Below are 288,358 nucleotides of genomic sequence, written 5' to 3' on the forward strand. Positions count from 1 at the left end.
ATATCATTTCATTGTAGTTAGTTTAATCCATATAAAATAGGAGGCAAGCTTATATATCAAATATTTCATTTTTGTATATTGAATATATTAAACTTAAAATGGGCCTAGACATTATGTAAATGTAAAAAACTAGAAAAGATTACATTAGAAAAATGTCTCAGGACTCACATAGAGATGAGGCAAAAAAGGTCCTATAATCAGATGATATCTTATTGGGAAGATAATATAATGGGACCTTTTGCAACATGCGGATAATGATAATTCAAGTGTGATAAAGATGAAGCAAGTGTCAGAGTCCCCTTGGTTAGACTAGCCTGTTGCTCAATATGGGACAAGTTTCAAAGATTCATATAGGTGGGGTTTGGAGAAATGAGGTTAATGTAGATCCAAGCAGATACATATTTTCCTGCAACCTAACACACACTCACACATGCACACACAACTTCTTAGAGTTTTAATGACAATTTTGAGAACTTAAGTAACTGAACATTTTTTTATTGTGATAAACACATTAAATTTACCCTCTTAACCATTTTCAAGTGTGTGTTTCAGTCGTGTTAAGTACATTCACATTGTTGTGAAACAGATCTCTAGGACCTTTTTCATCTTACACATCTGAGACTCTATACCCATTAAACAGCTCCCCTTGTTTCCCTCTCCTCGGCCCCTGGTATACACCATTCTATGTTCTGTTTCTATTAATTTAACCACATTAGCTACCTCACCTAAGCGGAATCACTCAGAGTGTGTGTGTGTGTGTGTGTGTGTGTGTGGCGTATTTCACTTAGCATACTGTCAAGATTCATCCATATTGTAGCATGTGATAGGATTTCCCTTCTTTTTAAGGCTGAATAATATTTAACTGTATGTATATACCATTCTTCTGTTGATAGAATGGGTTGCTCCCACCTTATAAATAGTGCTGCTGTGAACATGGGTATACAAGTAACTCTTCAAGACTCTGCTCTCAATTCTTTGGGATATATACTCAGAAGTGGAACTGCTGGATCATATGGTAGTTCCATTTTTAATACTTTTGAGGATATTCCATACTCTTTTCCATAGTGATTGCACTATTTTACAATACCACCAACAGAGCACAGAGTTCAAATTTCTCTACATCCTTGCCAACACCTGATATTTTCTGTGTGTGTTTTTAATATAGCAGCCATTCTAATCAGTGTGAGGTGGTATCACATTTTGGTTTTGATTTGTATTTCTCTGATGATTAGTGATGTTGAACATCTTTACATATGATTGTTGGCCATTTGTGTATCTTATTTGGAGAAATGTCTATTCAAGTTCCTTCCCTGAAGATTTTAAAATATATATATATTGATTTTAGAGAGAGGGAGCAGGAGAGAGAGAGAGAAACATCAATGATGAGAGTCATTGATCAACTGCCTCCTGCAGCCCCCCACTGGGGGTCAAGCCTGCAACCCAGGCACGTGCCCTGACCCAGAATCTAACCGAAATCTCCCAGATAATAGGTCAATATTCAACCCTGAGCCACACCGGCTGGGCCTGAAGATTTTTTCTTTTTTTTAATTAAAACTTGTTTCAAGGCCCACCATGATTTGGCCTCAATCTGTTTCCTCTGCTTCCAAAAGTTGTCTCTCTTTACCCGGCCTCCCCTCTCTGCTCCTCATTCTCTTGCCTCTATATGGCAGGTGTTCCATTCTGCTTTTTCTCAGTCATAAGTGTCCTTACTCTACCCTATTTGTCCATCAAAACCCTATCTAGCCCGGCCGGGCGTGGCTCAGCAGTTGAGTGTGGACCTAGCATCCAGACAATCGGGGTTCGATTCCCAGTCAGGGCACATGCCCGGGTTGCAGGCTCGATCAATGGCTCTCTCATCACTGATGTTTCTATCTCTCTCTCCCTCTCCTTTCCTAAAGATATTTTTTTAAAAACACCAAAAAAAAATCCTATCTAGCTTTAAGAATGTTTTAAATTCTTTCTGCTTTATATGTTTTCTTTATGTTTACCTACCACTGTATTTGAAACCCTATCATTACATCTATCACATGTAATATCCCTTATTTTTTATTTGTGTACCTAAATTCTCCATTCATTCATTTATTCATTTGTCACATAATCTTCTCAGACTATTCACATAAAAGAGCCCCCAACCCGTCCCCCTCCGTCACATCCATCAGTTCTATTTATGTAGCTTATTTTTCCACTTATCCACTTATTAGTTGCTTCTCTGCCTATGACCCCTGCACTCCTTAGACTGTAAACTCTGTGGGCCAGGATTCTTGCTTGTCTTATTTACTGCAGTATTCACAGCACCTAGAATAATGCATGACAGGTAGAGGATACTTAAAGAGTATTTGTTCAATGGGTGCATAAATGAATGAGTGGACAGATGAATAAAAATAGAAGAAAAGAACAAATATATGGATGAAAATGAACTTATGAGATTGTATAAAATCACCAAGGGAGGGAGATAAAAAGTGCATCCTGTCCCTCACATCCTTGTTGTTAAAGGCACACTGAGAGGTAAAACTGTAATGTACAGCTGCTTTTTTTTTTTTTCATTTCTGCTGAAAGAAAAATTGAGCATCTTGGGGAATTTCATACTATATTTCCGTCATTCATTTTATTCCCTCCTCTCCAAAACAAGTTAAGAAGTAGTACATCCGTTGTAATCCTCCCAACAGGATGCTGATTATAAAAGTTTTGCAAACATTTCTTCCAATTCACTGATTCAAAAGAAATTAGACATCACATCAACTGTCCACGTAGCCCCATGTTTTCTCTCTCTGAGATCCCACATATATACATCCTTCCTCTTTCTAGCTCCTCTGGGTTGTTCTCAACACACCTGAAGTCATGTAGAACAGGCTCAGTAATTCTCAGATCCTATACCTTCATTTACCCATCCCGATGACCAGAAAGTAGTCTTTCCTCAAATGAGAGTCATCAATAGGCTTTACTTTCTCTCATGTTTATATAAAATTCAATACTAACAGAATAACCCTACTCTAATGGCCACTGGCATCTTTCTTGACCAGAAGAACAAAAGGATCATTTCAAAGCAGAAAGCAAATTTCAGTTCCAACGCATAACAGAGCCTGTTAGAATGCAGCACTTCTCTCCTCACCACAAGCCCGAGGTGTAGGCCATGCGGAGCAATGACTGAAAACACAGGCTCTGGAGAAAGACTCCTGGGTTGAGTCCTGCCTCTGCTACCTCCCCGCTGAACATATTACTTAATCTCTCCATGCCTCGGGTTTCTCATTTTTAAAGTGGAGATAATAATAGTACTTACCTCGTAGTGTAGTGAGAGAATTCAGTGAATTCATACTTACAAAGTGCTGAGGAGGCAGCTTGGCATATGTTTATAGTTATTACCATTTATGCATATATTGGTATGAGCTATCTAATTAAAAATCTAATCAGCGCCCCTTAGGAAATGGCTGTTTTTAATTGGGTCATGAGAGAGGAAGAACTAATTTAGAGGACAGGAGTTGTCCTGTCTTTTGGGTCGAGTGAACCCAAGTGTGAGTGGCTAAAAGACAACTAGCTCAGTATCTGATGCATAGTAGTTACTCAAGTATATGCTTGTGGAATAAATGACTGAATGAATAAATAAATGAGGTATTAGCAGAAGGAAGGGAGATAAATACATGCCAAAGATTAAACTACTTTCTTTGCAGTTTTGCCAAGTGTCCAAATGCTAGTTGGCGTGTCACTGAAATCGTATGGGTTTGCAGTCTTTGCAGTGGTCCCTCTGTTTACCGACGCCTGAAGCTATATATAAACTGATAAATCAAAAAACCTGAAACACTCATCTTCCTCTTGACTAATTTTCTCCAGTCCCAAATCTGCTGGGGCCCAAACACAATTATAGTGTGCCTACTTCATGCTTATTTTCCCCATACAGTGCAAAAGGAAAAAAGGAAGGACCGGTGGGAAATAAAAGGATTTGGAGGGAAAGGACAGTGAAGAGAAAGACGGTAAGAGGGGAGAGAAATGGAGATAAGTGCCTGAGTTTGCAGTTATAACAGGAGGTACGCTGGAGGGGAGAGCAGTAATTCTGGGGACCGTGGCCTTGGGCCTGCTGCCTCCCTTCACCTTCTCTCTTCCTTCTCAGCTGAATTTCCGTATTCCCAGGAAACTCTAGCACAAGTGCCTGCTGAACATCCCTTCCTCATGATGAAGGCAGAAAATTGGCTTTATGACAATCTCTTATTGACCTACTTTGAATTATCACATTACCCCAAAACTACACTGACCGCACCCCTCTGGCAAATCTCCAGTGGTGCGTGATCCTCGTGGCCAGTTCTCCTCCTGCGCGCTGGTGGGGAGAGGAGCAAGGCGCTCGTCAGGGCAAAACGGTCACTGTAAGCCCACCATCAGCTCCCAGAGCTTCTCAGTACCACCCACTCTCCCACTCTCCACAGCTGCTTTCTCAAATTTTCACTGCTTTCTGAACAAGCCCAACCCCCTCTCCTTTTCTCATAGCGGGCCTTCGGCTGGCCCTTTATGTTTCTGCTACCAAATGAGACCTTGTCCTCACGCATTCCACCTTTTGTCCCTTCTCCATGGGGACTGCTTTATCGCTTCTTAAATCAGTTGCTCCGAGGGATCATCCTTGCCACCTCTGCGCTCCTCACACCCCCTGCCTGATTTACCACTAAATCCACTTTGCCTCCTAAATAACAGCTCTCCAACAGCCGCCTTTCCATCTTCACCACACTAGCAAGGTTCAAGGAGACATCGTTTTCCCCCAACTGGACGATTGCCATTGCTTCCTAACTGATCTTACTGTATCCATTCAGTGGGATTCCACTAATCTGTTCTTTTAAAAAGCGTTTTTAAATGTTTTTCCGTGTAGTATTACACATACACTGAAAACCGCACAAAACATAAATATACAGCACAATCCACAATCACTAAACACCTGTTTAAAAACCACACAACTTAATAAACAGGGCGTTGTGGGAACCGCAAAGGCCCAGCTAACGCCCCTTTCTAATCACTAGTCCCATTGCCCCCACCCCTGGTACGACGACTATCCGGACTCCTTACACCACGGAGCAGTTTTGCCTGCATTTAACTTTATGCACATAGGATGATACTGCATGTATCTTTCTGGGTCAGGCTTCTTTCATTTGCCGTTATGTGCATGAAGTCCATTCCACATCGCAGTGCGAAGTCACAGTTTGTCATTCCCAGTTTTACATCGTAACCCATTGTATACTTATATCACAATTTATTCATTCATTCTACTCTTGATGAACATTCGTTCTGTTCCTGGTTTAGGGCTATAAACATGTTTATACATGTCTCATACTACCCATGTGCACACATTTCTCCTCAAGCCCATCCATGTTAAGTGACAATAGCCAGAGAGACCTTTTCCGGATGCAAATCTAATCTTGTTATTCTTCTCTCAATGACTTTCCCTAACTCTTGGGAAAGACTAGAATCCTTAATTTGTCCCACAAAGCCCTGCATGATGGAGATTCTCTTTCTGGAGCCCTTTCTCAAACCATGCCCTCCTTGCGCCAGGTCCCAGTTTCCTTTCCTAAAATGGTAGCATTCCCTCCTACCACGGGGTCTTCCACAGTGTGTCCCCCTTGCCCACATGGCCACCCTCCCGCCTCCTCACCTAGCTTATTCTTTCTTCAGGCCCTGACTCTGTCTTCCAGCCCTCAGGGAGGTGTTTTCTTACCCTCCTCTTCAGTTTAATTTTCATAACATTATATATGTCCTTCATATCATTTACACAGTTGTAATTTTACCTTTCTTTGAGTAACTTTTATTTCTAATCCTCCCCACCCCTTCACACACCAGATTATCAGTGTCAATAAGACAAGGGCTATGGAGTTTACTTCTGTTTGTTTGTTTATTTGTCTGTTTTGGCTCTAGGTTTTATCCTAGCCTTCTGCCTGGCCCATAGTAAGAACTCAAGAAATAGTTGTTCAATGAATGAATCACTCAATGATTTTCAATTAATGAAACAATCAAATTACCACCCTCACAATGTGTAAGCCTATGAGATGTAAGGTGAAGTGTCAGAGAACTGGCGTGAGAGTCACTAGGCTATTTTCTGATAGGACTATTAAAACAACAACAACACTCCTCATTTTTGTAAGTCTGTTACCATACTCATTAACCTTTCTTAAAGTAAGGATGTAGCTTGATCCATGTGTATAAAAATATTTGTTTTTCCATTGTAAATAACATTTTATGGACAGATACATAAATATGTTTTCTTAAAATATAACTTAAACATGAGAATATATTTGGACCCATTCATATTAATGGAATGTTAATTACGAAGTTCCCAGCTGTTAACCCTCTCCCAGGCAGCTCTAAGGTACAGAGAACTCTTACTGCCATCGGCATCTCTGTGGCGGAACTGTATGGGGTCTGGCTTGTTCTTAAAAGTGCAGAGCAATGTTTTTTAAATGAGAGGAGTATACACAAATGGCAAACAGAGATACGAAGCACGTTCCCAGACATAAGGACTCTTGGTATATGAGGAGAAAGCAGATGAATAAATATATATTGCATATTTAAATAAATATAAAATGTGTACCTTTTGGATTGGATATATTACATGGATTTTTCTTTATTGAATTGTTTACATCTTAATTGATACCTTTAATAGTATAGGAAATTTACTTAAGGCTTTTTTCAATGATGGCATCATAGCTTTTATTAGTTTTAGGTAAGTATGACTATTTCTTTGTATATATTGTATATATTTTAGAATGAATGGGTGTTCCAAGTTAAGAGATTTTTTTTTTTAAGTGTATTTTTATTGATTTCAGAAAGAGGAAGGGAGAGGGAGAGAGAGAGAGAAACATCAATGATGAGAGTCATTGATCGGCTGCCTCTCGCACGCCCCCAACTGGGGATCGAGCCTGCAGCCGGGGCATGTGCCCTGACCAGGAATCAAACCTCGATCTCCTGGATCCTAGGTTGATGCTCAACCGCTGAGCCACACCCGGCCGGTCAATAGATTGCTTCAATGTTTGAAGTTATTTGGATATCTAAGTACAGACTAACTTCAGTTGCCAAATATTAAAGCAAAAATTAAAATCCGCAATATTTTAAATTTACAGATTGTGTATTTTTAGTTGAACATGTGGATTTATTTTAGGCTTTAAATATTTAAAGTAGATTTTCAAAAGTATCTACGAACCTGCTTTGTTGCTAAAGGAGGTTTATTTGCCCTCACATGTGTTTTCTTTTTTTAAGAAAATGGTTTGAAAGTGAGGAAACTTTCAGAAGAAACTGAAATTTATTTACAAGTATAGACTGGCAGATATACTGATTTTAAAAATATAACAATTACCTGTTCATATTTGTTTAAATATCTAGTTCCCTCATTTTTAAAGTTGTGTTGTATTAGATATTTTCTAATTTCTCTTCAACATTCTGTAATTATTTGATTCCCCTACATTATTTTATTTTTGTTCTCTGATTTCCAATGCGATCCATGTGAGTGGAATTGTACCTTATTATGTAGCCCTCTAGTGGCTAAAATTTAAAAGGGGCACAATATTAAGGAACAAGAATTATAATTGTTTATGAGAAAAGAGCATCCATTTAGAGAAGGGAAAAGGCCAGGAAGGACAGAAAGTCAGTGAACTAGACAAAGAGAGGACAATTAACTGAAACATTAGGGTTAGGCAGACGACATAGGTAGGTGAGACACAGATAAGGAGTTGATATTTTTTTAGCAGGCATTGTACTAGAAACTTTTCATGTATTTTCTCACTTAATCTTTATATAAATCCTATGAAGAGGATACAATCTCTATTTTATAGGCACAGAAACTGAGGCTCAGAGGATGAAGTAACATGGCCAGATCATATCATTTGAAATTTATATTACATGGTTTGGAATTTTATTCCAAAGTCTGCCCTCAAATACCAAGTGAAGTTAGAAACATTCAAGATTAGTTAGATGGCCCTGGTTGGTGTGGCTCAGGTGGTTGGGCACTGCCCTGTGCACCGAAGGGTTGCTGGTCCAGGGGACATAGGGGTGCAGGAGGCAGCCAATCAATGTTCTGCTCTCACAACAATGTTTCTTTCTCTCCTTCTCCCTTCCTTTCTCTCTAAAAATCAATAAAAATATATTTTTTAAAAGATTAATTAGGTGAAAGTTCTCCTTTTTTCCTTACAAGGTTGCAACTTCCTGTTGGCTCAACAACTGGACGAGCAGGGGTATGATGGATGGATGTCACAGGGCCACCACCCTACCACACACCTACTTACCTACTTATGATTCCTGTGGAACTGGAAGTAAGGGGTGGAGTTCACTGATGACACCCAGGTTCACAGTCGGACCATGATGCTTTAGCTCAAATGGGTGGAGGGGGGAGAAAAACAGCAATAGCATGACAATTTGGGCTAAAACAGTAGTTTCTATATCCCAGTTCTGCAAAACAATATTCATGTGCAGCCATTCCTCAGGTCCTTGGGTTAAGAGAGAAAACAGCCTTCTCTCGCATTTGTCTGGTGCTTCTTATTTTTTTAAACCTATTTTCATGACTTGTAATACTATAACTATAGCCAAAGGCTAGGGATGGGCCATGTTTGGTAAAACACTATACTGGTTGCAGGCAATATAGAGACACTGTGAATAGTATTAAGGATATGTCTCAGGAAGTGAACCAAGACATGTGCCTGGGAATGTCTGTTAAATTCTAAATACTGTTTGTCAATTGTTACAAAACTAAGATTACTAATTCTTAATTTTTTAATATATTTTTATTGATTTTAGACAGAGAGGAAGGGTGAAGGAGAGAGAAGTAGAAGCATCGATGAGAGAGAAATATCAATCAGCTGCCTCCTACATGCCTCCTACTGGGGATTGAGCTGGAAACCCAGGCATGTGCCCTCACTGGGAATTGAGCCTGTGACTTGGTGCATGGGTTGATGCTCAACCACTGAGCCACACTGCCTGGGCTAAATTATTTTTTTTAATGTTTGAAAGAACCTCTAATACTTATGAAACTGCTTATATGTATTCGCTCATTATAATAGTTTTATTTTTAATGGTGAAAGTAATCATACAGCAAGTCAAAAAGTCAAGGTATATAAGGAAGGCATTTGTAATTTCCATCTTCTCCTTTCAATCCTATTTCATAATATATCCCATGTGAACAAATTGCTGGGATTGTGTATATCTCCACTTTCTTTGTTTTCATACCAATATATGAAGGAATTATTTCCATATATAATTCTATAACTTTTGTAGACAAAAGAGGGGGCTCTGTAATATATCTGACTGAAAGTAACCTCACTGGATGATCTGATCACAAATTCCTAACTAGGCAGGTCATGGTGGGTACTCATACCCAGGCCTATATAGGTTTATCTTTGCCTTAAGCAAGCCTATCCACTGTTCCTGTTCATCTAGGTTAACACACCTTTGAAATGCCAGAGGTAATCAGGCCCCTCAAAAACTATAAACATCCTCAAGGGAGCACATTATCTGGTTAACTATCTAGTACCTTGCTTTGTCCCACCTTCCGGTAATCCTCTTTATGTTTCTTCCTTTATTCCAAATGTATATTTAAAAAAACAACCCTACAAAACTGCCCTCCAGAGCATTTGAAATCTTACTTCCCAGCATATCCTTAGCTTGGCTCAAATAAACTCATAAAAATTCTCTATAGGTTTGGACATTTCTTACATTGACACTCTTAAAAAATTAACTTATTATAGTATATTTGCTTTTAAAACTCTTGTTTCTAGGTTGTTCTTTTTAGTAGAAGCATATCATTCCATACTATGGATGCACCATCCCAACATTGATAGATATTTTGTTACCAGTTTGTTTTACACTACTGGCACACTGCAATAAACAGACGTGTGCATTTGGCTTTTATATGATGACTGTGTTCCTGCAGATTATCTTCTCAAAAATGGGGTGGAAGAATTAATAGATATTTCCTAATCGCTAATCAAAAAGACAATATCATTCCTTTCAGGAAAACATCAGGATATCTATTTGCTACCTGGTCTCCAGCACTGAATATTATCAACTTTTTAAGTTTACCAAACTGGTGAAAAATAGCACTTTATAATTTTCTAATTTGCTTTTTCCTGACTATTAGAGATGTCAAATATCTTTTCAAATGTTGAATATCATGTTCCCTTTTTAAAGCTCTATTACCTAATAGAGTTTCCTCTCATCCCAAGTCCTGCCATCAACCTGAGTCTTCTCAATGTACCTGTGAACAACTCATCCAACAGCATGGTCATTTTGTTCCCTGACCTCTTCTCTCATGATAGTCACCTCCACCCACATGAGCCATCTACTTCCCTGGCCACAGATGAACTTGGCATCATTTGGAGTGAACTGAACTTCTGCCCTTGAATTCGGATATCTCATCCTGACTACCGCCTTCTTTCTACTCTTCTGCTTCTCTTTCTCAGATACTCCCACAATACCTGTTAATCCACTGAATTGAGGTTTTCAGTCCCATCTATTCTCTGTAAGAACATCTCATAAGCAAGAAACACTCTTCCAAAAACAAAGCAATCAAAGCTTTGGAAAGCAGTGTTTCTTAATCTCCTTGGGGTTAGGAAATATCCGGTGATTTTCACCCTGAGGAGCTAGCTCTAGGGAGTGTTTGTGAATATGGGGATTGTTTTGCATTGTCACAAAGATTAAGAGTTCATTACTGGCAATTATGGTCAGGCTTGCAGGGATGCTATCTATCCTTCAAAGCCTGGAACAATCCCTCACAGACAAGTATTGTCCTATGCAAAATATCAACAGTAGCCCTAGTTAAGAGACACCAAGCTGCCTTAATAATATGATTAAAAAGAGGAATGTAGACATATGTACAATTTTGTTTATGATTTAAGGGGTTCCACTGATCCCTAAAGCTCATTTGTAAAGCCCATATTAAAACTTTATTGGAGAAGCAAGATGGCAGTGTAGGTGACAGCTGTACCCCCGCCTCCCACAACCACATCAAAATTACAACTAAAACACAGAACCACCATCACTCAGGGCCTCCTGAGATCCAGCGGAACAGACACCCCACAACCAGGGAACTGAAGGAGCATCGAGACCGGGAGGAGGGGAGGAGACGCGGGCGGGGCGGGCCTGAAACAGAGACACAGCCTCCGGCCCACACCTGGTGCCCCGGTTTAAACCCGGGAGGGAATCTTGGTGGTGGGGGTTTCCCGGAGGAGTGAGGGGTCTCAGCCCCACAGCAGGGCCCAGCCCAGGGCTCCAGGGCTCCAGGGCCGGGAAGAGACATCCCCACAGCTTCGGGCTGTGAAAACAGCAGGGACTGTCCCTGAGGGTCTCGGAGGCTGCGGGAGCCCCAGCAGCTCCTCTAAAGGGCCCGGCAGGGACTCACTCGGACGCTCCCTCTGAGCCCAGCGCCGGGCAGCAGCCTGAAAGGACCTGGGACACTCGGGGAGGAACTAACCTGCCTGGAATCCGGGCAAGAGGTGGAGGGGCGGCTTCCTCCCAGGCAGAAGGGCTGGCAGAGGCCATTGCTCCCTTGGCGAGTCCTCCCCCCACATAGCCCCCAGGCAGGCGCCATATTTGAATCCCCAGCACCTGACTCACCTTTGGCCCCGCCCCATGATTCCTGGAGGCCCCGCCCCTCCCCACCTGCAGCTCATCCAGGCCATATCCAGGGGCTTTTCTGTGCAAGTGGCCTCTCGAGCCTCATGCTTAGGACTTTCCTGAAATCTCTCAAACAAGCAGCAGCGGGCCCCATACGGCTTGATAAGCGGCCCCAGGCCTGGCACTAGCGGCAGCTGCATTGGCTCATAGCTTCGCCTCTCCTGGACACCTCCAAGCCCAGCACAAGTAGCAGCCAACTACGGTTTGCTGTGTAGCTCATGCTGGGTGGCCCTGGGCAAGGCATTGGCACAGGCTGACTTGGCACCTCCCAGGAGGCCCCAGAGACAGTGCCCCTGGTGGTCAGACTCAACCATGATGGATTACAACCCTACCACAGCCACGAGTGACACACTCAAGGGGCGCACTTGGTGAACACTAAAGCCCCACCTGAAGTAAATTTTGATCCATAGCGGTGTCTCCAGCACAGCAGCTCTTTGGCTGTAGTTGCAGCTGGTCCTCATAGCCAATTGGCCTGGGGTTCAGTTCCTCCCAGTGATGCCAACAGCAACCAAGGCTCAACTACAACAGGACAGTGCACACAGCACACACAGGGGAGCACCTAGAAGGCCCAGCTAATGTGACTGGGGAGGCTGAGCCACTGGACCCCACAGGACACCTACTACACAGAGCTACTCTACAAATTCCAGGAGACATAACAGCTCTACCTAATACATAGAAACAAACACCTGGAAGCAGCCAAAATGTGGCAAAGAAACATGTCACAAAGGATAGAACAGAAGAAATCTCTAGAAGAGGAACTAAATGAAATAGATCCAAGCAAACTAACAGATACAGAGTTCAGAATTTTGTTTATAAGGGTGTTTAAGCATACTATTGGGGAAATACTGAGAAAATCAATAACATAATAAGGTACCAATTTGAAATGAAGTCTACATGAACTGAAATGAAGAATAATTTACAGAGAGTCAGCAGTAGAGTAGAAGACACTGAGAATCAAATCAGCAATTTGGAAAATCAGGAAACAAAAAACACCCAACCAGAAGAGCAAAAAGAAAAAAGAATCCAGAAATATAAAGAGAGTATAAGGAGCCTCTGGGACAACTTCAAGAGGCCCAACATTGGTATTATTGGGGTGCCAGAAGGGGAAGAAAGAGACCAAGGAATTGAAAACCTATTTGAAAAAATAATGACAGAAAACTTTCCCTACCTGGGGAAAGAAATAGACTTAGAAGTCCAGGAAGCACAGAGGGTCCCAAACAAGAGGAACCCAGAGGCCCACACCAAGACACATCATAATCAAAATGCCAAAGGTTAAAGACAAAGAGAGAATCTTAAAAGCAGCAAGAGAAAAGCAATTAGTTACCTACAAGGGAGCACCCATATGACTGTCAGCTGATTTCTCAACAGAAACTTTGCAGGCCACAGGGGAGTGGCAAGAAATATTCAAAGTGATGAAAAACATGGAACTACAACTAAGGTTACTCTACCCAGCAAAGCTGTCATTTAGAATTGAAGGTCAGATAAAGAGCTTCACAGAAAAGGAAAAGCTAAAGGAGTTCATCACCACCAGACCAGCACTACAGGAAAAGTTGAAGGGTCTTCTTTAAGAAGAAGCTAATGAACAAAAGAATCTGATGAACTGAATAGATCCAGAGACATTGATGCATGCAGCAGATGATCATATTTCAGAGGAAAGAGGGAAGGGGGGTGAAGGGTGGGAAGAGATTAACCAAAGAAGTTATATGCACATATGCATAACCCATGGACACAGACAATGATGGGGTGAAGGCCTGGGGAGGGGGTGGGAGCAAGGTGGAGGGGATCAATTGGGGGGGGAAATGGGATACCTGTAATACTTTCAACAATAAAGATAAATTAAAAATAAAGAAATAAATACCATCTTTTATTTCATGCTCTGCCTAAAGAATTTATTATTAAGGAAATGTCTTTCCTTCTGTGCCTTAAAAAGAGACTAGGTAGCACTTACAGTTCCATAGACAATCTATACAAATACCGGGTAAGTGGGTATTAAAGAGTTTCTTTTTCTTTCTTTCTTTTCTTTTTTTTTGTTAATCCTCACCTGAGGATTTTTCCAGTGATTTTTTTAGAGAGAGTGGAAGGGGTGAAAGAGACAGAGAGAGAGAGAGACACGTCAATTGGTTGCCTCTTGCCCAAGCCCCAACCAGGGCAGGGATGGAGCCTGCAACTGAGGTACGTGCCCTTGACCTAAATCAAACACAAAACCCTTTAGTCCTAGGCTGAAGCTCTAACCACTGAGCCAAACCGGCCAGGGCTAAAGATGTTCTTAATCTTCAAAAGAAATGCATCAACATAGAAAAAAGCATCAATGGTTGCAGGGAACTTTTCTTCTCCTCAAAATTGGGTAGAATTATTTCTTCTAAATTACATAAATAAAAATTGCCTTCAGCTCTAACATGGTTCAGGTTCCATTTTCCGTGCCGTCTCCTTTTCATTTCTCCACAGCCCTTCAATCTTTGCTTCTATCCCATTAGACTAACCAGCATGTCCTGAATTTGGAGTGTAATTTCTTTCTCCACTGCTTTTTGTCATGTTGTTTTTCACTCTTACACTATGCATTATCAAAAGCATATTCACCCTTCAAAACCCAACCCGCACATTACTTTGTCCATAAGTGCTTCCTGAATAACTCCTTTCAGAAAGACTTTGTGGTCCCTCATTGCTACATTACATTAATCTCATTTGTGGTTTTTATCTGGCTCAGTCACATGTAGTTATTTATATATTTACCTTATGCCTTTCACTACACAGTAGACTCCTGGGGATCAGAGTCACGTCTTTTTCATCTTTGGGTTTATGTCCCAAAAGACACAGCACAGTGCCTGGACTACATCTTCTAAAACAGCTACCTTTTTATTTCATTCACAGTCCTTGTGTGTTCCCGTCTTAGCAGTTATCACAAGCTGTAATTCTTTCCCTTATTTATACACTCATTTGCTGCCTGAAACCTTCAATAGAAGGTAAAGTTGTGAGGGAAGGATCAATCTTCCTCACCATTGTTTCTCCAGATAAAACAGGAGCTAATCAGAAACTGCTTGTTTGTGCTTCTTCCTAAATTCAGCTGCTAGATGGTCAACTCCTTGAAATTATGGACAACTGCACAGTTCATCTTTGGATTATCTCCTAATGTGTAGTACATAAATACTAATTAAAATCACACATAAATTTTAAGTTATGTAAATATGTAATCCAAAGGAAAGAGAGACATAAACAAAAATAGTCCTTAGGAAAGATATTAATGAGGAGTGGTTTTTAAATTTTTTTTTAATGTAATTGTTTTTTGAGTTCTCCAATGCACTATTTGACAAGGAGACGTTCAGAAGAATGAAGGGTGGCAATTTAGATGCTCAGAAAGACTTACATACTCTCTGCTCCTAATTCCTGTGAACAAGACAGTACATTTCTAAGACTTTGAACATAAACCTCAGAACGCTTTAAGGGATAATAAACTTCATGCAAATACCTTTGTGTTATATGACCTGTAACTTCAGGCTATAAGCCTTCACAATATGAAAATAATAACATAATGCGATGTTATTTATACATATTGAGAAGTCTCTAATAGTGTCACTTATAAAATCGTGTTTTAGTTATTTTCAAGAATGGTTAGCTAGGCCTCCAGAGGCAAAGTTGTATGAAAGATGAGAAATAATTTTGCCACTCCTATTTATTCAAAGGAAGAGCCAGATAGCCACTGCCTCTCAGAGACAATGTTTTTGACTGCATTGTCCAGAAACTGATGTACTCTTTTTTTTTCTTTTAAAATATATCTTTATTGATTTCAGAGAGAGAAGAAGGGAGAGGAAGAGAAAGATAGAGTCATTGATCGGCTGCCTCCTGCACGCCCCCTACTGGGGATCGAGCCCGCAACCTGGGCATGTGCCCTGACCGGGAATCGAACCACAGCTTCTTGGATCATAGGTTGATGCTCAACTGCTGAGCCACGCCGGCCGGGCAACTGCTGTACTCTTCACTAAGAGTCACATTAACATTTACTAAAACTTTATATTCAAAATTACTTTTGACATAAATCAATATTTAAATTAATTTGTGAAGTGTTTTCCTCACCAGTTGAAACAAAAGATTTCTATTACTGCATCGGGTCACAGAGATCCTCATACAAGCTAACCAGTGACACAATAGTTGAAGAAAATTTATGTGTTTAATTTTACAGTAAATTCCGTCCATTTGGGATGCTATATCAGAAACACCATAGACTGAGTGGATTACGAACAATAGGAATTTATTTCTCACAGTTCTGGAGGCTGGAAAGTCCAAGATCAAGACACCTGCAGACTGGGTGTCTGGTGAGGACCTCCTTTGTGGTTCAAGGTGCCAACCATGTTACATATCATTACAAATATTGTGTGAAGATTTTTGGCTGAACACACTTTGTTGGGGGCCCTAATCTGCTTCATTTTGCATCTGAGGAAAATGAGTGGTTAAGGGTTTTTCCAAAGATTATGTGGTAGAGGTAGGCCTTAAACACCAGGACTTCGGACTCCAAAACCAAAACTGTGCTCTTAAAATATACAATGTTGCCTTCCCCAGTTGGATATTATTATCAGAAAGGTTTCCTGGGACTAAGGGAAAATGCCAATAAGGCAACTAAAACAAAAATTACTTTTCTGTTCTATTTGGTTTAGGTTAAGCTACCTGTGAGCTCTTATCTAGTTCATTTCTACCAATATTTTTGGGTACCTCCATTTCAATTCCCAATAATTTCAGTTTAAAATGGTCATTAGTACAGCCTGGCTGGCGTGGCTCAGTGGTTGAGCATCGACCTAAGATCCAGGAGCTTGGGGTTCAATTGCTGATCAGGGCACATGCTCAGGTTTCCGGCTCAATCCCCAGTAGAGGGCGTGTAGGAGGCAGCCAATCAATGACTCTCTCAGCATTGATGTTTCTCTCTCTCTTCTTCTCCCTTCCTCTCTTTGAAATCAATAAAGACATATTAAAAATAAATCAATCAATAAAATGCTGATTAGTATATTCTGAAAGGGTATGTGTGTTTACGCATATGTATTTTCACAGTCTAGGATAGGCGCACTCATACACACCCCTACACACATTCATATAAGGATACATACCCTCTGGTGTAAATCTCATTATTTTCTCTATGCCTCTGCTGTCACCTCCTTCACTCTCCTCCATACCTGTCAGAAAAGAGACACACAGCTATAGAACAGTGACAGACGACCTAATACATGGCTACCAAGTTCTTTACATTTGCCAGAAGAATCAAGCTACAAGGACAATGGAGCAGCATGGTTTTCACAAAAACATTTAATCAGAAATGATAATAACCCTAAGTTATAAAGAACAACATATTAGCATAGGGAAAGAAGAAGAGCAAGTTCTAGAAATAACAGAATCAGAGCTGTGGGTTCTAATCTCAGCTTTGCCACGATTCACCTGTATGACTTTGGACACATCATGGAACCACTCTGCATTTTTATTTCTTCATAACCAAAACAGGATGGTAATACTCACCCTACCTCATAGGGAAGATGTTTGGGCTATCTAAGGGGGCAATAGTACAGTGTTATTAAAGCACACTATGTAATTATTGGATCTGAGTCTCATCCTATGTAATTCAATGAGAATTTTATTGTTACCCCTTTGATTATAGCTGAAGATTTTATATAAGGCTTCTCATTTCCTCTACTTTGTTTCTCATAAAAGAAACTTCGCAATGTGATCTCTGTGCTAAATGTGGTAGTTTTCTTTTCATAACTACCTGTTCAGAAAGAATTGTTGAAACTAATAAATAGCACTTCTGAGCGGACACAGAAGATATTATGAAACACTCAGGACTGTGAGAGGAGGTCATCTCTTACCTAAGGATTCAGTAAATTAGCTCCTTGACTCAGCTGGTAACACCTTCTATAAAGGAACTATCATATTTGATTTTATATTCAACACCAAAGGTTGCAATGAGCTAGTATTTCTTTACTACTTACAAACTGTGGTGGATGAAGTCAGCTTTTTACAGTGAAAATGTTGGACTTGAAGTCATGATCATCACTTAGAAAACAGAGCACTGGCCTTGGCCGGTTTGGCTCAGTGGTTAAAGTGTTAGCCGGAAGACTGAAGGGTCCTGGGTTCTATTCTGGCCAAAGGCACATACCTTGGTTGCAGGCTCGATCCCCAGTCCCTGTCCTAGCGTGTGTGGCGGGCAACCAATTGATGTTTCTCTCTCTCCTTCCCACTCTCTCTGAAAAGCAATGGAAAAAATATCCTGGAATGAGCACTAAAAAGAAAATAGAGCACTGAAACTAAAGATCCAACTCCAGCAGTTAATGTCTGTGTATATTTGGGCAAGTAATCCTTAATGTTGCTCCCTTTCTTTTATTTTTGATTACAGAAAACAAACTAAAAAAAATAAAGGTTCTCAAAACTCAAAATGTAAGTCAGCACTTGCAGAGCTTTTTCCTAATTTGTAAAATGTTATGTAAATGTTACATTACTATTATTGTTATTGTCTAGTCATTGATGCACCCCAAAAAGTTCTTCAAAAGTGTTATTTTCTATTTCCTCTTCAGTCTCCCAGAGGTCAAATCGATCCTTTTAAAATTGTGTCATATAACAGAACTTTTGGCCTGAGTGATAAATTCGAGTGTATCACACTAGCTAATGCTCCTGGAGAGAATATATCTCAGAACATGAGACTGACTTGAGTCCAGAAAATAAAAATTGTTTCAAAAGTACCTAAAATAGCCTGGCCGGCATGGCTCAGCTATTGAGCATCAACCTAGGATCCAAGAGATCGAGGTTTGATTCCGTCAGGGCACATTCCCTGTTTTCAGGCTGGATCCCCAGCAGGAGGCGTGCAGCAGGCAGCCGATTTAATAACTCTCTCTCATCATTGATGTTTCTGTTGCTCTCTCCCTCTCCATTCCTCTCTCTGAAATATATATATATATATTTTAAAGTACCTAAAATAAATACATTCCATGAACTCCCAATGAGGAGCAAATGCATGGACTTCAGGAAATTTTCAGTCATTTTAAATAAGTGAAGCAATTTCATTTGTTTCCTCTATTTTATAATTCAGTTAATATTCATTGATATTTCTGAACCTAGTCTTTTTTTCCAGCTTCATTGAGATATAGTTGACATAAAACATTGTGTAAGTTTAAGGTATACAATGTGTTGATTATATTCATTCATGTATTGCAAAATGATTACCACTATTGCATTAGCTAACACCTCCATACCATCACATAATTACCATTTCTTTATTGTGGTGAGGGCATTTTATTTTATTTTTTATTTTTTAAAGGAGGGGGGTTACATCTTTTTTTAAAAATATGTCTTTATTGATTTGAGAGACAGGAAGGGAGAAGAAGAGAGAGAAAGAAACATCAATGATGAGTCATGGGTCGGCTTCCTCCTACACATCCCCTGCCAGGAATGGAGCCTGCAACCCAGGTATGTGCCCTGACCAGGAATCGAACCTCGGTCTCCTGGATCCTAGGTTGATGCTCAACCCCTGAGCCACTCCCGGCCAGGAGAGAGCATTTTAAATCTATTCTATTGACAACTTTCAAGTATATATAATACAGTATGCTTAGATATACACTAGATCCTCAGAACTTGTAAATCTTATAACTGGAAGTTTCTGTTCTCTGACCAATATCTCCCCATTTCTACTACTCCCCAGCCACTGGTAACCACCATTCCACCTTCTGTTTCTACAAGTTTGGCTATTCTATTTATTATTATTTTATTATTTATCCTCAGTTGTCTCCTATATGCTCCCGGACTGGGAATCAAACCCGCAACCTTTTGGTGAACAGGACGACACCCCCACCAACTGAGCCACCTGGCCAGGGCAAGTTCGGCTATTTTGGATTCCATATACAAGTGACATCACACAGTATTTGTCTTTGTCTGTCTGACTTATTTCACTTAGTGCAATGCCCTCAAGGTTCATCCGAGTTGTTGCAAATGGCAGGGTTTTCTTCTTTCTCATGATATATGTACACATATATATGTATATGTATGTATATACATATATATATATATATATATTTTTATCTCACATCTTCTCTATCCATTTATCTATTGATGGACACCTAAGTTGTCTTCACATCTTGGCTATTATGAATAACGTTGCAATGCATATGGGAGTGCAGATATCTCTTCAAGATCGTGATTTCAATTCCTTTGGGAATATACCTAGAGACAGCATTGCTGAAGCCCATGGCAGTTCTATTTTTAATATTTAAGGAGCCTCCATGCAGTTTTCCATAGTGGGAAACTATTTTACATTTTTGCCAACAGTGCCCAAGGATTCCCTTTTCTCCACATCCTTGCCAGCACTTGTATCTCAGAGCTTAGTCTTATCCACTTAAGGATGCAGAGAGGTGTTTACCCGTCTACCTTACCTGCCAGAGTAGCAAACTATGAGGTCAGAATTAGGGTTGCAGGGCCATGGTAACACTGAGCTTCCTGGAGTATGATTAGAGGACCACTAATAGGAACATGAAGGCAGATGGGGTTTGGAAGCTCCACCACAGGTCTCACTTGAGTCCCAAACTGCTGATATCTTCAGAGGTTAGAGATGTTATTTATGAATTAACATGGGTTTAGCTATTTGCTTTTTCATTGTGTTTATCAGTCTTAAGACTATTAACATCTGTTTGTTTATTTAATGGATGAGATTATTGAAACTAGCACACCAGCTTTGCCTGTAGCTCGAGGGTAATCTCCATCAGGTCTATAGATCCACATAACACTGTGAGCTTCCTTAATGATTCACTCAGTTATTTCCTTTGTTACTTTTAGACATTATGAGGTTGTGGTTTCCTTTACACCATAAAAGTCAGTACGATGCCCAGCAACCAAATTCCAGTGGTCCAGAAAATTAGCTTATGAATACAGTCACCAGGAGATGTTTTAAAATATACATTTCTGGTTCCCACCCCCTGAAGTTCTGCATTGGCTGGGCTATGGTGCAGTGTGAGAACTGCTGAGCCAGTTGTAGGAAACACTGCCCTACTTTTGCCTTGCTTTCTTCAAAATGGTATCATTGTCATCTTCATCATCGCCACCATCATCACTATTTTCTGACACCATTATATGCCATGCTCTATGCAAAGTACTTTTCATTTAATACCTACGATCCTGAAAACTGAGTATTTTATTCATTTAACAACATGGAAACTAAAGAATAGAGGTTTGTTGTTTTCTCAATCCTCACTCAAGGATATGTTTTCATTGAATATAGAGAGAGAGGAAAGGAGGGAAACATCAATAGGTTGCTTCCTGTACCCACCCTAACTGGGGATCAAACCCACAGCCTGGGTATGTGCCCTGACTGAGGATCAAACCTGCAACCTTTCGGTGCATGGGACAACACTCCAACCAGCTGAGCCATACCGGCCAGCGCAAGCATATAGGTCTTAAATAACACAGGGACCAAGTGGTGGAGCTAGGATTCCAACTCCATCTGTCCAACCCCAGAACTCTTGCCCTTTGCCATTGCTTCATACTTGACTCTGTGCAGAAGATTTTATTTCAGCAGCATTGCTACCACCCTTCTTTTCCTTCCAGCCTCTTGCTTAAGAAACACTAGCTTAGCTTTTGCAAGCAGTTTTGTAGACACTTCAAAGACATTTTGTTTGTTGAAAGCAATTTTTTAAATGCCCTCTACTCCAGAAAGCTGGTCAGTTCTTTGAACTGACAAGATGCGTTTTTCCTGATTTTGTTATTTTCACTGCCGGCCTTCTCCAGGTCAGAGTTTTCTGTGTCCTCCCCGACCAATTTCCACATGTAATTTGATATGTATCTTAAAAGGGTCATGATGCATATAATTGTTCTCCTTCTGTGCATTGCAATGTTGAAAGCCAAAAGTTTTTGTTCATGAGTGGAACCAAAATTCATTCTTTGCTGGTAAGAGTTATTATAGAAATAGTTAATGAAAACTTACCTTAAACAGTCATGATCATGATGATTAAAGTCCAAACTTTAGTCACTGATACTTACTAAGCTGCTCTATTGGGACTTGGAAGACTTAAGCCTGATTTCAAACACTCCCCTACTTAACAAATTATATTATGAGCAAAAGGTAATATGACTATTTCTAAACTTTTGCTTCATCTTTCAGAATTAAGAATGACAAAACTGGTTCCAGTTTTTGTGTTGTGTTTTTTTTTTAATGTTTTTATTGATTTCAGAGAGAGAAAAGGAGAGGGAGAGATGGAAACATCAATGATGAGAGAGTCATTGATCAGCTGCCTCCTTCACGCCCCCGACTGGGGATCGAGCCCACAACCCGGGCATGTGCCCTGACCGGGAATCGAACTGCAATCTCCTGGATTATAGGTCGATGCTCAACTGCTGAGCCACATGGGTGGGGATGGTTCCAGCTTTTAAAAAAGGAAACATACACTCTCACATACATGTATTCATGTAGAATAAGAATTTTAAAATCACCTTTACTGTGTACATTTTAATGACTGGGTGTTTGTTTCTCATTGCAGTGCTCCAATATGAGAGTTCGACTGAATTCTTGAAGCAGTGAGGACACAGCAAACAGCTGCTGTGATAGAAAGGCCTACTGAATCAAAAAACTTATTTTAGAAGAGAAGACATCTTTCTCATTCCAGCATACATGATCCTGTGAAAATTTTCAATCTACAATGGAACCAGAGGATATGAAATGGAGAATCTCACACTGTGCCTCCAGAAGAACAGAATTTAAGAACTCAGAGACTGAGTTCCCATAAATGTGTGATTTGCAGAAGACCAAGACATCTCCTTACCACTAAACATCCCCCAAGAGTCTCTCCCCACCCCCAAGCCAATGAACCTACTTCTTGGAATCTGGCTGGACTTTCCCCTCTTTGCATTCGTTGCCCATAAATAAATACAGTCTGTCCTGCACCCTTGATAGACTTGCCGGTAGCTGACTACAGCATGTGTTTCCTGAATTGCAATTCTTCTGCTATTCCCGAATAAAATCAATTTCTGGTAATTCCAGCTTACCTTATTTTACCTCTTTATTTAGAGACAACCCTGAGCTCTCCTTACTAAGCCATTTATTCTTTTAGTTAAAAAGTATTTTGTGATCTCTTATGTGCCAACCATTACATTAAATTCTACTTTTGTATTATTTTCATTTTATCCAAATATAGAAAGTAAGGACAAAGAACTGAGTCTCTAAATGTAAAATTTTAGACATTGATAAGCTTATTGCAAAGGAATTTCTGAGGGCAGCAGAGAAATTTCACTGCTACTAAATTCCCAGCAAATAGTCTCCTCCTTTGCTTGTTCTATTTTTTATTATTCTTTATTTAAAAATATACATATTTTTTCAAATAATAAACTTAAGAAAATACCAGAAAATTAAAAAAATTATACAACAAAGCTCATTCTAATCTTACCACACCAAAATAACCACTGTTAACATTTTACTATTATCCTTCTAGCTTTTTCTTATGTACATATTTACATACATGATACAAATAGCTAAATGGCATGCATTTAAAAGGAATATAGAATAAATATATTTTCATGGTTATAGTAATGATGCTAATAATATCTCATTAAAGTTTGATTTTTAGTTGAAGGTGGTCTATATCTATAGTATGAACGTGCCATCATTTACTAAAACAATCTTTAGTATATAACTTTAAGGTTATTTTTTATTATAAATAATGAGGAATCAATGTGACTACATTTCTGAATATTTCCTGAGGTTAAATGAATAGAAGCAGAGCTCAGGAGTGAAGGATTTGTACATTTAAAATTGATTGATCGGCCCGTCCGGGCGTGGCTCAGCCGTTGAGCATCGACCTGGGATCCAGGCGATCGGGGTTCAATTCCCAGTCAGGGCACATGCCCGGGTTGCGGGCTTGATCAATGACTCTCATCATTGATGTTTCTATCTCTCTCTCTCCCTCTCCTTTCCTCTCTCTGAAATCAATAAAGATATATTTAGAAGAAAAAAAATAAATAAATTTGATTGATTGATTGATTGATGTTAGGAAGAGAGAAGAGAGAAATGTCAATTTGTTGTTCCTCTTAGTTATGCATTGGTTGACTCCTGTATGTGCCCTGACTGGGGATTGAACCCACAACTCTGGCCCATTGGGAAGACGCTCCAAACAACTGAGCCACACCAGCCAGAGCCAAGGATTTGTACATTTAAAATACTCTGTCTTTTTTATTTTATTATTTTATTTTATTTTATTTTATTTTATTTTATTTTATTTTATTTTATTTTATTTTATTTTATTTTTTGAGAGAGTAGAAGGGAAGGGGGAGAGGGGCTCGAGAGAGAAACATGGATGTGAGAGAGACACACCAATTGGTTGCCTCCTGCACATGCCCATAGACTGGGCAGGGTATTGAACTTGCAACCCAGGTATGTGCCCTTGACTGGGAATTGAACCCAAGACCCTTTGGTGTGTGGGATGACACTCTAACTACTGAGCCATGCCATCCAGGGCTACTCGGTCTTAATTTTAAGCTGGTTTGCTATCCACTCATATACTCTAACAATTAATCTTTCATTGATATTCATTCTGTTTAATTATATTGATAACTGATACCTTTGAAGGAATAAAGAAGACCCACTATTTGTGATTGAAAAACAAGTCTGTCTCAGCTATTTTCTTTAGTCTTTGGGCTCAGTGACAAAGAAATCTCCATAGCAGATAAACAGTCTTCAGTAGGGTTCAGATTTCAGAACAAATAGTACATTTGCTGACATTTGAAATGTGATTACATGTAATTAATGTGCTGAATATCAAAGGCAGTCCTAAAGGGCAAAGGGAAAAAAAGCACAAATTCTCTACAATCAACTAAGATGGTTGTGTGGAAAGGAGTGTGGTTGCTAAGCAACCATCAACAATCCAGAGCTCTTCGCAGGGGGTAGGGTGGGGATGGCATGAAATGCCTCTGTGGTTGTATTTAGAAGCTCCTGTCTATTTTAGTGCCAGTTGGTATTACACCTCTTTCCTACTTTTCTTCCAATTCCTTTCCTCACTGAGTTTCAGGCTAGCCTCCCCAACTTTGAAATGATGTGCCCCTTTCAACGATCAGGCCCCAGATAATCTTCTAATGGGCAGTGTCAGCTTTGCTTGCAAACTAGAATTCTGATCATTGCCCCCCAATAAATATCAATGATTAGTTGGAGCATACCACTAATATCTTATGAGACCAGCATCTTCTACAGGCCTTACGATTCCCTATAATCTCGGACCATAGCAGAAAAGGGATGGTGTCTTTTGAGGTAGAGATGAAGAAAAGTAGTTGCAGTTAGGGAAAGGCAAGGAAACAATGATCACAGAAGAGAAAACTGGACTTAATTAATGTATAGTATCAATAGCATTGTCTTTGTATGGGAGGTATTTGAAACACATTCATTTATTTATTACTTGTTTTATTACTTTTTATTTATTTATTCATTCATTTATTGATTCAACATTTATTAAATAGCCATAAAGCATCAGTCACTGGGAAGTCAAAGTTAAATATAGGGTGTCCCTCAAAAAATGATATACATACTTTGAATAATTATGAAGGCAGTGTTTATTAAAATACATTTTATTATCAAAATTGAGCTATCAGCTGTTAAAATGTGTACACATTTTTGGGGGGACACCCTGTATATCACAGTCATTGCCCTTAAAGAGCTCACAGTCTGAAAGTCTGCAATATTTTTAATTATATCTAAGTTTAGAAGTGGGGAGAAATGGTAGATACAGTTTCCAATGTAAAGCTCAGGTTAGGATTGGAAAAAGTAGCATGATTGGCTAATTAGCATATTGTGATGCCTGATGGGTGCCCCAGATACTAGAGGCCCTGGAATTGTACCCTGGAATTGCATTTGGATGCACACATTACATGTGCTTACAGAGTTATCACTTGATGGCACATCATGGATGTGTCACTGAACTAAGTGCTGCCAAGTAAGAACATTTATGCCTTGATTTCATGAAGTTTACAGCTAAATCGGTTGGTCATTGGAACACCCAAAGGAGAGACAAAGGGATTTACTTGATGTTTGGCAAATGAGTGAGAAATAAAGCTGATACAAGATCTTGTAACTGCATAGAAACTTCATTTCTTTCCTTTGCTCTTTTCTCCTTTCTTTTAATTCAAACTGGCCTCATACAGCACCCGGACTCACCCGCCTCCTTCTCCCTTGCATGCCCACTCCCTTCATCACTAAGCCCTCTGGATAATAAGGCTCTGATCAGCATCAGATAATCTTAGGGAACAAAGCCTTGGGTCTGTTGACCACAGAGACAGTTTTGGTCAAATTAGACATAACATCTAGGCCTCAGTTGTGTTTCAGCTCCAGGCCCAGAAAAGAGGTGAAACCAGATGCAGTAATTCCATGGCTGCTATCAGGACCAGATGCACTGATCAACTAACTACCCCCACCCTAGCACTGACCAATCAGCAGGGACCATGACACAGACCATGACCCTAACTCCCTTGGAAGCCGTGGGGAGCCAGGTCTTTGAGCAGTAGCTCACCTGTTTCAGGGGAGGGTCATTTCCTGAAAATAAACTCTTACTCTCTTTGCTGCAAGCTCCTGTTCATGTCTTATTGGACTCTGATGTGGGCAGGCAAAGGGACCTCTTTAGTTCAGTAACAATCTCTTAAGAAAGGTCATCAGATTTGGCCCAGTGGGTTTCTTTCAGAAGCTACCTACCTGGGTCAAGACTGAGAGCAACTTAAAACAGAGTGTTAGGAGGCAACTAATTTAGGTAAGCGGGAAACCTTCCTCATTAAGTTTCTCAGTAGTTCCTCAGACAAGCTGTACTACCTAGTTTGAATACACAATGTGTAATGGTTAGTCAATTCTGGAAAGAATGACAGTGATAAATCACAGGAAAATGCAACCATGGAAATTGCATTGCAAAATTATGATAAGAAACAGATTCCCCAGGGAAGATTGTGACACCAAAACCCAGACTAAAAAAAAAAATCTAGTATTGAGGCAGGATGGTAAGAAGCTAGAAAAATTCCTTGGTAAGTGGAATAAGGAAACTGAAACAGATAGTTCTGCAGTTCTCAGCCATCTAGAAAATCGTGTCTTCCCTAAACCAAGAACATTATGCTAAGTGAAATAAGCCAGTCAGAGAAAGACAGGCACCATATGATTTTACTCATATGTGGAATTTAATAAACAAACTGAATTACGAAGCAAAATAGAGACAGACTCATAGATAGAGGGCAGGCACATAACTCTGGTGTGTATGTGTGTAGGGGCTGTAGGAGGGGGAGAGGGTGTGTGTGGAGGGATTGAGCAAAAAAGAAAAAAAAGAGAGAGAATTCATGGACAGGACAACAGTGTGGTGATTTCAGAGTGATGGGTGGAGGTGGAAGAGGGCACAGAGGGAATAAATGGTGATGGGAGTGGAGTAAATGGTTTACACTTCTCCCCAACCTGAGGGTAAATAGCTTAAATCACGCTACTCAGGGAGACCGCAGAAATCCAATTAGTACTATTTGACAGCCACACCCAAGTACAGATGAAATTAAGGGAATCTCATTTGGCACATCCGCATAAAACTGATGAATATTCTGTTGAGATCCTCCCCTAAGACCTCCCCTAAACTCCCAGCCTTTAAAACCCTCAAAACAAAGGTCCCAGTGAATGTTCACCCTCCCAGGAGCACACCCAGGCCTTCCTCTCCCCTCTCCCCTTCTTCCACCACAGGCCTGCATCTCCTAAACTCTAAGGGGCCCCATGAGGCTTGCAACCAGGGTAGAAATGGGCAGTGGCAATTCATCTGGGAAAACCCCCTGAACCTGTCTCCAAGGCCCCCCTTTATTCTGACTTCTTAGTGAGCCAAAGAAGCCCAGCCTAGGCTCATTTCCTCACCTAGTCGCTCTCCTGTTTTCCTAGGCCTTTCCTTGTTTCTCTGTTCCCAGCTTTAATAAATGTGCTCTGAAATTCCCCTGACTCGTTCTGTGAAATCTCTCCCGCATGAAGCCAAGGACCACACACCACCAGCCGCCCCAGGGGGACCCGCTCAGGGCCAGGTCCCCCTTCCATAACAGTATCAACAAAGCCTGTGAAGTAGCACAGTACAAAATGGAATTTTTAAAATTTCAATTACATCTGATGCTTCTCTTTGTTTGTGATCCCACCCCTTGTTTGCAGATAACCCAGGTGTCTCCAGCTAACTCAAAAGATATAAAATTTTATAAACAAAATTAATTTTACTAAGAGGATTATGTGTAGAACAATATACTTGACTGGAACTCATGAGCTTTGAATCCCCTTCTAGTCTGCCAGTGACTAATGTGAGTTTAAGCAGATTCCCTTTCTGACAAATAATTTCTTCATTTTAAGTTAGAGGGTCTGACAGATTTATCTAGTTTCACCTAATGGTATAATTTTGTCTTCTTACACGTCTTGGGCCCCAGATATGTGTGCATGTATGTGGGGTGGAGGTGGGTGTATTTTCCCCAAAACAGGGGACTCATTATTACATGCTAAAGAAATTCACACTGTCTTTGGGAAGATAAGGGAAAACATTGACTTGCAGCTGGGAAGACACACTAAGTGCTCATCAGAGCACAAGGAGAGGGAAGAATAACACTTATTGAAGACTTGAGTCTGGCCCTGTAGACAGAGGACAGACCAAAGAAACCCATAATAGGAAGCTCTCTTATTTACCTTTTTTTTTTTCCTTTTACACTAATATCTGGCTCAAGAAAGTACCCAAATGTTCCTCTCCTGGGATCTTGTAATCCCTAAAGTCATGTTGCTGATTGCTCTACTTTAGTCTTGCCAGAAGGTACCTACCCTTGCTTTGAAAATGGTTTACAGCTGAACAAAGCCTTTTGTTTCCCCCTGCTCAGTTCTTAATTGGAAAGAACAATTGTTTTTTTGTGTTTTGTTTTGAATTTGAAGGAATCACTCTGAGCTGCAGTCAACACCCACCCCAGGCATGTCCAGTCAAGTGTTTTGGCCAGTCAATGCTTCAATGGGCAGGGGAAGGTAACTTTGAGGCCAGGTATTAACCATGGAGGGGCAGTTAGATATTTGACCTATGGGATTTGAAAAGACTTACTTGTTGTGAAATACTTAAGTATGGGACATTGTGGAAAGGAGTGTGCAGATGTTTAGGTTGCTACCACTTCAGGTGGTTGCTCACAACACAACCAAGGCGTGGCCTTTGTACCACACAGGTCCTATCTTGCTGATTATTTATGGTAATTACACAGGAGGCGAACATACAGTGCAAGCTGGAAAAATAGAGAGATTGTCAGAGTTGAGGGGAGGGGAGGAGAGGAGTGGAAAGAGAGGAGCAGTGAATAAAAAGGGTGTGGTGGATGTTCTGGTTCTGAAGGTCTGTCAACCCTGCAGAAGATAAAAGGATCTTTGTAGCATTAAAACTGCTAGAAATCCCATTTAAACTTTTGTTCCTAAATATTGCTTTTAAAATGCAGCCCTCTTAAGCACACATTAGAATTGTAAAGAAACTATTTTACAATTTAAAGCAAAATAAACAAATTTGCTATTTCTCTTATCTGAATATTTACGTGCTTATCAGAATGTCAAAAAATCATTGTAGTAGCTGATATTTCTGATATTGTTATTACTCTACTATGCTGCTGAGTAGTTTTCTCCATAAGCATCTGACATTTTTAAAATATACATTTCAAAAAAGTTTGTTTAAAGGATTTCAAAGCTTTTCATTTACAATATTCTGAGTTGTTTTTTTTTTAAATGAACCTTGGTATGTTTTATAGTTTGTGGTTTTTTGTTTGTTTTTTTGTGGGTTTTTTTTAATGGTTCATACTGATATCTATACTTTAGCTTTAGTATTTTGGAAATTTGTTAAACTGTCTGAGCTTCAGTTTTCTCAGCAGTAAAATAAGATTTGAGTGCTTTCTGAAGAATGTTGAAAAGGTTAAATGAGATAATGTAGACAAATCATCTAGTATAAACTCTGAAAGGGGTAGTTGGATTTTTTTAAATTATTATTATTTAATGTTTTTTAATGTTAGAGAAAGGCAGAAGGGGAGAGAGAGAGAAACATCTATGTGAGAGAGAAACATCGGTCAGCTGCCTCCTGCCCACCCCCTACTGGGGATCTAGCCCACAACCGGGGCATGTGTATCGACCAGGAATCGAACCAGCAACATTTCCATGCATGGGACGATGCCTAACCAACTGAGCCACACGAGCCAGGGCTGACAGTGGTAGTTTACTTGATTAATAAATGTATATTATTAGCCTGACCAACACAGTTGAGTCTTAAGATGTTTAGGACATGGATAATAAATGACCCAAAGGAGAATCTATAGATATGAATTTAGAGCTCTTAAGAGTTTCATCATTCAAAACTCTGCATCTAGTCTGTGGTCAAGAAAGGTTTCCCAGGATATATGGGTTTTAAGATGAGTAGGATGAATTAGAGAAGCTAAAGCTTGAAGAAGGGGCACAAGAATAAACAAAGTGGGAATGGAGATTGGATCAGGGAGAGAAAGTGAACATACACAAAGATTTTCAGAGGCTCCCAAAGCTGGCTGCATATGGAATATCTGGGGAGCTTTGAAAACATTGATTTGCCCCACCTGGGGCCCGGCCAGCATGGCTCAGTGGTTGAGCGTCAACCCATGATCCTAGAGGTCATGGTTTGATTCCCAGTCAGGGCACATGTCTAGGTTTCAGACTCGGTCCCCAGTAGGGGGCATGCAAGGGGCAGCCGCTGATCAATGACTCTGTCATCATTGATGTTTCCCTCTCTCTCTCCCTCTCTCTCTTAAATCAATAAAAACATATTTAAAAAGAATAAAAATAAAAACACTGATCCCTGGGCCCCACCCCAGAAGTTCTGATTTAACTGGTCTGAGGTGACATGGGTGGTAGGATTTTTGAAAGCTCTCCAGGTGACTGCAATGTGCAGTCAAGGTTGAGAACTGTTTCTCTAGAAGCAAGACATTAGGGAGCTACAAAGAAATAGAGAGAAAAGGTAGTAAGGAAGGGGGATGCACAGGCTAAGCTGGAAGAAGCCAGCAGTTCGTGAAATGCTTTGCCGGTTATGCAATGCTCTATGCTGAGCTATGCTAAGGACTTTAGGCTTTACTCTGAAAAGAGAATAGTTGCAAGAAAAGGTTTTGCTCTCACAGGCTGCATGATTGAGAACTGACTGTAGGGAGCAAGACTAGAAGTAGGTGAGTTAGATGAGTTAGTTAGAGATGGCAGTAGTCCAAGCTAGAGAAGACAGTAGCCTAAACTAGGGCAGTGGCAATGGACTGGAGAAAAGTGGAGTGATTTGAGAAACCTTAGAGGAAGACCTGGCAGGAGTTGGTCACTGATTAGAAAGCAAGACTGAGGAAGATGCTATTGAGTTAACCCAGAACAAGTAGAGAAGTCTGTGAGAAGAGGGTAAATTTAGTGTTGGAAATGCTGATTTGAAGTGCCCCTTAGATATCTAGATGGAGGTGTCAGTAAGCAGTCAAACATGTATGTCTGGAGCTAGAAAAAACAAGGAGGGGTGAGTATATTGAGTACAGAAAGGAGGGAGCCGTGACTCAGGTCTGATACAAACTTCCTTCCCCTCCCTCACTGCAGCTCCACAGGGCTGGCCCACTCTGGACCTGAACTTCAGGGCCTGTCACACAGATAAGCTTTAAATTTAGCACACAGTATCGGTAAAACACTGAAGTAAAGGGGAAAACAGGAAGGGAACTTACTACAGGGAACTACTTCGTCAAAGCTCTCTATGGAGATGGTAAGACACTGCGTAAGCACTGGAAAGACAAAATCAAATAAGAGATGGGCTCTGCATGCCACCTCAGGTGTTGGTTCTTAACAGCTAGTTTTTACCCATGTGACCTTGGCCCCCTGGTCAAACCTAATTGGACCAAGTGTGGCATCTGACTGTAGTTGGAACACTCTGATACCCTCCAGGGAATTTGAACTGAGGTATATCAATCACAGAGCTCCGGAAGAAAAGTCAAAGGACTTCTGCTTTGGAATTTGCCTTTGTTCCTCCATTCTTGCTGATAGTTACCTGACTTTCCTTCGATTCTTCATGATAGACTACACTGATATCATGTCCATAAACTCTCATTTAAAATTGGAAATATCCTAAACGTCCATCCATCAACATAATGCAGCCGTTACAAAATGAGGAAGCTCTTTACTCGTGTCCACTGCCACGGAAAGTTTTCCATTAAGCGAAAAGAAACACTGAAAGAGCATTATAGATGGTATCAGCCTACGTGAAGAAAACATTGTCCATGTAGCTATGTGTAAAATCTGCAATGATGCACAGCCAAATTTTCATAGCAGTTACTTCTTCCAGATTTGGAATTGTACAATAAGTAGTTAATATTTTTAAAGGTTTTTTAAAAAAGTTTCCCGTTCTCTTTACCCTAGTTTGAACTGATTTTTCCAAGTTGTAACCAAGAGTCTTCGCACAGCAGTTGAAGGCATGGAGACACAAAACGTCATGCAGCTTAATAGTCATCAACTCCGCAGTGCGCGAGAGAGGGGAGCAGGGCGTTAGGTTGGAAGGGCGTGAATTAGGAAAGGCAGGCAGGCTCCAGGTCATGGCGGGTCCGGTACACACCCGGGTTCACCTCCGTGTGGAAAACCACCTCAGGTTCTAGGAACAGCTGAGCGGGACTCATTCTTCTTGCTACACAGGTATCTCATGATAAAACCTCTAAGGCACCCCCATTTATAATATCACAAGAGACTGTTTTGAATATTTGAAGCATTTTCAACTGAAATGCTTGAACCTAGTCTGAATTTAGTGGTAGTAGAATGTTTGCACTAACTTGTCCTTAGTAAAGGCTTCCAACTGATCAGTATCAGCTTCTAAATCTACAGACGCCTCCATTAATCTTTTAGCATGACACCTAGAAGAAAATGATAGCAACTCAGTAAAGATATTTAAAACATCTAGCCACTTATAGAATAAAAATATGCCGTTTAGTTTATGTAAACCCCCAGGGAATAAGAAAGCACTCTTATTTTTAAGTATGTCTACCAGAATCTACTGCCAACATTTTTTCAAACTGCCAACGTTTTTAAATTAAGGATTTCCTCTTACCACTAAAAGGTAACACTCACAGCCTGCACGCTCAAAATCTGTACACTTACATCTGGATTCCATGCACTTATGAATAATCCCTCAGTTGTATCAGTTTAAAAATGATTTGACATTTTCAAAGTAGGCTATTTTAATGAACAGTGACAATGATTTTTGGTCTATTTTTATTGCAAAATATAACATGTCCAGTAGCGTTTATTTTAAAAATGCAGATGTTACCACCGCATAGGTTAGGAAATAAAAGATTACTGGTAACTGAGGCTGCTCATGTATGCCTTCTAGCATGTATCCGCATCCTTCCCCTCTAGACAAAACCATTATTATGACTTATGATAATCACTTCCTTGACTTTGTTGTAGGTTCTTTTCCCAGCCTATGCATGGATCCTGTAATACAGGAGCTCCAAGCCGGGGAGTGCCATGCTGTCCTCTGCCAGTCCGAGAAAGCCACGTGGGGGACCAGGGGGAAGGACCTGGCTTATTATTTACACATGGGGAAGACCCGACGGCAGTGTGGGCAGGTGGGGCGAGTCCCCGCACTAGGCCAGGGTCTAAAAGGGACTTAACTAGCAGATGTGCTACTGAGAGCATTAATCAAACACTGGAGCAAGGAAACTTTACAAACTTAGCAGCAATAGAATAGACATGTTGGTACCTAAAAAGTTAAATCCCCTCTTAATATAAGGGGCAAATATAACAAGAGTTTACTCTCTATTTTTGTTATGTAAGGAGGAATTCTTAAATCAATTTATAAGACACTAAGTAATAAATGATCACAGACAATTCCCAAATTAGTTAATATACCTGATAAATAATCAAATACCTCCTTTCATATGGTCTCTTTCTTGCTTACATTGGAAAAATCTTGGAAATGTCTGCTATTAGCCTGTCTTGTCCAATCACTGAAACTGGAGACGATCAGGTAGTACCATTGGCAGCTCCTACTCAAAACAGGTTGTCAGGGAAAAAGTTCAACAACAACAAAAGAGTATGATTCACTCACCAGTGGAAGAGATTATAATGTCGAGTGTACAAAGCAATTAATATGGTAAAAGTTGAGAGTAATGTAAAATTTAAATCAATTAGTTTGCTTATTAATAGCAGGTTATATAGAAAATGTGATTGGAAAAATGGAGTTACTGGCTAAAATGTGATTTCTAATTTGTGCCTCTACTAATGTGAGTAGCCAAGAATTTCCTGTAACTGTAACATTACATCTCATCTTACTGGAGGGATTTCTTAAGATTGACAGCATAAATGGAAATTTAATTTCAAAGTCCAAGTTCTGTTGGTATAAAGAAACAAAGTATGAAAAAACCAAAAATCACAGCATGTAGAAATAAACACTTTTGTTTTATAGGAAAAGAGTGAAAATGCTTTATATTTAGGTATCTGGTGAGTCTTACAACCTGGGCTTTAATTCCACTGAAATATTTGGAAGTCATTCTCACTGAGCTGGCCAATTCCCCGTGTAGAGAATGAATAGAAGCATCTCAGTGCTAACTGAGCACAAAGATTTCCAAAACAGGAAGCAATCTGCTGGGCACATATCAACACCTGACACAGCGATTTCCTCTTCTGAATGCATGCGTTTGTGTGAAACTGGGAAACATTTCTGAACCTGGTTTACTAGCTAGAAAACCATGCTCTTGGATAATGTTTTCACAATTTGCTTGCATTAGATGAGAGCAAACATGAGCTGTGAGGAACTCAGTTTCAACTTGATCCATTTTTTACCCTCAACATTTATGACTAATCAAGAAAAATGTTTATGGTGCAATCTATCTTGAATTTCATCACAAAGAATAAACAGCGACAGGAATTCTGTAGGTTTTTATTAAATACTATATACCAATATTATGAATTGAACTTGATTGTATATTAGGATAGATAATTCAGAACCTCCAGATTGCTAAGCATGAACTATTATTTTTAGATTAAACTCTTTTTCATTGCAACACTGCAGATAAACACACTAGAGTGAAGGATTTTGTGAAGCTAAGGTGCTCACCAAGGTGAAGATTTGAGATAATAATTAATGGTATAATTATTATATATTACATAATAACCAAAGCAATCTGTGGTTTATTTTTTTGTTTATCCCCCCCATTTTTAAAATACATACTTAACAATTGAACTTATACTGGGATGGAAAATATTTTAAATTATTGAAGAGCCCAAATTCAAAATGCTAAGAAAATGGTATGTAAACCCCCATAAATGTGATGTCTTCATAAGCGGTCTATATCATAGGATTAAATAGGATTAAATTTTGCTTTAGTTCAAAATTTACCTCAGGGCATTTTACACACACACACACACACACACACACACACACACACACACTCTCACACACTCCAAGTGATAGTTACATATATAACATGTTTTGTGTATATATTACACTTGATAGTTTTGAGAATTTTTCTTTATTTGAATTTTCCCCTCACCCTGGTTAATAACATTCAACTATAATAACATTAAATTCATAATTTTAGAGATTAGCTTAAAAGGGATAATTTATTCTAAGCTTTGGCACAAAACTATTATTAAGGTACAAAAGCACTCATCAATAGAAGGCTATGTTCCCTCTTCCCTTCAGGCTGCATAAGGAAACAAAAGACTAAGTCACCCTGTCCTGAAGAATATGGAGGCATGTTCATTTCTGTGCCAAGGAGCAATATGTTGAAATTTGAGCCAGATTATATATTACCTTAATGATCTGGAAAAACAGACAGAATTCAGTTATTTGATAAAACTCAATTAAGTTGGATAAAAATTAGCTAGCTATTCCTAAGCAGGAAACCCACACTATAAATATTCAGTGATACAGACAAAGAGCTATTGCCGTAGGAAAGCTGGGAGTAGGTGCAGTTGTTAATGAGGTTGACTTGCCCTTCTTAAGTAGTGGGCCAGCCCTCGATTTTCTCCAGTTCAAGTCAATGGGGAATTGTCTGTGAGTGTGCGGATGCATTATATCCCAAGGCAGGAAGGTGCTTCTGTCCCTAGGCAGATTCTCACCCAGGTATTGTTGAAATCCCACAGAAGAGGGAATCAGTCAATGGATGTGTTCTTTCAGTGTCACAAAGAGCCGGTAATCTAGCTTGTTGGCTTCCACCTCCAGATTTTCCCCTGATTTGTTCTGTGATAAAACACTTAACCCTCCGTGCAGCAGTCTAAAACAAAGACAGCTTTGCAGCAGGGGTGGTAACAGGTTTAATGAATCCTCGTAAGGAGCTGAAATTCCTGGCTATGTGGCTAAGGGATAAGTGCATAATGTAGGGTCAGGTCTTCCAGAGGGAAAGCACTAGGCTGGAGAGTCTTACTGGAATGAAGAGCACACGCCAGGACTGTGATAACTAACTGTTCCATACCTTCATAAAAAAGGAAGTTAAAAGGGAAGATAAATTAGCCTCGTAAGTAATACTGAGAAAATATGACCCCCTAACAATCAGCATTCATTTTGGTCAGTGGAAATGTGAGGACCTGCAAGTACCCGAAGAATTGGAAAGCAGGAGTGACTTGTTTGAAGGGCAATACTATGATTAGTGACATTTATTCAGAACCTACTATGTTTTAGGCTCTAGAGGCAGTTTATAAATATAACTTTATATAATCATTACAATACCCTTGAAAGTTACCAATTACTTTCTTAACATAGTAGGAAACTGAGAAAACTGTGGCACTGCAAAATTCCTTAATTTACCTAAGGTGACAGGGTGAGCATGTCACTCAGCGTTACAGGCAGATGAGGTAGTCTGGGTCTTCATACTATTCCAGGAGGAGGATTTACTTTATAATGACTATGTACAAAGGAGACAATTCCCTGAATTCTTTATTCAATGAGATTTTGTCTCTTGGGGTAGGTAGTCAAATGCTGTTCATAAGTGAAGAGCTCTAGAGAATTCCAAGAGAAATAATCATTTCTGGTGCTGTGCCCCCTAAAGCAGCTAAGGTCATGTGACCTTCAAAATTCCATGCCATGACTGTCACATGCAAAATATTGGACTCTATATGAACAAGCCCAAGAAATAATATGGGAACTCATTTAATGGCTACGGCTGCAAAAACCGCTTAAAACAATGAAATTATAATATCAAATTATATTTGCTTATCGGTATAGTTATTGGAAAAGAATAGGGTTGTTAGTTTGCTGCACAATGAAACAGTTTCCTGTAATATTTTTTTTAATTTGATCTTTATTGTTGACAGTATTACAGATGTCCCCCATTACCTACCTTCCTTTACCCCCCTCCACACATGTTTTATGCCTAAATCTTACTTTAAGTATGGTTCTTTAGCTACATTCCCCAAATCAGTAACTGACATTTCACTGAATGGTACTAACCTCACTTAGTTTTAGTATTTTTAAAAGCTTAAATGTAATAATTTTTACCAATGACAATTTCTTTGGAAAAGAGAAATTCTAAATATTTTGTTTACATATATATATATATATATTTTAATATATCTTTATTGATTTCAGAGGGAGGAAAGGAGAGGGAGAGAGAGATAGAAACATCAATGATGAGAGAGTCATTGACTGAGCCCACAACCCGGGCATGTGCCCTGACCCGGAATCGAACCCCGATCGCCTGGATCCTAGGTCGATGCTCAACTGCTGAGCCACACCCTGCCGGGCTGTTTACATATTTTTAAAAAACCTAAATAAATACTATGACATCAAAACATAAATATAAAATTGAATAACTTTCTGGCATGAGAAAAAGTGCTTGGAAAATACATCCTTAATTGTACTACAGAAAGAACAGATAAGTGCTCTTAAAATCAAGTCACTTATTTTTACCTTAAATAATTAGGAATCAGTGTCAGGTAGTGAAAAGAACAGGAGATGTGGGTTTTAGTTCCCATTCTTCCACCTACCAGATCTTGGGTAAGTTAAAAAACAAGAAGGTTGGACTTAGTGATCTCAAATGTTTTGTGCAGCTCAAAAACTCAATATGTCTAAATTTCCTAAGAGCAAGATGAGTAGCTTATAAAATATTTTCTCAAGCAAGGGTAGAATCCTTACCATTTGAGTCACTGAAACATTCATGGGACAAGCTACTCATGGAGTTACTCCATGAGATCCTTCCATGGTTTGGTTTGTATGGAATGATGTAATGTTTTAATAGGCCCCACCTTACTCTGGCAGAATCGCTGATCAGTTGAGCTCTGGGCGATAACTCTGAGAGGAGTACTAAAAGTGGACTGTGTATAAAATTCAAAGTCTTTTATTATGCTTCATGAGGAACTTGGAAAAATCAACATTCCAATGTACTGAGAAGGAAAACTATCATTATCTATCCCCACTTACGGCACTTACTATGGCAGAGTCTGCTCAGCGTAAAACATGCAGTTGTGCAGATAAAGGTTATTTACCATCAAGGAAGGGGGAAGCCCCAGTGATCTTACAACTCTTATCATCGTGAACTTATGCAGTAAATTTCCTTAAGGAAACCTCCTTGAAACTTTTTCCAAATAACATGGAAAGTGGGCATTTAGCCATGGTTGAAGAATTACCAATGTTGCCTATGTGGGTGGGGGAAATTGCTTTGCTACAAAGTCAACTGGAATATTCCCTTAATACAATAATAGGGTGAAATAAAGTAAATAAACACATTTCTCTGGCATTAACCCCTCTGGATTCCTAGTCATATCTTTCTTTACATGGATTGCTTTTAAAAGCAAGAAGCATATGCAAGGAAAGCCACATCATAGACATACAAGTATCCTTGATTATATTTTGCTCGTTTCAATTTTCTCACTTTTAAGCTATAGGACAATTTTTCCCGCCTTTAAAGAACTGGGCACTTAATTTTTAGTTTAGAAATATAGATCATAGATCAGGCAATCAGCCTTTATGATTTATAGGCCAAGTATACTGTTTCTTCCCACCTCCAAGAAATCAGGAAAAATAAAGAACACTTATCCTTTGCATTTCTCTCTGTAGCTCATAAACATAGTTCAGTTAAACAAACATTTATCAAAAATTATGCTAGGTACTAGAGGTATGAAGCTTAAAAAAGGATGATTACTGCTCTCATGGAATTTATAGTAAAATAGGAATATAATTATAATAGCAGCAACAATGATAATACCTAGCATTTATCACATGATGCCTATGGTGCCAAACTGCACTAAATGTTTTAGATGAATTATCTCATTTAATCATCCCTATAGGCCTCTGGAATAGGGATCATCATGATCCCCATTTTACAGCTGAGGAAAATGAACTTTGGGAGAGGTTTAGTAACTTGTCCAAGGTCATACTTATAATGAATGACAATGCTGGGTTCAAACTTTGGTCTGTCACCTCTAGAACCTGATTTTCTTAATCAATACCCTAAAGCCCTCTAGGAGCACATCCAATAAGAAAGGAAAGAGAATAATCCTGCAGTAATCTATGGCTCTAGAAATGTCCTGTTAATTCTATAGAAAAAGCAGTGAAAGAAGGTAGATGCAGCCTATGAATTCTAGGCCTTCATACAGAATCACAACAAGCTTTGATCAAAAAAGAATATATTCTTTCCCTTCATTTCATTCTCTAACTCAGGTTTTTACAGATCTCTGGTTGGCAATTCTGGGAGTTCATGGGATGCAAAGAACATGGCCCCTGTCCTCAAAGAGCTTAAATCTAACAAGTCATACATTATCCAGAAACTTCAGATTTCAAGCAAGTGGTAAGAGCAAAGTAAAACGAAAACCAACCCTCAAAACCCTGAAATATCTAGGCAAAATTATCCAGGCATAACAATCCTTGTTGCTATCTTTATAATATATTTTTAATTGGAGTCTTTGAGATCTTTGGAGAAAAGATACAGAGAATATGACAGCATAGTAAAATAAAGAGGTGGATTTAAAGCAAAAAGAAATCCTACTTTTAAAAAAAAGAATGGATTGAAGGACATCTCAATGCATCCTAACACTTTTTACAGCATTAAAAAATATATAATTAAGGAAGACTCATTAGAACTTAGCCAAAAAGTATTTTTAAAACTTCTAGACATTAAAAATTTTAAAATATCCCTGTCTGCTACAAGATTTTCAAGGGGTATCACAACTACTTAAAATAATCTATTTAATTGGAAATGCTTGACAGTGAAAAATTTTATTTTTTGAGATGAGACACTAACAGGCTTGATAATTTATGGAAGGATATTGAGAATCAAGGACCAAAAACAAAGAGAGAAAAGAAGACTTGTGGAACCATTTTTTATTATTGTTCCCAGCAGGACAGATACAGGTTTTATTTTTATGATGACTCCAAGTTAATGACTGTTTTGTAAAGGCTAGAGAAGAAAATTCAACTTTAAGAATAAATGTGCAAGTTCACACAAGTAGTATTTAATATTTGTCCTGAACATGATTTGCTTTATTTATATTTTGTTATGTCCATAAGCAAGCCTAACACATAAACTATTGTGTGTTTGGTTTTTAAAAAAATATATCTTTGTTGATTTCAGAGAGCAGAAGGGAGAGAGAGAGAAAAACATCAATGATGAGAGTCATGAGAGTCATTGATTGGCTGCCTCCTGCAAGTCCCCTGTTGGGGATCCAGCCCCCAACCCGGGCATGTGCCCTACCCAGGAATGGAATCTCAATCTCTTGGATCCTAGGTCGATGCTCAACTGCTGAGCCACGCCCAGCTGGGCAAGGCTGATCTTTCTTAAGTGACCCTATCAGAATATAAACCATCCAAAACACATTATTCTTTTTCACACAAACACTATATCATCAAGTTCAATTACTTGATCTGTTGAGATCACTGCTACAAATAATTTTAGAAATACTCATTTGAGAACAGCCTTCCAAATATGAATTGCATTTTAAAAAATTTACTGTTTGTCAGACTTCACCCTTTGAAGATAGGTTTAATTTTTGGAGTAAAGCTAAAATCATTGAGCCAAGACTTACAAACAAGGATTGTCTGCAATCCAACATGAGCTATGTCTCTAAAGTAATAAGACTGATTCTGATATGAGGCTTATGAAAAGTGGAAGAGTGATGATAGGAGAGACATGTTGCAACAATGATTTGCTTGGTTAACAATGCTAAATGTTTGATCAGCCAAATTACCAACTGAAGGCAGAAGAGATTTGAGTAACCTGCTCATGGTGAACTCAGCAGAACAAATAGTAGAACCCATACTTGCTCTTTTATTTGAAAACATACTCACCTAGGTGGAGCAATCACTGCTTGTCTGGGCTGGACTAACCAAAAAGGCAAATGTTATATTAAGACAAAGAGCTAAGAGAATGGGGGATTCAGTGGTTAAGGGAAGGCTCCGCATATTTTTAGATTACATATGTAAAATTTCATTTTTACTGGAAGGTCTGAGACCAAAAGCTCTCTGTTAAAAATCAAAGTAAACAATTTACTCAATTATACTGAACAATGAGAAGAAATAAAGACAGGCACTGTTCTCCTCCACTTCACACCTTTGTTACTAAATTAAGATTTACAAGATAAGTAATTAAAATAATTATTTATAAGCATCATTCAACTCTTCCCCACTGTCTTCCCTTTTGAAAACTGGAATTTCTGTTCAAACTATTATTTACAGTGCCTATTGACAAGGATTTTACAGAAACATAATACATTCATATCTATCAATTCAAAATATATACATCAATTTGAGATACATTTGAGATGATAATACCTTAAATTGGGATAGCACTTTAAAGTTGTCAAATTACTTTCCTATTTCTGTGGCATAGAAACAGGGAAGATATATCTGTCAGGGTTCTCCAGAGAATCAGACTAGCAGGAGATAGATAATAGATAGATGATGATAGAAAGATTTTAAGAAGTTGGCTCACACAGTTATGGGAATTGGCAAATTTGAAACAGGTTGGAAACTCAGGATTTTTGTATCTTGGAGTAGAATTCTTTCTTTTCAGGGAAACTTTGGTTTTCAATCTTAAGGCCTTCAACTGATTGGATGAGGTCTACACATATCATTGGGGTAATCTTAAAGTCAACTGAATGTAAATGTTAATCACATCTACAAAATACCTTCTTAGGCTTTTTCTCACTTGTGATATGAGAAGACCAAGGCTGAGTAAAATGAAGCAACTCAAGTAAATCATCTAGAAACTGACAGAAGCCAGATTAGAGTTTTATTCTGCCTCCTAGGTTAGGGTTTCACCAACACCACTCTAACAGTTCTCTCTTGAATGTTTTTAGCAGGGCTCATAGCTCTCAGTATTTAATAGGGAAATTATTTCCTTAATCACAATGACTTTTATTTTAAACATTTTATGATTAATGCTTTGTTCTTGGTTGAAAAGATTATCTTCTTGGCCAATGTCATTTAATCTTTCATTTATTCACTTTACCTGAGCTATGTGATCCCAAAGACTCCAACAGAACTTAGTTATATTTGTTACATGGGAAATTACCTTGATGCAATGACAGCCTCTAAGTATACTACCAGGGAAGCTTCTCAGGGGTCAGAAAAGAGCCCCGTTTCCCATGGAACAGAAAGACTTGTAGACAAAATTAAGATGTTCGAGTTAAAGTTAACTAAATCATTTGAAAGTGTAAAACCAGAGAGAAGAGATGAGTTAGGTTAATATAGTTAGAAAGGTTACAAATGGGAATACCACACTACCATATTTTCTGTTCCTTCTATGTTTGGAATGTCTTAAATATTTATTTATTTATTCATTCATTCATTCTTGATATTTCATATATATTTTGAGTTCACCTATGTCTTACATGCTACTTGTTTACTCATTATCTATGCTTACATCCTATATCACACTACCTAAATTCCTTATTCAATCCCTTAAACTCACGTCCTGTGAGCTTCAACTATATATCATAAAATAATAATTTACTTGCTATCTATGCTTTACAGTTTCAATAAGTTTCACCATTTTTCTTGTATTTATAGTATAATTCAATATTCTAAAACAATTTTCACAATACAATATTAGAAAAAATCACAACTTTTTAAAGTAATTTATCTTTATTGTTGAGAGTATTACAGGTGTCTCATTTTTTCTCCCCAATTGAACCCCTCCACTTTGCTCCCACCCCCTCCCCAGGCCTTCACCCCGTTATTGACTGTGTCCATGGGTTATGCATATGTGCATATAACTTCTTTGGTTAATCTCTTCCCACCCTCCATCCCTTCCCTCTTTCCTCTGAAATATGATCGTCTGTTGCATGTGTCAATATCTTTGGATCTATTTAGTTCATCAGGTTCTTTTGTTTATTAGATTCTTCTTACAGGAGACCCTTCAACTTTTCCTTTAGTGCTGGTCTGGTGGTGGTGAACTCCTTTGACTTTTTCTTATCTGTGAAGCTCTTTATCTGACCTTCAATTCTAAATGATAGCTTTGCTAGGTAGGGTAGTCTTAGTTATAGTTCCATGTTTTTCATCATTTTGAATATTTCTTGTCACTCCCTTCTGGCCTGCAAAGTTTCTGTTGAGAAATCAGCTGACAGTCATATGGGTTCTCCCTTGTAGGTAACTAACTGCTTTTCTGTTGCTGCTTTGAAGATTCTCTCTTTGTCTCTAACCTTTGGCATTTTAATTATGATGTGTCTTGGTGTGAGGTTCTTTGGGTTCCTGTTGTTTGGGACCCTCTGTGCTTCCTGGACTTGTAAGTCTATTTCTTTCCCCAGGTAGCGAAAGTTTTCTGTAATTATTTTTTCAAATAGGTTTTCAATTTCTTGGTCTCTTCTCTTTCTTCGCCTTCTGGCACTCCAATAATATGAATGTTGTGCCCCTTGAAGTTGTCCCAGAGGCTCCTTATACGATCTTCATATTTCTGGATCCTTTTTTCTTCTCTTTTTGTTTTTTAAAATATATCTTTATTGATTTCAGAGAGAGAGAGAGCAAGGGAGAGGGGGAGAGAGAGATAGAAACATCAATTATGAGAGAGTCATTGATCAACTGTAGCCCACAACCAGGGCACGTGCCCTGACTGAGAATCAAACTTCTATCTCATGGATCCTAGGCCAATGCTCAACTGCTGAGCCATTCCCAGCTGGGCTGGATTCTTTTTGCTTTTTGCTTTTCTGGTTGGGCGTTTTTTGTTTCCTCATGTTCCAAATTGCTGATTCTCAGCGTCCTCTACTATACTGTTGACTCCCTGTAAATTATTCTTCATTTCAGTTCATGTAGCCTTCACCTCAAATTGGTACTTTATTATGTCATTGATTTTCTCAATTATTTTTGTCATACTCTTACTAATATCTTTGAGCATCCTTATAACCATTATTCTGAACTCTGTATCTGTTAGCTTGCTTGGATCTATTTCACTTAGTTCCTCTACTAGAGATTTCTTCTGTTCTTTCCTTTGTGACATGTTTCTTTGCCTCCACATTTTGCCTGCTTCCAGGTGTTTGTTTCTATGTATTAGGTAGAGCTGCAATGTCTCCTGGCATTTGTAGAGTGGCTTTGTGTAGTAGGTGTCCTGTAGGGCCCAGTGGCTCAGCCTCCCCAGTCACCTGAGGTGGGCCTTCTAGGTGCTCCCCTGTGTGGGCTGTGTGCACTGTCCTGTTGTAGCTGAGCCTTGGTTGCTGTTGCTGTCACTGGGAGGAACTGACCCCAGGCCAATCAGCTGTGAGGACCAGCTGCAACTACAGCCAAAGAGCTGCTGTGCTGGAGACACCCCTATGGAGCAGGATTTACTTCAGTGGGGCTTTAGTGTTCACCGAGTGCGCCCCTTGAGTGTGTCACTTGTGGATGTGGTAGGGTTGTAATCCATCATGGTTGAGTCTGACCACCAGGGGCACTGTCTCTGGGGCCTCCTGGGAGGTGCCAAGTCAGTCTGTGCCAATGCCTTGCCCAGGGCCACCCAGCATGAGCTTCACAGCAAACCATAGTTGGCTGCTACTTGTGCTGGGCTTGGAGGTGTCCAGGAGAGGCCAAGCTATGAGCCAGTGCAGCTGCTGCTAGTGCCAGGCCTGGGGCGACTTATCAAGCCATATGGGGCCCGCTGCTGCTTGTTTGAGAGATTTCAGGAAAGTCCTAAGCATGAGGCTCGAGAGGCCACTTGCACAGAAAAGCCCCTGGAAATGGCCTGGATGAGCTGCAGGTGGGGAGGGGCGGGGCCTCCGGGAATCACGGGGCGGGGCCAACGGTGTGAGTCAGGTGCTGGCGATTCAAACATGGCGCCTGCCTGCCGGCTGTGTGCGGGGAGGACTGGCCAAAGGAGCCATGGCCTCCGCCAGCCCTTCTGCCTGGGAGGAAGCTGCCCCTCCTGCTCTCACTCAGATTCCAGGCAGGTTAGTTCCTCCCCGAGTGTACCAGCTCCTTTCAAGCTCCTGCCCGGCGCTGGGCTCAGAGGGAGCGCATCTGAGTGAGTCCCTGCACAGGCCCTTAAGAGGAAAGCCTGGGGCTCCCGCAGCCTCCTCGATCCTCAGCCACAGCCCCCACTGGTTTCACAGCCTGGAGTTGTGGGGGCATCTCTTCCTGACCCTGATGCCCTGGGCTGGGGGCCTGCTGTGGGGCTGGGACCCCTCACTCCTCTGGGAAACCCCCACCACCGAGATTCCCTCCTTGGTTTAACCCGTGGCACCGTGTGTGGGCCTGTGGCTGCTTCTCTGCGATTCAGCCCAGATCCTCCCGCGTCTCCGCCCCTCCTACTGGTCTCGGTGCTTCTTCAGTTTTCTGGTTGTAGGGCTTCTGTTCAGCTGGATTTCAGGAGGTTCTGAGTGATGGCGGTTCTGTATTTTAGCTGTAATTTTGATGCACTTGCAGGAGGTGGCGGGTACAGCTGTTACCTATGCCACCATCTTGATATGTCTCAGAAAATCACAACTTTTGTAAACCCAAAGATCAATGCTAAGAAAAACAAAGTTGCTATAAGAGTAGACCTTTAGTGTCCTCACAGCAACAACAATATCAAAATAATAATTATGTGACACAAAGTCTGTGTTAATGAACCTTATTGTGGTAAATATTTCACCATATATATGTGTATCGAATCATCACATTGTACACCTAAAAAGGTTCTGATGATTCTAACATCCAATTTTAATGTGTGTGTAGGGGGTGATAGGGGTTGTTAGGATTGCACACCTCCAAGCAATTCTTGGACACAGGCTGGGTGTCTTAGAATTTGATGCAATTTTTTTTTTTTTTAAATATATCTTTGTTGATTCAGAGAGAGGAAGGGAGAGGAAGAGACAGAGATGAAACATCAACAATGAGAGAGTCATTGATTGGGTGCCTCCTGCAGGCTCCAACTGGGGAATCAAGCCTGCAACCTGGGCATGAGCCCTGATCCTGTATCGACCTGGGATCTCCTGGATCCTAGGTCAATGCTCAACCACTGAGCCACACCCAGCTGGGAAGAATTCAGTGCAGTTTTGACACTATCTATCCAGATTGTCACCTGTGCCTCTGACCAACCAGCTATAAGATCTGACGACTCCCATCTTTGTTTCAATTAATTTGCTAGGGCAGATCCCAGAAATCAGAGAAACATTTTACTTACTATTCCCAGAATAGAAATATCACAAAATAATGGAATTTTGTCTTATAAAATAGCAAAAACCTTCTAAGAGGAGCCCAAAAAGTGGTATTTGATGAATACAAGTTGCAAGAAGGTTAGTTGAGAAGAAGGAAACAGACAAACCAACCATGAGAAACATATGTGAAGACGAAAGAACATAGCATGGGACAAATTTGAACTGGCTGGAGCGCAGACTTTCTCCAGGTTGGACTATGAAGAGAATAGTAAGGTAACTCGTGTCCACAATATAAAAGGCCTCATAGAAATTTGTTAAGAGATTTGGACTTTATTTTTAGACAGCAGGGAATTATAAAAGACGTTTACACATGGGTGTGATAATCAGATTTGTTTTGCCAGACATCATCCAGTTTGGGTCAGACAGCTCAGATTCTGATCTTGGTTTCAACTTTGAGTAACCACTGTTTCCTGCCAGCCTCTACAGCTCTGTCCAACAAGCACCCTTGATGTACCGACATCCTTTTATAATCCCCGGTCAACCTCCTCTCCTCCAAACACACACAGAGAAGCACACTTTCTATTTGTTGATTATACTATGGTCTGAAGTTTTCCCTTGCATTTTTCTACATCTACAAATCTCAAGTATCCCTTTATATAATCCAAGTTCTATTCTTTCCATAAAGTCCTCTTGAATTAAAAAAAAAAAAAATTGTAAAGCATCAGCTTAGAAGTCATTCAGTTCAACTTCCTCATTCCATTCTATATCGATTTCCTGTAACAATTTTGAAAATGTTTTATACTATTTAGTTCTTAGTCGTATATCTTATGCACAGTGCCCTTATAGTCTCATCTGTAAGTCTTATTGCCATCAAGATTTTTTATAACTATACGCCTTTAGTATATTTATTTACTTTTAAAAGCAAAACTCTGAGAAGTAATATCACTAACTTCCTAGGCAGCTCAAAATGTCATTATTAATCATCAAAATTCAAACTACGTATATTTGTAAGAGTAATTCCAGGAGTTTAGGTACATGATCAAGAATCCAGAACAATGGCTGTCTTTAACTACTCTTGTCATAATTGCTGCAAATATGACTTGTCAAAGAGAACAAAAAAGAGTGTTAGTAGAGTTCTGGTAACAGGTGAAAATAATTGTACTCCAAATTGAAGGCACTTCTGTTCATTTCTGAAAAGGCTCTCTATTTATTCTCCTGCCTGAACACATTGAAAGCCTCCTTTTGTTGGGAATGGCATGTATTCAGGTGTCACTCAGAGTTGGGAAACACCCCTTTTAACTGGTGCCTGGGAACCTTTGGGGCTTCTGGACAGAACAAAAGGGTTCTCTCCAAATTCAAAGGCTCAAATATCTGCTGTTACCTCTCTGCCCCTCAGGAAGCAACTACTGTTCTAGGAATGATCTGAAAAACACACACAAAACACAAAAACCTTTGAACCTTGTTAATGAAATGGCAAGAGTTACATAGAATTTGTTATGCTTAAAACTTTATTTTATATTGGCTTTATTTACTAGTGGAATGTGCCGAATCAATTTTGATTTTAAATGTTGAATATAAAAAAGAATTATTTAGACAATCTCAAATGTAAGAGTGTAAAATTTGAATATAAATTTGAAAGTGTTACTCAATATTTATTCAATGGGCTTAAGGACATGGCATTATTATAGGCAATATATATAACTAAGTTTTCAAAGAATTATGTGCAGTAGTTTTTATAATTAAATCAAGAAAAAGAACAGTGGCCCAGTCAGGCGTGGCTCCCTTCCTCTTTCTGAAATCAATAAAGGTATATTTTTAAAAAAGAAAAGAAAAGGAACATTAATAATGTCAGACTCTTCAAAATTTGAAGTACAGGAAAAATGCTTAGAGAAGAATGAAGAAAAAAAGGATTTGTCAAAATTCATAAGAAAAAATATTAATAAATTCAACTATAAAATCATCTTATATTTCTATACAACAAAAAGTCCATAGGGAAATTAAAAAGAAAATAAGAAAAAAATATTTACAGCATACATAACTGAGAAAAAGTAAATTTTCTTAATGTACAAAAGGCTCTTAAAATTCAATAAAAAGACAAATAATCCACTAAAAAAATGGACAAAGGTTATGAAGAAACACTATACAAATGGAAATACAAATGCCCAATAATCATATAAAATATGGTCAGTCTCAAACACAATTAAAGAAAGGCAAAACAAAATAAGATATCTTTTTTTTTTTTTTACTTATCAATTGGTAAGGATAAAGTTTGATCATGGCCTGTGTTTGCAAGACATTCTCAAACACTGTTAGGGGATAACATATATAAGACATATATAAATCACTGGAGATAATTTGGCAGATACTATTTTTTTAATATGTTTTTATTGATTTCAGAGAGAGGAAGGGAGAGGGAGAGAGAGATAGTAACATCAATGATGAGACAGAGTCATTGACGGACTGCCTCCTGCACGCTCCCTTCTGGGGATCATGCCTGCAACTCGAGCATGTGCCCTGACCGGGAATCAAACTGTGACCTGCTGGTTCATAGGTCAACGCTCAACCACTAAGCCACACTGGCCAGGCAAGACATGGCATTTTTAAAGCACTCCACCTACCAGCAAAAACAAAACAACATAATTTGGTACTTAGATTAATTAAGAAATTAAAATAATTAGAAAATGCTATTATCAATGTATGATGCCAAATAAAAGCATCAGATATGCATTAATGAGGGGGTATAAAAAGGTGTGGGAAGCAACAAAAAATAATAACACATTATGGTTCACATGCTAGTGCTCTTTTCTATGCAAAGGCATACAATTTTATTTATATTTAGCATTTGCTTCTAAGTCTAAACTCTTAGTGCTGAATATGACAGATGTTTGGTGTGATGAAACTTCCCATCTCTTCTTTTCATGTTATCATGAGCCATTTCCCAAATTAAAAACACACACAGCAGTTTCAAAATAAAACCCAAGGACCCATCTACATACCCTGTATGTGCAATAAAAGGTGCTGCAGCTTAATTGATGAAGCTGTATTCTGTAAAGAGCAGCTAGTGTTTCTTTAACTGAAGTTCATGTCAGGTAACATTTGGACACACAGAAAGTACTCCTCATTCACCCTTTGGTTCGGTAAGTATTTACTGAGTCTCTATTTTGTGTCATTGTACCATGGTAGACATTGGGCACAAAGTAGTGAACAAGACACCTGGTCCATGCCTTGTTGGAGGTTACGGTCAGGTGAGTGAAGTCTTCAGCCAAATAGGAAAGAAAAAACCAGAATACATTAAAAAATAGATTTGATAAAGAGCAAGGATTATGACCATGATCTAAGTCAAGGTAAGTTTGAACAGGAAGCTTAAACTGTTATGACGATAGAGAAATTCTGAAAAGGACATGGAAATCTTCAGGTATGGAGATGGCAAATACAGTGTCTCAGAAACGTAGATATCAAACTATTCTTTGACTTGAATTTGGAAGCCAAGCCATTCTGTGGAATCCTTATCAGGTTAAAAGAAGTATAAAATAACCTGATTATTTTTAGAAGTTTTTGTTGTTTTTTTTTTAGAACATGTGTATAGCACATGACACTATTAATATTTTAATTTTATATATTCACTAAATAGTTCTTTAAAACAAATCTCAAGTAAATATTTCCAAAATCTTAATGATATAAAAAGACTTTGCAGACAATTTGACAGTTGGTCTGGTGCTCAGACACTGATGTGTGAGATGAAATGAAGAGAGGACAGGCTGGAGTCAGAGGTACTATTTGGGAAGAAAACACAATAGTTTTGACAAATCTTTTAAGTTTGAGTTAATAGTTTTCTTCGATTTATGTTTTACAAGTATATAATTTCTATCTTTATATTTTAATATTAAATAACCAAAATATGTAAGCATTTCAAGAATTTTACTAAAGTTCCATGTTCTTTCAAAAATTCTAACTAATCTTTTTAATAGAATGCTTCTGATAGGTAATTTTCTATAATTTACAATGTATGAGATACTAGTAACAGTGACTTTTGGTGCCTGTCAGTAATATTCTGAGGAAAACCCAGCATTGCCCTTCTTCCTTCTCTCACTCCCTCCTTCTTTCAAATATTTTTTCTAATGACTTATAACCCATAGAATAAAATAAATGTCCACAAGTCCATACTGATGTAAATAAATAATGGAAGAGATGCGTCGGAACAGGAGTCCTGTTGGGAAGGAGAAAAGGAGTGTAAACAGCTGTTGGGTGGGCAACCACCAGTTGCTGCTGCAGAGGGTAACCAGGAGGAGCCTAGAACTTCCAGCTTGGCTGACTGGGCAGTGGTGGCACCACTGAGATAGAGGACTCAAGGGGAAAAAAGAAAATGAAAAAGGGCAATATATATCTCCATTTCACGATATTTCAATTTATGCACATAAGGATGTGTTCAACATGGTAGTTGAAGTACCACGCTGGTCTAATGCAAAAATGGAGATTGCAACAAAAGACCCTTTAAACCCAATTAAACAAGATGTGAAAAAGGGAAAACTCCCTTACGTTGCAAATTTGTTCCCTTATAAAGGATATATCTGGAACTATGGTGCCATTCCTCAGACTTGGGAAGACCCAGGACACAATGACAAACACACTGGCTGTTGTGGCGACAATGACCCAATTGATGTCTGTGAAATTGGAAGCAAGGTATGTGCAAGAGGTGAAATAATCAAGGTGAAAGTTCTGGGCATATTGGCTCTGATTGATGAAGGGGAAACCGACTGGAAAGTGATTGCCATCGATGTGGACGATCCTGATGCAGCCAATTATAATGGTATTAATGATGTCAAGTGGCTGAAATCTGGCTACCTAGAAGCTACTGTGGACTGGTTTAGAAGGTACAAGGTTCCTGATGGAAAACCAGAGAACCAGTTTTCTTTCAATGCCAAATATAAAGATAAGGACTTTGCAGTCGATATTATTAAAAGCACTCATGACTATTGGAGAGCATTAGTGACAAAGAAAATCGACGGAAAAGAAATCAGTTGCATGAATACCACAGTGTCTGAGAGCTCCTTCAAGTGTGATCCTGATGCTGCCAGAGCCATTGTGGATGCTTTACCACTGCCATGTGACTCTGCCTGCACAATACCAGCAGATGTAGATAAATGGTTCCATCACCAGAAAAACTAAGGAAATTTCTCTGGAATACAAGCTGATATTGCTTCATCCTACTCATCTGGAAGTATTAGATGCAAAAGTAGTGGCTTTTCAAAGCTTTAAATTTATAGGACGAATCTAACAAAGCAAATTCTGCTGTGACCAATCCAATATATTTAGTGTGTGATCCATATAAAAGCATTTTTCATGTCTTAGCTAAGGTAACTTTTAGTACATGCTTAAATATCAAAGCAGTTATTAGAATTTGGAAATCATTTGTGGATAAACGTGCAAGATATTGGGTGTATATGTTTACTGTGTGTTAGGAAATAAAATTATTTTGCTGAAAATAAATAAATACAAAAATAAATAAATACATAAATACATAAATAAATAAATAATGGAAGAAATAAATAAATTGGAAAGGACAGCTATTCCTTAAGTAGAATTCCAATGAATAAAATAGAAGGATTGATGGAAATAGAAAATCAATATGAGCCACAGATCCCAGTAATAATTATTGTAGGCAAAAATGACAAGACAAAACAAAAACAAAAAACAAAAAAAAATCATTGACAGATGCTAAAATTAGTGGATGAAAGTATAAGAAGATGATCATACTGTCAACACACCTTCCCACAAGATATTTTTTAATTACAAAGACAAATAATAATTTTGAAGAAATCTAGCAGACACCATCTCAATGGCACACCATCAAAGTTGACATCACTGGTGCTATGAACTGAATTTTGTTCCACCCAGATTCACACATTGAGTCCTAACCCCAAAGTGACTGTATTTAAAGATAGGGTCTTTACTAAAGTAATTAAGATTAAATGAGCTCATAAGGGTAGGGTCTTGATCTGATAGAATTAGTCCTCATAAGAAGAGACTACAGGGTTTACTGTCTCCCATGTAAGGACACAGAAGGCAAACAGTCATCTCCAAGCTAGGAAGAGAGTTCTCACCAGAAACCAACCATGCCAAGCCTCTATCTGGGACTTCTAGCCTCCAGAACTATGAAAAAATAAATGTCTGCTGTCTAAGATACCTAGTCTATGGTATTTTGTTAGAGTAGCCTGAGCTGGCTAATACATCTGGTAATAAGAGAAATTGGCATCATGTATCTCCTGACATCATGTATTGAGAAGGGCCCATCACCACTGGCTGGTATTCTTGCTAAAAATGCATAACTTCAATCAAATACTGAGGAAAACATCAGACACACCCAACTGAGGGACATTCTATAAAATAAATGGCCAATAACCTTCAAAAGTGTCAAGGTCTTGAAAGGCAAAGGAATAGTCACAGATTGGAGAAGAGTAAGAGGCCATGACAGATCAATGCAGTGTGGAATCCTGGATTGCACCCCCTGGAACGGAACAGGGACATTATTTGAACTAATGTTAGTGTTCTGTTTTGATACTTTGTAGCATATTTATGTAAGTTGTTATATTAGGGGAGCTGAGCATATGGGAACTCTGTTTTATTTTTGCAACTCTTTGTAAATCTAAATTATTCCAAAATAAAAAATTATAGATATAAATGAATGTACACACATACACTTGTGTGTGTGTGTGCATCTCCAGACCTTGACTACTTCTTATACCTTTATTGCTAACAGTCAAATCATCTCCTGCCTAATTTATGTCAATAGCCACCTAAACATCTCCTTCATTCCACATCTAGCCTTCCTCAGTTTATTTTCAGGGTGACCCATTGAAACAGCTGCATCCTTACTTAGCTCAACATGATTCAATGTCATCCTCTCTCATTCACCAATATCAGTGGTATACAAGGTCTACCTTGTATGATACTCTGGTGACGATCTGGTATTTTCTTCCCTGTGCTACCCCCATCCTCTACCTCTCTGACCTCATCTCCCACTGGTTTCTTCCTGGCTCACTTTGCTCCAACCATACTGGCCACTTGGTTGTTCTTTATTTAAACAGGGTCAGGCATGTTTCCACCTGCAGGTCTTTGTATTTGCTGTCCCCTCCAGTTTCCCCGTGTCTAATTCCTTCACTTCTCTCAGGTCTTTCTTTACTTACTGTCTTTTCCTTGAGACTCTTTCTGATTTTCTTTAAAATAGAAAACTTTCCAACTACCCAAGCATTCTGAATACTCCTCCTATTATTCTATAGTGTTAATCATCATTGAACATGTATTGCATTTTACTTATATTGCAAATTGTCTTTCTCCTAAAAATGTAAGCTCCATGAGGGCAGAAGTTTTTGCCCATTTTGTTTTCTGCTGTCTCTTCAGTGCCTAAATGAAGATTTAGCATTTGGATATTGTAGACACTCAAAAACATAGTTATTGAATAGATGGTGGCATGAATGGGTAGTAATCACCATATAGGTTACATTTAAGCAGTGGGAGAAAATGAAAGAGGAAAAGGAGAAGGACCTTGGACCAGACTTGAGAGTTTCAAAATTTATAGACTGGGAGATGAAGGCCTGCAAAGAAGTTCCAAATACAGTCACCTAAATTAGGGGACTAAAAGTAGAGTATCTCAGGGGGGAAAAATGTATAGATAACTCTTAATTGATATTTGGAATTCAAGGACAATGAAGAAGGATTTTCAGTCATCCATGAACATTTACTGAATATCAAATGATATGCATTGTGTTTGGAAATGCAAATATAGTGAATAAGACAAGGTATCTACCTTTAAAGAGTTTATTATCTACTGGAGAAGACATCTTTATAAACAGATAAATTCAAAGTAAAGTAATAACCTAATCATGCCCAAGTACAATGTGAGTATATAAAAGGCATCCTTGGTTTAATGTAAGTGTGAAGAAAAGAGTCTAAGAACCTTTTCAAGGTTGGGTAGCGTTTGGGCAAAGAAACAAGTTGTATGTAGCATGGAGATAAGCTGATGAAAGTAGCTTTAGATATGGTGTCATTTAGGCATTGAAACACTTGTTGAGCTGATTTAATGACTTACAAGTGGAAATGGAATTTAGACGTTCCCCTTTTGTATCTTCATTATCAGCTCCTTAAAGAGTAAACTGTCCCCTTGCCTTCCTACCACCAATGGTTAGTTCCCTGGACACCAACTTTCCCCCCACCATCCTATCAAAGGTACTTTCTATGGTTACAATGAGCTATGTTGATCTGATAGATCCACTGATTATTCATCTTCATTCTCTTTGGTTCCTCCAGTGCCTTGATGGTCATGATCCACCTACACCGTGACAGTCTCCACCTATATTTTTGTCACATTGCTTTAACCAAAGTTCTTCTACTGTTCACTTTTTCTTCTAAAAATGAGCTCTCCCTTCCTTCCACCCAACTTGCCTGTCTCAGCTAGCAATTCTACTCTCTCAATGACCTGGATTTAGGGATATTTTTAAAAACTATAAATTTGTAATCTCTTACCAAAAAACCCTCTGAAACCCTTTAGTTCACATGTCCCCCTGGCTCTCCCAGTTGATGCTTGCATCTTTTTGTTGGTGTCTTTATCCAGTGGTTTTCTAGCCTCTGCCTGAACATTTCCAGTGACAGAAAGTTCAATGCCTCAATGCCCTATCATTTTTCTCCCATGTTTCCAAATCCTATTAATTCTTGCTTAAGAACATCTCTCATTTTTAAGTCCTACTTCTCCATTTTCACTATAGCCTATTAAGATGCCTAGTGTAGGCCCTTACCATGTTATAACTAAATTAGTATGATATTGTTGCCTGACTGAGTCTCCCCAATTTATATCACAGACTCATAATCCTTAGAATTTTTTTATTTTACTTTACATACTTTTAAATACTATCACTGGCTTATTACTCTTTAACTCACAAAATTTAAATGGTTTCCTATATCCACTTTATCAATCTAAACTCCTCGGCTTTCAGGACTATGGACCTTAGTATAAAAACACACCTTCTTTGTCGTGGTATAAGCATAAGAAAGTGTTTAGTTGTTGCTATTGTTGTCTTGTTGGTAATTTACTGAAATTTGATGACTTGTTTCCATATCTCTGTTTTTACAGAGCTAGAAGTGGAAAGAAGTCCTTTAATAGTCATGATAGGTATTGGGACTAAAAAGGGAGTTTAACAATAATTTTTCTATCAGAAATGGTTTTTCCCTTTGCACTTCTGTAAAAATTGGAGTGACTTGGGATCGTAAAATACAAGTGTCACCAATTTCTCCTGTTTGGGAAGACTTTCTTGGTAGAGTCTATTGTAAAATAACTGTTCTCAGACCAGATCAAGTGAATGAGAGATAAGTTATCATATAACTAAATTATACTAAATTATAACTAAATTATAATTAACCTCATATTTTTAATTGTTATAGGTTTTCTGAAATAAAGTAAGAATGAAAAAAATCCAGAGCTTCACTACTTTTTTGGTTTCAGGGTATCAAGAGCCATGAGAATTTGAAAAACATGCATATGGAGGAACAAGAAAAAAAGTTTAGAAAATTGAAAATGAAGGCAAGAACTTCAATAAACAGATATGGAAAAAGAATGGTGGTGTTGATGAATAAATGAAAGAGGAGGGGATAGTAAAGGGTGAGATGTTCTCAATTAAAATAACTAATAAAATTATTTTTCAGTGATTCAGTTCTGTAACATTCCAAACACACACACACACACACTCACTCACTCACTCACACTCACACTCTGACGTTCTAATGAATGACTGTCCCAAACCTCTTATCAAGTTCAGTCCTGCACAGTTAGAAAAAAACACACTCCTCTTACAAACTTGGCTCAAGCCTTTGGCTCAAGACCAACATGACTTAATAGCTGTAATTTGCATTTGAATGCAATTAACTGGGCCAGTACTTTGAGGTAATCAAGCTGTGAGCAATAGGCACATGGTAGAAACTCAACTGGAGAGGTCTTTATTCTTTGAATTTCTCTTAGACTTGGAACTCAGGTCTAAGACCCTAAATGCAATTTTTGATTTCAAATTCTGATTTTAAGTATGAACCATGAAATTTAACTTTTATCTAATTGTCTATTTTTAATAAAGAGAAGTATAACTACTTACCATTTTTTCCTTAGAAGATTTCATAGTTTTTGTAAAAGTGATTTATTTTATTTAAAAATTTTCAAGCAATATAAAAAGATACAAAGAGGTAAAAAAGAAAATTCCTTAAACCCTAAATTTCCACCCAGAAATAACTCCCACCTATGTTCAAAATAACCATACATGAGAAAATGTGAAGAAAATGTGTGTATCGTTAAAAGTTTGGTTTTTGCCCTGGCCAGTGTGCCCAGTGGTTAGAGTGTCGGCCTGTGCCACCAAAGAGTCTCGGATTTGGTTCCGGTCAAGGGCACATACCTGGGTTGTGGGTTTGCTCCCTGCTCCTGGTCAGGGCACATGTGGGAGGCAACCAATTGATGTGTCTCTCTCCCATCAATGTTTTTCTCTCTCTCTGTCTCCCTCTCTCCCTCCCTCCCACCGTACCTCCCTTATAATCTTTGAAAAAGCAATGGAAAAAATATCCTCTGGTGAGAATTAACAAAAAAGTTTGGTTTTCTAGTAATGTTCCCAGTCATTAAAAATCTGCAAGATGTTGCCTGGTCGGGTGTGGCTCAGAGGTTGAGCATCCACCTAGGATCCTGGAGATTTCCGTTCGATTCCCGGTCAGGGCACATGCCCAGGTTTCGGGCTGGATCCCCAGCAGGGGGCGTGCAGGAGGCAGCTGATCAATGACTCATCATTGATGTTTCTCTCTCTCTCTCTCTCCCCCTCTTCCTTCCTCTCTCTGGAATCAATAAATACATATTTTAAGGAAAAAAGTCTACAAGATGTTAACAAACTGCTTTTATCATAAGATAAACTGCTACCCTAAGGATTTAAGCTTGCCTTCTGTTACTTTTCATACACAAACACTTGTAGTGTAGGCTGAGATTTTCTAAAACCCAAAGTATAAAATGCTTCGTAAAATAAACAGTGAAGAACAAAGAGCCTGGAACAGGGAGTCAAGATACGTAGATTTTAATTTAGCTGTGCCACTAATGGACTGTGGATGTAAATATGCGTCTGCCTGTGTGTGTGCTGGGGGGTATCTGGTGCTGGTGCTCAGGTGTCCTCCTAGGAAGTCTGTTTCCTTATGTTAAAATGGAAAGAATGGACTAGAATTGTACTATGCCTTCCACCTCCGGAATTTTAGGAGCCTTGCTTACATTTGCTGGTTTATACAATCTCAGGTGCTTTAGTGTCCTTCCTGGTAGTTTGAACACCACTTGTGATAGACACTATGGTCTAGCAACAGTCTCACTGAGAGCTATGACCAGTGATCTACAATGAAAATTTGTTTTGTGTCGAAATCAAAGCCTAGCATGCCTTTCTTCTGTGAATTGTTCTCTCTCCCTTTCTCTCTCTGAAATCAATAAAAACATATATTTTTTAAAAAAGTGATAATTACAACAGTAGCAAAGACATAAATGAAATGCAACACAGATTGGCAGAAGAAAAAAATGCACATCTGAAATCAGGAAAAGGTAAAGAAAGAAGTGATTTTTAAGTTGGGCCTGAAGTATAGAAATGGTTTTAACAGATAGAGGTTGTTGGAAAGGCTTCTGTTTCCTCATCTGTAAAACAGATAATAGTAATTGTACTCACCTTCTAGAGTCATTGAGAGAAAACATTAAGTGAAATAATGCATGGGAAGAGCCCTAAAACTGCTTTTCATTGTTATCAATGAGGAAAATGCATAAAACAAAAGGAATCACTGAAGGAAAAGTGATATTGCTGATTGAAGTATTAAGGGTTAGTTTCCTAATGATTTTTTTTTCCCCAAAAGATTTCTGAAGAGATGTTTGTCTAGGCATGCTCTTCCCAAGTGAGTTGTTTGCACATGGAGTTGTAATCAGAAATTTTTCCTTTAATCTCTCTGCTGGCAGCAAAAAGAAAGAGGCAAATAACTTTTAATGACTGATTAAAAAGTTCAGAGCAGAAAAACACAGGGTAGATGGCCTCGAGGGAAGAGCTGGCGAGATAGTCGCCCTAATGCATGTCGTAGCTTCTTTTTGGCTGCCTGTTTAGGGTGTGCTGGAATGTACCGTTCTTCCAAATGTACCTTAGACAGGTGCAGCTATGGCATGAGTAACTGTTTTTTAAAACACTTTGTACTTACAGAGATATTTATAATAAAATTAGCTAATTTTTTATATGTTTTTATTGATTTGAGAGAGAGGAAGGGAGAGGAAGAGAGAGATAGAAACATCCATGATGAGAGAGTCATTGATCGGCTGCCTCCTGCACACCCCTTACCTGGGCATGTGCCCTGACCAGGAATCAAACCGTGATCTCCTGGTTCATAGGTCCATGCTCAACCACTGAGTCACGCCTGCCAGGCAAATTAGATAATTTTATTGTATACTGATTGTGAGCTAGTGCTGCGATTAACATTTGATAAGCAGAGCTCTTTCAATCTCCAAAACAGCTCTGTAAGGTAGAAAATACATTACCTACATATAAGAACTGAGATTTAGGTCTCATATCTTTCCCAAAGTCACATAATCATTCAGCTAATATTTAATGATCCAAACTCTACGTCAGAGACTGTTGTGGGAGCTACAAAAACATTAGTGAATAAAGAAAGTTCCCTGCTGTCTTGAAACTCATATTCAAATGAAGGGAGTCAAACAAGAAAAACAAGAGAATATCAGCTAGTGATAGGGCGCTGAAGAAATAAGACATTGATGGGCTAGTGAGTAAGGGGGGGCAGAGTGCGCGGGCTGTCAGCACAGTCACACAGTGCTCTGCGCTTAGAGGGACCTACTCTCGGTTTAATACTCTGCTATCACTGTCTCGAAATTCTCAATACGTTCATCCTTAGATTTGTGTTCTGAAAGGCAGGTCTGATAAAACAGTGGAGCATGTGGGTAGGCAGAGGACACATACGCAGTATGCATGCCCTCCACTCTCTGTCACACTGTTCTCATATAGCTTTCTTGATGGCCTATATGAGCATAGAATTCTGGTTGACCCATGATGTGTGGGAGTTCAGTGAGATTTAAAGCCAGTACAAGCACTGGGTAAATGTGTTATGTCTACGATGGACTAAGCACAGATGCTGACAATGTGAGAGGCCATGTTTCCCTCAAAGCAGAATATAACTTCAAATGCAAAAAGAAGGCAACAGCATTTTAAGAAACACAAAGACCAAAGAACCCTAGCTTATCCTTCCTTACTCATTACCTCCCTGTAGCTGCCAACTACTTAATCTGAGAATGGTGACGTTAAAAGAAGGCAAAGACAGGGGAAGGTAGTCCCTCTTCCTTTCAGTTCTTCCTGACTCATCTGTAAGCCAAAGGTAGAAAGTGTTGGTAGAATGTAGGTGTATCAAGAAGTGAAATAAAAACAGTTCAGTTAGTTTTGTGCAATGTTTCTAGGGTTCAGTTAAAAATGAAATTCACATGTGTATGAACTACCCAACAGAATTGTACAATTTTAAAAATTCCACATATGAATCAAATGCTCTTCTATACATACTTAAAACTGGCATTTCACAATATAAAGATGAATGGTAAAATCATGCTAATAATTAAAATTTTTATTAATTTTTCTTTATGGAAAATGACATTAAACAGCAAATAAAAAACACCGTGACAAGTTGAACAAGAGAGCTCAGAAGAAAGGAAAAAGCTTTATAGGTCAGGATCTTGAACAGCGTTTTTTATATTGCTTTTTTTTTTTTAAATCCTCACCTGAGGATATTTTCCTATTGCTTTTCAGAGAGAGAGAGAGAGAGAGAAACATCGATGTGAGAGAGACATATCAATTGGTTGCCTCCCTGCACACGCCCGGCCCAGGGCCAGGGACTGAGCCTGCAACCAAGGTAAGTGTCCTTGGCTGGAATCAAACCCCGACTCTTCAGTCCACAGGTTGATGCTCTAACCATTGAGTCAAACCGGCTAGGGCTATATTGCTGAATTTCCAAATTACGTAGGGGTGCTACTTTAGATTGACTAAGAGAGGTCTCTTCAAAGAGATAGCATTTAAGCTAATACCTAACAGACTAAGAGGAGCTAACCATGGGAAGATCTGGGGAAAGAACATTTCAGGTAGAGGAAATAGCTAGTTCAAAGGTCCTAAGGCAGAAAAGAACTTCATGTGTTCAAGGAACAGAAAGAAAGGCAGTTTCATCAAAAAGTAATGGTTAAGACTTGGAGTGGCAAAAAATAAAATTAGAGCTTAGCAAGGCCAGAGTGTGAAGGAACTTAAAGTCTAGAACTTATTCTAGTTCAGTCAGGTGGCTATTGGAAGGTTTCAGGCAGGAGAATGACATCAATGACTTATGTTTTACAAGGTCACCCTTCCTGCAGTATAGAGGCAAGAATGGTCTCAGGGAGACCATCCCGTGTGGTCTATACCTGAAGAATTCCTCATCCTTCCAAATGGAATTCATCATCCTCTTGTTATAAATTCTACGACTGCAAGTAGTAGAATTTATAGATTTTTTAAAAAATGTCTCCTTGAACTAGACCATATGCGCCTTGTAAACACTGACAGTCTTAATTTTCTTCATCTCACTAGTGTCCAGCACTGTCTGCATAGAGCAGTCACTTATTAACTATTTATCGAGAGAATAATTGGGAAAAGATTTAAACCACTCTTGTTAGGTAAGAGATCTTCCCTTGGAGTTTCAACTTAAGATAATTATTAGATGAGCCCTACGGAAAAGGATGATAGCAGCTGTAAAAGACTCCGAGGTAAGTATAAAATAGGTCAATTATTTACAAATTTGAAATTTGGAAGAAAATTACTGACTCGGTCATCAATGGGAATTTGAATTTTCACACTATTCCTGAACCCATATGCAACATGTACTCAGAGGCACAGCTATATTGGTGCTAATGTTTTGGGGTCAGAAGTTCGGGCCTGATGGCTTGGGGCTGAAGTTGGCCCAAGGCGTATTTTGATTGGTTTGCAGGGTATAAAAATACGGTCCTGCATTAGTTGTGGGTGTTTAAAAAAAACGAAAGAGTTTTCACATAGACGGTCTGATTTTTCTCTATCCTTTGAGAAATAACAGACATACAAGCAAACACAGCGCTTGGTGGCAGTGGGTCTGCATTCCAGAGGCGGCCCAGAGCTGCGGGTGGCCCCCACCTTCCTAAGGGGCCTGCTTCCTCAGTTCTACCACAGGCATCACCCTGCCACGCACTCACTCACTCACTCATGGTACCTGACAGGCTCCTTGGTGGCACTTGTGTTTGTAACAGCTGTCACTGAGACATTTACTCCGTATATACTAGTGCTATTTTAAATGAGATTAAAACAAAAACAAAAACAAAACAGGCCTTAAATTATACAAATCTCTCTTTAGTTTCCTTGCTAAATTTGCTGGGCTTCACTAGCCTTTGTTGCAGCTTTTATCATTCCAAGAAGCAAGGTGGCCAGTCCAGATCCACCTAGATGTGGGACTGCCCGGGGGGCAGGAGGAAACAGAGCTGGGATTTGTTGACAAATACCGAAAGGCAGCCAGAGGAGAGCTTTGCTGCCAATTTGTTCTACAGAAGGGTAACTCGCCATCACTGCTCTCTTTCCTTCCAGTTACCTAGACATTAAAGCTCCGGGGTAGCCCGGCTGGCGTGGCTCAGCGGTTGAGCGTCGACCTAGGATCCAGGCGAACGGGTTCGATTCCCGGTCAGGGCACATGCGCTGGATGCGGGCTCCATCCCCCGGCAGGGGGCGCGCAGGAGGCGCCCATCAATGACTCATCATTGATGTTTCTCTCTCTCCCTCTCTCCTTTCCTCTCTTTAAAATCAATAAAGATATATTAAAAAATAAAAAAAATTACAGCTCAGGGTAGCAAGGCTAAGGGACTAAGTCTAAACCCACCTGCACGGACACATCAGCTGAGCATCCACCTGAGTCCATTAAGCCCTCCCCTTTGCCCCAAGCGCGCGGCGCGCCCTGGCCCTCGCTGCTGACCCCCGCGGGGCAGGGCCCTGGGTGTGCATTCCCACGGCAGGTACTGGGGCAGCGCCTTTATCTGGGCCGTGCCCTTGGGTGTGTTCTGCTGTTTGCGGGTCCCCACGTGTTTGCCTAGGACGGCAGGGCTGTCCACGAACGACGCTCTGTGCTAAAGCTAACGAAGGCTGTTTCCGCAGAGCTCTCCCGGGGCATGTGGACGCGCGACGGGCGGTGCTGGTGGGACCCGGGGTGCGAGGCGCTGTCGGAAGGCCCGGCGGGAAGGGAGGCCGTCTGGGCGGATTGACCGCACGGCCGTCGGGTGGGACGCGCGGCTCGGGGACCCTGGGCAGGGCCGGGCGCGGTTCGCTCACCAGCGCGCCTGTGGCGTCAGAGGAACGCGTTCGGGAGCCTCAGGGTCGATCATTCCCACGTCCCACGCGGGCTGGTAAACGAGCGCAGGCGGGACAGCCAGCCACCCCGGGCAGCGGCCCAGGCCGGAGCCAGTTTAGCGCGAGGGGCCGATTCCCGACGCCAGGGGGGAGGGACGGGGGCGGGCAGCGGGGGCCTGGAGAAGGGGTCAGAGTCCAGGCCGGGGAGGGGACCAGGAGGCTAAGGGTGGAAACAAAGCCGAGTCCGAGCGGCAGCTGGCGCAGTCCGGGCGCTGCGTCTGTGGACACGCTTTAATTATAGAAAAAACGAAAACACAGGCAGCGGGGCGAGCGGCCGCGGCCGCGTTCCCCCGGGCGAGCTTGAAGGGCGCCCAGGGCGCGGGCAGCCCGCGCCCGCCCCCTCCCCCGCGCGCCTCCAGCCCGGCAGCGCCAGGCAGTGCCCGCCGAGGCGGGGCGGGCCGCCGGCCGGGGGCGGGCGCGGAGGGGCGGCCGGGCAGCCGCCGCTGACGCAGTGCGGGCCGCAGCCCCGAGCGCCCGGCGACCGCGCGGTGAACGCCCGCCCGCGGGCCGCGTCCGCACCGGGGGGAGGGGCGGGCAGGGGCGGGGCCGGGCGCGCTCGCGCCGCCGTCTGGGGCCCGGCGGCCTGCTGGCTCGTCCGCCGCCGCGCTCGCCATTCAAGCGCGCCCTGTCCCCGCCCCAGATCCCCGGGGTGCGCGGGGGGAGGGGGCGGGCGCCCGGCCGCCGTGAATCACCTCCTTCTCAGCGCCGCCGCCACCTTTCCATTCAGTCGCCCAACATGGCTGGAGCGCGGCGGAGGTGAGCCGGCCGCCCCCTGCCGCTGCAGCCTCCAGCGCCCCGGCTCCGCGCCTCGGGCGGCGCCTCGGCTCCGCGGTGCAGAGGCCCAGGGGCCCGGCTGTCGCCCGCCGCCAGCATGTGGAGCGCCCCGGACGAGAGCTCCGTGCGGGTGGCTGTCAGGTGAGCACTGACGCGCGGGCGGCTGGCGGGCTGCGGGCTGCGGGCTGCGGGCTGCGGGCTGAGGGCGCGGCCGGGACCCGCGCGGGTCGGAGGCGCGGAGACCTGAGGGGCTGCCCGGCTGGGGGCCGGCGGCTGTGGAAACTGAGGCAGCGGGTCCCCGCCGGCCTGGCGCGCGCGGCCGTCCTCACGCCGGCGGCGTTTGCAGGTGGCCGGCGGCTGCGTGGCGCCAGGTCCCCAGGCGCCCTGACTCCTCCGGGTCCCGCTCCCGAGGGACAGTCGCCTGAGCTTGGCCGCCTTGGGCGATCGATCGCCCGTCCGGCTTTGCCTGGAGGAGCACCCTGTCTGCTAGCTGGGGTGCTCTTCATGTCGAGCGTGTCTGTCATACGTGTCCCTGCAGCCGCGGCCTCCGGAGGCAGGAGACAAAGCATCCGACTGACAGCGCGTCCGCCCGCGGGTCCTGGATGTCTGTGCAAATGGAAGTGTCCTTCAGCATCCCTGCGAAGCGGATGGTGGCACAGGCGTGTGGTCTAGGAGGCACTTCCAGCCTCCGAGGCGTTGGGCTGGGAGTTGTATATAAGATAAAATCATTGGTAATAGGTCCGCAGAAGGAAGGAAACCCTTCGGCAAAGGGAAGGGTTAAAATGCGCGACTGAGTGGAACATCTTGAGGTGAAGCAGGGTGGATACAGTATAAAATTATACATGCCTGGGTGTGGGTTTGGAAATACTGGATACCTCAAAAATTGCATTGTGGTCAATGGCAGAGACCTGGGTATCGAATGTAATTTAGAACCGTTTTGATACATGTCAAGAAGCAAAGCTCTGACAGTTGCTCATGGAAAATTGCAACATCATCACTGAAATATTAATGAAGCATTCATGGTGGAGTAAGTGCGTTGCTTCCACAGCTCGGAGAGGCGACTACTGTGAATTCGCGTCTCTTTATGTACACTTTAAGGATTAGAAAAATAATCTGTTTAACAAGAAATTGTTCTTTTAAAGTCCTCCCCTCTTGTAGTCTTTCTGGAAAGTTATTTTGCAAACCCTATCATGTCAGCATTTCTAAGTTATCTTAGCGACAAATCTTGGTTAGGCATAGAAATGGCACTTTATATATACTTTGTATCTTTACTCAATTTAAAGAATAAAATGAATTTGGAAGATTTTTTTTTTTTCATGCCCTTTAGAGACCAGGAAATGACCACCCATGGAAGTGACAGTTTTATGACTATTTAGAATCACCTGTTATAAAGCGTTTGAAGTTTGAATTTGGCCTTCTTGGTTAGTCTAGAGCTACTCGTCCAATTGTTAGTTTGTTTCTCCAATTTACTGCTACTGTGTCTCTTTTGGGTCTTTTAATACTAATTAATGATGTTACCATGGCAGAAGAAGGGAAAGGAAAAAGACGGAAACCTAGTAAGAGGCAATTTGTTAGCTGATCTCGTCAAGGAACGTGACGAAGGAGCATAAAATAGTAATGGAAACAGAAAATTTGGCTGCGAGAGGAACCATTTTAGAGATTTAAGATTTTTATCTGTGAATTCTCTAGAAATCATATTGGCCATGCTATTAAATCTGATGCTGCTTTGCAGGGAGGAGAGCAGAACCGTGGACCACCCTAAAGTGAGGTTGACAGATAAATAACTTATATTTGGGTTTGATATGTACATTAGCACTTTTTAAATGAAAAAGTATGAGTCTGATTGTTGGGTAAAAGCTTCATAAAAATGTAACGATTTAGTAAGGCACATTGTGAAGATCTGTTGTTTTTTTCTTAAATACATTGTCTGAATAGATCCACTCTCTAAACTTATTTTACATAGGATAAAAATAGCTTATATAGCACTTTGGCATTTATAAGGTGCTTACAACAAATATTTATTAAGCATATATCACTATATTATCCAGATTCTGAGCTAAAAATAGCAATAGTCGTTGGACACATACCATGGGCCAGGATCAGTGCTGTGTGGTAAGATGTTTTATATCCTGTGAAATCTCATTCCACATAACAATCTTTGACTTAGGTTATCATTATGGCCATTTTACAGATGAGACACAGGAAGATGAAGTCACCTGCCCAAAGTTAAACTGATAGCAAGTGGCAGAACAAGAGTTCCAGTCCAGACAGCTTGACTCTAGCCCAAACTGTTAACCATTAAGCCTACGGAGGTGAGAGGCAAAAACATGCTTTGCAAAGCTCTACTTAGCGTAAGGTCAGTTGCCTCTTCCTGGTTCTGTACTAGTTCGACTACAAATGAATGGCTTTGATAGGTTTTCATACCTCGATTTTGCTAGAAAAGATAGAGCTCAGAAAGAGAGGACCTGAACTTAAGGCTAAACTATTTCCTCAGAGTCTTTAGTCTTTCCAGTGCTCTCCTGTCCTACCCTCCAGTTTGCAATAGGCTTCATCAGCAGGGTAAATAAATCAACAAATAGACCCAAATCAGCAGCGCTTTTGACCTGCTTTTCCCCTTTGATGTATAAGGTAATAACAGGTAATAAATAGAGAGTTGACTCTACTTGTTTAAGTGCATAAAAATGTCCTAGAGGTTCTTGTGTTTTATTAGATGTAGAGAGCTATCAGTATGTCAAAGCTGATGACTCTATTTTAGGTTTCTCAAAATAAGATCATGGGTCATATAAAGCTTTAGGGAACAAATATTAAACAGAAAGTTTCTCATTTAGGGAGAACATTTTTAATTCAATTTCCAAAAATGCCCTTTGATAGGAGTATATCTGAGGTGTTCTGCAAGGTATATTTCATTGTGGTAGATGTGGATTCAGGTGAGAGCCACACTACCTGACCCCCTGTTGCTAATGAGCACTTGAATTAATGCTACTGAGGAACTAAATTTTAAAGAATTATAAAAAGTGGTCCTTGGTTTCATTTTTTGAAAAATTTTATGTACGCTTGGAACAACTTAGTCTGTGGATCTACTTTTTAACTGTGAGTTGATAAAATCTAAATACAGATAAAATATTTCTGATGACCAGTTAGTGTCTTAATTGACATGTGGTAAGTGTCACGTATTTATTGGATTTCAAAGGCATAAAAAATTATGAAAAAAAGAGAATGTAACTATATCAATAATCTTTGTGCTGATTACATGTTAGAATGACACTATTTTAATATATTGAGTTAAATAAAATATTTTAAAAATCATTTTCATCTATTTTCCTTTTTAAAAAGGTGGCTACCAGAAATATTAAAATTAAAGTTGCTCACATTGCACTTCTATTGGAGAGTGCTGCTCTATAATTTAAAAAAGGTGAAGAAATATAGAATAAAACTTTCAAGCCATCCTATCATAGACCAAGATCAAGAAAATACCGAAAATACCAAAATATTAGGTGTCTGTTTTTAGAGTGGTTATACACACACACACACACACACACACACACACACACACACACACATTTTATTCACACACACACACACACACACGGTTTGCTTTAACGGCAACATATTTTCCCTCTCCCAGTGCATAGGTGTATAAAGTTACTAATTATGGGCTCCACATGGTAGCTGATTCAAAATCTAAGACATTATGAGATGGTGAGACCTTTTCCTTTCCCTGTCGTAATGCTGACATAACATTTGAAACTTTTTTCCTTTACAAGAGCTTTAGTTTGCAGAATATACTGGAGGTACAGGAAGAACTGTTGTGTTTCCATGTCAGCGATTTTCAACCGGTGTGCTGCAGGAATTTTTAAAACATGCAATACCTGACTATTTAGTCAGGGGCACTGACCTCTTTTCCCTTAGATTGTCAAAAAAAAAAAAAAGAAAGAAAAAAAAATGACAACAGCCAACACAACAATAGCCGTCCAATGTAAATGAATCAAAATTATGTCTTTTTTTTTTTTTTTTTGTCTGATTGTCAAAAAATATATTTTTTGGAGTGTGGCAGAATTTTAGTAATTAGTTTATATGTGCCATGAGATGAAAAAGGTTGAAAATCGCTGGTCTGTGTGGCTGTAAGCTAAAATTTCTTTGCTTGGCTTTCGCAGAGTTTGACAGTGAGTTTGGATTAGTGTGTAATGTTGTCTAATGTGCTGTGTTTTCACTTTACTGAAGCACTTTTAAGAAGTAGCATTGCTCAGCAGGGCTGATTGGACCGTCAAAAGCCCTGTTACAGGTCTGTCACTGCCACTGATTTGCAATGTGACCTCCGTGAACTCGTCTCTTTCCTCATGCTGAGGTGGCGATGCTATGGTATTAAGAGTTGTAAGAACTTTTCATATTCAGTCTATTAAATATGTGATTTTTTTGTTGCTGTTAGTCAAACTGATGGCACAAATGGTGCCTCCATATTGACAGGAAGCAACTATTTTACCATTTCAAACTTGACTTCTCCAGGAATACGTTTACTCGGAGTGTTCTTCTTACTGAAGAGGAAACGTAGGCTTTTGTGGTCTCTTTGTTCCATTCTGGTTATAAGACAGATGTGTAATATTTTATTTAATCTACATAAAGACCCTATGAGGTAGGCCGGACAGATATTATCTCTGTGATACAGATGAAAAAAATGAGTCTCAAAACCACTGATGACCTGTTCAAGAGTTCTCAGCCACTAAGTACGGGAATTGGAACTCAAACTCAGGTTTCTGATACCTATTTCTGCATTCTGAAACATATTTCCAAATGTCTTCAAGACATTTCACGGACTGATTTTAATGTACTAATGATCTTTCAAGTTGAAATACGAATATATATGTGTGGTAAATTGTTTGAAATAATTTAATGTTTAGAAAATGTAGAGGTAGGCAAGCAAGGCTCTTAGAATACTTACTTTCTAGAAATAGATGGTTATCTGGTGTTTGGTCATTTGTTTATTCCTTCCTTAATGCAGCAAATATTTATTAAGTGCCTACTATATGTTGGATGCTTTCCTACTACTGAGAATACACAACACATGACGGACGTTATCCCTGCTCTCATGGGGCTTAGACCCAGCAAGATGAGAGTCTTCAAATGCACAAACTATGTTGGAACTGACACAAAATATAGACGACAGTACCACTAGACATGAAAGACAATTGTTGCAGTTTAGTTTTTATTTCTCCCTTATTTTTTCAATAGCATGTTTTAGTTCATACATTCCTCAAGAACAGTGATTGAAAAGTGTGCCCAAACATATTTCATACAAAAATTGGACTCCAAAACCTATGCATTTGAAGAATTTTATTTATATCATGCCCTACATGATATAACGTACATGCCCTACTTGTATGTCTTTATATTTGGATCAGGAAGTAAGGGAAATGAAAGAGAGGAGTGAAAAGCCTGCTGATTATGAGTTGAAAGCCAATGAAATTATTTTACTTAGAAAATGTGAGCTGATACATTTTCTTCAGGTTTACTAAATTTATAAAGTGCGATAGACCTGTTTGTTTGCAACTCCATGGAAGTTCCGATTTCATGTCTAATTATCACTACCCCTTGAGCTCTTACCATCTTTCCTGCTAATTGGTTAATATTTTGATGCATAATTATGGGGTAGTGAATGATGCACTAGAAATTCCAGTTTAGTGAAGCCATGAAAGCAGAAATTATCTTGGCAGTTAATTGTATAATCTGCCCAGTCTTCCAATTCACATCAATTTCTCCTCAAATAAGTAAACTTGGAATTTTCATTATTATGGATGTTTTCCCCCAAGACAAGTTACAACTCACCCGTGTGACTCTGACTTATAAATAAATGGTTGTTTTCTGTCAACATTAGACATGACCTTTATCTGAGTTTTAGATCAGGGAGAAAAATGCATCAGTGAAAATGCATGCCAAATAATAGAGTATTTGTATATAGTGTATCCTTAGAATAATTTTATTCAAAATGAAACAGATATGTTTGCTATTTTCAATGCTTCTCTCTGGGAAGCGGATTTGTGAATTCTGTTTTTCAACATGGTCTCCCAGTGGATTAACTATTTAATCTTCTCAGAGTGTTAAAATAGTTTTCCTGTGGCCCAGGCTTTATTTGAAGCAAATGACAGCCAAGCCACAGAGGCAATTTTCACGATATCTCACAATTATTATGAAGTTTTTCTGAATGTTTAAGAATTATATCTGCGGTTCCTTTGTCCTTTGTTTTTTGAAATTATTGGACATTTTATATGTTGAACATAATTTTTAATACTTCTATAATTATTGACAAAACTGATTTTAAAACTTGAAAGGGACCTTGAAGGGATAGCTGGTTGAGACTCTTTTTTTTTTTTTTTTTTTTTTAAAGACAATTGAGGCAATAGAGGCCCAGACAAGTTGAGGGAATTGCTTGAGGACCCACAACTAGCAGCTCAAGTCTTCCCTGTGCTGTGGATTTCCAAGGACTTCATGTTTTGCTGGCAGTCATGCCAGAAATAGAATAAATTTTAAAAACTGCTGTTTTAATCCCTTAAGCACTCCTTATAAAAGTTTAATTTGACGTTTAGATGAGTTCTTCCACTCTCAGTGCCCATTATTTTGGCTTCGGGATTGCCTCGATTCTGGAACTAGATCAGTCATTCTAGAGAGCAGGGGACCCCTGGAGTAAGATAGATATCCAGGCTTATATTCCTGGTATATTCAAATGTGAAGAAATTGCCAAAATTGGGTTATAAAACTAATACAGACAGTTTTCAACATTTACATGTATCACATTAATGCTTCAACAGCAACTACAGAAGAACAATGTGCGTGTAGCCTAATTTTGAAATAGTGTTAAATGTGTAAATAGCAGGATTTTGTAAATGCTAGGCCTGGAACGTGTGGCCTCTCCTTCCCTCACCATGGTTCTTAACAACTTTTTTTGCTACTCCTGTAGACTTGAGGATTATACCACATTTCAGTAATGATGGCAGCCTCACTACAAAGGAGGTGGCTGGAGGGTGGGGTTGGGGTAGAGGTCACGTGGGATGAGGTGAGTTGTATTTATTGGGACCTGAAATTGGAGATGGAGATAGAAATCTGAGTGGTTTAAAAAGACCCCTTTTGAGTATTACTTTACTAGATAGGTGGTTCTAAACTTTTAAGTAATATATCAGCCCTTCCCATCCTTACTTTAAAAGAAAATAAAGAATACAACACAGTTTGACCGGAACAGAGACCCATCATCCAAAAAGTATCCTAAATCTCCCCTCTACACAAAGCTTTTCTAGACTGCTCCCATGCAGGGAAATTTCTGCCTTTAGATGTGATTGTTCTTTATGTATGATCCTTCCCTTACTCTCTAAAATCCCAGTGGGAGGGTTACACACAATGTGATGATTTTCACTGTTTGGCTTGAAATGTTTCTCAAACTCAGAGGACATTTAATGCCTTTTTTGTTTTGTTTTGTTTGTTGTTGTTTTTAGAAGGTGTTAACAGTATTGACAGCATTATTACAATAGAATATTTGAAGGGCATTGGGGTTATTGAATTGAAAAAGCTGCTATCTATAGATATTAGGTTGGAATAAAGGTCATTCAGAATTGCACCCCAGGGTCAATTAATTTGGGCAGCTATCCTCCATCTGCTTTCTCAGTAAGAGCAAGAAGGGAAGAAAAATGTTCAAACTTGGTTGGGCAGCATGAGCTCAGGGACTAAAACAGTCAGGTCAAGGTTTATTCCCCGTTCTTTGGATCCCTTAGCATGTAGTAAAGTTTTAATTTTTGAAATTATTCTCAACTTTGGGAAGCTGTGTCTGTCCCTTAGGCATGATGATATCAGTTCTCTGAATATGATAACTTCTATTTTTTCCTGAGTGGATATTCACGTTCTTTGACACAGCGTCACAGCCAGTGTGTAGTTCTAAAGGAGACTTTCAGCAAGCAGGAACAAGAAGCCTTGGAGAGGGTCAAGCTGTACTTACTCATTATGATGTGGTATGCTGATCACATGGTGTACTAATGAGGGACAGGGCATTTCTGCCCTCAATTGTGTTCTTCTAATTTTATTTACTTTTTTAGATCAAAATTTATTTATTTATTACATAATTGTTGAATGTCCACGGTGCACTGGAATTGCAGAAATTGGATGATTAGAAAACTGTTGGTCTGTGCTCTTACCATGATAAACTTGGCTTTGCGTGGGAGTTATCCACTTACCTCAGTGGACTTTGGAAAGGATTAGAAGAAATAACCACGTGAAAGCATTTGGAAACAGTTTTCACACAAACACCGGCAGTAATATTATTAGAGATGAGTTGGAGATAACCAACAGTCCAACAATGGGCATGTTGGTTATATTCCAAACTGTAGCGATTGGATTAGTCATGCCCTAATATGTAACCCAGAACTTGAATTTGCAAAGTGCTTATAGCTATTTTTTTTTTTTTTGGCCCGTTTTGAGTGTCTATTACCTGCACCACTATGAATGAAACAAATCCCTAGCAGGTTTGGCTCAGTGGTTAGAGCAGCGGCCCATGGACTGAAGGGTCCCAGGTTCAATTCAGGGCACCTACCTTGGTTGTAGGCTCAATCCCTGGCCTGTGTGGGAGGCAACCAATAAAGAAAAAAGAGTGAAACAAAAATATGCATAGTACTTCCAAAAACGTTATGTTACCTAGTCTCCTAGTTACTTTGTTTTCAATGTGTAAATCACATACCTTCCTGCTCTATCTTACCAAATTCCTTCTCTTATAGTTTATTAAAATCCACTATTTTTATCCCTACCTTTGTCTTTGCACAAAGACTTTCAGTTGTTACAGTTTTTAGTGTTTTGTAAAGTTATTACCATATACTTTGTGAAATTAACATATTTCCCACTAGTTGCTCAACCCATTGTAAGAGGATGGTGATTAAATTGGTTCATAGAAATGTGAATTTTCCTTCTGAATTGGCTTGCACCAGATTTTTGAAAATGTTGTTAATGCTTTCCTTGCTTGCGCTCATCAAATGTGGCAATAACACACTAAACCAGGCTATAGATCAAAGACAGCTGCAAGGAGTAAACTGAGTAAAAAATACCAGAAATAATAATAACACAGGATTTAAAAAATAAATTTACATTTTTTATAAAAACTGTTTTCTGGCACCTGGAGCTTATGGGGCAATGCACCTGTACTATTCATTGATAGAGCTAAGGAAGGACTTAGCTGAAAGCATTTTAAAAGAAGATTGACACTTAGAAGCAAGAAATAGATCTTTCAAGCCTGGTCTAATTACCTCAAAACTGCTTTTAATTTAATTTTATTTTTATTTGATTTTTTTTTTCTATTATTGAAATAATGTGATCACATTAGTAAAAGTATCTGGGAAAAGATGAGAAAAATATCAGTCATAGTTCACCACCTTGATATTATATATATATATATATATATATATATATATATATATATATATATATATATATATATATATTTGTTGTCATATGTATATCTACATTTTTAAAATTGTAATCTGGATACATTTTTATAGCTTGATATTTACCACTTTAGAGAATAGCATATGAATTTTTCTATGTCTTTATATTAAAGAAGGGCATTTTGAATAACATGTAGAATATACACCATCTGGTTTACTTCAATAATTCCTTTCAATATATATTAAATTCCATATATCAAACAATAATTTAATTGGTCTTTGTTGTCTAATAAGGATTTTAATTTCATTTCCACTGATGAGCACAGACTCTACAAAGGACTATTTCCTGGAATTGAAGTCTCTAAATAATAGATTTTTTCCTTTTTGCAAGCTGGAACAAGAAACCTTGGAGAGGGTCAAGCTGTAGTTATTCATTATGATGTGGTATGTTGATCACTAGCTGCTGAAGGAAGAGGATAGTGCCGTTCACCCAGAATATATGATTGAATGTTATGGTACTGAGGATGCTTTTCAGAAAAAGGTGTATTGATATATAATTTTACCTTTTAAGCTATATGGATAGCAAGATAATACAGACATTTGCTCAACACATTAGTCTGAGCTACTGATGGTAAACCAAGCACAGGTTCATAACCACGCCATGTTCCTGGAAAATCAGTGAATTTCTAAGGCATTAATTTTGCTTGTGTTCACCTCAGTTCAACACAAAACATTTTTGTTTGAGAGGCCTATTGGTCACCTAGTCTGCATCTGTTCTGCCTTAAAATGGAAGTTGTCAACTGCTGATGGATTAACCATGAGATTACAGATTTCATTCCTCATTATTTGGTCTGCCATTTAAGGTTCCTTAATCCAAATGTGACATCTGTGACATTTTCAAGTCCCCACTTAGGCAATACAATATGATGCTTTTGAATTTTAGTTGGCCAGCTTGGCCTTCAGTTGACAACACATTCTATCCGTCCTTGATTATGTTCTTATTTATTTTGTTACATAAGTGTAATTGGATCTTCTGTTACCCATAGTAGCAGATTTGGTTCTTATCTTTGAGTATAGGGTTTCTTTAGTTATCTTTGATTCTAACTTCTGTTTTAACTTGGTATAACTCGACATGATTTTTCATTTATCTTGTTCAGATGTTCTATGTCTGCAGCTCTCAACACAAAGTAACTCAGACTTGATGATTTCACAATTTTAAATTTGAGCATGTTTTGACATCAATTTGGTAGTCTCATTTTTTGTGTTTCAATATTAGAATTCCACCTCATTCTATTTAAAAATAGGCATACAGAAATTATGTGTTATTGAATGCTGTGGGTATTGGTGATTCGTCATGCTGCTTTTTAATATAAACATTACAGTCACAACAAATACTGCTGTTTGAAGCAGCGACTGGATATTAGAAAGAATGAATCAGTACAAATCAGTTAACGCTGGTGAAAATATCTTCAACCATGTTCTGGAATTCTTTTTTTTTTTTAAATTCTCACACAAGGATATTTTTTCCATTGCTTTTCAGAGAGATTGGAAGGGAGACTAAGAGAGAGAGAGACATCGATGTGAGAGACACATCAACTGGTTGCTTCCCGCATGCGCCTCAGGGCACCAGGTGATCAAGCCTGCAACCCAGGTGGGTGCCCTGGGCTGGAACTGAGCCCGACCCTTGAGTCCGCGGGCTGACTCTCTAACCACTGAGCAAAACCAGCTAGATCTGGAGTTCTTTTTACAATTTATTATGTATATCTCTAATGATGAAGAAAAGGCATGATAGGGGATGGGAGAAGTAGGGAGAGTCTGATAAAGGGTTTAAACTTTCAGATATAAGAGGAATGTAGTTTGAGAATCTAATGTATAATATAGTGACGATAGTTTTTAACACTGTCTTGTGTAATGAAATTTGCTGAGAGTAGGAATTAAATGTTCTCATACACAAAAAAGAAAGAAAAGAAAAAAAAAGAAATATGTGAGGTGAAGGATGTGTTAATTAACTTGATGAGGGGAACCCTTTCACCATATGTATTCTATGAAATCACAATGTACACTGTAAATATCATACAATTTTATTTGTCAATTATATCTCAACAAAGTTAAAAAGAAATGCCCTGGCCAGTGCTGCTCAGTGGTTAGAGCCTCGGCCCACACACCAAAGGGTCTCAGGTTCCATTTCCCATCAAGGGTACATACCGGGGTTGCAGGTTAGATCCCTGCCCTGGTCAGGCGCATGTGGGAGGCAACCGATGGATGTGTGTCTTTCTCACATCAGTGTTCCTCTCTCTCTCTCCCCCTTTCCCTCTCCCTCCAGTTCCCTCCCTCCCTCCCACTCTCTGTAAACATCAATGGAAAAAAATATCCTCTGGTGAGGATTACAAAACAAAAACAAACAAACAAAAAGAATGATAATAGTGCATTTTATATTAGATAATATGTGACCTTGATATTACCAAAGTTATTAGCATTGTATTTATATGATAAAATGGATGTCTATTTGGTTTGTCTATATGAATATGACTTGTGAAAGTCAAGATTAAGATAATTATACTTTCTTGACCAGGCTGAATACAATTTTTAAAATCTTTGTCCTCTTTTGGTATGTATACTAATGGTAATGCATTCCTTTCCTATTTATCTTTAAGGACATGGGAATACTTATTGATTTGCAACTGCTTACCTAGCAGGGTGAGCTGACTGACCTGTTAATCCTTAAACCTCTTAAATATATTGCTTGGTACATCATTAACCTGAGCACACTTCTACTTATACCAACAGAGTTTTTAACCAAGAGTCCAAAGTGATGTGAAACACATACACACTCACACTCCCATACATGTATATACATATATACACACATGCACGTTTTATATATAAGCTCTAAGAGAACATTCACTATTTTCATGACTAATGTGAAGAAATGAAAAGATTTGATAGAGGTGACAGTTTTTTGCTAACTTAGAAAAGTCATCTGATTAATTTTGTCATTTTTGTATATTTTCATATTATATCATTTTGCATATTTTTAAATATAATTACCATGAGTAAGTAAAAAAATAAATTTCTGACTCTTTTTTCATAAGACCTTACTCAATAATTAAGTCTTCCTTGTTTATACAATATTAACTGCTAAAATCTCTTGACTTGATGACTAGTTTTATTTGCATTGAAAAACAAGTTTCTGAGTGATACGGCATCAACAAAGTCTGAAACTTAAATGATCCTGAGAACAAACTTTACTTTTTAAAACAAACCTGTTTAGGAAAAAACATGATTGAACTGATGAAATAGATACCTTTGTGCCCTTCACAAATTGGTTTAGTGTGAAATGAAACACTGTGAAGACAGATGAACGTAAAGAATATGTGGTAGAAAGTTAAATGGACTGTTCACAATGACTAAGACAGTGCTAATTGCTGCTGTCTTTTTACAAGCAGAAGAGTCCTCCCAACATTAGCTATTAAAATAATAAACACAGTCGTAGAAACAGAGTCATGTGAGGATGAATATCCTTCAAAATCATCAGATTCCCTCTCCTCATACCCAAAAAACAGATGCGTATATATTTGAACTGTTTTCTGTACACTCTGATGAGAACCATGCTACCTGTTTACTTGAAAAACGAGTGCAATAACAGGAACCTGTGTTTCCAAAAACAGTCATCTTTGTACCTCTTGTTTTGGACTATCAAATATGTTTATTTGCACATTACATAATTTTCTTTTTATGACTGAATCTTTTAAAAGTGAACTTCAGTGATGAAAGTAATGCTTTTGGACTTTGAGTGCAGATCTCTTCTGTTTCACTGACTCACTTTGAGGCGGCAGTGGTGTAAAAGTAGCCCTGTGGAAAAATAACGTGACACCTCTCTATGACTCAAGTCCCTCTACATGTAAAGTGGATTACACTTCTGCTGAGTACATTATAGCCTCTTTGTAAAGGGATATAGAAGTGCAAAAAGAAAGCAGAAGTTACTTAAATAAGTAACTTTTAGATATTTTGATACCTTAAATGGAGTTAGAATAAAAATAAATTTGTGAGGATAATAGCTCTTATCCCTGGCCATTCCAATTTATTTAGACTCAGATCAATTCAACATATTTCAGTTTAGTTCAAGTCCGTTTGAGTTATTGAAGCCCACTAAAATCAACTGCACTCCAAACACTTTGCTAGGCACTGGGAAATTCAGGACGAATAGATACGGATTTTGCCCTTGAGGAATTTAGTCCATTTGGGAGTCTTCCGGTGTCTTTACAGGACCTGATAGCTTTCCCATGAAACATGCCGTAAATGTAATATGAGCACATATGTGTAAATTATTGGAATTGGTCTACCTCTATAGCCATTATAATCACATTAGCTCACTTTATAAGACAGAATAGACTCCTTATTTTCCAAGATAATAATGTAAACTGCTCTTAATTTTAGTCTCTAACCTTTCCAATCCCCTAATCGTTGACATAGCCCTGTTTGCTTTCTGTTCCTTTCTCTGTACCTTCTCCTAATTTTCATGCTCATTCCATTAAAAAATAATCCCTCTCCATAAATTTTGTTCTATTTTCATCAGGTGTTACTTGCAATGATTTACTGACTGTTGGTCATTCACACATATAAGGACATGAGTATACACACATACATGTACATGTGTGCATGATTGAACACATATTCTTTTCCCACATCGTTAATAATTAATTCCTTCAGAGTGGCCAGCTTGGATCTGAGTGAGGCAGGGAGCTTCTGTGGAAAGCTCTCTAAAATATTCCCTTTCTAAGAAGAGTTTGAAAAAAATTTAAAACCCCTTTGTTAACTGCATATCTATTTCTTCTATCTACTCCATCAATCCCAGGGTCCTGTGGGTAATAGGCCTTCTTTTTTTTTCAGGAGACTGAGGATCTGTTTTATCTTTCAAGACCCAAAGACCCTAGGCACTTTGAACCTGTGATATTGGTGGAGTTATGAGCTGCTAGATGTCCTTGACAGCTTCGTTTGTGATTATCCAAACTTTTGTTAGATGTGCCTTTCTAAGTAGCCAGATTTGGTTATAAGGAAGTGGCAGAAGCGATTTCCTAAGGAAAATGGGCTTTGACATCAAGAGACTTGTTTGAACCTGAATCCCAGTTTTAAACCTTGGGTGAATTGTTTAAGCTGGCGAAGCCTCAGTTTCCTCATCTATGAAAAGTATTGGTAATATATACTTCATAGAATCATTCTCTCCTGAGGTGCCTTTCCTGACTAATTCTATAATATTCACATATGTAAGTATATAATTTAGAGTATATGATAGAATGCTTTGTAAATAGTTGTCTTTAGCATCTTGGGTTTATGTTGTTTTTTTCTCCCTCCTCAATGAATTTTGAATTATTGAAGAGCAAGGGTAGACTTCTGCTTTTTCCTTGCCCTCCTCTGTGAAATGATTAATACATCAGTAAGCATGTCAGATCTGCTTCTCAGTATCAGCGAGGAAAGTAGAGTATACTCCTGATTATTCTTACGGAGATTTTCGACAATCTGTCAAAAATACTTGACTATTGTTGTTGCAGGAAGGATGTTCTAGGTCTGCCGGATATAGATGTGAGCAAGATATGGGTTTTCACTTTCAAAGAGCTAACATTGGGTAAAGATCGAGACCGTAAACATAAAAAAATAAAATAATTTCAGGTGTGGAGAAGATGAAACAATTTGCTTGAGAGTAATTGGCTTTGGCTGGGAGGAGACATTTCAGTTGAGACCTGACTATTGAGATGTGAATCATGAGAAGATCTCAGAGGAGAGCATTCTAAGCAAACGCAAGTGCAAAAGCTGTGAAAAATACTCTGGCCTGTTAGTGGAATGGTATGAAGAGTAGTATAGCCAAGTATAGCAAATTAAAAAGATGGTGAGATAGTAACAAAGATAGGCAGGAGCCAGATAACTTAGCGCCTTTTAGTCTAGAATGGATATTTTCGACTTTAATTTCAGTGGGAAGGCTTTTAGGGAGCGTTAAGTGGAGATATGACATAATCTGATTTACGTCTTAGAAAGATACCTGGTTGCTGTGTAGAAGATGGACTCTGTTACAAGAGTTCAAACTGGAGTTGGGAGACCAGTGGGAAGTCTGTTATTGTGTTTCAGAAGAGAGATGGAGGAGGCTTGGACCAAACAATGGCAGGACAGATGGCGAACAGAAGATGAGGTGTATATTTTGGAGAGAGATCTGTTAGGACCTGCTGATAAAGCATGTGATGACAAGAGAAGACTCAAGTAGATACTCAGGTTCCAGGCATTGAGAAGAAATTGATTTTTTGGGAAAGGGGATCGATAGTTTTACTTTGCCTGTGTTGGATTGCTATGCTTATTGGACATCCTAATAAAGATGTCAAGTTGGTGTTGAATATATGAGCTTGAATCACAGGGAATAAGTCTGGGCTGAAGATAAACTTGTGAGAGACAACAGCATTTATGTGGTCGAAGAATGGGACTGTGGGAGGTCACCTATGAAGGGAAAACATTTAGAGAAGATTTGTGGGGAGAAAGCCGTGGGACACTCTAACATCTAGAGGCTAATAAAAGAAAAAGATCTAACCGACAAGACTGGAGAAGAGTATCCAGTGAGGTTAGAAAAAAGCAGGGAGATTATGTTGTCCTAGAAGCTGGACAACTGTGGTAAATGTTGCTGGGGAGTCAAGTGAGGTGTGAGCAAAAATTGACCATTAGCCTTGGTTAAGAGTGTATTCGTGACTCAGATGTGAGCTGTTTCAGTGGAGTGGTCATTTGGCGTGGGTTAAGGAAAGACTGCGAGATGAGAAAGCAGAGACAATGAAATCCGTAATGCTTTTAGAAGATTTTCCTGTGAAGACGAGCAGAGAAATGAGACGAAGAAAACAAGGTTAAGGGGAAATTGTTTTAAAGGATAATAATGAGTAATGCTTAGGCCTGACCAGAGTGATCCTGGACAGGGAGAAATTGATGGTGATAAAGAGAAGAGATAGTTGTAGGACTGAACCTTGAGAAGGAGGCCAGGAGTGAGTGAAGAGAGAAAGTGGAGAGAGTGGCCTTGGGTATCAGCAGGGAGACTTCTGTTTTGTTGTTTTTCTTTTGTTAACCCTCACCTGAGGTTATTTTTTCCATTGATTTTTAGAGAGTGGGAGGGAGGAAGGGGAAGAGAGAGAGGGAAATATTGACATGAGACAGACCCATCAGCTGGTGGCCTCTCCAACTGAGGCTGGGGATTGAACCTGCAACCCAGGTACACACCCTTCAGTGCTCAGGCTGATGCTCTAACCACACTGGCCAGGGCAGGAGACTTCTGTTTTAACAAAGTACAGAGAATTTTTGGGTGTAGATGCATGTGGTTTGGAACTGAGAGTATAAAAAATGAAGTAGTTCTCATATGACAACATTTTTTTTTAAACAAAAATAAGAATGTTTCTTAAGGAGGTCAAACTGTGAGATAATGGTCTTGGGAGTATCACCTAAGGGATTTGAAGTTGCCAAGAATGATAATAGAAGTTGTGGATAATAGAAGTGGATACCATAGACTGTGAGATCAATGGATGAGGCAGTGTGACAAGGACAGCAACGAAGGACGTTGAGGGGTCAGCCTGGCCAGGCATGGCTCAGTGGTTGAGCTTTGGCCTAGGATCCAGGAGATCGCAGTTCAGTTCCCTGTCAGGGCACATGCCCGGGTTTTGGGCTAGATCTCCAGCAGGGGGCCTGCAGGAGGCAGCCGATCAATGACTCTCTCATCATTGATGTTTCTCTCTCTCCCTCTTCCTTCCTCTCTCTGAAATCAATAGAGATATAGTTAAAAAAAAGATGTTGAGGGGTTTGAAAGGTATGATGACATGTGCTGTAAAGAAGATGGAATCTTTGGAAGAAGAATGCGGAGAGACAAGTTGGAAACTGCACTAGGGAGCAAGAAGAAAACTCACCTCCAGGCAATGACTTATATGTGATATGAAAGAAAAAATAGCCTTAATTGAGACTTCAGTAAAAGCCATGGCCTCAGAGGATAGGGAGGTCACATTGTAGGTGGAGGGTATAAGTGAGTTTCTAATCAGAATAGATGAACTATCAAGCACTCATTCTATGGCAGAAGCAAATGTTCTAAACTCTAAACCACATATTAACTCACATGATCCTCACAATAATCCTATAATATAGTTACAGTTATGTGCTGCATAATGACATTTTGGTCAGTGATGGGCCACATACATAACCATGGTCCCATATATTATAATGGAGCTGAAAAATTCCTGTCACCTAGTGATGTGTAATGTTGTAGCACTGTGCATTTGCTCACATATTTGTGGGGATGCTGATGTAGGTTGTAAACAAATCTACTCTGCTGCCATTAATATAAAAGTATAGCACATACAACTATGTACAGCATATAATACTTGATAATGATAATAAATGAGTACTGGTTGATGTATTTACTGTACTATCCTTTGAATTGTTACTTTAGCATGTATTCTTTCTACTTATTAAAAAAATGTTTGCTATAACACAGTATGCCAGGTTATGCTGGCAGTAGCCTCATACACCTCCTGTTTACTGCATCTCTTCATTGCATCATTTTCTCTTGTGCTTGATTTAATCTCATGTGTGGTACAGTAACATGCTGTGCAGGCTTGTCGTTTGGGAGCGATAGGCTCTGCCACATAGCCTAGGCGTGTAGCAGCCTAGACCATCTAGGTTTGTGGAAGTGCCCCTAACGACACATTTCGCAGAATGTATCCCGGTGTTAAGCAACATGACTGTACTATTATTAGTCCCATTTTATGAACGAGGAAATCGAGAAGTTAAGCAGTTTGCTTGGGGTCACACATAACAGCTGTAAGTGAAAGGACTGGATTTGAATTCTGGCAAATTTCGCCCCAGCCGGTGTTCCAGGTTTAACCGCTTGTCCATATACGCCTGCTGTTGAACTGTGATTTCCAGCACGCAGTGGAGATGCTTAGGAAGGAAGTGAGAAATGGACGATGGGGCCAGATTTGAGGCTATATAGAGAGTAGTATTGAAGGAACTTTTTTTTTTTTGGAATGAACATTTTTATATTAAAGAATGATCTGTAGGTTTGGACTTCTGATTGTGACTTTGGTGAACAGGAGTTTGATGGACTTTTTCTATATTTTAGACCAAAGAGCAAATTGAAGATCTTAGATGGCTGGTTTTGTTGGGGGCTGGAGAGGTTTTGCTGAGAGTGGGTAATGAAAATTTTGAGGTGGCTCCTGTAACAGTACTGAGAGGGCTGCCATGTTATTGTCTTACAGAGAACCCTTTTGACAGTTTTGAGTGAACATTCTATTGATCAGTTTATCTTTCTGGCCCTGAAACTCAAGCATGTTGTAGTTCTCATCATCATCTGATATTGTTAGGGAAATTGCTCTTGGCTACAAGATTTGAACAATATTAATGACACTAAAAAGAACATAGAAGTTGATTTTATGTAAGAGTAAAAATTTTCATATTTTTTTCACGAGGCTACTTGTGACAGTAAACCCAGTTGTCAATGCAAAGAACAAATTTTTAGTATTATATTTTTTTCTGATTATAAAAGTATTATCTGTTCATTTTTAAAAATTTATAAGAATTTCACACCAGATAAATAACATTTATTTTTGTCTATTATATCTTAACATAATTTCATTTATGTAATATAATAATGAATCCTATTGTATATACAATTTTCCATTATATATTTTTCCAATTTACATTTTTTATTTCATGAGTATTTCCCTAGGCCATTAAGTTGTCCTCTCAAATATGATTCGTAAAGAGTATATAGCTTGCTTTGTTGAGTGGGCTGAATTTGGTAGCTTACATCTAGCTAAGCTTTATGTTTCAATCAAAATTTGTCTCTTTTTTCTTCCCAAGCTCTTGAGTACGTTCTATTTCAGGTTATTTTCAGCCGTAAGAATGGTCTCATTTTCAGGAATTAAAGTACTACCCAATCTAAACCCAAAACATTTGTTCTTTTTCCATCCAGCTCAGTCCTGAACTCTTTTATTTCTCCTTCCATGTTCACTCTACCTACGTCTTCTGGGTCTTCCAAAGAGGGATTGGGGAGACATTTAAGGAAGCAGAGCAAAATTTCTTTTTACTTAGTGTTCTTTGTACTTCTTTACTTGGTGCTCTTTTGCAGTTCTCTCTTGGCTTTTACTAGCTGGCTGTTAGGTCGTTGGATTCTTTGAAGAGCCTCCTGAGGCTTATATCTGTAATGAGAGTGGCACTCTTGCCTGACCTCTTGGGAACGCACTCACTCCTTCCCCCCCATCACTCTTCTCACAATTTCTATAACCTCTTACAGTGAATGTCCATTTATCCCAATGGTAGTCAACTTTCCTTGCCAAAATTCCTATGAAATGGCTTATTGTCTGGCCACTCTTGTCTTTGTCTACTTGGACAATGAGAAATATCACATATATGTGACTTGTGAAACAGCAAAAGTGCAGCTTGCTCAGCTAACTGTACTCTAACTTTTTAAAAGAATTTTTTCCTATCTTCAGACTTTTCCAGGGGAATACACACACACACACACACACACACACACACACACACACACACACACACACACACACACACACACACACATCTGGACTCCTGAAAATACATCCTATTTTCCCAAGGAGTCTCTCACCCCTCCTGGGTGGACACTCTGAGCTGGGCTTGTTTTCTATGAGATGGATATGTTGAGATGGGACACTGTGTTCTGTGGAAGTGAAATGCCACAATCCCCTTCTTTAAGCTCTTCAATCTTTTAAGAAAACCTTAGCCCACCCCTTCACTCATCTTCATAGAGGAGAGATGTCTTACTTCCCTATACTTTATAGAGGAAAAGAGAAAGAGAAAAAAATATGCTCTATACCTATGATTGTCTTCAAAGTATCCTCACCATAATTTTTTTTTTTTTTAAATATATATCTATATTGATTTCAGAGAGAGGAAGGGAGAGAGAGAGAGAGAGAGAGAGTTGAAACATCAGTGATGAGAGAGTTGTCACTGATCGGCTGCCTCCTGCATGACCCTGACTGGGGATGGAGCCTGCAACCTGGGCATGTGCCCTGATCAGGAATTGAACTGCCTTCTTCTGGATCCTAGGTCGATGCTCAACCGCTGAGCCACGCCTAGCTGGGTTCCCACCACAAATTTTTAGCCTTATCTTTTACAACCTGAATGTGAGTGATAAGGATTGGTAGTTGAAGAGCCACTTTAGCCAAGTCAGTAATGTGGGGATATGTCTAGAAACTTTTCTTGAGGCTTCAAGTAGGAATTAAGAGGCAGGAAGAAAATCCGCATTACTTATCTGGTTATAACTGATAGTATTTTATTATATGAATTGTTAGTTCAAATTATTTCATAGTATACATTGCTGGTCAATATGTCTCCTTCACAGAGGAACTCCAGTCAACCCCAATGGAGTGGCAAAAAAATAGGAACTTTCAAAATAGAGTCAGTACCATATCATACTATGCCATTTCATTCCTTTCCATGTCACACCATTCCTTTATTTTTTTTCATCAATTCATTTATTTAACAAATACTACTCTATTTGCTCTCGTGGATCTAGTCATTGCACCAATTTTACATACAAGGTAGGTAATGTACCTTATTCTCTAAAGAGAGGAGGAATAATCACAGTTTGAGAAACTGTAGTTGAGCAAATAGTAAATAAAATAATAAATGTAGATTGATTCTAAGTATAGTGTCTGGTACATAGTAGTTGCTTAACAAGTACAATGGGCAGTTAAGCCAGTTGAACATATCCTGGGGGCTCCACTATTTGTGCCATGTTATTGCTAAATTCTTGGTGATTTATGGGTACTCTTAAGTACTTTATTAATAAATGTAATTGTGTTACATCATCATGATGACAGGCATTTAGCAACTTGCCCTTGTTGCAAAATCAAATCTTCCTTTTATGGGCATACCTCATTTTATTGAGCTTTGCTTTACTGTGCTCTCATAGATATTGTGCTTTTTACAAATTGAAGGTTTGTGGCAACCCCGAGTGAGCAAATCTATTGGCACCATATTTCAACAGCAATTGCTTACTTGTATGTCATATTTTAGTAATTCTTGCACTATTTAAAACTTTTTTTATTATTATACTTGTTACGATCTGTTAGCAATCTTTTTTGATATTATTATTGTGATTGTTTTGGGGTGGTGGTACCATGAACCATATAAGATGCCCATATACAGTGATGAACTTAATTGATAAATGTTGCTTGTGTTCTGAGCTCCACTGACCAGCTGTTTTCCTATCTCTCTCCATCTCCTTGGACCTCCCTAATCCCTGGGACACCATAATATTGAAATTAGGCCAAGTAATAACCCTACAGTGGCCTCCAAGTGTTAAAGTGAAAGGAAGAGTCACACGTCTCTCACGTTAAAGCAAAAGCTAGAAATGATTAAGCTTAGTGAGGAAGACATGCCAAAAGCTGAGACAGGCTGAAAGCTAGGCCTCTTGTGACAGCCAAGTTGTCTCTGCAAAGGGAAAGTTCTTGAAGGCCATTAAAAGTGCTACTCCAGTGAACATACAAATGATAAGAAAGTGAAACAGCCTGTTGCTGACGTGGAGAAAGTTTTAGTGGTCTAAATAGGAGATCAAAACGCTCAATATTCCCTAAGCCAAAGTCTGATCCAAAGCAAGGCCCTAACCCTTTTCAATTCCTCGAAGGCTGAGAGAGGCGAGGAAGCTGCAGAAGAAAAGCATGAAGTTAGCAGAGGTTGGTTCATGAGGTTTAGGGAAAGAAGCCATCTCCATAACATAAGAGATTTATTGTTGTTTTCATGCCTGCGAACACAGCAGCCATTCTGCAGCCCATGGATCAAGGAGTAATTTCAACTTTCAGGCCTTATTATTTAAGAAATACATGTCTTAAGACTATAGCTGCCATTGATAGTGATTCCTCAGATGGATCTGGGCAGAGTAAGTGGAAATCCTTCTGAAAAGGACTCACCATTCTAGATGCAATTAGGAACATTTGTGATTTATGGGACAAGGTCAAAATATCAACATTAACAGGAGTTTGGAAGGAGTTGATTCCCACCCTCATGGTTGACTTTGAGGAGTTCATGACTTCAGTGGAGGAAGTAACTGCTGATGTGGTAGAGATGGACAGGACTAGAATTAGAAGTGGAGCCTGAAGATGTGACTGAATTGCTGTAATCTCATGATAAAATGTTAATGGATGACTTGTTGCTTCTTATGGATGAGCAAAGAAAGTGGTTTCTTTAGATGGAATCTACTCCTGGTGAAGATGCTGTTAAGATTGTTTAAGTGACAATAAAGGATTTATTTATTTTATCTTTTAAAAAATATATCTTTATTGATTTCAGAGAGAGGAAGGGAGAGAGATAGAAACATTAATGATGAGAGAATCATTGATCAGCTGCCTCCTGCTGATCAACTTCATTGTTTTATATTATGAAGTTGCCACAGCTACCCCAACCTTCAGCAATCACTGACCTGATCAGTCAGCAGCCACCAAGATTGAGACAAGACCCTCTACCAGCAAAAAGGTTACTCACTGAAGGCTTAGATGATGGTTAGTAGTTTTTATCAATAAAGTATTTTTAAATTAAGGAAGTACATTGCTTTTTTAGACATAATGATTTGCACACTTAGCAGACTAAAGTATAGTGCAAACATAACTTTTATATGCACTGGGAAATTAAAAAATGGTGTAACTTGCTGTGTTGCTATATTTGCTTTATTGAGGTGGTCTGGAACTGAACCTGCAAATGTTTTCGAGGTCTGTCTGTGTGTAATGGGTAATTCTCATTGATGCTACTGTAGGTGCTTGAATATTCACCACTCATTGAAGAACATTCTGAATTAAATGGCTTTGGTTCATAAATTCTGTTGCTTCTGTAGTTTTACAGTATCTCGCAAGCACTGATGTTAGGTTGTTATGTGTTCAGGTGAGGTATCATAATAAGGTATTAGGATCAACAAACAATGGACTCATAGAGAACTCCAGGAAACCCTATATCGTTTTAATATATCAGATGTCCAAGTAGAGAAACATTTGCATTGTTGGAGGGGACTGATCAACAATATATGCTGTGTGTTTCATCACTCAACATGTTATTTTATGTGTGGATCATTCCTCCTGAATTACTAACTAGGCAGGCCTCAAAACTGTTTCTGATCGTCTTTGTCCAGATATAGACTAGATCATACTAAACCAATGCTTTCTGGAAACTATTTCATCTACAGCTTATCCTTTGATAATTTAAATGACAGAATTAGACGTTGTTTAGAAGAGGGGCCAACTGCATTCCCACCAGTATAATCAAGGTGGTAGAGGCCTGTCGTTTTATATTCATGTAGGTATATGTTTTTGTTACTGTCTTTTGTGTCTACACCATTTTTTTTTTCATTTCTTTTGCCACCGCCCTAGTTCAGGTTTTAAATTATTCAGTGCCTGAACAATTACAATAGTGTTTTAATTAATGATATGGACCAGTATGATAGGACATTTGTAAAACCTTTCTTCCAGGGCGATCAAATCTAGAGTCACTAAGGATTGGTTTTGTTGGCTGTATCCTTTACTGCAGGTGACATGATGAAGGAAGCAATACCTTTTCCTTGTCTACTACATTTGCAAAGTAATACAAAGAAGCCTCACAGCACTTATCCTGTACAAGTTAAAAGTAACCATCTGATACATTTTTTTCATTGTCTGTTTCATAATATAGAGGAAAATTTATTAAAATCTGAAAAGCTGCAGTTCCAGTATTGTTGCTATTAGAAAGTATAATTATGGCTTAACAAAGTTGTTACCCACTTGAGCATTTTATACCATATTTACATGGATTTAGTACTATTAGATGTCATCCTTAATATTTCTTTTCACAGTTCATTACTCTAATTAATTAATTAATTAATTTTATCACTCTCTCCCTTAACACTCTCTTCTGGTACTTATGTTTTTAAAACTTCTCTCTCTTTTTTTTTTTTTTTTACTTACCCCCTATTTATGCCTCTGCCTTATTTTATGTCCCTCTCTAATCTATTTCTTTGCTCTCAGATATTTTTCCCTAAAGTATTGCGTTGAACTCATCTGTACTGATCTCTTTGCCTTCTTGCCGCTGTATATCTTCTACCCTTTGATGTTAGGCTGTAACACTTGCAGATTTATCATTAACTGAGATTCTAGGATAGATCCTGTTCTTAAACACCAGGCTGTCCCGAGCTCCAGTGGCTCAGAGGTCAGTTTTGTCTTGTCTTTTTTATTTTTTCATTTCTAACTCTTAGTACAGACACAGCATTTTTTTGCTAAATGAATTAAACCTTCATTACTGGGCCTTTAATAGCTTAATTCTAGGAATTGAACTTTTGGCCCTGCCTGGTATCACTATTCCAATAATTTGTCCTCTGTCTTGTTGCTCCATGTGTCTTAGTTACCGCCTTTGTTTACTGCTTAGTTCATCGTTAAAATTTCCCTTGAACTAACATCAACAACAAAACAACACTTGTGTTTACAGAATGTTTAACACAGACCCTTGTAAATCATTAGTAACCTTCTTTGTTTTATTCATAACTGGATTGCTGGAATCTAGAACAGTAATTAATTCAGAAGAGACTTTCAATAAATATTTGTTGACTGATTATAAATTTGTGTTATAAAGTAAACCATTGTTACTGAGTCTCTCATACCTGCCAGACTACTCTCCCTGATACTGATTATATCTGCTTGGACATCTAGACCTCCTGCTCAAGCATTCCTGATGTTGTTTTCTGTCTCCTGGTAGGCCTACCTATCGTTACCTGCCTACATGCACAGATTTCTTCCTATTGCATGATACCCCCTGATTGTCAAGACCCCATGAATCTGTTTGGTCTTTATATCTTACGTTTAGCCTGTGTATAATTCTTTAAGAGCTGTTTAAAGCTTTTTAATTATTTTTAAAAAAGGATTTTCTGACTATGTTTGCAGGACACAGTTGTCAACCAAGTATCAGCTAGATCTTTTGACAATAAAGTACCAGAGACAGTGATGTAATAGTCGTTAATCGCCTCATAGTGATCATGTTTGGTCTGTGTTCTGTACAGCTGCACTTCTGTCTGTGGATAAACTGGGGGGGTAATTATCTCTAAACTTTTGAGTGAAACATATTAAGTATATACCGTGATTTAGAGTGTTTCTACTAATATATAAAGGAAAAGGAAATATCAAGTCAATTTTTATATATACCATGTTAGTGTTCTTTTAAGTTTCTTATATGGTAGATATTTATTTAAATTAGAGTACATCTGAACCCTTTGTGAAATCAAAGCATATTACTACATTTATGCCCATTTTGTGGGTGTTGGGGCAGCACTTTTATTAGCTCCAACATAATAGGCTTATAAATTAGCTTCAACAAATAGGTTTATTATTCTTTTTTTATGGCATTTGGTTGATCTTATGTGTCAGACCTGTCAAATATTACATCTTCCTATGGGAAAATAATTTTACTAAATATATTTATGTATTTTTTATTCTATTATGTATATATTTTTAGTTCCTATTTCACAACCAGTTTTGAAGTAATTCAAGTCAGTGATTTCTTGTAGGACTTCAAAATTATTAGCCATCAGAACTGCTTTTGTTCTGTTAGGACAAAGAAGTGAGGTGTGACAGTGGGCATCTGTCTGTGCACACTATCTTCTTGTCCCTGGGGAAACTCTTTTAAGTATCCTGCCTCGTCAAAGGGACTCAAGGATTAGATGTTGATGTTTTGTTTAAGTGGAATAACATTAAATAGGTAGGAGCAGGAAGGAAGAATTGACCAATTGTTTCAAAATGGGGATAAGAAACTGGGTATGCAGTGTAAGCTACTATTTATCTGTTTATACTAGAAACAAAGATTTTTAGATACTACAGTGTCAATGAAATTTTACTTTCTTCATAGTATCTTCTCAGGTGCCATATAAAATTTTTTAAGAAGTTCAGATAGATCAAGATTGATGTTTGCCCTGAAAAATAGAGGAGACATCTCTAAAAGATATGCCATATTACTGGTCTCAAAACAAAGGACTACACTATATGAGTGCTTTCAAATTTAAATTTAAAAATCATTATGTAGGTCCTCCAAAGTAACAGGTGAATTCATATTTGTTTGTTTGACATGGGATATTAATTTTTCTCTTTTTGTAAATGTATTAGAGTTTTCAGAACTATGGTAAACTATGTCAAATTTATTAAAATCTAAAAGTATTTTTAGGGTAACATTTTAAAGCAAAATTAAACATATCCTCTAGGGCTTTAAATGGGACTGAGGGAGTTCAGACATAGTTATTTATAAAGTGGCCTGTGACACCTGCCCTAATTGTGGGAGATACAGTAGTTATAGTAGATATATCTCCAGTTAATGCTTGACTTGGCTTTCTTTTTCTTTTCATCTTGGTTTTCTTTTTCGTCATGGGACATTCTTAGTGACTAGTCAGGCATTTAAGTATCTTCTGCAGAATATCTGAACAACAAGCAGGAGAAACAGAAACCTTGATTTTTATGGGCAGGTTATGTTGTACTATGCCTAGATTTCAGATGTGTCTACCAACATACCATTAATCATTTCCTCTGAGAAAATATATATTTTTCTGACCTTAAATTTATTGTATGCTACTTGGATGTTAGAAAATGTAACAGCATGCATGTTATGTCTTTAGATCAATTTGAATGGTATTTATTGAATTGCTTCTATGAAAAGAAGCACTGTAAGGCACAGCATTTCAAACGTCACTATGCACTCCAGTCACTTGAGGGTCATATTAAAATGCAGATTTTATTTTAGTAGGTCTAGGGTAGGACCTGAGACTGTATTTCTAACAAGCTCCCTAGTTATGTTACTGGTCCATGAGTAGCAACTCTATAAGGTATACATTATATTATTAAATAGCTGACATTCTTATTGAAGAATTAGTGTTTATACACATGAAATATTTAAATAATACTTCAAGATAAGAGGTGATTGAGAGCTAAAAGAGACATGGGCAATAAGTGGTCTAAAAGTTGAGGGGAAATTGTAATCATTAGGGGTTGCTTCATGGCAAAGACAAGATTTAAGCTGGGCCTTAAAGGGAGGCAGGAATTGGTAGACAGGCAAAAAAGAAAGGCTCTATAGAGAAGGGAGCAGTGTCAGAGACAAAGATGAGTCAGAATGAGGGCAGTGACTTTTCAGAGCTGGGAGAAGCATTCTGTCTTTTTCCCCTCTCCCCCTCAAGTCTTCAAGGTAGGAGAATTTTGGGGGAGAGGAGAGTCAGAGAGGGAGCTCTGTGCTTTTCCAATATTTAAGAGTTTTAAAGGTATTTCTAGTTTAATTGCACTGTGGTCAGTTAGTATGTTTTCAGTTCTCTGAAATTTGTAGACTTACTTTTTGGCCTAGCATATGTTTTGGTAAAATGGTGCATGTGCAGTTAAAGAATGTGTATTCAACATTGGTTGTACTTAGTATTCGTATAAATATCAGCTAAGTCAAGATAGTTAATAGCATTGCTTAAATCTTCCATATATCTCTACTGCTTGTTTTATTAATTACTAAGAGATGTAACATTTTTCAACTGTGATAATGAATTTATTTTCCTCGTGTTCTGTCAATTTTTGCTTTTTATATTTGAAGCCATATTATTGGGTAGAGAGATTCAGAATTGTTTTATTGATCCTTGTATTAGTTTTCTACTGCTCCTGTAAGAAGTTGCCACTATTTAAAACAACACAAGTTTATTATTTCCCTGTTCTGTAGGTCAGAAATTCAAAATGGGTTTCACGGAACTGAAACCGAAGTTCTGCAGAAGTTCTAGGGGAAAATCTCTGCCCTTGCCTTTTCTAGCTTCTACCCCTGAAGTCCTTTCTTCCTTGGCTCATGGTCCTTCCTCCATCTTCAAAGCCAGCAGAGTAGCATCTTTAATCTCTCGATTTTCACCTTCACATTGCCTTTTTTCCTTTTATGGACTCTAGTGATTAGATTAAATCAGATATCTAATGTGGGTACCTGATATCTGATAGTGCAGGATAATCCTCCAACTCAAGATCCTTAATTTTTTCACATCTGCAAAGTCCCTTTTGCCATGTAAGGCCACATTTTCACAAATTTCAGGAATTAGGACATGGATTTCTTGCGGTGGGCATTATTCTGTCTCTCACAATCCTGTTATCATCATGAAATATTCCTCTGTATCTTTAGTAATATTTCTTGCCATAAACTCACTTTATTTGCTTATCGGGTTCATTGAGTTTCTTAAATCTCCGAGCTTATGTCTTTTGCAGCTTTCCTCATTATCTTTTTAAATAGTGCTTTTACCTCATTTTCTGTCCTTTTGAGATTCCAATTATGTGTATATTGTATGTTGAGAGTGTCCCTCATCTCCCTTATGCTCTTTCTCTTCTCATTATTTTTTCTTCCTGTACTTCAAATTGTATATTTCTACTGATCTCTTTTAGAGCCAAACATGTCTTCTTTGTCCAAGCTTTGTTAAACCTATTCAGTTAGTTCTTAATTCAGATATTGTATTTTTCACTTCTAGAATATCCATCTATTTTTCTAAATTCAAATGGAAATTTTCTATCTTTTTATCCATTTGTTCATCTTTTCTTTAATGTATTTATAATAGTTATTTTAAAATCCCCATGAGCTAACTTCAGTATGTTGATAATCTATGAATTTGTTTCCATTATCTGGTTGTTTTTTTCTTCTTCTTCTTGATGACTGGTCCCATTTTCCTTCTTATATTATATATGTCTATACCTTACTGACTTTATGCCAGATATAATTTGTAAATGACCAATCGAGGGAGATTTTTTTTCTCTCAATGAGGGATGGGTTAAAGAGATTAGAATCACTGTGAATAGTATAATAGGGACATAAGGACACCTGCTTGTTACTTGTGAAGTAATTGGGAATTGGCCTTGTTAAAATGATTGGTAGAGTAGAGCCAAATTACAGGATTTTCTCTAGAACTTGCTGAGAGATTAAGCTATTTGATTTTTTTTTTTTTTAAACATATCTTTGTTGATTTCAGAGAGAGGAAAGGAGGGGGAGAGAGAGAGATAAAAACATCAATGATGAGAGAGTCATTGATCAGCTGCCTACCCCGCAAACCGGGCATGTGTCCTGACCGGGAATCGAACCCCGATCTCCTGGATCCTAGGTCGATGTTCAACTGCTGAGCCACACCCGGCCGGGCAAGCTATTTGATTTTTAAAAAAACAACAAAAACATTTATACTTAGAAAATTTGAGATCACTTTCTCTATTTCCTAATTCATTTTCATTTTAAAATCTTTATTTTTAATGACAATATTTTATTTATAGCCCAAACAGAATTTATCTTCTTTTTAATAAAAATTTATTTTTCAATTACAGTTGATATTCAGTATTATTTTGTATTAGTTTCAGGTGTATAGCATAGAGGTTAGACAATCATTAAGCTTTGTGATCTTGAGAAAGTTATTTAACCTCCTGTTATCTAAGTTTCTTCTTTAAAATTAAATAATTACAGTATCTATTCCACAGAGTTATCATAAGGATTAAGAGATGATGTCTGGCAAAATAGTAAGTGTTCAATCAATATGTATTGGCTATTATCTATTTGAGGACTGAAAATAGGCTATTGGGTTACATGGTGGCCATTAGTGTCTTTGTCAGGCGGGTTTTTAGAGTTTGGTGGTGACAAGCCTGAGTGGAGTATGTTCAGGAGAGAATAAGGAATTAGAGATAGGAAAAACCAGCCACTATTTTGAGATAGTTATAATGGGGATTAGAAAATGGGTAGCCAGAGGGGATCATGAGGTTAAGTGATGGATTTAAAACATGATAATAATTATAATTATAATTATAGTAATTTTCACAGCAATTGTATAAAGTAGGTACTATTTTTACCCTCGTTGTAAAAATGAGGAATCTGAGGTGTAAAGAGAGGAATGCAATTATGAAGTGCTAGTATGCTGAGAATGACCTAGCAGGGAGGGAAGAATGCAGAAGCTGAAGGGATAATTCCAGGAGCAAAGTTTTCAAGTAGGTGAGAAATGATGGCATGCAGCCTATAAGTGCAGGATCAGGGAATGTGCATTCATTTTAACAGTCCTGAAAGCGAAGTATATGAGTAGACCTGAACTGGGAGGAAAAGTTTTATTCTTATAGTTTGCCCTCTGTCATTGAAGTAAGAAACAAGGTGGTCAGTTGGGAGTGGGGTTGGAGATGTTAGAGAAGAAGCAGTGAAATAATTATTTTGGAGAGTAAAACAGCCTTGGGATTATGGATGAGCTTTTTGGTAGTGCTAAGGGCTCACTTAAAGATTGTGGTCATAAATTTAAAGTGGGGATTGTGGAGGCCAGAGAGAAAAGGGAGTTAGGGAGCTCAATGTCTTTGAGAAGGAATAAAAGGTGAATTAACATGGAGAAGTTAAGAAAGGGATATAAACAGTCTTTGCCATTGAAAATCTTAAAGTCTACCTGTTAAGTAAAGTGGTGCTCACCTAAAAGGATACGTTAGTGAGCAAATGATAGATGCTCATTGGATCACCTGGAGCACAGGCTTTGTCCCTTCAAAGGAGGGAATGAACACTTTGGGCAACATGGATGGCTTCAGTAAAACGTGAACATTGATTGGGCAATAAAGTGTTGGAAGATGCCAAAAGGATAATCTTTAGCATCTTTTTGGATACACACACACATACACACACACACACACACACACACACACACACACACACACACACACATAAATAAATTGTTTTCAATAAACTATGTTCTTTAACTTCAAATTTCTGTTAGAATATACAGAAGTGGGTTTTTTTGTTTTGTTTTTGTTCTTTTAGTATTCTAAGCTTGCTTGCTTTCTTTGTTTTTTAAATATATCTTTATTGATTGCAGAGAGAGAAAGGGAGAGGGAGAGAGAAGAATAGAAACATCAATGATGAAGAGAGTTGTTGATTGGCTGCTTCCTGCACACCTCTTACTGGGGATCCAGCCCGCAACCTGGGCATGTGCCCTGACTGGGAAACAAACCTTGATCTCCTGGATCCTAGGTCGATGCTCAACTGCTGAGCCACATCGTCCAGGCCTAAGCTTTCTTGACTCGAACATGAAGGGTGACCAGGAAAGAAATATATAAAAACATGCTTTATATATGAGTTAAAGGGGAGATTTTTTTGGTATACAAAATAAAATGTTAATTGGTCACATAATTGATACAATGATGTTTTTGTAACTGTTCTGTTACTCTTTTGCTTACTATTGAGTGAATTTATTATTTTTTCTTATTACATTTTTTTCTTCTTATGGCCTAGTTCAGTGTGACCAAATCCATGTTCAGTCATTTCAGTGAACAGGCGGCCTTCTGTTTCAAACAGAGAAACGTCTGTGAGTAAGAAACATGCAACAATAATGTGGGGCTTTTCTTAGTAGTTTGTTTTGGAACTTTATATACACTTTTATAAAGCAGCTGCAAGGAAAAGTGTGTGTAGGTTTTTGTTTCTTAAATGTTAATGTAAGGAATATTTAAAGAACTGTATGAAGCTTTTCAACAGTCCTTTATTTGACTATTACACTTAAAATTTTTTCTGCATTTCAGTTTTATTAGATGGCTACAGTTTTACATAAGATCCTAGATATTTTTCTCATATAAACAATTTTTTTTTTTACATAGATATTCTTTAAAATGTTGCAGTTATTTTGGTAAAGATACATATTTTGGACAATAAATTCTGTATATTTTTAAATTAATTTCTTACTTTTAAAAATAGCATTTAATACTAAAGACAATTTAAAAAGTAAATTTCTCAACTATAATTTTGTCACATAAATAGCTTTAAATTTCCCATTATATATTTTAATGACATTCACTATATATTTTTTAATTTGAGAAAAAAAGACTTTATGAAAATTTAATTTACATAGGTATAATTTAATACTGTGCATTTGAAATTTGTGTTAGCTCAGTAAGGAATGCATAATATTTGGAATAGTATGATATTGCTGAAATAGTATGTAGGTATTACTGATTTTATTCTTAATTTTCCAAGAAGAATTCTTAAAATTTTATTATTTTCTTTGTGTTGTATTTATCTAAAATTCAATTAGGAACATGTAAGAAGTCTCATTTACTATTGGAATTATAGAAAGCATAGTTGCAGAATTATTGACTTATTTTTTTATTATCTATATTGTGAAATGTGATGGTAGTATTACATTGCAAAGAGTAGGTGATATTTCTGCTAAATTGTGTTATTTCAAGGGAAAAGAGAATTTTTAGATTAATGGCTGAAAATGCTTATTGCATATTTCCCAACTGCTTTTGGATATGTTTGTTAGTTATGACAAAGAATATCAACTTAGATTATTTTTAACAATACATAAGGTAGTGAAACTAATACCTGGAACATCTTATCCTTTCTTAATTTAAAAATATTTTTAAAGGATATGGAAAATGCAGTAAATAGTCTATGAGATCTTGTATTATTAATCAGGACATTTACCCCCTGATCTTATTTGCTGGGAAGGTCAGAAGAATCAGGTGATCGTTTGCCATAGGTTAGTGGTTCTTAGATTTTAATGTGCTTAAAAATCTCCTGGGTGTTTGATAAATTTGTGGATACCCCAACTCAGCCCTCTAGAAATTCAGATTTACAAGTTAGCATGTTTAAGAGGCTCCTAGATGATTAGGATGTATCCGGTCCATTGAGAAACTGGCCAGGTGGCTGTTCTTCAACATTAACTTAATTCGCACTAATATTAATTCAATGTTAATTTCAACATTAAGTCAATTTTTATTAAATTATCAACACTAATCTTAAAAGGAGTAAGTCTTTGCAGTTGAGTTGAGCTTGTTTTAAAAACTTCTATGGAAGTATTTTTAGCTATTTTAATAGCTTTAGAGGTTAAAATCAGTTCTTATATTTTGGATTTTAATAACATTGTACATTTGTAGAGTTCTACAATTTAATACACACTATTACATCTTTTGCCATTTTATCTCCATAATAAGCCTGTGAGGTAGGTAAAACAGGTATTATTATCGTCATTTTATGCATTGGGAAATAGGATAATGGAAGCTAAGTGACCTGACCTAGGTCACGTAGCTAATAAGCAGCTGAACTTGACTAGAATGTAAGTCTTCACTCCTAGACCAGTGCTTTTTCCATGATATCACATCATGTAAGCTATCTAACAGTGAAGGGTTAAAAAAGTGTGTGTGTGTGTGTGTGTGTGTGTATATATGTATTATGCTCATATATATTCACATACATCTATATCATCAGACACAAGTAGTTTTTCAGCTAGAAAAGTCAGCATGTTGATTAGATTTTAGTGTGTTTTTAAACAGTAAATCTGCTTTATCTTACAAACTCTAGACTGTGAGTTGTGTAGGGGCATGTATTGTGTGTTATACATCGGTATTCTAATTGCCTAGCCTGCCCTTTTGCACAGAGGACCCAGGTCTTCCTCAGCTGTGTGATGAATGAACAGATGGGTAAATGAATGACCTTTAGGCTTTTGTGTCAGGAGGGAGTAGTTGAAGATTTTCGATGTGTGTTCTTGTCTTAACACGGGAAAGGCTCACTATTGGGCTCTTGCTATTTAAGTAGGGATGACACATTCCTGAGTCATAAATACACATTTAGTGCCAGTTCTCACAAGCAGGTGCCAAGTAGGACTTCTTGGAGAAGCACAACAGTGATAAGGAGGGTGTGCAGTTTTTTTTGTAATGCATTGTAGAATATTTTATAGTTTTAGGTCCTATACACACTTTTCCCCCCAGTAATATAATTCATGTTACCAGAGAAGAGCTAAATTCTCAGTAGATATGACAGAGGTTCCTTTTATTTTTGAAATATATCAGAACTCCTTAGAGAACATCTAAAGGAAATATTTCTAAATCTAACAAATCTTTAAACTACCATTATAACTTTCTAAAAAGACATTGACCCACCTTCTGCTCTACCCAGATGGTTTTGGTAGCTCAGGAAGATGTCTAATATTCTGGTATATGTCTGGTAGAGTTCTTTATGTGTTGTATAAAGTATTATGTCTTCAGCGTCTCTTCCTAAGTGTGTAAATCTCCTAAAAGACACAGACACCTTTCTTTTTCTAGAACCAGATGATTTCTTATGCCAATTATTCAGAATGTCCAAATAGTTTTTGTGGGCCACTAGTTTTTATTTTGTTCTATTAATACATATAATTTTCTGTTTACAGGAGTAGTAGGAAGAAATGAATGAGTCATATATACTCAGTGTACTTCTCTGCATGGTTGCATATTTGCAATTCATAACTAGCTTGGAAGGAAGTAATTGAATCAGTGGTTCAAAGGACACTTTGGAAAAACTGTGGTTTTCATGTGTTTCTACAGTTCCTCTTTTAAAGTATTATATGTAATTGATAAGTGCATTTATTATTAATCCTGAAATCCCATTTCCAAAAGGTGTCTACCAAAATACATTTTCTTGGGACAAAAAAAAAATAATAATCTGAGGATTTAAGAAGAGGAAACACTTTAAACAGTCTCATGAAGACATGCTTTTGATTGATATTCTAGGCACTGTTTTTTGTTGTTGTTTTTTTTTAAATATATCTTTATTGACTGCAGAGAGAGGAAGGGAGAGAGAGAGATAGAAATATCAATGATGAGAGAGTCGTCACTGATTGGCTGCCTCTTGTACGCCCCCATTGGGGATTGAGCCTCAACCTGGGCATGTGTCCTGACTGGGAATCGAACCTCGATCTCCTGGATCCTAGGTTGATGCTCAAGCGCTGAGCCACGCCTGGCAGGGCATGGGTACTGGTTTTGATTCAGTGTTTGGCGCCTAGCCAGGTGTTCCTCCCATGCACTCTCAAGTTCTTTGAGCTGCCTCAGTAAGTATCTGTAGAATCATGGGAACTTGGCCTTTACTGTTGTTGACAACATTTTACTGTGAACACCCTTTAATCCTTGGTATACAGAACTTGTATCTAAAGCATTTTTTTTCTCTTCAGTATAAGGAATATTTTTCAAAAATTGTCTTTATAAATAGGGCAATTCGGCAAAGGATTTACTTTGAAAATTTTGCTTTTTAACCACTCTGCTTTCCCATCAATAATTTTTTGGTTTATTTGTTTGTTTTTACCTAGAGAGAAGTTTATTTTCTAATATAATTCTCTCATCTTTTAGCTCTTCTGAAAACTACAGCTTCCTACTATAGCAACTGTTCCTCACAAATGTTCTGTTTTTCCTTCCATATGATACTTTCTGACGTTTTCCCGATTTCCTTTTGACAATGGTTCCCTTTGGGTTCCCAGAGCATTTTTTGTATTCTGTTTTTGTAGTACTTATTTTATCCTGTAATTTTTAAGGAACATGTCTGAATTCTCTGAAATGCAAGTTCTGTGAGGGTAAATTCTTATCTTACTCATCTTTGTCACCTGTGCCCACCATAGGGATTTTAAAAAAATGCATGTTCAGTAAATACTTATTCTTTTAAATTAAATTAAGCTTCTAGTCTTGTTTCCATGAATGTAATTCTATAAAAACCACTTGTCTCCAGGAACCTTTGAAAAACCTAGACAGAAGATGCCTTTCTCCTTTTGTATAATTAACCATTTTCTCTTAGATTTGTTGGTTCTGATTTCAGATGCACCATCAGAACTACATATTTTTGGTACCTTGTTTTCCCTTAGGGATAAGACAGTCTTCAGAGTTTCATTCTAAATCATTCTCTGTTTGTGTACCTAGTTAATACTGCTTGATACTGTTAGCAAACCGCTGTGATTAGCAAGAAAGTAGCAGCAGTTGAAGATGTTCCACTTCTAGCATTAAAATGATCCTGGACTCTACTCTCCTTCTGCATCACCTAAAGTAGGGCTGAGCATTCAGCCATGGACAAAGAGAGTTGTGAAAAGTGGAAAATAGCTTTAAAGCCTTGAGCCAGGGCTTTTCACTATAACCAGGAAAAGCACTTTATTGTATCACATTAACTCTTCTTTGTTGCTATACTGCTCTTTTCACTTATTAGCAAAAGAGCTTTATGTCACTGCTGTATACAGGAAGCACAAATGGTAAATGCAGTATATACAGCAGTGATAAATGTCACTATTCATTCCTATTATTTGCCTTTGATACCAGTAAGATTTGGAATAAGTTAATTGGGGTGTGGGGGTCACCTAAGGACATTTTTAAAATCCTTTAACTTCCATTAAATAAATGCTTTTTACTTTTGGTTTTCAGAAATGTGAAACCCATCTTTCAGGGGAGTCAAATAGTGACTTATAGATGATTGTTAAGAAAAGTAGTGTGATTCCCTTTCCTTTTGTACATCAGTCATCTTGGCCTAATTCTGTCCTAATAGAAAATTTGACTTTCATTACTGAAATTACCACAATTTTCATGAAGTATATTCCTACAGCACAGACGAGATACTTGTATATGACTTGGGTTAAGTGATCTCTCAGAGCTTCTGTTTTCTCATTAGTAAATTGGGGGCACCCAGCTGAGGGTTCTTATAGGGCCTGCCTTCTTTTCCTAGCCCAGATTAATTTCCCTCTTCCTTGGCTCCAGCGATGCCTCCAAGTTTTCTACATGTCTGTCCTATCCCCCTCCTGTCCAGAGCAGTTTGGGATTAAAGCATGCTGATGGGATTAAAGCATGCTGATTGCTAAGCTCCCCCCATGGAGACTTTGCTCTTTATTAGGCCCAGAATTAGGACTGAGCCTGGCTGCCTTTGCAGTCGAGGGTCTCAAAGTTCCTTATTTCCCTCTCCTGCTTTACACATTAGGATGCTCCTGATCCAGGACCCTGAATCTAAGCCTTCTTAATAGAGAGTATGCATATTAACTAATCCTCTTGACAACCATAGAAGGTAGGTATCTTTATCCTTGGGACAAGGAAACTGAGTCACAGGGAGATTCAGTTACTTTCCCAAGTGCACTGAACTATGGAGTGGCAGAGCCAAATTTCAAATTCTGATCATTTAATCTGATACCGGGGTTCATGTTCTTTACTACCTCGCTATACCAACACTTTCTCTACACAGAGCGCGTGTCTTCTTTGGTGCAGGCAAGTCTGTATATGGATTTTCCTCACCTCCTGATTACATAATCTAGTGCATATCAATACCTGAATTTTGATTGAGTCTCTAGAATTTCTTGAGGGACTGCCTGAAGGACCTGATTACCTTAATAGAGAGCAATCTCCTTAATTGTAGGGTTCCCTCCTGTCCTGACTCTCAGGTCCTTATCTTTGCTGTGGTTATTGGGGCACATCATCTGGAGTTTAAGGCCAAGATACCCATCAATTTTTTATTTCAAGGAATATAGAATATATACAAAAATGTGTAATTCTATTCATTTCTTACAACTTTCGTTATTATATATATTTAGAATTATAAGAAATTAAAAAGAAAGATAAATAGTGTCTATATTCCAGCCCAGGGAATAATACTTATTAATATGTACTTTCTTCAGGCTTTAGACAAGTACACACGCATATATGCCATGTACATAATTTCCATTCCATATTTTTAATTCAATGAGTGTAATTAAGTAGTTACACTATTTTTCTACTTCCTTTAAAAAGAAGATTATTTCCATTTACATGGACAATATGGTGAGTGGATTTGAAAGCTTCTTATTTGGTAGTGTCATGACTAAGATCAAATTTTCCTGTTTTAGTCTTTATGACATGTGTCTTTTTATTCCTTACACTCACTGGTTGCTCAGGCCAATCATCTTGGATTTTCATTTGTCACGTTTCACCTGTAATCCATCAGCAAATCTCATTGGCTCTACCTTTTAAAATACGCAATATTTGAATAATTTCTCATCACCTCCAGTGTTGCTGTTGTGGTCCAAGTCACCTCCATCTCTTGGCTGAAGGATTGTAGTACCTTTTACGTTCACCTCCCCACTTCTAACTCTTTACAGTCTACTGTCTATATGGTAATACTTTTAAGATGGACCTAGAGCATGTGACTCTTCTGCTGAGAATCCTGCAATAGCTCCCCATCTTTCTGAGGGTAAAAAGTCAAAGTGTTTATTATAGCTTACAAGGCACTACCTGATGCAGTCTCTAAAGATTTGAACAACTCCCCTCTCTTCTCTCTCTCTCTCTCTCTCTGTCTGTCTCTGTCTCTCTTGTTCTCTGTCCACGCCCCGCTGACAGACATCCAGATTGTTCTTTTAACCTGCCAGGTGTGCTCGGTCCCGAGGGCCCGTTGTACGGGAAATGGTAGTCTCCAATGGTAGCCAGACGATCTATCACAGAGGTCATGGAAGAGAAGGGCTCACAGGGCAAATTAGGATGCTCAAACCCACAGTTTATTAAATATATAGGATGAGACAAAAGTAGGTTTACAGGTATTTGTATGGAAAATAATGCAATAGTGAATAAATAATAATACAAGAATAAACGGTGTTTTGCATACTCACAACTGTAAGCCTACTTTTGCCCCACCCTGTATTTAAAACACACCATGAGAAGGAAGGGGAAAGAAATGGAGTAAAGTTGACACACTTAGGAGAGGGCACACGTGAGCGAAGGACCATGTTCCACGTATTTGGGGTGCGCACTTTTCATATGTTTTTTATCTCTAAGCAGAGAGGATCAGAATTGTGGTGAGTGAGAGGCCCTGATAGAAGATGCCTGGTGGTACCAGTGACACAGTTGCTTATCAGAGAGACACAGGGACAAGTATGCCTGTCCTTACCTGTAGCTTGCCACTTAGCTTGCTGAGCAGCTATGGGTTTTATTTGTGTCATGAATATTTAATGTATCAGGTGTCTTATTATGTTTAGAGCCTGTTGAATGTTAGGTGCCTCTTGCATATTTAGTGCCTCATGAGTTTAGGCTTCTCTTGGTCCTTCCATTCCTGTCTGCTCAGTGACACATGCTTTACTTACCGACTTCTTCCATTTACAGGTTTAATGTGTCTTATGAACTCTGCCTATGTCTCATAAGCTACTCGCTTGCTACTTTTCTATGCTTAATGCATCTTAAAAGTTTCACCCATGCCCTATTAACTACACACTTGTTCTTCTTCTTTTGCAGAATTAAATATTCTAAAAAGCAAATGCCCATTATTAGACCTTTACGTCTGCTGGTCCCTATTTTGTCTGTCACACTCCTTCACATATCTGCATGGCTTCTCTTTCTTCAAACCTTTGCTCAAATGTTATTTCAAATAGCACGAAGATTTTTTTTTTAATTGATTTGGGCTCTTTAAGTACTTTTTAATGATTTTTTTAAAAGCCTCATTACAACCTGAGTTGATAAGCAGATTAGATACTGTTTCTTTCTGTTTGACAGATGGGAAAATGTGGTGTTATCTCCCATCGGTAACCTGTTTTTCCTTATTTCCTTGTATCTCTATGCATGATCTCTTGTAGAAGAACTTCTTTATGAACTATCATTTGATACTACACATGGCTACTTTAAATCCAAATTCATGACCTTCCCTCCTCATGAGGGTTTTTTAAATGTAGAGTGTAAATTTCCCAAAACAGTCTAAAGTGCCTATTTTGTACAGGGTGTGCAGCGTTGTTGGCACCAGGGATAAAAATATGTCAGTTACTTCGAGTCTCCAGTGAAAATTTCAGTTAGAAGAATCCTTTTTGGTTGTTAATTTGACTCGTGGTTACATAGAAGCCCCTTGGGATACAATTTAAAAGTCTGGCTAAGAGTACTGTGTTAGATTTGTGTGTGTGGCTGAGGTTGAGGCAAAACTGTTATGTCATACTCAAAATCCGAGGAATCTGATCCTCACTTCATCTAACATTGTGTTAAGTCTGTAAGCCCAGCACACAGCTATTTATATCTTTGTGGACAGTGCTTGCCATTAGACTATTTTTGCCACCACTCAAGTTGCTGTGGCTGTGTGTGAAGGGCTTTGGGCCAGTAGATCCTAAAAGTTAATTTGCTATTATTTGGGAGAACTTGTGAATATGTAGAATCCAGGGCCCCACTCCAAGGTTCTATTTGGTAGACCTGCAGTGAGGCCCAGGAACCTAAATTTCACTCATTTAATAAATATTTGCGTACCTACAATATGTGCCAGGAACTGTTCTAGGTTATGGGGATATGTCAGTATATACTCTCTTGGAGACTTCTTGCTATTGTACATGTATGTGTGTGGGAGTGCAGAGATCACTGCTGGGAAAAAGGCAATAACATAATAAATAAGTTAATTATGTAGTATGTTACAGGGCGATAAAACGCTGAGGAAAAAATAAGAGTTGGTTAAGGTGGATGGGCAGTGTAGCGAGTAGTGTGTGTGTGGGTTAGGGATTGGAGGTGGAGGTGTGAGTGTAGTTTTACCAGCTCTCAATATTATTTTGTTATGTAGTTTGACCACATTTTGAGAAATACTGTTGTAGACATTATAATTTAAATTGGTAATTTAGTATGATTTCTCATCAATGTGGTTCTTAAAATTTTAAAAAATCTTAATATTAAGCCCAAACATTATGTTGTGAATTATAAAGAACTGAAGGAAACATTGTTTACAGTTTTATTGTGGTAAAATTTATAGACCGTAACATTTACCCAATATGAGTGTTTAGTTCAATAAGTTTTAGTAAATTTATGCAGTTGTACAACTATCACCACAATACAGTTTTAAAAGACTTCTATTACCCCAAGTCTTTTTGTGCTTTTTTGCTGTCACTCCCTCTTGCCATTCCCAGTCCCAGGCAGTCACTGTTCTGCTTTCTGCCTCTGTAGTTTGCCTTTTCTAGAAAAATTTTAATAAATGGAATCATATAATATTTAGTCTTTTGAGTCTGATGTCTTTCACTTAGTATTGTGTTTTTGAGGTTCATCCAAGTCGTTGCATGTTTTAGTAGTTCATTTCTTTTTACTGTGGAGTAATATCGCATTGTGTGGCTATACTGAACTTTACCTCTTCAACAATCGGTGAATATTTGGATTTTTCTTGGGTTTTGGCTATTTTAAATAATGCTGCTTGAATTTTTGCACACATTTCTTTGTGTGCGCATTGCTTTGATTCTGTTGGGAAGATATGTAGGAGTGGAATTACTAGGTCTATGGTAAGTGATGTTTACCTTTTTAAGATATTGTCAATTTTCCATGGCAAATGTACCATGTAATATCCTCACCTGGGAGGATCCAGTTGCTCTATATTCTTGCCAACACTTGGTACTATTAGTCTTTTTGATTATAGCCCATGCTGTTCGATATGTAATGGTATCTGTTTGTGGTTTTCGACCATTTGTATTTCTTCTTTGGAGAAATACCTATTTAGACCCTAGGTATTAGACTTTTATCTGATATATGGTTTACAAATATTTTATCCCTTGCCCGGCTGGGCGTGGCTCAGCGGTTGAGCGTCGACTTGGGATCCAGGCGATCGGGTTTCGATTCCCGGTCGGGGCACATGCCCGGGTTGTGGGCTCGATCAATGACTCTCTCATCGTTGATGTTTCTATCTCTCTCTCCCTCTCCTTTCCTTTCTCTGAAATCAATAAAGATACATTTAAAAAAAAAAACACAACAAACAAAAAAACCCAAACATTTTATCCCATTCTGTAGCTTTCTTTTCACTTTCTGTATAATGCCATTTGATGTACAAAATTTTAAAATTTAGACCAAGTCCAGTTTATTTTTTTTCTTTTGTTGCTTGTGCTTTTTGGTATCATATCTAAGAATCCATTGCCAAATATGAGGTTATGAAGATTTACCCCTATGTGTTAATTATCAGGACTGGCCTAAAGGAAATGGTGCTGGTCAAGAAGGGAGTGAGCAGGATTGGTGCACTGAGAATGGACATTCCAGGCAGAGGACAGAACATCTGTAAAGTAAGGGAGAGGGAGAGAGCCGGAAGTGTTTGAGGGTAGACACCAGTCAGCCTAGCTTTGAAGGTAATGGGGGACTATTATGAGATTTTAAATAGAAAAACTGGCATTTTTGTACTGATGTTTTTAAAAGACAGGCATGTGGAAGAGAGTTTAAGTGGTGTAAGGTAGAAGGCAGGGAGATGGAAAGACTGGAGGTAGTGGGAACAGTGAAAAGATTGTTGCTTTTGACCAGGTGAGAAATGACATTGACCTGAACTAAGGCAGGAACAGTTAGAATAGAGATGTTTTAAGAGGTTTTACCCAGACAAGATGAACAGATCTTGATAATGTGAGATGAGTGCGAGAGGAGGAGTTCAGGATTACTGAGATTTCTCATGAATAGAGGTAGGGATTGGTGTGAGAGGAACCAAGGTGTGGTGAAACGACAATATGATTAGAATTGGGCATGTTGAGTTTGAGATGCCTGTGGGATATCTGGGTTACTCTGTGGGCCTAGAACTACGAAAGAGATTAGGATGGAGATGAAGACTTGGGAGCTGTGACTGTGTATAAGGTCATTGCAAGAATCAAAAGAAATGAGATCTGAAAGTGCCATACAACTATTGCCTAATCAATTACCTGATGAATAAGTGGTAGACAAAGCTCTCCTGGACTTCAGCATGTGAGCTCTTCCTGTCAATGAAGTGTTTTCCTATGACAAAGTAATGGAGGAAGTTTAAGTAGTAGTTGAACTTACATGATATATATATATATTTTCAAAACTAACTTATTTATTGATTCGAGAGAGAGAGGAATAGAGAGAGAAAACCATCAATTTGTTGCTCTACTCACCCATGCATTCACTAGTTGACTCCCTGTGTGTGCCCTGACTGAGGATTGAACCCACGACCTTGGTGTATGGGGACACTGCTCTAACCAATTGAACTACTCAGCCAGGGCAAACTTATATGATCTTTAAGGTCTTTTCTGAGTTTTCTGAGGTCTGAGGTTGAATGAGTTAACAAATAGCCCATAAAACAGTGCCTAGCACATATGTTGCCTAAGTGTTTGTGGTAATTCTGTAAATCTCTAGAATCTTTGTGGTCTCTGTTAATTTGGATATCAAGTACTGTTTAGTATATCAATACTGTTTGATTGGGAAATGTATACAGAGATAGCAAAATTAACTAAAATGCAACCCAGTGTTTTATTTATGTCTAATCATTTGTAAATAGATTTGCCAAAAGCAATAAGGGGGATTACTTGGCTAGAGCCACATTAGTTTCTGTAAAGACCTGGAAAATGAACAAAAAACTAAGTTTGAATTAGCTGAAATCCAAGATTTCTGTTTTAAAAAGGCAAATAGACAAAGACTGTGACAGTTGACAGGAAGATGACATTTGTCTGGCATACTCTGCCCAATTTATAGAAGCATCACTGGCTTAGGAAAAATGCTTTCTGGCTGCCCCAAGGCTTTGATTAGCATCTGAATGGAGCAACGAAAAAGAGGAAGCCAAGCATTCAGAATGTGGAGGAAAAGACTAAAGGATTGCCTGCAGATTGGCTTAGTGTTGTAGGTGCGAGTTCCTACAATATTCCTGGAATATGCCTGCACTGGTCTGGCTGATTACTACACTGAATCCCAGCTGTCATGCTTGTACTGCTGTACTGAGCCCAGGATTATACAAGTGGAAAGCTTAACCACTTTTCCTATATTTCCTTGTTTTTTGTTGATAAATTTGGATGGTTTATTGTGAGGATTAAGTGAGATTAAATGAAATTTAAAAAACCCCAGTACAGTGCCAGGTGTCCTGTAAATGCTAACCGGTGTTAGTCTTCATTTTCCTTACCCCACTGCCAGCACGATGTTGGTGAAAAACTATTGTTTCTGTCTTATTCCTTTGGGGAGAGGTCTTTGTTCTTGGGATATCTTGAGAAAAAAAGAATTTTCGGAGGCTCGCATGGGAGGCTGAAATATTGTCGAAAGCTTTATTTTAGTGGAATCACATTCCTGAGTTTCCAAGTCCCACCTCCCTCAGCTCCCCCTCTCCTACCTCCCTGGAAGAAGTCCCATTTTGTCTTTAGCAGGGCTAAAATCAGAGCCAGTGTCCAGAGCTCCTGTTCCGTGTTGGAGCAGTCCAATACAGCATCAGGCTAGCTTAGTTTGTCTTCCAGCTGCAGTCCATCAGTCCATTGCATGTGGGGTTTGCAGGGCCACATGGCTATGGTGGGAACATGGGCAAAGCAGAAACAAGAGAGCCCTGCGAGCCGAGAGTCAAGAGAGTGAACTCCTTTGTTTGGGAGATTATATATTCCCCCAATTTTGGCAGGCCTGCAGTGCTCTTGCCTATGCCAGCCAATCCATGGTTCCCCAGGCTTGACCGATAGGCATCTACCCTAGTCTTCCCGACTCACTGAGAATATGTTCATCTCCCCTTTGTTGGACCCTTCCTGCAGTGATCTGCAGGGAATGGGCTGGTGGTTTCCTGGGGAGTGTGAAATTGCAGCTTCCTGGTGAAGCTGCCCAAATGACATGCCTCTGATGTCTGGCTTCCTCTTTGCTCCTTTTCTATGATTAACTAGCTAATTATAATGGCATTCCTTTGGGGAAAGAATCAAAAAGTTGCCTCAGTTAGTTTAATACTGCCTATTTTAGCCTGGGTTTCCTAGACAACGGAACCCAAGGCAAAGCCTAGGAGCCAATGCTCTACCAGGAGTACAATCCTAGGGTAGCAAAGTGAGGCGGGAAAATGAAGCATGGCAGAGAAGATGGGATAGCAAACACAAAATGCACATCACTGAGTTGTAAACACAGCGGTGTCACTAGGGATGTCTCTGGATACACCACATGGAAACACTCATTTCAGAACCGCCTGTTGGAGGGAGGAAAGGGGAATAATTTGTGTTTTTTTCTTCCTGTCTCTTGTCTTTCATTGGTTGGTGTGTTCCCCCTGGCCTACTGGGTTCTGCTACTCAGCCTCCTGGGCAGCCCCTGGGAAGCCAGATCCTGCCACCTATGGAGCAGCCCTTCATTTGAGCCTGGAAGCAGTGGAGGGGCCAGGGCCTCTGTGAGTCTCAGCAGACCGGGTCTGGTGCCAAGCTGCTGCAGGCAGTTCCCGTGAGTGCAGCGCCGGCAGCCCAGCCCTCTCTGCAAGTAAGGCTGAGACAGCCGACAGTTTAGGAGGTGATGTAGGTGGGCCTGAGATATCTGCAGAGGATCAAAAACTGGGTTCAGTACACAGCAGGTTCTTTCTAATGCTATTGTTTCAGAGACATTTCCTTTAAAAATGTTAATCCTTTAATATATAACATCTAGTGTATTTTCTGATGATCTGAATTTCATTTTGCACTTTTACCAGTAAGGGCCAGCACTGCAGATGGTGCTGCATTCTCCTTGGAATGTGAGTGCACAGTACTGCAGATGCTCTCAGCTGAGGAGAGCACCAACTGCCTCCTTGAGCCGAGGGAGTTCCCCGCCAAGTGTAACGCACTTCACTTTGGCCTTTCCGCTGACATTTATTTCACTTTCTGGCAAATGTAAGTGATTTACAAAAGGTGTGGAAATGCTGGGTTTTCCACAAAGAAACAAAGGACTAACCACTGGATTGTAAATGCAAGTGATCAGTGAGAGATTCTAAGAAAATGCTAAGCAAATTGAGGATAACCTCCTTTCTGCCCAACAAAAAGCATCCTACACACCTGCCTCCTGAGAGGACTGGCCAGCGGCTGTGTGAACAGGGGCTGGGAGGGTGATGGCAGAGGCAGTGTGAAGAGCCAGACATACGCACATCAGACAGTTCTGCTCACTCTTCCAGGAGTACACCCTATTAATTCCCATCTCCTAATTCACGACTCTTCCCTTTGGCTGGAAATATCTTTTTTTTTTTCTAATGCGCAGGTCCTGCCGATCCTTCTTTTCCTCCCGCAGTAAGAGCTGTTGTATCTTACCCCCCTGACTTGTGCTTTTGTGATTTTCCTCTTTATCCATCTTTGCTTTTAACCATTATTGCTTATACCGTTCGATTTAGATTTTACTTTGTACATTATTTATAGGCTTAACATGTATTTACATACACACGGGTGTGACAGACTTGTTGCTCCAAGTAGATTGTAATGCCTTGTGTATCCAAATTTATGTTTTAAACTTCCCCGCTGCATTTAGTACAGGACCCATAGTAAGCTTACCAGAAATCCTGTTCAGATGGTTTCTCCTGTCCACTGACCTCAGGAACGGAAAGAATCCTGAAAATTTTTGAATGAATCCTTTAGTATTCACACTGTTGCTGTTAGCCACCCCAAAGGTAAGAACCAAATAGATATGTAATTTCTTGCTATCAGTGTTTGCAATCAGAACTCTCTCTACCCAAGCTCAGGAACCAAATAGATTGAGATAGGGTAGGGTACCCATCCTTCCGGATTCATGTGTTTCAGTGATGGGATCAGCAGTTATACTGAGACTCTAGCTACCGCTCCTTCTACCCTGACTACAGTACACAAGTATAATAATCATATTGTTATTGTTACGAGCGCTGTGGCCAGGCAGAAATATCCATAGATTTTGACTTAAAATTTGGTTCTGGCATTTAATTCTCTATGCATTACTTTTCTCACCTGTAACATGGTAAAAATTATATGTATTTTTTAGGATTCCTATACAGAATAAAAGCTATGTATATAAAGGGACTGGTATTTATAGTAGGCCCTTGGTGAATGACAGATATTATTGCTTTCTCCATTCAATCCTGACAAATTGTTTTTCTCTTCTTTAAAGCAAGCATTCAGCTAGTGTGTATTGAATACCTACCTTCTTGTGTTAAACACTAAAATGTTCTGACTTTATGAATGATCTTGTTGATATTCTTTTTGATGTAGGTTGGTGTAAGATAAATGAGATTATACCAAAATTTTGTGGTTAAACAAAATTTACATCTTGGGTATTCTTCATCTTTAATTTTTAAAAACTTGACCCTAGCCAGTTTGACTCAGTGGTTAGAGTGTTGGCCCAAGGACTGAAGGGTCCTGGGTTCCATTCCGGCCAAGGGCTCATACCTTGGTTGCAGGCTCGATCCCTGGCCATGGTCAGGGCTTGTGCAGGAGGTAACCAATCAGTGTGTCTCTCTCATACCGAAGTTTCTCTCTCTCTCTCTCTCTCTCTCTCTCTCTCTCTCTCTCTCTCTTTCCCTTCCACTCTCTCTGAAAAGCAATGGAAAAAAATATCCTTGGGTGAGAATTAATAATAATAATAATAATTTTTAAAAATTTGAATAAACTATTTTTTTAAGTAAAGACTACCTTAAAGAAAAGTAAATCTAGTATTTGGTAATCCTGCTTATCTCTATTTTTTCTCAGAAACTTGAGCCTTTAACCCCTTCCTTGGTAGCATATGTTGTCTGCGATTGTCTGATTAAACCAGAGTTTTCTTGGCTATTACAAATTCTTATTTAAATCATTCACTCATATGAAAATGCAGCAGGAATGACCTGAATGCCCATAGTGTGTAAAAGTTGTACTGTGAATGGAGGATTTCGTGGCTGGGAGAGAGCTCAGGACCCCCCCCCCCCCCCCCCGCCTTTTGAGTTTTTTCCAGTCTTCTCTCTCCCTGCATCCTAAGAACCTGTCAGATGGAAAGCATAGTGTCAAATGAGAGAAACAATACAAAGAGACGAATCAGAGATGTTTTTACAGTCCCCTAAAACACAATTTGAGGGGAAGAGTGTGTGCGGGAGAGAGACAGATGCCCCACAGGAAGGTAAGGTGTGCCGTGGGAGTGGGCGTGGCAGAGAAGAGGAAGGTGTTAAACCTTCAAACCCCAAATTGCATGACATCCCAGCAGATCTAGGGGCAGAGAGATAGGCTGTGTGCTGGGAACTACTTGTAAATCTCTACAACATAGAGTTATTGATGGGAATTGAAAATTATTTAAACAGCTGTGAATTGAACATTTAAAGGATTTTCATCTTTATAGCAGTAGATGCCTCAGAAAAGGTGCCTTGCACTTCAAGAGAGTAATAATAGGTAAGGATATGCTGGGAACACTCCGCTCCTAGCAGAGGGTGGTCATTCTCCCAGCAGCCCTAGAGCCTTGGCATGCTCTGAAGACTAACGTAAGACACCTGATTATGGTGAATGTTCCTTCCCTAAAATTCTTTCATGGCTTAAAGGCTTACAGAAGTTATTTGACTCATGAGGATTCTGCACTGTGGCAAGGGCAAGCAGACCCCAGTGAAAAGAAATCTGTGGGGAGCTAATATTTTAGTTGCCAGTTAGGGTATCCAGCTAGTGTGCCTGGGAACTCATTATTTATCAACTTACATCACAATTGCTCCTTTAAAGGCTGTGTTATGTATGATACAATACTGTATCTTCTTATTTACACCCAACTCTTGAATGAACAAGTTTCTATATGTGAAAGATACATGAAAAGCATTCTGTGAACTGTGAAACATTAAACATATGTTATTAACAATTTTTTTGTTCTTGGACTTTCAGGGGACATCAATATGTATATAAGTTTTTATTGAATAAATATTTAGTAACTAGATATTGAGTTAATGTTAAGTTGATATTAATCTGTATGATGGATTTTTTCATTTGAAATTATTTTTTAAAAAATTGAGGAACACGAACTGATGAAGTCTTAATTCTAAGCAACCCTATAACACATATGTACTAATATGTAATTTACATTTTAAGAAATCCCACTTTCACAAAAGAGTTTAAAGATACCCAAATTTTGTAATTCGAGGCACTCTTGCTGTGTTTACAAATTTCTTTTACAAGAATGCATTTCATTTTAATGAGGTTTCGGTATGTTTAGCGTTTTTCTAATTTTTTTTTAATAAGTGGTAATTTAGCACCGTATTTTAACTACTGTTATTATCTTGTAGCAAATGGTTTTATAAAACACAGAATTACCATAGTGAGTCACAATCCAAATTAGCAGTTAGTTGGAATAGGGTTTTAAAGCCATTCGCTGTGTCTATACACTTATCTACTGTTGGGTTGAAAAGTTACCTGTCATATTTTTGTAAGCATGTGTAAGTTATGATACAGGCTTGGCTGCTATAACAGAGATCTAAAACATCAGTTGCTTAAATAAAATAGGAATTATTATCCTAATCCAGGGTTAATAAGAATCTGCAGTGTTGGGGACCCAGGCTCCTTTTGGATATTGACCTCCCGTATGAATGCAGACCACCGTGTTTATATCCCACCAAGAAGTAGCCCCTTTCTTTTAAGGGACCGACTGAAAAGTGGCACACATCACTTTTCTTCTGTATTTTTATTCAGAACTCAGTCACATCACCATATGTAGTAACAAAGGAGGCTAAGGAATGTAGGACTCTGTTTAGCTAGAGAAAATTCCTATCATCGTGAAAGAAGGGAACATGGATTCGGGGAGACATTTAACAGTTTCTGCCATGGGCACTCTGTCTCCCAACCATGTAACATACCCACCTGCTCTCCAAGTCTCATCCATCTCATAGTTCACTGTACCTGGGCCATGCAAAGTCAGTTCTTTCTCCCAGGTCCTGATATTACTTCTTAGATGTGACACATTTGATCTGAGAGCCACTTTATCTGTCCTCTGCTCACCCCCCAACCCCACTGAATGCACATCCAATGTACAGTGGTAAGGCTGAGGCAGGTGACACATCCAAAAGACAGTGAGTGGTAGAAGAGAAGCTGGACAAGACACTCACTCCCATTTGGAAAAGGGGACGATAGGAAACCCAATAGTCACTCAGCAACTGCCAAATCCTGTGTGTGGGAATCATGAAGATTTTTATCCTGGGAGTAGAAAAAGTGCTTTGTTATCCATCCTGGCAAGCTGGCCCCCTTGCCCTCAGGGAGGAAATCACTGGTTCTTCACGGTTCCTGGCTTTGCCCTTTGGGAGGTTCTTTATTGTCTGTGATTCTCCGTGGTCAGATCTAACGTGGGCATTGGAGAGTACACCCCTTTGTGGAGAGACAGCTTTCAAAGCTGGCTTCCTGCTGGTGCAGGTAAAGGAGCCTGACGGGCTGGCTTTGAGTTGAGTATTTATAGACTTTTACAGTCCGCGTGTGTAATATGAGAACTTAGTGGATATTCTGCTTATTTCCACTGATTAGTTCTAAGTGCAAGTAAACATAGCCAAACATTAATCGAGACATAGTGTGGTAGGGTTTATTGTTGGCCTCTGTGCTCTGTAAATCCTTCAGTTTCTTTTTTTAAAAAAAGTATGTTTTTATTGATTTTTAGAGAGAGGAAGGGAGAGGGAGAGAGAGAGAGAGAAACATCAGTGATAGAGAAACATCATTGATCGGCTGCCTCCTGCACTCCCCCTGTTGGGGACAGGCCTGCAACCCTGGCATGTGCCCTGACCGGAAATCAAACCAGTGACCTCTTGGTTCCTGGGTTGAGGTTCAACCGCTGAGCCTCACCATCCAGGCAATCCTTCAGTTGCTAAAGCAAGAATAGTTACCTTGACGGGTATGGGAGTTTACATTTGTATAAGCCATTTTTGTTCTGTGAAATCTGAGTTGCCGTCTACATTTCATAAGGATTCTGAGTATTGAAATATTTTGAGAAGAAATATTAAGAATATCTATGTCTTGTGCTGATTTTTTTTTCAAATAAATCTTTTGAATCTTAAAGGGAGGAAAAAAAAAAAGAGGACAGTTACTTTGAGGCTTTGGTGAAAAGGTAGACAAGACACCTTAATATCTTCTTGATTGCTGGGCTGGTTCCCATGGTCTGGCTCTGAACTCTTGGAATCCTGGGCTTGTATCAGCTGCCTTTGAACCTCAACCTCCTGTTTTAACTGTTTGTTTGGGATATAGAAGAATTTGGCTTTTAAACCTTATACACAAGCCCCATTTTAGCAGATACTCAGTCAACTTTGACTTCAAGCTACAGGTGCGGTGAGCTTTCTTCAGTAGATCTGAATTTTCTCCCACATCTGCTTGAGACTGCTTTATTTAGGCTGCATTAATATCTCTTGAAGGGTCTTTTGAAAGCATCAAGAAGTAGCAGGTACATACTAACGTTGTTGCTTTTTCCAAACACTTCCCTTCAGGCTAGAGGTGACAGTTGGACCAAACATTTTGCCATAAAATAGCACAAGTCAGCGGCTTTTCCTCTTGCTGTTTCCTCACCTTCTGCTGCTCAGCCTCCAAGTCAGTATCACAAATTATAGATTCTGTTAGGGCAGCTATCAACTTCTGTGTTCCTTAGGGCATGGGTTCAGCTGCTCTAACAAACACCCCAAGTTACAAGGACTTAGTCAAAACAGGTTTGCCTCTCTTCCACATTCCAGCCTGGGCACAAGCAGCCCAGGGCTGATAAATTCTGTCCTACTGGGGACCCAGGATCCTTCTGTTTTGTTGCTCCACCATCCTTTCGCTGTTGCCCTTGTTCTCATGATCCCTATGGACCTATGGAATTCATATACACATTAAAGTTTGAGAAGTCCTGCTCTAAACTTCTTTTATGCTGTTTACTAATATATCTTGTGTAACAGTTGTTTTTGTGTTTGCCCCATTTCCTTCATTAGATGATAAATTCCTAGGTGTCAGAAAGTTAAAATTGATTCGTCTTTATTTCTCCGGCTGTGTCTAGCATTGTATCTTTCATATAGAGGGGTAAAAAGTAATTTACACAATAAATTATTTGTTAAATTGGATTGATGGTAGGAGGATTCCTATTTTCTTTCATTCTTATAGTTAGCCTAAAATGTGTGTTACTTAGGACATCATTTTGTGGATAAAGCAGGAACCTTCATAATCTACTTCTGGATATTAGTCATTTTCCGGAAAGGGAAAGCTAATGGTCTGGAGAGCTCATTGTGGTTCAAAATCTCGAATGACATTTTTATTCAGTTCCTGACACTCCGCTTGTTTTCTCAGAATGCACAAATGTGGTTCCTAACTCTTTTAGTATCCACACAAATAGATGAGATTTATCTATTTCCTCTGACCTTCAATTCAAGAAGACGATTAAAGTGCATTTTGTGCATTTATCAAAGATACTTTGTTCTCTAATGTTTCTTTATTACACTGACGGGCTAAAACGTCTGAGCCACAGCCAGCTTTCCTTGGTATCTGCTCACGCCCATTTGTCAGGGATCATTTCACTTCCTTCCGATCTTGCTCTTTTTCAATCACTTGCTCTTTTTCCTCTCAGATTTTTTACATTAAAAAAACAACAACACACCACATTAAGGTAATAGGCGAAATAAAACTGGTGAGAATTTTATGGGGAATGCTGTCTTTTATGCTCCATTCCAGATTCTTCCTGAAATAATATAAAGCTGCATGGACATCTGGCTGACTTTCTAAAATGTCAACAAACTGTAAAAAATGAAGCAAGTGAGTGGAAGTTTAACTATTAGGAAGATAATTTCATTGACAGGTAATTTCATTCCACATGCTGTTTATAGGACCAGACTATATGAAGCTAAAAGGCATACATTAGTTTCCTATTGCTGCTGTAACAAATGACCACAAATTTAGTGGCTTAACCCCCTTCTTCCCCCCAAAATATTATCTTAAAATTCTGGAGCTCAGAAGTCCTAAAATGGTTTGCCAGGACTGTGTTCTTTCTGGAGGCTTTAGGGGAGAACCCCTGTCCTTGTCTTTTCTAGCTTCAAAAAGTTTCTTGCCCGGCCGGGCATGGCTCAGCTGTTAAGCGTTGACCTAGGATCCAGGCAATCAGGGTTTGATTCCCGGTCAGGGCACATGCCCAGGTTGCAGGCTGCAGCCGATCAATGACTCTCTCATCATTGATGTTTCTAGCTCTCTCTGTCCCTCTCCTTTCCTCTCTCTGGAATCAATAAAGATATATTAAAAAAAAAAAAAAAGTTTCTTGAATTCTTTGGCCTCTGACCCCTTTGCATGTTCAAAGCCAGCAATGGCTGGTCAAATATTTCTCACAATGCATCATTTTGACATTCCTCTCCCTCTTCCTGGCTCTTACAAGGACACTCGTGATTATGTTGGGTCACCTGGATAATGCAGGATAATCTCAAAATCCTTAATTTACTTACATTTGTAGAGTCTCCCTTACCATGTGAGGCCCTGGGAATTTGGGACCATTATTCAGACTGCCATAGGGCGTAACCTATTCTATTACCTTGTTGTCATATTTTGTACTCATAGGCAGCAATAGCTGCTACCAGAATAAAAGTATCCCAGTCTCGTAGTAGAAAAGATAAACAGAAAGAGAAATGTGGGAACTCATGTTAACAGATGTTTAAAGAAGCATAGAGAATATAAGCTGTTATAACTACTGTCTTATAACATAATTGCTTCTGAATTGAAGGACCTGAGAATATTGGACTTGGAAAGACACCATGTTTCTAATTGGAGTTCATTGTTTTTCTTTATATTTATCATCACTTATTTTTTATTTTAAGACATATAAGAAATGTAGGATATTGTCAAATATTTGTTTCAGGGATTCTGAAGTAAAAAAAAAAATTAAGCTTAAATAAACCTAGTTGGAGATTTGTAACTTAGAATTGGGATGAGCTCATTTATTTCTCCCAAAGGGCAGATAGATTAATAATGTCATGAATGGAGTTTCTTAGACTTATTTATTACTGTCAATTATAGTATGCCAGATGTCACCCACCTGACTATTCTCAGTTCAAAATTGCAAAACAATAGTTTTAATGATTACAAGCCTTAAAGCAGAAGATTTAGTGTAATAAAGAGCATAAGGTGTCTTTCTTTACGAGTCTATATTGCTGTATAACAAATTATCACAGATGTAGTGATTTAAAATAACACGTTTATTGTATCTCGGTTTCCATGGATCAAGGGTCCAGGCCGAGCTTAGCTGGACTCTCTGCTCAGGTCTCACAAAGTGCCAGTTGGGGCTGCAGTTCTCATCTGGGCCTCTATTTTCTAAGCTCATTCAATTTGGTGGCAAAATTCAGTTCCTTGTGGTTGTATGACTGTGGCCCTTGTTTTCATACTATTGTCTGGAGACCTCTCTGGACGCCTAAAGGCATCCTTCGCTGCAGGGAGTTCATGATGTGATTATTTGTTTTCTTCCTGCAGTCTAGCAGGAGCATGTCTCTTGATTATTTATCTTCTTTTAAAAAGCTCACCAGCCTGATTAGATCATGCTGACCCAGGTTGATTTCCTTTTTAAACTTCAAACCAACTGGTCAGTAATGGAATTGGAAGTGATATTCCTTCCTATTCACAGGTTTCATCACACTGAAGGGGCAAGAATTATATATGGGTGTGGATGATTGGGGATCATCTTAAAATTTGACCTACCACACTTCCCTTAAAAAATGTGTGCCCTGCCTTGGCTTTGACCTCTCACTTTGGTTTTATTGGGAGATGGCAGAATGTTGGCTTCTTTTGGTGTTTGTGGTAGAAATTATATTTTCTTGATGGTAAAATTTGGTATCAGCACCTTACGTTCATTAATTTAGAACCGGAGTCTTAATCAGCACAATATCATCCATGCTTATAAATATTACTTCTATTTCTAAGAATCAGAGTTGAAGTGACAACTTTTTTCCTTCTATGGAATGACTGTAAACAGAGATAATGTATACCTGGGATCAAGGATGTATTACTGTTATTATATATAGTCATAATATCAGTTTTTCTCACGATGAAATAGTTTAATAAACATACAGTATTATTAAGCATAGTAGGAGATCCCTTTCTTTCTCCCAGGAAGACATGTGGTTTCATTTAGAAAGGGCTTTATAGGAATATTTTTGAAAATTTTTTATATAATTAAGATGGAGTATAATACAAAAAATAGAAGGTATCAGAAACTTATTGATCTCAGAATGAGAGCTGAAATGTCATCTAGTTATCATAATTCTCACCCTGAGATTACTTTTACTCTCTTGACTGCTTCTCTCTTAAATCTTTTTACACCTTTTCTTCAAGTTTGAAAACCAAAACTGAAGTGTTCATTTTTTTATTGAAAGAATTAAAAAAACTAATTCTCTTGACCAAGAAAGAGAATGGTTTTTGAACTTTGTGTTATTACCTATTTAACAATATATTTCATTACATGTATCTCAAACTCCAGCTCTTCCCCGGAAACAGAATTGTGGTTTGCTTATGAAAGGCTAGAGAATTGTAGGTCCTTCGGTGACTATATTCTAGGTCAATATTGATATCAAGCATGGGGTGGTGACAGTGGTAATGCTAAAAAAGGGTTGATGTTATTTTCTGAGACTTAACCCTGATTCTGTCTGGATCTTGGCAGGCAGCAGATGACACATGCAGACGGGATGATTGTGGAGAGTGTGATAGAGGATGGGCGGCATTAACGGAAACTCCAAGGGATGAGGCAGTACTCTGGTGTTAGCACTGTACTGTTGTAAATGTCCTGATTCAGCTGTGGCCTTTGGTAGAGGGACACAACCTACCAAAGGGTCTGGTGTGGAAGGAGCCAGGAAAATCACCCCACTTCTATCCTACAATGTCCCACTGGAAGCTGGAGGGCAAGAGAGCCCATTGTTGTAGCTCATGATGATCAGTCTCCTAGGGCACTAGGTAAGGTAAAGATGGGTGAAGAATTGATCCAGAGGGGAAAACAAAAAAAATATTTGGCAGAGATCTCTAGCATGGTTCTTGTGGGCCTTTTGGTTGCATCTTTCATCTTACGGAGAACAGGGTGTTTATTTTATTTATTTTACCCAAAGATATGTTTTTACTGATTTCAGGAGAGAGAGGAAGGAAGAGAGAGCGAGAGAGAGATGTGAGAGAGAAACATCCATCACTTGCCTCCCATATGTGCCCCGACCGGGGTTCAAACCCACAACCCAGCATGTGCCCTGACTGGGAATTGACCCTTTGACCCTGAGGTGTATGGGGGACAGTGCTCCAACCAGCTGAGCCACACTGGCCAGGGCACCAGGGTATTTATTTTAGAGACTAATGCCTTAGGCAGGAGTCTACAGAGGTGATGTCATAACATCCATAAAATGTTCCTAAATTTTAGCAGATCTTACTGTCCTGGTGCTTCTGCCCCAAAGGACTGTGTTGCAATCAGAAACCAATACACTTCAGGTATCTCTGCTTTTGTTTTGCCTGAACTGACCTTTTCTCCCTGCTCAGCCTGGAAAATTCTAACCACCTTTCCAAATCCAGGTTAAATATAAATTTCTGTTTAAGGTACTCCTGTCCTGTGCTGATCCCATTCTCTGGCCAGTCATTGTTCCCTTTCTCCTTCGTATATAATGTTCCTTTGAGCACATGTTTTTTTCTTTTTTCCTCTCCCGTGGCTACTCAAGTCTAGTTTTTTGTTTTGGCTTTTTAAGTCCTACAGCGTCTGACATTCGGTAGGTATGCCATAGGAATTTGTTGACTTAAGTTTTCTGATGGCCTTGAGTTATAGCTATGCCACCACATACAGCCACCAGTAACAACGGAAATTTTATGAGCACTTTGGACAATAGGCGAGTGGGTCATGTTGTCACTTAAAAACCCCTGTTTCTTTACTAACCCCTCGTGTATGTGTGTGTGTGTGTGTGTGTGTGTGTAAGCTCTTGTATTTCTGGGAAAGAGACTAAAGAAGAAAGCCCCAGAGTTTCCAAAAGGATTAATTACAGTAACACAGGGAACTGGACTTTTTTCTAAATCCAGAATTTGGCTATTTCTTTATTTTGTCAGCTTCCGTGCACTGCTTCATTGTAGCTTCCTGGACTTCTGGTATTCAACAGGGAGGTGCCCGGTGCTACCCGGTATGAAAGACACTAGTTTCTTCGCAGAGAGAGCATCTCAATGTGCGGTACCTCTGTGGGACCATGGGGATAAGAAGGCATGAGACATGAGAGGGGATGCCAGCGGAAGGTGGCCCCCCGTCCTTCATCTTATGTCCCCCACTTCCTTTCCCTGCTTAGCTCGCCCGGTGGAGCTGCACCTGAGGAAGACAGGTGTTTGTTTTTGCGAGTGGTGTTGCAAACCAGAGACCGAGTAGCTTAGTGTACGAATCACAGCCCCACATAGTAACTATATGCTGTGAATTAAGTATTTTAATTGAAAATATTGCCCGGCCGGGTGTGGCTCAGCGGTTGAGCGTCGACCTAGGATCCAGGCGATCTGGGTTCGATTCCTGGTCAGGGCACATGCCTGGGATGTGGGCTCGATCAGTGACTCTCATCATTGATGTTTCTATCTCTCTCTCTCCCTCTCCTTTCCTCTCTCTGAAATCAATAAAGATATATTAGAAAAAAAAAAGAAAATATATATGACTATGAATATCTTTTGGTGTTGGGTAAGAATACACTTGAGTCAGGTAGATCACGCAGAGATGAGGCAGTAGAGTATATAGCTAGTTATAAGATTTGGGGTAATTTAAAAAAAGTGATTCATTATTAGATGGATTAAAAAGTACAGTTCTCCTCTCCGTCTCTGTTATTCATAGACGTGTGTACTTCCTGGTCCCCAGCACACACTGCTGTGCTTTATTGTTCTTAGGCTTTTTTCAGACTTAATGCCTTTAATGGAATCACTGAGATGTTTTTTTTCCCCTTGAATGTCTTGAAGAAATAGCTTTCTTTCCATCAGTCATCATTGTAATTAAAGATCCATTTCCGGGAGGGGAGTTTCTCTTTGCGGGCCTGTGTTACTTATTTATGCAGTGCCTGATCTCTTAGGGAAACAATTCAACAAGTCCACAGATGGTCTAGCAAGTTCCTAGGGTGTGTCAGAAATTTTTTTCTAGAGCAGGAGGTGGAGAAGGTTAGAGAAGGGCAGATCCTTTTTTAATGTGGGTCTGCGAACTGGAATGAACTAGGGAAGGATCAAAGAAGGGACCTGAAACCCCAGTGGCTCAGTTGTTGTGACAAAAACGATAGCTGTCCTATTTTTTAAGAAATGGAAGGGAGGGAATTAGTTAAGATACAATTAACACGAAGATATCAAATGGAACACCAGTAAGTAGCATCCCATATAATGATCATCCATAAAACAGTGACAAGTGATATAAAGAAAGGCAAAGGATCTTTACAAGGGACAGGTTTATGGGTGTCCCAGTGGGAAGAACAAAGGTGTTAGCAGGGTGCCAAGTGGGCTGGTTACCGATAGCGGTAAGTAAGAGCTACACAAAGTGGGAACCAGGTCAGATTATTGAGTAAACTGGAGAACTACCACAATCGCGTGGGGATGAGATCAGAATAACTAAAGCAAAAAAGAGAAGAGACGGTTTACAAAGACACTGAGGTAATGGAAAAATGTGTCACACTTATGAACCGTAGGTTAAGGACAACAGTGTTTTCTGACAGGACAATGAATTAGCTGTGGCCAAGAGCAAAAAGGACGGTCTTCTGTGTGTGATTCCTCTTCTGTTTATGGGGAAAATAAAATAACCTATCAATTAGCAAAAAAGGCTTATCCCTTGTCATGCCTTTAACAAAGTGGGGAACAGGGATAGGATCGTTGAGGGCGTATGAGAAAGGCTGGGAGGCACTACAAAACTACGTGTTTGAGAGCATAGGTTTGACTGCCAGCATCTTTGGACTTAGGTTAATGAGGGATGTTAGTGCAACTCTTCTAATTCAGGTGGGAAAAAAAGGGTGACCCTACAAGTCCTGGGAGATTATAAATCACAATGCATGCAATTATTTATTGTCCTTAAGTCCGCATCTCTTCAATAACTACAAATCATTGATTAGTCATTTGTCAACATTCTAGTCACTAGCATTTAATCAAATTTAATTCAGTATAAGGACAAATTGTACAATAACAATTTAATTCCCCCTTTTAAAAGAACCTGTTAGTCAGGATCCTGGTTCTCTTCCATGCTGAATGAAATTTCTTTACTGGCTATATGGAGATAGTGAAAATGACTCTGTCGTTGAAAGAATAAAAATTCCCATTTGGCTTTTATAATACTCTCTTCTTCTTTTTTAAAAAAATTCTTCACAGGTTTGAATGTTTTTCTGTTGTGTTTTTTTTTTTAAATAAAATTATATATGTAAAATACATTGATTTCAGAGAGAGGAAGAGAGGGAGAGAAAGATAGAAACATCTATGATGAGAGCGAGTCATTGATCAGCTGCCTCCTGCACGCCCCCTGCTGGGGATCGAGCCCACAACCCAGGCGTGTGCCCTGACTGGGAATCGAACCCTGACCTCCTGGTTCATAGGTTGCCGCTCAACCACTGAGCCATGCCAACTGGGCTAATACTTTCTTCTGATATGAATAGCAGGATGAATGAGGGCTTGTTATTTATTACTGTGAAAAGGTTAACTTTGGGATTATGACTTTTCGTTGAAAATGGAGGTGTAATATTATCCAGCTTGATAATCTTTGCACAGCAATATATGTATGTTTTTATGTATATGTACACATATATCCAAGTAACAATGTCCGCTCTTGTGTTATACTTCTATTCCTCACATAATAGTTTTACATTTAATTATTCTAAAGGCAGAGGGCATCCAAAAGGCATTTTGAAAAAATATGGCTACAGCTTGGGGAGGCAAATAGTAAATTATGCAATCCTTAACATGTTGGAAGGCCCCAGTGGACTTAAGATGTTAAGGTGCCTCGTGAAAGGACTGACTGGGAGAATTTTGAAGTGGTGCTGTAACAACACTTTATACCTACATGGGCTTTTATTGCCACATATTTTCTCTTTTATTCAAGATGCTGTGATGTGGATGTAGCAGTAATGACATTACCATTTTACAGATGGGAAACTGAGGCTAAGAGAGTGACTTGCCAGAGGTCACAGTTAGTATGTGTTAAGTGAGACCTGTGAAGAGCCTGCGATTTTGCACAAGCTAGCTTGTTACTTTTTCACATATAGCGGCAGAAGACACAGAATCCTGAGTAAGAGGCAAAGGACTTTTATTACTCTCAGTACACTAAGCATTGTAACTTCATGTTGATTTGAACGGCTTCCCCACCTCTCCCTTAATCCAGCGGAGGCAGTGCAGGTAGACTTGTTATTACATGGAAGCTGTGCAGACAGTAGGGGATGGAGAAACCCTGAGCTTGGGAATTCACCCTTTTTATAGAAAGCAGGAGCAAGCCAGCTCTTTGTCAGGCAGAAGACATTATCCCTAAAGGTTGTTTACTGCAAATGTAACCTTGAGAAAGGGTCCATGCAGAGAGCATTCAGGGTCTTGCATTCTTGAGATGCCCAGCAAGAATATGCAGGAATGCTCAGGCCGCTTTTGAGGATTAAAACGTAAATGCGGTTTTGCTGACTTTTGTGACAAAAACTCTAGCTGAAAAGGTAGCAACTATAAGACATTTATCCCCAAATATGTTTAGCTTCATATCTTTCTGTCCTATCCAGGACATCTTGAAGTAGTCCTTTGACTTACTGGATATTCCCCACAACTAAAACCAGTTATGGTTATTATGAAGGCAGACAACAGAAAAGAGGGCCCAATTTAAGGTAACTTGACTGCTCTCAGGCTCAGAATCTCCTCTAACCTTTACATGATGCTAACATTTTCATCATTGAAGTTCCTTGTGCTACAAAAACTGGAGGGCCTAATAAGAACCACAAAAAAATAAAGAACAGGTGGTGCCACTAGTAGTAGATATAGAGTGTGAAGAAAACAGGTCGTTTATTGAGGCCTCTTTTTAAGCCAGGATTTGGCTGTTCTTAAAGGAATAATTACAATAGAATTTGAAGTTAGAAAGAGCCTTAGGAACCTTGGGAATATTAAATCCAGGCCCTTTATCTTATAGATTAGAAAATTGAGACATAGAATGGTTAAATGACTGTTTAAGATCAAGTTTCTAGTAACAGAGTAAGTGATGGAGCAAAAGCTACTTTATTGTGATAACTGCATATTTGGTATTGGAATATCACCCCCTTAATTAGAGCAGCTTATACAATTTAGTCAATGAAAATTTGTTGAAGTACTTTGTCTTATGAATGAGTAAATATGTTCTTTGTCTTCAAAGAACTTATTTACTAGCATAAAAGCAAGAATTCAAATTGATATTTACTGTTCTAAAATCATGTAAATTGCATAGATTAATTCAAGCTCTGGGGAAGGAGGCAGCACTTTATACAAGTATGTACAGATGTTTGAGCTATGTCTTGAAGGATTACAGAGAGGTTTCTAGAAGGAGAAATGGAGAGCCAGCATTCCAAGCAGAGAGGAAACAATGTACATCAGTGTGATGAATGAAATACACAAGTTGATCAAGAAATGGCCAGTGGTTTGATGGAGCTGGGTGTGTCTAGATTTGAGAATGGAATAACAGGTAGACTCCTGATTAGGAAAATCGTAGAGACCATGCTAAGTATTTAGGGCATTTTGGGGGGAAATGCTGATATTTTAAGACAAGTTGGTATGTGAGATATAAAGGGGAAAGAAAAGAGATGTCACAAAATCCAGCTGCAGATAAAGAGTTGAGAAATACGGTGCCTGAAGGGTAGCAGGATATGCCATCCCCAAATAGGCCACTTTGACATAAGGATTATTTTGAGTGAAAGGCAATTAAAAAGCAGGGAAAAGAAAATAACCTCTGTCCTTCCCCCTATGCCTGAAAGCAGGACACAAATTTGTAAAGGTGTTAGCCCTCCCCTCTCTACCTGGAAGGACAACATGGCACCAGAGGAACCTACCTGAGAAACTTTACTAGCTAGCCCCGATCTTCCCTTAGTTTCTCCCCATATGGACTTCTCCTCCCACAGTCTGCTGTCCTAGAAACTCAGTCCATTTTCCTTTTGTTCAGATGTTACATAAATCCAAATTCGAACCACCCTCCGAGCTGCTCATCACTCGTTCCCGTATGTATGTGTGCTAGTAAACTTCATGTTAATAAACTTCAATTTGATTTTCTTTTGTTAATCCTTTGTCAGTCTAATCTACAGGAGGACCTAGGAGGGTAGAGGTGAAAGGTTTTCCTCTTTTACAAGTTGTAAATAGGATCAGATGCTTAGGAGAGATCAGGTGGGATGAAGACTATTTTATTTGGAGATAAAAAGGTCGTTGGTGCCTCCCGTCTGAGCAGTTCCAGCAGAGTGTGAGAGCAGAGGCGAAATGGGTGTGATGGGCTGAGGGGAAGGTTCAGACGTGAGAACACGGAGACAACATTTGTTCATCTCCTTTCATCTTAAAACCGAATAATGGACAGCTTGTGTCAGATTCTGTTTCAAACTTTCAACCCTCACAAACTGATAGAACAAGTCGATTTTTTTTCCGTGTGGCTCTCCATGGGGTTTTCCTTTCAGATCCCTCCCCATTGGTCAGTGGCCCACAAAGGGTAAAAGGTTCCATACCTCACGCTAACAGAAAAGCATGTTCTCTAGCAAAACTGTCACTGTTGTCCATTAACGGCCTCACCCTGCCTACACTGGTTTCTAGTGTAACATTTTCTAAAGACCCACCTCCATTAGCAAGTTAATACTATAGATAGAATCTCTTTGGTGGTTGTCATTTATAATACAATTTTGCTGTGTAATATTAAAATATGTTATCCTAAATATTTATGGTGTAAAGTTTTATGTATAATTGTTTTTCTTTACAAGACAGTTTTAAATATATCTAGTTGTGTGACTTCACATTTCAAAAGCCTGCAAGGTTATGTTTTTATTTTTTAGTGTCGATGTTAACCAACATGTTAATACTGATGATTCCTTAGTGTTGGGTTTAGATGAACGTGTTTAATGTTCTTATTTTTATATAAAAAAAGCTAAGGAATAGTATGCTTCAGAATATTTAGAGAAATAAACATCAGATTCTAGTTTTAGTCTTCTCTTTCCAAGAAGGGTTGGTGTATTTTGTCTCTGTATAACCTCAAATAATAGTTTTGAAATCGAGGTTTGTAGCTGGGTCAATTTCCAATTCTTTACATTATTTAAGCAGGTGATTTGGCTTGGGTTAGAAATTCACTGGGGAATTCTTGACTTGGGTATAAATTTAGGGATTTGGAGAGTTTAAAATGCTAATTTTTGAAGGGGAATTGAAAAGGTGACTATATCCCTCACCTTTGACAAACAGTCGGCTTCCAATTATATGCATGTAGGGCAGACTGTCCCCTCCTAGGTGGGAGGCTCAGGCCTGCTGGGAAACTGCCTTTGACTGGATGTGGTAGAAAAGGATTCTGCCCATCTTGTTGGTTTTTAAAGCCACTCTCTCTCCCTGCCCATGCAAATGGGTGGAATTGCACAACATTCATGCTTCAAACACATTCATTCCTCTTCATCATTAGCAAGGATTGCAATCAGATGAATGGAGGTTAGGAGATTACTGGAATTCTAAAATTGGCTGTCACACCTGCAGTTCAAATGGCAACTATTCTTTGTTCTGTTGAAATGAAATCGAAAGTATCTTAGCCAAATAAGTTAGCCTATGGTTGTAACCATTTACTTAAAATTAACATGGAACTGATTTCAAGCTTTTTATTTAGACAGCATATTTATTTTTATCTGTCTTATTGCATGGGAGTTAGTAAGCTCCCATGCAATATCTGGGCTCAGATATGACAGCATGTTGGAGTGCAAACCAAGTGAAATATAAACAGAGATAGAAAACACGAGATGTTCAGGCTGCTAAAGGAGTCGGGAATTGAGAGGGTGGAGAAAACTAATCCAGGAAAAGAAAATCCAGCATATTTTAAGGCATAGAGGCCAGAGAGGGCATAGCTTGGTAGTGAAACTGGTTTAAAATAAACCATCACCACCAAAAATCCTTTAATGAAAAGATGGAGCATGGCAAGAGGAGAGGCTGCAGAGAGAGTTAGGGACACACTGAAGGGTTTTAAGCAAGTAGTGACCTGATCAACTTCATATTTTGTAAATATCACTAATATTGCAGGGTGTGGAACAGATGGGGTGGGGGGGACAAGATTTGACACTGGCTGACGAGTGAGGAGACTTTTGCAGTAATCCAAGTAAGAGATAATGGCAGCCTTGATAAGGGTGGTGTTGGTGAGGACAGAGAGAAATACGTGGGCTCAAGAGCTATTTCAGAGATAATTAATAGCTCTTGGAGACAGATTAGATAGATGGAACAGGGAGTAATTGAGGTTGACTGTCCTGTTTCTGGCTTGGCAACAGTCAGAATACTGATTCCCCCAAGGAGATGGGGTTTTGTTATGGTTTCCTCCCCATGACTAGATAAAGTGAGACAGGAGAAGAGTTTGGAAAGAAGAGAATATTAATTTTGAGAAAGATCACTTATCAAGGGAATGTGGAACCAGAAAGCCAAAGTTGCTACTGCCACAGGTGAGGAATTGGGACTCTGAGAGAAGACCAGGTGGTAACTGTGGAGTGACAGAAGTCACAGAGCCCAGGCCTCCTGGCGGCCACTCCGTTCCTCTTTCCACCATACCTAGGCAGCTCTACCATGAGTATTGCATTCTATTAAGATAAATCCATGAAGTTGAAGACAATGTTTATAAAAGAAAAACACTTATCACAGAAGAAAGAAAAAAAATTGCATAAATAAATATATTCTTTACTTAACACATTTTGGGGCAGTATAGAATTTATTTTAGATAACCAGGGTTGCAGAAGTTAGTCCCATCTCAGTGTTGTCCTATCCTTCCATTGGTCTTCCATCCCGATGAACTGGAAAGGGTTGAAACTCAGGAGATCTGGATGTAGGCTTGGCCTTATCTCTGATAAACAGGTGAACTGGTTCTACTCCCATAGACCTCAGCTTCTGTATCTAAGAGAAAAACAAACATGTGGGACCAGAATCCTTTAAAATACTTTCTTCACTCTGACTTTATAATTTTATATTTTCCATCACTGGTTGTCTTTCCTTTCATCCAAACATTGCTTCTCCTTCTCCATGGCAAACAGGAACGTTTTAAAAAACCCAGGTATAGTAAGTCAGTGACGTGTGTGTCCAGGATGGTCCTGTTTACAGTGCGAATAGAATAGGGCCAGATTTTGGTTGGTCTGTCAACATGTGATCGTATCTACTTTCCTTCTTTGAAAATAAAAATAGGCCTTGACATTAGGAAGAGAGGAAGACTCAAGTAGACAGGGGTGGGTGTAGGGTGTGTGTAATGCTGTGGTCTCCCCCCTGGAGAGAGGATACCCCAGGAGCTGTGCATGATTCACTGGGTTTTAGAGTGAAAATACTGGACCTTCTATTTGTATTTATTTTTAATTTTAAAATAAAACCTGCTTTTATGTGTATCATAATATATGACAAATCAATATAGTACATGCATATAGTTTACAAATGGATACATATACACCTATATTGTGGGAATATGCCTAAACATGTTAAGCTGACAGAAGGATATGTTCAAATAAAGTTGGAAACCATTGGTGAAGAGACTTTGCTTGGGGTGATGGGCACACGATCAGTGTGCTGATGATGTTTTATTGAGTTGTGTACTTGAAATCTGTATGGTTTTGTGAACCAGTGTCACCCCAATAAATTCAGTTAAAAAAAAAATACAGGCCAGTAAAGGGCATCAAGATATCATCTTTCTTGGAAATAAAGAACTCTAAAACAAAAATAACAACAAGTAGCATTTGGGTAGCAGAATTATTTAACTGAGTCTTTACCTCTTACAGAGTTGAGGGAAAATATTCACCCATAAAAATATTTATTATTATTTTTTTATACTTTTATTGATTTTGGAGAGAGGAAGGAAGAGGGAGAGAAAGATAGAAACATCGGTAATGAGAGAGAATCACCGATGGTCTGCCTCCTGCATGACCCGTCCTGGGGATTGAGCCCACAACCCGGGCATGTGCTCTGTCTGGGAATTGAACCCTGATCTCCAGGTTCATGGGTCGGCGCTCAACCACTGAGATACACTGGCTGGGCCACCCACAAAAATATTTAATTAATTTACTCTTGTTCATGATTTTTTGGTATTGTTAAAGTAACTGACACTAAAATTAACTCAGTATAATTTAACCTATTTAAACTTTTCAACTGAAGGAGCAGGAATGGATTATATTAGGGTTTTTAAAAGATTTGGCCAGGAATTTTTAAGTCCTATTTCTTCAGTTTAAAAAAAAAAATCTAATTTATCATATTTTATTTTTTCTTCACTATTTCTCACAGAATAAGACCACAACTTGCCAAAGAAAAGATTGAAGGATGCCATATTTGTACATCTGTCACACCTGGAGAACCTCAGGTCTTCCTAGGGAAAGACAAAGCTTTTACCTTTGATTATGTGTTTGACATTGACTCCCAGCAAGAACAGATCTACACTCATTGTATAGAGAAACTAATTGAAGGTTGTTTTGAAGGATACAATGCTACAGTTTTTGCTTACGGACAAGTAAGTACCAAATTCTTTCCGCAGAAGTTGTCACCGTTCAGGAGTGTCAGCTCTGTTGCGCTTTCATTTTTGTTGTTTGAGGCTATGTTATTAAGATCAAGCACACATTTTCCTCTCTTGCTTTATTCAGACCGGAGCTGGCAAAACATACACGATGGGAACAGGATTTGATGTTAACATCATCGAGGAGGAACAGGGTATTATTTCTCGTGCTGTTAAACACCTTTTCAAGAGTATTGAAGAAAAAAAACACGCCGCAATTAAAAATGGGCTTCCTCCTCCAGATTTTAAAGTGAATGCGCAATTCTTGGAGGTAAAAGATTAATTGTGTCATTGGTTTCCTTTAAGTCTTGTCCTTTAGACCATAGACTATATGATTTTATGCTTCTGGCTTCTAGTACAGTGTTTTGCACATAGTGCTCAATAAACGTTTGAGTAAATTAACATTAGGGCATAGATGGCGGGAAGAATAGGTAATAAGTATTCCTTACTTGTTGGCGTTTTAGATTATAAACACACGACCAGTCTCCATAGAGTAAAACAATTGATATTGTTTATTTCAGAATCTCTCTGCAGCCTACCTATAATTACTATTGTAAAGTAGGCAGGCTCACCGAGTGCTGGGAGCTCAGTGATTAAGATCGAAAGGGAGGGGGAGAGCACGAGGAACAATGGGGTTTCGGCTGCAGCACTAATCTGGCTACAGAAGCTGGTATTCCTGCAAGGATAGGCAGGTTTTTGATGCAATGTCCAAAGGTTGGGACAGGTTCGGATTCATTTAGGGCAGTCTAATCTGGTGGGAGGGACATGAAGTAAGAAGACATGTTGGATATGAGCAATATTGCAGTTAGGTGAATGGTGATGTGATAGTTCTGGGCGCATGGTTCAAAGAATGTTCTACTTTAGTTCTAGTCTGGATTACCTGAACTAATAATTTTGGTCATTGATGAAACATTTTATTCTGCATTATATGGCACAAAATATAAAACAGTTCAAATTAATGTCAGTTATCTTACTGCTGATTTTTTTTTTTTTAAATATCTTTATTGATTTCAGAAAGAGAAAGGGAGAGACAGAGAGAGAGAGAGAAACATCAATGATGAGAGAGTCATTATTGGAGAAACATCAATGATGAGAGAGTCATTATTGCTTGGCTGCCTCCTGCACGCCCCAGACCCGGGACTGAGCCCTCAACCCAGGCATGTGCCCTGACCAGGAATTGAACCTCAGTCTCCTGGATCCTAGGTTGATGCTCAACTGCTGAGCCACGCCCAGCTGGGCTCTTACTGCTGATTTTAATAGACATCCCAATTTAGTAAAAAGCAAGGTAGCTAAGTGATGGAAAAAGAAAACAAAGTAGTGTTCTTCTATCTTCCCCTTTACTCTCCACAATGTTGTTAGGCTCTGAGACTTTAAAGCATATTGATAGGAAAATGGTGCATGCCTCCTCCTCTAAGGAGGCAGCTCGATCTTGTCAGCCAGGGTTGACACAGAAACACGAACATCATTGTCCACCTTGCAGAATACTAAGTATTAATTTTTAGATACATTAAGAAAGTTTGTAGGGCAATAGGAAATATATTTTTAGCATAAGCAGTAAAAACTCTTAAAATCTTCTCTAAGTTTAATTAGTGTTTGACTACATTTGCTACATGTTTCTTAGAGTTTGCTTGTATTTATAAATATTTGTTCATCTCTTGCAAAAGATTAATAGATCATTTTAACTAGCCCTCAACTTATTAGTAATGATTACATCATTTACTGTTCTTACTCTTACAAAGAAACCTGACATTCACTTGAATTTGTAATAATAATTTCCTTGTTCATTTTTATCTGTTATTTTGAATAAATATATGTTGTTTTGAAGAACTTTTAAGATATGTTTGAAAGATAACATTATGCAATGTGTGTTGCTACAGCCATGAGGCAATTTCTTTTAAATTTAAACTTGTAATTTTTTTTTGATAGCTCTACAATGAAGAGGTCCTTGACTTATTTGATACCACACGTGATATTGATGCAAAAAATAAAAAATCAAATATAAGAATTCATGAAGATTCAACTGGAGGAATTTATACTGTGGGAGTCACAACACGTACTGTGAATACAGAATCAGAGGTGACATTCATATTACAGTTTAAATAGAGCATGTTTGGCTTTACTTAATATTCAGCTTTGCTTATAGTTTGCTTAAAATCAAGGTCTGAAATTTGTATTTTTAAGTGGAACATCTTGTAAAAATCTTGCCTTATTTCCTCATATTTTTACATGTCAATTGTGATAAAGTCAGTTCATTTATTGTAGTATCAAAAGAATCCAAGGCAATGTATATGTTTTCTTTCATATCTAGAAAAAGAGAGATAATTGAAGGTGAAGTATGCGATCACAATCCTTTTGCACCTTTTGCCGTCACATATATAGGACTATATCATGGCTCCTAAGGGGAAGCTGCTAAAAAAAGTTATAAAAAAATATTTCAACAGAAGATACAGAGTAGCCTGAGTAATTCAAGTTTTAGTTCAGTTTGTTCCAAAGTGTTCTACTGTAACAATTTGGAATGGAAGCTGCAAATGTCAGCAAAAGGCAAACAATGGAATCTCAGTGTTTTCTTCTATTTAAAAAATAATACACTGTTATACTGAGAAGTTGAGCTCAAAGAGTACATGTAGCTAAAATAGCATAAAATTCCACATCCTTTACATCCCTTAACATGGTGTGTTTTAGCATTAGCTCAGACTTCTGATTGTATGGTATCTTGCTTAAATATTGTACATGAAAACCCCTTTTTTCTTCCCCTTTTCCAGATGATGCAGTGTTTGAAGCTGGGTGCTTTATCCCGTACCACTGCTAGTACCCAGATGAATGTTCAGAGCTCTCGCTCACACGCCATTTTTACCATTCACTTGTGTCAAACCAGAATGTGTCCCCAAATCGATGCTGTAAGTTACTAGTTCAAATTTCTTAAACTTTCAGTTTTCATTTCCCTAATGACATGTCTCTGATCCTGTTTAAGTTGAAGCTGGCTAACTGTGTAAAATTTTGAAATAAAAATTTGAAATAAAAATTTGAAATAAAAATGTGTCTACAGAAACCAGAAAGCAAGCTGTGGCCAATGGTGATGGATGTAGTCACCTGAGACACTTTGCTTTTGAGGACTGTGTGCTACAGGTGTTCTTTTATCAACATAAGCAGAGAATCAGTTCCTAACAGCTGGGTTCTCACCGTCAAGCTTCTTTCTAACTTTGTTCCGAGATTCTAGCTGCCACAGACATTTTTGCATTTATGATTATTTGGCTATATGCCTATTTGTGTATGTATATCTATATATACAAAAGGGGAATATGGGGTTTGAGGATATTTAGTGTCACATTAATAAAAATATTTTCAATTATTTTCCTCAATTGCAGGAAAATGCTACTGATAATAAGATGATTTCCGAATCATCCCAGATGGATGAATTTGAAACCCTGACTGCAAAGTTCCATTTTGTTGACCTGGCAGGATCAGAAAGACTGAAGCGTACGGGAGCCACAGGAGAGAGGGCAAAAGAAGGCATTTCCATCAACTGTGGACTTGTAAGACTCAGACTAAGGCTCTGTGCTGAGAGTACCTCAGAGATTTTCCATTGTTCTTTTCTCTTTTGTAATACTTAATATCCAAGTGGAAATCCTTCATGCACTAAACTGAGAAGTGAGAGTGACAGTAAACTTGTAAACTTGGGCGTAATGCATTAAGTTTTGATCTCATATTATAGGATTTTTTATGTTGCAAATTTTCTCAGTGCAAATTTTCTTCATATGTGTAAATTTAGTTGGATTAAGTTTTATGGTATATGCAGAAAATAGTATATATTGTGGAAAGGATTTAAGAAGTTCCACATTTGAAAACATTTTGTCAAAATCAACATTTAATTTTTACCGTTTCGTTGGATGACTTTTAAAGTAACTTTATTTTTGCTCACATTTTATGATGGTGACTTTATTTTGGGAATTATAATCAATCTTTTTTATAAATTGTTTCGAAATGAGAACTTTTCTAGATTATATTAGGAATTAACTTTAATACCATGCCACCTAGTGGTGTTTTTGATTGGGAAACACCTTGTGTTAGCATAAAGCTTTTGTTATATGGAAGACTTTTTTTTTTTTAACTATGTTTTTATTGATTTTAGAGAGAGAGGAAGGGAGAGGGGGAGAGAGGGACACATGATTCAGCTGCCTTTCTGCATGCGCCCCCTACTGGGGAGAGAGCCCACAACCGGAATCGAACCCGTGACCTCTCAGTGCATGAGACAATGCTTAACCAACTGAGCCACACCAGCCAGGGCTGGAAGAAACATTTTAGAGTAACTTTTTGTGTAATCTTTTCTTCTTAGTGACTTCATTATAAAATTGGACATTTGTTCCTGCATAAAAGTAATGACATCTACATATTTCTGTGATGCTCACAGCATCAGGGCAAGTGTTCTCTACTTTGCTTCCCTCCATAGAGCTGGGGGCTCTAATCATATGTTCCTATTTTGCCATTGCCCAATATTTTCTCCTGTATAATTACAACCCTTCGTGGGTGAAATAACACCTGAGGCTGATGAGAGAGAGCCAGCCATCCCTGCTCCATCTTGGTACCCATCTCGATGCTCCTACTGTATGGGTGAACTTTGTGTTTAAGGGAGTAACCAGGATCCTGGACTTTGTGTATTGTTCTGAATTTCTTAGGAGAGAAAATCATAGTGGTGTTTACATTTGTTCTATCAGGAAATGACAAAAGCCACTGGTCTGTTTTCCTGTCTTGGCTATTGAAGCATGTTCAGGTGTATCTGGTCAAGTTTCAGTGTGGCCAGTGGTTAGGACTGTATCCTGCCTCGAAGAGGGGGGTAAGGACACAGTGTGATGCTGATGCCACTCTCTGCACGGTCCATTGGCTCTAACAAAGGCATGGCATAGGTGTTTGCATTACTGAAGGGAAGTGTGACCAGCATTTAGGCTAATGCTTATGCTATAGGGGCTAGTTCAGTGATAGTAAAAAAACCAATAGGGTTGGCAGGAGGAGTGACTAAAGGGTTCTGTAATTTGACTTAGTTTTTCAATTTTGGATGCTTAGCTCATAGGACTCAGTATATTTCTCAAGACAGCTGTACTTACATTAGGGATACCTTGTTCAGCGGAATCATCCTAATATTTTTATGTTGGTTAAAGGAGAGTTTGTTTTTCTGTAAGGTAGCTATATGGCAACAAGAAAGTTTCACGAAACTGTTAAACTACTTAAATATTTTATTTCCCCATTGAGTTGAAGGGAAACATTTGTAACATGAATGTACAGTTTTTCTGAGGACTTAACCTGATGGTTTGGCAATTCTAGGGATGGTTAAAAGTCACCAATCATTTCTATTTCTAAAGAAAGTTTCTGAATGGAAGTTTAAGTATTTGTAAGTTATGAATATATATAGTACTAAATTTTATGTCAGTTTTAATAGTTAATATAGAAAACTTTGAAGTTTATGTCATACTTCAAAATATAAATGTAAAAGAAAAACCAAACCCAAATGTTTTCAATTCTGCCATGTCTCCATACTATTTTCTATATGCTTTTGTTATTTAAAAGTGTTGTAATTAGTAAATTTTTATCTTTTTTATTTCTCTCTCTCTCTCTTTTAGTTGGCCCTTGGCAATGTAATAAGTGCACTGGGAGACAAGAGCAAGAGGGCCACCCATGTCCCTTACAGAGATTCTAAGCTGACAAGACTGCTTCAGGATTCCCTCGGGGGTAACAGGTATGCATAAATTCTTATCTGTATTTGTGAATTTCAGTTATTCATTATTTTAAAAGTAAGTTTGAAAGGTGATTTATAAAATCTGTTTTATTATAAAGCAAGTTGGTAGGATGAGAAACTAATAATTATTAAATACCTAAAATGTGTGAGTCTTTTTGTATGTTGTTATTTCACATAGTCCTTATAACATCCCTTGAGGTAGGTATTATTATTCCTATTTTGTGGATAAGGAAATTGAAATCCAAAAAAAGCTCAGTAATTTATTCAAAGTTGCTTAGCTTGTAAATGAGTCCATAGCATGTGCTCTTTCTACTTTATCATTGTTTCTGCCTAAGTGCTGGACACACAAGCATATGCCTAATAAAATTTTGTTGAAAAGCAAATGTTAAATGAATACAAAATAATTTAAATATACTTCATACCATTTTACAAAGTCTCCTAAAAATTAACCTTTTTATGTTTTTGCATATGGGAAAACTTTTTAAAATGTCAACTGAATGAAACATCGGGTATTTGCTGGTTATTAACTTTGTCAGTATCCGTGATATTCCTCCTTTTCCATACTTCAAATTATTCTGATATTTCATCAGCTAAACACATTCTTTTGTAATGCATTCCTTTTTATAAACATCAACATGCTGGCTTTACAAGTAGAAACAGTTTTGGCATTTAAATTCAAATAGTACAACTCAACAAGTTACAGACAACCATTACATTTTTACAGTTAATAAGACCTATTTTACAGTGTTTTCAATGGTCTAAAATCATGTTTACTGAAAAGATCATTAGCTGCTATAAAATGACCTGGTAATTAAACTTGCAAACTTTCTTTTTGAATAACTATTATCCAAAGAATTTTGATAATATTGAATCTATGTAGGTTTGAAGTTGAAGGATGGACTTAGAAATAAAGTTCTGTTTTATAGAATTCAACAGTGTCATTTTTATATGTCTTTCTTCTATTGTAATATTAGTCTTTTATTTTAGTTTATCTTTATTGTTGAAAGTATTACAGATGTCCCCTTTTGCCCCCATTGATCCCTTCCACATTAGCCTTAATTCATCTCCGTTGTAGTGTATCCTATGCATGGGAGCAATATTGTTTCCATTGTTGCATATTTCTTATTTCAGTTCTCTTGTCACTCTGACCTTCAATATTAATCTGGTTCTTATTGCAACAGGATAAAATTTTTTGCTTTAAAGCCAGCGATAAATAATTCAAGCTTGCTAAATTGTAGCCCTTTCCTATAGATGATGAACATTCTCCCCTTACAAGTTTCAATACTTTTGAATACTTCAATAGTTCTGCAAGTTTGCTTGCCCTGCAAGCCCTCTAAGACATTTGCTCTGTGCGTCTTGGATTCCTCTTGAGTTTTAGACGGGCTACAGCTAAAGAGTCTCAGGTATTCCTCACCCATTTCCTTACTATGTGGTAACTCCTCAAACGAGGAGACCTCTTCTAATCCCATACTTAGTGAGCATCAGTTCCTGCTTAAAATTTTAAGATCGAACTCTTAGTTTAAAAGATTTTTACTTTGTATAAGCTTTGGAGAACAGAATGCCATAATTTTGTGAAGTTTGTACAAACTACTCTTAAAAGAAAAATTGAATCAAAGATATTTTTGGACACAAGCTGCATATATTTATGTGCATCATTTAGTGACTTTTTTTTTTAACAAAGCTGGATTTCATACATTTATGTTTAATATATTATAACAAGATTATGGCAAAAATTCTGAAAAATACAGAAAAATATAAAGCATGAAAAAAATCAATTATATTTCTATTACCTGTAACTACTGTTAACATTGCAATGCATTCCCTTCCTAATGTATAATATAATATGACCTATGATATAATAATGTGATATATATGATACATATAAGACAGATATGTGGTTTTACATAAACTTTAAATAACATGAATGTTTTCTTTCAGTTTTTCATAAACACAACCATTCTTAAAATTTGTATCTCTTGGGTTTTATATAATACACAACCATTTTCCATATAATAGACCTTAGCTCCTCTCATTCTTGACTTTCTCCATTCTCCTTAAGCACTTGATCCCAGTGCTTTTCAAAGGCAAGTTCTTCTCCACCCCCAGTTGGTGGTGGGTTAATACTGTGCATGACTGTACTCAGCTTGCCCCATTTGTGACTTACCACATGAATTTGAAAACACTTGAACTGGTTTATACTCTAATCACTGAGTTCATTGATCACAGCAAACTCAAATGTTGCAAAATTTAAAAATGCTTATTTTCAGTTTCTGTACTTATTATGAACTGGTAACAATAGCTTGCAGACTAGCATTGTCTGGGGGTCTACACCTTGAATAGTCCTGTTCTCTAATCAGTATCTCTAACCATCACTCTCACTTGATTACCTTACCTTCTTCATAAAAGAGACCTAGAGATGTGTGAATTATCCTAATTTTCTGATGTCCAGTAAATAAATATTACATGCACATGACATACTCCACAAACAAGTATTAATGACCTAGTATGTTCCAAACATTGTTATGCAAAGTATACTGATAAATAAAAGTTGGTGATTCTTGACTTCTAGAAGTTTAGGGTCTAAGAGTTGGTTTCTATAAAATTTCAAAATAATAATAATAATAATATAACCACAAAAAAGAGATACGCAAAGGGTATCAGGAAGTAGAGAGAAAAAGTGCAGCCAGACTGAGGGTTGGATTCTTGGACTAGATGATACCTGAGTTGAGTCTTGAGTAACACTAAGAGCAAGAGTAAATAAAGGTGATCAACAGTCGACAGAGGGAAAAAGATGGGTGGAATGGGCCCCCTTTTAACGGGATTCCTAGGAGTGCTGTGTTGAGATTACTGGGGGAAGGCAGGAGTGGAAGCCGAAGACTAGGAGGCTATCGATTAGAATTGATAGGTATGAATCCCCTAAGGGGTGGGTTAATTAGCTCTCATTGCAGTTGAGTACATTCAGTACATCGGGTGTGTAAGTGCTGATTAGACTGTCCTTGTCTGTTTCATTGACAGGCATGGTAGCCGGGGCATACTCAGCATGTTACCGTCCTGTTCTTTGGTTGGTAAAGCAGTTCATCATTACCATAAAGTAATGCCTCCAACTTCTGTGTAGTCTGGCCTGAAAAGCTGGAACTGTGACCACTCAGTCACAAATGGTGTTTCATATTATAAAACAGGGGTATACTAAGTACTTTTCTTGTTCAAGTGGTAGGATTTTGTGCAGAATTTTCTGCAGACAACAAAAATCAGGTTACAAGTGATTAAATGAAAAGAAGAAAAATTTTAAATCCTCATATTAAGTAGATAACAAAAGAAATGATTTTTGAATTTCAATTTAGCACATGGGTAGATTAAATTTTAGAATTATTCTGTGTGCATTAACCCCCATTTTTTTTTTTTTTTTTTTTTTTTTTGTAAAGAGGTGAGAAATAAATATATGCACTTATATTTTCTCAAGATATTATGAATCAAAAGAGGATGATATAAATTCATTTTCTTTAAGCTAGTCGTAAAGCATGGGGGCTTTTACATTTGCTTTTATTTTTAAGTCATTAATATCAATCTTTTGGTATCTTGAAGAGAAGATAGTGTTCAAAAGGTGGGCATTTAAAAGTGATTGTTGCAATGTTTTATTTGCTTTTATCTATAAACCTAATTATTCTTTGTAACTTTCAGCCAAACAATCATGATAGCATGTGTCAGCCCTTCAGACAGAGATTTTATGGAAACTTTAAATACCTTGAAATATGCCAATCGAGCTAGAAATATCAAGAACAAGGTGATGGTCAATCAGGACAGAGCTAGCCAGCAGATCAGCGCACTCCGCGGTGAGATTACGCGACTCCAGATGGAGCTCATGGAGTACAAAACAGTAAGTGGGTGGGCCTGATTTCACATTTTGGGGTACATTTTTTGAACACAATGATGCCTTTGGGGATGGCTTGCCCATGTATGTCTCCGGAGCCTGTTGTCTGTCATGCTGGTGGCGTCCTTCCTTTTGAAGGTAGAATCCTCTAGTTTTCCATGTGGATATCCTTTAACAGTGTTTAGTCTATTAACCTATTTCAAAAGGCTTCCTGATCAAATTTTTAAAAAAATTTTTTTTAAAGAATCTCTGTGAGGGACCTGGAATGGCTTTCTTTTTTTAAATTTTTTATTTAATATATCTTTCATTGATTTCAGAGAGGGGAAAGGAGAGAGAGAGAAGTAGAAACATCAATGATGAAAGAGATGAGAGTCATTGATCGGCTGCATCCTGCAGGCCCCAACTGAGGATTTGAGCCCGCAACTCGGGCATGTGCCCTGTGGGAATCGAACCATGATCTCCTGGATCCTAGGTCGATGCTCAACTGCTGAGCCACACCCGGCCGGGCCCTGATCAATTAAAAAAAATTTTTTTTAATTGATTTTAGAGAGGGAGGGAGAGAGAGAAACATCAACGTGAGAGAGAAACATCGATTGGTTGCCTCCCACACGGCCTAACCCACAACCTAGGTATGCGCTCTGACTGGGAATTGAACCCTCCACCTTCTGGTGCATGAGACAAGGCTCCAACCAACTGAGCCACACTAGCCAGGACTCAATCAATTTCTTTAGTGACAAACCCGCCATGGAGGGTTGCGATAGAGGGAAAAGAATCCCTTTGGCCTTGAGGCTGTTAAGATGAAGGGCTCTTGGTTGTAGAACTGCAGAATCTTATGATATCCTTATTCAGCCAATCTCTTGTGTACTTAAGGCCCCTCAACCAACAGGGAAATACAGTGTCTTTCTTTCCTAGGGTAAAAGAATAATCGATGAGGAGGGAGTGGAAAGCATCAATGACATGTTTCATGAGAATGCTATGCTACAGACTGAAAATAACAACCTGCGTGTGAGAATTAAAGCCATGCAAGAGACGGTGGATGCACTGAGGACCAGAATCACACAGCTGGTCAGTGATCAGGCCAACCAAGTTCTTGCCAGAGCAGGTAAGCGTGTAGGGTGGGATGAGTGGGGGATTACCTGGAACACTGGAAGTAGAAATGCCAGTCTGTGTGAGTGTACAATTGGTGATTGTAAGTTAAATACTTAATTTGTAAATACTTTCTTACAGAAACAAAATGTGCCCTTTACTGTGTTATATTATCTTACTCTCTGCTCATGTCATTAAGGGTGGGAAGTTTGCTGTAAGAATTCTGTATTAAAGCATTATTATTTCGTTTCCATAACTTTGTTTTTCCCCCCCCTCCCATTCTGTTTTGTTGAACTTTTAATTTAAAGGAAATTCCTAATTTCACATTTTATCTTGCAGGGGAAGGGAATGAGGAGATTAGTAATATGATTCACAGTTATATCAAAGAAATTGAAGATCTCAGGTACAGTGGGTGTTCTGTCATATATAATACACATTTTGGGTTTTGCAATGTAGTAATATTACTGTTTGTTGGGCTTATTGTTTAGTAACTGTTCATGGTGATAGTTCAGCCCTTTGGTAGGCTAACTTTAGGGGACTAGGTAGTTGCCTTTCTATAACATCATATCCCAACAACTTTCCTTCTGTCTCGTCTCATATTATGTCCCCATGATATCTTCCTACTTGGGTTGTCATACCCCTTGGAGGAGCTTACCTAACCTGACATACAGAACAGGCACCATTGATGTTGATGAAGTGCCCTTTGGTGCCTTCCTTCACCGTTTGGGAAAGGTCAACATCAATGAGTCATTTTTACTTTTTAAACTCTCCCATCAGTCCTGTTCCCTTCTGCTTCTCCAGCTACTCCTTATGAGTGAATCGTTGTATCCCTACCAATTCGCCTGCCCCTCTGGTACAGAGCCTCATTCATCACTCACATTTCACACATACTACAAATGCTTACTATATGCTGAGCACCACGCAATGACATAAAACAGGGGTTCACAGTCTAGGTGTGGCAACTGACATAAATAACCACATATAGTAAATGGAATGATAGAAATTAGTAAAAGGAATGCCATCGCCTGGTGTGGGAATGTAGAGGGACCACCGCGCCCAGAATGGGGGAATAGGGGTCGGAAAGAAGGTCAGGGACACTAATTGTTTCTATAATATGTTCAGGTTCCATGGTTTGCCCTGATGGCTCAGCTACTTTCTCTTGAAGTAAAGCCATAGTCAGCTCCTTGGGGAGCATCTAAGTAGCTCAGATCTCATTTCTGTACACAATTGCAGAAAATAACCAAGCGGGAGATCGTGTTTCACGGCTCCCCTAACACTTCAACATCTTGTATTTGTCCTCTCTTTCCCCTTTCCTCCCTCTGAACTATTCTAGTGATTCTTAAACAGAGACGAGTAATGTTTCCTCTGTTTCTGCCTCCACAAGGCACCCTGGATCCCTTAAGTGTTTCAAAAATTAAAAACAAATGAGCAGACATCTGATGTGGCAGTAGTAGATAAAGTGACTCTATTAATGGTTACAGTTTTCCTGTGTTTATATCTCCAAGCTTTACCTTTTTTGGCGGAGACCTTGGTGGCCTTGGGTCCTGGTTCTGGTCAGCAGCCAACCTGGACGTGCATTTCCATCCTGTGTTGGCAGTGCTCTTCCCCTCGTACTGCCCAAAATTTGTTTTTCCTCGCTCTGTAGGAAGAATCTTTTCCGTTGCTGAGACACACCTGATACCTGTCTTTCAGTTCCTGAAGATTCTCCTCCTGCCCCCAGCCTGTTCCTCGATTATTTCCTCAGCACTGGCCAGCAGTGAAGGCCGACTCCCCGCTCTGGTTATTGTGCTGTTTCGTCTCTTCCACCCAGTTATTCTAAGGCCTTATCTAAGCTTGATCTCGCCATTGGACATATGGCTTCACTCGTGTTATTATTTTCTAGAAAACTGACTGAATCATTTCCACTCGTCCTAGTGACTAAAGCAGCATGTGATGTCTTCCTTCCAGCTGTTAAGACCATGCTTTAAGCCATTTAGAGAACAGAGATGACTCAGGCTCTGAGTTCAGTCAGCGATCAAATCTTTCTCAGTGCAGGTTAATAGCTTGGTCCACTTTCCCAACTTTTCTTTGATGGTTCTTTAATTAGGTGTGTCCCACTCCTGAGGAGTAGCCTTCTAGAATCCCAGCACTGTAATTCACAACATAAAAATAATTAGCCTATGGGATACGCATAAATGAGCTTTGAATTTAAATTGGATTACCTGGTTTGAAATTTAAGCTTCTCTTTATTAATAAGCCTGTGACTTTGGGAAAGTTACCGAACATCTCTGAGCTTTAATTCATCTGTAAGAGTGAGGTAATACCTGCTAGTTTCAAAGTTATTATGGGGTTCAAATATAAGCACAGGATATAAAAGTTCTTAAATTCAAAAGTACTCTGAAGGTCTAACATGTTATTATTATTTTTGTCCAAGTTCTCACATTCTGTCTTTATTTACTAAATCTTGCTCCAATTCGTATTTCTATCAAAACGTTGTCTTAGGAAAGCAATGATTCATAGCTGCTTAAATGTAATGCAAATTTATGTATTGTCACTTGGAAATGTTTATATTTTAAACATTTAAGTCTTATCATTTTAATTGTAAAATAAGACGAGTCACCTTTTAATAACCTACATGCCATATTATTTTTTGAGAGATAATAATAGTCACTAATTAACTCTTGTTTTGGTGGGATTTGTGCATTCAGACTTTGTGATAGATGTTGAAAATAGAGAAAAGTGTAAAGTTTGACTCTGAGTTAAGTTTTTATACTTTGGTTGCCTTCTTGTTTAAAAAAATGACAGCATTATATTTATATTGAAGCAGATAATTGTGTTCTTGATATGGTTGAAATCAAATTGAAGTAAAGGGTCTGGCTTGGAAGGCTCTCTGAATCTCTTTTAGTCTCGAGTCCAGGGTCTTTTAGGAGCTTACCATTTTGTGGTTTTGCATATTACTGAGAGTACATATATTATTCTTCTGTCATTAGTAGGACGACTTGAGCAAACAAAAGACTGTTTTCAATGATCAAACTCAGGTTTCCTTGGAGATACCGTCTTTTCCCATGACATAGTCAGGAGCCAGATGTCTCTCAGCCAGTTAGGGGCAAGTTTGACTATTCTTTGCAAAGATTTGGGAATGCTATTATAGCATGATGAATGAGGGGCTGAACAGTTGGGAACCAGGCTGCTTGTGTATTTTAAGTCTAAAGGATGGCTTCACAAAGCGAGGATAACTAGCGCCTGGTGGCCAGAATCCAAGTAATCTAATCACTATGGGCGCTTTTGAGCACGAAGAGTGCGATTTCACGTTTGTAATTATTTCATCAGGGAATTAAAAACTATCCGAAACATTAATGTTTGTGAGCACATTTATTTTTTTAAAAAAACTACTTAGTAGCAATGCTGAAAGACATTTTGGAAATCTTTTTTAGCATGCAAAACAACTCATTTAAAATGCCTAATTTATTCCTGGTATAGTCAACTTTGTAGAGGCAGAAAGTCGAATGGCTGCTGCCAGGGGCTGGGAGGAGAGGGAGATGGGGAGTTGGTGTTTCATGGGTACAGAGTTTCAGCTGGAGAAGGTGAAAAGGTTCTGGAGACGGTTGATGACAGTGGTTGCAACGACAGTGTCAACGTACTTGGTGCTGCAGGACTGTACACTCAGGAATGGCCAGGGTGGTAAATTGTATGTTATGTGTTTTTTGGTGTGTTTTTTTGCTACAATAAAACATGTTTCCTACTTAAATCTATTTTTATTCACTAGGGCAAAGTTGTTAGAAAGTGAAGCTGTGAATGAGAACCTTCGGAAAAACTTGACAAGAGCCACAGCAAGATCACCGTATTTCAGCGGACCCTCATCTTTCTCTCCTGCTATACTATCCGCAGACAAGGAGACCATTGAAATTATAGATCTAGCTAAGAAAGATTTAGAGAAGCTGAAAAGGAAAGAAAAGAGGAAGAAAAAAAGGTAGTGTTTTAGAATCCCTATTTTTATTTTATTTTATTTTATTTTATATTTTTTACTTTACAGGATATTTTAATTTGTGATTACAGTGAGTATACATAATCTCATAAGTATATTAATAAATAAAATGTCATTTAAATTAGCTGACAATTACAATTACGCTTTCTATAGTTTATCTCTACTTGTATGTAAAAAAAGTTTAATTGTAATATTATGGTAATGAATTTTATTTAGACTATGACGAAGTAAAATTACTATTAGAGACTATTTTATTATTTCTTCAAATAGCTGCTTTTGCATTCCACTCATCTTTCTTTTCTGCAGAGCTTGCTGTACCATTATGACTCAGTGTTTTCATCCCCCCCCCCCCATTTTCTAATGCAATTACATAGTCTCATGGATCCATTCCAATTCCTGTCTAGATTAGTTTAACTAAAGGCTAAACTAATCCATCAGGCTGTCATTTAATATTATTTGGTTTCTTAAGTATTTTCTGCAGGGCTTCCAATTTGATTATGTGAATGTTATTGATCATCTGAATCTTCCAACAAGGAGTTACTCAGCTTTTCACCACTGTCCTAGGCTTTCTTTTCCTTGCATCCTGATAACATCCCCTCCTGAAATCAACTGGGTGCAAAGAAGAGGAGAAAAATAAAAATTTGACCACAAATTTAACCACAAATGTGTGGTTAAATACTCATAAATTCTTTACATGTTTACATATGGATTCTATGGTGCAGTCAAATATATTTTGAACTTGCCAGTCCAATTAATTTTAAGCATTTTTGGCTAGATATTCAAAAGGAGGCAAAGCTATCTTATTTGTCAAATGGTTTGTTACAGGGGCGCACTTTGCAGAATTATTGACGTTTAGTCTACCTACTGCTTTGCTCAGTTTATTTAGAAATTTATGTAGGCAACCAGGCATTTCTTTCATGAAAAACAACAACAAAGCAGTTGGTCAACGTTATTGGAGGTAAAATTCTTCATATTAACTCTGCTCTGTGTCCTTGAGTTAAAAAGGAATGATTAAAATAATTAAAACTAGGAGTTACACATCTGTGGTTAGGAGGCACTGCAATTGAAACTGCATTCTTAACATACTAATGTCTTAGCTCATGTTTTTCGTGGATGGCTGAGTATGGCAGCATTAAGAAATAGATAATGGTTCCCTCCCATGCAGGGCAATTAAAACTGAAATAATGATCATAGAATTATTGAAACCAGGGTGACCCAATAAAATGAGACTTATGCACATGACTTACCATTTACTTATAAAATTCCATTCTGTAGTTGGTCAACATGTCAAGGGTTATGACTTGTTTTTAAAGGTTTAGGTGGTTTGTGTTCATGAATAGTAAGTATAATCCAGGGTACATTTCTCAAGGTTATGAGCTGGTTCTGCTCTTTCCTTCTGAGTTAAATTTAGAAATGTTACCATATCACCTGTTGGATATGAACAATGAAAAAAGATAGGGATCCCAATAGAAGTATAGGGATCTATTCTTGTAGTGATCATAGATACCCCAAATTAAAACTGATGCAGGTTATTTTTGTGACAATGCAGGGTTGTAAGCATTTTGATGGATAAAATAGTATTCAAGGAAAAAATTTTATTGTTAAGATTTGTCTCTGTTGCTTTACTATAGAACTCATAACCATTTCAAGATAAAAAACATTAAATAAAACAGTTATTTCAAAGTGACAAATTATGACTGTTTCAGTGGTTTTTTTTAGATGTAATAATTATGAAGAGAAAAATAATAGCAAATTTAATACCTAGAAGAACTCACCGAACAACTGGATTTAAACATAAAAATACAAGTAAAAAAAAAAAAAAAAAGCTATTCCTAGTAAAAAGTGATATGAGATTTAAAAAATTTCTGAGGGAAAAACAAGACTGATAAGGTAAATTGAGAAATGTTACTTTAATCTTCTGTGAAAAAAGTGCAAGATAGCTTAGAATTAGAAAAACAAATTAACACTTACTAAAAATTAATAATGCCTATGTGGCGTTTTTAAAAAAAAATGCTTTATAAAGCATTTTCACACACATGCTATAGTGTGTCTTTGTAAAACTGATACATATAATGTAGTGTGAATGTAGAAAAAAATGTGTGCCATAGACTGTATAACTGTAAAAGCTTTTAGAACCAGTTTATGAATTTACCACAAATGTCAATATGTTAAATGTAATATATATTTTTTTATCACACCATTTAAACTTTATTGTGGATTAAAAAATGAAAACCAATACTATTTTACTCAGCTTGATAAAGATTTTGTTCATCATCAATAACTTTAAGCTGTAGATCCAAATAACTTTTACCTGTAGGTAAAATTCCTATTTTAAAAATGCAGGTAAGCTCTCATTTTAGCCAAAGGGTTTGCTACAGGTTGAAACAAATAATGAACAAAGATTTCCAGAAGCGTTAAGAATGACACCAGGTTTACTGAAGTTAGTGATTAGCCTTCCATCCTTAGAAGTGATAGCTCCTCTTTGGATACATTGATTTTGGTTGAGTTACGTTACATGCCTCATATTTATTATTTTATTTATTTTATTTTATTTTATTTTATTTTTTATTATTTTATTTTTTATTTTATTTTATTTTATTTTTATTATTTATTGTTTTTTTATTTTATCAGAGAGACCATACAAAATTTGGGGGTTCTGCCTCAACCTTATATATACAGTACATTCAATGAAATAGTGTTTGGAACTTGGACTAATTTTTCTCTAGAATGTGTTATAAATACATAGCTTCCAGGTTTCCCAACTCACAAAAGGTGATTTTTACCCATTTTATAGTGGGGTAAAAGCAATTCAGAAGGGAGTAAGAAAAGGCAGAGAAGGGGAAAGAAGTTTTTGTTTTCATGGGTGTAGCCAGCCTTTGCGGGGGGGAAATGTGAACCTCTGCCTGAGTCATTTTTTCTTGTTCCCCTGTACTGACTTTCTGGGTCCTTGTGCTGGCTTGATCCCCTGTCTGTTATGCAGGCAGTTCTTATGTAAGTCTACCCTACTCCAAACTACTCCCAATTTCAAAATCATCTGCTTTCTTATCTCTTTAAATTCAAACTTGGGAGCAAAGCCATCTGACAAAAGGAACTCAGGCCAGTGGAAATGACTTATAACCAGTAAGCTGCCTTTTCTAGGGATGTCTCTAATTTTAAAAGAGGGAAACATTAATCCAAATACTAAAATTTGGGGCAACAACCCCATCAAGAAAAAAAATCAAGTCATGTAGGAAAGAATTTATTTTTACTCCCTTTGGGCTGAGAGTTTCCAAACCCGTCAGGGGCTTAACCTTTGGGTTCAGCATTCCTAGGCCGTCTTGGTTCTCGTAGCTGCTTTCTTTCCTCCCCCAGTAAATCCACAAATTCTTTAGAAGCTCCATGTCTTTTAATTTACTTTGTTTTGTGCTGTTAGTTTTTGGTTTCAGTGGCTACAAGGCCTCTGACATTCTCAGTGTTGGTAAGAAGAGCAGCAAATGGGTCGTTTTTAGGTGAGTGGCTTTTGTGTTTAAGGTGGATGTTGTAAATCCTGTTTTACACAAAAGTTACACCCTCTCTGGTACCAAAGTCTTTATCACAGCTACAACCAAGAGCTAATATGTGGCATCATAATGTTTGTTCCTCCACCCTTTCTGTAGATCTGTAAAGTAGGTGTAGATAGTAAGAAAATAAAAGAGTATAAGAAAATAAGGGAGGGTCACGGAATAGAATATACTGCCTGCTTTTCAGTTACGTAAACATTTTAGAATGGATGGCAAGATTCGCACCTGCCTCTCTGCCTGCCCCCAGCCCCCGTCATATAGAAGTATTGTAATGGAGCTCAATAAAATAACAGCTAAATTCCTTTAAATTATGGAGCAGTGTCGGGTAGTTTATTTCTCTGACCTTCCACTGTATTTTTGAACTATTGATTGCAAAGCTTTTAAAAAAAACGGCAATTGGGAAGGCATCTAAAGTTTAACTACTTATTAGCTCATATCACCCATAGATTTTAATATGAGTTTCTTGAATAAGGCAAACAAAAATTCTTCATATTGAAAACAGAAAATTTGGTCTGTTTGCCAATGAACCATGTCTTTTGAACCACATTGTAGTTCATTATCATCAGTATAAGCCTGGATTAGAAATTAAGTATTTTTGCATTTTTTGTGTATATGGATAAAGACAATCTACGATTCACACATTTATCCCTGTGTTTTTGGATATCTAGCTTTAAATGACTTGCACTGTAACAAACAAGCTTCACTTATTCATCAGACTGCATTATATTTGTATTTCGTGGTGTCAGGTTGAAACTCTAGAAACACGCAGATTTTTTAGCCGATGGCTTTCCTTTCCTTTTTTGGTCATTATACCGGACCTTTGATCCCTGGTGAATGTCACTCTGTTGACTTTTTTTCTCAGAAAGATTGCTAGCCTCTTCTTGTAATAGCAGTATTATAAGTATGTAAGAAAAACAATCACAGGCCAACAGATAAAAAAATCACTTGTGAGCACATATGTTACAAAATTAAAACCAGAACTGACTTGATAATTTAATTCCTATCTAAGACTCAGTCTCTTCATTTTAAAATATTGATGATTCTGAAAAATGTTTTGGAATTCTGGGAAGAAGTGGGCTGTATCAAGATTGCTGTATGCTTCTTCAGAGCCTAGCATATCTATCTTTTTGTCTTCATGACAAATATTGGTATTCAGTACATTCCATTGAGTAAAGATGCCCAATTCTGCCTATCTAATATTCTTTAAATTTACTTCAAAGCCTTTAAGAACATATTTATAATTTTTTAATGCTTTCCTGATTGAAATATAATCTTACTAATGGAAAGTACTACATTTCCCATTTTATTGACACCTTTGCCTTAGATGTCCTCTTGATAGTTAATTTTTAATAATTAGTACAGCGCTATTATGACATTTTAATTTTTAATTAATAAAATTACAGTTTTTCACTGATACCATAACAACCATATTCATTTTACTGTAATACCATTTCATGTATAATTTTTAAATAGAATTTTTTTTGGATGTTGTGATGTTCACATGTAGTATATTAAAATAGAAAACACGTTTTAAAAGTAGTATTCTAGTATGTAGTATTAATGGTAATTTCATATTATGGTATAAAGGCATTACTTTTTGGAGTTCTTTTAATGATGTCATAAAGAGGTCTTCTGTAAGGTTTAAAGGGCAGAGGATATCATTGAAAGTAGGCTTTTGTGGGAAACTGAGAAAATTGATCCATTTCAGATTAAAAAAAGCAATGTCATCCAAACACTCCTACTACTTATATAAATTGAGACTTTACATTTTATTGCTAAATAATTTCAACTGATAGTCTGTATATTCTTCTTAGATACAATGCTGCTTGTTTTTCTACTTACTTTTTATTCATACAAAATGTATTGCCTTTTTACTGTGTATTGTCCTTTGATGATATCTTTTAAAATTTATTTTAAAGTCTTCAAGCTCATGTTTCATTTTTACCTTCTTATCACTCTCGCTTTTTACTGTCTGGTTTGTCCTTCATTGGCTTGGCCTTCCAACACTGTGCCTCGTGATTTTGAAGGCTACAGAAACTTGAGGAAAGCAATCGAGAAGAAAGAAGGTTGGAATATTTCCCAGGTTTTTTTTTTTTAATTAAAATGTCATTTAAATACTTAGTTGCCATTCAAAAGGAAATGTGTTATAGAATTATAGATTGTTTCAGACTAGATTAGCTTGGTGCTCTTAAAAGGAATGATGATTTTGTAAGATTAAAAGTACCAAATATAGTTTTGAAAATACTTTTTAAGTAGAAAATCCTGACTAGTTACATGAATTAAAATTCAGGCAATTTCATGTGATTTCATCATAAACTATCATAATTATGAAGGTGACTTACTTTTTTAGGTTAGAAAAATGAGCCCCAAACCCCATTTGACTTTCAGAAGGTATCTTTCAGAAACTTGTGAGCGAACTGGGAATTGTTAGTTGGGTGGGAATTGACATTTTGTTGCATCCATGCTAAGTCATGGATGGGCTCTCTTCTCTCTTCCTTATTCAGTGTAATCTTTGTTAAAACAACAGCATTAAAATCACAACAAAGCAAAAGGAAACTGTGGCCTTACTACACATAAAATTTACAAAGCATTTTTAAGGTTGGCTTAGGAAAACAAATGTTTTAAGATGTGTTTGAAGTCAGCATCAAAAACAATATATCTTTGTTTTTTTCCATTTGGAGTTTGAGCAAAATTTAGAAGCACTTTTCTTTATATAATAAGCGCTTGCATTTTACTCATTAAGAATTATGGTTGTTGATTAAGAAAATAAACTGGTTTTAATAATATGTATGTATTTTAGAAGCACTGCTTTAGAAATTTCATCTCTTAAAATAAGCCTTTTGAGAATGTTTACTGTGTAACAATCAGGTACACAAATATCTTACTTTAAATATGAAAGCTTAAAAACTATAGTTTCTTGAAATTATTTAATAATTTACATTTCACCATTATATCCTACACATTATGTACTATTCTAAAATTTCTATAGTTCTATAACTTAAAGTATTCTGTAATTAGAATATAATTCTAATTGTCTGAGTCATACTAGAACTCACCTGATTAGTATATATCTAGGACATTATGATTATCATTGGAATTAAATTAAGGGCTTAAAAAAATGTGAAATTGCTTCTATTTTTGAAAATAAGATACATATTAAAGTAGTGTGTGGAAGAAGTTTTCTACCTTAAAATATTTAAGTCCTTTAAATATAGTTAGTGAATAGTTTGCTTCCAACTTTTGTATCATCGGTAAAAGAGAGCAAAAGCAGAGCACTTTGATGCCCTAGGCCAGGGCTTCTGGAACATGAATATGCATCCGTATCACCTGGGGAGTGTGATGACATGACCATTCTGGTTCAGTAGGACTGAGGCAGAGCCTGAGATTCTGCATATCTAACAGCTCCTGGGTGATACTGGTGCTTCCCTGTCTGTAGACTGAACTTCCAGCACAGGATTCTAGAATACTGGCCCGGGAGTCTCGACACCTGGTTTTGGTCCCCTTGAGTGGATTAACTTATCCAGGCCACAGTTTCTTTTTTGGTTGTCAACAAAAATGTTGACACTGGTTGTCAAATGTGAAAGGGGTTAAACCACATGAGCTAACTAGTGTTCCTTCCAGCTCCAAGATTCTGATTCTATGTAAAGTGCAGACTTAAATATCTTCCATTGCTGCTTAGATGGTTATTTTAGGTAATAATTTGCTCCACTTTATCGAGGAAAATGTGAATATTTGAACTATAATAATTATAAAGTATCAATTTGTATTTTAAAAGGTTAAGTGATTTATAAAGGTAAATTAATAATGTAAAATTACCAATGTTGATTTTTCTGTCAGAATTGGCACAAATAGCATATAACATGAATTAACTTAGGTAAAAAGTAACATTTGTTAAACTGGATACTGGAGGGAAGGAGAGGGTGTATTTGCTCAAGGGTCTGGAATAAAGTGGTTGTTTGGCTATAAACCTGAAGAAAAGATTGGGTTAGAATTTGAAATAATGAAGGAACCAACAATATGATAATTATTTGCTGCAACAGTTGCAGGTGAGGAAGGGAGACAGCACAGGTGAAGGAATGGGGGATGCTAATGGGAGATACCTTTCCTAACACATTCTCCTTTCCTAGCCCTTAACCTCAGTCCTATATCTCAAGTGTAGCACTGTTGCAGTGTAAGGTATGACCTTTAAAGGGAATGATTGGATGAAGGGGGAGTTTCCTCCTAGATTTTCAGCTTGAACTGCGTAGTGGTGGAAAATCAGCAGTCCTACCACAGTACACGTGATGTCAGACAGGCATTCAGTATATTCAGTATCGTCCCCTAACAAAATGATTTAACAACACTCATGGACCCCTGCTATAATTTACTTGATTCCTTTCCAGTGAAGATTGTTTTGTTGATATTCCTACTGCTAGTTTTCCCTCACACTAGAGATACGCTGTCTTCCATGCATCTTTAGGCATCTTTCAATCACCACTGAAACATAATCAGTGTGTGTGACACATAGGAAGAGTTGCCAAATGGAGGTGCTCATAACGGGCACAGGGATTAATGTATTTAATACTTACTGCACATTTATTGTGCACATCCTCTGGGTTCTAGGAATATAAGTCTGAGGCAAACAGACATGACCCCTGCCCTCGTGAGGCTTGTAGTCGAGTGGGGAAGAGAGAAACTAAAGAGATAATCCCTAAGTAAACATAAATTAAAAACTCTGAAAAATGCATTATAATTTATCTTGTCTGAGTACAAAAATATTGGTGATAATTAGTACCTACAGTCAAACATTCAAGTTTAATGATAATAACAGAGCCTAAATAAGATTAAAATTTTAGTCTAGACTCTGAAAACAAATCCATTTATTAGGGCAATTATTTAATGTAGCAAATAGCTGTTATAACATTATTCTGATAGAGATTTTAAACTCATTCTAGGGGGGATTTTATTTGGAGAATATTGCCTTATTCGAGTCTTCTTTTTATTCTTAGTAATTTGAAAATGTTACTGTAGCACAAGAGGACACTTTTTACATTTACATTCTTTTAAAGTTCACCTGCTTAGTATTACTTAGCTTGATTAAACGTATGGGTCTGGTGTGCAGAAGTGTGACTTCTGTGCATAATTGATTATGATTGCTTAACCCCTAGAAGGGTCCAGTGATTTAAGTCCAAAAACTTTGCACCCTATAGAGTCTTCTCTTTTCCTCAGGGCTGCCAGGGCTGAGCTGACCCATTTTAGTTATACCCATTAACTGACGTGACTGTTGAGAGGAGGCTTCTGTTTGTATGATGACTCTTGTGTCAGACCCCGAAACTTCCTATTCACTCAGAGGTCAGGCTCAACTTCAGAGAGTTTTGATGTACAGAGACCCACTTCTGTGAGATTGTCAGAAACACACCTGTGCTGTGGGTGTGGCCTCGGAAAAAAGCATCACGTGTTATGTTACCCGAGGAGACCTGAACACTGAAGGGGGCAGCCAGTGTAGACAAATTTACTATAGGCAAGATTTTATTCTGGATCTTTAAATTTATTCTTAAATGTATTAGGACATCGATAAAAAAGCAGTTTTTGTATCCTTGTATTTAGATGAGAAAAGTTTTAGAAATATAAAGGTGAGAAAGCCAAAGTATTTATTTTGATTTCCTTTGAATTTCCATTGCGTACATGCTAGTTAATTGGCTGTTACTGTGGCCAGTTCTCAGCTGTCTCACGCTCCAGGGTAGAACCTGTTCCTCAGTGTTTCTGGAACATAAGTTTCCCCTTCATTAATATAAATCACTATACCGCTGGTGGACCGGCGATTTCTATTTTCCTCTGCAACATCAGACACGATAACTTTGGTCAGTAGAATGATCAGCGCTTCTAGTTTGTTTTCCCAAATTACTGATGATGTTTAAAAATCTGAAAGGAAAACTTGGGCCGTTTTCCTCTCTGCTTCAACGCCGTACCCTTCTGTTCCTTTTTTTAAAGTGTGGCCGGGAAGGAGGAAAATGCAGACACCGACCAAGAGAAGAGAGAAGAGAAGGGCATTTCGGAGAGAGAGAACAGCGCCCTGGAGGCGGTAAGGGTGGGAGACGAGCTCCTAGATGGAGGTTGGTCCCTGGCTCAGGGGGCTCCTGGCGGCCGTCGCGGCACTAACCTGCTCGTGGGAAAGAAACACGGCCGTCATGCATCCTTTCTAAACTGCTTTCTTGAGAAAGACACATGAGCTGAAAATAGCAGCCGCCCTCGTTTCTGTGGGCTGGGAGGGCGCCCTGTGTGTGTGTCTGGAGGGGTCAGGGCGTTGCAGCAGCCTCTCCTAAAGAGGGCTCTGGTTTGCTTCCCCACAACTGTGCTCTTCGTGGCCACGAACCACGTTTTAGGAAGAAAATCAAGAAGGGAGTGACCACGAGGAGGAGGAAGAGGAGGAGGAGGAGGAGGAGGATGACCTGGACGGGGGCGACAGCTCCGACGAGTCCGACTCCGATTCAGACGAGAAAGGTGCGTGCCCTGGGGTTCCAGGACAGAGCTGCGCTGGGGGGACCGTGCGAGGCAGGACCATGGAGTCAGCTTTCCCCCTCTGTCCCCGCTGACAACGGCCCCTGGGACGCTGACCTTCAAGGCTCGTGCCACCTCCCCCGGGGGGTTTGGTCGCTGGCGGCCTCCAGTCCTATTTGGGACAAATAATGTCACCTGTTGTCCCTGATCAATCTGTTGTCCCTGATCAACGTGAACACTTGTTTATCTGGTTCAGCTATTTTAGTTTTTGTTTTATCTAGAACTTTTTTTTTTTTGGTACCTTCTAAGCAAATCCCTGGGTGGGTGGGATGGTTTTCCCGCCCTTGCTTGGGAGGCAGAATTATACTCAGTTGGTCCACCCCAGTCCTCTTATCTTCTTCTTTCGTCAACAGCCAATTACCAAGCAGACTTAGCGAACATTACTTGCGAAATCGCAATCAAGCAAAAGCTGATTGACGAGCTGGAGAACAGCCAGAAGAGACTGCAGACGCTGAAAAAGCAATATGAGGAGAAGCTGATGATGCTGCAGCATAAAATCCGGGACACGCAGCTGGAAAGGGACCAGGTGCTTCAGAACTTAGGTGAGGACGACTCTCACTCCAACGGCGGTTCAGGCTGAGTCCTCCACGTGGACGTTTGCCCTCTCTTCCTTCAGAAAAGAAAAATTATATTAGAGGCCACAGTAAACGTGTCTCGTATGTGAAGTCTTGTTTATTTTGTTTATTTCATTCTGGTGCCTGTCCAGGCTATTTGATTATTTCGTCTGAAGCTGTAGTTAATTGTTTTAATGTCTTTGATTTATGCCGGCAACATTTTCGCAATAAAGAAGACTTCGATAATTGTAGAACAAGTTAAGAAGTAGATCGTAAAAGAGAGCGAGACTCAGAGACACCCTGGTTGGAGGCTGGGAGGTTGCCCTTCTCTAAGGCCACGAGTCGTGAATCTGTGAAATAAAAATCCGTGTCTCACAAACACAAATATCACCTTTGATCGTTTAGGCTCAGTGGAATCTTACTCAGAAGAAAAGGCCAAAAAGGTTAGGTCTGAGTATGAGAAGAAACTCCAAGCCATGAATAAAGAACTGCAGAGACTTCAGACAGCTCAGAAGGAGCATGCGAGGTTGCTTAAAAATCAGTCTCAATATGAAAAGCAGTTGAAGAAATTGCAGCAGGATGTGATGGAAATGAAAAAAACAAAGGTATTGATTATATTTTCCATTAAAGTCTGATGTTGAAGATGCTGGTGCCATTTGGGACAAAAAATAATTATTGTGGTTCTTTCCATAGTCAATAAAAGGTAACCGTGTCTTACGAATGATGCACTTCCTCGGGGCAATTAGCAGTGTTTCCTGTAGTCGCCCATTATCAAAGCCTTTCTTCAGAGTAGCTGAAAAGCAATGTGGCCAACAGGGCTTCTTGGACTTTGATGGATATTTCTCCTCTTAGGCACAAGGTTAACAAAAGGATAAAACGTTTCAAACATTTGAAAAGATAGTAACATAATGAACACTATGTCCACTATCCTAGTTTAAGATATTAAACGTTGCAGATAGACACAAAGCCACCTTGATATTCCTTCCTGATCATACTCTGCTTTCCCCAAGAGGTAACAACTATCATGAATTTGCTGTTTATCATTCCCACGCATACAAAAGTACACTTTTTTTAAAAAATATCTTTATTGATTTCAGAGAGAGGAAAGGAGAAGGAGAGAGAGAGATAGAAACATCAATGATGAGAGAGTCATTGATCTGCTGCCTCCTGCACGCCCCCAACTGGGGATGGAGCCCGCAACCTGGGCATGTGCCCTGACTGGGAATCGAACCCCAATTGCCTGGATCTTAGGTCGACGCTCAACCGCTGAGCCACACCCGGCCGGGCCAAAAGTACACATTTTACTTCCTTTGACCAAAGAGAGTACATGACTCATGATCTGTTACCTGTTTTTGTTGTGGGATCAGTTATTAACATTTGGCATAAAAACTAATGTTGCTTCCTTAAGATAGCAAATGTAGAAATGATTTAGGAAGTAGGTTATTATGTTGTGTATTTGCTGATGACAACAATAGCTAAAATTATTGGATGCTTACTATATGCCAGATACTGTTATAAACACTGTAGAGATATTAACTCAATGAATTCTCATAATAATAGTTCAATGCCATAGAACTATTATCTCCATTTTGTGTGGGAGAAAACCCAAACCTAAAGAGGTTAATTAACTCGCTCAAGGTCACACAGCTTCTGGTGATAAGTACCAAACATTCATTCATAGAATAACTGAGCACTGAATATGAAAAGCATAGAGCACTAAGCAATTTGATAGAAGCATGTTATAAATGTATTAGAAATAAAAATATATTCCACAAAAATAAGAACTGACCATTTGAAATGCAGCAAAACTCCACATTTCCATGTTAAATTTCAGAATTCTCAGAACTTACTTTTGTACCTGCGGCTTGTTTAATGAATGCTGTGACGAGGAATTCCAATAGATATATTTACCTATTTTTTTAGGTTCGCCTAATGAAACAAATGAAAGAAGAACAAGAAAAAGCCAGGTTGACAGAGTCTAGAAGAAACAGAGAGATTGCTCAGCTGAAAAAAGACCAACGTAAAAGAGACGTGAGTGGACTTTAACACTCAGTTATATATGACTGTTGTGCATTGGACAAAATTGTTTAATAAGTGCAAGAAAATTTCCTGATAACTGTAACTATGAAAGACAGGCTAAGGACAATAAGCACTAATTTTATATGGTGTTTTATAGTATGTGGATTCTAGTTATTCAATATAAAAGTTTATGAAAAACACTATAATATTATAAATTTTGTTGAAGGCTAAATGGAAGAAAATGGCAAAGAACAACTGGTTACCTCTAGGGAGATCAAGGAACTGTTATATAAGAGAGCAGTTGTAGGACAGTTCCAAAGACAGTTTCATCACTACAGATTCTTAGAAATGTTCCTGGAATAATAACCAGGCTTCACCCGAAGAGGCTTTATTAAGAGATTCAAAAATGTTCATATTCTTGTACTCAAGAATTCTACTTCCATGAGCTCACACTAAGAAAACATTCTAAAATAAGAAAAATTGCTGTGTGTTAAAGATCTTCACTTTAAGGTCATTCTCAATAGTGAAAAAGGTAAAAACAACCAAGATGCTTGGCAGTAGGGGAATAGATAAATAAATTATAGTCCATCTCATTTAAGAGCTTGTTATTCATTCATTAATAATTAGAGTTTGGAAACCACATAGTAAAGTTAAAAATGACTGTAATTTAACATTAAGGGTAAGGTAACATTTCATATATGCATGCTTGATTAAAACGAGGGAAATTTTTATGAAGGCTATATGAAGGCTATATCCCAACGTGCTAGCTGTACTTGTGTTAGGGTTGCAGGTTATAGTTGATGTGGGTTTTTTCTTTCCAAATTTTTGAAAATATAGTTATTTCATTTATGACTTTTTTTCCTTAAAAAAAGAGGTCATCACGTACTTTTTCCCATTGTTGGCTAGGTTTCAGCCTTTGTTCCTTTTTTTTGGTTTCTCCTCAACTTTTTCTAAATCTTCCTTGGAGAAAAATATGAGCATATAGCCTATTTCAGAACATAGAAATCTACTTTGGGAGGTAAAGAGGAAATTTAAGGAGGTGGAGAAGACAGAGCAGTGAGGTAAAAAAGTAAATATTTAGCCAGCTGATTCCCATATTTATGGCTTTATTTATTCCCCTCTCCCCCCCAGCATATCAGTGTTTTAATAATCCATATATTTTGTCACTTTCAATTCCTGTACAGTTTTGAACGTTTTTATGCTATTATTTTATTACTGAAATCAAGTAGAAGGGCATTCTAATAGATTGCCTCTTCTCTTTTTTCCCATCTGGTTTTTTGTTTTTTTGTTGTTTTGTGGGTTTTTTTTTTAGATAAAAACCTACTCTTTTAAACTGTACAATTCAAGTTTTTAGTATATTTACAAAATTGTGCAACAATCACCACCATCTAATTCCAGAACATTTTCATCACACCAAAAAGAAACCTTACACCCACTGGCAGTCACTCCCATTCCACCCTCTTCCTGGCCCCAGACAGCCACTGATCCACTTTATTTCCTCTCTGGATTTGTCTGTTCTGGACATTGTGTTTAAGTGGAATAATACAATATGTAGCCTTTTGTTTCTGGCTTTCATTTAGTAAGATGTTTTCAAGGTTTCTTCCTGTGATAGCCTGTATTAGTAGTTCATTCCTTTTTAGGGCTGTGTGGCTAGAGCACATTTTGTTTACCGTTCTTCAGTTGACAGACCTTGGGCTATTTACATTTTTGACTATTTATTTTGTTTTTAATGAAAACTTTTGGATGACAGGAACAATTGTCTTACAATATATGTTATTTCTTTCTTTATTACTAATTCATATTGGATAGAGAGAGATCAATATTGAACAATTAACCTTGGGAATATTATCCACCACATATGATCATAGATGACGTGATATTCTATTATAAAGATGTGAGGCCGGCTAATCACATACGAAGCTAACATTCAGACTCCTCCATTTTTTGTTTGTTGCTTTGTGTGCATGTTGACCTCTTTTCTAAGCTGTTTCTTGTCTGTTTCTTGTTATACTCATCTTTGAACCTTTAGAGAATCAAGTACTTTGCACACCAGACCAAAAATATGAATGAGCTTGAGATTTGACTTCTAATAGGAATTAATTTAATGTAGTATCAAGTTTCAAACAACATGTTAATTTTAATATTTGGTAATTTGTTCATTTAAAAATATTTATTAACTTTGCTTCTATGTCAATCATTATTGTAGACAGTAAAATATGGCAGTGATAAGACAGAATCTTTTTCTCTAAGAATTCTCATCTGATGACACAGGAATATGCCTAAGCATGAGATGATCTATTTGAATTTGGGATCCAGAACATGAGGAGTTGTTACATCACATAATTTAAGTCCTAGAAAGGATGTTTGTGATCAAGTTCAATTCCTAAGCTTTTCCCAGAATCATAGAGTTGAATAAATGACAGAACCAGAATTAGGATCTATGTTTTTTTAATCCAAAGTTCTTTCCTAAATTATAGTCCTATGAAATGGTTAAAGAAATCCATAATTAATTGTCTTTATCATATTGAATACCTAGAAACAAATTGATATCCAATACTAACATGTTTTATTGTCAGTTTACTTTTCCCAACATTTTCAAAATTATGAGAAAGTGTTAATACAATTAATTTATGTTCTCCCCATATTTAAAACAGAGTTTGAAATTAATGTTTATATTGTAAGGTCCGTCTATTGAAAATATTCTAAGCTGTGTTTCTTCCTGTGTGTGCCTCAGCCAGCAAAGCAAAATATCTAATAAAAATGAAATGAGAATATTTGTAAAGGATTTTGAAAAGTACTTGTATATAGTAAGTTAAATAAAAGTATGTGTCACAGAGATAGCTTTTCATTTTTCAGAGCAAGATGGCTTTATCAATATGCATTTGTGTTTCTTGGAATAAAAGATCTGTATCTGTAATAATGAATGCAAGGTGGTTGTTAGCTCAGATTTTGCTAACTCTTACAGTTCCCAGGTGGATGGGGAATATGTCAATGTAAGAGTAGGAAGTATTGCATCTTCCAGTTTACTATTTTAACGTATTCAATATTACTTTATAGCATCAACTCAGACTTCTGGAAGCCCAAAAAAGAAACCAAGAAGTGGTTCTCCGTCGCAAAACCGAAGAGGCAAGTTGGCCATTTGGAAGAACCATTCTGGCTTTGAGATAAATTATGTATTTCTATAGACTAAGAGAATGAGTCCATCTCTATTGCTATTTCAGGTGACAGCTCTTCGTCGGCAAGTAAGACCCATGTCGGATAAAGTGGCTGGGAAGGTCACTCGGAAGCTGAGCTCATCTGACACCCCTGTTCAGGACACGGGTTCTAGTGCAGCTGCTGTAGAAACAGATGCATCCAGGGCAGGGGCTCAGCAGAAAATGAGAATTCCTGTGGCGAGAGTCCAGGCCTTACCAATGCCCACAGCAAATGGAACCAGGTCAACATGATTCTTCCATTCTCCTAACGTAATCTTTGTGCCATTATTACTGAATGTTGGACTTGATTTAAAATCAGCGTATTGTTTGCTAGTGCACAATCAAATAAGCATATAAGTAGTTATATTTGTCCATTTTTATATGATTATAGAAAAATATATCAGAGGAAAGGATTGAGTGGCCGAGTGTTTACTTCCAAGACGGCGCGCATGAAGTGGCAGCTCCTCGAGCGCAGGGTCACCGACATCATCATGCAGAAAATGACGATTTCCAATATGGAAGCCGACATGAACAGACTCCTCAAGGTGCGGGAACAGAAAGTGGGCGTGCTCTCCCTTAGCTGGCTGTGAACTTTCAGTTTTTCAAGTTTGTTCCTTGGGTAAATTTAATACCTATCGAGGTTTTCTGCAGTGAGTTTTGATTGCATTGTGTTGTGAATAGAGGAACATCCTTTTTTAAAAATTGTGGTAAGAACAGGTAACATGACATCTATTTTCTTAACACATTTTTAAGTGTATTGCACAGTATTGTTAACTATCAGCTCAATGTTGTACAGCAGATCTCCAGAACTTACTTATCTTGTATAACTGAAACTTTATACCCAGTGATCAGCAACTCCCCATATCCTGCCTTCCTCAGCCCCTGGCACCCACCATTCCACTTACCGCTTCTATGAGTTCAACTCTTTTACGTACCTCGTATAAGTGGAATCCTTCAGTATTTGTCCTTCTGTGACTCACTTATTTCACTTAGCATAATGTTCTCAAGGTCCTAGGTGCACATCATTTCTTAAAATCAAACCTCTTTTCTCAATAGCAACGGGAAGAGCTCACAAAAAGAAGAGAGAAACTTTCAAAAAGAAGGGAAAAGATAGTCAAGGAGAGCGGAGAGGGAGATAAAAACGTGGCTAACATCAATGAGGAGATGGAGTCATTAACCGCTAATATAGATTACATCAATGACAGCATTTCTGATTGTCAAGCCAACATCATGCAGATGGAAGAAGCAAAGGTTTGCTATTTAAAAAAATGTTTAATGCCTTACTAAAAAGTATTTTTTATTATTAAAAGCATTTTGAATTTTTATATGAAGGGATTTTCTTTTTATTAGTTTAATATGATTCTTAGGTTTTGTATGCATACTGCTCCCTGCCTGCTCTCCAGATATCTCTGCTCATTTTGTAATATTATTTATTTTTTTCAAAGACATATATCATTTATTAATCTACTTTGTATCTTATATTTCCAGCTAGACCATATATTTCTTGGTGTAGAGATTATATTTGACACTCTTCTGAGGAGTCCCATTAGCTAACCTAATACTATCAAATAAATACATGAAACAATAGACTTTGGCCTTCTGTTTAAATACAATTACCTCAAAGTAATGTTGCATCATCTGCTGGTTTGATGTAGGAAGAGGGAGAAACACTGGATGTCACTGCAGTCATCAATGCTTGCACGCTTACAGAAGCCCGGTACCTGCTGGGTCACTTCCTGTCAATGGGCATCAATAAGGTAAGATCTATACTATTACTGAAAACCTAAGTTTTGATTAATTCATTGTAGTTTTGTTTATCTTTTTCCAGTGACCCTTTCCTTTGTGGTAAGGGGGAAGATTCATTTTAATTAGAAAGTATTCCTTTTACCTTTTTTTAGAGTTAAGAAAAGGCAGCGATATGTAGATCAAGTTCATTAACTTGTCATTTATTGTGTTTGTATGTTAGAACAGAGAAACAACTTTGAGAATAATTAATTCCTTTTTTGCTTTAACAAAGGAAAAAATTAAAAAAAAATCTCCTGAGTTGCAAAGAAATTTGGTATCCTAACTTTGGTCGAATATTTATTCTTTACAACTCAGAAAAGTAAAATCAGAAAGGAAAAAAATCTCCTAACCGAGGCTGCCTAAGTTTCTGCATTCCCATCCTCTTTGACTGGATGCATTGATCTGTCACCTGTAAGAAACTTCTGCCTGAAGGTTGAAGGTGATAATGATTCCTGACTCATTTTTTTCTCATGTTGGGGTTGTGCCTAGACCCTTTATGTTGTGTTCTCTTACTTGACCTTCACAAGTGCTAGGAAGTGGGTATTATTCATGTCATTTGTGTATGATTAAACCGAGAATCAGGAAGATAAGGTAATTTGCTCAAGGTCACCACGCTAGTAAGTGGAGGAGCTGAGATGAATCAAGTTTTATCTGATGTCAAAATCCATAGATGCTATACATTTGCTATTTGATGCAAATTTTTGTATGGCAGATTCTGTTTTGTATGACCTAAGATAGTTTTATTTACATTTTTGTTGTTACAGGGTCTTCAGGCTGCGCAGAAAGAGGCCCAAATTAAAGTACTTGAAGGTCGCCTTAAACAGACGGAAATAACCAGTGCTACGCAAAACCAGCTCTTATTCCACATGTTGAAAGAGAAAGCAGAGTTAAATCCTGAGCTAGACGCTTTACTAGGCCATGCTTTGCAAGGTAACTGGGACTAAGTTTTAGTGAAATAGTTGCATGGTAATGTTGCTCTTTGAGTATGCTGTACTCTACCTCTTCCCCCTATAGCTTGACTGAATAGATGCTATATTTATTTATGCTTTTATTAATTATTCCTTCTTTAATTTGCATGTATAAATTTGGGGGAATGTAACTACTGTCATTCCAAGAAATGATTACCAACTTAAAAAGGCTTACTTAACCTTATAAAGCAGTTAGTTTTTATGGATAAAGATCATCAACCAAGTTTCTGAATTGGTTATTTAAATTATTTATAATACTAGGCAACTGTCGTTACCTGATTCTGCATATCTAACTGCCTTAAAAAATTAATAAGTTTCTGTTATGGCATCTATTCTACGTATCTTATAAATGGTACCATAATCTTGTTTTATGTGGGAGTTCTTAACATTGGATCTGTTTTGATTGGAGTATTGCTTTTTGTTTCCTTTTTGCTGTTATTTACACAGATCTAGATAGCGTACCATTAGGTAAGTATGTTTAGCTTTCTGTGTACCCTACAGCTGCATGAATTACTAATTGTTCATGTGCACTAATTGTGGTACATCTTATTTTTAAAATGTTTATTGGCAACCACTATTTTTTGCATGATCTTTTTTGAAATGTATCCACGACCACAAACATACTAAGTCTTTTGTCTTTCTTATACATTCTTGATTTAAAATTCTTAAGGTAGTTAAAGAAGTATGCTTCAGTTAATTTTTTTCTTTTATTATTTGAACTGCAATTGTGGCTCCTATTTTGTAAGCCCTTCTTTCTCTTTCTTGTAGGAAAAAAAAGTGGAGTACATATTTCTTTTTAATTTTTAAAAATATCTGTTAACTTACATATGTTGTTTTAACCTCATAAATAACTTTCTTTGGCATACATCTTTGGTGTATATTTGCCTTTGGTATATGTTTGCTAGATTCTCGGCTATTCTTAATTTTATAGAATTAAGCACATATATTTTAATATTATAAATTGAATAAAACCATCCAAGGATTTTATATGAACCAATTGAAACAATACTTGAAATCATAACATACTTTTAAGTTAGAAGAAGCTTTAGTGATCATTGCATTTAGAGATTTTGAACCTTTTTCCGTTGCCACTACGGCATTCACATGAACTACACCCACCCATCAGTAATATCTCTGCTCCTCTTAGTGATCATACACACAAAGGACCAGGAGTATCAGGGCAATTTTATTATTTGCAATTTTTCTGAATGCTTATTTTGGAGCAGTTTTTTAAAAAAATATCTCTTTATTGATTTCAGAGAGAGGAAGGGAGAAGGAGAGAGAGAGAGAAACATCAATGATGAGAGAGTCATTGATCGGCTGCAGCCCACAACCTGGGCTTATGCCCTGACCGGGAATCAAACCCCAATCTCCTGGATCCTAGGTCGATGCTCAACCACTGAGCCATGACCAGCTGAGCTGGAGCAGTTTTTATTTAATTAAATTTAATTAAATAAAATCTGGCCTGAACTTTCTGTTTTCTAATCATACACTGGTCCAAATTTTCTAAGTGCTTTTACTTAAAGGAGAGGAATATAACTGAAATATTGCATGCAATTACCTCTCTTTGTCACTAGAATAAACATACTCTATGAATCTGAATTTATTTTAAATGATGTTACACAAGTAAAATACATGAGCCATATGATTTTTACAACATTTATACTTCATGTTAATCTCAAGGTGTAGAATTCCTTTGAGATCAGCTGCGTAATATAGATACGGAAAGGCTACTACTTTTAAGCTGCTCTCAAGCTGTAACAAGTACAGGTGGAAAAAGTAGGATATGGTTATCTCCTAACCAAGGCTGCCTACGTTTCTGGATTGTAACAGGAAGTTTTGCCATTCCATGTGTTACCAGTGTATTTCTTTTCCTGCTTCTGTTCTTCCTCTGCTAACTCTTCTTTTCCCTTTTTCCTAGTGGCTCAACTTACAGTAATAAGTAAATTCTTATTTAAGTCCATGACCTCTTTTACTTTGGAAGAAAAATGCAATGTCCTCTCTGATGTCCTTTTGTGCAGAAAATATTAAGCTGCTAATTTGATGAGCAGTGTTACTTTCTCACAACTTTCAAATGACTTTCAATTATCTGTAGCTTGAAGAGGGCTCAGAAGCAGTAACTGATGTAACCTATGTCTTATTGCAGAAATTTGCCCTGGGTATGGGGGCCATACAGCTAGCCCAGAGGTGCTTGGAGGAAAAGTACAGAAGGAGAAAAAAAATGAAAGTGAAATCCACAGAAGCTAGACAGTCATATATAGATTGCTAAAAAAAACCAAAACCCACCCAACTCAAACCAGACCAAAACCAAAACCAAAAAAACCCTATTTATTTAGCACCAATGTTATTTCAAGCATTGGGTGGAGTTCTGGGATTCAAAGAGATGAATAATACACGAAACTTTGCCCTTATGGCCTTGCAGCCTTGCTGAGGGTGGGAGACCATGAAAAGATTATGATACATTAAGTGAGGGCAGTGGTTGAGGTGTGTGTGTATATATATACCTCACTATATATATATATATATACACACTATGAGAACACAGAATAGGACTGCCCAATAAGAATGAGTCAGTGAAGGCTTCCCAGAGGAGGTGACATTTGAGCAGAAACATAAAGGAAGAAAAAGAGTTCGCCAGGCAAAAGACAAGGTGGAAGGAGCGCCAGAGCAGAGTGACTCTCGGCAGTTATGGAGCTAAAGCATAATATTTAGCCACAATATTGTGTGCACGAGGTCTTCAAGCAGATTGGTGCCCTGGTACATGGCACAGAATGAGGGAACATAAGGCTAGAGGGTGAACCAGGGCCAATACCTCATGCTAATAGGCTTGTCGTTTTTGAAGAACACCTGTATTTTCCCATCTCTTTCCCCTACCTATGTTAGTATCCTATCTTTGGATATTTGCTGGAAGACTCATGGGGCTCGCAGTATTATATTCACAGCGAAGATTCATGAGAATGGGAAGGATACACAGCTGTGTCATAAGGGGAGAAGACACAGAGGAGTCTGGAGGAGTCCATGCCCAGGCTCCTTATGTTTCTCCCTCCCACAAGAGATTCACAGAATGTACTTTTCCTCCCTGGGATGAAAGTGCAGCAACATGTGTGCAGTGTTTATGCCCAGGGAGATGCATCAGACAGCACCAGGGTTTTACTGTGGACATGGATACCCGCTGTCCAGTATACACTCGGGTTCCAGACTCTCAGAAGGAAAGTGGGAGTTTGGCATAAGCCATATTGTTTGCACAAATTCTAGGTACAATGATCTACTCTCATCAGTTAACCGGTGACCGGGGCCCCTCTGCCAGCCAATTTTCTAGATGCCGGGAAAAGTCCAACCTCACAAGCAGACCTTTCTAAGGATAGCAGTCTCTGGGCTGCCAGGTTAACTCTTTTTCTGTACACCACTTTTTATATAACTTTAAAAAAGTGACTTAAAGAAAACACTTACAAAATACTTGGTTAGCTTCCAGTGAAGTGAGATTGTGCAACTTTGCATTTATATGAATGACCTCTAAGGCATTTGGGAGTTATAAGCCTCTGCCTTTAGCTGCGATTATGTGGTGAGAAAAGAAGCTGGTGTTGGGCTGGATTTATGGTCTCATTAGAGTTGAGAGTGTGACAGTGAGGTGATGGTGTGTCCTGCAGCCCAGAGGACTGTAGTGCTCATACTAAGCTCAGTCCTGAAGAGGGGTCTGATTTGGTGACTATCTGGGTGACACCTCTAACCTCTGGCCAGGTTGGTGATGTCAAAACATAGTTATCTCTAAATAAGGCATACTACGTGCATAAGCAGGAGCTAAGTAGCTTTTACCAAGTGCTCATATGACGTTTAACATTCTAACTGGTTTCTCCCTACAAGAACTATCCAATATTAGCCCACTTTTATATATGGGAAAACAAGGGCTAGGTTTGTCATTTCTTTATAACCCCTATTTATCAACTAATTCAGTCACCTTAGCATTCAATTATCCTGTCTGTGCAGCAGGTCCTTGAGCCTCCCTCTAAGGGTGGACTTTGAGAGACACATTGCCTTCAGGACCACTATTTTCTTCACTTCAGAAAATAAACTCCCTTGTATGGATCCTAGATGAACCCCTTTCTAGATAATACTATCAAGTGTCAAGTATTCCTGAACAGTCTGTTGTATCTGCTGAACAGCAAGGAAGAAAGAGAACGTCAGAGAAAGGAATTTGTTGACTTATGTGCGCAACCCACTGGTACGATATAAAATTAAAAGCTAAAAGGGAACGAACGACTCATTTAGTTTTGTTAATCTATGTTACTTATAATGCTGCCTTTAGTTTTGTGGAATGAGTTAATAGTACAACGTGTTTGTTTTTAAAACCTGCACCTGTGTTATGGGCTCACTGACATTTTAAGCAGCTCACGTCCAATGGCTGTTTTATTTACTGGCTTCCTACTCATTTTGTTTGTTTGCCTTTTTCTTCTCTCACTAGCCTGCTAGGGGTGTTCTGCAATAGCAGTGGCTTATTTGTATTCATTTATGAAACCATTGCATGCAAACCCATTGTTTTTGTCTTTTGTGTACACGTGAATGAGCTGCATGCTGATGTGTAACATCTGGATACCCACACAACACCCACACTCTCTCTACTTGAAAGGGAAAATAAAAGTAAAGGAATATACATGTCTGACCACTAGGCTGTATTCCTGAAACTAATAGAATATTGAATGTCAACTGTAACTGAAAAATTTTAAAAAATTTAAAAATATGTCAATAAATAAAAGTAAATTTTGAAAAATGGAAAACTGCAGCACTTGTGGTGATAAAAAAGTAAAGTAAGTTGGCATACCAGTGAAGCACAGCGAGTGTGTTCACACATAGTTTTTGAAGTTGGCTTAGTAAAGGGAGCTCATGAAGCATTTACCTCAATCTTATATTTTACTCAGTGGGTTTTCAAAAATTTGGATCGCGTGGGATAAATACATACTCTGAAAAAATTTTTAATTATACATGCTCTGATAAATACATGATTTCAGTTCCATCCTATGAATGTCGTTCTATGTTTTATCAAACTTGTGGTTTTCCCATTTTGAACACGTGTTTTTTCTCTCACCATCGGACATACAATTAAAGGATTTTCTTAGAAATACTTTCCTATATTTCTATTTTGATTCAGTTACTAAAACCAAAGTGCCCATATTGAACCTTGGGCTGATGTTTATTGTAGCATAGGGATTGCAATCATCATTCAAATCGCAACATGTGGATGATACTTACATTTTGGACATCTTTTTTTTTTTTTTTTTTAATAGAAAATTTAGAGGATAGTACTGATGAGGATGCACCTTTAAACAGCCCAGGATCAGAAGGAAGGTAAGAGAACCCTTGGGAACTTAATAGATTTTATTTGTTTCTGTAATATTTTTAATACTTTTATCTTGTTGCTTCAAACAATGATCCTTATGAAACAAATAATTTTGAATTTTATGGCTAAGTGAATAGCACTAGAAATGGTAATATGGAAACCAGACTCAGTCATAAGTTTACAAATTTTAAAGTAAAAATACTGGAATATTTAAGTAAGGAAAGTGAACATTTTTAAAAGTAGTTCATTTTTATTTTAAATTGTCTCTCTTTGTTTCCCATAGCTAGACATATACAGTTCTTTCCGTAGTTGTAAACATATAGGACGTGCAGTTTTTATAGTAAGTTCCCTTTTAATCCTGTGCTTATTTATTTGCATATAGCACGCTGTCTTCAGACCTGATGAAGCTTTGTGGTGAAATGAAACCTAAAAATAAGGTACGGGGTATTGAAAATGCTAGGTAAACATTCTTTTTCCCATTGTTCTTTGTTCTCACTATTAAACACATAGACCTCAAGCTTGACCCTTTAGGTAAGCAAGTAGGCATGCTTTTACCAAAGCTTGCATGTGTCAGAAAGTCAGTCTTTTACCATATTTCCTTGGGACAAATGTTATATTGAAAAATTCCTCCCTCAAGGAATTTGCGCTTTACTGAATTCTTACACTTTTCTCACTAGATATCATTATGGAGACCAATTCTTTTTTTCTTTTTCGTCCCCTCCCCCCCAGGTTTCTTCTAAAGATTTATTACCCATTAAGGAAGTTATGTGCTAATCTATTAAAGTTGCCTAAGTTTCCTAATAATATAGGAAATAGTCACAAATTACTAGGCAATGGAATTGTACACCTGTAGTGGCATATAAAATCAATCATTTTGATTGGTGGGAGATTTTTGAAATTTTAACATTCTAGTAGGTTCTTAAGTATTTTTCACTTTGTTTAACTATATCCTGAAGTGGTTTGAATAATAAGCCAACTCTTAATTATCATGTTGTATTAAAAGCTAATAGGCTATAATATGTTTTTGTAAAGTTTAAAAAATGTATATATAAATGATACATGCTGTTAAATGTGTAAGAAACACATGGTACTTTTCAGATTGGGTATTGGTAACATTTGATGCTAGATGAATTAACTAAACATCTTAAAATGTTTGAAAACAAAGAATTCTTAGTAAATACTTGTTGAATGAATGAATGGAGTCAGGACCTGAAAGGCTAACACTGTTCAAATGGACAGGATGGATTTAAGGCCCCAGTGGTTAGTCACGTAATGTCAGTGAGAAAACTGGCTGGAAGTAAAATCATGAGTCATCGTCATTACAATGACCTGAAGAGGACATGCCCCATGAAAGCAAATGGCCACCACTCAGCCCTGGCTCAATTTTGCCAGGGTGGAATATGGGCCTAAGGCTTCCTAGGTCCTTTGGTTTTTGAAGAGAAGCCTTAGATGTGGATTTTTATGTAGAATTTCCTTATCTTTAAAACAACAGGCAAACCAATCAAAAACATCTTCAGGCTCTGTGTGGTCCTTGAGCCACCTGTAGTCTGTGTTTTATTATTCTAAGTGACTAAGCAGAAGTTACCCAAACTCAAAACATTCTGGTATAGTTTGAATGCAGCCTTACCTATGAGGAGGAGAGAATCTCTTAAGGTAACTTGTATCTTTCAGGTCCTGTGACAGCCTATTTTTTTCTGCTCTTGTGGGATACCAGAGAGAGCTGTAAAGTAGTGGCCAACGATTCTCTCCTAAAAGAACCACTGTGTTAGGAATTCCCAGGAAAATGATTCCTCTCTGCCCTGGGCCCTTGGCAGTGGTGAGAATTGACAGTGTACAAAACCGGCTTCAAGGCTTTCTCTTCCCAAGTTCTCTAAAGTGCTACCTACTATTCCCTTTGAACTGCAAAGGTGCCTGGAGGAATCCCATATCATTTATTTTTCCTCACTGAAAAAAATGAAGTTGACTCTATTCTTTAAATAGGTATTTACCAGCACTATGTGAAGTGTAGGGGATATAAAGTTGAATAAAACAGGGTGCCTGCCCTTTAGAGGCTTACAGTCTGGTAAACACCATGATTATCTGTTAATTCCTTAGTGGTAACAACAACTCTGAGCAACAACAGGGTAGTCACTTGGTTTTGAAGAGTAAAGAAGGAAATGCTTATGGTGAGTGTGTAGGTTCTAGGAAAATAACCTTCACCTCCCTCACCATGCTGCCCCAAACTAGCGCAGGCTGGTGTTGAATTATCCAGCAGGTAGATTCAAGGCATCAGGGGGGCCGGGTAACAAAAACGGAGAAATAGGTATAAAAATGGATATTAAATAAAGCATCTAAGCATGGGAAAAATGTAGAATTTAGTTGGGCTTCCCTGCAATTATATTTTGTTTTAATTTCTTTTTCTTCTTTTTAAATTATATGCTGAGGGAGCCGATCATGAGTGGCAGGATAGCACAGTAATATTGGAGGCAGATTGCCTAGTGTTGAATCTAGCTTTGCCACTTACTAGCTGTGTGACTTTGGGCAAATTACTTAGCTTCTCTGTGCCTCATTTGTGAATTAGGATAATGATAGCACATGCTGATATAATAAAGTGTTCAGGACAATGCCTGGCATACCATAAGTACAATACAAATATTGGTTATCACTATGGCCTATAAAGGTGTTATCTGGCTAAAGCTCTGGCTTGTCACTATCCTACACGCTATGTTTGACACACTTGCTAGGAAAAGACACACTATATGTTTTTTTTTTTGTTTGTTTTTACCTATTTCAAACTGATATTAAATCTCTATTCTCTAATCGTCTTCTGTGCAAAAGGGTTCTCCTGATTGCATTTCCTTCCGTTCTCTAACCAGGCCCGAAGGAGAACCACCACTCAGATGGAATTGCTGTATGCAGATAGCAGTGAACTAGCATCAGACACTAGTACAGGAGATGCTTCCTTGCCTGGCCCTCTTACGCCTGTTGCAGAAGGGCAAGAAACTGGGATGAACACAGAGACCAGTGCTACTTCTGCTAGGGAAAAAGAACTCCCTCCCCCATCTGGCTTCCCTTCTAAGATAGGCAGCATGTAAGTCTGGCCCAGCTACACTAACTTCCTCTCTTTTGGCTTCTCTTTTTTAATATGCATGTTGCTAATTTCTTATTTCTTTTTTAAAAATTTTATGTAAATAAGATCTCTGGTTTTCGTCTGTTAGGTATTATCTCACCTAATTTTTTGGACATTCAGAACTATTTGAGTTGGAAAAGTTCTTTGTTGAATTGTATTACTGTATCTTGTTTTTCAGTTTTAGGGTCATTCTTATTGGATTATAATTTTTATGAAGACTAAGTTTTGAATTGCAGATAAAATTTATTTAGCGAGAGCTAAATTAATGCTATACCTATAAAATCATTATATAACCTATAAAATCATTATATAAAACAGAAGCTTTAAAGACTCTTAAATTAGCTTTAAATTATGTTTGTCCTAGTTCTAAGAGCCTGGTCAGGATAATAAATCTTTGCTGACCATTTTAAAGAAAAAGAGAAATACGATTTACAAACTTAATACATCTTGGGCTTTCCTAATTCTTCACCTTAAAGCACATTCCATGTTTGACATGAGTGTTTGCACAAAGTATTTTGATTGGTACTATTAAAGATTTGAAGGAGGACATATTCTCTCCCATCTATGATGATCTGAACAAAAATCATTCTACTCAAAACAAATCTTATTTAGAGACTTTTCATTATTTTCTTGAGGGTAAAGAAAGATTTCCCTATACAGGCCTGTGTGTGTGTGTGTGTGTGTGTGTGTGTGTTGAAAGTTATATTAAAATTAGATCTGTCATTCACTGGTAAAGATTTAAATGATATTTTTCAAACTAACCCTCACATGTAATCTGGCAAATAATTTATGGGATGAATACATACAGCCTAGTATTGAGAAATACTCCCAGAAAAGCAGCACACTCTATATGACTCTGCAATTAATAAAATATAACAAACTTTCCCCCTTGAATATCTCTATTTCCCATAACTTTATGCATTTTATGAAGGTATTTTCATTGTCTTACATTCAGTAAGCCCATCTGCAACCTTTAGTTCCAAAATTAATTTTAATGATGAGAGAGCTTCCTTGCATGTGCTTGAGGTGGCCTATGTAATTAACTATCGGATTTGCTATTAGAGATTGCTAACCAGTAGATAGCTTATGGCTTCAGTGCTTTTTTGATAAGATGACAGTAGAAGAAATGCTTTTGGTGAAGGCAGTGAGATAGAACTGAGAACAGATTTTAGGAACTCATATGTGTTCAGCGTAGTCTGTCAGATGAGTAGAGACTTTTGGAACTTCACGACTAAATCTATGGCCTGGAATCCAGATTCAGGTAATACCTTCTTTTTGCCTTTCTTTTTAAATTTTAAAAATGTGTCTTTTGTGACAGGGGTAGAAAATACTTTTTGGACTCTCTCTTTTTTTTTGCATGATTTAATTATTTATTAAAGAGATATCTAAAAAGTGTTTTCATTGACTTTAGAGAGAGAAGAGGGGAGAGGGAGAGAGAGATAGACAGAGCAACAGTGAGAGAGTCATTAATCGACTGCCTCATGCACACCCCCCTGGGATCGAGCCCTCAACCTGGGCATGTGCCCTGACCGGGAATCAAACCTCCATCTCCTAGATCATAGTTCTGTCATTGGTGCTCAACCACCGAGCCATGCCGGCTGGGCTACATGATTTTTTTAAGTTTTCATGAATTAGATGCCTGTGTAATCCTGCACAAATTGAAGAGCTGGTCACGTGCTTGGTGGAGTAACTTTTATAAGCTGTTACTTCATGACTTTTATTACATAAAGTAAAATAATTTACTCAAGTGGCCCTGATGATTTAAATGATGAGGAAGTTCTAAAATTTGATTTCCTCTGATTAGAAAAATTAGACACACAAAATTTAATTATACTTAGTTTTTGCTTTCATATAGGAATGATGTAACCCTTTCTGGGGATCTTGCTTTCTAATTCCTTGGTGAATTTGTTTTTCTTATTAATATAACTGGTCAAGAATAGCAGAAATTCATTTTTTCAATTAAAATTTATTACTACCATATACAAAAACCATAGTCTTAAATTGTTAATTATATAACTACTATTCAACATTTAAAATTTATAAGGCGAGGATATGTTAATTACAAAAATGTTTTAATTACAAATTAAGTAATATAGTTAATTAAAATAATTGTGTATTTTTTGTGTGACTATGTATAAATATAATTCTTTAAATCTCATTGTTTCTCATATTCTGCTATTCTAATATTTTTGTTCTTGCAAAACTGTGAAGGCAATTTTTCTTCAACTGAAGCATTTCTGATCAAACCTAAACATTTATGCTTAAAATAAAATATTTATTTTAGCTATTTGGCAGTATAACATTGATTTTTATATTCAATGATGATAGATTTGCATATATTTGAAATGGTCGCCAATTTAAAAATGCAATAAATAGTTGTTAAGCTTCCATTAACTAAAAATAACTTGTAATTTTTTTCTATCCTAGTTTTATTTTTTTGTTTCCAAGTAATCTTTCTCAAGTTCTAGTTATTAATGTATTAAAAATTTTAGGTTGAATGTCTGCCAAATAATGTTATATTGCACATATTTAAAATTAGGTGATTACAGAATCTTTTTCTATTTTAGTTCCAGACCATCAACTCTATCAGAGAAAAAACTACCAGAGCCTTCCCCTGGAACCAGGAGGAAGGCATATGAGAAAGCAGAAAAATCAAAGGCCAAGGAACAAAAACAGTAAGTTACTCATGCTTTTTATCTGTTAGGTTGTATAAAATCTCTACACTTAAATGCTAGAGGACAATAGTGAAATTATTTTCCAGATTTTAGGCTGGTTCTGTGGTTATGACAGGTTTGACTAATCAAGACAATCAAGTCAGCTATTGGCTTGACTAGGTGGACTTCTAAATTTCTTGTTCACACATACCTATAAAAATATTTGAGCACTTGTGCCTGATCATGTGTACTCATACATTTTTCAATTATTCTTGTATATTATTGTAAGAGTTAATATACAGTTGAGGACAGGCTTATTAAATCTGAGTCTTCTAAAAAAATTTGAAATTAATCTTCACTGTCATCTGATAAAACTACGTTGACTTTGCCTCTTTAACGTGGTTGACAAAAAACTAGTGTTGGAGGGTGTGTGCCTTGTGCTATTTTCTTGTGTTCTTTTATGTTTGTATTGGTATTATCCCCAATTGTTTTTTTTGCTAAAATCTTTTAAAAGCTGTTTGTGTGTTTTGTGAGGGTTAATTGACTGAACAATACATAATATAATCTGATGACCCACTGGGCAGTTGCAACACCTCAACAGGCAGAAAGGTGAATGCATGGGTTAGAGCCACTGTCACCCTTCCGCTCTGTGTGTGGCTCCCCCCCCCCCCCCCAGGTCACCTAATGCACTGCATGTGGCAGGTGAGCCTTTGACAGGGCCTTGAGTGAGAATATCAATGCCAATCTATATTTAAATATTGGTAAAGCTAATTCCTTTAACATAAAAAAAATATTAAAAGAAGTTTTTATGTACAGGGGTGAGCAAACGTAGGTTTACAGTTGTTTTACTGCAATAGCTTTATTAACTGTTTTGTGTACTTGCAACTGTAAACCTACTTTTGCCTATGCCTGAATTTTCTGTCCCTGAGAGGACAGTGTTGTGCCACCCCCTCCCTGTGCCAGCACTCGCACTCTCCACTTTAACCACCGGCTTAGCTGACCTGAACATCATGGAAATCATCCTTCTAATCATCCTTGCTTCCCGTATTGAAAGATGTAATTTGTTTCTACTGAATCAGACTTCCCAAGAATAATTGGGAGACAGGGGATGGAGCAAATAAGTAATTTAAAAATGAATGAATGAATCAATTGAGTAGGCAAATCACTCTTAAACATTCTGGGTCTGTTTCCTTCTCTGTAAAATGAACATTCTGCTCTCAATCCTAAGACTGTATGGTTTTAAATCTGGCCTGCTTTATTTGTGCAGACTTCAGAGTTCAGCAGATAGAACTTTTTCCTTAGTGCCATCTTGTGGCCAATGTAACAAAATTCAGTGGAAAAAAAATTTAAATTGTTCAGAGTGCGTTTTACCTTACAAAAATGGAACAAAGGAAGGAAAGAAAATAAAGGAAGGAAGGAAAGAAGGAAGGATTTCCCTAATGAAAAGCTTTTTTTTTTTTTTTTTTTTTAGAAAAGCATGTTTCATATAACACTTCTAACAGAACATAACTAATTAAAGCCGCCTATTTAATGTTCTTTTTTCTTGTAGCTCAGATTCTGGAACCTCAGAGGCTAGTCTTTCACCTCCTTCTTCCCCACCAAGCCGGCCCCGTAATGAACTGAATGTTTTTAATCGTCTTACTGTTTCTCAGGGAAACACATCAGTTCAGCAGGATAAGTAAGTCATCATGGAAAAGAGCCCCAGCGGCTCGTCACAATATTCCAAACCTTGCAATACAGCCTGTAGAAAACATTTGGCCATCTCGTTGTATGGGAGATGGGGTCTGACTTGTGAACTCTTGCCAGATTTTATGTGTTGTTCCAACAGGAAATGAACCATAGAGACAAATTACAGAAAATGATTTTCCTGCTGAACATTATTCCCTGCTGTAGATTTGCGTTGCTATACTTTCAGCACTTGTCTTGCCCTTTCTTTTACAAGCACATTAGATTTGCAATATTTTAGAGGCCACTTGAAGTTTAAGTTTCTTGGGATTCTTCAGCTTCTGTGAGTGTACAAGAGCCTCTAATGCAGACCGGCTGAGTTGAAAAGAGGCCAGTTATTTTACCTATGGTGGATATAACAGCTTACAAAGACGGCTGATATATGTGCAACGTGCTGTTTTCACCTGGTTGTTCTATACAGATCCACTAGAAAACTTCAATAATTGTGTTCAGAATATAAAAGTACCTTTATGGGTGAAGGGGGTAGGGCTGAGGGTGGGTCGTGGGGGAAGAATAGTTGGAGGGATTGCAGAATATTATTTTCATTAAATACAAAGTGGAAAAGTATTCTCACACTGAGCCAGAATCTCTCTTGCAAGAATTCAGTACTAACAGTGCTGCCATAGGTATTTAATAACTCTGACTTATCTGCTTTGATTTTGAATTACAACATTTATCCGTGTATGGACTTGATATCGTCTCCCACCCCAATGATCGGTTTTCTGTGCTATAATTTCTCTGTATATAGCAACAGTTTCTGAAGTTTATAGGATTCTGTTTAAGATGTCTGTCTGGCATGTGTAGATCATTCTAAATGGCTCTATAGACTTAGAGAAACACAATTATCAATTTTGAAATAATTTTAATATACTTAATTTATGGATACAATCCTTGATTAGATTTTAATATAGTTTAATCTACTTAATTTATGGATACAGTTCTTGGTTAGATTTTAATATATAATCAGTTGATGACATTTCCTTGAAATTGATCTAGATAGGAAAATATTATATGTTACTGAAAAAAAAGACTCTAACATTGTTTACATCATAACTTCTCATTTAACTGAGAAAAGAGTAGAAGAACACAGGGATGTCTTTGGGAAGTCCATTTTCACTAATGGTGTGAAAAATTACTAAATTTCCTGTACCTTGCATTCACAGTCATAAAATTTTCTGTCCATCTCTTGAGGATCTTGACAGTCTCATCATAGTTCCACATTTTTTGCTGAAATGTTTTATCGGCTACCAACCATTTGACTGGGGTGTCATCTCTGAAAGTTAAAACAGAATAACTGACTCCTCTACAGTCTCAAAAACTGACCCACCTTTAGAATCCCTTCCTTTGGGGCTCCTTTTGGAGACTAGCATGTTTCACCAGCTAAATGTAGACCCTACACATTGTTTCCGGCCACGTTCCACGCCAGCAGTGCTCACCTTCCCTTCACCCTCCCCAAGCCTTATACAAGGTGGGTAGACTTTCACAGCAGCCAGACTCACTGCCAGCCTAGCAGAGGGCTGACAGGCATGGACCAGCTATTTTTAAATCCCACTGAAGTTCCCCAGCTATTAGTGAGGGACTCCTTAGTCAGGGCTTCATATTGTAAAGATAAGTTAAAATCAAAGATTATTAAATCGAGTGATTTGCTTTCCTTTCAAACATGTGGTATATTTGTGCAATTGCCACAGAAGAGCCCAAATCTAAAGTAATTATCAAGATGAATAAAATCCATGCATAGTTATTGAAAAGGGGAAAATTTTTCTGGTACTAGTCAATTAAATAGAAAGAATCTTGAAGTGATGTATTTTACTTACTTGATACTGTTTCTCTTCAGGACCTAAATTTTAGAAGTAAGGGTAGATAGGTTCTGTGGATCAGTAATATAATATCCCCCCCCCCCCCCAAAGTCTTGGTAGAAAACATCATTGAGTAGTTTACCCCATTAAGCTAAGCATTGAGTTTGCCGATATCCAGTGCAAATAGGAAAGCAGGGCACGATAAAGGAAGTGTTTGCTGTATTTCTATTGCTCATGCTGTTGATTTTCAGTTCAATCTCAGTGTCTTCATCTGTTGACATCTGTATTCTTTCTCCTCATAATTCTAACTCTTTCGCTGTAGGTCTGATGAAAGTGATTCCTCTCTGTCGGAGGTACACAGGTACTTTCTCTCTATCTTTTCTATATTCTGGCATTTCATGGTGCTCTAAAATGCCTTCCTAGAAACGCTAAGCCAGCCTCATTGTTGTTGCATGCATAACTTGCTGTAAACCATGTAGATGCACTAATATTTTTAAACGTCTTCATTTTAATATATTTTTGTGATGTGCCTTTTAGACAAAGTCGTGGCAAACTTTTTTGTATAACAACATAAAAACTTGTGATATTTGTTTTCTATTTGAAATCTATTTTTTTTCTTTAAAGTAATTAAGTTCTGTGAATACTGATTTCAAGAAAATTTGCTCCTCAGTGATTTTTTATTTCGAATACCTTCGAGTGTGGGAGGTCGGTGTGCTTATGTTTTCTTGTCTGTTTAGCAATTTTAAAAAAAGAGTTTATGGCAGGTTTTGTGATTTAAAAAAAAAAGGTGTGCTAGAGAAAAAAGGATACTGTGGTACCAAAGAAAGAGAAAGAAATAGAATATAGAAGAACTTTAAAAAAATGTACATGTTTTCTACTGATTGATGCTATTTTTTAAATAACAATGTTGCATTTTTTCATGTTATGGATTTTTTTTTTTTTTTGGCCTCTTAATTTCTTTCTCTTCCTCTCTATCATTTCTTCTTCCCACTTATCATTTTTCTTTTCTCTTTTTGCACTCATTTCCCCTGTTTTATGGCCATTTTGCTGATCATCAGTAGATCCTCCAAAAGGTAGGCAGGGGAGGGAGATGAAATTAATCTCATTCACAGTATTACAAGCTTTACTGGTTTGCATGGAACAACAATAACTTCCCCCCCTTCAAATCAGGCTTGTTTTACAAGTTTGCAACATTTAACCTTAATTTAAAGAAACTATTTTAAAGTTGATTTCTGTATTTTAGAATGTGAATAGATTAATTGCAATAGAAAAAATACCATGGATGTTTCCAATTTCTATATTTTTTCTATTATCTTTGGTGTAAGGTAATATATAAATTATATATTAACCCTAATATTATGAATATTTAAGATAATTTTCAGTGTCTAATTAATAAAATTCTGTATTTAGTGTTGAGATTATCTTTCTTCAGAAGTGTGAGTAATCAATGTTATTAAAACACATAAGAATGAAAAAGAGGCTCTCTGGGAGCTGTGCCATACATGAGTCACTGATGGCAAATATTTACTGAATAATTTTGTAATATTACAACCTTTCATATGACAGACTTGTGTTGGATGTTAGGGAAGATTTAGTACAGCCAGTTCTTAGGATAAAGCTGATAATTTGAAGGAAGGAATTCTTTTGGAGACATAATATCACAAAGTTGAGGCTACTGATTTTTTTCCTTAGGATGATTTGTGTCATTAAATGCAGGTCAAAAACAGCTCTTAGACTGTTACCATGATTTTTTTTTTTCCTTTATAATCAACTTGTTGGATTATAAGCACATATATTTTCTGTTTGGGATGTAATAGCAGCAGTTGACTGCAGTAGATCATATTTTTGAACATGTGAAGCAATAGTTTGATAGCTTCAGCTCATAGCTAATAACCGCACAGCAGCAGGAAGATTACAAATGTCAGACTTTTGAGGAGGTTTTGCTCCTATTTCAGTTTTAATCTGCTTAAATTCTTACATTACAAACAAATTACTGAGCATTGACTTCAAGAATCTCAAATTGACACATGTACGCAAATAACAGCTTTAGATAGTAGACTTATATGTCTAGTGATGACGATTCCTGGTATCATTCCCAGTGATGAGGCTCTCCTTTTACTTTTTGAAATCATTATAACTAGACCCTAAAAATAAAAAATAAAGTTTTTTTTTTTTTTTTTTTTTTAACCCTGAGACTGAATTTGCCTCCTTTAATTTTTTATTCATTGGTCTTTCATCAGACCCCTTGAGCTATACCAGAATTAACTCAATACCCCTTTTTCTCTGTGTGTGACAGTTCTTTAAATATTCAGCCCTTTAACTGTGCTAATGTGTCCTCTCCAGCGAATGCTCTTTTATCATTTGAACAGGCCTACTTTTGTCACCCGTTCCTGATATGATATAGTTGACAGATCCTTCATTCTGCTATCACTAGTTTGGAAAGTGTCCAGCTTTTCAATGTTCTTAAAATGGGACACCTAGAACTCAACTCCATTCCAGATGTGGCCTCGGCAGCATGTAGCAGCTCTCTTACTTTCTTTCTCCTGAAATATTTACTTCAGTTGAACAAATTATTGAAAATATTGGGAGATGAACCATTAATTGTCAGTCCATTGATCTTGTATTTAATAACTAAGTCATTTTAGTTTTTAAATATAGGCTACCATTAAGCCCCATTCCTTCTTGGAACATTTGGTTATATCTTTGACTTAAATTTTATGTTAAAATTTTATTCAATGATTATTTCCATACTAAGTATGTACTTAGCAATAAATGACCCTGGCTGGGTGTTTCAGTTGATTGGAGCATTGGCTGTGGGTTTGATCCCTGGTCAGGGCAGCCTATATCTGCATAGATAAGTGGAACAAGTCTCTCTCTCTCTCTCTCTTTCTCTTCCTCCCTCCCTCTCCCTCTCTCTCCCTCTCTCTAAAATCAATAAAAAATTTAAAAAAAAGTATAAATGATTTTTTCAGTCATTTTTCTAGGCAATACAACACAGTAGCCAGCTATTTAATATATAAATTTAATAAACATACTATTTCTATCTTCAGGGCTAGGAAAAAAAAGGACTAGATTTTGAAGACCTCCTTTGAGACTGACAGGACCATTGATTCATTAGGTGTGACTCCAAGCACTGGTGAAACTACCTTCCTACAACAGTTTTGTACTAACCCACTGTGCCCACAAGGATATCATTTGAAAGGCTTATTGTAAATGAGTCTTATTGGAGTCAACATATATTGTGAATATGATATTCCCCTGTTTTGCTGCCTAGAACCCTACAAAAAACTTCCTTCCTGAGATCAGTGAGCTCATGGTATCACTTATTGATGAGCCTTTATTTTTAAGTGTTTTTAATGATTTTATTCATCTGCAATTTCTGAAATCTACTTTTTTCCCTGCATTTTGGAATTGGGCCTGCTTGATTTTTCCCCTTTATCGATCTTAGAGTACCAAGGGAGGTACTCCATTGATTTTTGTCCCCACAGTGGCCTATACTTTCAAAAACCTATGATAAAATGATTTAAATACTGAAATACTCGAGTTCTTCAAGCATCTCCATTGTTAGCTCTACTTAGTTTGGGCTTGTATTTCTTTTTAGTTATTTCTGCCCCTTGTATCTTGAAGATGTTTTTTTCATCAAGAAGACAGAAACCAATAGTTTTGTTTTATCCCCATATTTGTCCTAATATTATGCCATCTGTCTTATATAACGGACATATTTCAACATATTTTTTTCTTCCTGCTCTAAGCAAAGAAACATTTGACAGATGTATTTATCATGTCTTAATTCTCCCTCGTCTTTACTATTACTGACACAATTCTTTCAACTCAGGTCCTGCATTAAACTCCTTTAGGACAGAATAATGTTTGGATAAGCTGTGCATTTCCACAGTAGCTTAAAGCAGAAACTCCAGAAACATTAAACTTATGGGAAAGATCCCTAAAGAACCTCTGTGTTCTTTTAAATTCTCATTCTTTTAATCTTCTTTGAGATTGTTAGTGTTTCAAGTTTTTGATGTTTTTTAACCATTCACCCTTTAGAATTTTTGCCCATGCAGTCTTGTCTTTTGCAAATTTGTTTGAAATCTCATTTCTTCATATTTTAAGATGGTGTGTGTTATGTTTTCTCAAGAATGTCCTTTTTGACGTATAGTCACAATCCAGCATGACATAGAGTCACATATTCCAGTTACTATCATATATATTTTCTTATTTGTCAGAATCTATGACACTCAGACAGCTCCCAATATTGCTTCTTTACACTGTGAAGAGATGAAATCCTTAATGAGAAAATCCAAATGCATCGTAGGCTTTGCTCTTTGTAGAACGCAGCAGCTAGCTGATGCCTAATTAGTGGATGTACTCCATTGCTATAATTCCTATTTCACAGGTTGTCTCTGTCCTTTTGCTTAAAAAAGAGATGAGGGAACAGTCTGAATTTTATTACTAATTACTTAGAAAGACTTCTTAAAGTCAGGGAAAAACTAAAATTAGTCTCATGATATAGCTACTGAAGTAAGTCTTGTTCTTTTCCCCCCCTCACCCCAGGGGCATAATCAACCCATTTCCTGCTTCCAAAGGAATCAGAGCTTCTGCACTGCAGTGTATTCACATAGCTGAAGGGCACACGAAAGCTGTGCTCTGTGTGGATTCCACTGACGATCTCCTCTTCACTGGATCTAAAGGTGCCAATAGATGTTTCATAGGGTTACTTAACAGACTTAAAAAAAAAATTACTGCATTTTAAACAAGATTTGAAAAAAAATAAATGAAACTGCTTAAGACACATAAAAATCGGAGAGAGACTCTAGTTCAGCCCCTGAATTGTATAAACTATAAAATCATTTCATAGGTGGGAAGGAAGTCAAATCTGTTGATATCATTGTTGAGAGAATCATCTCTCTTTGGTGATGGAGCACTGAGTCTATTCAAGGCCTTGAGCGTAGCAATGCAGTTTATATAAAAATTTACAAGAGACCATTACCATGTATAGTGTGGTGAAGAAAATAAGATGGGTAGCAACCACCATTTCTTGAATACTTACTATATGTCAGAGACTCTGCTAGACACGGTACAAATTGTATCTCATTTAATTCTCACTACAACTCAATGAGATACATGTTGCATCCTCATTTTACAATGAAGAAATTGAGGATTCAAGAAATGAAGTACTTTTCCCAGAAAAAACTTAGCTAGTAGGTAGAAGAGCCAGCATAGGAAACCTAGGTCTACTCGCCTCCAGACCTGCCCTCTAACCCCTTTGGTTCAGTTGCAGGTAACTAGAAATCAACTATCTATACTTTGAAGAGTTATAGACCAAGAGTTTTGGGATTGTGGAAAAGGGAGAGATTTGGCAATCTGTGAGAGATAAGGAAGGCTTTGACAAGGAGGCATTTAGAATGAACCTTATAGGATGGTTTGGATATTGATAGGCAAGGACTGGCAACCAGGATTACAGAACAACATGACCAGAGACATGGAGGTAAAAGTGGGGTATGTTTGGAAAGTAAATCCAGTTGGGTTGAATAGTAGAATAGATGTAAAAGAAGTGGTAGCCAAGGAGGCTAGAAAGGTAAGAAGGAAGCATGTCCAGGAATTTGGGGAGCTAGTAAAAGTTATTTAGTATTTAGGGATGTTACAAGATTCGGTTTAATCAGTTAACATTTATTGTTCATTGTCTATGAGGGACGTAGAAGAATCTAGCTAGAACTTAAGAACTGTAAATAATGGCAAACAGTTCCCAATTTAAAAAGAATCTGCTCTGAAAAATATACTTTCCTAACGATTCAAATTAAATTTACTTCTCCAGGATAATTAGATAGTCAACATGTCAGAAAAACAAAACAGAATAGTTTTAGGCTTAGGTTTTTGCATCAAAAATAAAATCCGCTATGCAGTGACCCCTGGGGAAGAACGGTGTCTGTGTTTCCGGCGGTGTATCATGGGGAGGTAGGGATGCGGTCAAAGCAGAATGGTTTGAAGTGACTGATTCGGGATGGCCATTTTAATTCAGGGGCAATTGGAAGCAAGGTTTATTTGATATAAGAATTTCAAAATTTTATATAATTATTTTTTAATACCACTTAATGCATATAACCAGACATTCCTGGCTTTCATCTAATCCTTTACACCTATTGCACCCTTGAACCTGCTGCAGAGGGTCAGGGATAGAGTTGGGATACCAGTGGCAAATTAATGGAATCTTATCACATTTCTTGTTTTCATAGGAGAGAAATTGTTTAAATAATTTTAAATGTTAAGCGAACTTAATTTAATTCACATTGACAGTATTTCTCCTTTTTAAATTTGTTTTAGATCGCACTTGTAAAGTATGGAATCTGGTGACAGGGCAGGAGATAATGTCACTGGGAGGCCATCCCAACAATGTCGTATCTGTAAAATACTGTAATTATACAAGTCTTGTCTTCACGGTGTCAACATCTTATATTAAGGTGTGGGATATCAGAGATTCAGCAAAATGCATTCGAACGCTGACGTAAGTAACTTAAAGACAAGTAGCATAAAGGGCTAATAGTACATAATATAAGATAAAGCTATAAATGCGTTTTTACTTATTTATACTTGTCCACTTCCAAAAGGAAGTTAAAATGTTTACAATAAAAACACATAACATAAAGGGCAAAAAACTATTGAGAAAATAAGACATGACAGCCTAGTATTAAATAGGAAAGGATCAATCCTATTTGATCTGTGACCAGGTACACCTTTTGTATTTCCTCCCTCCCAAATACTAAGGCATTGAATTTCATAGTGTTTATTGTTTGATGTAGTTAAATGGTTTACATCGCTTGTTTCAAATAAAGACCACTCCTTGGAAAATGGCATAATCACCATTGTAGACGGTTAAAAAGTGCTTGTAATCTTTGACTGGCAGGTAGTGAATAATGGATGAGTTTATTGGGGGAGGGTCTTACAGTGCTTTGGTATCAGCACAAATTTCATAGCTACAGGTTTTGGTGGACAGTTGGAGGATGCGTTTGTGTTCTGTGTCCTATATGTGTACAGAATGTGGGGTAAATGATTCTTTTGGCCATAAGATTGGTGAAGTGTTTTATAACTGAAGTTGAGGTGAATTCTGATGGTTTAAATAAGAGAAGGGAGCAAAGAAAGGGTTAATTTTTATGAAAATTAGGGGTTTAGCATAGGGATTAATAATTTGTAAGGTAGGGATTATTAACCTTTAATTGCCTATTTATATTTGGAGAACTACTAATTACTTACTGTACTGAACACAAGTCTCTTGAGGGAAATTTTATAAAAAAAAGATGTTAGAAACTTACCAATCCAATTGACCCTAAAGTCAAATTTGAAAAGATTGATAATAACTTGATATTTTAGAAGTTAGCTGAGAAAGTGGTTCAAAATTTAAAAATACACTTACCATTTAGAATTTATCTGAGGAAATAGAAATGTTATGTTTGAGTCTTTAGCACGTAGTAAATGCCTCATGTATAAATGGGCCACAGTAAACAAAAACAGAAAATAATTTAAAAAGTCCTTGGAGGCTTTGATTCAAAAGGGCAAATCTTACAGACGAAAGGAACATTGGCTGGCCTGGCCCTTTGGTAGGCTGGGCCCTCAGGGGGTTTCTGGAAGCTACAGAAAATGAATTACCTTTGTGACAGTAACATTTGTTGAGGTTTTTTGTTTGTTGTCACCTAATCTTTTCTGAATGATGTTTTCATCATTCTTGACTCAGGGCTTGTAATTCCTAGCTCTATAATAGAATTGCAATTTAAGAGTTTTAAGCCATGTCATCTTGTTTTATCCATTCAGATTTAAAGTTCCAGCTATGTGTGTGTGAGGAGCTTTGCTGGGTTCTGTGCCTATGGTGACCAGAAAGGACACAGGTCATGTTGCTTAGAGCAGGTTTCCTAGGAATTCATGGAACTTTATACCGAACTCGTGCAGAAATGTGACTTTTGTTTTGTTTTGTTCTGACTCTGTTAAGATCTTCAGGTCAAGTTACTCTCGGAGATGCTTGTTCGGCGAGTACCAGCCGGACAGTAGCTATTCCTTCTGGAGAGAACCAGATCAATCAAATAGCACTGAACCCAACGGGCACTTTCCTTTATGCGGCTTCTGGAAATGCTGTCAGAATGTGGGATCTTAAAAGGTAGAATGGCGGAGACAATGTGCTGCTTGCACATGGAAATTACAGTTTTCAGACATTACCGGTGCATGTGAAATCTTATTTTTATTACCCCAGAAGTTGATAAAAATCAAAGGATTTTCTCTTCAGCCCAACACCCCTAAAAGTCTCTTCTGTTCTTGTTAGCAAACTCACAGTTTTCTTTGCTTTTAAGTTGCATTGCTGGGTGGTGGTGGGGGATATGTATATAAAGGAAAACAGATTTGACATCTTAGCCTAATTTCTTTTCTAGTTCTTAAAATTTTGACAACAAGAGAATAGTCATTTTTTAGTTAACAAATACTTATTCAACATCAACTATAATAGGCCCTGTGTTGGGTTCTGGGAATAAAGACAACACCAGACAAATGTGGCATCTGCCTTCTTAGAGCTCATGGTATAATGTGAATAAAGGCCATTAAACAGGCAGTACAGGGCACTGAGCAAAGTTTGCAATTAGGGTGTACACTGTACCTCACCTCTAGAAGGGCTTCGTCAGTGGTAAATCAAAGGGACAGTTATTTGAGAAACTTTGAGAATAACTAGTTATAACATTTAAACAGGTAACTGAGAAAGTGGAACAAGCATAATTTATAGATAGGCGAGTGAGAAAGAAAGAGAGGAATCACTGTCTTCAGCACTGTTTTAGAAATAAAATGTAGAAAAATTAACACAGTGCTTGTTTAAGAAAATTAGAAAAGTGAGGAGTCGGTTTATTCTTGAAGATATTAAACTTCACTCGTATTAGGAACACCACAGAGGAAGTTGCTCAAATCACGACATAAGGCGGAAAAGACACCAGCTTTTGAAATCTTCGTACTTTTTATTTTGCTGAAAAGTTAAGTCCTGTGAAACCTGGGTGATTTCAGCAACATGATTAAATGTAGATTCATCTTACCAAAGGAACGAAGAGAATAGCTTTCTAGAAACTCATATCCTGAGAGCCAAGTACGCCTCTGCTCCGACAGTGCGGTCTGAGGCAGGACCATGAAACAAAGGTTTGTTCCCACTCCCTACTGACTGACATCAGACGTTTTTCTACCAGCCAGATAGATGTCCTGGTCATTTTCATATCTTTATAATAACTGATGAAATGTACCACCTATTTTCTAATGTACATATATACACAGATATGTGCGCATAGATGTATGTATATATGTGTATAGATGAGTGTATTTGTGTGAGAGTATTTGTATGCATGTTTAATAAAATAATATTATTTTCTCTGTATTGTTATTGAGGCAAGTTATTTTAGCAATATAGTTGTTTTAATCAAATTTCAAATTGGACCTAATAGCATCAGTCATATGTTTGTCTATCACATGTTTGGACATTTAACAGATTAAGGATTACTGGGATTTAGGTGGAGTTAAAATTAGTCATGAGCAATGTTTTGGACTTTTGCTGCTTCTTTGTTTACTACCTAAATGACATTAGTCAGCTTTGGAATAACTTCTTTAGCACTCTTCCCACTTTCATCATAGAATAGATTAGTTTGGCCGTTTTTTTTAAAACTCTTTATTTAAACAGAGTTGCATATAGGTGGAGCTAAACTTTAAAAAACTAGTGAACTATTTTGTCAAAGAATATAGATCATTTATATTGAGTCTTAGCCTCAGCATGCTAAGGAATATTTTCAAAGAAAATTATTTTTCTTTTTTTAAAGGTTTCAATCTACAGGAAAGTTAACGGGACACCTGGGCCCTGTGATGTGCCTTACTGTAGATCAGATTTCCAGTGGACAAGATCTAATCATCACTGGTTCCAAGGACCATTACATCAAAGTATGTATAATAGAGATGTTGAATTTTAGTTTAAAGTATTCAAACTCATTCACCCTTTCTCTTAATCAGTTTTCTTTTTTCCTGTTTCTAGCCTTTGCTTTTTCTTCCCGATCTTTTCCTCACTCATAGTTCCTGATTTTATCATCTTATTTAATCATATATTCTCATTTCTGATAGAAGATAGGTTGGGAGGGGATTTTGAAGATTTTTAACTCAGCCATCCAGCTAATACTTGAGTCTCATTGTCACCATTTTTTATACTGAGCATATTATGGTCTTCAGATTTTTTTTTAATCCTCACCAAGGATATTTTTGCCATTGCTTTTCAGAAAGAATGGAAGAGAGAGAGAGAGAAAGAGAGAAAGAGAAATGAGAGAGAGGGGAACATTGATGTGAGAGAGACACATCGATTGGTTGCCTCCCACATGCACCCCAACCAGGGCCGGGGATCGAGCCTGCATCCGAGGTACGTGCCCTTGGCCAGAATTGAACCCAGGACCCTTCAGTCCACCTGCGGACTCTCTAATCACTGAGCCATGCTGGCTAGGGCTGGTCTTCAGATTTTATAAAAATGAGCAGATAAGCTGAGAAAAGATGTATAGTTTGGTTCTGGAAATGTTAAATTTGAGCTATGAACAGAGAGGCAGCCTCCTGTAGGTCAGCAGGCTCTTCTGGACAGGAAGGCAAGTCCAGAGCTCATGGTAAGTTATAACTAGAGGTGTAGGTCTGGGAGCCATTCACATAGAAGCGGATGTTCAAGGAGTTAGAATGGGTGGCATGGCGGAAGGAGAGAAGCTGACGAGACTCAGCCTTGGGAAACACCTGTAAGAACCCCTGGGAATAAAAAGAGGAGACAGGAATAAAAAGAGAGATAGAAAGAGTGTAAATACTCTTTCTAGAAGCTTTTATTAAGGGACAAAAAATAGGTGACTGACTTGAAAATAGAATGAACCAGGGGAGAGGATTCTGTATTCAGTAGACCTGAGCACGTTTCTATGCTTAGGAAACAGGCTCAGTGGACAGGTGTAAGGAGCAGGGTGAGGTGGCACTTGATGAAGGTGGCAGGAGGAATTGGAGTCAGGTCAAAGATGTGAACCCTGGGAAGAAGTAAGTACACTCTCACATCTGAAAATAAAGGAAGGGCAAGAGAATGTTTGAAGATAAAAGGAAACTTTGGAATGGAAGAAAGGGTCCAAAAATAGGTATTTTTTGATCATACTAGCCTTTTCAGGAAATCCCAAGATCCACAGTTTAGAGAGATGAAGGCAACTGAGGGGAGTGAAAGGTTTTGAAATATGGGTAAAATGTTTTAAAATGTTAGGGGATTTTGAGATGACCACCAGGACTGCAGAGCTTTCTAATAGTGTTTAAATAACAATCATATCATTTATTCAAATTTCATCTAGATTGACATGCAGTATTATTATTGTTGAGCATATCCTTTGTACACTTGTACATGAAAAATTGGCTGCCATTCTTAAAAGCCTACAGACATGTAAGCATGTGACACGTAAGCAAAAGTGGTGTGACAATACAGGACTCGGGTTCATCCTGAGTGTTTCAGACAAGGTTAATTTAGTTAACTTAGTAAGATATTCTAACAAAACAAATCATGTCTGGTTAATATATATGTATATGTGTTCTATGAAGGAACACATATTATAGGTGCTTATTTTTAAGTTAAATATGATGACTGCTTTCTTTCTGCCTTTTCTTTTAGATGTTTGATGTAACTGAAGGGGCTCTTGGAACTGTGAGTCCCACCCACAATTTTGAGCCCCCTCATTATGATGGCATCGAGGCGCTAACCATACAAGGGGATAACTTATTTAGTGGGTCCAGAGATAATGGAATCAAGAAATGGGACTTGGCGCAAAAGGACCTTCTACAGGTAATGTAAAACCTTTTCATGGAATGGAGAGGGGACTTCAAAGCCATTCAGTAGTCTATATAAGGATTTGAAGAGCCTCCATGTAGATCTTCATTGTTTGGGAATAATATTAATGAGGGCTCCCTGTTAAGGAGTGTTTCATTCTCACTCACCCGAGTTACTAATTATGAGAAGGGCAACATGCAACATTTACTAATACCTCATAGATAAGAGGAGAATAGACACTGACAAGAGTTGAAAGGTCTGGGATTGTCCCATGCATGTGTTCGTTACATAAAAGCAGTCTTGGAGTAGAGCAGTTACAGGTTCTCATGTTGTTTTATTTTTTTGATGTACACATATTCCACAGAGTACTGAGTTTAGCTAAAGACAAAGTAGTGTAAGTGATTCCTCACCTTACAAGAACATCTTCATGCATCCCAAAATGATGGTTCTCTCATTTCTTATAGAACAATAGTTCATTGAAGTGTTGTGTCAATACAATCAAATGGTGTCGTCTTTGCCTAATTCCCAGGGGAAGAAATTAGTTAACATGAAATTGTTCTCAATTTCAAGCTTTTCCCTATATGTGTATAGGTGTGTATGTATTGCAGTTGCCACCACTTTCCTGCTTGTGACTAGACAAAAACAAAATAAGTAGCATAAATATTAATAGAAAGAAAACCTGGCAACAAATGTGTATATTGCATTCAAAAGCTTTTATAGACACGCATTCATGGTGTGACATTTATATTGTGCATATAAAAATATCTATGCATAAAATATAGTCACACAGTCTAATCTCATAATTATTGTTTGCTTATTATAAATATATAGGTTTGCCCTGGTCTTCTATAAAAAGCTTTAGGCTTCCATGTTCTCTACTGAAAGTGAAAGGCAGTGATTTTATGAGGTAGTCCTTAGAGTCCACATACCAGGTTGTAGTTTTCAAACTTGTATTAAATACATTTTGAGAAAGGTAGGTATTTACTGCCTATGAAGAGGATGTGATGTTTGACAAACTTTGTATACTTTCCAGGTCTTTTAGAGTCTATAGATTTTAACATTATAAGCCTTTAATGCTGATAACAGTGATGATAATTAGTGAGGCAAATCGAGGAGCAAATTACAGATTTATTTCTTTAAGTCCCTAAGAGTGATTACATAGAAAATGATTTTTACAGTTTCCAGGCCATTTAGCATTTCAAAAATTGAGTTTTGTCAATAAAAATGTTTGTAACTTTTCTGGGTGTGAAAATGTATGTTTCGAAAGCTCCCCTTAAGCTTCTGATTTCTCTTTTTTCTCTCAGCAAGTTCCAAATGCACATAAGGATTGGGTCTGTGCCCTGGGAGTGCTGCCAGGCCACCCGGTTTTGCTCAGTGGCTGCAGAGGGGGCATTTTGAAACTCTGGAATGTGGATACTTTTGTGCCAGTTGGAGAGATGAAGGGTCATGATAGTCCCATCAATGCCATATGTGTTAATTCCACCCACATTTTTACTGCAGCTGAGTAAGTTTTTCCTATGTGGTTTTTCTCTATATTGGCTATCTGAGTTTAGACTTAATAAATATTAGAGGTTGTAAATATCTAGAAATGTAGAACATGAGAACCTTGAAATCCTCCTTTTATTATAGTCATTCTCATGTTTGCCTTAAGATGTCTTATTTACACTTTCTGATGTATATGGGGCACTGAGTTTAGGCTCCCCAGCCTACGTAATAGTGTTACTCCTACACTGGCAGACTCTGCTTATACTAAGAAGTCTGCTGGCATATCTTCCCTGGGTGATTTTAATTTTTACAAAGTCATTCATAAATCACTAATTTCTAAAGTGTTTCTCCCCCTAGAAAGGCAACATACTTGCTTTTCTGTACATTTAGAACAAGTCATTTAAAAAAAATCTTTGTGCCTCTTCTACCTCCCTTTAAAGATTAAGTACATAGTTATAACATCTGCTTCCTCCCTCATGTGGATGGCTGGGCTGACTGATTCATTTGTTCATTTATTAATTCACAATGAATCTTCACAAGGTATATTTTTGCCTACACCTATTAAAGACGTATTCAGAAAATGTTCCCATGCTAAGTAACTCTAAGAGCTATTTCTTCATCTTTCTGCCCCTTTTCTCATGTTCTTTAACTTACTGCTTTGTAGTGATCGAACTGTGAGAATTTGGAAGGCTCGCAATTTGCAAGATGGTCAGATCTCCGACACAGGAGATCTGGGAGAAGATATTGCCAGTAGTTAAACATGAATGAAGATAGTCATAAACTGAATACTGTGATAATATTCTGTATATTCTTCATGGAAAATGTTACCCTACATTTATTAGGCAAAAGCTTGTGAATGGAATTAACTGGAAAATACTCAACTTCTGAATATAAATGTATTCTAGTAAAATTGTGTACAATCCTGTGTGCTTAATATTAACACCTCTGAATACATATATGTCCTATAATTGATCTGCTTGATTCGCACTTTTATTGTGGCTGGATTTTTGTGACTGGCTATAAAAAACACTTTCAAATTATTTGAATTACAAAATATCTGCTTTTGTGACAGTCAGGAAATACACGTGGAATATAATGCAACACACTGTTAACTCATTCATATAGTCTGTTCAGATGATTAATGTATTTAAACATATTGGAAATGTTAGTCAAATTGTGGTTCGTTTGCCTGGTATTTATATCAGTCTATGGAGGGTTCCCAAATTTCAAAGCTCTTTTAATGTAATGGAAAAAAACCCCCATGAGAATAGTGTTGATGATTTTTCATAAGGTGGGATTGAACTTAATCTACTAACAACGTATGTTAAGCAGTTTGTGTTAAATGTCGACGTTTACTTGTATTGACCAAAGTTTTGCAGCTGTGCTATCTCTCCTGCGCTCAGGACTAATCTGCCGTTAAATTGTTTCATTAGTGCTGTGCGTACATTCTGTGACGGGAAACACTTTTGATGTCCTAACAGAAATATATTTTGATCTATTTTCCTATGGAGTTGTTTCTATGATTACCTTTTAATTTCATTTTTATTTAATAGTAGTATTTCCTCCCCCTTTTATCTAATTTTTTTATATGCTGCTAAATATATTTTAAATACACTATGTTTGCAAACTTGGTAGTTATGATGAAAACTGTATCATCTGTGGTGGGAAAAGCTATGTAAATAGGTAGACTGTAAAGAGAGAATGTCTTACATTGTAACTGTATGAATTTTTAAATGCTGTAGATTGGATTTTGCAAAAGGATGTATAATTTATGTCTGCTCAGAATATTAATTTGTAAATTCTGCAAGTTTAATTTTTATGTAGATGGTATAACATTTGAAAATATTGTCTTGTGATCCCCCTCCCCGAACATATTTGCTTGTAAATGAAAGCTTAGCTAGGGCTTAAATAAACATGTTGCTATGAATTATTTTTATTCTGTTGTTCTTTTCCTAATTGTATGAAAGTGGCCCATGTTTGTAAACTATTTTACCTGTGTGTGATATAAGGAAAGGCATTTTTTTTGTTTTGTTATCCAGAACTTCATATGCATTTCTTTCTTTGCTCACTAGACATGAAATATTCTTGAAAAGTTTAAACCATAACCAAATCTTGATGAACCAAGGAAGCTCACTATTTAAAAGAATTAAATCAAGCTATATAATGTAGGCATTTGAACATAGATGGTAAAACAAATAAAGATTATTCCCATAAATTTGAGGACAATAATGGCTTTGGTTACTTGGAGAAGAAGCGGGGAGAATGGTGACCAGAGGTGTTGCAGGAGGTGAGCTGGGGGTGTGGAGGGGTGTCGAGGTACTTCTGGGGTCCCAGCAATGCTTTATTGCTTGACTTGGGTTCCATGTGACATGTTAAACTGTACATATATTTCTCTTTCCTATTTTATGTATTGGGTTATATTTCAGAGTGAAATATTTTTAAAAAAAGTTTTAAAGAAAACATTTTCCTATAAAGAGAAACTCAGCTACTTTGTAATTTTGCCTCCTTCCCTGAGGAAGATACTCAGCCTACACCTGAGAGACACTGTCAGGAGTATTTTGAAATTCAGTACTCTCAGAGTGTTTCTTTTCACAGGAGTATTGCTCAATAGTTCACCTATTTGATGATTCATTTATTAAATAAATGAGTATGGAGCATACACTGAGCCAGGCAATGGAGATAAAAAATTACAAGACTGAGACGAGGCTCGCCCTCTCGAGTGGAGAGAGAATACACGCAGCACTTACACGACTGGGAGTAATTTCTCTGACGGGGCAAACCTGGGCTCCTTGGGAACTCTTGGAAGCATGGCAGCTGACTGCTGGGTGACCGGAGCACCGCTGGCCTGCAGAACAGAGCCTGTGCCTGTTTTACATTGTAAAACGCTGGAGGCTCAGTTAGTTTACCTGATTCGGGTAATTGAAAGGAATATGTAGAAGAGTCAGGCCTCTTAAGACTTAAATTTTGAAAGATGCTGGGAGAAGTCACCGAGAGGACATGACCCCCGACCTGCGAGCTGGACCCAGGCGATCTGCGCGGCTCCTCGCCCCCAGCTCAGCCCCTGGGAGGTAAGTTCTGCTCACCTGGATGGAACCGTCCACTCTGTCCTTAGGGAGCTGTCACAGGAGGTGGCCTTGAGAGCTAAGGTGTCGAGAGCATGGGGATGGGATAGGTGGCTGAACCCAGTTAAGGCCTCAGTTTACTTTAAGATGATGGCCAGCCTGGGCAGAGATCTATTCGTCTTGGCATCTCAGGACAAGGCTCCTGTCAGGCGCCTGGCTTCCTAAGCCGCCGCCTCCCAGGCGGCTGTGGTCTGGCTCTTTCTTGCCTCTCCTTGCCCTACATGTAGGGAGGGAGGGGGCTCATTGACGAACCCTTAAAAATCCCAGGATGGTTAACAACAACTCAAAATAGTTAAAATAGTGCCTCTAAAACTTAAAAATGGGTTATTCCACACTATGTATTAAATATATGCCTGGTCTGCTCAGGATAGTATCTTCTTTTGTTTTTGTGTTTTTTTGGAAGATACATTTCTTACAAATTCAAATCTCTGCATTTTAGCTAAAGAGTAATGACAAAATTCTGCACATTTATTTATTTAATTCCCAGCTATGCGGAGCCTTCTATAAAAGTGTAAATTAACGTCAACATGTAATAAAGCTGTTTTGTGCTGCTGTTTGTAATTTTCATTAAGCATTGCCTATACCTCACCTCGAAATCATGTCAAATTCTGTTTTCATCCTCAGGATTCATAGACTGCATTCCTGCTATGTTGCCGAGGATTTGATTTGCCAACTCCTGTGCAGATGCTGATAGCTGGAGTTCTGTTCATATTTGCAGGTTACAGACATAATATATGTACAGATTTCTATATTTCAGTATTATGGTACAAAAATAAGAGTTATCTTTCTGGGTTTTAACCATAACGAGATGCTCGACCAATTTTAAAATGTAACAGCTGCCGTTAAAATCCCCTTTTTGGATGAGGTTAATAATTATAACAGCCAACATTTGCTGAGCATTTACTTTCACCTTTTGTTTTTGACTGGGCATCCCCTGAAATAAGGGGAATCCAAGATGCCATTAATGGCCTGAAGCACCGAATTTCAATGATATTTAAGTGTAAAAAAATAAGTGTGCATCCTAGAACTGGTGAAATACATCCTAGAACTGGTAAAATACAGTATTGTGGGGGATTCTGCCAGACAGACAGTGATAAATGTCCACTACATCATATATGGCAGATGATATTATTCTAAGCCCCTTCTAATATGTTTGTCTGTGTGTCAGATTTAGGTAAAGCATGGGCCACCTTGCTCAGACTTTCTTTCAGCTCGGGTTCCATGTTTCACCTGGCTTCCACCAGGCCTATGAACCCACAGGCTATGCTTGGCCAACTCCTGCTCACGATTGTTACATGCAAGAGAGAAAACTTCTTTTTTGAGGCACTAAATTTTAAATCCTTTGTTAGAGCAGTCTAACTAATATGGCATATATCCATGTAGTTAATGATTTAACAAAATATGTTCTAGATAAGGTTTTCTGCAGAGAGGGAGTGGTTACCAGGAATTTCATTCAGTGCACAAACCAAGAAGATAGCATTTACTTTCAGACATTACACACTTATATATTTATTCGAACAAGTTTAGGGTCATGGCAGTAAATATCTTGTTCTTAAAAATATAAGAATACGATGATAATTTTCAGCATATAGAAGCAAAAAGTGTATTCGGGAAGGCATGCTTTCTAATTTTTAAAAATATATGTTTTTATTCTTTAGAGAGGAGGATGTGAGAGGGAGAGAGGGAGTGAAACATTGATGAGAGAGAGAAACATTGATCTGCTGCCTCCTGCACGTCCCCTACTGGGGATCGAGCCCAAAACCCAGGCATGTGCCCTGACCTGGAATCAAACCCGTGACCTCTTGGTGCATGAGATAGCGCTCAGCCACCTGGGCCACACCACGCTGATGGCATGCTTTCTAAGTTGAACAAGGATGCTTATAGGGTAGTAAAAACCAACCCTACTGGTTAACTCATTGATCTCCACTGCCCAAGATGAACACATTCCTCATCAAGTAAGGTCAGTTAAAAAACAATACATATCTTCCCTCAAAAATATTGGTTGTTCAGGAAAATCTGGCTACATGTAATTTTTCATTAAAAATTCCAAATTTGAAGCACCACAATGTTTTCTGTCACATATGCCTCTTAAATAAAAATGACAAAAAATTCAGCTGTTTAAATGGAAGGATTTGGACCAGATGGCATATTGACAGTTCCTCTCAGACTAATAACTCATTGTTCTATGAATAATTGAACTTTCTGATACAAATGTTGCTTCACAGAGATTTTCTCACATTGTCTCTAGGGTCCAAATGGGTGGCATGCAGGCATCAGGCAGGGCACTAAGGGTACTTGCCTTCTACGATTTCCTCTAAGATGGTGAGCACTTGCGTGGCATGTAACTGCCTTGCCTGCCTCCTCCACGCCCACCTGATTTAGAGAAAGTAAAATGAAAGCCGACTGTAAACTTTTAGAGGGTCTGAAGTGTGGATCTAGTATGTATTTGCCACTCTTTTGGATTTCTTAGCACCTTTGAACAATTTTCTATGTTAGTTCTAGTCTCTTCTTTTGAATTACACCCATCCCTGTAGATGCCAGCTTCTCATTTTCTGCACATTGCTGTGGCCAGCGTGGCAGGTGACTTAGATTTGGTCCGTTAGAGCTACTGGCATCAGACCTTGAATTGGAAGCTAGTCCCACGGAGATGCTGGCACTTCACTGAATCCCTGTAATGGGGATGGAACTAATGCCATTTCCCATGACTGAGGTGGGAGAAGCCTGAGTGTCAGTCCTGGTGTACAAGCTGTGGCGTCCGCCTAGTGCGAGAGGAAGCAACCAGTTGTGAAATATGATTCTGGACGTTGTTCCTGGTTGTATAGCCGCCAAGTCTCATTCTCTGGCCCCTCTGGAAATTGTACGCATTACCTGATAACCTCCAGTAGATTTCTTTTCTGTTTGAACTGGCAGAGCTGGTTGCTGTTATTTGCAGCTACGAACCACTGCTTGTGAACTGGATCAAAGCTCAAGACAAGTGAGGACGATCTGTTGGAAACTGAGTTTCAGCAACAGAGAACCAATGACTGTACCGTTTTCTTTTCCTGACATGTTCACTTTAAACATCTCCCTGGATGAAAGTAGCTTTATCTATTTCATATTCCTAGGAGAGACTCACAGAAAAATCTCCAGAAGGGCCTGAAATTCCAGGTCCTTCCATAATAAACATTTTCTTGTCTCGTAGATCATAAATAGGTTTTGACTGTTTTCCTTAAGCAAGGCATGTCAAGATCACTGTGTCCTTACTAGACAACTAACTGCTTAGATTGAGGATAAATGCATCTGTAATACTGGGCTTAAAGTGCCTTTAGTTAGTAATGTTGATGTGCAGTTTTCCATAAACAGGACAGAAAAATCTTGTTTTATTTGTATCCCAAATAAGCCAAAGGTCATAATTGGATTTCTCCTTGAGTCGATCACCTCTGCCTTAGGGAGAGTATATCATGGGCTAAGAACACTGCATTTGTTTACTAGAACTAGGGAAGTCTGGTACTTTCTTGCAGGGGCTAGCTGGTGGGTGAGAGTGAGAAATGTTCAACTGACACATCCTTGTGTGAGCAATCACAACTTGGCAGCTCATCTGCATAATTAAAAATTCCCACCTTCAGGTAGAAAAAAAAAATAGAAATTTTTGTACATTGCATTCAACAGGGAATAACTGCCACATGAAAACTATTTGGATGGTCTCTTAGTGTTCTGAAAAGTTTGTCTTATTAAAATAAAAAAATATTAAAGTACAACATAACTTAGAGAGGAGAGGTAAGCTGAGCAGACTCTAAGACACGTATGTTTTTTTTTTAATTTATCTTTATTGTTGAGAGTATTACAGGTGTCCCATTTTCCCCCCCAATTGACCCCTCCACTTAGCTCTCACCCCCTCCCCAGGCCTTCACCCCATTATTAACTATGTCCATGGGTTATTCATATATGCATATAACTTCTTTGGTTAATCTCTTCCCTGCCTCCACCCCCCTTCCCTCTGAAATATGATTGTCTGTTGCATGTGTCAATGCCTCTGGATCTATTTAGTTCATCAGATTCTTTTGTTCATTAGCTTCTTCTTAAAGAAGACCCTTCAACTTTTCCTATAGTGCTGGTCTGGTGGTGATGAACTCCTTTAGCTTTTCCTTGTCTGAGAAGCTCTTTATCTGGCCTTCAATTCTAAATGATAGCTTTGCTGGGTAGAGCAATCTTGGTTGTAGTTCCATGTCTTTCATCACTTTGAATATTTCTTGCCACTCCCTTCTGGCCTGCAAAGTTTCTGTTGAAAAATCAGCTGACAGTCGTATGGGGGCTCCCTTGTAGGTAACTAACTGCTTTTCTCTTGCTGCTTTTAGGATTCTCTCTTTGTCTTTAACCTTTGGCATTTTAATTATGATGTGTCTTGCTGTGGGCCTCTTTGGGTTCCTCTTGTTTGGAACCCTCTGTGCTTCCTGGACTTGTAAGTCTATTTCTTTTCCCAGGTAGGGGAAGCTTTCTGTAATTATTTTTTCAAATAGATTTTCAACTTCTTGGTCTCTTTCTTCCCCTTCTGGCACCTCAGTAATACGAATGCTGGGCCTCTTGAAGTTGTCCCAGAGGCTCCTTATGCTCTTTTCATATTTCTGGATTCTTTTTTCTTTTTGCTCTTCTGGTTGGGTGTTTTTTGTTCCAAATTGCTGATTTGATTCTCAGCGCCCTCTACTCTACTGTTGATTCCATGTAAATTATTCTTCATTTCAGTTCCTGTAGCCTTCGTTTCAAATTGGTACTTTATTATGTTGTCAATTTTCTCAGTTATTTCCCTAATAGTCTGCTTAAACATCCTTATAAACAAAATTCTGAACTCTATCTGTTAGCTTGCTTGGATCTATTTCATTTAGTTCCTCTGCTAGATATTTCTTCTGTTCTTTCCTTTGTGACATGTTTCTTTGCCTCCACATTTTGGCTGCTTCCAGGTGTTTGTTTCTATGTATTAGGTAGAGCTGCTCTGTCTCCTGGAATTTGTAGAGTGGCTTTGTGTAGTAGGTGTCCTGTAGGGTCCAGTGGCTCAGCCTCCTCAGTCACCTGAGCTGGGCCTTCTAGGTGCTCCCCTGTGTGGGCTGTGAGCACTGTCCTGTTGTAGTTGAGCCTTGGTTGCTGTTGGTGTCCCTGGGAGAAATTGACCCCCAGGCCAATCGGCTGTGAGGACCAGCTGCAACTACAGCCAAAGAGCTGCTATGCTGGAGACACCCCTATGGAGCAGGATTTACTTCAGTGGAGCTTTGGTGTTCACCAAGTGCACCCCTTGAGTGTCACTTGTGGCTGTGGTAGGGTTGTAATCCATCGTGGTTGAGTCTGACCACCAGGTACACTGTCTGTGGGGCCTCCCGGGAGGTGCACAGTCAGCCTGTGCCAGTGCCTTGCCCAGGGCCACCCAGCATGAGCTTCACAGCAAACCGTAGTTGGCTGCTACTTATGCTGGGCTTGGAGGTGCCCAGGAGAGGCCAAGCTATGAGCCAATGCAGCTGCCGCTAGTGCCAGGCCTGGGCAGCTTATCAAGCCGTATGGAGCCCACTGCTGCTTGTTTGAGAGGTTTTAGGAAAGTCCTAAGCATGAGGCTGGAGAGGCCACTTGCACAAAAAAGCCCCTGGAAATGGCCTGGATGAGCTGCAGGTGGGGAGGGGCGGGGCCTCTGGGAATCACCGGGCGGGGCCAAAGGTGTGAGTCAGGTGCTGGTGACTCAAATACGAAACCTGCCTGCCGGCTGTGTCCTGGAGGACTCGCCAAAGGAGCCATGGTCTCTGTCAGCTCTTCTGCCTGGGAGGAAGCCGCCCCTCCACCTCTCGCCTGGATCTCAGGCAGGTTAGTTCCTCCCCAAGTGTCCCAGGTCCTTTCCAGCTGCTGCCCGGCGCTGGGCTCAGAGGGAGCGTCCGAGTGAGTCCGTGCCGGGCCCTTTAAGAGGAGCTGCTGGGGCTCCTGCAGTCTCTGAGACCCTCACGGACAGTCCCCACTGGTTTCACAGCCTGGAGTTGTGGGGACTTTCCTGGCTCTGGAGCCCTGGGCTAGGGGCCTGCTGTGGGGCTGGGACCCCTCACTCCTCCGGGAAAACCCTGCCGTGGAGATTCCCTCCCGGGCTTAACCCCCGGCACTGGGTGTGGGCCCTCAGCCTTGTCTCCAGAATTCAGCCCCGATCCGCCCGCGTCTCGGCCCCTCTTGCCGGTCTCGGTGCTTCTTCAGTTCCCTGGTTGTGGGGCTTCTGTTCAGCCAGATCTCAGGAGGCTCTGAGTGATGGTGACTCTGTATTTTAGTTGTAATTTTGATGTGGTTGCGGGAGGCGGCGGTGCAGCTGTTACCTGCGCCCCCAGTATGTTTTTATCAGACTTTAATTCAGGAGCTCATCCTACCCTTGCAGAGTCCTTGTGATTCAGGGAACTCGCATGAGATGTTCTGATTCCTCTCGTCTAAGTCAGTGCTTCTCGTCTGCATGCTACAATCACAACTACCTGGAGGGTTTGTCAAGGCACAGATTTCCTGCCCATACCCCTAGACTTTCTGGTTCAAAATAATTTACATTTCTAACAAGTTGACAGATGCCACTGATGCTACTGGTGAAACGCCCATGTTTTGAGAAGTCCTGGCCTAAGTCGATTCTATTCCCCCTTGTATTGTGGTTTGGGAATCTGGTTTAGACTAAATCAAAACTAGGCCTTCCCCTGGCAGTGATTATTGTTCTAGGTAAGGACTTCTTTTCTTTTCTTTTTTTTTTTTAAATATCTTTATGGATTTCAGAGAGGGAGGGAGAGGGAGAGGGAGAGAGAGAGAAACATCAATGATGAGAGTCATTGATCAGTTGCCTCCTGCACGCCCCCTGCTGGGCTTGAGCCCACAACCCGGGCATGTGCCCTGACTAGGAAATGAACCGTGATCTCCTGGATCCTAGGTTGATGCTCAACTGCTAAGCCACGCCTGGCAGGGCCTAGGTAAGGACTTCTGACCTAGCTCCTGGGTCTGTGGAAGGGAAGGATTACTATTATACCAAGACTGGAGAAGCCCACTGCACCCCCCCCAAGAATTAAAAAGCATGTAGCTGTAGCTGCTACTGGAGGCCATCTATGAGCACAAAGGAGTCCAGCTTTGGAATGATTACAGTGACATGAATGTCAGAGCAGGCTGACCTCGGGTCTACCAATATCCGGGTCCGGCCTCCACCCCTGACCCCCACCTCCATCCCCATTCTGTGAGATGGTACTCTTATTGATAAACCTGTCTGAGCTGGGCTTTTTTTTTCTTTTCCAGTTTTACTTTTTAAAAAAATTTATTATTGAAAGTATTACAGATGTCCCCCCTCCCCCCGATCCCCTCCACCTGGCATCTGCCGCTGCCCTCCCAGGCCTTCTCCACACTATTATTTGTGTCCATGGGTTATGCATATATGTGTATAAGTTCTCTGATTAATCTCCCCCCCCCCCCACTCCTTCCCTCTGAGATTCGTCAATCTGTTCCATGCTTCTTTGTCTCTGGATCTATTTTACTCATCAGTTTATTTTGTTCATTAGATTCCACATGTGAGTGAGATCATGTGGTACTTGTCTTTCTCTGACTGGCTTATTTCAGTTAGCATAATACTCTCCAGGTCCATCCATGCTGTTGAGTTGGAGTTTCTTTTCCAGCCCCTGAAAATACCCTAACTGAAAAAATGTTACCCGGGAAAGACATGCCTGTACATGCTGTTAAATAAGAGGCAGTTTGAAGGAATTTGAGATGTGGTCAAGCTAAAAACTGTCTTGAAAGTACCATTGACCCTTGAACAACACAGTTTTGAAATGCGTGGGTCCACGTACACGGGAATTTTTTCAATAAATACAGTCCACCCTTCCTATCCACAGCTTTCGCATCCAGGGATTTAGCCAACCACAGAGCAAAACTATTTTTGCCTTCCCAGCGTCAGATTCCCAGACGCTAATCCAAAAGGCTGTTTTCGAATGTGTGGATGTGAAGGGCCCACCGCAGAGTAACGGGGTGCGCGGATTTTTCACTGCGAGGCAGTGGCCTCCCCGAGCTCTGCCTTAGGAGCCAGCTGTACTGTAGCCGAAAGTTCAGTACTGGCTTTGATCTACCTTTATCTCAGGTAAACAGAAAACTGTAGGTTGTTCTCTTTCTTGCAGAGATGACGCTCGCATTGCAGTTTAGACAGGTCGCAGCGAGGAGTGCACGTTGGAAGGAGGGGAGAAAGAGTTCCAGAGGGTGATGGGTGACAAATCAGGGGCCGCATCGTAACAACCGCTGGTGCTGAGTTCAGGAGCTTGAACTTTGGCCTCTGTGATGAGGCCAACAGGAGCTTCTAAATATGGTGATGACAAATTACTCCGGTGGTGCTGTGCAGATGGACTGAAGGGGACAGGTGTACACAGAAACACTCCTGGGGGGTTGTGGGGGGAACCCAGGTGAGAGGCTTCAAGGGCATGAAGTGGGGCAGCAGCCTTGAAAATAAAGAAGCTCACGGATGGGAGAGGTCGAGGACTGTTGGGACGCTGGGGTAAGGGATGTGCAGGATCCCATGGGCCTCTGTGGGTCAGTTGGATGGATGTCGTGCCAGGATAGGAAGGAGACAGAGATCAAAACTTAGAAATCGTCTTTGACCCCTCCTTCCCCCTCACTGGACATCAGCTCTTGCACCAAATCCCTCACTTCGCCTTACCTTCCTCTACCTCTACTGTGGCTATCATTTCTCTGGCTGGGGCTTCTGTAATATAGTGTACTTATTTTAGTTTATGAATGCAAACTTTTGCCTTGCTTGAAAGTGATCTTTAGGTGTGTTGTCCAAAGCCATTAACCAGGAGATTTTAGTCTCTTAGGGGCACTATCCTTGAGACCGGCTGGTGATGAATTGTAGGTGCCTGAGGCTATTTGAGCAAGGGGTTGAGAGATTAGGGAGGGGGGAGAGGAAGTGGGACCCCAGATCTTTTAATTTGCAGGTTTCTCAAGTTAGTTTTTTCTTGATAATCTTACAGAATGTTCTTGTCCTGCAAATATTTTAATTTTTATGGAAACATTCTCAGGAGCATTTTTTAGTGTTTCCACCAGGGGAGAGTAGTGTCCTTTACAACACTGGTCCTTTGAATAGGAAAATTTATCATTTTTTTTTGGACTTGATGTGGGTGTGAGTGGGAAGAGCTGATTAATTCTGACTGCCAGTGGACATTAGGGTGGATTTGGAGCCAAACTCTAACAGATGACAGAGCAGGGAAAGTTAAATAGCATCTATAGAGCTACAGAGCCTTTTAAGCCAGAGTGACCACTTGATTAAATCAGTTGCTGCAGTTGGTTAAATTGAGTAGCTATCTTAAGACTGAAAATTCATAATTCTTTAATCTCCTGTCTGGCAGCCTTAGGAAGTTTGAGGACTTTGATTTGGCAAGAATTGTGTGGCCCACGAAACCATAGGGAATAGATATTGCAGAACAGAGAACAAGGGAATATTGCTTCTGAAAAACTCAGACTCGTAATGAATTCAGGCTGTTTTGTCACTAATTCCACGTTAGCTTGTCAGAAGAGATTTGGCTGCTGGAAGAATAAAACTGTTTCCACTGGGTGAGTTTAATGGGCTTGGCCTTTAGCAGATAGAGGAGCCATCAGGGTGTTATGGTAGAAAGAGGAACGGACTCAGAATCAGGGGAAGACACTTGAATTCTGGAGCTGCCCTTCCCATGACTGTGACGGATGTGGATTAGGATCCTACAATCTGGGCTTTTTCTTCCTGGCTCTGTCACTAACTCTGTGTCATCTTAACTAAGTCACTTGGCCCCTCTGGTCTTCACAGTCCGCATCTGTAAAATGAGTCGGTTGGTCCAGGCGAGCTTTAGTATTCATCATTACTATAAAATTCTGTATCCTATGAAGACACAAACCATTCCCACTGCGAGATTTAGCTACCACCTGGGCAGCTCAGGGTAGTTCTATAGAAGAGGTTGAAGCACGACATGGAGGGGGGACCTTTTACCAACTTTATCCAGCAGCACAGAATTTGGACTTAATTATATAAAAGAAGGGGGCTCATGATTGTATTCAATGGGCAAAGAGCGGGGAGAAATGAATCATGTAAAGTTTCATCTAAAAGGCATTAGTACTTTTCTTTCCTCCCCATTACTTTACAAATGAGAGAGAGGAGATGTGCCAAGATTCTTCAAGATTCATTCATGCAGATAGTGTTCTGGGTGGTGATACAGGAGCAAACAAAGTAAAGTCCTGTTCTCTTGAGCTTAAGTTTCAGCAAGAGGAGAACCAACTGTCTAGTGTTGCAGATGGTGATAAATGCAAGAATAAAAGTATTGTTAAGTGGGAAAGGGCCTGCCAAGGTTCCATTTCATTTAGGTTCTCTGGGAAGGCCTCTCAGTAAGAAGACATTTGAGCAGATCCCTAGGGAAGATATCTGGGGAAAGATTGTTTCAGATAGAACAGTGAGTGCAAAGGCCTGGAAGCAACCTGGGAATAATGGGCAGAACCAGGATTTGCCCATTCACTGGTCCATTCATTTCATTCATTCATTCATTCATTCATTCATTCATTCATTCATTCATTCAACAAATACATACTGAGTGCCTACTCTGTGCTATGCACTGTTTCAGTTCCAGGATTGGAATCGTGTTTACATTCGAAGCATTTGTTTCTAACCACTTCAAATGCTGTCTCCTTGGTGTGGTGTCCTATTGCTGAGCACTTTATAGGCATCTTACTGAAATTAGTCTTCAAAATCAATTCCATGAGGCTGTTTCATAAAGAATAAAAGTAAATGGTATTAAGAAATGAAGACAAGTGAAACAATATTATTTATTCCAGTTATTATTAAATTAGATGGAAAGACTCACTCCTTTGTTTTGTGAATAACTGCTATAAGTTATCAGAGTGACTCCATTGATATTATTCATTTAATTCATATGAACATTTCTTGAGCTTCTACTTTGGGCCCAATGTGGTGTTAGGAAGATGAATAAAACATGAACTCACACAGAGAATTACAATAGTGGTGATAAATCTTCTAAGTGTTAGTGTGAAGTCAGAGAAAGAGTCAAGTGCCATTCTTCCTGGGGAAGTCAACAAAAGCTTTATAAATCAAGAAAGGCTGGGCAGGAAATTCAAGGTGTTGTGCCAAGGGTCATGGATACACATCATTAGAACTGCATGGAGCAGATATTTTAAAGGGTTTATTGAGTGGGGTGGGCACGGGGGTGGGAGGGACTTACAGGCCGAGAATTAGTAGAGCACAGGCAATAGCCTGTTCTCTTACTGACCCATAGTTTAGGTCAATGCTAAGCTGCATATGTGAAAGCCAACATTCCAGTTGATAGGGGTTCCAACCCCATAACTCCACGTAGTTCACAGGAAGTAGGTGGTATTCAGTTCCAAGTTGCTGCTATCTGGAAATTTGTGCTCAGTGTTACCAGAGCTTTGGATTTTTCTATCAGAGCCATAAATCTGGATCTGCACACAAAATATTTCAATTTTAAATGTTGGAAAAAAATTCAAATTTATGTGACAAATGTATAGGCCAAACTAAACAGACTGGACTGCTCTTTGGTTTCTGATCCCTGTGGGAGGTGAAAGGGGCCATGTGAGATCTTAATAGGGTGGCTGATGGGGTCAGTTTTGCTTTTTAGAAGGATTATTCTGGAAGCAATGAGCAGATTCATACACCCAAATGTCTATTATATATCTCCATGTGGGTATCTGATAAGCATCTTGTATTTCACCTAGATAACAGTAAGCTTTTAACACTCTGTCATTCCTCTCTCATTTAAACTTTACCTCCCATCTCCCCCATCTCAGCAAAGGGCGACTCCATTCTTCCAGCTACTTAGGCCAAAAAGGAGTAAGTCCTGTCAGCTCTTCCTAAAAAACACATCCAGAATCTAGCTACTTCTTACTACCTTGCTGCTACTTCCTTGGTCAGAACCACTAACATTTCTCATCTGGAATAGTGCAGTGGCCTCCTACTGCTCTTTTTGCTTCAACCCATGAACTCCTTCATTCTGTTCCAACAGAGCAGGCAGAGCTACCCTGTTAAAACGCGTCTTCTCGTTGTAACGTCTCTGCTAAAACCACCCAGTAGATTCTTACCTCACCTCATAGATTAAAACAAGCTCCTTCCAGTGGCCATTACAAGGCCCTATGCATTCTGTCTCCAATTATTTCTCTTTACTCAGTTCCCACTTTTCTCCCCCTTCCTGAGCATGTTCACTTGGCTCGAGCCACATTAGACCTCTGGGAGTTCTTCTAATATATCCTACGTGTTCCTGCCTTGTGGCCTTTGAATTACTGTTCTCTCTACCTGCACTGATCTTCCAGAAATCCACATGGTTTACTCCTTTACTTTCTTCAGCGTATTTTTTCAAATTAATTTTTTTACGCACTGGAGGATATTCCTTTTATTGATTTGAGAGAGACATCAATCAGTTGTCTCTCGTACACGCCTTGACCGGGAATCAAACGTGCAACCTGAGCATGTGCCCTGACCAGGAATCTAACCTGCCACCTTTTGTTGCATGGGATGACACTCTGACCAATTGAGCCACACTGGCCAGGGCTTCAGGTTTTGTTTTGTTTTTAATATGTTTCGATTGATTTCAGAGAATGGAAGGGAGAGGGAGAGATAGAAACATCAATGATGAGTCATTGATTGGCTGCCTCCTGCACGCCCCCTGCTGGGGATCAAGCCCTCAACCCGGGCATGTGCCCTGACCGGGAATCGAACCACGATCTCCTGGATCATAGGTTGATGCTCAACTGCTGAGCCCCGCTGGCTGGGCAAGGGCTTCAGGTTTTTAATCAATATCCAATACCACCTTTTCTGGCTACTTTCTCTAAAATTACAACCCCAAACTACTTAAACTCCTTATTTCACTTCCCTGATTTATTTTTCTTCTACTTAGCAGTTATCGGTTTTGAATCTACTAAATATTTTACCTATATTTCTATGTCCTCTTTATAATATAAAGAGATCAAGGATTGACTGTTTCATTTACTGTTGTGTCCAATAAAGCCTATAAGAGTGTATGGCACATAATAGGATCCCAATAATTATTTTTCAAATGAGTTACCATAGGGTTAGGGGACCAGCAAAAGAGAAACCATGTCAAGGAAAATTTAATTTCAAGGAAGGGGTGACTAATAATCTCAAATGAACAGAAATATCAAGTCAGGCGAGGGTGGATGTGGATTTTGTATTTGGCCAGGAAGATGCTACTATTAACCTTAGTGAGAGCAGAAAAGGTGGGGGTTGCTGCAGCACTGCAATGGACTGGGTCAGGAAGAGGGTTGAGGAAAGAGGGATAGGCTTGCAGACTTTGCTTGTGAATCAAGCTGGTAAACTAGGGCAATAGCTGGAGAGCCGCAGAGCAGAACAAGAGGACACGAGAGACTTGAGGTCTTAATGTTTTTTACTTTTACAAGATTGGTCTCTCAGCTTTGATTGTATTGGATTTTGTAACTGCCCAAATTCTTCAAACTCTTTACCATGGTATGGTGAGGTGGAGTGGAATTTTTGAGTGTTTTCAGTGTCTGTCTCACTCCTGTCTCTTGCTGAATATTTCAGAAATATGTCTATATGTCCCAGGCATTTTAAGGCTTGATTGTATTCAATATAGTATTTTAGTCTTTGATTGTCCTCTGCTTTCATGAGCATATAAATATCATCTCAACACATCGTTAGCTTCTTAAAATCATTCTTCTGCTCCTTCAGGAGTTTCCCTGGTACAGGACTTAGGGAATTGTCTCTAGAGTTCTTTGTTGAACTGAAGAACTTGACTTGGGTTGATTAAGAACCTAAATTAAAAAAAAAAATCCATTACTGACTCACAATTGCTTTTCAGTCTCTTGTGCCAGAGTATGTTTTTCCTCCTAGATTGGTCATTAAAAGTAATTTTCTAACCTTGATGTACCAAGATGCAAACTAAAATAAGATAAGACTGCTTTTGTGGTCCATAATGTTTTCGTTGCAGAGTTTAATTGACATGTCTTTTTTTGTTTAGTCTTTCGGTTTTTATGTCTAATACCTGATCTGTGTGTGCTATGCTGTACTGCTTGACAATAAGGCCCTAGATAACAGAAATCCTTAGCATCACTCAGATATTCTCAAAGGAAATAAAAATTGCTTTCCAAGGAATAGAGGGGAAACCAAGAAGAAATTCAATCTCTGATTAAGAATCAACATGCATTTTTTCCCCAAAGAAAGAAAGAAGAAAAGAAATAAGAGGTCGAAAACTAGACCTCAGAATTGCAGTTTCATGCTGCTGTGTCAAATGAGCCCCATATGGTAGAAGAAAGACTGTTAGTAAGCCTATTTTGTTCTTTCAAGTGAAAAAGGAACCTGCATCTTTATTCCTAAAATATCTTGAAGTGGAAGCGAGCCAAGTTTATTTTCACCATCACCATTTTCAGTTTTAGACTGATATTTCTAACAATCACTAGAAATCAGCAGGAAACTCTTACAGAAACTAGCATTAAAAGGCAAAACTCTGTGTCATCCACTCCATAGGAAACAGGTTTTTTAAGTGCGTTTAACTCTTTGTTCTTTTATTTCCTCCGTTCATTTCCATTTTCTTTTCTCCTTTTGACTGATTTAATTTTTTGTTATTGATTTTTAAAGAGGGAGAAGAAGAGAGGGAGGGAGGAGGGGGAGAGAGGGAGAGAGAGAGAGAGATTTGTTGTTCCACTTATTGATACATTCATTCATTGGTTGATTCTTGTAAATGCCCTGACTGGGATGGAACCCTCAGCCTCGGCATATGGAGACAATACTCTAACCAACTGAGCTACCTGGCCAGAGCTAAAAGTTGTTTAAATTTAATTTCTCATGGTTTAATGAAAAGCAGTGAACTCTTGCTTGACCCTGCCTCTTCCCGAAACATACACCCAAGAGGCAAACTCTTTTTGATAGTCTCTTTTTATCTTTTGGTGGTTTTTTCAGTGAACCAAAAAACATAGTTTATATCTATTTTCACTTTATCAACAGATAGCTATCAATTTATATGAGAATGTAAATAGGTAACATCCACGGGATCTCCACTGTGAACCGTGAAGCTTTGGCTTCCCTGGCCTTCTGGTCCGGCGGCCGCCTCCTCCTGCCTGGGTCCAATGGTTGTATTTCTCTCGGTTCCTCTCTTTCACTTTGTAACTTAAAATAGCAACTTCAACCCCGTTGCTTGTTCCATTACCTTCTGTAGTGCACCTGGGCCCCCCAATTATATGGGGTGAAAAAGCATCAGCATCTTGCTCCTTTTGTCTGCTCTTCTTTCCCCCCTCTGATCTATTTGCCATCAATTAGGGCTTGACTTTTATGTCGTGAAGGCCACTAAAATTTGCTTTCTGTCCAGAAATGACACCCAAGTCTTTTGTGTTTTGTCCACATGTCAAATCTAATGCTGACTCTGATACATAAAATGATATTATTATAACAATATAAATAAAATTCAATTTGTGTCTAGAGGATGCTAAGATTACATTTCTTCTCTTGCAATGATGTCCCAATTGCTTAAAATAATTCTGCATTTTAAATTTTTTAAAAAATATATCTTTATTGATTTCAGAGAGAGGAAGGGAAAGGGAGAGAGGGAGACAGAAACATCAATGATGAGAGAGTCATTGATCAGCTGCCTCCTGCACACCCCGTGCTGGGGATCAAGCCCGAAACTGGGGCATGTGCCCCGAGCGGGAATCGAACCAAGATCTCCTGGATCCTAGGTCGATGCTGAGCCATGCCCAGCCAGGCAAAGTAATTCTGCATTTTAACTAGAGTTAATACTCAAGAAGCTTTTTAAGAAAAGGTAGACTGACAGGAAACTTTCTGAATCTATTCTAACTATGGCTATCAAATGTCACGACGCTTGATTGTTGAATTGACTTGGTATAGAATTCTTAGTTGAAAATACTGTTTTCTCAACATTTTGAAAGTATTGCTTTAACTTTTCTCTATCATATTTTATGGGTGGCAAGAATACAATGCCTGTCTGCTTCTGGTTACCGGAAGTAACATTTTCTTTGAAATGCTCACTTTACCCTTGATGCTCTGAAATTTCTTTAATATGCATATATATTCTTCCGTTTCTATTCAGAGGCTTTTTAATGTGAAGATGCTTATTTTTGTCACCCCTGGAATGTCTCTTTCTGTTCTTTCTTTGGAAAATGTCTCCCCTTCCCCTTCCCTTTGCTGTCCTCTTTTTCTGGCACTTTCCTTAGGTAATACTAGGAACTTCCTGCCACGTCATATATTTGTTGTCTTTATATTACTAGCCACTGTCCTTTTGCTATGTGTCTTGGAAAATTTCTTGGACTCTATTTTCTAGTCTTTGTTTTGAAATTTTTTGTAACTTCATGCAACTTAATGGTATCCAGGAATCATAATAAGGTAGATGTTTTGATCAATATCTGGGATGAGAAAATTTTATAAATGCATCGAGACTATGTTGGTAATTTGAACTTCCTATTATTTACCAGCGACTGGAAAACACAGTGGAGAAATAGCTCCACTAAGAAGGTGTGACTTGAAAGTGTATAGATTGGTCATTAATTGAGTCTCCTGTCCAAAAGCAACCGAGACCAGGCTGAATATATATTCCTTTAGTCTACTTAGATTATTATTTGAAATCTTGCTGACAGAAAACCCATATTAATTAATGGACTACTGTGGTCACAATCTAAAGTCTATTTCTGAGAAACAAATTTTTGATCTTTTTTATATTGGATATTCATTTAAGGGGGACTAAGTAATAACAGACATATAATTGAGATGCAAGATGTGGGGTTTCCATTTTGAGGCTAAAAGCCAGTGATTATAGGAAAGAGTGATCGTGAGTGATACACATGAGTTCACACCTTCTCTTTCCCCTCTCCCTCTCCCTCTCCCTCTAGGGTTGAGGTAGGAAAGCTGGCAACATCTTCAGTGGAGGTCATTCATTCTATTGAGATATCCGGAGGGGAGAGAAAACGCAGAACTTTATTCCCCTTTGGGCTTAAGAGGAGCAGAGGAGCTAATGCAGGGAGGCCCGGGGAGAAGGCCTGGATTGCATGGCACCTAGAACACTGTTAACATGGTTTTCAAATTGAATTTCCACTTCCATCATTCTTTTAAATTCCACAGGACCCATTATTTCCGCAGTGAGGTCAGTGCAGTATCGAAGGACGCCCGCTTGCTTTCCCCGGCGATGCGCCTCCTTCTGGAACAGCCACTTTCATTTTGCTTGGCGGTTGCAGGTAATGGGAAGGCAGACTTAGCACTCCAGACTCACACTCTGGGGCTCCCAGAGGGACCCGTTTGCAGCACCTTTATGAACCGCGGCTTCCTTCCCCCACGGCGGAATAACATTTCTTATAGAGAAAAGAAAAATATTCTTCCTAACAGGGATTACCAGTTGTTGCTTTAGATTTTATGTGATATTTTTGTCCTTTGGTCTCCATGGCAGCCAGCACTGACGCACAGCCTATAGTTACCAAAAAATCCTTTGTTTATAACAGAAACTTTTTATTGTAAAACTAAAATATTTTCCAGAACAATTCAATATATCAGTAGGAGCAAGGGTTGTAAATAGAGCTATAAAACAACTCTACCGCAATGCAGCTATAAATTATAATATATTATTATTGATTATTTTTTTCTCTACATACTTTTAAAGTTCAAGATAATCCCCTTTATAGAACAATATTGAACTGGAGAATGAGAAGAAAGCACTCTTGCCTACTTTTGGATAACCTCTGAATCGGGTTTCTGGTACACACTGCAGACAGAAGCCTCCGTGTTGTTCGACTGCAGATGTTGGAGTCTGAGAGTCAGAGAATTGGGGCTAGAGAGTTCCCTTTAGAGACCATCTCTTCAACCCTCTGGGTTTACAGATATAAACCCCAAGCCCAGAAACACTCAGAGACCTTTCCCGGTGAACTGTTGAAACGAGCCTAGGATGCAAGCCTCCTAGCTCTCAATGTTGAAGCAGCTTCCTCTGTGGCCTCGGCGGCTGCCTGACCTTTTGGAGGACGGCCTCGCTGAGCACACGTGTGTTTGTGTAGCCGCCAGGTGCTGCCCAGCTTCTGTAGTTAAATGCAGCTTGAGTCATGTATGTGTTGGGGTTCAGTGTTCATATGCTGTCATGTTCAGGAGCAAGCGACAGTGACATTTGTTTTGATACAATTTCTGTCTGAATTATAAAACTTACCAAATTGTGATTCGTGATTACCCACGTACCAGACTGATCCGGGGAAGAACTTGGCTTTGGATGCACGGCGGATAGCGTGTCCTCGTGGAAGTCACCTCATTAGTGTTGGTGGCATCTTATGTTTTCATCAAGCGTGTAGAGAAAGGTTGTATCCAACAGTGTGCTGAGCGCTTGCTGTGAATAGTAAGGTTGGAAGGCTATGGCACCTGCTCTCAAAAGGCCTAATGCTAGCATGAGGTAGAACTAAGAACATTTCAGGTAGAAAATGTTCAATGCATTTTAATGTGGAGGAAGGAAAAGAAAGGTTAATTGTGAAGAGCGGATCCAGAAAGCCTTCAGGTGGGGGTAATCCTGGAGCTGGGAGGGCTTAAAGTTTGACAAAGATTTCAAAAGGGTTAATGGAGCTCATTTTAGTTTGGGCAGATTCTCCATATAGGCAAAAAATTGCATATTTTCTGGGAAAACACTAAGGCCAGTGGGCAAGTAGATGGAGGAACTATAAAAGTAGTTTTATCACACACTCACACACACACACACTCACACACACACACACTCACACACTCACACACACACACACACACTCACACACACACACTCACACTTATGCATCCCATATATCAGCTCATGTATATGAGAGAAGCAGTGGCTGAGCTAACCTGTGCTGGCTCATAAGAAGTGATTACTCAGTTTTGGGGAATTTTCTGAGCCAGTTGTGAAACACAGCCATTATTAAAAATTATGGGGACTTATAATTAAATAAATTATGTTAACAACAAAGTTAGTATGTATTCAAAATGCATCAGTTCCTAATTATTGTACTACATCTTGCTATCACCTGTACTTTTGAAGTCATAGCACATAGTTATTATGTAGCGCATAGTTACCTCCACTCTACTGTATCTGTGGGTGGAAACACTAGGCGATGTATCTCCTCCCCACTCCACGTTCAGGGGCATCTGGTTCGTAGCTTAAATTCAGGCCTGGCAGGTGTACTTACACCATGGACACTGGCAAAGCTACAGATGAGGGCTCGACTCATTGTTTTGCTGATCTAGACTTAGGAATGTGATAGATAAAATGTTACTAATGCAGAGGAAATTATAATGTGTATCCACTATGTTGTGAACAGCACAAAAACTGAGAAAATATTATCCCAGGTTTTTAAAACTCTAATTCAGTTCAGAAAAGAAGTGGATCATGTTATTAATGAAATGAATGAAGTTCCAACACATGTTCTTGTTTCACTTTCTTCTTGTCTTTAAGAAAAATGCAAATATCAATCAATATGTCAGAAATACACCAATTCATCAATAATATGAATAACTTCTTTGTTGAAATGGGTAGTAATCAACTACTTGTTTGTGATCTAACTCTGTCAAATCATGGTTGAATTTCAGATATAGGCTACTTATGGAATCAAGATTTTGGCAAAACAAAGAACATTCTTTTAGAAACAAATGGGTATGTGAAATTTATAAAAAATTGTACAATTTATTATTATTCGCAAACCATGTGCTATATCCTTTATATCAGTACATGAAAAGAACTATGTGTATAGATTTATATGCACATTTTTTTGAGAGCTAAACATTTACTAGTACACAACTGGCAAAAAGAGTCAATTAAGAAAGTTATATGCTTTTCTTCATTTAAATATCAACCTTTCAGTTGTTGTACGGGTCAGTCAAAAACATATCAACCACTGGCAGAGATTTCTCTCAAGATACAGTTTTAATTCATTCATTAATAAGCACACAGTATTTGGACTGGCATGTTATTAAAGACCGAGAAAATTTCACATATTTTGTTAAATAAAATATGAAATTAGACTACTTTAATATAAGACTCTTGCTAGTATTTAGAAATGGGTTTTTCTTCATGAGGTGGGGATGGCTGTGCAGATTTGGGGGAGAGGTTTTTGAGAGCATCTACTGATTTTGGTAAGAAAATATAACTTCTAACCATTGTCTTATCTTTCATGAAATCACCAGTAGAACTGCTCAAGCATATAAGACCACTGAACACTGATTTTTAAAGGAAATGTTTTATTAAGGAAAAATTTAAATATATACAAAGCTAGGCAGACTAGTACAATGATGCCACCACCTGCCCACCATCCAGTCTCAACAATGATAAAACTTATGGACCGGACTGTTCATCTGTACCCTGCCCTCTACATCAGAACAGAAGCATAGAAAACTGGATCTTTTCTAGTATCTTACCAGAGCATAATGGAGTATTATTCAAAGTTGGTGATGTTTGATAAAAATAAAAGGGATTTGAAAATAATTTCTGATGTGTTTCCAACTTTTAAAACAAGCAGTATAAAAGTCAAAATAGGGCCCATTTCACCCCTCATAAATATTTCCTCATCACCTTTCAGGCAAAAGTTTAATTTTGACATTGAGCTCAGTTAGTAATAGAATATTGCAATCACTCATGTTCAGTCTTGGTGCTATAACTGACCTGATTAGTAGCTAATGGCGAAATGGCATGTTTTAATTAACTACCAGGAGGTGGTAAGTTTTGACCTTGAAAATCTGAGAGATAAAAGTCACAAGAAACCCTTTCAATAATCAGAGGGGGAAAAATTAAACATCTTAACATCTATTTTCATCTTTAACAGTTGTTAAAAACCCAAGAGGGAAAATAATGAACCTTTTCATTGGGTTTTGAAGGAACATTTTAGCATAGAAAGCAAGTAGACTGAGGCAAAGTCAAACACAACGAGCCCTTGACCTGCCGGAGGAAGCGTTCTCTGACCCACACCCTCGGACTGGGCTGGAACCAGGCCTTTCTGTGCGTTCCCAGCGCACATCTCTCTGTTGCTCCTGAACAAGGCTGTGGGCTCTGAGAGTGAAGGCACGTCTTTTCGTTCACCTAGGTATGCCCGGAACACATTCAAAGATGGAAAGAGGAATGCAAGCTGCTGGGGGCTCTAAGGAAAGCTTGCCACCCTCACTCCCACGGCTCAGCTTGCTCGGTGCCCCAGCCCGCCTTCCTGGGCGCTGCGCGGGCTCTGCCGCAAACAGCTCCAAGTGCAGGACACTCTCCAGCATGTGCCCCGGACCGTGGCTCCTCCAAGGGGAAGCTGGGTTCTGGAAAGCAGGAGGCTCCAGGGGCAGACCCTTTCCTGACCTATCAGCAGCGGACTTGGTTTGGACGCATGATGCAGAGACTTACGGACTTGCTCTCTCCTGCCTGCAGTGTTTAATTACTACGGCTGCCACGATGTCCCCTTTCTAGGACTCAGAGCCTTCTGACTGTTCTCCCCGAACGAACTGACCACTCAGCAGATTTCCTCTCTGGCATGCGATCGCTTGCCCGGTAAGTGGACAAACTCGGCTTTGGCTGTATTGGAGTCAGTCAGTCGGTTAATTTGTTGATTTAGTGGTGTGGTGAACTTGGTTTTATTCTTTGATGGAGCCATCGTGCAAGTTTGGGTTTATTTGTTAAAGACTCTAAGACAAAGCCCTTTACCATCTCATCTGGACGCCCGAGGGCAACGCTGGGCCAGCTGTTACGGCCTCTGTGTGTGATCGGGGCAGGGGAGCAGGTGGAAATCCAGGTTGGATCCTTGCTTCATTATTATTAATGACCTTGAATACGTTACTTGGTGTGTCTGAGCCTTGGGTTTCCCCTTTATAAAAGAGATAACACTATTTCATTAATTTATGGTGAGGATTAAAATTGTACAACATGCTAAAAGCCAAACACAGTAACCGATGTTGGTAGGTGCTGAAAATACTAGTTTTCTACTCATCTCTCTGATTATACTGTTCAAAAACTTTTTTTGAACCAAGGCTTGTCTTCTCAATGGTAAAACTTGACTATGTAGGTATTTAGGTAATTAGGTAGGTATTTATTTTAGAGCTTACGTGTAAAACAAGACTCACTTTTGAGATTCACATTATACATTTCTTACTGTTTTGGTACATGGCACGCTTATTGGGTGACTGACTTTTTTCTAGGCATCCTGTAGAAATGATGAATCTTACGCCATTTACTCTTATATTTGGATTTGATTAACATGAACGTTCATCATTTAAGCATGGATTATATTAGATGTAGAATTTTTCAGAGATTAATCGCCAATTAATGTGATTAATGGAGAGCTTAGTGGAGAACTTTATGGTGGAACTCTACTTTTGAAATTATATTTTTAACAAGAGCAAATATGGCATCACTGTTGGTTACTCATCCAAAAGCATTATTCTTTTCTTCTTTGTAAGAGAACTGCATCCTGTTTGAGTGGTAACAGGGCAATCTCATGCTTCTTTGCCAATAACTGTTTGAGGGGAGGGCATGTGACCCCATTTTAGACAGTAATCTTCTCAGAAGAAGCCTATTAAGTGCTTCTGAGAAAGATGTCCCCCCTGATAAAGGCATAAGCTGTGCCTTGTCCTGCCTGCCTGGGATGCTGTGATTTGAGGACACTTTCTTGCTGTCTTGAGTAGTTCTTTTGCCATTATAGGGCAACAGCCAACAAATGAAAGAAGCAGAGTAGAAAGAGAGAAAGAACCAGTGTTCCCTTAGGCCATGGAGTCACCTCCAGAACTAACAACCTCCAGAATTCTCATAAAGTAAACAATAAAGGTGCTTGTGACTCCAGGCATCTGTACTCAGTTTTCTCTTTCTTGATGCCAAAAGGCATACACACTAACTGCATTCAGCATGAGTGATAGAAATCTGTTCATAAAACATCCCAGGAATTTAATGCCAGGAAGCATTATGCTAAGTTTTAATCAGCCATGGTAAACATTTTGGAAAGCCCACTAATGTTTCCCACTGGTCTGTCCTTTACTCAGGCCACACAATTATGCTCTTCATGTTCTACTAAAAGCTGGTGTTCAAATAGGTACTTTGTAGTTTTGGAATTGCTGCTAGATCTTCTTGGGAAGCATATTTAAATGATAATAAACCTTTAAGTAATACAGTTGCTGTAGACGTTTAATAACTCTTTTATCATATATGCATGAAAGAGATTTTAATATGTATGTTTTCTCTTTAACAGTAATACTGAGGGATGCAATTGTAAAAGTGTTTAAAAAAAAGCAAATTTAAGTTAATTTTACTTTTCCCTACCTATAATTTTATTGATTATTAGCATAGAAACTCAAAATTACTTTAAAAGTTCATATTTCATTTTGAAAGGGAGGCTTTTTCAGTAAAATATCTGAATGAAAGCAGCAACATATTAAAAATGTTATGATTTTCTTTCCTTTAAAAATAACATATAAACCTCTATCCAGGCTCACCAAGGGAAAAAGAAAGAAAACACAAATAATAATGTCAGAAATGAAAGAGGCCCATTATTTCTGGTCCCACTGACATTAAAAGGATATTATGAACAACTCTAAGCCCACAGGTTTGATAACTTAGATTAAATAAACCAATTCCTTAAAAGTAACAAAAGACTGGTAAAAATAAAAGTCTCTTGAATACACATATCTCTTCAGAAGCACACAGGAATGCAGTAGTTTGTCCCTATTTTGTGCCTAATAGCAAGGGTTGCTATGGCCACCCATTTGTGTTAATATAACATTTCAATATATAAAGTGAATAGAACAGGCCTCATATAATTTATTTCCTTTGTAGCTTTTCTTACCTGTGCTAGACAAAGTTTTGCATGCTTATGTGGTATTGTGTAAACACATAAAATGAATATAATTTTATAGGCCATTTATAAGTGACTCAATGAAATCCTTTGGGGGGAAATCTTTGCACGTGACTGAATGGTCAAATGTCAGCAGATTCCTGGGCATCAGAGGTGCTGGGATTGGTATTTAATGTTAGTAGATCAATACTTAGTTAACACGTCAATAACAGAACATATTATATAGTGAGCTAGTGCTACTGATTATTTGTATTGTATTCCCAGCACCACCAGGCACCCATGTCTTCCTGTGACTTTTTTGACTATTGAAGGTGTCCTTGTCTTTTATATGTTTAATGGTAACACACCTGAAAATATTGTCCAGCAATGCATAGATATAAATGTATCTACATAATTTGTGTTTAAATTATCTTCATGTCTTATTATGTTAAAGCATAGAAAAGGGAGGAAGAATTAGCAAATTCATGAATTATGTTCTAGTATTGTGTAAGTTTACGGTGTACACCATGACCTTTTGATATACTTATATATTGTGAAATGATCACCACAACAAGATTAGTTAACACATCTATCACCTCATATATGTATCTTGTGTTTTTTGTTTTTTGGTGAAAACGTTTTTTAAAAAATTATATCTTTATTGATTTAAGAGAGAGGAAGGGAGAGAGAGAGAGACAGAAAATGTGTTGTTAGAACAATGATTCTTGAAGTATGGTCCCTGGACCAGCAGTAGCATCACCTAGGAACTTTTTAGAAACAGATCCTCAGGTCTCATAGTAGACCTATTGAATCAGAATCTTTGGGGATGAGCCCAGAAATGTGAGTTTTAATGAGCCCTCCAGGTGATTCTGAGGTGCCTTAAAGTTGAGAACCACTGTGTTTGGCTCATTCAGGTGTAGATTTTAGGTAGTTCATTGGAAATAAAGGTGTAAAGCTCTGGAGTAGGCCTTAGATGGGAGATTTTGGAGTGACCGGCACATGGGTGGTAACCAAAGCCATAGATGTGAGATTGTCTAGAGACAGAATCTAGAATGAGGAGAGCAGAGTACCAAGAGCAGGCACCACGAACCATCCTGTGACAGCGGTAGCTAAGGGAAGATGACGGTGATGTTACGCCCCCACCAGGGCAGGGTGGCAATGCCTGCATTCCCTAGTGGGTTTCCTTTGCCTTCTCGCCTCTCTAGTGCTATTACAGACTCAGCCCCTAGACCCTGGAATCTAGGAATTTACAAACAAAGTAATAGCCAAAGGAACATATTTGTATGAAAAGTTGTTTTTTTTCCATCCTGAAAAATCAGGTATGAGAAGCACACTGTGATTGCAATGGGAAGAGAGCTGCTCTAGGTTTTCATTTCCTTGGTTTTACCCACATGATGAACTGTTTGTTTTATTATTTTTCAGATACTTTTCAAGCCCAGTTTGTTGTTTCATTTGGTTTCTGTGGTGCTATTTCAAGCCTCATGAAGCCGAACTATTCTTGATTACTTTTCTAAAACTGGCAAACCAACAAATAGACTCAGCAGAAGACAACTGTGAAGACATTTTAGTAACTATCTTTTAATCCTTATATACTTGCTTTATTGTGTTCAGTCTGTAGCCATGCAAGAAGCTTATTACACTAGAGTTTTTATATATCGAGACTGTATTTTAGTCATATTACACATAACATTTACTTTAAAAATAAATGTATACATTTTGAATAAATATGTATATTATATAAATATTCTGGATTATTTCCAGAGAGGTCACTGGGGGTGTTCCACTGTTATTTACATCAGTCCTCAAATTTCACTTTTCATAGGAATTGCCTGGAGAGCTATTAAAATGTAGATTCTGCATTTCTAACAAACTCCCTGGTGATCCAGATGTGGCGAGTCAGGGACCATACTTTCAGAAGCAAGACTTCAGATAAAATACACAAATTAAAGTTAGATACATCAATTTAATTTCATTTTTTGGGAAACAATTAAAAAGATGTAGTCACAAATGGAGAAATCTTCAATATGGGCTGTTTAAATAAAAAAAGCGAAATGAAGAATTGTATATATTTATGATTTTATTTGCATGCTTTCAAGGGAATTTATATATGCAAAGAATATTTCTGAAAGAATATGTTAGAAATCTAATTAGAGATTACATTTGAAGAAGGGGAGTGAGGTCTGGGGTAGGAGGGACATGTTCTTTTATGGTATATAATTTAACATTTGTTTTGTTTTAATCAAGAAATATTTAAAATATATAGAGATGTATAGAGCACCTTATAAAGAAAATGAGCTCCCCAAATAAAAAAAGGGGTTTGGGGGCCATATTTGCTTCAAATAGTTTCTTTCCCTTAACATATGTCATGTTGATGAAGTAATTTAAGCTCTTTTTTAACCCTTTTTTGATCCCAGTTTCCAAAGCTACCAGCATCCTGAGGCTGGTATGAATTTTTCCCATCCACATTTTTATAGGTTCATTGCATAGGAAACCTTAACATATATGTTGGATTAGTTTGAAAACTTAATATACATGGGGTCATATATTTATTTTTTGAATTGTTTTCCATGTGAGTCTACTACTCTTTTAATAAAATAAAAGAAGCAAACCAAAATCAGTAACATAGGTCTATCAAAACTGTGTGATACAGAGAGTTCTACTGCAGGAATCAGAGAGTTATGTCCTTAAGGGTAGATCCCCATTAAGCAGCTTGTGACATTGGGTGAGTCATTAGTCCTCTCTGGGTGACAGTTTTCTAATGTGTAATCTAGATGCTCCTAGGTCCCTGTATCATCTAACAGACCAGTTATGAAATATAATAATACATGTTTTTCCTGTTCTCACTTTACAATTGACTAAGGCCTCAAACTCTCATTCAGATTCCAGGGAGCCAGCGCTGTGCATTGCAGTTTTTGCCCCTTGGGTCTTGGGTACTGATTTGACTTCAAGATTTCGGCTGAAGATCTGACCTCTAAGTTGATCCCAGTGAGGTAAGTCAGACAGCGAGGAGGAGAAGCGACAAATGTGAGTGACAAATCCACCTGACAAAGGTACGGGAGACATTGTCTTCCTCTCTGCCCTCTCTGTTCAGTACTCACGGATGGAGTGTTTTTTCAGATAGAGGTAGGACAGGTTTCTGAAGTAGATGCAGTGAGTGCCCTGGTTATCACTGTTTCATTGCTACCACTTCACCGCTGTGTTTTCTTGGCTTAAATATGTTGAGGGTGTGAGTCATAGGGATGCAATCATCTACCCAGGGGAGCCTAATGCTGGCCTTGGCTGGAGAGGGGAGAAGAGGGGGAGAGGGTCAGCAGTGGCTTCCCGCCCCCCCACTTTGGAAGCATTTGTTGGGAAGGTAGGAAACTGAGAGATGCTCAAAGCCAAGATTATGAAATTAATAAAGGAGCTAAGTGAATGTTTTGAAGGGCAGTTTGAGATTTTAAAAAGGATTGCTGGCATTTACTACTTTATGAAATGCAGATCTTATAGTAAATGTTGTCTGAAATATCAGCTATGGAAGAGAGATTATTTTATAATGCCTTTGCCAGAAAAAACCAGAAAGATTTAGGCTTCCATTCGAAATGGAAAAATAAGACTCATAGATGGATAGTATATTTTCTTGAGTAAAAGATTTAGTAGTAACTCTCATTTTCTTGGATACCATATATTTATAAAATGAAGTCAACCTTTTTGAACGTGTCAATTTAATGATGCCAGGTACTTTTCCTTACCTGTTTTGATGTAAAGGGAATAAAACAATTGCATTCGTTATTTATTGCTGTCAAACACATTATCCCCAAACCTAGCTGCTTTAGAAAGCCAAACATTTATTACAACACACAGTTTCTGTGAATCAGGAATCTGGGAGCGGCTTCTGCGGGTGATCTGACTCTGCATCTCTCATGAGGTTATAGGCAAGACTGGGCCAGGACTGCTGTCATCCGGGTTTTGACTGGGATTGGTGGGTTACTTCTGAAATGGCTCCCTCACATGCCTATTGGCAGGAAGCCCCAGTTCCTCACCACGTGGGCCTCTATAGGGCTGCTAGTGTGTTCTCGTGACATGGTAGCAGGCTTCTGAGAGCAAGTGATCAGAAAGAGAGAGAGAATGAGGGTTCCACAGTGCTGTTGCAATTTAACTTGCAAGTCACAGACTGTCACCTCTGCCACATTTCATTCACAGAAGCCAGTCCCTAAGTAAGCCAACATTTGAAGGGAGGGGTATCAAAGAATTAAGGACAGATTTTAAAAGAACCACCATAGGCAAATTAATTAAAGAGGTCTCAGTATTATAAAATCAATTATAAGATTGCAAGGGAGCACAAATTTGTTAAGCATTCCTTCAATTTATATAATTTCCATAGAAAAAATAAATCATTAATAATCACTAATATTTGCTTAACACTCCACGTATCAGGTACTATGCTTGGTCTTTCACATCATGTATATTATCCTTTGCACAGTTCTGGGAGGTAGATCTTTCTTTAGCCGTTTCAACATTAAAATGCCATGGCCCTTGCTGGCTCACTCAGTGATCAGAGCGTCGGCCCCTGGACTGAAGGGTTGCGAGTTCAGTTCTGGTCAAGGGCATGTACCTCGGTTGCAGGCTCAAGCAACCAATCAGTGTGTCTCTCTCACACCAATGTTTCTCTCGTTCTGTCTCTGCCCTCCCTTCCACTCTATAAAAAAGTCAGTGGAAGAAATATTGTCGGGAGAGGAGTAACAAAAAACCCCCAACAAAACACCTTAAAATGTCATGAATTGTGACATGCATCCCTACATACCATTAAGAAAGAAACAAAAATGCCAATTAAACCATATCACAACACGTTATTGATTAGAATGTGTGCTTTGTACTGATTGAAAGTAAATGTTCTAGGCTTATTCAGACCTTTTTCATGGGTCATATATTACTCTGTGTACACATAAAAAGGAATATGTAGTGAAATAAATTGGGTTCCTAAAACTTTTTGGCATTCGGTCCAATTCTTCTGAATCATTGACATTGTGGCTTCCTACTAGAGAGCCCGGCCTCGCATTCCAGGTCCCACACATGGAGCTGACTGGTGAACTTAGGAGAGATGGTCCTAACTCCGGCCTTGAAGATAGGGCCATCATCTGGTGGTGGGATTTTGGGAATCATAGTGGAAAAGACAATATCATCGGAAGACCACTATATTTCAGATAAGTGTAGGACCTTAAGTTATGTTTCCCATGTCCCATTCAGATACATCTTCAGTATTCTCAGGCTCTCAACCACAACTTCTTTCTTTTGAGTTTTAGATCTTATGTAATTAGCCCATGCATTGTTCCCTATTGGGGAAAAACACACACGCCAAATTTTCATTTAATCTATTTTGATTTATTAAATGGGTTATCATCAAGTGGCTCCCTAAAATTGTATAACTGGATAGGGATGTTTTATTTTCACAGTATATGCGTAGTTTGTGAATAGATGACTTTTTTCCCCCCTCCTAATCAACTACATTTTCTTTGCTCCAAATACCTGGCCAAGGTAGCTTTACTTTCACTTTTGCTAAGTTTGCTTTAAGAAAGAAAAGTTAATTATTTGTATTCAATTTGGTTTCTTTGTGATGAGCATGCTTCAGTACATCTCTCTTGGGTAAGGAATTGTTCTGTGTTTAGAGAAGAGGGTAGAGCAGGGAATTAACACTTCTCCATGTTATATTATAAATGACTCCCAGACACTTAAGCCTGTGCGATTGGCAGTTACACCTGTTAAGCTTCTTATTTCTCCAGGTTTTGCTATTTTCACAACTAATCAAATTCAATGATGGTTACTGCAAGGTTTAAAAAGTTATGGTCAGAGAATAAAGAAATGAAAAATTTTATGCAAGTAAAGGGTTTCTCCTTGTGAAACTGTTTTTCACCCTTTAGTTTGAGTGATTATAGCTCTTTACTTACATTTCCTAAGCAATCACAGCTATTTGCATGTGCAGCGATTCAGCTCCCATGGAACCATGATGACAAGGAAAACAAAACTGAAAAGGACAAAACTAAAAATCTAAAAATGGAGAGCCACCATGCTTCTCCCAGGCTTTTGGAAGTGCTGTGAGGATGCTCATCTGTCCTCGTCAGATGATTCTGGGGGACAGGAAGTGGGATATGAAAGTCACTCGGTACTTTCCCAAAGGAAATCATGAGAGAGCCTGAGCCCAGGAAATGAGGGCGCGCAGAGATGGAAAGTCCACTTAGCTGTCTAAAGCAATGTGCTTAAAACCTCTGGGAGCTGACGGCCGCTTAGCAGGCACCTTCAGCTCTCTTCCAAGAAGCAGCTTCGAGCAGGAGGTGGAGAGCAGGAATGCTGACACCCATTATGATGGTGCTTGCACATACCTGGTTGTATTTTTGTTTCAGCCACTACCCAGGTGTTTGAGGTAAAACAGTCCTCTCAAAATTTAAGGTATACACAAACCACCAGGAGACCTTGTTAAAATGCAGGTTCTGACTCAGTAGGTCTGTGGGGGGGCTGAAACTTTCACATTTCTAATAAGCTACTCAAAAAGCCAATGCTGCTGATCTGTGAGCCACCCCTTGAGAAATAAGGGACTAGGGGAGTCGGCTTTATTTCTGAGTTTCAGTGACCTCCTCTGAAATTTAGAAAAATGGTATCTAATTCCATGATTGTGGCTTTGATAAATAATATATGTGAAAGACCTAGCACAGTGCTTGGCACATCATAGCTTGATACATCAAAAAGTCGCACTAATGTTGAACAAAATTTTCTTCTTTTAACAGCTTCAACTGTTTTTTCAATTTAAGCCAAGGAACATTTAAGCCAGGGACATTTCTATTAGGAGTGACAACAAGATTTGGCTGTCTAAGGAAGCTTGAGTTTTCATATACATTGTTGGGTTCATTTTTTAATGAGTGACTGTTTTAGTTACCTGAAGATTTCTGGTTTTCTTTCTATTTTTTCTTGATTAATAGAGCATAAAACAGAGTCAGGGGGACAAAAATGAAACAAACAAAAGATAGATTTTAACAATATCACCTTGGCCATTTTTAATTTAATTTATTTGTTGGTTTAAATATGTTATATTGATTTTTAGAGAGAGAGGAAGGGAGAGGGATAGAGAGATAGAAACATAGATGAGAGAGAAACATCATTGATCGGCTGCCTCCTGAAGGCTCTTACTGGGGATGGAGCCCGCAACCCAGGCATGTGACTTGACTGGGAATCGAACCAGTGACCTCTTGGTGTGCGGGTTGACGCTTAACCACTGAGACACACTGGCCTGGTGACCTTGGTCACTTTTTAAAATAAATCAAACCAGCTAGGATTTTAGGTGTGTTCTTCAACAACCTGAAGTACTATGCGTTAAAGAACTTTGCTTGCGGTCAGGCTGGGTGGTGCTGACATGCTAAGTGTACCCAATGATTCAAGAGTTCCAGGGCCTCAAGCTGATTTTTCCGTTACAAAAATTCTTTGTAGCTCTTTTACATTTCAACAGTCTAAGGTTTTACCACTTGGTGTAATTTCTTTGGTAACCGTTTCTGATTTTATAAAGTTAGGCTTTTGAGAAAATTAGCAGTTCTATTCTGGTGAAAGTACAGGAGTCCTGTAATTACGTGGTGCACTCCACAGTAATTATTGACGCTGTGCCTTTTTCCTGTGGCCAAGGAGGCCTGCCTTATTATGATATGGTAAGTGCTTAAAATGTTTTCTCAGGAGGAAATGGCTCTGATGGGGCCTGCTTCCTTTCTCCCAGGAGGTAGAAGATTAATACAAAACCTCCAGATCACTTCGTCATTGTTTCCCCTCTCTGTGCACATCCTGCAAGTGGCTTTAACTTGAAGATTTGTGAACAGATGAAAATTTTAGTGAAAAAAGATGCACGTGGTAACGTGATAAGGATATGTTTCATGCATAAAAAAATGTAAGAGTTATATTTGTTCCCTTGACTGGATAGTTTTGAAAGCCAAATGACAATCAGTTGAACTTTAATTTTTCAGACAGAGCTCCTCTTAAAAATCTGACTAGCTAAAGCAACTCATTTTCTTTATAGATAATCTTTAAGTGGAATTGAAGTTTTTAATGAATATGACACAGCACTGCTTTTCTAAATAGTTCAAAGCAATTTTGTATAAATGGGGTAATTTGCCTTCAAAATGTATTTGGGATACAGCTAGAGAAATGCCATTATTATTTCAGTTTTTAATATGTAGAAAATTTACACTGGCGGCAGGTTCCAGACTAGATTTAGATACATTTGTGTCCTGGATCCTTCAGGTTGTCTCACTCTCTTGTCAGTAAAGGATGTTGCTAGAGCTCAAAGTGAGCCCTCTACCCCAGGACATTAACTCCCTTGATCCTACAAGATGGCCAACAAGTTAATTAGCCAGAAAATATTAAATAAGCATCTTCTATGTGCCAGGCATTGTGATTGGTGTTGGGATCAAACAGGCAGGCAGGAAACCAACATGACTCTTATCCTTAGGGACCTTGTGGTCTAGCAGGGCAAGAGATGCCAAATACAGACTTGGAGCTTAGAAACAAGGCGGGGCTGAGGACCTCAGTTTTGGAGTTAATACAAATAGTAATTGAAGCTCTGGTTATCAATGAGATTGGCTGGAGCTGTAGTCCTTTTTTTTAAAAAAATATATACTGATTTCAGAGAGAGGAAAGGGGAGGGAGAGAGAGTCATTGACCGGCTGCCTCCTGCACACCCTGGACTGGGAGTCAAGCCTGCAACCCAGGCATGTGCCCTGACCGGGAATCGAACCCCGATCGCCTGGATCCTAGGTCGATGCTGAACCGCTGAGCCACGCCAGGCCAGGCTAGAGCTGTAGTCCTTAATCCTTAGTCACATCTTAGAATAATTTGAGGCTTTAAAAAATTCTGAAGCTTAGGCCCTATCCTAGACCAATGAATTAACTCAGACATCTCCTGGGGGTGGGCCCTGATGTTGGTATTATTTAAAAGTCCCCCAGGTGATGCTAATATGCAGCCAGAATTGACAACCGCTGGCCTAGGAAGGGGGGAAAAGGCAGATTAAAAAAGAAGTTTGGGAAAGCCTAAATCCCAGTTATTAATGGCATTTTCAAAGAGCTATTGCAAAGAGGAGCAAACTTGATATATCAAGTTCTTAAGTATTGAGGAAAATGGTCTGATCTGTGGGCTAAAGGAAGGGTTCTTCTCTGTCTCGCCTTCCACCCCGCATATGCGTGTGATTTGAAATTTTGACCCGCTCCCTCAAGTGTGGAGTAACAGACCAGAATCAGCGCCCCCAGAAGCAGCGTTGCGGGGATAGCTGTGGAGCTGGCACTGGGTGCTGTTGAACTTTGATCAGTGTAAGGGTCAAAATAGCCCTGGAAACATCACAAGGAAAAAATGCATCTATGGTGGTGATGTTAACTAGACTTAGTAGGGTGATCATTTCACAATATATACAAATATCAAATCCTTATGCTGCACACCTGAGGTTAGTATATGTTGATTAGACCTCAATAAAAAAATAGCCCTGGGAGGACGTTTCTGGGCTTGACTCCTCCTGCCCTTCTACTGCAAGAGGACGTTGGGACTTGTACCTATCTGATGATAACACGTCCTATTCCCCGGTGTGTGCCTTCCTACTTCACATTTCAGATCTTATACCCATCCTGACTTTGCTAGTTCTTTAAATCTCAGGATTAATAGGTATTACCTGTGTCCAAAATCCACAGCAGGGCATAACTCACATCTGAGTTAGGGCTCCGTGTTCGACTGGGTAAGTATCTTTCATTCTGAGTGTTTACGGCTGTAATGAGCTCAGGGAGAGGAGAGGGGAAGGGGAGGGAGGGAGGGAACATCTGCCTCCCGCTCTGGAGGAGCTTCGAGTGCTGATTAACTTGGAAACAAGTGCTGCGTGTTAGAGCACAGGGCGTTGGAAGGGTGCATGTGAAGAGGGCGCTTCCCCCGTGCTGCGGGACCGCCCAGTTCAGAAGGCAGAGTGACACGTCTGCCCTTTACTCCGGGCCTAATGGGGTTCCTAAAGCCCCTTTCACCCCTAAAATCCCCTTCTTCCCCTCTGTGTGCCCATTTTGCTTTATCCCATGATGAAGGATTCTCTGATTTTTGTCTTTTGGGATCCCATCGCTTTAATCAAGTGTCTCCGTGGTTCTTTTACTCGTGATTCTACCTCACGGAAGCCCCAGAATGTCATGCAAGCCCATTCTGGTATTCATTTGTTCTTCTAAGTCACTTTTCTCCACAACGGGTCTTGGCCTTTTTCTGACTCAGTGTGATCAGCAGCTTTGCTCTGAGGCGCGAATGGTCAGGCTCCAGGCTGGCAGGCAAGCTGTAGGGCAGAGCCCGAGCCCTCACAGACGGCCGGGCCTGGTACGCAGGGTGCAAATGGGCAGGCGAGCCCAGGAGCCGTTCACTCCTTCTCCCCGTCCACCTCACCAGGCATCATGCAGAGCACTCTACACACACTGTGTCATCACAGCCTCGTCATCCCCGTGAAAAAAGCTCTCCCATGAACTGCCCCTTACATGCGAGCAAGATAAAGATCATGAAGCATGGGGTCCCTTCACTCCTTCATGGCAGAGCCCGGATTCAAACCCAAGTCTGACTTCAGACTCTGTCACACAGCCCATAATTAAACTGTAAGTCAAGCCAATACCCGCAGACCTAGGCTGGGTGTAGGAAACAGGCTGTGTGGCTGGGATTTGTGTTGTACAGTCCAGTAGATGTGGGCAGACAATTCTGTTATAATTAGAGCATGTCTATCTTCTATGTAACACAAAAATTTCTTTTCCTCTTACACATTAACAACTTCTTTTTTCAATTATCCTTTCACTCAAATATTGCAGAAAAAAAGCAGGGCAGAAATACACATACATCCCAATAACAAAGCAGTTGATGAACACAGGGTATTTGGGGTAGTATTAAGTATAGCTGATGCATAGAAAGAAGACAGTTTTCAAAATGCAATAACACTTGCCTCTAAATTTAAATAAAGAATGATATAAAGAGGTTTCCTAAATAACTATTTTTGTAATTGCTTCGAGGAGCTAACTTGCAGAAAGATTGTCTTTGCAATAATCAGTATTTTACTACTCTTCAAATCTTGAGGATTTCTGTGACTATTTTAGCTTGTTATGTTTGCTTTAAACAGTAAACCAAATATGGCTCTCTTATCTGGTGGTGACTAGAGTATGTTTGTGATCAATGAACATTGCCTAGTTGAGTTGCAGATTGCTGGGACCTGTTAGGTATTAGGTTTAATGCAGGCAGAATGATTTGGGTCATTTCAGTCTTCATGGTCATGTCCTAGTTAGTGGGGGATGCTTTGAGTCCCATGAGAATATCCTTTAGAATAGACTGCCTCCTTATGTGACAATCTCCGTCATAAAGGTTTATTAGAGGGCAATGAACTAAATGAAAGGCATTGATTATTTTACTCTGTTTATGATCTAGTTATGTATATGCACCCATAATACCTTAGTAATTCTTCTAGACCATTGCAAGCAATGTTCTCTAATTTTCTCGGGCTTTCTGGAGTTTGTTTTTCTTTCTTTCTGCCAAACCATGGAGGTGTGGGGGCTAAAAATATAAATAATTTTTTTCTCCCGCCTTCTCAGTTCTTCTAACTGGACTAATAATTAGATTTAACAGAGACAGATTAACAGGAGGAAATGTATAAAGTTTATATTAGAAATATATATTTTGGGGTGCTATAATAATGAGACCCAAAGAGGCATTGGGCAGTTGAGTTTTATATGCTACTCTGGACAAAGGAAAGGGAGGGCAGGGGTCCAGAATTTTTTAAAATTAAAAAAATATATATATCTTTATTGATTTCAGAGAGAGGAAGGGAGAGAGAGAGAGATAGAAACATCAATGATGCGAGAGTCATTGGTCAGCTGCCTCCTGCATGCCCCCCACTGGGAATGGAGCCCACAATCCTGGCATGTGCACTGAACAGGAATCGAACCACGATCTCCTGGACCCTAGGTCAGTGCTCAACCACTGAGCCACGCCAGCTGGGCCAGAATTTTGAAGGGGAAGCAGGCAATTCCAACAGATGCTGCTAGGCAACCCAGAAACAATGGGCACGGAGTGGGATGGGGGAACCCAGAACAGGCTTTAGCATGGATTCTTCTTGTCTACCACACTTCATTCAAAACGCTAGGGTGAATATGCTAAGATTCCCTTCCTGAAGTAGGCCTTTCTACCTGAATTCCTTTAGGCAGGAAAGGGGAGGTTCATACGTTCTTTCTTAGTCTTCTTGGTTCTTAAAAACCAGCTTAAAATCAATATCCCAAAAGGTATATTTTAGGGTGGCAAAACTTTGGTTCCCTTCAGAGGAACTGTAGACAGTATTGCTCTTATCTGTTCTGTAAACTGGAATTCCAGAGTAAGATTTTATTTGGGGGGAAAAAAATCTGCAGTAAGAAAACTCTGAAATCCACTGATATAGATCCTATTTCCCCAGATCATTATAGTATTTCATATGGAACCCATTCAAAAATATGTTGGCCATAGATAGATGACAGTAGTCACTTCCCATGTGCCTAGAAGTTTCATCATTTTGTCCTAAGAAAAAGAGGCTATTGTCCCAATAATTAAATACTATGGATTATATGAAAAAAGTAAAAGAAATGTCCCTGTTCTTTAGAACTATATGTACCAAAAGGGACAAATAATAATTTTTACCCTAATATATGCTTCTAGTGCAAGGCTTAGCAATTTTTTTCTGTAAAGAACCACATGCTTGCCCAGCCGGGCGTGGCTCAGCTGTTGAGCATGACCTGGGATCCAGGAGATCGTGGTTTGATTCCAGGTAGGGGAATGTGGTTGGGGCACATGCCCGGGTTGCGGGCTCAGTCCTTGGCAGGGGACGTGCAGGAGGCAGCCTATCAGTGATTCTCTCTGATCGTTGATGTTTCTGTTTCTCTCTCCCTCTCCCTTCCTCTCTCTGAAAGCAATAAAATATATTAAAAAAAAAAAGTCTGAATGGAAACAAGTGGCCGTGTTTAGTGATAATACTTTTTAAAAAATGCTAGAAAACAGGTTTTAATGAATGCACTTAAAATTTTGGAGAATAGGCTTATTAATGTTTGGTTATCTTGTGATTTTAAGTTTGATGCTTTTAAGTGTTCAAACATTTTTTCATGTCTGTATAATACTTCACATAATAATTATACATTTGAGGATTTAACAATTATTGCTGGAATAGGTATTCGCTTTCATTTTATCCTTAGCTATGACTGATTAATGTTTGTCTGCACTTACTGTATGCCTAGGGTTTGCTTGGGAGATTAAGAAAGTTTTTATGTTTCATAGACAAAACTATTTTCTAGACAGTGGTCCTTATAACTCAGCTCAAATACATTTAGATTATATTTGTTATTATTTTTAAATTATATTTGACATACAATATTACCCACTTTGATTATTTTAATATCTTTACTTAATGGTGGACAGAGAAGTGGTAATTTATTGCTTTAAAAAAGATATGCAATTTTTCTCAGTTTTTACATGTTAAATTTACTAGGCCAAAGGAAAATCATTTCCTCTTCAGTGCTTTATTTACCATCTGTTACACATATTGCCTGTGGCTTTAAGTATTTTCAACAACTAGCTGCAACATCTCAAAAACATATTAAAATGACCTTACAAGAGGACTTAAAAGATTATCTATGATTACAGAAGCTAAAAATCTGGCTTTTTACTAAATGTCAGAATTATAGGGAAAAATTATACCAAGAAGCAAGATTATCAGTGAACTCTTCAGTTGTTAAAAAGCATTAAGCAGTGCTTGGGATATTAAAGAATCTTTGTACTTACAACTTCTGAAAATTACTCTGTGCCCCTTTCCATAATACCATCAACTTCAAATAGAGCCATTTTCATGTACGAATAACGAACAGCTCATGCTACGCTAGAGTCCTTCTCACAGACAGTAATAAGGATGTTTTACCGAGCGTGATGCTTTTACTAAGTGCCAAACAGAGCAAGGTTGTGGGTGTAATCTCTGCTCGAGGTTCTCCATCCTCAGAGACTGCAAAATCAGAAGCGGGCTGCACACAGCTGAAGATGGGTCTTGTTTGGCTTGTATAATGTATTATAAATTTGTTATGACTTCAATTAGATGATTAGAAAATCAGGTGATCTAAAAAAAAGTGAATCTGATATAGAGGGCTTATATTCTACACGGCCAAATAAAAGGAAGCTGAACAGTTTTTGTTCCTTTTTGGTGGCACATGTTTTCATAGCCCTGGTCATTCGCCCGGTCATGCCTTCATTCTAACGCCCATCCTTCCTAACCCTTAAGCCTTCCACCTGACCCTAGGCATTTATTTACTCTTCAGCCTCTGGGCTAGACCCAGGGCAGAGCTGACCTGCTTCGCTCCTTATCAGCCTCTGAATACCCAGCCCCCAGGGATCTATCTGTCCTGCCGCTTTCATTGAATGCTTACTGTGTGTCAGTACTGTGTACCAGTCGGCGTACCAACCCTTTAAGATAAGCATTGTCACTGCCCTCGTTTTACAGAGACAAACTGAGATACCCAGAGGTAAAGCACTTGCCTAAGGTCACTGGAGAGGATGTGGGGTTGCCAGACCAGGCCTGAGCCCTGGAAAGTATTTATTGTCTTTTGTTTTTGATATTTTTTCTCCTTTGTTTTTCCTGTTCTAGAATTCCTATTGAGATATTGCCTCCCTTCGTGAAATTTTCTAATTTCCCTTATATTTCTCTCCTGTTTATTGGTGATTTTCTTGATTTTACAGATCAATCTTTCTATTGAAATACTTGTCATATCATATTTTAAAAACCAGGGTTCTTGCCTGGCTGGTGTGTCTCAGTGGTTGATAGAGATTCAGACGTTTTCATTGTCGTAGTGAGGAACTACAGATGTTGCTTTTGGTACCATATTAGTGAGTTATGGTAATTAAGATGGAACTGACTTTTGGGCATACAAATTAGGATTCATCGTTATATAATTATGACTTTTGTGTAGGATCATTTCTCTAGAAGTATGAGTTTGGAAAACTTTATAAATTCATTTTTTGGTAATCAACGTGAAAGAGAAATAGAGTATGGAACTTGATCATGGAAACTGACTGCCATACCTACCACTAAATTTTTGGATAGTTTTCCATTTTACTTTGTTTCATTTATTTGGCCTTGATTTGTCTTGAGAAAGAATGATTATAAACTTCGACTAAACAATATTCTCACTAGTGAAAACAAACAAAAAATGCTGCACATATAAATAGACCTGTTAACTCTACTTTTGGGGATGGAAATGATTTTATGTATTAGAGAGATTCACCACATGGAAATAAATTAATACTTTAAGCTACTCATATAAAACACAAAAAAGGCTATGTCTCCCATAATTATTTCAAGAATTTTCCATTAATATGCTGTCTCCAGTTTCACAATAAAATGCAAAAATTCTATTCCTAGTTCCAGCTCAGCATTGAAAAACCTCCCTTTCGACACCACAACCCACGTCTGTGCTCTCCAAGAACTTGTTAATTGCATCTGAATTATGTTGCCAGTTGGAGTCCTTAAACAAAAATAAGAAGTTTCTTTGGATATGTGTGTTTTTTTCAATACGAAGAGGTATAACTCTAAATCTTTTCATAACTCAGGAGTAAGAATAATATTACTTTCACAATCTGAACTTAATGAATTAAAACTATGAAAATTCCTTACTGGAACATATAAAAATTGGATCCACCTTTGCAAAGCAAAAAAGAATTTATTAAGTATATTTGTTTGCTAGGACTGCCAAAGTACCACAGATGGAGTGGCTGAAGCAACAAAAATGTATTTTCTCACTGTTATGGGATCAAGGTGTCTGCTGAGTTGGTTTTTTTAGGCCTTTCTTCTTGGCTTGCAGATGGCCACCTTCTCACATGTCTTCATGCTGTCTTCCCTGTGTCCAAGTTTTATTTCTGTATCCAAATTTCCTCTTCTAAGAATACCAATTGTATTGAATTAGGACTCACCCTAAGACTTTATTTTCACTTAATTACCTATTTCACCTATCTCCAAGTAATACATTCTGAGGTAGTGGGGTTTAGGACTTTGAAATATGAATTTTTGTTTATTTCACTTAATTCAAATGGGACATACAGCTTCTTTTAAGGGGCTCTTCTAGTTGGGAAAATGTGGACTATGTTATATTCAATATTGTTTTCCATTATTCTGTAGGTGACCCCAGTAAATGTCAGTAGATAAGTTCCAGGATAAAACCAAGGCCTCTGTAATAATGAGATCTCACTTTTAATGCCAGCTTATTTACTTAATGATTACATCATTATCAAAACATTTATTGCACTGAATAAAATTCACCTTTTGGTCCACTTGCCCTCAATTCTTGTTCAGCAGCATGAATAGTCTGCTTAAAAAGAGCTGATTAAGGTTATGGCTACAAATATTTTATCCAAACCAGTTATTTCTCACATTCAAAACTAGATTTATTTTAGATCCCCAGAGTTATGGAATAGATAAACATTCCTTTGGGGAAGGACAATAAGCATCAATTTAAGAAGAGGCAAATTCTGTACTTTTATGCTGCTATAATATAGCTTTATTATTTTTAAAACAATTTAAACTTATTTTCACTATGTACTTAAATTCAAAGATACCACAGACGGAATTTTTAAAATACTTTTGATATTAAGTTTTTGAAGGGATCATATTTCTATAATTATAACAACATAATTTTTCTCTTGTTCAACATATCTGAACTGACCTAAAAAAATCTTTAAGTTCCTTCAGGCTGGTGTGGCTCAGTGGTTGAGCATCAACCTATGATCCAGGAGATCGAGGTTCTATCCCTGGTCAGGGCACATGCCTGAGTGGCTGGTTTGGTTCCCAGTGGGGGTTGTGCAGGAGGCAGCCGATCAAAGACTCATCACTGATGTTTCTATCTCTCTCTCCCTCTCCCTTTCTCGCTCTCTGAAATCAATAAAAATATATTTAAAAAAAATCTTTAAATTCTAAAAAAACGCACAAAAGTTTTAAAGAAATAATATTAAGGAATAAATTGCCTGAGACTATTTGGATTATTTTATATCTTAAAGCAACAAGAAAGCTACCTCCGCAAATATTTCAACTGCCTTATCTGGTCTTTTCTGAACAGTCCCCATGGCTCAAATCCACTTGGTTCTCCACAGCTCAATTCCACATAATCATCTACTATCTTACATGCCTCTAAAAAGAGTTCTGTAAATGCAGTTGGGAGGAATTAATGATACCAAGCATGTGTACAAATAACACATACCCTTTGTAGCATTAATTTCTCTCCCAAATAAAGAGTAAGGAAAGTTTTAAAGTCTGAACTGCTGACTGATCTGTAAAGATTTTGTGTTAGGATTCCCAGAAGCCTGAAAAATATTTTGATGGCTGAACTGCTACAGAATCCTTCTGTAGTCCATTTAGTTTTGAAAAATCTTATCACTACCAGTGTCCTGGCACTGAGATCAGGCCTTTGAGGGATTTTCAATCTGTTTCACACGTCTGAGGTGAATGCTGACTCTGTCCTCATGGGCTAAAGAGACCTGAACTGTTGGTTACATTAGTCATTCTGTGAAACATAGGACCTGGGTCCCAAAGAGTGTCAATTGTTTCTAAAGAAACTTATTGGCAAAAGCTTAAATATAGGCAATTCTGACTTAATACCCTCATCAAAACTTTTAGTAAAATTAAACCTATTTCCATGGTGCTTTTGCATTTACAAAGCCCTTCTAACATACATTATGCTGTCAAATCTCTATTTTCCTTGAGGAAAGCGTTGCTACCTTCAGGGATTATATTAAAAATATTCAATCAGCAGTGCAGCAAGAGTAGAAGGGTAGGCCAGGCAGCTGAAAAAATGGTGGGCATGTGCCCGCATGTGTAGGTGATGGCATAGATAAAGGGCCAGTTGTTGGAGGGGCTGCCCTGTCATGGAAGAAGTTTGGAGCTTAACTTGGCAGCGATGAAGTCTTTTGAGAAGACAGGTATATGATTAGGCTTAAGTAATAGAAAGACCATTCAGGCAACATATTAAAAATGTTTTCAAAAGTCACTTAATGGAAGTGATTGCTATTATCCAGGTCAGAAATTAAGAAGGCCTTTGTCCAGGCAATGAAGATGGAATCCCATAGATTTACACAAGACCTATTTGAGAGGTATTAGGGAGACAGAGTTAACACACTTTGATAATTGCTATTGGCTCAGTGGGTAAGAGTAAAGGAAGGATCACAGTTCCCAGATTTCTGTCTTGGGCAACTAGATGGACAATAGTGTAACTCGTGAGGCTATGGAATGGGGATGAGACAGCATATTTGATGGAGACAGTGAGTTTAATTGTAAGTGTATTGAATTTACAGGCATATAAATATGGGACAACATAGTACTGTCTACCCGAGAATTCTTAACATAGGTCTGTTTCATAGGAGAAAGACATACTAGAGATTTAGCTTCTGTGGTTTCAGAGGAAAGTAGGTATTTGAAAGGTCAGAGTGGATTGGATGACAAAAGAACAATGGGATGAGAGACAAAAAGATCAGTGGAGAAGGCCCGGTGGACTGCTACTTTTTTTTTTTAATATATCTTTATTGATTTCAGGGAGAGGAAGAGAGAGGGAGAGAGAGAGATGGAAACATCAATGATGAGAGTCATTAATTGGCTGCCTCCTGCACGCCCCCAAGTGGGGATGGAGCCCACAGCCTGGACATGTGCCCTGACTGGGTATCGAACCTCGATCTCCTGGATCCTCGGTTGATGCTCAACTGCTGAGCCACACCTGGCAGGGCTGGACTACTACTTTTTAAGTAAATAGTCTCCTCACATATTTGTGAATATGTTAGTTATTACTGGCTAGAAAAGAAATGCCTGTTTAAATTTTTTAATCTCTTGAATGTTAATTATTTTTCTCACAAGCCCATTGACATTCTAAGAGTAATTTCTTGATTTGCCCTTTGTGGAAAAGCTTGATGAACTTTCTTAAAATGATTTACCAATTATTTAACTGCATAATGACATGTTGCTATTAAAAGTATAGTTGAGATATATTTGGTAAATGTAAGCTTTCAGTTAATTACGCAATTCGAGCAGTTTAGAAAACCTGCTCTGTGCCTTTTTCAACACACTCTCATCTGATGTCTGCCTGTCTTGAAACTTGTCAGAGCCACCAGCGGCTTTCATGTTTCCAAAGCCAGTGAGCGCTCTGTCAAGGCCTTCTTTAGTCTCCCTGCAGGACTGCCACTTATCACTGCCCCTTTCTTCAAACCCCTTCATATGCATGTTTGTAAGTTCCAGGATCAGCCTGGAGAAGGTGCTCAAGAAACTGGTAATGTGTGTTCACTCTCCTTTGAGATGTGCCTCCATCGTACTTCGTTAGGACATCTGCCCATTACCCATCTGACAGGGAAAAAACCAGTAACCCCTGCCCCTAAAAAGAGGAGGAGGGGGAGGGGAATGGGGAGGGGGAGGAGGGGGGAGGAGGAACTGGTAACAATGGGTGACTCTGGATGGGGAAGCGGGAGGCAGGGGGAGTTAATTTGCACTGTAAAATCTCTTACATCTTTTGCATTTTGACCATCTATATGTATCATCTATCAAGGAAATAATGCAATTTTACAAAAAGAACAAAGGCCATGAAGACATAGTTTTCTGAAACAATATAGTTTAATTTCTATTAAACTATATTGTAGTTTAATAGAAAGCAATATGTACTTTAGTTGTTATATAGTAGAAATGGAACAGAAATACAATTCAAAGATTTGTTTGGTGTTGCTCTCACCATGTTTTAAATGATTCTGCAGTTGTAATGGGTATAATGATTTAGGTCTTCTAATTATAAGTGAAACTCTTTGTTTAGAGGCCCTTATTCTTCTCTAAGTATTAGGCCTTGTCTCACAAAACAAGAAGTCCTGAGACAGCTAGTTGAGGATGGTTTGGTGGCTTGACGATGTATCAGATAAGCTCTTTGCACCTTTCTATTCCAATATTTACCACTTATTTAACTGCATAATGACATGTACAGTAAAGATACTGTACCTACAATTAGACTTAGAGCTGGCTCTTCATTGGCAACAAAAAGAACCAAAAGACAGTGAAATGATTACAGTGAGCTAAGAGAAAATAATTGGCATCTAGAATTCTATTCCCAGTGAAAATATATTTCAAAAGTAAGGTAAACAAAACAAAACAACAACAGCACAAAGAGTTTGCCTCAATAAGAAAATAAATTCTGTAGGATGACTTCAGGCAGAAGAAAAAAAAGTCAGTCATCTCTTAATTTTCAAGCTTATGATGTTCACATTCAGATCTTTACATTAAAAAGTCAGAAAAAAAAGAAAGGGTAATATTTTCTAAAGTAATGAGACACATTGAAAGAAAAGCTCCTCTGTGCTCAGTGCCCATGTGCCACATGTAAGAAAATTGTTTCAGTGGGGGCTTTTGCTGTAAATGAAAGATATGGGTTTCTCTAGACCAGTGACTATAAATATGAAAAGAAAAGATATGTATTGGCAATAGTGAGGGTGAGGCCTGGGGGTGGGGTGGATGCAGGATAGAGAGGATCAATGGGGAGAAAAGGGACATCTGTAATACTTTCAACAATAAAGATAAATTTAAAAAAGAGATATATACTGGCCCCACATTTGGAAGAAAATGAAAAGAATAAAAGCATATTTGAAAGTGTAGAAATGTAGTTAATATTATCCATATACTACCAGCCTCAATTCTTTAAAACAAAGTTGTAGGTAATAAAGGAGTGAATGAAAGGAATATATGTTCAGATTTATTCTCTTTTCACTTGATAAGATTATGCCCCAACTAAGCCTGCCATCTGGGAAATGAGCACAGTCCCCTATATTTTGACGTTGGCCTCCCAATAGGCGTCACTGCACTCATTATTAAATTATCTCTTTAGGTTATCACCAGTTCAGTTTGCCATTCATCACGACCTTCTCCAAAGTTGCTATAACAACAGCACAGGGCTTGTAACAAGTGGCTAGTGAAGGCTAAGCCTATAAACAGTACGAAGCACTGGTAGAAATATTATCATTTATTGAATTTTGAGAACTCCCAGCTGTTTACATAATTTTACCTAAACTTATTGAAATCTAGATTGCTTCCAGGTTGAACTATTTGAACAAAGGATATACATACCCTATAAATATGACATAGAGAAACATTAGTATTCAAATTACGTATTGTAACTCAGAATCCTGTACTTTATGGCACAGGTTATGGTATATTTTCACTGTGATGGAAAGAGGAGAAGAGGGAAAAACTAATGCTAATACTTTAAACTTCTCAAAGCAGATAATCAGATTTTCCATAGAGAAATCAATGCTGACTAAAGCTTTCTGCTACAACTCATTCTATAATATAAATTATGAGCCTCTCTCTTTCCATCTCTGTGTCCATCTCTTAGTCTGAGTAGCATGTAGGATAATTCTTGGAGCCTCTATTACTGAATTACCAACACAGTTACTCAGGTAATATTTAAAGTAGTCCTTGAAAAGAAGAGACAATGGTAATCGAGGTGTCATTCTGTCCTCTGGGAGCTCTTGGTTTAGTTCTTTATTTTCCCCAGTTTGTGAAATAAAACAGATAAAAATAGGGTAGAGATAGAAGGGTTTGCGGCAAAGACCAAGGATCTTATTGTAACTTCTCAGATCAAGATCCTGGTTCTGAGTGAAATTTACAAGTTCCCTAATAGTTAAACCATTCATCTCTAGGATGTGGCCATACAATTGTTCCTTCAAACTTTAGAAACCACTTGGTACTGTGGAAGGTGTACAATTGATGTTAAGTATACCTGGGAGAATGTGTACTGAGTTCCATGGGAAATAGAAGGAAAAAAAGACACCTTCATAATGGTGATCTTGTTTGCGTATAAATGGCACAAATTAGTTCTACCAACATGTATAATTAAATGCATTTTACTATAATAACCATTTAAATTGGGATCCATAAGAAGTGCAGCATTTGACCAAGTCTCCAGGATAAAAGCCTTTATGGATTATTCCTCATTTAAGGATTGTGGATGGTGCCTTCAGCATGTTTGTTTTCCCACTTCCAGGAACCTAAGGACAGTCACTTCATTTCCCTCCCTTCAAAAATTGGCAATACTTAATACAAACAGTTCCAATATTTGGAGATTAAGTTGGAAGTGTCATACGTGCCATATAATCAGACCCTATGGGGTAATTATTATATTATTAAGAATAGTTATTATTTACAGCTGAAAATAGATGTGACCAAGTCCTTAATGGGAAGCCTTTGGGTTTTTCCCACCTGTGACCATGTTGAATCAAGAAATGGTACTTTGCCACAGCCTGCAAACGCAAAGCCAACTCCACAAAGCATTAGCAAGGAATGTGGATTTTACTGAGGATGTTTTGGATAAATAGATGAGAAAAAGGTACAATACAAGGTCAAAATCCCCATCAAACATTTCCAAACTTCTGTAGTGATTCTTCTTTAGCCAAAACCCACCTCAACCACATATCTACCAAGTGCCTCTTAGCCTCTCCTTTGCTGCTTACAGCCATTTCTTAACCCCAGATACACTCTTGTGCCAGCTCTCTCTCAGTTGTCCTCTCTTGCATTTTCCTGCTTATCGCCAGTTCAGCAAGCAAGGCATTCTATCCAGGGGCAACTCACATTAGAAGAAAGCAAGGGATTGCATAGTCAAACTAAAATATGTAAGCATTCTGTTGCATTTTGAGAGATTACAACTATTCTCTTTTCTTGACATATTATGCAGAGAAATGTGAGCAGAAACGAAAATTACACAATGATGACATCAATTGAAGTTATTTCGAGTCCCATTTCCTGTAATGCATGATCAAATTCAAATGGCCTCCTCTATGGCAAAAATACTTCAAACCCATTTTCTTCATTTGACTGGCAAGACAAAGCATAATTTACTTCACTTCTGTTTTCTACTAATACAGAAAGCCACCATACTTTAGTTTTCAACCCAATAAATACAAAATGACTCGATAATTTGAGGGTAACTGGTACCAAGAGCCAGGGCACAGCTGTGGCAGTCCTGTACATACTCTTTCATTAGTAAGCACTGAAATCCAGCTCAAATGAGTTTTAGCAAAAACAGGATTTATTAGAGTGATATTGCGATAGCTCATACGGTTGATGGAGCAGCTCCTAGAACCTGGCAACACTGGGAAGACTCAGACTTGAACATTGGAGTTGACCTCCAGGATTCTCCACATTCTGCCCTTCAATTTGTCTCATTTCACGGATGGGAGTATGACACCTGTGTCCCAAGAAGGAGAGGAGGCTCTATTTTGCTAATTCTACTTAGGAAAGGCCAGAGATGGTCTCTGATTTGTCTACCTTGTTAGCGACCACACCTGAGCCAGCCACTGTAGTAAAAAATGAAGATGCAATGCCTAGCCCAGGTACACGTTCTCTAATGCAGGGAGGGAAGCAGAGCCCCATGACAGTCTAAGTAGTAGAGGCAATTGCACTGGCTGGACAAAACCATAATTGGCAGAGCGGTCATACTTATATTTAGGATAATTATTCTTATGTTTATTAATGGCTTGAAGAACATTTTAAATTTAAATTTAAATTTTTAATTTTAAAGTATTGTGCAAGTCTAATATTTTTGTGGAAAATGTGGAGGTTTAACTTTTTAACATGGTACACATAGCTCTTCTACTTTGTAGCCCACACTGAGAAAGATCTGTATAAATTTTTATAATGCATGTTGAAATGATCATTGTCAAATCACACCATTCTGATTTGCCTTCTTGACTCCATCTGTCTTCTCTTGCAAAGAAAATCTTGTTCATGTTAAAAGGGATCATTTCTCAAGGCTCTAATTATGTACAAGGGGAAATACAGCTGTGAATTCATCATTGTCTTTGAACCTTCCATGTATTACTTTGTAAATGCACACTTACACGGTGTTAGCTGCCATACAGACACAATAGTTGTCAGTAATACTGAATTCTGTTATGCTTGCCACTGGCAAAGACACATTTATAGGTGACTTAGAGATATGCATATGTAGATACATTTCGATTCATCTGAGAATGATGATGATAACTCTGGAATCCTATGTTCTCCCATTTGACAGAAGAAGCCATTGGATATCTTGGATTTGGACTGCGACTAATTTGTCCATAAGAGGGATTTTATAAGGAATTCAAAGGATAAGAAAAGTAATGCTAAAAAATTAAGCAGAAAAAAAGAAACCTTTTCCTAGAAATAGTATATTTGATTTTTCCTTAAAAATAAGTAAATAAATAAATATATTAAAATTTCCCACAACTGAAATTAATTTAAATGGGACAGAATTGGGAGAAATTTTCACTGCTACAAGTGAATTGTCATCAAAAAGGATGATCTTTACATTTTCTTTTTTCTTTCTGTTTTTTAAATATTTTTTAAAATTGATTTCAGAGAGGAAGGGAGAGGGAGAGAGAGAGAGAAACATCAATGATGAGAGACAGTAATTGATTGACTGCCTCCTGCACTCCCCCTACTGGGGATTGAGCCCACAACCTGGGCATGTGCCCTGAACGGGAATCGAACTGTGACCTCCTGGTTCATAGGTTGACGCTCAACCACAGAGTTACGCTAGTTGGACCTTTATATTTTCAAAAAATCACAATATTGCTTTAAATAATAGTCACAATAATTAAAACGGAATTAAAAGGCAAACGCAAATAAATCATTTTTATTCAACAACTTCTATTTGCTATGTTGTCTGCTAGGTACTTACATTTCTTATTTTAACCTCACATGTATCTGAGAGGTATATTATCATTCCCCTTTCAAAGATATGAGAATGAAGGCTTCAGAGATTAAGCAATTAATCAAAGGAACACACCTATAAAGAGCCAATATTCAAACCTAATTTGCAAATTATACATATATTGAATCAATATTTATTGAGTATCAATAAGGGACTAGGTAGTAATATTATAAGAGCTAGGAATACAATAAGAAAAACAACAAGACTGGACCCCCTTCCCTTGTGGGGCTTAAATGAGACTGTCATGAATGGAACCCTGGTGATGTTTGTCTAGTGTGGACACACATCAGTTGGTATGCCTGGCCCTCCATCAAATCAGCCCGTTGGCTTTCACTGGATTAGTCCCAAACCTGTAAAGCCTAGGCCCACATCTTGTCCTACACCATTGATTACTGCAGCCCTTCCATTTCACTTAGTGTCTGATTTGATCTCTGCCCTGAGCCCCAATAAGAAATGAGAGTGAAAACCATCAGCCACCTATTTGATCAACCTAAAGTATGTTCCTGCTTAATGTCTGTTTCTTGATTCTGGTTTTCTGTCTGTTTCCAATCTCAGTATGGTGAATCCTGTGATTCTAATTTTAGCTGTGACTTGAATGCATAATTCCTCTTTGATTCCATGGGCCAGACCTAAGAGGCATTTAGCCTATTGTGACAAGAGGCTGACCTTTCCTAAGGCAAATTGTGAGAAGAGGCCCTTTTAATCCTAGTTTATTTTTTTCCTCTCTCTCAAGTTTAATGAAATCATACAGATGTGACCAAAACCTTCTAAAGGAATTACAGATGTGGATGAAATCTGAGATTGTTGGCGTATTCTGCCTATGGGAAGAGGGAGGGTTTCCCAGACAAATCTTAACGACTAGTTGGGATTCAGACCATGGAGCAGGTTTAAGGGCATCCCAGGCAGAGGAGCCGACTGAGCAGAGCCGGAGACTAAGCCCTGAGACTGGGTGACAAGGTGGATTAAGGAACTAGATTTAGAGACATTAAATTACTTGACAAAAGTTACTTGCAAAAACCCAGCTTTTGATTCAAACTTCAGTGATTTTTCTGATAAATCATTCCTTTTAATGTCTTTTTAATGTTTCAATAGTGATTTATTTATTCAGTAATGTCCTATTTTAATGGGTACATAGTGCTTTTTCTGGGCATCAATTTTGGGTTGGTTTTGAAACAATTCAATATTCCACTGGCTTTGATGATTACTGATCTCTTCATTCCTTTGGGTGACTCTGCCAACAGGGGGCTCTATACCCACTGAACAGCAATTTGCCATCCCTTCCCCAGCCCTTGCAACCACCATTCTACTTTTCTCTGCTGAAGGTTCTATTACTTTTGATGGTTCATGTAAGTTGACTCATGCAGTATTTATCCTTCTGTGACTGGCTTATTACACTTAGCATAACGTCCTCAAAGTTCACCTATGTTGTAGCTTATGACACAATTCCTTTTTTTGACTGAAAAAACGTTCCATTGTATGTATATACCACATTTAAAAAATCTATTCGCCCATTGACAGACATTTAGGTTGTTTCCACCTCTTGGCTATTGTAAATAATGCTGCAATTAACATGGGAAGGAGGTATAAATATATTTTTGAGATCCTAATTTCAATCCTTTTGGATAAATACCCAGAAATGGGATTCCTGGTCATATGAGTTACATATATATATATAATATATCTTTATTGATTTCAGAGAGAGGAAAGGAGAGGGAGAGAGAGAGAGAAACATCAATGATGAGAAAGTCATTGATTGAGCCCGCAACCCGGGCATGTGCCCTGACCGGGAATCGAACCCCGATCACCTGGATGCTAGGTCGACGCTCAACTGCTGAGCTATGCCCGCCTGGGCTATGAGTTATATTTTTAATTCTTTTGAGTAACCTCCATATAGTTTTCCATAGCTGCTCTATCACTTTATGTTTCTACCGACAGTGAACATGGGTTCCAGTTTCTTCACATGCTTGCCAACACTTGTTATTTCTTTCCTTCCTTCTTATTTTTGATAATGAGTATCTTAAGAAATGTGAGGTGATAACTCATTGTGGTTTTAAATTTGCATTTCTGTGATGATTAGTGATCTTGAACATCTTTTCGTATACCTGTTGGCAATTTGTATGTCTTCTTTGGAGAGATGTCTATTCAAATCCTTTGCCTATTTTTACTCAGATTATTATTATTGTTATTATAATTATTTTTGCTTTTGAGTTGTATGAGATCCTTATATATTTTGAATATTCACCCTTATCAGATAGATGATTTGCATTTATTTTCTCTATTATATAGCTTGCCTTTTCACTTTGTTGATTGTCTCCTTTACTGTGAAAAAAAGGTTTTAGTTTGATACAGTTCCACTTGTCTATTTTTGCTTTTGTTACCTGCGCTTTTTGTTATATCCAAGAAGTTATTGCCAAGACCAATAATTTACAGCTGTTCCTCTGTGTTTTCTTCTAGGAGTCTGATAGTTTCAGGTCTTATGTTTAAGCCTTTAGTTCATTTTGACAAGGGTCCAAGTTCATTCTCTTGCCTGTGGATATTCAGTTTTCCCAGCACCATTTATTGATGACACTACCTTTTCCCCTTTGTGTGGCTGCACTGGCTGTGGAAAGCTATTCTCCACTCTTATTTGTTCTCAGTGGCCCCAGGCATCCAAAGTATGCCAGTTTCACCATGGTCTAAATGGGCTAGGACAGAAATCAGTCCCTTGGGCAGCCCTTTGAAAAGCCAGAATGTTGGATGCAAGCTTCACTCTACGTGCATCCCGCCTGGAGAAGTTATGAGTGGGGTCGTTCTCTCTATAGAGAAGTTGTGAGGGGCGCAGTCTTTCCTGGGGCTGAGCTGTGAGCTGTGCTGGCTTGGGAAGGGGCTGAAATTGTTCTTCTTACCCATTTCAACGTGGATATTCTTGGCTTTGTGCTAGTGCAGGGTACTGCAACTTCTTAACTGAATTCTAGAAATCTCAAAAAGGTATTTTGGCGGGCGTATCTTTGTTAAATCATTGTTTCTGTAGAGGAGCAAAGGCTGAGACTTCCCACTCTGCCATTTCACCGATGTCTGTTTTTAATGTTTAAATTACCTGGGAGTTTCTATTACAAGAAGAGAGAAATAGAGCAATTTCCTTATGTCTATAGAGTTTCTCCAACTTAATCACCAAGCTATTCAATGAAGGGATTCTAAGATAATGTGGTAAATGGGGTTTACTTCTTATGGTCATTAAGTTACTATTTGATAACAGCAAATCACTTTAAGATATTTTCTAGTAGACTATTTAAAACTTATTTAAATAAAGCTTTTCAGATGGAAGAAACTTTTTAAAGTTCATATAAGACCCAAGTATGTATGTTAAGAAGTCTTTCTTATCAGTTGTGCTAATTAAGCACAGGACTCTGGAAATAGGCTGCCTGAATTTAAATCCTAGCTCTCACCCTTGCTAGCATTTTGACATTAGACAAGTTACTTAACCTGTTTCTTGTTTGTTTGTTTTTTCACTTAAAATGAGGATGGTAGAGCTACTTACCTTACATGGTTTTGGGGAGTACTAAATGATTGATATATGTAAAAACTTTGAATAATGCATAGCATATAGTAAATGCTATGAGTGAGTTATGATTATTATCAGGATTTTATTAGATTTTAATTCTTTAAAAAAATACCTTTAGCTTTTGTTTTGAGATAAGTATGTTTGGAGTCATACATACTTTTGTTATATAAAAACCTTTTTATAATTTCTGAAAATGTTAAAATAAATTATTATGAACAAGTGAAGCATAATAAATGATACTCAAGGTAATGAGATAATTTAAAGAAATGAAAATCTTACTCATTTTGAGGTAGAAAATAATAATTATAATTGATATCTGACAACATTTAGTTTGTTTAATGAATCAGCAATAAAGACTACAGATGGAAAAGTAATCACTGATTTAGAAGTATGGGCAAAGACTGGGAAATCTCTGTATCTGAGTCTGTACCAACAGATTGCAAGAAAAAAGGATAATTCACTTGTCATTAAAATTCCTAAAATGTTTGATATTGGCATTGAGGAATCCACAGACTTTATTCTGTTCTTACATGAGTGGCTCTGTTGGAGTTAAGAAATGTAGCAGACACTGTTAATTTCCTACGCAGCTTCTACCTCTGTACCCAACCATCGTCCTTCTTAATGGGACCCTGTTGCTCTTCAGGTATCAGGCAGCCATGCACATCATAAGGAATTGGACTCCTTTTATTTGAAGCAGTGAATCTGGATTAATCAAATATTTTTACCAGTCAAAACACCACAATATAATTTTTTATTTGGGAGTCTTTTTTGTTCTGTTCAGTACAGAATGTAAATTTATTCAATAAAAAGTGAACTCTATCAAAGATTTGCCAGATCTGTTGAAATAGTCCAATATACAATGATAGGATTCCAAATCGCAAATCAAATCTTCACACTATTCAAGCTATTATTGTGTAATTTGTTCAGTTCTTCTTTGTTTTAAGAAATACACTTTAAACTGTATCTTATTGCAAGCTTTGGTTCTAAGACCTGGAAATCACTCAAATATTCAGAAGCTAAGATTTTGGGTGCTCTATTTAATGAATAATTTCATTAAAGATTTACAACTGACTGAAAATGCAACCGAGATTTGGAGACTTACCATTATAAGACAGTTATATTGATTTTTTCAAACACTTAAAAAAATCTGATTGATGGCAGATAAAGATAGTGAATATTGATATACTGAAGTATTTTTGGTATTTAGCATTAACTTTGTCTAAAAAATATTGTAGTTCAGTTACTGTGTTTAAATAAAAATATTTATTTATTTGACAATTACATCTTCTACTTCAATTGTTAGAATATCAGAGACTGTTTACATGCCCCATTACTTATGCACTAATTACCTTAAGTGTTTGACTGCTGAACAGGACTTAATTTATACTCATGCAACACTTTATTATTGGCTAAGGATATAATTCGTCAAAGGCAGGAAAGAACGTGCCTTGAAAGGGTTCAGAAGCAATCTCAAGTTCAGATTACTTTGTCTTTGCACTGCTGTATCACACAGGATGCTCTTTGTCTTCAGTTCTTGAACTATCACCAGCATGTTTATGAAACTTTGAAAACCAGGAGGTCCAAAGTCTACTTGTCTTGTGGGTCTTTCATAGTGAGTTGGTTACATAAGCACATTTCTGCTGTGTTACCAGTTGTTAACTGTGAAAACTTCTGGGCCTCAACAAAACCAGAGGCAAATAATAATCCAATAAATTGCTAAGTCTGTAATATACTAATGATTCCATATTTTGGGTATCTTTTTAAAAAGACCATCCTATAATTCCTTCACGTTTCCTCATGTTTCTGTATCAGTTAAGAATCCTTTTACTACTTTTGTCTACTGTAATTTGGGCTCTGTGATAAGTTTGAACAGATAGATTTAATACCATAATTAACTGATTGCTAATTAAGACAAACTCCTCTTCACGGTAATTATCTTCCACTGGGTTAGGTAGTGAAGATGTTTAAACTCAGTTTCCAAGCACATTTGACCATCAGTGTCTGTATTACTATAGGTCTTACTGACAACTGTCAAATTGACCTCACCAATAACTTGCAGCATGATTACAGATATAAGAGATATCATTACAAAACAGCTCACAAATTAAGACTGTAGTATTTATTGCCCCCTTACTGCAGATATGATCCTTTCCCATACAAAATATTGTTGTGTAGTGAGGCATAAACCAAAGCCCATGTCTGGTTGAGTTTGGGATTCTAAGTGTTCTGTGAACATAACCAGATACCTTCCTTCCTCTTACAGGACTGAATTGAAATTGGTTTCCAATGTGATGGTCTTTAAGATGGCCCATCGACTTCCTATTAGGAGTATACAAGAAAAATTTGAATACATTTCCTATCTCCACAAATTGTACAATTGAGTACTGTATGTCTTATTCTGCTCTGTTCATGGTAGCAAAGCAGTGAATGGGCACCAATATAAATGACATTCTCCACTTAGAAACTCCCATAGATTAGAGGGTCTAAATGTTTTCCAGGAATAGACTCCCTGGACTTGGCAGTCAGTGTGGGCCTGGGCTGCTTTAGCTTCCATTTGAAATAACATATCTAAAAGCCCAGCTTGAGTTACAGCACGAGTTCCTTCCCGCTACTGTGCTTCAGCATGTTGTCTTAAAGCTTTAGTTGGTAACTCCATTATCATACCATGGAGCTCACTACCCTCTGCTGTGTTCTTGGAACAGTGTTCCCTCAAGGCACCCTGTTCTTGCATGAAGGTCCTTTTCCTTGGAGTGTCTCTGTTCATTAATGGCAAATTGTGTTTGTTCTAATATTACTAGGCCTGATCCTCTTACTCCTAAAACTTTCTTTGATTGGGTAGGCCAACGTTTTGTTTGTTTTTTTTTTATACACTGCATGTATTGTTGCCACTGTGTGCTAGTTGCTTTGGTGCATTTGGAAAACATATTTTGTACCCCTAAAAGTGTGTTATCAAGGAAAAAGTCAATAGGTAGCGGTTATTCCTAATGAACCTTTGTTTGTGTGTGTCAGGGGGTCTTCCAGAGGCAACTTCTTTAGATTTCAGAGGTTTTGGAATCCAGTATGTGAGCCCACCACGTGATTCCCCAGGGATCGCTTGATCTCTGTAACCCACAGGTTCTGTTTTTGTTAGCCTTCCATTCTCAAAAACAGGGTAAGAAACTGTCACTGTGACATGCTGGGCAAGCATGGATGGCTTTTTACCTTTGTAACTTGGTAGTTCTTTTTAACACTTCAACATCAAATTCATAGTTACATCAAGATTTTTAGCTCCATTCCAGAACAGAATATTTAGGGAATATTTAGGGAAGACATTTCTGTGGGTAACTCCCCAATATAGGTTCCCAATAGTAAATGTAATCTGCAAAATGAGAGCCAACAGAGCTACGTTAGTGTTGATCCATTTAACCACCATGAGGGTTTCCATTGTTTCATTGAAGCATATGCCGTAACTCACCCCTGTAGCCATGGTTCTCAGACCTGCTGCCTCCTGGCTCATGGTATTTTTTTTAGTAATAGCCACTTTGGGAGGCAAAGTGCTTCACATTTATGGGCAGCTGAGTGGATGCTAAAGAGAAAAATTATTCTTTTGCTCTAAACCTCTCTCGAAGCACCAAAGTTATGCTTGATTTTCCATTTCTAAGCTACTTGGAAGAGTATTTTATGAACTCCCATCTGTTACCATGGAAGCACATCTTCCTGCAGGGAAAATACAATTTTTAAAAATTTGAACATTGAGCTTAGTTCAATATGCCTGTCTTTCTGAATTCCCATTGAGTGGAGAGTGTGCGGTCCTCAGAGGCTCTGTGGCATGTCACGGAATGCAGTTGTAAGATGGCTGGGTTTCTAATTCATGTTCTCCGTGAGTCTCTCCAGGCCAAATGTCCACACTTTTCAAAATAGAAGTACTTTTATTAGAAAGAAAGTTATTAATCATTACCTGACAACAATTAAATAAGGCACAATGAGCAATGACATCCTCTGTCACCATTTTGTACTAAGAGGAAGTCTTGGAACAATTCATATGTATATATATTTTTTACAACTAGTAACAGTCTCAGTACAATTCCTGCACAGATCAAGGAAGCTGAAAAGAGATGGGACCTTTTCTTATAAGCCAAAACATGCATGTGAGTTCTCCCTGGAATCTAAAGCTCAGTAAGAAGTTAGGTATTTAGATTTTAGCAGTATAGAGCACTGTTTTAGGGTCCTGCTGCTAGCTCTCTTTCTGTTCTCCAGTTGCCTGTTAGTATTTATTTATCTAATTCTCTAACTTTTGAGAAAAAAGTGACTTGGGAATGGGGAGTCTATTTAAAAGTATAGATTTTTTCCTGGCCAGTGTGTCTCAGTTGGTTGCAGTGTCATCCCATACGGTGAAAGGTTGTGGGTTTGATTCCTGATAGGGGTGTGTATGGGAGGCAACCAATCCAGGTTTCTCTCTCACAGCGGTCTTCCTTCCTTCCTTCCTTCCTTCCTTCCTTCCTTCCTTCCTTCCTTCCTTCCTTCCTTCCTTCCTTCCTTCCTTCCTCCCTCCCTCCCTCCCTCCCTCCCTCCCTCCCTCCCTCCCTCCCTTCCTTTGTCTCTAAAATCAATAAAAACATATCCTTGGGTGAAGATGAAAAAAAAAAGTATAGATTTGCCTAATACTAATCAACCTTATTTTTTTTCTAAGACAGGGGTTTCTGCTAATATGTTCATCCACTCATTCATTCACTCTTCATCCATTCATTCAACAAAGAACTAATGAACTTTTATTCTATGCCAGATATGTTAGTAGATGCTAAGGGGGGAAAGCAGCACACATGAACAGAACAAGGTCTCTGGCCTCTGGAAGCTCACAGTGCAGTGGGAGTTCATGTAGAAACCCCTTGATGTGTGAAAGGCATTCTCACTCAGAAAAAGCCTTCTGCTTGTTTACTTGTTGAGCTAAGCTTGTAAATGAGATTTAAAAAGTCTAGTCTTCCTTTATTGATTTAAGAGGTTTCAAATGCCAGACCAAGAATGGCTGCCTCATGCTTTCCACAGCCACAGCGTCAGGGGCTGTAGGACCAAGAGCTTGAACTGATTTCCCTTCTTAATTGAAAAGACCAATCAAGACTGAAGCCGTCATGCCTCACCTTTGCTCTAGCCTGGTCATGTAGAGAAGCCCACGGCTCCCAGACCACCCACTCTTCCCAGGAATCTCATTTTTGTAAATTTCTGTGCACCCCACATTTGAACTAAGTCTCCATCTCTCCTCTTTCCTGTAAACTCCTTTCGCTGTCACCTCTTAAACTGTAGGGTTTGCAAATAGCAAAGTCTCCTGGATTTGTTCTTTTCTGAAATCCTTTGACCCCTTTCCTTGTGAGAGCTGATACACTTCATATATTTCAAGTGAAGAAAGTTTTCTCTCACAGAAACTTAGGTAACTCAGGCCAAGAAGCAGGATAAGTGTTCCACTTGTTTGCCATTGTCCCTTCTAATTCTCCCCGTTAAACAAGATGACTGTTTTGAAATTCATGTCATATAATGGGACCAGCTGTAAACATTCCTCATTGCTGCCATCCACAAGCCGCCACATCCCTTACACTCTTATACTGAAAATTTTCTCTCCACCCCACCCCTATCATATTCTGAGTGACTGTTATCGTGTGAATGACTGACCTTGGAAGCCGAGTATATTGGCCAGAGAAGAGAATCCCCGATAGATAATTTAAGCAGGGAATGCTTATTCCAGAGTAACAAGTAATTTGAAGAATTATTGGGAGGTCTGGAAAAAAAACAGTTTATTAAACTTTCAACGTTGACTACCAAAGCTGGGATGGATGCAAAGGATCTGTTGCCCTTCTCTGATTTGGAAAATACCAGCTCTAGAAACGCATCATTACTACCATGGTTTAAAAAGCTACTGCAATAAGAGGATCCCCATAATTTAACAGCTGTGATTTGTACCAGCACAACGGGTGCCCTGTTCTGTGCCTTTTGATACCACAAAGCTAGCGCTTGGACACTGGAAGGTTGGCAAGGGCCCCTCTACGGCCCTGCCGGCCAGGAGAGGGAGAAGCGGCATTGCAAGCATGGGATCTGCCTTGGTTTTGCCTTCCAAAGACTTGGGCAAGCAAGAAGACATCGGAGGGGAGTTCCCTCTTGTTAGATCGAAATCAGGGCTCCCTATTCTACTAAAATCAAATTTCTCTACTTGTGCTCTGGATCCTGTCACTTCTCTCCTTCGCAGGGGCTTCTCTCTCTTATCTACACTGCTCCCCACATCACCTCTGTGGTGATTAATTTCCATCAGCACACAAACATCCTACATCATCGCCCATCTTAAAAAGCAGAAATCTCGCTTGACTCCTACAGGGATGTCTGTTCTGTTCCTCAGAATTGTCCAGCTCGCTATACCCTCTAAACATTTTACATTCCTGCACTTTAGCTTGGAGTATTTTCCTGAGTTCTCTGTATGGTTGGCGTATTCTTATAGCTAATGTCTCAGTTCAGGTTAATCAGAGAGTCTCTCTCTGATCACCCTTTCTCCCACGTCCACCTTTTAAAATTACAATCACACCACATGGTTTATTCTCATAATCCACATCAAATTCTAAAACTGACTTATTTATGCATTTACGTAACTTTTTGGTTTGTTTACTTCACTACGCTGCAAGCTTACAGGGCAAGTGTATTCTCAGCTCTGCTCGCTTTTGTATTCATAGCACATTGCTTGGCGTGGAGGAGAGGTTTAGTAACCGTATGCTCAATAAATGAGTGGGTGCCATGCACCAGGAGGAAGAAGATGGTGAGGAGCGAAGAGGGATGGGGGGAAAACTCTCCCCTCCACATTTCCTCCCCCCAGCAAGGTTTTGACACCTCGCAGACGGCACCTCCGCTTGCCCCCTCGTGGGCTGGCCTCCCCACCGTGAGCGGACCGGCTCCAGACGTAAGCGTCCCGCGTCTCCCTTTGAGCGCCGGTAGCATTTCCTTGGCTATCATTTCAGAGAAGCTCTGCTTTTTAATATCTTTGATTTATGGAGAATCATTGTTTGTTATGCCACCTGGTTTATGACATAATTTGTTAGGTGTTTATTTTTTCAGCTGCCCATTCTCTCCTTTAGAAAGTCAAGCTCGTTTTTTCCTTTTTGTTTTGTTTTTTTCTTGTAATAGCTTTTGGTGCAACCCACATTGTTTCCTTCTGTTCAAATTATTATTACTCATCTTTCAATGGGGGTTATTTTTCTTGGGCTAATTATTTCTTGCTGCCTATCGCACCCTTTTTTTGTCTGAACTGCGCATTCTTTTCTTAATGGAGAGGAAGAACTTAATATCCTGTATCGCTTTGTCTCATTAAATTCTGAGTCACTGACTCATTTTCTGGTTCCATTTAAAATAATTAAGTGCTCCTGATGGGAGGGAGAAAGGGTTTTGGTTGAAAGACCATTTCGGTTAATAGAATCACGTCTGATTTCCAAATCGTCCACTTTCCGAATTCAGCAAGGCCTCAGATACCATTTACCACAGGACTTTACCATTGCATGCACTCCTCTAGCTTCCCACAGTAGTGTAAGCACCGTGAGGACAGAGTCCAGCCCACCGTCTGCTGCTCCATCCCCTGTATGCCAGCGTGATGGTGCCTGGCATATAGTGGGTGCTCATTAAACATTTTTGTTGAATGGATAAATGAGAGTCTTCATTTGGGCAACATAATTTTAAAGTTCAGAAAATATAAACAGAAATTCTTTGAGAAACTTTTGGCCCAAGGAACAAGCACAAAGATGTCCACAGCCTTTTTTTTTTTTTTGTAAAGCAAAATACTGGGAAAGCATCTACTAGTAGGAGAATGGACAAGTGTTATGTATTTGTTGGATAGAACCCTATATACTGTGGTCAAAGCAAATGAACTAGTGATATATTCAACATGGATGAACCTCAAAAATATGATTTTGAGAAAGGAAAACTAAGTCATAGAAGAGTAACAAGGAATTATTCCATTACATGAAATTTAAAAGCATGCCAAACTTATAAAATATATGCTTTGGGAGAAATACATATGCGAAAGTATAAACAAATGTTTGATTATGGTAAACAAGAAATTCAAGGTAATATTTTCCTGCTGCTGATGGGAGTGAGTGGGTAGGAGCCACCTAGGAGGGCTACACAGGGGCTCCATAGTAGTATTTTATTTCTTAAACTGGGTATTGGGTGCACATGGTCTTTGTTTTATTTTTCATATTCTTTTCTATGCCTGAAATATTTCATAATAAATCTGAAACCCCAATGGACTATAATAAAGTTGAGCAACAAAAAGAAAATGAATATGAGGCTCAGGGAGACATTCATTGCATATTGAATAGATTCCCCAAAGACATAAAATGTAAATTTTATAGGCAATACATGAAAAAATAATTGACATTGTCAATAACATTTTAGATTTCAACAAGTATAATTTGACATTCAGTATTGCCCACCCAAATTATTCATTCCAGTTATTGAAAACATCAGTAACCATCATGTTTAAGTCTTTGAAATTGCTTTTTGAAAGATAACAACACAAAAATTTATACAGTAAAATGTAAATGTAGCTAGAAGTGTTTGTAAGAAGGCTGAGTTTCTGATAAGTTTGCATAGGATTTGAGTTATAAAATTTACCTGGTTAAAAGGTAAAATTCTACATTTTATAAATGCTTACGCATTAGATAGTAAATATTATAAATTAATTGCAACTGTTAACTCATTAAGTCTTCATTAACAACTGTTACTCTCTCATTTTACAGAATAAATAACTGACCTATAGAAAGTGAAGGGACTTGTCCAAGGTCACATATCCCAAAAGAGGTGAAGGCACAATTGCAACCCAAATTGGGCAGCGCCAAAGTCTGTCCACTAACATTAGTTTCCACCCATCCCTAATGGAGGATTTGGCAGTATAACAGGAACTCGAATTTTTAAAGCTCCTTTCATTGTGATACATTATAGCTTTGTGAGGAGGAGAGCTCTGAGTGCCTTCTCCGTGCCAGGCAATTTGTGCTTTAACTAAATCTTCAGGACACCCTTCTGAGGTAAGTACTGTTATTATCCATGTTGCCTAGATGAGAAAAATTAGGCACAGAGCCTGGCAATAAATGTCCCAGTCCCTCGTGACCAATCTCAAGCCTTGTGCTTCAGCGCTGTTATCACCTACAGAAGCGAAATAAAACATTTTAAAGAAGAAACCTATATTGGGGAAAACGGAGAGAAATAGAAGAGGGTCTTATATGTGGAGTAGTAAGTGGGACAGAAACAAGTGTCTCTGAGTGGATTAAAAATATTACCGTAAAATGTGCCCCTTTAAGACTCTGGCCTTGACATTTTGATGGTGCATTTCCAGCTGGAGTTTGAGAGCATTAGGTCAAGATGGTTGAATATGTAATAGTTACCCCCGGAGACGCCTACTCCCCACCATCCCCTGGTGTTTAAAGCACAGGCGCTGGAGGCAGCCGTAAGAATGTGACACCCGAGGGCTGGGGACTGTTCTGAACGGGTCCTCTGCGCCTGTACCACAGCGCCCACCTGCTGACCAGGATCCGACCTCCAGCTGTGTTTCATCTGATCCCCCTGGTGCAGGGCCAAGTTTCCAGCGCCGTGATCTGGAAGTTGCTGAGTGTGTGTGACTTTGAGGGGGGTTGTTCCCTCTGTTGGTGCCTGGCCCTCAGACCCCATGGGCTCCTGCGTTCCCCAGTCTCTCTGCAGGCGGGGTCGTCAGAGGGTGGCTGGCTCCATCAGGCTCTGGAGTGTAGACCTGGGGATGGAGGTGGGTGGGTACTAGCTGCCTTCCCCAGGACCTTGTTGGTGGGGGCTGGGGAGCTGGCCTGGAGCAGTCCCCCAGGGTTAGGGAGCTGGTTTGGTCGGCTAGGCCCACCTCTTTCCCAAGTCCCTGCCTAGGCCCTCTGGCCCCAGATGTGGTGACATCTGACAGCCAGGGCACAGAGGGGGAACAGAGGGGAGCGGGAGGTGCCAGGGTCCTGCCTGCAGGCCTCTGCCTTCTCCCTACTCCTGTCCTTCCCGCAGGATGGGCAGGCAGAGAGAGGCCGCCCGCACCCCAACCCTACCTCCTGTCCAGCTAGGGGAGGGGTGGTGGCGTTGGGTGCCCACCCTGGTAGCTCTGGGTGAGTGGGGACCCTGCAGCTGCTGGCCCTCGGTTACTCCTTGGCAAAGGCCAGAACGATCTTGAGTGCTGGTCAGTTTCTGGAACCTGAGAAAGCTCCCGGGAGCCTCACACGGCCCCTGGAACCCGCTGCTCAACCTTCCTTTCTGGCTTTTTAGATCCTTTTTAGCTATCCCACATCTGATGCTTAATACTATATTGTACACTTAAAAACATTTGTTAAAAGGAAAAAATCTCATTATTAAGTATTCTTATCACAATGCAAAGATAAATTTTTAAAGAGTTACATGGCTTTCTCATCTCCAATATCCTAGATCTATATACTTTAAATCTTCCAACTAGAACGTTATTCCTGGTGCATAGTCAAAAGTATGTGGTCTCCCAGAGCATTGCAGTCACTTTCCTGTGTTACAGTCTGTGGAAGACGCAATTGAAGATCCCTTCGAACAAAACCAAATCTGGCTGAGATACCCTGGAAACCATAAATAGTACATGCTAGTGTGTAATTACAGAGACAAATGGAATGAGGGCAGGGGAGGGAGAGGTTGTGATGGATGGTGCCTTCTGGAAATGTGCCAAAAAAGACCAGGACTTGAACATGGGGAGGACAGGGAGGGTGTGTGCAGAAACTGATCCCAGCGTCGGGGAGCAGGCCCCAGAGGATGGCCTGGCGGAGGGGTGATCATGTATTTGGGTGACTGGGAGGAGCTGGGTCAGAGGGCTTTTTTGGAGGTATGGTGCAAACCCAGGTTCCTACTCAATCTTTCCGCTCCTCCACAGCCTTTTTTTTTTTTTTTTTTCCAATTACAGTTTGCATTCATACTATTTTGTATTGGTTTTGGGTGTCCAGCATAGTGTTTAGACACTCATATACTTTACAAAGTGGTCCTTCCTGATATTTTCAGTACCCGACTGGCACCATACATAGTTATTACAGTATTACTGGCTATATTCCCTATGCTGTACTTTACAACTCCATGACTATTTTGTGACTACCAATTTGTACTTATTAATTTTTTCACCTTTTTCACCCAGCTCCCCAAACTCCCTCCCCTCTGGCAACCATCAGTCTGATCTCTGAATCTATGAGTCTGTTTCTATTTTGTTCATTTATTTTGCTCTTTAGAGTCCACATATAAGTGAGATCTTATGGTATCTGTCTTTCTCTGTCTGATTTACTTCATTTAGCGTAATATCCTCTAGGTCAATCCATGTTGTTGGAAATGATAAGATTTCATTCTTTTTTATGGCCGAGTAATATTCCATTACATATGTATGCACCACAGCCTTTTTATCCATTTGTCTATTGCTGGAAACTTGCATTGCTTCCATATCTTGTCAGACTTTTTTTGGGTAAACATTTTTGCGCTGTTCATTTCTCTTAGTAGCTGTAATCTCTAACTACAACCAATGGCCACTTTACATCAAATAATAATTACCTGTACTTTATAGATTTTAAACAGACGAATGGCTTATCTTTACAATCTGCATTAATTCTTGATGAAGAAAATGCTAAATGTAACAAGTTGTTCAACCTAAGCAGAAGCATTTTTCAGTATTCCCCCAGGAACATCGGTTTTGGGCATTGCTTCCTCAGCATTTCCCCTCCATATTCCTGATAGTAATGCTGCGAGGAGATACAAGGTAGAGTAGGTTGCTGCTTTGGAATAGCTTTTGATCCTTTTGTGGAAACATATACACAAAAAGAAATACATTCTAAAGCAGCATATATATGTACATGGTACATATAGATTGAAACATATAAATGGCAAGGGAAAGTAAAATAAATGAGTGAACAGAGAGAAATGGATTTCTGGCTGCCAAACTAAGTTCGATATACTGCTTTCTTTTCTATAACAAACATGAGATTTGACAATTTGACAAATTAGAGGTAGTTTGTATCAACAAAGTTTTTAGGATGGAATTTCCTCTGTGCAACAGATCAATAAAATCAATAGCCTGACTTAGAGCTCAGCTGTTTTGTTCTGTTTCATAGCTCTTGTGGCAGAAAACAAACCAGCTGAAGGGGGGCTTCGGGGATTCCCATCAGTAACATGGCTAACAGGTATGCTATCCCAGTAACCAGAATTTCCTGCTGCATGTTGAACTGCTCTTATAGGGCACCTATCTCCAAATCCCTGCAACCCAACCATTAAGGTCAGTGAACCCACAGGCCACAATGTTGGCCATCCTTTTATGAGATATTTCAAATATTAAGACATATTTTATTCTTTATTTGCCAGAAGAAGTTTTTGAGGAAGGTATAAAGAATGCTGTAAAGTACTATGATATTCCCATGACTATTTGAGAAACTTTTCTGTTGAATGCATTAGTGGTTCTCAAACTTTGGTTTCTGGATGAGCTGCACCCTCTCAGCTAAAAAAGATGTTCAAGTCTATCACTTCCAAATTCTGCTTTCCATTCAATAGGACACATTTCAACCAAGTCCTCTGCCACCTTATAACAAGGAGTGCCTTTCCCCCATATCCCAATAACATGTTCATGATTTCCTTCTGAAACCTCACTGGAAGCATCTTTAACATACATATTTCTAGCCACATTCTGTTCATGACAACATACGTGTTCAATATGAAAGAGGCCTTCTCTCCATTTTTCTTTCTGGACTCTTACCAGGATCTCCTTTAATGCCTGTGATTTTACCAACAATCTCTTCAAGGCCATCTAGGCTTTCTACCTTATGCTCCTCAAAAACTCTTCCAGCCCCTTTGCATTACCCAGTTCCAAAGCCACTTCCACATTTTTAGCATTTGTCACAGGAGCACGCTACTTCCTGGTGCTAAAATCTGTACTAGTTACCTAGTGCTGCTATAACAAAATACTACAAACTGGGTAGTTTAAAATGTCAAATTTATTGTCTCACAATTCTGGAAGCAAGAAGTCTGGAATCCAGGTGTTGGCAGGGATGGTTCCTTCTGAGAGCTGTGAAGGGGATGTGTTCTTGTCTCCCTCCAAGCTTCTGGTAGTTTGCTGGCAATCTTGGGAAACCCTTGGCTTATAAATGCATTACTTCAATCCTCTACTTTCACGTGGCATTGTCCCCGTGTCTCTTCACACAGCCTCCTCTCTGTGTATATCTGTGTCTCTGACCAAACTTCCCCTTTCTATGAGGATATAGTTAAATTGGATTAGGGCATACTATAATTGAATTAGGGTTTATCTCAATTTGACTACATCTGCAAAGAGTATTCCCAAGTAAAGTCACATTCTGAGGTACTAGGGGTTAGGACTTCAACATGTATTTTTAGGGAGACATAGTCCAATCTATAAAAACATCTATATATATTACAAGTCAAAAAGTAGATTGTTATAATTATTACTTTATATAATTTTATGTCTTTTAAAGGAGCTGAGAGAAGAAAACACAACTAGTATCCATTTATAGAGTTTGCTATATTAACCTCACACCTGTTAGAATGCCTATCATCAAAAGACAAGAAATAACAAATGTTGAGAATGCAGAAAAAAGGGAACTGTTGTGCAATGTTGGTGGGGATGTGAAGTGATTGATACAGCCTTTATGGAAAATAGTACTACGTATGATCCAGGGATCCAACTTCTGAGCATATACCCAAAGGAAATGAAGTCAGAATCTCAAAGAGATATTTTCTCTCCCATTTTTATTGTAGCATTGTTCATGGTAGCCAAGATATGAAAATAGTCTAAGTGTCTATAGCCAGATGAATAGACAAAGAAGAAGTGATTATTATATGTATAGAATATATATAATAGGCCATTATTCTGCCATGAGAAAGAAGGAAACCCTGCCTTTTGTGACAACATGAATGAAACCTGAGGACATTAAGCCAGAGAAAGACATATACTATATGATATCATTTATATGTACAACCTAAAAAAAGCAGAACTCATAGAAATAGAGTGGAATGGTGGTTGCCAGAGGCTAGGGAGTGGGAGAAATGGGAACATGTCAGTCAAAGGGTATAATTTTCCAGTTATAAGATGATGAAGTTCTAGAGAGCTGAGGTATAGCATGGTATTATAAACAATACTGTATTTTATACTTGAAAGTTCCTAATAGAGTAATTCTTAAATGTTCTCACCATAAAAAATAAGTGATAATTATGTGAAGTGATGTATGTGTTGACTAATCCTACTGTGGTATCTCTCAGTATGTAAGTGTATCAAATCACAACGTTGTACGCCTTAAGTGTACGTAAAGTTATATGTCAATTATATCTCAATAAAGCTGAAACAACAGCAACAAAAAACCCCCACAGAAACAACAGAAATTTATTCCTCAGAGTTCTAGGGTTTGGGAAGTCCAAGATTAAGGCACTGCCAGATTTGGTGTTGTGGTTCATGGATGGCTGTCTTCTCACTGTAACCTCACGGAGGGGAAGAGGCAAAGTGCTCTCTGGAGTCTCTTTTATAAGGACATGAATTCCATTCATGATTTAATCACCTCCCAAAGGCTCTACCTCCTAATACCATCATATGGAAGGGTAGGTTTCAACATATGAATTTTGGGGAGACACATTCAGTCTGTAACTGGCAGTAAGAAGACCACATTGGAAATTGGAGTCACAGCCTAATTTTACTTATAATTTGCTGCCATTTCCCCATACCCACCTATGTTCTGCATGTGTTAAAATGGATAATTAATGGATCATATGACATAACTTACAGCACTTGGCATCTTTTAAGTTTTCATGATTGCACAATTCTCTAAACTGAGGCAAACTCAGATTAGAATATTGTTTATCCTCTGGGCTCCGTAAGTCTCCCCTCTGTCGTGTGCCATACAGTGACACTGCAGATCCTCAAACATTTATTTTAGAGCCTATATTCAATAATCCCCCAAAGAGTTGGGAATGTTTTCCTTTTTCTAAGACACAGTTACCCAGGTAAAATGGCCTCACAAATCTTTGGAGAAGGCTAGGAGGAAGATTCAAGTGTAGAAACTGGTGCTAGTTTGTGGCCTTCTCTCAGAGGTACCCAGCTCCCCTTTATTTAAGGGCCTGTGTCTGTGAATTGATTCAAGGCTTAGAGTTGTTTGAGAGGCAATGACACAAGCAGGGTAACTTTATCCTGCTGCTGCTCACTAGGTCTTTTTTGTTTTTAAAAAGAATTTTATTGATTTTTGGAGAGGAAGGGAGCAGGAGAGAGAGACAGAAATATTGATGTGAGAGCAAAACATTGATTGGCTTCCGCCTGCATGCCCCCACCAGGGATCGAGCCTGCAAACCAGGTATGTGCCCTGATCTGGAATCAAACCAGCAACCTTTCGGTGCACAGGATGGTGCCCAACCAACTGAGCCACACCGTCCAAGGCCGTTTTTTTGTTTGTTTGTTTTTAACAAATTAAATATGACCTTGGTGATTGCTTATTGATTTCGTTCCTAGAGCTTCCCATTTTAGCCAGTCAGAGATCTCATGTCTTAATGTTTGCCGTCATCTGATTACTGTACCTGTCTCACTGCCTGTTATGTTGATGATGCCACTTAGTTTTAGTCATTTCAGGATCCTGTGCAACATGCTGATACTAGAAAATTCTTTTCATTTACTGCTCTTCTTGAATAGATTACTGGTCTAAATATCACAGCCAGTAATTAACATTTAAAAGACTGGTGTTTTCTCCCCAATGTCTTTCCACAGCAAGAAAGAGTGGAGATTGATTTGGGTTTTAATGGGCAAGGATTAAAGGGCAAATGAGTGAATTGCTCAATAAATCTGCATTCCAGTCTTTGAAATAATTGAATTGCTTCTGCATTGCAACAAAAAATTTCTGGTCTCTCTCTGTCACTTGGCATGAACCAGTATCAGGCAAGTTGATAAAACCAGACTCAATGCATTCGTTGGCACATTGACTATAGCCTTGGGTACTTATATCAATATTAATGAATTCAGCTCTAGCAACTCAAAATTATATTTGGATTAAAATCAATCCAAAATACTCAAGATCATTTAAAAACCATTATCACAAATACTCTCTAGATTTAAAATAAAAACAAAAGCAAAACCATATTAGTTAGTGTAGTCCTTCAGCTCCTTCTGGGCATGAGGCTTGTCTTCCTTTCTCTGTCTTTGCATGTTTGTCACCTTGCCATGGTGAGTGATGACACCATTGTGCTGTGTACTAGAGCAGCAGTGAAAGGAGGGACATGAATGGAGTTTATATATGTATTTCCCCTGAAAGAGTGTCAAGATAGCTTTAGGCAAAGAAAGCCCTGAGGGATGTGTGATTTTGAAGTTCCACATTTCTTCTCATTCTCTTTAGACGTGGTATTAAAATTATTGGTGTCTTCCTTTTCTTGATTAGTGCTCAAATGCTTTCATAAGTGACCTGTTGTGATTGCGTTAGTTTACATGGTGGCAATTTGGAAGCATACAGCATCAGTTTTTGTGTTTGGTTTTCTATAATCGCAGATTTAGAGGCAGATGGTATGAGACTTGCAGATTGTGGTAAGGCCCTGTGTTCTGTTCTGTGCCTTGAGGAGAGGGTTTTAAGATCAGAACTCTTCATTAAGTTCCTTTAAATTGTTCAGGGCCACCATTTTCCCCAGCAGTCTAAAATCTTCTTCTGCCCTTTATTTTGATTAACACTCGCTGAGTTCATCGTCTGAGATGAGTGCGATTGATACCTTGTTCAGCTGCTGTCCCATTCTGTAGCAATGGCTACCAGCCCCCTCATGGAAAGCAAAGTGGATTTTTACTTCTATCTGGCCCACCTCAGCCCAATGAGTAAATTCAAGTGCTACACACATCCCTGAGGTTCTTTTGCCTGAATTCTACACTAGTACCAATTTCTCTGAACTTGGTATCCTTTAGTTGTAAAGGACAGAAGTCCATTTTGGCTAACTTAAGCAAAAAGTAATTTATTCAACGCATACTTGTTTACTCATAGAATAAGAAGGAAATCTGAGCTACCAGGGCATGGCTGGGGATCAAACGGCAGAGGTTTTTAAACTATTACCTAGAGCATTTCCTTCAGTTAACTCAACTCCAACTTCTTCTGTCCTAATGAATCTTTGCTCAGGGTTCAAATTGGCCTGGACTGAGTCACATCCTCACCTTGTGACGGTGAGGGAGGAGGAGAAGGAGAATGGGCCTGGGATGAAGAGCCCCTGCAGCCACACAGGGTGTGGGGACAGGTCATGTCTCCAAAGAAGGGTTTTGAGGCAGACCAAGCACACACCCAGGTTACCCCTTAGCAAATCAGTGATTTGGTCACTCCTATAGCTCTTGTCTTTTTTTTAAAGCAGGTTACAATGGTTTCAGAAGATAATTTTCTCATTATCAGCTGTGTTTATTTCCTAAATAGAATTGTTGGAATGTATAGAGTATCTAGAAAAATAGCATCCATGTCTGTGTAAAAGTCACATAATTATTATAACTAATATTGTTATTAATTAAAATTGTACAATTACATAAAGGAATGCATGGTTCAGCTTGCTTCTTCAATCTTTGGGGATGATGGAATAGGGTCAGTGAAAGTAGAAACAAAAGCAGATGTTCTTGTGTTGCAGGGGAAAGATGATTGTTAGACATATTTAAAAAGTTCCTGAGGTTATTAATGGAGGAGAAAGAGGCTGCTCAGCACGCATCTACTGAAAGCAGTAATGATCTCAACATGAGTCTCAAAGGCACATAATTAGCTTATGGGGAAAAATGGTTTTGAGCAGTAGCTTTCAACTCTGGCTGTGTATGCAGATCATCTTTTTAAAAGTGCTAAAGCCCCATCGCCATCCCCAGAAATTTTCTCGTGAGGCCCAGTAGAACTGCTGTGATGCACAACTACATGGGACTCTATTCACATCAAAGTTCTATGCATGGCGCTCCTTGAAGTTGTGCGGCACACAGCCTGTGAGGCTCAACGCAGTGGCCTGACCATTGGCATTTTTTAACAGCTCTCCAGGTGTGTGTGTGTGTGTGTGTGTGTGTGTTAAATGCTTAGACAGATGTGCAACCACTGAGTTGGATAGTCCCTTGCCTCTAATTTGTACACCCAGCATACAGTGCCTTTTCCTGATTACTTGTCTCAGTTCTCTTTATATTAAATGTGATCTCACCTGTCTACAATTTGATGGCTGGCATTGGGAGTACTGAACACACAGAATAATTTGCTTCAGCTTGAACCTCACATGGGTGCTTTGAACACTGCATCTGATTCCAGGGTCAGTGTAGGAAGATCTCTATATAGGGCATGTCTGGTAACATTGAAATATTCAAATCTGTGGATGGTAAATGACTAATGTTGATTTATCTGCAGCGATAGTGTATGGTAGAAGTTATCAGTATGTAGTTAATCTCTATGTGTCTAGAACAGTGATTTTCAGCCCTTGTGCTGTGGCATACTGGTGCACCACAAGAATTTTTAAAACATGCAATAAAAATGTTTAGTCAGGGGCACTGACCTCTTTTCCCTTAGATTGCCAAATTTAAAAAATGACGCAACCAACACAACAGTAGCCATCTAGCGTGAATGAATCAAAATTATACCTGTTTTTGGCCAGGTCAGCAAAAAATATACTATATTTTTTGGTGTGTTGAAGAATTTTAGTAATGACTTTATATGTGCCATGAGATGAGAAAGGCTGAAAATTGCTGGTCTAAAATAATGCTTATTACCCAATCATCTTCTGATTTGCTTTCCTTTCTTTTTTTTTGGGGGGGGGGGTAGGTGGTAAGGATAGGATATATACATTAACTTAGAAAAGCAAGAAAGTATAAAAATTCAGGTTTTGCATAACAAAAAATTTACAAAAGAGTTTATGGGGTTATTTTTCAATTTATCTTTTGAAGTGTGTCTTGTATAATATGTATTAGAAAGAAATGATTCAAAGTGGTGGAAATAAAATATTGGTGAAAAATTCTCAGTCTAGAAATAAATTGTGTAAGTCATGACTTGGTTATGTTGACTTATTCCAAAAGTTACACTTTTATTTCTAATTTATAAAGCTTTCTTTTTGTGTATTGGGATGTTTGTGTAACTCTTGAACTTCCTGTGAAATGTTCCAGTTGCTGAGACTTGGACTTTTCTCAAATAGGATTTGTTTATGTTTACTGATGCTGCCTTTGACTTTATCATATGCTTACATTGAATCCCCTTTTAAAAAACATATATGGAAACTTTATTAAAAGTGGTTAGAAAGCTGGCAGATACAATAACCATTTTCAAATATTGAATCCTTACTATCTTGTTTTATAAAGGACCAACTGTAAAAGTTTGGAAAGCTCACCATTTGTAGGATGTTTAAGCCTCTGTCAAGAGGGTACAAATGAAGATATTGACACTATTGGGGCTGGCTTATCTACTCAGGTGAGGGATGTATGCATTGATGGTTCATACCTGGAATGATCATTGCACAGCCTGGCTTAGCTATGTGACCAGCAGGTTATCAAAGGTCCCATTGTAAACTTGGGCCTAAGCTCCCATGAAATCAAGTTATGTCCTGCGCTAATGAGAAAAGACCCCCAGAGGGCTGCACCTACAGGTCTCTGAACCCTCGATGACTGCTTGGGCACTGTGCCCCCTGTTGTCCTCTGTCTTTTACCTTTATTGAAGCCTTACATGAATACACTGTGTGGAATTTGGGGAAGGAAGAAACTTTCCTCTTTCCTTCCTGGTTCTTTCAGCTGGTCTAAAAATCAAATAGACATGAGAGAGATTAACAGGAGACAATAACCAAATTTAATTACATATGTATGTACGGGAATCCCATTTACAGGAGCGAGTTGGAGACCCAACATTAGAAACCTGGAAACGGAAAGGAAATTTAGGTACAGATGACATTGTGAGCTAAGGATGAAGTAACATACCATGGGCTTCAGATGGGACGAAGGTCATTGGCAAGACAATAAGAAGAGCAGATGTTCAGTAATTAGAACTATGCCTTGTACTATAGATAGGCCAGAAAAAGTTATTTCTGCTGATAACTCTTATTTGGGGCAAGTCCCCATAATTTAAATTCTTTAAGGGCAAGGAGAAAGTTTCTTATGAGATTGCAGCATCTTAATTCCCAGCTCAAAATAACTCATATGCCCACTGCCTACGTGGCGTATGTTGGGGAGACCTGTTCTGAAACCCTCAGGAGTTTTGTGAATCTTTTCAATATTTGACCATGTTTAATTGATGTATAGACTATTTGCACTTTGCTCTAATTAGTCTGTCATGAATGAATAAACAAAAATGTACCTAAATATTAATTATAATCTAGTATACTTGTACACAACACTAATCTTAATATGAATGTCTAGTTTTAAATCTATGATTAACTCTTTGTATACTACTTGATTCTCACTTTTTTTTCTTCATTTTTAGACTGTCTCTGTCTATCAAAAGCATCTTAAAATTTTTAGACTATAAGATATCTGCTTTTTGTAAAAAAATGACAAATGGAGTACCAAGTAAAGCACTGGAAACTTTCAGAGTTTGTTCAGATGATTTGCATATTATAATAGTTTGAGACTTTTGGTCAAATTGTAACCCACTTGTCTAGCATTTAAATCAACTTTATTTTTTATTTTTTAAATATATCTTTATTGATTTCAGAGAGAGGAAAGGAGAAGGATAGAGAGATAGAAACATCAATGATGAGAGAGTCATTGGTCAAGCCCGCAACCCGGGCATGTGCCCTGACCGGGAATCGAACCCGATCGCCTGGATCCTAGGTCGACGCTCAACCGCTGAGCCACGCCCGGCTGGGCTAAATCAACTTTAAATAGTTTCCTGGTTCTGTAAGTTCCTTTTCATATCCTAATGACAAAATTGAGATACGACAGTTTTTTGGGGGGCACCATGTTCTTAAAATGAAATTGGCTTCAATCTGCTAACAAAGACAACAATTTGTGTTAAGTTGTATTTTCAAACTTGTGCAGCTGCCTATATATTCTGTGCTAAAATTTTAGTAATTAATTATGTAATTAATTTTTAGTGCTATGCATGCCTTTAGTGCTAAGAAGTATTTGAATATCCTCACAGAAATATATTTTAACCTTTCTTTCTAGTGGAGTTACTTCTGTTTTATCTTTAAATTTCATTTTTATTTAATGGAAGGATGTGCTTGCCTTTCTATTTAACTTATTCATATGCTGCTGGACATATTTTAACAGCACTATATTTGTAAATCTTGGTAGAACTTTGTCACTGATAATGGAAAAAATTATATAATAGGTAGATTATAAATAAGAGTACTTTTTAAATAGATTAAATTTTTCCACTTACTTGAAAATATTTTTTATAAATTCTTCAAGATTAAATATTATTTATTAAACACTTGGAAATATTGTAATTTTTTGCCTAAAATATTTTTCCCTTGAAATTGTATAATAGCTTAAATAAATATATCAGTATCTCTGCTTTTATTTTACTTCTGGCTATATGATCATGGCCACAGAGTTTAGAGTCTGTAAAATGTTGTTTACCTGTGAATGATGGTAAGAAAAGAATTCTTATTTTGTTCTTGTCTAGCAATTCATCGGTGTTCTTCCTTGCTTATTTAATATACTCAAATATTTCTGAAAAGCTTGAATTAGCCAAATATTTAAAATATCTGAACAGAAACTACTATTCAAAGGAATTAATTATAATAATTTTGTAAGATTAAAATACATTTGTAATGTAAATCTTCATCCCCAACTTTTTTTGCTTATATTTGAAGAGCTCTCATTTAATGGGAGTATATCTAGTTACTTCTAAAGTCACTGTACATATTTTGACCTTGGTCTGAATTTCTCAAACTATAAAATGTGAATCAGAGGACGAGTTATGCACATTAGAGACTATTTCCATAGAGTTGAAATGGAGAGGAGCAGTACGTTCGTTGGCAGATTGAAAAAGAAAAATCTGAGAAAATGATTCCACTGCTGCCCTTCAGGGAAATATTTAATTGCTTGTGACAGAAATCCAACATGTACCAGCCTAAGGAAAACATGGATTTATATTTATTTTTATTTTTTTTAAAGCACGGACACTGGCTCACAGAAAGGAAGTCTTGCAGGAACCTGGATCTCAGCAATGTGAAGTGAGAAATGAAATGTTACTTTTCTTATTGCTCTTACTTTCTTTCTGTTTGTGGGCTTCTCCACATGCCCAGGATCATGATCCTACAGGACAGCCTCATCCCAGCCAGTTCTGGGGAGGGCTGGTGACTGATCCAGCTGAGCCACATGATCGGGTCTTAGGATTGCTCTGTGCAATGACACGGACTAAGCATATGACACGGAGGTGGTTGGGGGCAGGTTGGCTCCCTCCACAAGAACAATAAGCTTGGGGCAGGGAAGAGAAGTTGTTGCCAAAGAAAAGAATAGCTATTACCCGAAGTCGGTAGGAAGTGGTTCTAGACAGAGAAAGCCATGACATGGCAACTTTTAAATGCACTCTACATGGGTGAAATGTGGAAAATAATTCCAAATAAACTTAATTTCCTTACTGATAGGGTTAACCAGGTAACAAAGTAGGCAGTGGCTCAGATAAATCTTTATTTCATCGAATTATTTGGCAAAGTCCCACAATATCCTTGTGAATAAACTATGTATTACAGACTGAATGACAACACTTTTTGATGAATTATTAATTTGAATAATCTTATGCCAGTCCAGAGTGAGGTCTCTGGTAGTGTTTTCTAAAAACAAGTCTTTGCACTGTGAAACTTGGCTTTTGTAAGTGTTTTTAATAAAGACAGCAATTAAACGTACTTTTACTAAGAGCATCTTGTGGCCAGGCACCATCCTAGGCTCTGCTGATATAAAACATACTAGGCCAATTCCCTCCCCTAAGAGGCTCACTGTCTATTAGGGAAAACACATATATAACCTAATGATTACCTTAAGAGAATATTATTTTTAAGCCTGAGTTGAGGGGATGTAATAAAGGAATTCTCAGAGATGGTGACCCTGGAGCTGAGTCTCGAAGTGGCCACTTGGAAGGACAGGAGAAAGACTTTCTAAGCAGAAGCATCACATAGGCAGTAAGTGGTAAGAACATCACACATTCAGGCATCAGCAAATGGTTCTGTACATTCAGATGACTATTAAAAATGGAAGTGGAATATGAATTAAAATCAACTCTGTATGTTTGGGGCAAGAATCTGTTTGGAGGAGTAAAGGGAGATATGGCCAAAGGGTGCTGATCAGATCTTGAAAAGGCTGTGTGAGACTGAGAGGAAGCCCATTGCATGTCAATCAGGGTAGCAACATGTGTCAGAAAGTCCTTGAGATGGCTTCTAGTTAAAAGTAAGAGAGTGAAGGCATCTTTATGTGCTCTAATAATTGAACTAAATTATAACCTGTAAAGAAGGGCTTCCCGATATAGCTACGCCGAGGCAGGTAGAGAGAGGGAAGTTGTACCTTGGGAGATATCCAAAAGTGGTTTACATAACCTCAGGGGACATATCAACAATACTTCCTTTGGAACAGCCAGGTCCTAGAATGTGAGAGGGCCATGAAAATATCTTTGAACTCTACTTGGCATACCCACAGGCTAGCTGACAAGGCAGATGCATGAGGAATTGTGTAGCTAGACCCTTTTTACCCCCCCCCCAAAATAAACTATTTGTATGACAGATTGGAGCAAAAAAAGGTGGGTAGGTCAGCTAGCTAGTGATGCTAGCCAGCTGTTAAATAATAACACAGCCCTGGCCGGCTTGTGCTCAGTGGTTGGATTACTGGCCTGTGAACTGAGGGGTCCTGAGTTCAATTCCAGCCAAGGGTACATACTATGGTTGCAGGCTCGATCCCTGGCCCCAAATGGGGTGCATGTGGGAGGCAACCAATCGATGAGTCTTTCTCACACTGGTGTTTCTCTCTCTCTCTCCCCCCCTTCTACTCTCTCTGAGGAGCAACGGAGGAGATATCCTTGGGTGAAGATTAAAATAATAATAATAATAAATAATAACAGACATGTACACACACACACACGTGTGCGCCTCATAAAAAGAGAGCTTCACTTAGAGTCAGGGAGACTTTCTGTTATGTGCCAAGTAATAACCTTGGTGAGAGTATTGAAGGAAATGTCTGGAAACACAAAAATCAAGTGATTCTCTGACCCATCTCTTCCCATCACCCTTCCCTTAAATAGTCTTCAACCAAAAGCAAGCCTAGAAAAAAATCAGTCCCCATTCTAAGACTTGCTTCAAACCAATATAATATAGTGATTATGTTACGTAGTTATATGACGCTTCATCTTACTAGCAGATTCCATCTAGAGGCTCTTTGCCCTTCGCTGCCGTGAGTCCTCCCTCCACAAGGAAATGAGTTCTGTCAACAGCCTGAGGGAGCTTGGGAGCAGGTCCTTTCCAAGTGAGGCCATCTCATACCTCGATTAGCTGATTAACTGACCTGTGAGCCACTCAGCAGAGGGTCTGATAAGTCAAGCTTGGATTCCTGACCCACAGAAACTGCAAGATTAAAAAATGTGTGTTGTTTTAAGCTGCTAAATTTGTTATCCTTTGTCACACAGCAACAGAAAACAAAAACAAATCTATACCCAATTATTGACTTCTGAAGTTTACAGTCTCATGGGCAACCTAGACAAATATAACAGTTACTTGAAACAGAGTATGGTAAAAATCAGACTGGTGAGAATTTAGAAGTGTGTTCCCAGAGAAGTGAATGTAATTCAGTGTGGCTGATATCAGGAGAGAGAAAGCTTTCTGGCGGGTGGGGGGTGGGGGGGTAGAGAGTGTAAAACGGCAGATCAGGGAAAGCTCGGGAACCTTACTTATGTTGAAGCAATAAGAAACAAAGAAGTGGCCTGGCCAGCATCGCTCAGAGGTTGAGCATCGACCTATGATCAGGAGATTGTGGTTCGATTCCTGGTCAGGGCACATGCCTGGGTTTCGGGCTCAGTCCCCAGTTGGGGGCATGAAGGAGGCAACAGATCTTTGACTTTCTCATCATTGATGTTTCTCTCTCTCTCCCTCCCTCTCCCTTCCTCTCTCTGAAATCAATAAAGGATATATTTAAAAGAAAGAAAAAGGAAAAATGTGTTTAAAGCATCAGAGTAGTAGACTCTAATTTGCATATTAAAATGATCACTCTAGTGGTTGTGAAGAATTTAGATTTTTAACAGAAAGACTGGAATTGGGGAGATAAGTAATTAAATCGAGAAGGTGAAGTCTAGAATTAACAATGTGGCAGTGAAAATGGATAATGGAGAGGCCACAAACACCTGAAAATGTTACGCATACAGATCTGTTTGGACTTGGTGACTCGCTGAATTTGGGAGATTGAAGGAAAGAGAAGCTGGCACTGACGTTGATAGCTTATGTGATGAAATGTCAAAGATAATGCAAAAATATAATTTTCAGTAGGTAAAATAATTCTCACACAAATATAAAATACACATATACCCAAGATTTTATTCAACTTATTTAACTTGCTAACTTTTTAGATAAACAGATGTTATTGGCTCAAAGGATAAACTGAAGACCTAGATCATCGAAATGCTGAAATAAATTTGCTAAGAGATGCAGAATTTATAATAACCTTCAGGACAATAAAATACAATGTTTGGAATAATTGTTTCTATAAGATGGAAATCAAACTGGTCAAAATTAGCTTGTAATTCTATGGACAAGAATAATCTCAGTTTTCTTCAATTTATAAACTTGCAAAGTAGCCAAAGACAAGGGTGCAAACGAATGTGCGGCCTCAGCATTCCGCTGAAAGTTCACCCAGTAATCTTCTACCCACCTCTGTTTTTCAAAAATTTCCCAGACGATGGTGCCAGAAATGAATCCTGGCAAAAAATGAGTTCAGAAAGGAACACAGGACAGAGAAAACTCAGCATGTCATTGTGAGAGAGAAAAGCTTTCCTTTGCCAGCAGTGGACTGAGAGGGCGAGAGGGCTGATCCCACGTCAGCATCTTTCCCTCTCGTGAGGGTTGGAAGGTGTAAAGGGACAAACACCTGGGATTTTCTTGAGCTTACAAAACAGGTTATATGAATTGTTGTTCCTGCTTGCTACGGAATGTTGGTTTAATAAATGTGGCAGGATTTGGCCTGAGACTTGCTTTTCTTGTAACCTGGTAGCAAGGTTGTGGAGCAGTAGTTCATTCTCAGGGAACTACCATTATTTTCTAAAGAGAACTTGTATGCGTGAAGGGTAACACTGGCAACCTATTGACTTAGAAATACCAGTGAGCTAACACAGAAGTTGATTTCTCACTCATGTAAAATGCAAATGGTAGTTGGAGGCAGGGAAGGCCCCCGCTCCACACAGCCTTTCGGCACCCAGGGTGAGAGCACCTGGCTCCCGAGGTTGCCCTGGTGTCAGCATTCAGCCAGTAGAGAGAGGACTCACGTGGGAGGCATTTAATGCCAAACATTATCTCTGTTTGCATTTCTGTGGCCAAAAATAAGCTAAGTGATCCCACTTGGATATCAGAGAGCTAAAATAAGGTCATCTGTGGCCAGAATAATGCCTTCAGTAACCTTCTCCAATAACCAATAACACCGTGGAAGGGAAATACATCTTCGGTGGACAGCTCGCTCGCTCTGCCACAGAAGCTGAGACTTGTCCATGACCAACTGCTTTAAGTCGGTTCCCAGTGTCACTCTTAGAACTGTCCATGCTGTGGTTTACCAAAACACACAATTTAGGAGCAAGAGCCCGTTTCGTGCTTTTATATGACCATAAAATATTAGTGTCAGAGGTTACAGTATGATACCATTAATATGATTTAAATTAATTGTATGTGTAGCAACTGAACCAAAAGGAGGGCTGTATTGTGAAAAAGATATTTATTAACCCCAAGAAGCCCATCCCAAGGTAGTGAAATAGTTCTTGTGACAAACTTGTGCTTTATATTCTTAAAATTAAGTTCCTCCCACTTTCTATAAAAATGGTTTCTGTTCTCATTAGAAAAGTTAGGTTTGAGCTCTGTAATGTAGCTTCTTTCAAATTCAAATAAGTAATAACTTATTGTATTATTATTGTTATTATTATTAGAATTTTGTCTATTGTATCAGCCAGGAACTAGAAATAAAAGGATGGCTCCGTCAAGCTCAGTACTGAGGAGTTTAATAAAGGGACTCTACAGAGCTATGAGGCAGAATTAAGGACATCAATTGGGAGAGTGGAATACCTTGAGGTCAGAGTGAGCAAGGAGTTATGACTCCTAGACCTGAAGGAGCGAAGGAAGGGGTCAGTGGGGAGAGCCCAGAGAAGGCTAGTATATGGAGACCTCTACCTGAAGTGGCAAATGGAAGAGATAAGCACAGCTATTAATTCAGATAGCAAAATTTCACCTAAGAATTTCCTATCAACCTCGGGAAAGGAGTAATACCTAGCACTCCAGTTAAGTGCCTGCACTTGGAGCCACACTTCCTAGACTCATATCCCTGCTTTGGCACTTTACTTAATCCCTTTGTGCCTCAATTTCCCCATCTAACACTTGTAAATTTACCTTAAATGGGTCACCATAAGTAGCCTCGTAGAGCAGCGTCTGACACATGACAAGTTCCATATAACTTTTACCTATTGTGCTGGGTCTCTTGCATTTTTATTTTATTAAAAATATACGCACATACATCAAGTTGTCTCATAATGCCTTCGTCATTTTTCTATTTTAAAGTGTATTACCACTGGATAGACCCTATAAGTGGGTAGGTTTTGTCTGCCCACTGTGTCTCTGGGAAACCACCTCTCCTCAGTTCTTAGGCCATTCGCGTGGCTTAGGCTAGGCTGTCCCTGGGCCCAGCAAACACTCATTTACTCCCTTTCAGGAGAGTGAAAGGGGTGGAATTAAGCTAACTAGACACCTCCTTTTGAGTAGTCCTAGAACTGTCATTTCACGGAATCCTCTTTTTATTCTCATGGTAGCTGTAAGGATAATCTAAACCTGGAATTATTAGTAGCCATTTTTTAAAAATTATTTTTTTAGAATGAAAACAACGAAGAGGCAAGACAGAAAAGGTCACGTATCTTCTAGTTCAAATTGGGTATGTCTCATTTTCAACCAAAATATCTTAATTTCAAAACCCTATCCTATTTCACATTTAATACCATGGTTGAAGCTTTCTGTTTTGCAGCTATAATATTAGACATGAGATTTGAAGTTCTTTGCGCTGATAGCTGGGAGCCCAAATCTGTGAAAGTTAAACTTGCAGCATGAGAACTAATCCGAAAGATTATTGTGATGCCATTAACTCCTTTAAAAAATGCAGGCTAACAGTTATTTTAGTAAAAGCTGTGTGTGAGGCATCATGTTAGAAACTTCTTATGAATTAGCTCATTTGATTTTTATAGAAGTCTGGAGGTAGATGCAACTACTGCTTTGTTTCATAGTGAGGACACCTAATCTCAGAGGAATTAAAACCAACCCCAGGCCCTCGACGGTATTGCAGGACAGCCTGTTAGGGCGGTTCTGTGGACTGGGTGTTTGCGTGCCTCCCAGATTCGTGTGCTGAAACCTGAACCTGCGGTGTAATTGTATTAGGCGGTTAGCCTTGGGAGATGATAAAGTCATGAGGGTGAAGGCCTCACAAATGGGATTAATGTCTCTATAAAGTCCTGTCAGGGAGCTTACTTGCTTCTCCGCCATGTGAGGACACAGTGAGAAGCTGGTAACACAGAAAAGGGCTGTCACCAGAACTGGATCATGCTGGACCCCTGATTCAGAGCTCTAGCTTCCAGAACTGTGAGAAATAAGTTTCTGTGGTTTATAAGCCACCATGGGCTAATTTGCAATAGCAGCATGAACTAAGACAGGGAAATATCCTAAAATATTATGCTGCACAGGTCTTGTTTATTGACATGGAAATACACCCAGTACATAGTGTTGAGAAAAAAACACATAACAAATGTATAAGGTGGAAGAATCCCATTGATATAAATTAGCATTTTTATAATCACATATTTATACATTTCCATAGATATCTAGACAAAATTATGTGTATTTATATAATTCATATTTTATATATTTATGTATTTTCTCTAAAGAGATATCTAGTTAAATGCTCACTAATAATTATATTTTATATATAGGTACCAATATAACTATAACATGTATATAAAATATGTTACATAATTCTGTATTTCCATAAGCAGATATCTGGAAAAAAATGCTCACCAATAGACCTGGTTTGATAGATTTCAAGTTATTTTAAACTTTCATCTCTGTGTTTTTTGTTTTGTTTGAATTTTCTAATGAATGTGTGTTGTTTTTATAGGAACAATGCAGCTGAAAAATGCCAATAACTGCCCAAAGACCAATAAGTCCTTCAGGAATATCACAGTACAAGAAAGGACAAATAAAATACATAGGGTTAGAATTTTGATATAGCAACCAATGTATTCCCTCATTCATTCATTTATTCAATAAATCCTCATTGGGTGGTGGGTATGTGGGAGGCCCCTGGGGTAAAGTGATGAACAAAGTAGACACCATATGTAAGATGCTTTTGAGAGCAAATTTTAGAGCCCTGTTGGAATCTGATACATCTAAACATGCACTTGTATGTTATGGTTGTGAGTGTGTACCTCTAAGTGCTACGGGGAGGTGGGGAGGTGAACAAGCAGAGCCCTAGGGAAGCCCCCCTCAAAGCATTCACTGTTCTTTGCTGACATCCGTGCATGAGCAGGTTCTGCAATTCCCTCTTGGGTAAGGCTCAGCGAGGTCAGCCACTAGTAAGGGTTTTGTATTGGTCACCAGCTCCTTTCTCAGAAACCCAGTTCTGGAAATCTCTGAATATACAACAGTTCATAGCTCACATGAGGAGTAGTGATGTCTGTATGTGCTAGCCTGTAAGTGTGCATGGACACACACACGTACACTACTATTTCTTTACACCTTCCATGAAAACTGTTTACCAAACACATTGCATAATTCAAAGTAAAAATGGGGAAACTTTATTTCAAAAGGGAGAACTAAAGCATGGTGAAGAAAGTCTGAGGCAATTTTCAGCTGCTTTGACCTTAACCGGAAAAGCTTCCAGGTAAATTTGTTCCCTGAGAGCTTGGTCCGATTATTTTTCTTTCTCTCCCTTCCTCCTCCATCATCCTGTCGTCACACAACAATTGGGAAATAAACTGCTGCTTCGGCCTGACAGACAGACCTGCCAGAGTGTTGCTGGGGAAATTAGGGCGTCCAATTTCCTGGACACTAGTGGGTGTGGGGTGGCCCTTGCGATATCTTGAGAAAAAGAATTCTTTAAGGTTCACATAGGAGAATGAATGGTTTTTATTGGCATGGAGTCATTACAGTTCTCGGATTGCAAGGTGCCATGTCCTTAAACCAGTCCTGAAAGAGGTGCTGCTGCGGTTCCAGCAGAGCCAAAAGGGGGGCCAGTGTCCAGCGCGTAGATTCCATGTTGCCTCTGGTGTGTTCCTCATTAGGCTAATTAAAGTCCATTAATCCATTGTACGGGGCCCACCTGGCTGTGGGCCCTGTGGATGAATGCAGGGTGTGAGAGCCCCTCAACAGGAGTCAGCCACAAACAACAAGCAAGCAAGCCAAGAGCCAAGAGAGCATACTCCTTTGTTCAGAAGTTTAAATATTCAGTTTTCGCGGCCTCGCAGTGGCCATGCCTGTTCTGGCCACTGACTTGCTCCCAGGTGTGACTGACAGACAGGTAACACCTTCCCATGTCCCTCAGACCTTACTGGGCATGTGTCTGTTGTCCAGTCCCTTCCCCCAACGATCAGCTGGGAACAGACTTGGAGATTGCTAGACTAGCAAAGCTGTATAAATATACATATATTATCTAGTCTTCCCTTTTACTCCTTTCCTGTTAATAATAACCAGGTTATTACAATGGTATCAAGAGCAATAGCATGGCCTGATGCTGGAACAGAAAGGGTATCTGATCACTTGGAATATTTGGAAGAGCTCAGCAACACCTAGGAATAGTGAGGCCCTTGGTGGTGATTACACATTAGCCACAAATATGGATTCATAGGTAGTTCAAAAGTCCAAGGCCCGAGAATCAAAATTCTGTTACCTGGAGTCAGATATTATAAATACAGAACATAGGCTATAAAAAAAGAAGGCATTCCAAGCAGAGGAGACAAACCCACGCATGAAAGCCATGCACATCACTGTGCTTTTTAGGTATCTGGAGTCGTCCTGCCGAACCAAAGGGTGAGATGCTGTGATGCGGGAGGAGGCAAGGTGGAGTAGAGGCCAGCATTAGAGTGGTCGCTAGGGCTCAGATTGTGAAAAGGCCTTGAGTGCTCAATGAAGGAATTAAATTTTTATTCTTAAGACTGTGCAGATCTTTGAGAAGTTATTGAAAGACTCTAAGTCAGGAATGACATATCCAGGGGTTAACTAGGTAGGGAGCAGAGGAATTAAATGGAGCGGTTTTCAGTAGATTGGTGATCATCCCTGGGTTGGGGGAAGACGTGACAGGAATCAGTAAAATGGTTGTGCTATGACACACTCTTCTCTTCACCTCCCCAGCTCTCACTGGGAGAAACAGAAAGAAGGTGGAACTAGGGAAGCAAGTTCAACACAACTTTTTGTCCCTTGTTAGCAAGGCAAAGGGCCCTCCTTGCTTCCTTTCTCCCTGGGTGGGGTATGGTGTGGCCGGGAGGCCTCCACTCCTTTCCAAAGCTGCTTTGATTTTTTTGCTTTACCAAATTTTATACATTGAAGAAATTTGGTTGAAAGGAGCAGGCAGACCTATAAGTGACCTCTTTCCCAGAACCCTCTAAAGGGGACCTGCAGGAAGGAGTAGTCTTAAGGGTGAAATGATGTTTTGGGGACAAATACTGGAAAATGCAGGATTTTCTTGTAATCACCTTGCCTTTTACATCTAAGTAAGGCTTTATTGCTCATGTTGGATGACTGAGAACTTTTATTTATTTTTTCCATTCTCTTTTCTTCTTCTTTTTTAAAAATACAGAAATGTAAAGTATGGAGGAATGTTAACAGAAAGAGTTTACAAACTCTAAGCAAATAATAAGACGGCAAAACCCAATAGAAAAGTGAACGAAGGTTTTAGAAGGGGCAAGTGATGATCCTTTTCATGCAAACCTTCACGTGCCCTCAATATGATGTCTGACTATGTATGTACTGACTTAGGGCACATTAAATCCACGCTGACTTGAAATCTTCATGGTTTTTTTCCTCTCTTTTTAAGCTATTGGGGAAGTCCTGCAGTGGCAAGGGGGTATTTTGGTTACAGTCCAAGGACAGATAATCAGACTATCTGGGAAAAGAAGGAAGCTGATAGTCTGGATTAGGGTCTCCTTGTATCCCAGAAATTCTAGTCCACAGGTCCTATCCCTGTACATGTCTGTTTCTAGGACTTGACCTAAGCGATTTGGTCAAGTATAACTGCTAGATATTTGGTAAACAATATTTTGAGGTTGTCAGGGTTAACCACACCCTTCACCTCCGCACCTCCCTATCAAGTTATAAAAGAAGCAAACCTCAGACCAAATGCTGCCATGCATACAGTCATCCACTGAAAAAACATTTATTAGCAAGCAGACATAAAACAATTCACACAATCCGCTCTGTAGGCTTAATGAATTCCCAGCTCTCTCTTCTTTTGTGTGTTCTGGTGAGACCTAGCATGAAATATTTACTCAAGGTGAATGTGACAATATTTTAAAGGCAGAAGTCAGTTAGATTTATAATCAGCATCAAACAATAAGACTCTTTAACAAAGTGGTTGGACCACTTTATTAAAAGTGGTCCTGTTATAGAATCAATCTTTGGAAGCCTTTCTAAAAAGTGAAAAGGCTCACTAGACTTTCATATTTATTTGAGAGTCCCAATAGATATAAATTATTTTAACCAATTTATGTATTTTGATTTCATTACTACAAACTCTATGTTGAATATCTATATCTGATTAAAAGGCCACACATCTTCACCAGACTTTCCTAGCATTCATTATGCTAATTAACTAAGCCTTTGGTATTGATTGGAGATAATGATATCAGAAAGGCTTGGAGTAGCAACCTCTGGAGCATCGATATTTCTGATTAAATGCTAGCTGATCAGGCCTGGAGTGTATCTTTCTCATTAGGGCAATAAACTCCTAGAGTGTCACTTAAACTAATACATGAAGAATATCGTATTTGTGTGTGCTGAAGTGTTTTAAGTTATAGAACTCATAACACCTGCTACTATGGATAGTATGTTTGTGTGTTTCCTTCTCTCCTACCCCAGCCCCCACAAATTCATATGCTGAAATCAAAATCCTCAATTTGGAGATGGGTCCTTTGGGATATAATTAAATCATGAGGATAGAGACCCCATGAAGCGGTTAGAGCTCTTTTAAGAAGAGGCCAGAGCCCTAGCTAGCCCTCTCTGCCATATGCCAACACAGCAAGAAGTTAATGATCTGTAAGCCAGGAAGAGGGACCTCACCAAGAGCTTGACCTTTCAGGAACTCTGATTGCTGACTCCAGCCTCCAGATCTGTGAGAAATAAATATTTGTTGTTTAAGCCACCCAGCCTATGATATTTTGTTATAGCAGCCCAACCTGACTGGGACACCTGCTGTGGTTAACATCCTAGCCTTCTAGCTAATGAAGCCTCACTGAGCTCCTTCCCTATTGCTGGTCAACTGAGCAACACAGACCTGTACACAAGCACCAAAGATGATATGTTGCTGGTGCCCCTTTAAAACAACGAGAGCGTTTACATTAAGCCACATCAACATGATCTTGTTACCGTCATTTACACTGATTAACTCATTCGTATTCTTCAGGAGGAAAGCTTTGGTTTGTAAAGTGGTCCAAAATCTAATATGTCAAAGTACAGCATATATTTAATTATATAATTGGATTAATAGTTCTTTGGAGAACAGTTAACATTTACTTAGGAAATTTGATTCCTTTGAGAATTGTCTGTCACTAAAAGACTAATCTACATTTATATTGATGTTGTCTTCTGAAACCAAAATTGCCTTTCCTTCCATAAACAAATCATGTCAATTTTAGCCATTTTAATAAAATTGGGGTTTGATGAGTATTTCTATTTTGTTATTCAGTAAAGCCAGATAAAATACAGGATGACCCTTTCACTACTGCAAGATGAAGGAGCATCTTTCAGTGTTGGGCAATATTGCAACTGAATTTTTTAGAAACTTCTGTTGAGATCTATGTTTGAAAGATTCTTTTTGAAAATACGAGTAGCTTAGACAACTTACCAAGTCTTTTTCCCCCTTTATTCTCTGATTAGACTAACATTGGCTTTATTTGATTACGTTCGTAGTGAGATGCTATAGTAGAACATATGAGTTCATCTTGAACATGACAAGAAACTGCTGCTCTCCTTTCCAGGCTTTTTCAGCGACATACCGTGGTCCCACCCCCGAGTGTGAGTTAGTTCTGCTGCGTAGGTCAACTCGTAGTTAGAACTTTTTGACTTACTTAAAATGAATGCTTTCTTTTTCAATTGTCTGGAATAATAGCAAATGTCTCCGCATTTACTATGTAGCAGGTTTAAGCGCTACATATATTCTCATTTAAGCCTCATCACAGCTCCTTCAAGTATAACTGTTCCCAGTTTGCAAGTGAGGAAATGGAAGCTCAGAGAAGCTTAAGAACCAGAGTCAAGGTTGGAAGGCAAGTTTGTCAGCCTGTAGTCTGATTTGACCATTTTTGTATACTCTTTCTCTTGAACTTAAGGGATGATTGCTAATATTCTTCTCTTTGCAGTAAGAAGGCAGAGCAGACAGAAGAAATCAGCAGAGGTTCTTTACAATGGAATTGTTAGTGTGGCCTTTTATGCTGTTCCACCCACACAGGAAGAAAATATACGCACTCAGACACTGACACAAAGTAGGCACATAGTGATTTGTTCTTACCCCCTATTTTAATGGAACTAGCCAACAGAGAGGAGAAAAAGTAACAACACTTAAAATATTTGTCTATTGGCATGTCCCAGAAAACAGAATTCCTTAGAAGAACTAAAGTTGAAATAATTGTCCATACAACTCAATTGTTAATGCTTTGCTGTTTTTAGTGGGGCTTTTTTTTCTATTGGAAAAGGAGATTGGAAGCTTTGTTGTTAAATACATTGGGTGATGTATTAAATGTATTAAAGATTTGAGGCTGGCAGAATTTGTGATACAGAAAGCAGGGGATAATATAGAAATTGGGCATGCACAGCCAACTGAGTGTCAAGACACAGAAATCAGGATAGTTTTCTGTGTTCTTTTTTTTTTTTTTTACTTCTCAGTCTGCATTGTGAGCCCACCTGTGAAAATGCCATTCTTTGTGAGATAGTCTTAGAATAGTCTTCAGTATTTCCACTAGAGGGCAGTAATATCCTCTGCTATATCTTCGGTGATGGCAAATGTTCATTAGTCTGATAGAACAGTGAGAGGGAGAAACCCAGCTAAGAATGGATTGCACAGTGGATTTGATACCAAAGCCCAGTAAACGACAGAGAAGCACTATTATAGCAACAATTGTAGAGCTACAAAGGATTTTAAAATCAAAGTTACGAACACAATAAATTGCTATTGTCTGTTGAAATGACATGGTATCCAAAATACTGAGTATGGTTAATCCTTAAAGATGCTGTCAACAGCCTTCAGTGAGACTTATAAATGGGCATAATCTTTGGTGTCCCTCAAAACCACAGGGAGACCATCTTTCAGACCAGAAATAGAAGTAGGGATACGGGATTCCTTCTGAGGAACTCGAATGTCTAAATCACTTTGTCTTGTGCAAGGGGTAGGTCTCTTGTCTCTAACTGCTCTTGACTCTCCTTCAACTCTTGCACATTGGCTTAATGGAAATAGACACAAAGATGGAATCTGAGGTGCAAAATGCTTATTAGGGAGAACACTTGTGGAAGGTAGGGGGACAAATCATGACTGGGCAGAACATGAGTTTTAATTGTGATGTAGGCCTGGCAAAGCCTTGGCCAACCTGGCTGGGAGCTTTGGAGCAAGAATTTCCCATCTGTGTCCTGTGTTAGACTAAACTGCCATTGGTGATTCCAGGAGATACCTGGCAATAGTTAATTGTCAGACTGATGCATATCAGCAAATCGGAATGAGTACTGGGTTAAGCACTGGGATAAAATCCAAATCCTAGCTCTGCTGCTAAATTTGAACTGAATAGCTTTTATGCCCCTCTTCCCTCTCAGTGAGAGATGTGCGCTCCACCGGAAGGGCTCAGGAACACCCCGAAGGAGCTGCGAGGTGGAGACTGTGTGAGTATCTCAAAGGTACCTTGCTGTAGACTGAATGTTTGTATTGCTCCTCCCCCCCAATCCATATATTGAACCCCCAATGCCCAAATGTGATGGTTTTTGGAGGTGGGGCCTTTGGGAAGTAATTAGGTTTAGATGGTGTCATGAGAGTGGGGATCCCTTGATGGGATTAGTGGCCTTATAAGAAGAGGAAGAAACTAGAGCACTCTCTCTTTCCCCCTCCCTCCCTCCCTCCCTCCCTCCCTCCCTCCCTCCCTCCCTCCCTCTCCCCTCCCCTTCCCCCTTTCTTTCAGCCTGGGGAGGATACAGCAAGAAGGTGGCCATGACAAATGCCTCTTACCAGACACAGAATCTCTTAGTACCTTGATCTCGGGCTTCCCAGCCTCCAGAACGGTGAGGAGTAGATGTTTATTGTTTTAGCCACCCAGTCTATGGCAATTTATTACAGCAGCCCAAGCCGATTAACACAGGCCTTTTCCTACTATGACAGTTAAACTCAGTTTTTGGATGTCAGATAAAATTGCAAAAGGGGCTTTTCCACGTGACACTCTAAAAGACTCCTTGTTCAAGGCAAGTTTCCTAAAGAGCAGTGCTGCCCTATGATCATGATAGTTTCCTCTTTCATAAAATTATATAGCTGGAAGGATAGCAAAAGCTCACTCAGGCCAACCTACTCATTCCACATGGGCGGAATGCGAAGACAGGCGAGGTAAGTAACTTACTGAAAACTACACAGAACAGTTAGTAGCAGAGCTAGAATTTGGATTTCATCCCAGTGCTTAATCTGGTACTCATTCTAATTTGCCAACACGTGCCAATCTGGCCGTACACTATTGCCAGGTACCTCCTGTAAGGCCCAATGTCAGTGAGTTGATGACTCAATGTGAAAATCCACCCTGCCCCCATTTTCTAGCTGTTGACATCTTTCTTGTCACGCGTGAGTGCTGTCTCCATTCTGGTCGGTTGATTTCCCTTCACCTGGTGAGGAAGGCGGGATCCAGTGACACAAGTTCCTTCCTGGTTGGAAGCCAGCATAGAGTAGATTTACCAGAACTCTGCAGGGGTGCCATTAGTGTAGGAGGCAAATGAGAGAAAAACAGGAGTAAGAGAGAAGATAAGTTGAATAGCTAAGGAAAACTTGAGCTGTGCCTCAAGCCTGTCCTGCTTGCATGAGTCATTATTACACACAGTGATACATTGCTATGTTATGCACCATGCCTATGTTATTACATTTTAATCATTGTAGCCACCGGACGTGGTTGAGCACCATCGTCCCATGTTACAGATTAGAGAACTGAGGTTGGGAGAGATTAAATAGTTTGAGCAAAGCCAAACAGGACTTCCTTCCTTCCTCCTCCTTTCCTTCTATTCATTAATTTAATCTTCTAACACACGTTCATTGCCTATCATGTGTCAAACCCTGGGATTGTGTGTGACCTACATTAGACTGTGATGTGTGAAAGAGAAATAAACTTTTATTTCTTAAGCCACAGAGATTTGGTGGTGGTTGTCTTGCTGTTGTTTTTTTGCTTTGTTTTTATAAGTCTATTCTGACTAGTACAAAAGTATTGGTCAAAGTCTGTCCTGTGACTTAATACATTGAAAAAATTAATATATGAGTTGGTTTTCTTCTAATATGAAAATACCTGAAATGGTCTGATTATGGCGATGGGAATGTGTGACAATTCATTGCAGTGCTCACAGTTCTAACACATTTCCTATGTGATATGTTTACATATATTATGAAATTTATGTATTTTAATCTGATACTTTTATTCTATTTTTGTTACATACAGTGCTTTGGTGTTCTCATTTGTAATCATTTTTCTCTTTCTACCTGTTTGTACTCTCTTAATTGTTTTAGCATCTCTTTTAGTCGTAGTATATTTGATCTATCCTAAAATGTTTCTTTAATATTTATGATATTTTAGAGTTCTTACATACAGATTAGTCATTCTTAGCCTTCTTACAACTTAAATTTGATTAGATAAATGTTCAAGGATGCACACAATTTTTGATTGAATACATAAACACACATTTTTAATAGGCTTCAATGTAGTGTATTAAGTTCAAAATCAGTGGTGCATGTTTATGCTTAGGACATTGCAAAATTGTTTTAAAAATATTAAGTCAGTGCATGTTTAGAAATACATTCAATTTTTTAAAACCTGAGAATATGGACATTTATAATTTTTCAAGATTTTCTTTCATATCATCGTTAGTTACTTGTTTTTCATTAATAGATGTGATCATTTGAAAACTCACTGAGCTGAATCTTGGGAAAATATAAGGTTTGGATTTTTTTTTGGTGGTGGTTTTTCAACAGCTTTATAAGGTTATTATACAAAGAAGAAGTAAAAAACAGGAAGACTAAAAAACACTGGGACCTATATTTAATGTTAGTTACTTTCCATTCCTTTTGTTGTTGTTGTTAAGCCTCGCCTGAGGATATTTTTTCCATTCATTTTTTAGAGAAAGTGGAAGGGGGGGAGAGAGAGAGAGCGAGAGAGAGAAACATCAATGTGAGAGAGATGCATCGATTGGTTGCCTCCTGCATGCATCCTGACCGGGGCCAGGGATCGAGCCTGCAACCGAGGTATGTGCCCTTGGCTGAAATCAAACCTGGGACCCTTCAGTCTGCAGGCTGACACTCTAACCACTGAGCCAAACTAGCCAGGGCTTACTTTCTATTCTTAATTAAGCAGGAAATAAAGGACTTATAGATTTTCTGAAAAAAATAATTGTTAGAGGAGAAAATATCCAGAGTGAACTCTACTGACTGAATTCATTAGTTCAGTCATTGAATAAACTTCCATTGAGACCTACAGATCTGTGCTAGGAACTGGAAATACAAAGATCAGTCACACATAAGCCCAGAACTCAAGACATTCATGGATGGAGTCAGTGGGAGGCAATTACGATAAAGTCAATGTCTCTAACAGAACAAGTGCAAGTTGCCTTGTACAAAGAACAAACATTGACCCTTCTTGGGGGGAAAAAAGGGGACTCTTCAGACAGGATGGGCTGATAATGGGAAGACCAACAGGATATTATAGAGAGGCAAGGGAATCCAATCCAACACTTCTAAGGTAGAATGAACAGCTCTGGATAAAGACTGGGAAATCACTGAGTGTTTGGGGAATGGCAGGAAACCTGGTGTGTTTGAAGTACAAAGTGAGAAGAGGGAGAGGGGTGTTGGGAGGATAGGATGAAGGTGGAGAAGATGACAAGAAAGACTTTGGAGGTGATACTATTGAGTTGGAACTTTATCCTCAGGAAGTGGAATGTTATTGTGTGATTTTAACTCAGGGAGTCACAGGATCAAAGTTGCATTTTAGGAAGATCATCTGTCAGTAGTGTGCAGGTTGGAGGAAGGTGCCAAGGATGAAGGCTGGAGGGTAGATTAGGAGTCCATGAGAACCATAAGAGGTTCACTAAGACAGGGCCAGAGGGCAAAAGATGAAGGGATAGAAAGCAGAGGAATTTAGGAGGTAGAATATACTGAATTTGGTACCTCACTAGATATAATTAATGAGGAAGAAAGATGGCTTGGCTAATGGCATTCTTAATATTTTTATTCATGACAATAGAGAATACAGAGTGTTATGGCCTGAATTGTGTCTCCTTCCCGCTCCCACCAAATTCATATGTTGAAGCCCTAACCCCCAACATGACTGTATTTGGAAGTAGGCCTTTATAGATGTAATTAAGTTAAATGAGGGTGGGGTCCTAATCCAATAGGACTAGTGTTCATATTTATAAGAAGAGGAAGAGATTCATTCATATTCTCTCTCTCTCTCCCTCTCCCTCCTTCCTCCCCACCCCCCCCCCCTTCTTAGGCAGAAACCACGTGAGGACACAGTGAGAAGGTGGCAGTCTATAAGCCAGGAAGAGAGGTCTTGCAGGAAACCAACTCTCTTGGCACCTTAATGTTGGACTTCCAGTCTCCAGAAATGTAAGAAAATAATGTCTGTTGTTTAAGCCACCCAGTCTGTGGTATTTTGTTATGGCAGCCCGAGCTAACTAATACATCGGGCATGTGGTGAGTTTAAGGGTGAGTTTCATTTCTGAAACATTTGAAGCAATCTGAAGTTCTTTTGGAACAACTAAGGGGAGATTTCTAGTGAGCAGATGAATATATCTATTTGACCCCGGGGAAAGTTCTGGATTAGAGATATAAATTTGGGAATCATTGGGGAACATATATCATAGCTAGGCCTCAAAAATAAATGAGATGGCTCCAAAGTTAATATGCTGATTCTTTCATTCATTTAACAAATAATTAGTGAATATTTAACATATGCCAGAACTTCTTTCTGTACTTAGAGTGATCCCCAGGCTTCTAGAGCTTGAAGAAAGATAGTAAATAATAACTGTGTTATGAAAATATATAGAATAATAGAATATAATAAGTGATATGAAATAAGATAAATTAGACCTGAGTAAGAGGAATCGGAAATGTGTTTTGGGGTAAGGTGGCTGTATTTTAAGAGATTGTTCAGTAAAAGAGATTTGAAGGAGGGAGGGAGATAGCAAGTGCTTTTGTGGTTGGAGAGCATTCCAAAGGGAGGGAACAAGTGGTGCAAGAGTTTAAGGAAGGATTATATTCAAGGATCATCAAGGAGGCCAGTGTGGCTTGAGTGGAGTGAACAAGAATGGTGGTTGATGAACTCAGAGAATTCGGGCTGGGGGAGGTGTTCAGATCAAGGCCCTACATGGGGCAAGGACTTTAACTCTAAGTCAAATGTGATGTCATTTGCAATTTTAAATAGAGAATGGTGAGATCACCCGATTTACGTTTTAAAAGGATCACTTTGGCTGCTTTGTTGAGAACATATACCATAGGGGAGCGAGTGTTGAGCTGTTAGGAGGCTAGAGTTCTGAGTAACTGAATTTTGGGTATATTTTGAAGGTAGAGCTAACAGGATTTGTTTCTGGATTGGCAGAGTTTCAAAGAAAGGGAGGAATTCAAGATGACACCAAATTTTATAGCCTTAGAGTCAAGAAGGATGTTCCATGTACTGAAATGAAGTTGGATTTTTGTTTGTTTATTTTTGTGGGATTTGGAATGGGAAAAGAAGAGGAATTTTTTTTGGATTTGGTAAGTTTGAGGTGTCCATTCCACATCCAGGTGCAAATGTGGCGACGTTTGTTGAACTATTTGAGTTCAGACTCAGGAAAGAAGTGTATTCTGGAGTTATAAATTGGGAAGTTGTCAATATATACATGGTCTTTAAAACCATGAGACTAGATGAGACCACCAAAAGAGAGATTATGGATTGAGAAAAGAAGAGGGCCAACACATAAGTCCTGGGATCCAAATAGTAAGATTTCGAGGAGAGAAGGTAGAAAACTGCAAAGGAGATTGAAAGGCTGTGACCGGTGAGATAGAAGAAAACTTAAGAAAGTGTGGATCCTGAAAGCTGTCTGAAGGAAACATAAAAAAGAGGAGGGAGTGATCACCTGTGTCAAATGCTACTGAGAGGTCAGTTATGATAAGAGCTGAAACAGAGACTCCCAGATTTCTTGGTCCATATCACTGTTAGCGTCTCAGTACATTTTTATGGCCATCCTAGGACAAAATAGATACCTAACAGTTTTGCTTATTACGTTTAAATGGCCTTGCCCAAACAACTTAATAAATATTTGGCCTATTAACTTTGGAAAGTTGAAAACCTAACACACACAAATTACAAGAAAAGAACCCCTAATATCTAATATCATTCTTAAATAACTGCAATTATTTTTTAATGGAATGTGTGTATCTGTGGGGTACTGCACAACTTCTAACCTTGGGATCTCTTTGGATACCATCATCCACATTGATTTCTGCACAGTCCTTACTTTTTTATCACAGCAAACACCAAAAACCCAGGTTTGCAAAAGTGTGACATCATTGAAAGGAAAGCAGTGAAATCCAGCATTGAAACTGTGAACCAACTTGAGCTAGTACTTTGTGCTGTATCTGACAGATGTGTTTCATCAGGAATTTAAAACATCCCTCGGGGCCCTGAGTCTGCTTGTGGCATGTTAGGAAGCCTGGGGACACAGTGTGAGAACTGAAGTACTG

General features: G+C 38.7%; 1 protein-coding gene, 1 non-coding gene and 1 pseudogene across 2 annotated transcripts; all 3 read left to right on the forward strand.

Moving 5' to 3' along the window:
* The first annotated feature begins 50,498 nt into the window (after positions 1-50,498).
* LOC107528363 (inorganic pyrophosphatase pseudogene) lies at positions 50,499-51,356 on the forward strand (annotated as a pseudogene).
* A 12,032-nt stretch (positions 51,357-63,388) lies between these two features.
* Positions 63,389-192,827, forward strand: KIF21A (kinesin family member 21A). Its single transcript, XM_087814728.1, has 37 exons — positions 63,389-63,486; positions 129,478-129,700; positions 129,831-130,013; positions 131,669-131,818; positions 132,505-132,639; positions 133,108-133,275; positions 135,355-135,470; positions 139,149-139,344; positions 140,251-140,440; positions 140,764-140,827; positions 144,170-144,373; positions 153,898-153,988; positions 154,290-154,407; positions 154,818-155,006; positions 155,424-155,623; positions 156,942-157,049; positions 160,095-160,163; positions 160,259-160,473; positions 160,623-160,776; positions 161,288-161,482; positions 161,887-161,988; positions 162,781-162,946; positions 163,432-163,452; positions 168,264-168,324; positions 168,699-168,753; positions 171,172-171,386; positions 173,993-174,100; positions 175,629-175,757; positions 177,923-177,961; positions 178,659-178,673; positions 182,152-182,288; positions 183,919-184,099; positions 185,576-185,740; positions 187,422-187,539; positions 189,260-189,430; positions 190,720-190,919; positions 191,565-192,827. Exons 1-37 carry the CDS (start codon positions 63,443-63,445, stop codon positions 191,656-191,658), a joined length of 4,989 nt encoding a protein of 1,662 aa, XP_087670854.1. The 5' UTR covers positions 63,389-63,442; the 3' UTR covers positions 191,659-192,827.
* A 44,220-nt stretch (positions 192,828-237,047) lies between these two features.
* Positions 237,048-237,151, forward strand: LOC148093879 (small nucleolar RNA U13). The gene has a single exon (XR_015714162.1). It is a non-coding gene; the product is annotated as a small nucleolar RNA U13 (small nucleolar RNA).
* The last annotated feature ends 51,207 nt before the right edge of the window (positions 237,152-288,358 follow it).

This window comes from Miniopterus natalensis, chromosome 2 (assembly GCF_054644295.1).
Source record: "Miniopterus natalensis isolate mMinNat1 chromosome 2, mMinNat1.hap1, whole genome shotgun sequence".
Lineage (NCBI taxonomy): Eukaryota > Metazoa > Chordata > Mammalia > Chiroptera > Miniopteridae > Miniopterus > Miniopterus natalensis.

Excerpts from the sequence above, each read along its gene's own strand:
- KIF21A (XM_087814728.1), top strand. The coding sequence starts at position 63,443 with ATGTGGAGCGCCCCGGACGAGAGCTCCGTGCGGGTGGCTGTCAG. Across the intron at positions 140,441-140,763 it reads CCAAGTTCTTGCCAGAGCAG|GGGAAGGGAATGAGGAGATT; the intron begins GTAAGCGTGTAG and ends TTTATCTTGCAG. Across the intron at positions 184,100-185,575 it reads AAATGCATTCGAACGCTGAC|ATCTTCAGGTCAAGTTACTC; the intron begins GTAAGTAACTTA and ends GACTCTGTTAAG.